Source organism: Pelodiscus sinensis, chromosome 10 (genome assembly GCF_052426305.1).
Source record: "Pelodiscus sinensis isolate ZL-2025 chromosome 10, ASM5242630v1, whole genome shotgun sequence".
Classification (NCBI taxonomy): domain Eukaryota; kingdom Metazoa; phylum Chordata; order Testudines; family Trionychidae; genus Pelodiscus; species Pelodiscus sinensis.
Genome location: NC_143061.1, coordinates 8406 through 252198, shown reverse-complemented (window position 1 = coordinate 252198; position 243793 = coordinate 8406). Strand labels below are relative to the sequence as shown.

General features: G+C 50.6%; 4 protein-coding genes and 2 long non-coding RNA genes across 16 annotated transcripts; 4 read left to right on the top strand and 2 right to left on the bottom strand.

Moving 5' to 3' along the window:
- The first annotated feature begins 944 nt into the window (after positions 1-944).
- Positions 945-62720, top strand: MELTF (melanotransferrin). Of its 2 annotated transcripts, XM_006129846.5 has the most exons (17): positions 945-1260; positions 7521-7584; positions 8140-8294; positions 16793-16892; positions 23298-23480; positions 23807-23963; positions 32621-32688; positions 33521-33708; positions 34667-34826; positions 39028-39179; positions 43102-43198; positions 48988-49182; positions 52076-52232; positions 56344-56411; positions 56513-56700; positions 60268-60466; positions 61280-62720. In XM_006129846.5, exons 3-17 carry the CDS (start codon positions 8205-8207, stop codon positions 61348-61350), a joined length of 2073 nt encoding a protein of 690 aa, XP_006129908.2. In that variant the 5' UTR covers positions 945-1260; positions 7521-7584; positions 8140-8204; the 3' UTR covers positions 61351-62720. The 2 variants fall into 2 exon arrangements, with proteins under 2 accessions (XP_006129908.2, XP_025043891.2); XM_025188106.3 differs by lacking the exon at positions 7521-7584.
- Positions 62721-67291: 4571 nt separating this feature from the next.
- On the bottom strand, positions 67292-111704 carry PIGZ (phosphatidylinositol glycan anchor biosynthesis class Z (Gwada blood group)). Of its 7 annotated transcripts, XR_012906349.2 has the most exons (4): positions 90907-92181; positions 82370-84189; positions 73388-73545; positions 67292-70137 (listed from the first exon to the last, which is right to left on the bottom strand). XR_012906349.2 is itself a non-coding variant. In XM_075938337.2 (3 exons), exons 2-3 carry the CDS (start codon positions 91022-91024, stop codon positions 82580-82582), a joined length of 1728 nt encoding a protein of 575 aa, XP_075794452.1. In that variant the 5' UTR covers positions 91025-91125; positions 109861-111704; the 3' UTR covers positions 81341-82579. The 7 variants fall into 7 exon arrangements, 4 of the variants coding, with proteins under 4 accessions (XP_075794452.1, XP_075794454.1, XP_075794455.1 ...); XR_012906348.2 differs by lacking the exon at positions 67292-70137 and having other exon boundaries at positions 73273-73545; XM_075938337.2 differs by lacking the exons at positions 67292-70137; positions 73388-73545 and adding an exon at positions 109861-111704 and having other exon boundaries at positions 81341-84189; positions 90907-91125.
- A 154-nt stretch (positions 111705-111858) lies between these two features.
- Positions 111859-112411, bottom strand: NCBP2AS2 (NCBP2 antisense 2 (head to head)). The gene has a single exon (XM_075938345.2). The coding sequence runs from the start codon at positions 112335-112337 to the stop codon at positions 112080-112082; it is 258 nt and encodes an 85-aa protein (XP_075794460.1). The 5' UTR covers positions 112338-112411; the 3' UTR covers positions 111859-112079.
- On the top strand, positions 112359-123083 carry NCBP2 (nuclear cap binding protein subunit 2). Of its 4 annotated transcripts, none has more exons than XM_075938344.2 (4): positions 112359-112491; positions 115061-115242; positions 119700-119838; positions 120981-123083. In XM_075938344.2, the coding sequence occupies exons 2-4, from the start codon at positions 115193-115195 to the stop codon at positions 121050-121052; spliced, it is 261 nt and encodes an 86-aa protein (XP_075794459.1). In that variant the 5' UTR covers positions 112359-112491; positions 115061-115192; the 3' UTR covers positions 121053-123083. The 4 variants fall into 4 exon arrangements, with proteins under 4 accessions (XP_075794459.1, XP_075794458.1, XP_075794457.1 ...); XM_075938343.2 differs by lacking the exon at positions 112359-112491 and adding an exon at positions 112543-112751 and having other exon boundaries at positions 115061-115107; XM_075938342.2 differs by lacking the exon at positions 112359-112491 and adding an exon at positions 112555-112751.
- A 39332-nt stretch (positions 123084-162415) lies between these two features.
- LOC142824238 (uncharacterized) lies at positions 162416-169312 on the top strand. The gene is made up of 3 exons (XR_016350324.1): positions 162416-163140; positions 164677-164800; positions 168342-169312. It is a non-coding gene; the product is annotated as an uncharacterized LOC142824238 (long non-coding RNA).
- Positions 169313-224888: 55576 nt separating this feature from the next.
- LOC149523836 (uncharacterized) lies at positions 224889-232987 on the top strand. Its single transcript, XR_016350323.1, has 4 exons — positions 224889-226979; positions 230191-230451; positions 230855-231741; positions 232280-232987. It is a non-coding gene; the product is annotated as an uncharacterized LOC149523836 (long non-coding RNA).
- The last annotated feature ends 10806 nt before the right edge of the window (positions 232988-243793 follow it).

Below are 243793 nucleotides of genomic sequence, written 5' to 3'. Positions count from 1 at the left end.
GACCACTCTGCCAGGACCCTCAGGCACACAGCTGCCGCTGTTTTAAGCTCAGAGCTGCTCCATGTGTGTGTGTCTGCTCTGGAGGAAGAGGGAGGCTTTCTGTGATCTCCCTACACTTTATTTCATGATCCTATTCCACACTCATGATTATCGTAAAACAAAAGGAAAAAATATGTAGCACTTTAACAAGATAGCTTATTAGGTTTATTAGTTTATTAGGTGATGAGCTTTCATGAACCAGACCACTTCTTCAGATCATATTCTGAAAGAGAACTGGCATGACCATATATAACAAAGGAATACAATGAAGAAAGTGAATACATTATAAACTAACAAATCAGATTTTAGAACAGAAGGTAGAGAGAGGGAAGGAGGAAATAGTTTATTTTAAGTCAATGAGTGGCTAATCTGAAGTTACTAGGATTATCAATAAGTGGAGAAGCTGTATTTGTAATATGTAAGGTAACTAGCATCTTTATTAAGGTCCATTCGTACCGTGTCCAATGTAAGCATGAATGAAAGTTCTGAAGTTTCTGTAATCTGTGTTAGTCTCTTTGAAGTAAGATGCACATTGTGAGGCCTTCAAGGGAATGCCCAGGTAGATTAAAATGTGGACTAACAAGTTTTTCTTTGTGAAGATGTCGGATGTCTGATTTGTGAGCATTGATTCTTTGGCGAAGTGCCTGAGCAGTCTGGCCAATATACATTGCAGAGGGACACTGCTGACACATGATGGCATAAATCACAAATCATGTTTGTGTGCTGGATGAACAGGAAGATGAGTCCTTGATCATATAACTGACATGGTTAGGTCCAGTGATGGTGTCACCAGAGTAGATATGTGGACAAAGTTGGCGACAGGGTTTGTTGCAAGGGAAATTGTTAACATGTTATTACCAATTTGACCCAGCAGGTGGTGCTAAAACAATGACAGGTCACAATCTCCACTGTCCCAGGTATTTTGTGCTTGGAGTTTGGCTTTCTGTTTGAAGACTGCAATTCATGTAAACGGATGCAGATTTTCCTCTCTGTTTAGAACAGACTGTGTGGCGGAGTGACTGAGAGTAACTGTTGTTTTGCAGTGCACACGTGGCCATGTGAGAATCTTGGTTTCCAACAGGGCGTGGTCTGGAGAGGGGCAGAGTGAAAAGTGTGCTCCATAAAAGGAGTGATTGCTGGAATTCTGAAGGCACTGCATACACACAGACCTCATCATGAGCTTCCAGAGCATGGCTTATTGTTTCTGCTTCTTTCACACAGGTAAGTGCCTGCTAATCTCAAGAGACAATGTTCATGCTGCTGTTTGGTACCTCTGGGACTGACCAATCTGTGAGATGATACAGCACAAGCAGAATTAAAATAATTTCATAATCACTGTGTTTCTGCAGGTGAGCGGGACGTGGTGGGAGAACAGGCAGTTGAGTTAGGGGAAACAAATCATTATTGGCTCCCTTTCATTTGTATCACATATTTGGCCACATTGATTCTGTATCTTCTGTTGGTCCCATGCTGTTTATTCTGGCTGGCTATTTCAGAGGGGATCTTGGACCAACCTGCTCTGCATGAATATTACAGCTTCACATGGCCCATTTTTTGTAGGTGATTGTGCTACTTAATAAAGTGGGCATTTGCTGTAGTGTATTTTATTGTTCCATCATGTGCCTTGGCCTCCCTCTGTACTTTGCACTGTAGTGAGTGCAGAAGCATTAAAAAGCTGCTTGTAGGACAGAGCATGAAACATGAGGAGGTGTCACACAGTGTGGGGGTGGAATGAATGTGGTGCTAAAAACTGACTGAAATAGTCCCATGTCAGAGGAGGGACCAGAGACAACGGGAAACCCAAGGACTGAACAATTCATACTTATCCATGGAAATCTCTGCCAGGTGGGATATGTGAACTCAGGAAGGGCCTGCAAGTGTTGGACAATGGACTGAAATGCCTACGTTGGCTGGAAGGAGAGTTGGCTTTTGGGAGGGCCAGCAGTTTTCAGGGGGGAATAACACTGCTCTGTTCCTGTTGAAGAAATTCTCCAATTTTAAAAAGGCTACCTAGTGTCATGGCTGCTACTTGTTGATCTGGTCCCCGAAGTGTGTAAAGACTCCTGATCAGACTCTCTCAGTTGCACTTGCTAAGCAGAGCTCATGGGTATGAAGCAGGAGAGTTGGCACCAAGAGGTTCAGTCGCAGAAATGTTGCAACCATATGATCTACCCTTAATAACACATGGGATCTCTGGGGCATCTGGCACACTTTTCTCCGAGGGACTGTTTAAAAACTGGGACATAGCATAGATTATGTGGATCTGCGATGCCCTAATATTCCCGAACCTTTTTTGTTATGCATCAGGATTTGTGTTGCTTTTCTCCCACTCCTGAGGTGATTCATTTTTATTATTCTTTTTGTCATTGTAGACCCTAAGCATCCGCGTCATGAACCAGGGCCCCGTTGTGCTAGGCGCTGTACTAACAGGTCAAAAAACTCCCTTTCCAGAGAGCATACAATCTAAGTACAAGACAAAAGACAACAATAGATGGAACAGACAGAAGGCAGAGTACAAGGAGACAATATTGTCTAAATAGCCAAGCGAGACACTGGGAGCAAGAGGTATAGAACACACAGAGTGAACATGGAGCAGTGGTAAATGGCATGTTAGGTCCACAATTTTGTTTCCTCTTTGAAGGGTGGTGGGGTGTACTTAGGAAGAGATCAGTTAAAGGGAAGGGAGGGGACAAGTATGGAATGAATTTATAGTAAAGAGACTGGAGGGAGCGGAGAGGGGAAGGTAGGGTCGGAGCAAACAGTCAATGAACACAGGGCAGAGAGAGAGAAATAAATGTCAACAGCTCTGTCTGGAATGTCCAGGAGTCCAAAGGTTTGACTGACTGATCAGATGCCTGCTGGCTCGCTATCTCTAAAGCACTTTGAAATCTTTCAGGAAAAAGAGAAGCTCTTGTGTATGTGTAAAATGATCTTGTTTTTTTTCCTCATTGAGAGAGCTCCTGTTGAAACTCCCACAGAATATTAATGTCCCTTAACATTTTCCTGATCCTTTTGTAAAGTGCAGTACATTACCCCACTACTGCACAACACCAGTATTGTTGTGTTGCTAAAGCAGTTGATAGGTTGTTTGACAGTCTGATGCTGAGACTATGCTATCATAGGGCCTAGGAATGTATTTCAAATCGTGGTTACCAGCCCCCACCATCTCAAATTTAGTGTACCTCTGTGGAGCACCAGGAAACTGAGTAAACAGTTCAGAGACTAGCTTGCTGTTTTAACACATGCTTGGCCAACTGTAGCAGAGGACTCAAACCACAAGTCCTCTCTATGTTCCTAGCTCCACCTCAAATGGGTTAACTCCCTCTGGCAGACTAAAAGGCATCCTCTATGACAAGAAGGCACCTGGCCAGATGCTGAGAGAAAAGATGCATTTTAGCAAGAGAGAAATTTCCACTAAGCACCCGTAAGCTGAGTGAGGAAGAAAGAGGTGGCTTCATGCTATTTCATTACATACGCTAAAAAAATGTGGAGCTAGGCAGAGGCCGTTTATTTTTCATCTCACAAATTAATGAGAGTAAAAAGTGATCGTATACCTTGCACAATGAAGTCTTATCTTCACAGACCACTGTATCGGAAACAGGAACACGGCTATTGGAGAATAGCACTTAGCCATATGTTCTAAGGCACTGAGCAATAGTTGGAAATACAATAATTTTGCATTTAATAGAAAAAGTGGAGTCTTTGACTGTGGGATGCTAGAAGCTTCCACAATGAAGGAAAATGACTATCATGAACTTGTACATGGATTAATGAAGAAGACAATGTGCATCCTTGTTCTCCCAAGGTCACCTGAGCTTCCGTGAACTGCTTGATCTCCCGAAACAAGCTATAGTGCCCTGACACAGGACTCTTCGGCTGTGTCTAGACTGGCAAGTTTTTCCGCAAAAGCACCTGCTTTTGTGGAAAAACCTGCCAGCTGTCTACACTGGCTGCTTGAATTTCTGCAAGAACATTGACGATCTCATGTAAGAAATCAATGCTTCTTGCAGAAATACTATGCTGCTCCCATTCGGGCAAAAGTTCTTTTGCGCAAAAGGGCCAGTGCAAACAACTCAAATTTGTTTTGCGCAAAAAAAAAACCAATCGCGAAAATGGCAATCGGGGCTTTTTTGCGCAAAAGCGCGTCTAGATTGGCACGGACGCTTTTCCACAAAAAGTGCTTTTGCGGAAAAGCGTCCGTGCCAATCTAGATGCTTGTTTCCGCAAATGCTTTTAACGGAAAAACTTTTCTGTTAAAAGCATTTGTGGAAAATCATGCCAGTGTAGACGTAGCCTTCCTGTTTTCTAATAAGCCTTCTATTCATTCCATCTGGGGCACCTGGCATTGGGTGCTGTTCGAAGACAGGATACTGGGCTAGATGGACCTTTGGTCTCATGCTGGATAGTTATTCCTACTTTCTTAGAGTTGCAGACCTTTTCTAGTTAATGACATAGGGTACGTCTACACTACAATGTTAATTCGAACTAACTTAGTTCGAATTAGTTAATTTGAACTAACGGATCCAGACTAAAAAACTAAGGATGGCCGGAAGCAGTGCCGGCAGGGCATCAGAGGAGGACTTAGAGCGTGGAGCTGCTGTCTCAGGCTAGCCGAGGGCTGCGCTTAAAGATTCCCGAACCCCACCCCGGACAGACAGTTCTCAGGGGTGCCCCGCTTGCAAAGCAGTCCTGGCTTGGATTGCCCGGAGTACCCACACTGGGCACATCACAGCACTCGGCCATCAGACCGGCTGCACTTGCCGCAGGCTGCCATCTGGGGAGAGGGGGCAATTGGAGGGCTGCAGGAGAGCTTCCACCCCCAGAAGCCCGCAGAGCCAGCCCAGTCCTCCCCATCGGGGGCTCGTGCCCCATTCCTCCCTCACCTCCTTCCACTTACCCTTCCCTAGCCCCTCTTTTTAATGTACAAAATAAAGATAACGTGTCTTCCAAAATGGAATCTGTCTTTATTGAACAAAACTGGGGGAGACTGGGAAAAGGAGGTGGGAGAGGGGAAGAGAGAGGCTGGGAGAGGGGAGGGCAACTAAAATGATCAGGGGTTGGGAACAGGTCCCATATGAAGAGAGGCAAAAGAGACTGGGACTTTTCAGCTTAGAAAAGAGGAGACGGAGGGAGGACAGGATAGAGGTCTCTAAAAGCATGAGTGGGGTGGAGAGGGTGCATACAGAAAAGTTCTTCATTAGTTCCCATAAAGGAGGACTAGAGGACACCAAAGGAAAGGAATGGGTAGCAGGCTTCAAACTAGTAACAGAAAGTTGTTCTTCACAAAGCAAAGAGTCAACCTGTGGAACTCCTTGCTGCAGGAGGCTGTGAAGGCTAGAACTAGAACAGAGTTTAAAGGGAAGTGAGATCAAGTCATGGAGGTTGGGTCCATGGAGTGGTATTAGCCAGGGGGTAGGAGTGGTGTCCCTGCCCAAGGTTTGTGGAAGGCTGGAGATGGATGGCACGAGACAAATGGCTTGGTCACTGTCTTCGGTCCATCCCCTCCAGGGTCCCTAGGGTTGGCCGCTGTTAGCAGACAGGCTACTGGGCTAGATGGACCTTTTGTCTGACCCAGTACGGCCATTGTAAGCTCAGGGCTCAGGGTCGGGGGTCTCAGTGGACCACCTTGATTTTCATGCACACCTGCTCCTGGGTGGCCAGGCTGGCAGCTCTCCTGCCCTAGCCGGCCACTTTCCTGTGCCTAGTGCGGAGGTCATGGACGAGGTCCACGATGTCCGCAGTAGCCCAGGCGGGTGCCCGCCTCTTGCGGTCCTGGGCAAGCTCCCAGGAGCCGCCAGCCTGGTCCCGGGAAGAGGGGGTGGGCTGGGGGGCATCGCGTGGGTGGCTCGAGCCGTGCCAGGTGCAGGGTCTGCTGGCTGGGTGCTGGCAGGCTTGCACCTGGCACGGGTACCGTAGCCAGCCCGTGCCGCTTTAAGGGGTCCGTGGCCGGGAGGGGGGCAGTAGAGTTTCCCTGGTGTTGGCCAGAGTGGCCACCAGGGAAACCTGGGGAGGGCTAGCCTCCCACTAGTTCGAATTAAGGGTCTACACAGCCCTTAATTCGAACTATTAAGTTCGAACTAGGCTTAATCCTCATGGAATGAGGATTACCTAGTTCGAACTAAGCGCTCCGTTAGTTTGAATTAAATTCGAACTAACGGAGCGCTAGTGTAGCGCCTATGAAAGTTAGTTCGAACTAAAGTCCGTTAGTTCGAACTAACTTTGTAGTGTAGACATACCCATAGTGAGAAGCTTGCAACAGTACAGCCTGTTGGTCTGAAAATTGGTTGAGAAATGTCAGGATTCAGTCTTTTTTTCTAATGACTTAGTAAAAGCACTGTCACTGCTGGTTTTAGGTTATTGACACTAGTAGCATTATTCCTGAGTCAGTCTCTGTTTTAGTGACTGTTGCTGTGCAAAACAGAGCTGAGGGTATTAGTATGGCTGTTTTTGCAGCACTCTGAGGGTACGTCTACACAGCAGCATTATTTCAGAATAATAGATGTTATTCCGAAATAACGTAGTCCGCATCTACGCACAAGCAGCTATTTCGACATAATGTCGAAATATTATTGGGCTGGAGGACTACTTACTCTGGCTCCTGTAACCCTCAAGTAGTAAGGGAAGTCAGAGGAAGAGTGCTCTATTTTGAAAAAAGTGCCGTGTAGATGGTCCCAAATTCGAAATGAGCTGTTTCAACTTAAGCTACACAATTAGTGTAGCTCACGTTGCATAGCTTATTTCGAGTTTAGCCCTGTTATGTAGACATATCCTGAATGTTTCAAGCTGGAGAAGTTTGTCATAGCCCCTGCCTGTTGAGTGCTGCTGTGCTAGATCCTTTCTTAGGCTGATAGAACCTCTCAACTTTACAGTGCTGTGGACGTGTCCCTTTGGAGAAAGGCTACAGTAGCAAGCAAATGAGACAAATCCTAACCCGGGTCCATTCAAACTGTGAATGTGCATATTGAATATGTGTTTGTGAGAGAGGCTCACGGGCCAGCTGCATGTACCAAACCCAGCAGAAGCTCCTGATTCTCGTATGTGCTTGTTTGTATGTACAATTACCCAACTGACACTTGAAAATATCTGTTTAACCAAATAGCAGTGTTGCAGTTTTTGCAGGTGCAGTTTAGATAATCAGGTGACTTTCCTGCATTGGAAACTGACATCTACCATGCCTGCCTAGTTCCCGCGTATTTATCTATACATCTCATTGAGTGACAGGAGTGGGGGCCTCTTACAGTTAAATATGATGGGAGCAACTTTTCTCTTCTATGCTCTTCCAATTCTTACGCCCGGGTCTTTGAGCATCAGGGACTGTTTATTTGTTTAAGCTGAATAAGAGACAGGACTTCACCCAAGCCAATCCATCGTGCTATGTTAGACTGGCACTTCACTGGGGAGCCACTGGCTTTTGCGTGGTGTAATTGTAAACAATCATCCCAGCACTTAGTTGAGAAGAAAACCTTCTCAATATGTCCCAGGTTCACCATGAATCGACAGACAACTGACACAACAGCTGCTGCTCTCTAAATATTGCTGCTCTTGGTAAGTATGTTGTTTAAATGGATATTTTGTAGTGTTCTTATTTTTCTTCATGATAATAAAAAGTTGCATAAACCCAAGACACCAGGTGTTAAATGACTGAATTTTACTGCTGATCATTTACAAGAGCTTCAGCACTTTACGGTTAACAAAGCCTGCCAAGCCCCCGCAGTAGGACTGTGCTGCTACTTGCATCGAAACCCAACTTTTTGCCACACAACTAAGGGAACTGTGGAGACTGGATAAACAATATACCCAGGAAATAAGGTTGTATCATTCTCATAGGCGCTGGGGATTCTTTGTATGCGCTTATCCACTCTGTTTTCATACTCCTCTATCAGCATGTGACGATATGAGAGATGGATCCAAACTTGCTCCCATTTAAGTCATTTACAAAACTCTCATAGAGTTGAATGAAAATGGGAGTGGGGCCGTAGGCCATAGCCTTCAACAAGCTGTGAATTTTAGTGGTCTGTCCCTTCTGTTACCAGTACACAGGGAGCATAGTTGTATAGGCATTATCTGATCATGGAGTCTTGCCCTGGTGCTTTGTTTCAGCTCTCAGCCTGCAGCATGTGCGGTGGTGCACCATCTCTGAGCAAGAGCTGGACAAGTGTAATGACATGAGCACAGCCTTCACTGATGCCAACATCCTTCCCCAAGTATCGTGTGTCCGTGGTGGCTCGGCCATTAACTGCGCCAATATGCTCAAGGTGAGTTTGAAGTCATTACATTATGGCCCATATAGTGCTTGCTATGCCTTATTGTGCCACTTCTCCTCTCATGGGCCCTTAGACTATGTGCAAACTACTTATGGTACGTGTCCTGTGCAACCTTGTCTTTTGCTGTAACACTCTGAGCACCTTTCCCAGGCCTGAGGAAAAACTGAGTGTGGCTCAAAAGCTTGTGTCTCGCATCAGCAGAAGTTGGTCCAGAAAAAGCTATTTCCTCACCCATGTGGTCTCTCTCTCTACTGAAAGATAAGCAAGAGAATGAAGACATCCACTCACTGACCTAGACTCTACTGCACTGAACTTCTCATAAAAGCAGGCAGATGAGAATTCTTGTACAGGTGTTTACACTTTAAAGATCCCCTGCCTTGGAATGGCTGGACGGATGGATTTTTGCATTCAATAGATAAAACTGAGTTTTAAAACAGAAGGTGGTCCTGTCTTTTTTATTCACCTTTGTGGCCCAGTCACTAGGAATATAAACATGAACCCTACCTTGGCCCTTTAAAAGAAAAATCTCAGAAGGATAGCTCTGTTAGTCTTTAACTTTAAAAACAACAAGTAGTCCTGTGGCACCTCAGAGAGTAACAACAAAATATAGTATCAGAGGGGTAGCTGTGTTAGTCTGAATCTGCAAAAGCAACGAGGAGTCCTGTGACACCTTATAGACTAACTGAAGTGTAGGAGCATAAGCTTTCGTGGGCAAAGACCCACTTCGTCAGATGCATGTAGTGGAAATTTCCAGAGGCAGGAATAAATATGCAGGCCAGGATCAGGCTGGATATGACGAGGTGGATCCAATCAGGGAGGATGAGGCCCACTTCTAGCAGCTGATCTGGAGGTGTGAATACCAAGAGAGGAGAAGCTGCTTTTGTAGTTAGCGAGCCATTCACAGTCTTTGTTTAATCCAGAGTTGATTGTGTCAAACTTAAAGATGAACTGTAGCTCAGCAGTTTCTCTTTGAAGTCTGAAGCAAAATGCAGGACAATGTAGCACTTTAAAGACTAACAAGATGGTTTATTAGATGATGAGTGGGCCAGACCCACTTCCTCTTTGAAGTCTGGTCCTGAAGTTTTTTTGCTGCAGGATGGCTACTTTTAGATCTGCAATTGTGTGTCCAGGAAGATTGAAGTGTTCCCCTACAGGTTTTTGTATGTTGCCATTCCTAATATCAGATTTGTGTCCATTGATTCTTTTACGTAGGGACTGTCCAGTTTGGCCGATGTATATAGCAGTGGGGCATTGTTGGCACATGATGGCATATATTACGTTGGTGGATGTGCAGGAGAATGTACCAGTGACAGTATGGCTGATCTGGTTAGGTCCTGTGATGGTGTTGCTGGTGTATATATGTGGGCAGAGTTGGCACCGAGGTTTGTTGCAAGGATTGGTTCCTGAGTTCAAGTTATTATGGTGCGGTGTGTAGTTGCTGGTGAGAATATGCTTCAGGTTGGCGGGTTGTCTGTGGGCAAGGACCGGCCTACCTCCCAAGGCCTGTGAAAGCGAGGGATCATTGTCCAGGATGGGTTGAAGATCACTAATGATGCGTTGGAGAGGTTTTAGCTGGGGACTGTAGGTGATGGCCAGTGGTGTTCTGTTGGTTTCTTTCTTGGGCTTGTCCCGTAGCAGGAGGCTTCTGGGTACATGTCTGGCTCTGTCAATCTGTCTCCTCACTTCCTCGTGTGGGTATCGCAGTTTACAGAATGCTTGTTGAAGATCTTGTAGGTGTAGGTCTCTGTCTGAGGGGTTGGAGCATATGCGGTTGTACCTCAGTGCTTGGCTGTAAACAATGGATCGTGTGGTGTGTCCGGGATGGAAACTGGAGGCATGCAGGTAAGTATAGCGGTCGGTAGGTTTTCAGTATAGGGTGGTATTGATATGACCGTCACTTATTTGTATCGTGGTGTCCAGGAAATGGACCTCCCGTGTAGATTGGTCCATGCTGAGGTTGATGGTGGGGTGGAAGCTGTTGAAATCATGGTGAAATTCTTCCAGAGTCTCCTTCCCATGGGTCCAGATGATGAAGATGTCATCGATGTAGCGTAGGTAGAGAAGGGGTGTAAGTGGACGAGAGCTGAGGAAGCGTTGTTCCAGGTCAGCCATAAAATTGTTGGCATATTGTGGGGCCATGCGGGTGCCCATAGCAGTGCCACTGGTCTGGAGGTATATGTTGTCACCAAATCTGAAATAGTTGTGTGTGAGGATAAATTCACAGAGTTCAGCCACCAGTTGTGCTGTGGCATCATCAGGAATACTGTTCCTGACAGCTTGTACTCCATCTGCATGTGGGATGTTTGTGTAGAGAGCCTCTACATCCATGGTGGCTAGGATGGTGTTTTCTGGAAGATCACCTATGCAGTGTAGTTTTCTCAAGAAATCCGTAGTGTCACGAAGGTAACTGGGAGTGCTGGTGGTGTAGGGTCTGAGCAGAGAGTCCACATAGCCAGACAGCCCTTCAGTGAGAGTGCCAATGCCTGAGATGATGGGGCGTCCGGGATTTCCAGATTTTCCACAAACCTGGTAATTAAGTCAGGCTGGATGTGTCCCAGTCATAGCATGTGATGTGGAGATGCAACTGGTAAAGCCAGGGAAATTGTAGCTGTGAGGGGCAGTGGAGTTCCATGAGCAAGTGCTTAGAGCCACAGGATTGCAAATTAGGAAATCCTTAATTTTGGCACAGACTCCCCTTGAGGCCAGGGGCAAGTCACTTAATCTCGCTCCTCAGCACCCTTAGCTGTGTAACAGGGACAATTCTAATGATTCACCACATCAGACTGCTGTCAGATTGAACTTGCAAGTCAGAATCTTTGTTGCTTCTGTCAAGAGATCTCACTGTGCACATCAAAGGCTGCTTGTGTCCCTCCAAGCTCTGTGTGTGTCACCTTCCCATCCTCCCCCCCCCCCCATTTCAGAGACTATCTGCAGCCTCCCCCATCTCAGTCTTTCACCCCAGGCCAGAGACTCTGTGTCCCCCATTTTCTCTCCATGCTAAGGTTTTTGTGTGTGTGTCTTTTTCCACAGAGTCACATACTTCATTGCTTTTATTGGCTAAGCTGAATCCCTTCTCCTTCCCATTCCAGATCCCTGCTTCCCACCCTACTGGTCTCCAAGTCCCTGTTTCCCTTTCCTCTCCACACAGTGCACTCATCCCTGCTTACACCCCTGGCAGCATTAAGAGGGAGCTCTTGGGGAGGAGTGGGGGTGGGAGACAGGGAGAGCTGAGTAGGAAAGAGAAAGCAAAGACCAAGGTGAGAGGGGAAGGGGTGGAGATGGGCAGGAGTGATGTGGGAATTGGGGGAATGGAGGTGGAGAGAAAAAAGGGACCTGGTCCTAGAGGGGAGGGAATGGAAGTTGTGTGGCATGGAGAAGCAGAGACCTGGAATTGAATAGTGGAGCAGGGGAAGGGAAAAGAAGGGACGGCGGGGGGAGGCAGAAACATGGAGGTGGGGGGTGGGGTGAAGATGAAGCAGGGATCTCCAGCCCAACCTACAAAAGACATGAAGTAATCTCCTCAGAGCTGGCCGGATTCCTTCTTGCACGAGGTGGAAGTGTCCAGGGTGCCCTGTAATGGTGCTGAGCGAGGAGAGGGTGGAGGTGCCACTGCTGTGTGGGGAGCTGAGTTTGTCTGTCTGTCTGTCTTTGAGTTTTCAGATTTTCACCAGAAATCAGTAGGCTTCTGCCTAGAATATATAGATTAGATTTGGTTTTCAGGCATTAGCAAACAGAGAAATGCCATCCAGTAGTTGAGTGTATAGGGTCTTGCTTCACTTGTCCAATTACTAAATACAGGTAAAGCATTTATTGGCAGAGAGAGCATGCTAGAGCAGGGCTCAGTGCTTATTAATCTCTTACACCACATGTCTGTGTACAAACCCAAGACGGCTTGGTAGGTAGAAATAGTGAGGGTTAGTCCAAAGGGCTTGCTCATATTGCTCAGCCTCAGGGAAAGAGATAAAACTTCCATGTGATCTTAGACGGGAACAGGTCATTTCTGTGCCCAGCTGCAGAAGAAGGATAATTATACTTCCTTACCAAACAGTGAGGCTTAATTAATACACATTTATAAAAAAATGTTTTGATGTCCTCAGATGCAGGCTGCTAAATAAATGCTAAATATTAATACTGAAGTCATACTTATATTCCTGGGACTGACTGAAATTGTAAAAAGTACCTTGAGATCTGGTCTTCTATAAACAGATGATACTTTACCCAGCAATAAAATACAGATGCTTCTGTGGTGCAAGGGGAAAAGAATGCAAGATCTAACTCATGTGCTGAATGTAATAACCCTAGTGGTTCCTGATCAGTAAATACCCCAATAAAAGATTCTGTCACAGAATTTCTAAGAGTTTTTGTTGCAGATAGGCCAGGGAAAAGCCAGAAAAAGATACACAAATTGCAAATCACAATTTGCGTATCTTTTTCCGCTTTTCTTCCGAAAGAGTCTTTTACAACATTTGTCCCATCTACATGGAGCCAAATGTTGGTGGGGGGGGAAAGGATCTTTCGGAACATCCCTTCTTCCTCATAAAACAAGGTGAACAGGGATGCCAAAAAAAGCGTCTGCTTTTCTGAATTTTTTTTCAGAAAAGCAGATGTGTTCCTTGGACATGGCAGAGCTTTTCCGGGATATCGGAAAAGCTGTACCCTGTAGACATAGCCAAGGACGCCTAACACAGGTATGCCTCAGGCACAACCATCCTGGAGATTTTTTTTCTGTGCTAATGATCTACTAAACATTTGCTCATTGCTGTGCGATGTATAGGATTGCTCATGATCTCTGAGTCTGCAGATATAGTGAACTCTGCTCTCTGAGGAGGGAAGGGGAGGGCTAGTGTTGGGGGTAAGGACTGGATACCTAGGCGTCTGCTGTTTTACAGAGCCATATGACTTGGACTTAGTTCCATCAAAATGTTTCATGCTATGGGTAAAAGTACATAATTTCCAACAATAGCCTAAGCCATTTTAAAAGCATTTGCTAAATGCTCCATCCTTTGTTCCTAGGGTCTAACTAAAACAATCTCCATTGAGAGAGTGGGCAGCTAGATACTGTGATGGAACCTTAACAAATACTGTAGACAGACAGACAGAACAAGGTCCCTCTCAGAACAGTAAACATGATAAAATAGTGCCTTGCTAATACGCTTATCTGATGTGAAATCCTTTTGTGGGTGCTTTCTCTAGATGTCTCCCTCAAAAGTATCCCTGACCGCCAGAATACATAAGGCATTACTGCAACCAGCATTCCTTATGTGGATGTAATCTGGATCAGAACAGAAATTAGGGCTCATAAAAAGTTTCAGAATACAGCAGGTAAAAATATTCTCAGATGAGCTTCCTGGAGGTACAGCATGCACATAAACATTTCAGCTGAAAATTGCCAAACTATAGAGTGACTAAAAATGTAGCAACAAGTGCAAGTTTTGGGTTCAGCCCCAGGAATCTGGGCTCTTAAAATAACTGCACATAGGACATTGATAGAATTTAAAGTCTCTTTACTCCAGTAGCAGGCCAAAGACAATCTGACATAACACAGCATCTGTTTCTCCTACTTCCTCTTTTACTTGATCTTAGGTCACAAGTACTATAGGATTAACCACACTTGCTTGAGATATAAAATAGAGTAAATGATTGCTAGGGGTGATGGTCAGGTAACTGTTATCAGACAGCGAATGTAGATTGCTAATATAATTTCCTTAGTGTACATGGTGATTAGTCTATCCATGGGTGCTTAGCCCCAGGCTCATAGCATAGAAGTCATATGCAGTCCTGATGCTCCAAGAACATCTTTGGGACAGCTACAAAATCCCAATTTTTCATTTCATTAATCAAACTCCAAAACGTTTGTTCAAGAATATTACTATACTATAACGAATAGTCTAGTAGCACCTTAAAGACTCACAAAATAAGTAGATGGTATCATGAGCTTTTGTGGGCAAAACCCACTTCTTCAGATGACTAGAGTATTAAAAGTCCAGATCCAAAAATAAATAAGGGAAAGGGGGGATGGAGGGGCGAAAAAAGACAATGAATAGATTAACTTAAAAAACAACAAATGGTCTGGTAGCACTTTATAGACTAACAAAACATGTAGATGGGATCATGAGCTTGCGTGGGCACAACCCACTTCTTCAGTCTTTAAGGTGCTACTAGACTATTTGTTGTTTTTTAAGTTTTTCCTGTTACAGACTAACTCAGCTACCCTTCTGAAGCTAGTGAATAGATTGTTCAAATTACAAGAGGCTGAAAAGAACAGTTAGCACCCCTATTGTCTTTATGGCTTGACCTCAGCTCTCACACCCTGGAACCCTTACTCTGCTTACGCTACATTGATGACACCATCATATGGATTGACAGGAAAGAGACCCATGAGGAATTTCACAGGGATTGCAACAATTTCCACCCCACCATCAACCTCAGCCTGGATCGATCCACTTCCTTGATACTATAGTACAATTACATGATGGACAAATTTCCACCACCCTATACCGGAAACCTACCAACTGCTATGCTTACCTTCATGCCTCTAGTTTCCATTCCAGACACACATCTCTAGCCACACTCTAACATTTAACCAGATTTGCTTCAATCCCACAAAGACAAACACCTACAGGATCTATATAGAGCATTCTTAAAACTGAAATATCCACCCAGAGAAGTGAAAAAAAAGATTGACAGAACTAAAAGAGTACCCAGACATGAACTACTTCAAGACAGGCCAAAAAGAGAAAATGGAATTCTACTTGTCATCACCTACAGTCCACAACTTAAATCCCTCCAACGCATTATCAACAATCTACAAACTATCCTGGAAAATGACCCCTCACTCTCACAGGCCTTGAGGAAAAGGCCAGTCCTCACCTACAGACAACCCCCTAACCTCAAACAAATTCTTTCCAGTAACCATGCAATATATCTCCATCATAATCATCCTGGAACCCACCCCTGAAATCAGCTGTGGTGCCAACTCTGCCCACATATCTACACAAGTGATTTCATCAGTGGACCCAACAACATTAGCCACTACGTCAAGGGCTCATTTAACTGCACATCCACTATTGTGATCTATGCCATCAAATGCCAGCAATGCCCCACTGCAATGTATATTGGCCAAACTGGACAGTTTCTACGGGAAAGAATTAATAGACATCAATCAGATATCCAAAAAGGCAACACACAGAAACCTGTTGAGAACACTTTAATCTTCTTGGACACTCATTAATGGATCGAAGTCACCGTGTTGTTTCAGGCCAATTCCACAAGCCAAATACACAGAGAAGGGATGGAACTTTAACTTCATTTACAAGTTAAATTCTTGTCAGATTGGAATGAACAGAGATATCAGCTGGCTCCCACACTACCTTCCACATCCTAATGACTTCACCAACCAACCAAACTCTGGAGGTGCTAATTGTTCTTATCAAACTCGTGTAACTTGAATAATCTATTCACTGTCTTTTTTCCCCCTTCCTTTCCCAGCCCCACCCCCTTCCTTCTTTATTCTTGGATATCTGGATTTTTAATACTCCAGTCATCTGAAGAAGTGGGTTTTGCCCACGAAAGCTCATGATACCTTCTACATGTTTTGTTAGTCTTTAAGGTGCTACTAGACTATTTGTTGTTTAAGTTTTTCCAGTTACAGACTAACTCAGCTACCCCTCTGAAGCTTATACTACATACAATTTGTTGCGTTTATTAGGAACAAACCATCTAGTGGAATAAATGTGCAGTACGTTAAACAGTATTTGGAGTGAAGAGAAAAGTCAAATGAGCAAAGACACTCTCAGAACTGTTATTTTGTTTAAGGTGAATATGAGCGGCACTTGTTCCTAGTTTCATGATGAACACATTCAAATACAAAGTTACTATGGAAGAAAATCCTTCTCTCCAAGAACTATGCCCAGGTCTCTGCTGACATTTTTTGTTTTTGATATTTTATACCAGCATACATTTAAAAAAAGAGCACACTTGTCTTTGGTATCAGTATTTTTAATCCTTAAAAAAAAATTGCCACAAAGTGCCTCAGATCATGAATTTAAATGTATGATCCTGTACCTTTATCCCTACCTTCCAGTTTGAGAGGATTCCCTAGAGCTGAATGGAGAGCTAAAAGTGGGGCAAACTAGTAAAAAATGTTGGGTTCCAAACTCTCTCACATCAGCAAAATGCAGTGACCTTTCTGAAACTGTAGAGTGGAGTCACCACAGTCCTGTGCTTTTCAACAGCAATAGGAACAACCTCACCCCTGGTTTTATATTAAAGACCCAAATCTGGCTATGCAGAGTGGTGTGACATATTCTCTCTGTTTATTAGTAATCTGAATGACACAGAAGACTATGAGAGAACACCCTGGCCAGCTAGAGATTAATATCTACCATGTTTGCAAAGGGTCATTGAATTTATAAAAGTTTTGCTCTCAGCTGGTGAAGGGGTGTTAACAGCTGTGATGAAGTATAAATTATGACTTTGTTTTTACACAGAATAATTTGGCAGATGCTGTGACACTGGATGGTGGCGCTATTTATCAAGCTGGTAAAGAACATAATCTGAAACCTGTGGTTGGAGAAGTCTACGATCAAGGTATGTGTACACAAAAGAATTGAGGTTTACGGTCTAATCTCTGGGCAAGGACTGTGTCTTCCTACATGTTTATGCAGTGGTTATAAATGAAGGAAGGTCACAGTGTGGTGATATCTAAGGGAAAGGAAACTGTCCTTTCATCAAAACAGAAATTTATTTTTCCTAAAACAACTATTAGCTCATTCTGAAGTCAGAGAGGAAAGGAAAATGACCAGATAGAGGAGCCAGAAGTGTGATTTGTTACATGCAGAGGTGGATTAAGATTTATTCAGGCTCTGGGCACACCCTAGCGGTAAAGGCCCCCCATATCCAAAGGGTGCCAGAAAAGAGAGGGGGCAAGGAGGACCACGCGCCCCTCCCCCCCACACTTTTTAACATGGACGTAGGTGCAGAGTGGGGATGGTAGGGTCTGTGCTTTGTAGTGGGCAGATCAGCTCTCCTGCTGTGAAGCACACTCTCTGCTAGTGGCACCCATCTTTTCCTGGTAACCTTGCCCCATACTCTGCTCTTCCTCTTCCTTCTGAGGCTCTGCCCTCTGGCCAGCCCAGAATCTGGAGCCAGACCAGGGAGTCCTGCACTCACCACCTGCACTCTTGGGCACCCTGTGCTCCCAGGACAGTCAGAGAGTCTGGAGCTCCCCACAATGGCATGGGCTCCATGGGTGGCTCTTAGCATGGCCTGGTTTTGGCTTCTGGCCTGGCCAGGGGTTGAGAAAGAGAAGGAGCATGAGGCAGGGTCACAGTTCGGGCACTGGTACCCAGATCCCTGCTACAGAGGTTCTAGCACTCTTTTGGTGGCTCCCTAATTGTCTGGAGCCCCTAGTCATGGGTCCCACAGCAGGAGGTTGGCAGGAGAAATGCTCCATTCTATTTCCCTTACTCCTTGCGAGGAGTAGGAGCATCGACGGGGTGGAGGATTCCCTCAGAATTCCAGTTATCAGGTTGTTACTAGAACCCACTAAATCGAACCCCAGAAAGATTGATCTCTGAGGCATCCCATCCACAGGTAGTATAGATGTGGCCTCAGATAAGTACAGACTGTAAATCTGACCACCTGTCCCTGTTTCACTGAGAGGGAACTCAGGCACAGCCTTTGTCTACATTAGCATGTTCCTTCAGTTATCCCTATTTCCATGGTAACATGATGGGACTGCTAGTGTAGGCAGCCCACTAGCATTTTAACTTCCCCTTTCCTCTTACTTAGCTAAAATCAGCTCTTCAAAGACACTGGCAGTTCTTCTTTGAGTGGGTGCTCATGTCCATTTGCGTGAGGTGTGCGCACGCCGTATGCGCAGTTCCTGGAGCGTTTTTTCCCCCAGCGGTACTTGTCGGGCCTGCAGGTTGCCCCCCAGAGTGGCACCGCTACAGCAGAGCATAAGTGCCCCTGCGAGCGCTCCCCCTGCTCAGTTCCTTCTTACCGCCCATGACGGTCGTTGGAGCTTTGCTGTCTCGTACAGATCCCAGCTAGGATAGTTTGTTCGCCCGTTGGCAGTTAGTTCGTTATTGTTGTTTGTGTATTGTAGCTGTTAGGTACTTAGTTAGAGAGGGAGAGGGTGATGCCAGGTCCACACAGCTTTTAACCTTGTGTGTCCTGTGCTAAAGGGAGGCCCCCACGATGCTTGTCTAAAGTGTCTGGGAGAGTCCCACCTTACAGACTCATGCAAAATTCGCCGTGGGTTTAAACTGTGTACATGGCGGGAAAGGGATTCCTGCTTAAAGCTGCTGCTTATGGAGTCAGTTCTCCAACCAGCACCATCTAGAGAGCCCGCGGTGTGCAGTGCACCAGCTTCAGTGCCGGAGGCGCAACCGGGATCCTCCCGTACCGGGGTACCGAAGACGTCAGCACCGAGGCACCGGTAGCAGTCTCCGGCTCCAAAGGGTGAAGGACTCCAGGGGAAGATCACCCAGCCATAAGGCACATGGGGACCGGCACCGGCACCATCGTTCTCCAGGCCTGGACTCTCCTGGTACTAGTTTTAGGGGCACGCAGAAGAGGAGGACTGACCCACCCTGGAGACTGGCGCACTCCACTCTGGAGACGTTCGAGGCAGCTCGTGAGTTCATCGGGCTGACGGCCTTGCCTCCATCCCCCCCCGTCCCCCAGGGGCCATGGTGGCACCAGTAGCTTCCTTTAAACCGGGGGCCTGGTCAGCACCAGTAACTTTGGAGGCACGGGCATTGCTGCCGGCACCATCGTTGGTTGTGGAGTCAGTGCCTGCACCGACGGCGTCGATGAGGGCACTGGTGAATCACCGCACTGCACCGGTGGGGGCTGCTCCACTACTGGCACCAGCACCTGCACCGGCATCCGCAGCAGCACCTGCACCGGTACCTGCACCAGCAATGCTGGCACCGGCGCCTGCACTGGCACCGACAGCACTGTTAGCATCAGTCCCTGTTTTCGGTTTGGTACAGCAGTTGCCCGGCACCAGGGTCCCGGCACGGCTATTATTGCACCTGCCTGTACAAACCCATGTGGGAAAACTGGAGTCCATGGCTCAGTACAGGCCTACTCTCACTCCTGGGCAGCCCGTCACGGCACTGCCCTGGTTGGCGTCAGACTTTTCGAAGAGTCGCTGCGCTCTGTGAGTTCGTCTCGGGTTTCATCCCAGTACCGCTCCCATTCTTGGCACCAGCTGGTGCCACAGGAGTTCCAGCAGATGTGGCCCCCGCAGGCTCAGCTGGCCTGGCCTTTTTGGATGCCCCAGGCCTATCATCAGTGGCAGGCCCCGATGCCACCCTCACGTATGTCCAGTGTCTCTCAGAGAAGGAGCACACTGTCTGCCTCGCTGTCAAGGCCTCCTCCATCCTCCCAGGTGGACAGCCCACAGAGGCAAGGGGAATTAGGAGAAGTGCCTCCAGTGGCTACTCCACAACCCACTTGTGTGGAACCCCAGCAGCCGGTCCACTCTGCAGAGATGATGGAAGACCCCAGACCTGTTTGGGAGTCCTCATCATCATTGTCCCCCGATGAGGCCCTGGCAGAACTGGCCCCATCTATGCCGGCAATGAATGCCAGGTCCCATCAGGAACTGCTCCGTAGGCTGGCAGCTAATCTGGAGGTGCCGGTGGAGCCGGTGACTGAGGACTCCGACTCTATGGTCGACATCCTCACTGAGAGTGCCCCCGCAAAGTTGGCCCTGCCGCTTAACAAAACAGTGGCTAAGATCACTGCTGCCTTGTGGTAGACACCGGCATCCATAACCCCCATGCTTAAGGGGTTCGAGAGGAGGTACTACGTTCTGCAGCAGGGCACAAGCACCACTATTCCCATCCAGTTCCAGGTTCGCTGGTGGTCCAAGCGGCAGTGCAAAAGGAGAGGCAAGGGCAGCCGGGGCTAATGCCTAAGGCCAGGGAGACAACGCACCTGGACTTGTTGGGACTCAAGGTTTATGCGACTGGTGGAGTCCAACTGCACATTGCTAACCAGCAGGTGAGGTACAGCAGTGAGGTCTCAGACACTATGCCTATATAACACCTGGCAGGTGATGGATAAGTTCCGGGACAGGCTGCCCCAGGATGGTAGGCAGGAATTTGCAGCTATGGCTACGGAGGGTAGGACTATCGCCCGTACAGCCCTGCAAGCTTCCCTCGGTGTGGTGGACTCGGCGGCTCAGACCATGGCATCTGGCGTGGTCATGCACCGCAGTTCCTGACTACAGGTGTCAGGGATCCTGGTTGATGTCAGTCCACAATCCAGGACTTGCCCTTCGATGGGAAAGCCCTATTCTCTGAGCACAGAGACTCCAGGCTGCATAGCCTGAAGGACACAAGGTCTACGCTTAGGTCACTAGGCATCTACACTCCAGCACCTCAGAGGAGGCAGCTTCTGAATAGACAGCCGGGGAGGCCTCGGTTCCAGGTGTCTCAACCGAAGTACTGGAGGCGTAGGCCTCGTGCTCCTAGTGGGGGTTTTGGCAGTGCAGCAGATGTCGTGGCTGCCCTTAACAGACATCGCCGCCCACGGGTGGACACGGTTAGTGGCGTTAGTCCGAAGGTCCGAAACGTTTACACGCCCGAACATCAAGTCCCTCCAGCGTGGCTTATCTATGGCTAACACAGCCTGAGCATGCTTGCTCGCAGGGGGTGCAGGCGGTTCTGCTGGGTAGCAGGAAACCGACTATCAGGTTGTCCTATGCTGCCAAGTGGAAAAGGTTCTCCCTGTGGGCTTCCGGGAATGGCATAGATCCATGTCTGGCCCCTCTTCCGGTGGTACTGGACAACTACTTCGACCTGCGTCAAGGAGGCCTGTCTACCTCATTGCTCAGGGTGCACTTAGCGTCCCTGTTAGCTTTCCACCCGGGGTTTGATGGCAGAGCCCTGTTTACGAAGCCGGTAGTCAAAAGGTTTCTAAAGGAGCTAGATAAGTTGTTCCCTCACATGCGGGCACCTGTGCCTCAGTGGGATCTGAACTTGGTGCTCACCAGGCTTATGTCCCCACTTTTTGAGCCCTTGGCCACATGTTCCCTTAAGGTAGTGTTTTTAGTAGCCATTACCTCGGCACGCAGGGTGTCTGAGCTTCGTGCCCTGACGGTGGAACCACCGTATTTGGTGTTCTCGGCGGATAGGGTCAGACTACGCCCCCACCCAGCGTTCCTCCCCAAAGTGGTACTCATCATTCTATATGTCTCAAGACATATATTTATCCGTTTTCTTTCCAAAGCCACACTGCTCCCCTAAGGAGTAAGCTTTATATACCCTCGACGCAAAAAGGGCGTTAGCCTTTTACATAGACAGAACGAGGCACTTTCGCAAATCGTCTCAGTTGTTTATTGCTTTTGTGGAAAGCATGAAGGGGTTGCCGGTATCGGTGCAAAGGTTGTCCACTTGGAGCTCTTCAAGTATATGGGCGTGTTATGCGCACAGAAAGCCGCCCCAGGTTAAGGCACACTCCACTAGAGTGCATGTGTCCTCCACAGCCTTTGGGGCGCAAGTTCCGATACTTGAGATTTGTAGAGCGGCCATGTGGTCCTCTGTCCACACGTTTACGTTGCACTACGCGCTCACCCAACAGGCCGGGGATGCTGTTGCTTTGGGTTCTGCTGTTCTCGGTTCAGTTCTGTTAAAAAAAAAAAAGGGGGGGGGGGGTTATATATCGTATGGATGATATAAATACCTCACTTGCGTTCCTTTATTATGTCATGTTATTCAGTTAAATAAATTTCTGGTTGGTTGTTCATCACCCTTGAGTTGTGTCTCATTAGGAGTGTATCTCCAACCCCACCTCCATATGGTTTCAGTTCGGGAGTCGCCTCATTTGAATGGACATGAGCAACCACTCGAAGAAGAAAACAGGGTTACTTACCTGTAACTTGTTCTTCGAGATGTGCTGCTCATGTACATTCGATTCCCCCCCTACCTCCCCTTCATCAGCGTCGCCAGGAAGAAGGAACTGAGGAGGGGGAGTGCCGGCAGGGGTACTTATGCTCCACTATAGCAGTGCCATTCCAGGGGACGACCTGCCAGCCCGACGGGTACCGCTGGGGGGAAAACCACTCTGGGAACTGCTCTGGGAATGTGGCACGTGCACACCTCATTTGAATGGACATGAGCAACACATCTCGAAGAACAACAGTTGCAGGTAAGTAACCATTTTTTTTTGTGCTCCCACCATTGTCATCAATGGTACTGGTGGAACTGCTAGTGCAGTTGGGTGTTGGGAGGGACAGGTGAAGAGAATTGTGAATGTAGACAAGCCATAGGTGACAGCCTGAAGTCTTCAGAGAATAAGTTAATAGTACTTGTACCATTAGCGTTCATGAGTTTCCTAGATTAAGACTCACAAGCAGGTAAATTTGAAATTAGACACAAAGTTTTAACGATGAAGGTTGTTAACCAAACTACAAAAGGAAGTGGTGGATTCTCCATTTTTTGATGTCTTCAGTTCAAGACTGGATGCCTTTCTGGAACGTATGCTTCAGTCAAATGCTAGTTATCTTTAGTCAAACACAAATTATTTGACTCAATATAAGGGTAATTGGTTGAATTTTAATGTCCAAGAGTCAAATTAGAGGATCTAATGCTCCCTTCTGACATGAAATTTTATGAATTTGTGAATCACATCAACCATAAACTGGTGAAAATAATGCCTTCCCCTTCATACTCGGGCCCTGATGCTATAAAATACAAATTAAATTAAACTAGAAAGTAATTATGGGGAGTTTCTCTTACAAATTAAAGTATAAATATATCTGCTAAGTAAAGCTTAATTTACAAAAACATTTAAACAGGAAGAAACAACAGGCCAAACTTATTACTGAGGTCAGTAGAGATGTACCAGAAATGTGAGCTGTGTGCCTTTTGAATATGGATGTGAAAGAGTATAAAAAGGTGCCAGGTCAATGTCTCTTATTGTAATTCCTTTACTACATAAGTTTCATTTTGTTTCCTTTTTGTTTCTGTGTAGAAATTGGCATTTCATACTATGCAGTGGCTGTTGTCAGAAAAAACTCCTTCATTAGCATCAACAGTTTGAAGGGCGTAAGGTCATGCCACACAGGCATCAACAGAACAGTTGGCTGGAATGTTCCAATTGGCTACCTCATTGATAGTGGCCGCATGTCAATGATGGGATGTGATGTTCCAAAAGGTAAGGGTTGCTGGGATGTTACCTGTTCTCCAGAGAGGCCTTGTCACTGAACATTGGCATGAATGTGGACTCCCTGGAGAGCAGAAGCACTCGCATAGACAAGAACCTTAGGTTCTAGCTGATTTTCCCCCCCTTGTTTTGTTGCGTGAAGCTGCTCAGATCAGCTTTTAGCCCAGTGTATTTAGTTACAAATCATTTTTAAAAACCGACAGAAACTGTTATCACTTTTTAAATGTATGCAGATATATAATTAAGGTTTGCTAAAATGTGGTCTTGCCATTTTGGTTTTAATTGCTAAAATATTGTTACCTTAATTTCACTTATAGCTGTTAGTGAATATTTCAGTGCAAGCTGCGTTCCTGGGGCCAATATTGTAAGTTACCCCAAATCCCTCTGTCAGCTTTGTCAAGGGGATGCATCTGGGCAGAACAAATGTGAGAGCAATTCAAAGGAGAAATACTACGACTACAGCGGGGCTTTCAGGTAACGTTTTAGTATATAACTTTTAACCTCTGTCTGTCTATGCTACTCCCGTTGCCAAGGGAGTAGCATATCTGACCTCCATTTAATTTTCAGCAAAATTCTGAGAACCAATGAATAATGCTAGTAGCAAACCTGTTAAAACATAGAGCTAAATATAGGCAAATCCATGGCCTGAATTTATAATCTGAGGTAATCTTAAAATAATTTCACTATTAGATTTTTTTTTCAAAATTAAAACTTCGATACACAGGCTAAAAGGGAATAACTGTTGTTTGATACAAGCTCTAGGTCTTATTACTTGGTTTGTGAATGGAAAGCCCATTGACGTTGGTTTCATCTTCATCAGTATTCACCTCCTGGGAAGTTGTATCTTGATATTCACCTAAGCACAGTCCATAAGTACATAACATGCTTGGATTTGATGCCATTTTAGAAAACACTGAAGAACCCTGACAGTTTTTAAACCTGAACGTTAGGCTTAGACCACAACACAGAAACCATGAGAAGCCATCCGTCTGCTGCAAAACAGCAGTTTTGAAACATTGGTTGAAGGTCTGAATGACTTTTCCCTAGCACCAAGAATACACCCATCTTTTCTACACTTTTTGGCCATCTCCCTTGTGACGGAGTGAGGTCACAGAAGACCCCTTGGGGGTGATTCCCGAGGTACTGACATGGCCACTCGCCTTCCCATTCTATGAGGCTTCTCACCGCCTGGTCCTGCTGGACCAGCTCTGCTGGTCTCCCACCCTGAGATCATTCCCCCACCCCTGAGAAGCAGTACAGATGCTAAACCTCTTCAGGTCCAAGGAGAGTGCAGTTTAGGGCCCAGCTTCCTGGGATACCACTCCCCAAATGGGATGAAAACACCCAATGAATTACCTGGTTAAGCTCCCTTTAGCAATGAAAGGGAGAATGTACATGCTGGTTGCCCCTCCAGGTAACAATTGTTTACACTGGGTTCGATAGAAAATAAAAGTGATTTTATTAAGTACAAGCAGTAGGATTTAAGTGTTAATAAGTGAGAACAGGCAGATCAAAGTAGATTACAAATCAGAAGAAACAAAAATGCTGAGCTAATTCTACACTGAAACTTTATCACAAACTTCTTCAAACTCACCCTTTTCCAGCTGCCCCTCTAAACCAGGATTGTGTCCCCACCCTCGGGTCTTTGGCTGCTTCCCTCAGGAACAGCCCAGCCAAAAGACAAAACACTCCTACCTTCCTAATCTTCTCGAAGAATTCCCTTACTGTATGGGGAGTCACCTGGCACCCAGAATACCATGGCTGTACGGGCTCAGTCGCCTTTTGTCTGAACAGCACGACTGAAAGATACAACCTAGAATCATTCAGGCAATATTCCACAAATGGGGAGTTTCTTACATCAAGCTCTTCGCAACCCACAAGAATCGCAAATGTCACCAATTCTGCTCCAGAGCAGGTTCTGACTAGGGATACCTTGGAAACACCTTTCTTATCACCTGGACCATACCACTGCTCGATCGCAGAGGATCAGGACCATTAGTTCCCTTAAGGGCTACTTGTTAGTTATTACCACATTCCATGAGCCAATTGATGGTTCCTCAATTTTTTCCTAGCCCATCACCAAATGATTTTAACAGAGTTCCAAATAATATATTCAGTGATTCAGGAACTTACACCTCCCTGGGACTTAAACAACATCCTCACAAACCTCATAAGGCCTCTATTTGAACCTTTAGCCACTTGCTGTCTTCAAAAGAGTCACCGTGGCTTAACCACCATGTAAAAGAAGCAGTGAGGGACAAAAAGGCATCTTTTAAGAAGTGGAAGTGCAATCCTAGTGAGATAAATAGAAAGGAACATAAACACTGTCAAATCAAGTGTAAAAATGTAATAAGAAAAGCAAAAAAAGATTTTGAGGAACAGCTAGCCAAAAACTCACAGAGGGGTAACTAGTGGTGTCCCCCAAGGGTCAGTCCTGGGACCAGTCCTTTTCAACTTATTCATAAATGATCTGTAGAAAGGGGTAAGCAGTGAGGTAGTAAAGTTTGCAGATGATACAAAACTGTTTAGGATAGTCAAGACAGAAGCAGACTGTGAGGGACTCCAAAAAGATCTCACCAAACTGAGTGATTGGCCATTAAAATGGCAAATGAAATTTAATGTGGATAAGTGTAAAGTAATGCACATCGGGAAAAATAACCCCAACTATACGTACAGTATGATGGGGGCTAATTTGGCTACGACAAATCAGGAAAGAGATCTTGGAGTTATCGTGGATAGTTCTCTGAGAACTTCCACACAGTGTGCAGCGGTGGTCAAAAAGGCAAATAGGATACTAGGAATTATTAAGAAAGGGATAGAAAATAAGACCCAGAGTATCTTACTGCCCCTGTATAAAACTATGGTACACCCACATCTTGAATAGTACAGATGTGGTCTCCTCACCTCAAAAAAGATATTTTGGCCTTGGAAAGGGTTCAGAAAAGGGCAACTAAAATGATTAGGGGTTTGGAACGGGTCCCACATGAAGAGAGGTTAAAGCGACTGCGACTTTTCAGTTTAGAAAAGAGGAGACTGAGGGGGGATATGATAGAGTTATATAAAATCATGAGTGGTGTGGAGAGGACGGATAAAGAAAAGTTATTTATTAGTTCCCATAACAGAAGAACTAGAGGACACCAAATGAAATTAATGGGGAGCAGGTTTAAAACTAATAAAAGAAAGTTCTTCTTCACACAGCGTGTAGTCAACCTGTGGAACTCCTTGCCAGAGGAGGCTGTGAAGGCTAGGACTATAACAGAGTTTAAAGAGAAGCTAGATAATTTCATGGAGGTTAGGTCCATAAAAGGCTATTAGCCAGGGGACAGAAGTAGTGTCCCTGGCCTCTGTTTGTCAGAGGCTGGAGAAGGATGGCAGGAGACAAATCGCTGATCATTGTCTTTGGTCCACCCTCTCTGGGGCACCTGGTGCTGGCCACTGTTGGCAGACAGGCTACTGGGCAAGATGGACCTTTGGTCTGACCCAGTTCGGCCGTTCTTATGTTCTCTATATAATTATGAAGGTGGCGTTCCTGGAAGTGTTTACCTCAGCTAGAGGGGTGGGAGAGATAGCAGGCCTCATGGCAGACATTACGCCTGCACTCCAAATTTCTACCAAAAGTGGCTTCTACCTTTCACATCAATGAGCCAATACATCTACCTGGCTTCTTTCCTAAGCCGCACAAGGACACCTTATGGACATCTCTCCATACACTCGGCGTTAAGCAAGCCCTCGCCTTTCACCACCACAGGACCAAACCTTTCTGTAAATCTCCCAGACTCTTTCAATCTATTGCTGAACACTCAAAAGGTGAAGCTATCTCATCTCAATGACTTTCCAAGTGGACCTCCTCTTGTGTATATACTTGCTACACAGTACATAACAAGCAGCCACCATACTGAGTAACAGCAAATTCCACCAGAGCTGCAGCAGCATCAACAGTATTCTTGAAAGATGTCCCATTGCAGGACATATAAGGGCAGCAATATGATCCTCTGAGCATACTTTTGGGAGACACTATGCCATTACAGCTGGTCCCATCCTGCAGCCATGGTGGGATGGGCTGTCCTCTGATCCATGACTCAGGCATGACTCTAAAGTCCACCTCCAAGGGGGCACTGCTCTATAGACAACTAGAGTGGAGCACCCACAGAAACAGCACTCGAAGAAGATGAAGTTACTTACCTTGTGCAGTAATGATGGTTCTTCGAGATGAGGCTGCCTAAGGGTGGTCTACTACCCTCTCTTCTTCTCTCTACTTTGGAGTCTCTACAACAGATTCCATGGAAGAGAAGAGATGGAAGGAGCCATACCGCAAGTGCAATCAATGAATGCAAACAGCACCATGAAGTGGCTACTGTGCAGGCATGGAGTGGCCAGGCACTGCTAAGAAAACTCTCCAATTGACAGTGCAAGGATGCACCCACCATCTCAAAGAACCATCATCATGGTACAAGGAACAGCTAGCCAAAAACTCAGAAAGAAATAACAAAATGTTTTTAAGTACATTAGAAGCAGGAAGCCTGCTAAAAAACCTGTGGGTCTCCTAGATGATCGAGCTATAAAAGGAGCAATCAAGGATGATAAAGCCATTGCGGAGAAACTAAATGATTTCTTTGCTTCAGTCTTCACGGCTGAGGATGTTGGGGAGATTCCTGAATCTGCACCGTCCTTTGTGGGTGATGAATCTGAGGAACTGTCCCAGATTGAAGTGTCATTAGAGGAGGTTTTGGAACAAATAGAAAAACTTAATGTTAACAAATCTCTGGGACCGGATGGCATTCATCCAAGGGTTCTAAAAGAACTCAAATGGGAAATTGCTGAGCTATTATCTTTAAATCGGCTTCCGTACCTAATGACTGGAAGGTAGCCAACGTGACACCAATATTTAAAAAGGGCTCTAGAGGCGATCCTGGCAATTACAGACCGGTAAGTCTAACTTCAGTACCGGGCAAATTAGTCGAAACAATAGTGAAGAGTAAAATTGTGAAGCATGTAGAAGAACATAATTTGTTGGACAAAAGTGAACATGTTTTCTGTAAAGGGAAATCCTGTTTTACTAATCTATTAGAGTTCTTTGAAGGGGTTAACAAACATGCGGACAAGGGGGATCCAGTAGATATAGTATACTTGGATTTTCAGAAAGCCTTTGACAAGGTCCCTCACCAAAGGCTCTTGTGTAAATTACATGGCCACGGGATAAGAGGGAAGGTTCTTTCTTGGACTGAGAACTGCTTAAAAGACAGGAAACAAAGGGTAGGAATAAATGGTAAATTTTCAGATTGGAGAGGGGTAACTAGTGGTGTTCCCCAAGGGTCAGTCCTGGGACCCATCCTTTTCAACTTATTCATAAATGATCTGGAGAAAGGGGTAAGCAGTGAGGTAGTAAAGTTTGCGGATGATACCAAACTGTTTAGGATAGTCAAGACAGAAGCAGACTGTGAGGGACTCCAAGATGATCTCACCAAACGGAGTGATTGGGCAACAAAATGGCAAATGAAATTTAATGTGGATAAGTGTAAAGTAATGCACATCGGGAAAAATAACCCCAACTATACGTACAGTATGATGGGGGCTAATTTGGCTACGACAAATCAGGAAAGGCGACGAGGAGTCCTGTGGCACCTTATAGACTAACTGAAGTGTAGGAGCATAAGGGCTCCTACATGCATCTGACGAAGTGGGTCTTTGCCCATGAAAGCTTATGCTCCTACACTTCAGTTAGTGTATAAGGTGCCACAGGACTCCTCGCCGCTTTTGCAGATTCAGACTAACACGGCTACCCCTCTGATACTTGAAATCAGGAAAGAGATCTTGGAGTTATCGTGGACAGTTCTCTGAAAACTTTCACGCAGTGTGTAGTGGCGGTCAAAAAGGCAAATAGGATGCTAGGAATTATTAGGAAAGGGATAGAAAATAAGACCCAGAATATCTTACTGCCCCTGTATAAAACTATGGTACGCCCACATCTGGAATACTGTGTACAGATGTGGTCTCCTCACCTCAAAAAAGATATTTTGGCCTTGGAAAGGGTTCAGAAAAGGGCAACTAAAATGATTAGGGGTTTGGAACGGGTTCCATATGAGGAGAGGTTAAAGCGACTGGGACTTTTCAGTTTAGAAAAGAGGAGACTGAGGGGGGATACGATAGAGGTCTATAAAATCATGAGTGGTGTGGAGAGGGCCGATAAAGAAAAGTTATTTATTAGTTCCCTAAATAGAAGAACTAGAGGACACCAAATGAAATTAATGGGTAGCAAGTTCTTCTTTACACAGCGTGTAGTCAACCTGTGGAACTCCTTGCCAGAGGAGGCTGTGAAGGCTAGCACTATAACAGAGTTTAAAGAGAAGCTAGATAATTTCATGGAGGTTAGGTCCATACAAGGCTATTAGCCAGGGGATAAAATGGTGTCCTTGGCCTCTGTCTGTCAGAGGCTGGAGAGGGAGGACAGGAGACAAATCACTTGATCATTGTCTTCGGTCCACCCTCTCTGGGGCACCTGGTGCTGGCCACTGTCAGCAGACAGGATACTGGGCTAGACGGACCTTTGGTCTGACCCAGTACGGCTATTCTTTAGTGAGTGACTTGTTCCCATTCCAAGTGCAATGCGATCTTTTATTTCTTACTGTGCTCCCATCCTCCTCCACTTTGTCACCACCTGCCTCAAAACCTCCTTTCCTCCTCTTCTGTCACTGCCTGTGTGCATGACTTATTCTTCTCCCGGCAATGCTGCTGGAACCTTTTTTAGGGTGGGGGTGCTGAGCTCTGCCTCCCTCTTCTCCCGTTTTTGCACCCCTCTCAGCCCCAGGCAGGGGTCACAGCTAGAGCTGCCAACTCTCCTGGAGCAGACGGACTGGATGCAATTGCCACTAACGGCATCGAGTCCGAGCAAGTTTGCAACCCAGCCACAGCTTGCGGTGGTTGCAGAGCCCTGGGCCAGTGGATGGACCCACAGACAGTAAGCTTCAGAACCTGTGGGGATGGCAGTTGGCAGGACTCCAAGGGGAGCTGAAGCTGGCACAGCCAGCAATACCCCCGAGGGGCCATCTGAAGGCTGGAACAGGGGGCTGTTGGGAACCCAGAGCTGGCAGCAGGGCTGTCCCCTGGGCGCAGGCAAGCCTTGTAGAAAACCTGGGGGTGCTGCAGCACCCCCGACACTCCTCCCTCCTGTGCCTGTGTTTCCCTGTGTGTTGGGCCAACCCCCACAGATGTCATAAATTACAGAAATCTTGTATCCTTCCATTTTAAACAATTATTCATAATTCCAGGTCTTCCAACGTGTCCTGTGTCTCTGAAACTATAGGCTTTTCAGGGCAGAGAATCACTTGCTATTTATGTCTTATATTGCACCAAGCATAGTCAGCACCTATCCTACCAGTCATTAGCCTCTTCCTTGATCCTTATTCACAACATGAAGATAGCAAATAGTTCAGCATCTTCCTACACAAAGAACAAGTTAAAAATCACTTAGGAAAGTTAGATGTCAGCAAGTCACCAGGTCCTGATGAAATGCATCCCAGGATACTCAAGGAGCTGATAGAGGAGGTATCTGAGCCTTTAGCTATGATTTTTGAAAAATCATGGCAGACAGGGGAGATTCCAGAAGACTGGAAAAGGGCAAATATTGTGCCCATCTATAAAAAGGGGAATAAGAACAACCCAGGAAACTACAGACCAGTCAGTTTAATGTCTGTCCCAGGGAAGATAATGGAGCAGGTAATTAAGGAAATCATATGCAAACACTTGGAAGGTAATAAAGTGATAGGGAATAGCGAGCATGGGTTTGTGAAGAACAAGTCATGCCAAACTAATCTGATAGCTTTCTTTGATAGGATAACGAGCCTTGTGGATAAGGGAGAGGCGGTGGATGTCATATACCTAGACTTTAGTAAGGCATTTGATACGGTCTCGCATGATATTCTTATTGATAAACTAGGCAAATAAAACTTAGATAGGGCCACGATAAGGTGGGTGCATAATTAGCTGGATAACCATAGTCAGAGAGTTGTTGTTAACGGTTCTAAATCCTGCTGGAAAGGGATAACAAGTGGAGTTCCTCAAGGGTCTGTTTTGGGACCCGTACTATTCAATATTTTCATCAATGATGTAGGTATTGAGATAGAGAGTACGCTTATTAAGTTTGCAGATGATACCAAACTGGGTGGGGTTGCAACTTCTTTGGAGGATAGGAACATAATTCAAAATGACCTTACAAGTTAGAGAAATGGTCAGATGTAAACAGGATGAGGTTTAATAAAGAGAAATGCAAAGTGCTCCACTTAGGAAGGAACAATCAGTTCCATACATACAAGATGGGAAGCGACTGTCTAGGAAGGAGCATGGCGGAAAGGGATCTAGGGGTCATAGTGGACCACAAGTTGAATATGAGTCAACAGTGTGATTCTGTTGCAAAAAAAGCAAATATGATTCTAGGTTGTATCAACAGGTGTGTTGTAAGCAAAACTCGTGAAGTCATTCTGCCGCTCTACTCTGCACTAGTTAGGCCTCAGCTGGAGTACTGTGTCCAGTTCTGGGCGCCACATTTCAAGAAAGATGTGGAGAAATTGGAAAGGGTACAGAGAAGAGCGACGAGAATGATTAAAGGTTTAGAGAACATGACCTATGAAGCCAGGCTTCATGAACTGGGCTTGTTTAGTTTGGAAAAAAGAAGATTAAGGGGGGACATGATAGCGGTTTTCAAATATCTAAAAGGGTGTCACAAGGAGGAAGGAGAAAATTTGTTCCTCTTGGTTTCTGAGGACAGGACAAGGAGTAATGGGCTTAAAGTGCAGCAGGGGAGGTTTAGATTGGACATTAGGAAAAAATTCCTAACTGTCAGAGTGGTCAAATATTGGAATAAATTGCCAAGGGAGGTGGTGGAATCTCCCTCTCTGGAGATATTTAAGAACAGGTTAGATAGACATCTGTCAGGGATGGTGTAGACGGAGCGTGGTCCTGCCTTGAGGGCGGGGGGCTGGACTCGATGACCTCTTGAGGTCCCTTCCAGTCCTATTATTCTATGATTCTATGATTAATACTGGGACATCTTTGGGACACCTCGATGCATATGTCTACTGTGTAATTATTCCATAATTACGATTAAGAGTGTATAAGTGCAATCTGATTTTTGATAGGTGTTTGGCTGAAGGAGCTGGAGATGTTGCTTTCGTGAAGCACAGCACAGTGTCTGAAAACACAGATGGTAAGTAATGCAAAGTGTCATCTCTCATTTGAAAGTCTAGCTGTAGTCTCTAAAGTGTTGCTAATCTGCTGACCCCAAACATAAGAGCAAATTCATATGTTCAGAATTTATCTGATGCCAGAAATAAAGGTGAAATGAAGCAAGAACACCTTGTGAACACAAGAAAAAGAAATATGTCCCCAGAATAGCCTTTTTTAAATCAACTGGTGATTTCAGCAAAAAGTGAAGAGACACATGTAATTGCTGTCTGAAAGCAGAGATTTACCTGAACCAAAATCCTGGCTCCAAACCATCCTGGGCTTTGAACTGTTTTAAAAGTTGGATACAAATAATAGTGGATTATGCTCCTCTCTGTTGAGGAATCTCAGCAGAAACAGGCAGAAAGGAGCTTGTTTATGGCACCACTAATCAATGCCACCTCCCCTATACCCATGGCACCTATGTACTAGACCTGTGAGTACATGCCACTCAGATATCAGGACCCCACTTTTCAAGTCTAGGGGAGCACTGTTTATTAGAGGGCACCTGGATTTTAGGACCGTCTCAGCACAGCTATGGTCCCCAGCTTAATTCCAAGCTGCCTGAATGCTGTTCTGCTTTATGTTCTGCTGCCAACAATCTCCTAGGGCTACATCTGAAGTGAAAGGAATAGCTTCAACAAGAATATCTTTCCCCCCCCATGCATTAAGAAATACAAGGTAACTGGGGCTCATGTGATTAGGTGCCTTCAAAATAGTGTGGTTGGATGGGCAATGCAGAGTCAGACAGAAGCATCAGCAGCTCCCAGTGTATTTTGAAAGCCATTTCATGACTATTCTCTATTTGATTTCAGGCCAGACTCCTTCCTCATGGGCACAAGAGCTTCGCTCCAGGGACTTCCAGCTTCTCTGTCGTGATGGCAGCACAGCTGAGATTACAGACTGGAGGAAATGCCACCTGGCCCGAGTCCCAGCTCACGCTGTTGTTGTCAGACCTGACACTGATGGGTCACTCATCTTCCAGATGCTTAAGCAGGGGCAGGTGGATATATTTTTTGTCGTCTGTTGTACTGGCTTTTAAAGTTGTCCCCTCCCACCTGGCTTGATCCTGTGGGATGCTCAGAAGCTTCAGCTGAGTGGGAATTAAATGAGAGTGGAGGCCACTCAAAATCTGGGAAGATCAGGCCCAGAGATGGATGGGGCTTGTGGTCTCTCAACACTTTCTTTGCCCCTAAATAACAAGAGACATTGAACAAGACTTGAATTTCTTGAAGGGCAGTTGTTCGTGCCTTGTGAAGGTACAAGTGAGAGAGTGCCCTAAATGCCAAGATTCCCAATTATGTGGATCTTTTCATCTCAGTCTTAAACATGACATAGACTGTAGCCTGATGGACACCTACAACTTAGTTTGAGCCTGCAATTCACTCAGGACTGTGTAAAAATTCATACCCTGAGCATGGTAATTAGAACAACCTAACCATGGGTGTAGAAGTGGCTATATTGATGAAAAGACTCTTCCATCAACTGGACTACTGCCTCTCAGAGATCTGGACAACTTGCATCAGTGGAAAAGCCCCTTCTATGGATGTAGGAACCATCTACTCCATGGCACCACACTGGCATAGCAGCAGCCCTCTAGCTGCATTGCAGTAGCATAGACATAGGTCCTGTCTACAACACAAAGATTGAATCAGCATAGCCATGTTGGTTTACCAATGCTGGCATAACCCATCATGGACCTGCAGCCAATGCCAACTGAAGAGGCTTTTCCATCACTGTGGACATGTCACCTCCCTGAAGGGCAGTAAGCAGATCAATGGAAGCATTGCCAGTCAACAAAGCTACATTTCCACTGAGTGTTTGTCGTCAGTCAAGGGTGTGGATTTTTTCCATACACCTCACTGAAGAATTAATGACAAGCTGACTTGAAAAGTTCAGGCCAAGCATCAGGGAAAAGTGTGTTTACCTTATAGACTCTTACTCTTTCCTTAATGTTACAGCAAAGATTTCAGATGTTTGATTCTGCGGCTTACAATGCAAAGAACCTTCTCTTCAAAGACACCACCACAGACTTGGTTCCAATCACAGATCAGAGCTACCAGGCATGGCTGGGTGATGAGTATATGCATGCAATGCAAGGCTTGAGCTGCGATCCTAGCAGTAAGTTGGGCCTTTGGATTTACTTCTGTAATCACAAGTAGAGGTGCTGATACAAGAGAGCTCATTGTTTGCATCCTGACTTCCTGGAGAATGCATGGAGCACAAAGATCCAAACATCACACTGGAGTGGGAGAGTAGACCAGTTTGAATTTGAGAACATGAAACACTGCTTCAGGGGTCCAGTTATGATGGTATAGAAGAAGCAGGGGTATCTATGCTGAGCAAACTAATACAGATATGATTCCTCAATCCACAGGGCAAGCCCAGAAAGCAGAATTCTGATCACTACCCTCAGTACAAAGACCCAGAGGGAGACCAAAGGGACAGGTCTCCTGAACTTTAGATTGATACTGTGTTCAATTATATTCCATCCCTGAGCCTAAGACAGAATGCACAATGGTTACAAGTGGGGTAGCACAGATGTGCAGTTTTGTATTATGTTAAATGCCTTGTAGTTTCCAAGTCCTGAAATATGCACAAGTGATGAGATTTCATGATTTTTTTCCTATTCTGTCTTGATTCTTGCAGCATGCCCCTCTTGATGGTACCTGAACACCTGATGCAATTTTCCTTCCCCACATGGATGATTGTAGCCTCTGTGTTGGATCACAGATTGACATTACAACTCCCCAAACTGCAGTTTGGAGCCAGCGGAGCTCCATTGCAAACTGCAAGAAATGTAGAACTACCTTGTCAATAGGAGCAGTGAGGTTTTAGCTTGGTAAATTGGTATTGTTGCTTAAAATGACTCCCTCATTTACAGCTTCACCTTTTCTTTTTCCTCTACCACTTAGGGGTTGTTCTGTTTAGCTTTGATATGCTGAGTGCCCACATTTCAGTCAGTTAAGTATAATGCAGCAGAAACGGGTGAAACATACAGCACCAAATCCTGCTGTACCTTAGGTAAACAAATCGGATGAGTTTCTCATTGTTTTAATGGGAACTTTAGGGCTTGGTGGGATCTTTAATACATTTCCAGAGCTCAGGTGTTCTGCGGCAGTGAGCTGAGCCCTTTGCACGTGTGTGTCTCACCTTTCCGTTCTTTTCCTTCTGCTCAATGGCTGGCCAGGGAACCGGTTCAGCTCCTTGGCTAATTTGGAACAGCCAGGGCCAAATAGGGAATTCTAAGATGTGGGCACACCAACATGGGTCCACTAGAGCCATGCCCCAAGACCATGGCTCAGTCGCTCTTCATGATGGCATGTTTCAGAGTAAGAGGAATGAGGTGCTCACTATGGAAGCCATTGCTCTAGCACACTTTGGTCAGCATTAGTTACATGAAGGCTTGTCAGGCTTTTCTTTGCATCCATTGATCATAGAAATTTTTGTAATGAGAGCTGAGATTCTGATTCCATCATCTGACTTTAGGAACGAGGGTCCTCGCCATAGGCCTCATCAGCCTACACCTTAATCCAGATGGAACAAGCAGCCTCAGGACTGCTCTAAATTGTGCTTGTTTGTAACCCTTATATCATCCTGGGATCTCTAGACTGATGTGTACTCTGACCATTCACTGCCCCATCCACAGTTTCTCTCTTACACTGGGGAGGCAGGGAATGGGTGGTATAGAGCTGGCTTCTATAGAGAGAGAGAGGAAGAAGGTGGTTACAGCATCAGCAGAGGGGTTGGCTTCAAGTCCTATACTGGTCTGCTATGGAATTCCTGTGTGATCTTGGGCAAGATGCTTATCTTCTCTGTGCTTCTGTGCCCATCTGTTAAATATTACAGCAGTTTCCTGCCTTGCAGTGATGTGAGGAAAATACATGAACAATTATAGGGTGCTCAGATACTAGAGTAATGAGGGCCATACAAGTACCTAAGATGAATGGTGTACAAAAGTTCCCCAGCGTAGGGAAACCTGCCCATTTAAAGTTCTTTCACAGTGTTAGAGCAGTACACAGTGCCATAGAGGGACCATAGCTCTTAACCTCTGACCAGGAACACTGGAACAGGGTCAGCTGGGTCCCATGTCCCATCATCTTTTACTATCCATAACGGTGAGCTAGGATGTGGAAGTGGAGATGGAGAGGAGCAAGCAGGGGGCAGTGGGATCTTGGATGAAGGGACTAGATGGGGAATGGCACTTCAAGGGAAGGGGCAAGTGTCAGTGCAGTGTGCTCAATAAGGCGATCTGGAAATGTGACTCTCTCTCACACTTTTAGGAACCTTCCGCCACCCTTGCCTTAGACTATAATAGAGAATATTCTTAAAATCTCTGTACTAGACAATGAGCCTTCTTGGCAGCCTGGACCGCATGATACCATGTTTGCTTTTACTGCTCAGAACCCTGAATATCTGCAATAATGGAGGATTTGCCTACAGAATTTGTCTGCTTTGGTGGTTTTCCAGAAGCAGTCGACCTTGAGAAAGCATTGCATGTGTCTGTTCAGGTTGGTCTATGAGATTGCACTCTGGATAGGTCTTCACAGCTAGGGATGTACAGACAGCACAACAGCAGCAGGACTCATTTATCCTTTGTGAATGGATTTGTGGTATAGTCAGTAGTTCCTTCCATGGCTGCTGTGCCTAGCACAGTAGTTACGAAGACCTGTGCAGTACGATTAAGCAGCACAGGCACCTGTTTCTTCATTTGGGAGTGTTGAGGGGCAGGCCCCTTCAATGGCCCAAAAGCCCCCAAAATCTGGGTCAGTGCCCCCATTGCATAGGGCAAACACGGGCCGTAGGCCCAGTTCCTCTCAAGTGTCCCTCTACCAGGGTACCTACAGCCTTCCAGCCTAATTCATAGCACAGTTCCCTCTATCAGGATATATACGGCCCTGCAGGCCTACTTCCAAAGCACAGTTCCCTCTATCAGAGTATATACAGCCATGCAGGAGTAGTTCCAAAGTACAGTTCCCCCTATCGGTATATACAGCCCTGCGGGCCTAGTCCCAGACACGCTCCCCTCTCAGGGAGGCCTAGTCCATAGGGAAGCCTCCCAAACTGCTAATTGTGAGGCGGGGGGGAATGTAGGGGGACCTGGGCCCTCCCGTGCCACTGGGTCCCAGCCCAGAGCCCTGCTGGCAGTGGAGAGTTTCACTGCGTGCTCAGCGGGGATTCCCGACGAAGGGCACTGAGCTTCCGGAGGACAATCCTCCACCCTGGGCCACTTCCAATACCAGGAGGAGGATGCTGGACAAGGGGGTTCTCTGCGACTGTGGGGCCTACTTCTGTTCTTCCCTAGTGTCACACATCCGGGCAGAGTTCCTCTGGACGGTGTCCACTGGCTCCATCGACAGCTTTGAGGAGCAGTGAGCACTGTCCGGAGTTCTCTGCTCGGAGTCCCTGTCTGGTTCCCTCATTTTAAACCTGTGACCAGACACCCTTGACCCTGTTTTGTTATTATTTGTCCCCCGACATTAGTTGCTGCTTCTGGGGCAACCATGGATGCAGCTACCGGGTGTGCTGCTCTGGAGGCGAGGCAGCTGTTGTGGCTGCTGTTGCTCAGGAGTTTGGGCCTGAGCTCCTTCCCCTGTGGCAGCCAGCCCCAATTGAATGGCTCCCTGGGCTTTTATACCTGGTCTCCCTTGCAAGCATGTCCTGCAGGGCCCTTTCAGCCAGATGGGGCAGGGCAACTCCCTAAGGGCTGCGTCTACACTGGCATGATTTCATGCAAGAACTCTTTTGTGGAAGAGAGCATCTACACTGGCATGTGCTTTTGCGCAAGAGCATCCGTGCCAGTGTAGACGCTCTCTTGCGCAAGAAAGCTCTGGTGGCCATTTTAACCATAGGGCTTTCTTGCACAAGAAATTCATGTTGCCTGTCTACACTGGCCTCTTGCGCAAGAACAATTGTGCAAGGCGCTTATTCCTGAGCGTGAGCATCATAGTTCTTGCGCAAGAAGCACTGATTTTATACATTAGAACGTCCGTGTTCTTGTGCAAGAACTCAGTGTAGACAGGCAGCCCCTGCTGTTCAGTTCATGGTGGAGGGGGGAGGACAAGAGGTAGGTAGCCACACCCCGTCACAGGGAGCTAGTGAGAACCATCAGGTCTGTTTGTGTCAAAAATATCAGTAAAGAATTGTCTTTATGTTCATTCCACCCCAGCTCTGTTTATTCTGTACTATGAGGTTTGCTACAGTTGTGTTAATTTCTAAGTGTGCATTTTTAATCAGGTGAGGGGAATATGTTGTTGATAATGAACAGACTATATACATGTTTACATGTAATTCTTATCATTTTCTTTCAAATTGAATGCAGGGTTACCAGAAAGCCTGCGATGGTGTGTTGTGCTCAGTGAGGAGACCTGGAAATGTGGTGAAATGGCTGTTGCCTTTAAAAAAAAGAACTTGAAACCAGAGATCCAGTGTATTTCAGCCAAGACAACACAACAGTGTATGGAAATGATCCAGGTGGGCTTTTTACTGTGCTTTGCATGAACCATACAGGTTCTTGACCATGACTGTACTGTAATGCTTTAGCTAATGTGTGCATGTACAACTGTCCTGTGCTGGAGAAGGTCAGAACTATTCAGTCATGTGACATTGGCTCTATACATAAGCAGTAGGCACTGGCTAGTAAATCTAGGAGATTGTCAGACTTGTGGTCAAGACCTGAGATTTTGGAGTGACAATCTCATGCAACTGTGTCCAGAGCTATACCTGTTTTTGGTTTCTTCACCCCTAATAATGCTTATAAATACCTTCCACATCAGTTTTCCCAAAATATTTTTAAGATAAATACCTAAACAATAAGGCTGGCAAACAATTGTCTTTCTATCCTCCAAAAGGTAGTGTGGTGCATTGAGAGAAAGAACCTTTAACAGAGATTAATAGCTGCCTTTCAAATGCTCACTTGCTGACATCAGGTAAAGGTGTTCACAAACAATTTTGTCCGGCTTTATCCAGCTCGTTCTTTTTTTTTTCCTTCACCATTATCTTTGTTATGGAATGTAGATTACTGGCAGATCTTCTGTCAGTAAGTAGATGAATGTTATCATTTACCAATCAATAAACTTCTTGTTAAATCTGGCCTAGTGCCACATTGTAAAATGAATCATCTTCTGTAAGTGGCCACAATGGCTGGATCCCGTGTGCTTTCAAGCCAAGTGGATCTTGGGAGAGCTGCTCTATAATCCAGAATTAGTTTCTGAAATTTCCTGAGTCCCCCAGTTGCTTATACATCGCCCTGTCCAAGTTCTGTTTAGACTAGGAGCATTTTGGGCATCCTTGAGCTAACCCCTTTGAGATCAACATGGCAGGACAGCAAAGAACAGAAACTTTGCAAAAAATGTCTGAACTACAGTACAAGATTTCAGGAACAATTTACATAGTGGGACTGCTAAGAGCCATTGACCCAAACTGCAAATCCTATACAGAATGGAAACCACTTCCAGACAGGGATGCAACTGCAACCCTGGTTCCAGCAGTCCTGTCACAGTGACCTGACTCTTCAAGCACTTGAGAGTTACAGGGTTTTTAAATAACACAAGTTCTGAGGCACATCCTCTCTAGTCTGGGTTCACTTTGTCTGTAGAGTCCATAGCTTGTTGATATTCCTACACTCCTCTCCTGAAGTCCTGGTTACATGTGGCAATGGTTGGCTCCCTATACAGAGCAGAATCTGCTCTTAAACAGATCCTCCATTTTTGTGGCATCTTTTCAAACCATGACATTCCAAAGCCACCCAGTGTGCTTGCTTCACCTTCTTTCACCCTGCAGGCCTCTGTATAAATTCCATTGCTCCATGAGAATGGGCCTGTAGTTGAGAGTCAAAGTCAACAGATGTTTAACTCTGATAGTTCTATGGTGACCCTTCAGCAAAGTATCAAATGCCTTTCCTGAGCAGGGTGGCTGTCTGGGATATCACATAACAGACTACCCCATGGTAGATCCAGACTAACACAGCCAAAATCTTAGTACAAGTACAGAACAGTCTTCACAATTCGATAGTTATATCCCACCCCATAACACTTATAAATAGCAATGCAGTTGTGATTTGTGAGAGCTATGTCGTCACTATTGCCAGAGCATCTCAGGGATATAAATCTTACATAAGGGTTACAAAATTTGCAAAAATGTGTACAAGAAAAAAATTAAGAAATATATTTAGTGTAAGAGTTATGGGAAAAACTCGAATATCTGAGTTTTATTCCTAGTATTACTGTGAAGTTCTGAATAATTCTGAGGTGCAGAAAAGTGATAGCTCTGAAGTCCTAGGTGGCTTTAGATGTTACAGTATCATGTGTCCATAGCATCCTTTATCAGCTGAAATCTACAGGTGCCTCTTATAAACTAGGTTAGTTATGTATTCACTTTGTATGAAAAGATCGGTCTGCTTCCTTCATCCATTATTAAATTGCAGCTACCCTGACTATGGCCTCTGTGCTGCTTTGAAGCATATTCAATTACACACAGAAATTCAATGAAACTATCCCTGGGGCAGAATTTATTGTACAATTAAATAAGTAATAGTGGCCTCTATGTAATTTCTTCAGAAATCTGAGGCTGAATTTGAATTCAGTCTTGTTATATTTGTTCACTTTAGAGGAAATTTCTAAAACATCAATAGCAAAACTGAGGCCCATCGTGTCCCATTCCTGTTGAGATTGAGCCATGTCCCAGGACCCAATAATACAGATACAGGTGTGTCTTTATAGCATAGTTACTGTGAGTTGTAATTCAAGTGTTACCCCTAACTCGACTCCTGACCACACACAAAATTCCCAGCTCAAGCTAAGTGGTGCTTTCAACTTGAACTAGCTGGTTCAAGGGAGAAGGGATTGGAGCTCTTCAGTTGTCCAGAGCAGAGGGGATGCAACAGCCTGAGTCACAACAACTCAGCAGCACCTAATCCAATTGCTGTGTGTAACTCAGTGCAGGTTTGAAGTATGGTCATTATCACGTGAGCTAAGCTAGCTGGAGCACAGTGACTCGAGTGCATTATCTGAAGATACCAGTGCAGTAGCTCTTTGTCTTCCCAGTTAATTCTCATTGCCATGTCAGAACACAGGGCTGTTTTGAGCTCTCTGTGTTCCACTACCTATGGGGCTGGATCCTACCATTCGAACATGGCCAGGACCAGCAGTGGGAAAATGGAAGAGGAATGCCATGGAGAGGAGGAGTTGCTGGCAAAAAGGATATGGGGCTTGTTGAAACTCACTCTAGCAAAAATCATAATCTGACTGGGCCTTCCAAGGTATGTCTGCTTGACCAAAAAAAGCGCTGCAGTGAGTCTGAGTCCAGGGCAACTACAGGATGATAGCACTACTGCACTAAAACAGGTTCACAGATATTCTCATTTGAGCTCTGAAGTTTAGCTAGGCAGATGAGATTCAGAACCCTAGCTTCAGGCTCAGCCCAAACATCTACACAGCTGTTTTTAGTGCCATAGCATGTTCCCCGCAAGCTTAAGTGTATAGACCTGGGCTCTGAGACTCACCACTGTGGCAGGTTTTGCCCTGTAAATATTCCTTCAGTAGCCAAAAGCCTTTCTACCAAAGTATCACCAATGAGTCTAGAGATCCAACCTTCTTTACTCCCTAACACTGGCCAGTCTCCTAAGAGCTGAATCTATTACTGTTGAGATTGCATGTCTGCATTTTTGCATCTGAATCTTGTTTGGTTATTAGATTTTATTCTGCAATGTGTAGGTCAGATTTGACAGAAAAATGACTTTGGCTATCCACAACTAGCTGAAGAATCTGCTTAAAATTTATTGGTCTGTGGAGCAGGACTAGGAGTGTTATCTTTACAGGGCCAGGACTCATTGTAGGGGTGATGGAGGATGAGGCCGCTGATATACCTTCTGGAGTCTTGCTTTGAGAGGTGCTTAAACTAGATGGCTGTGTCTAGACTGGCATGATTTTGCGCAAATACTTTTAATGGAAAAGTTTTTCCATTAAAAGTATTTGCACAAGAGAGCGTCTACACTGGCATGTGCCTTTGCACAAAAGATTTGCCTTTGCGCAAAAGCATCCGTGCCAGTGTAGATGCTCTCTTGAGCAAGAAAGCTCCGATGGCCATTTTAGCCATAGGGCTTTCTTGCGCAAGAAATTAACTTGGCTGTCTACACTGGCCCTCTTGCGCAAGAGGGCTTATCCCTGAGCGGGAGTGTCGAAGTATTTGTGCAAGAACCACTGATTTTGTACAGTATAAAGTCAGTGTTCTTGCGCAAATACTCATGGCCAGTGTAGACAGGCGGCAAGATTTTGCACAAAAGCGGCCACTTTTGCGCAAAATCTTGCCAGTCTAGACGCACCCTAGATGTGTGTCATCTCTGTATCTAGGAAGGATTTTTTTTTTCACACAACTCATGAATGTTATTTCCTTTCAGAGAAAAGAAAGTGATGTTGTAAGTGTGGATGGAGCTGATATTTACATAGCTGGGAAGATGTATGGCCTTGTGCCAGCTGCTGGAGAAAGTTATTCTGGTAAGAAGAGCAGAGAACATAGGGTTTCTGTTTTCCATGCTGTTTGAAAACACTCCAGAAACATAGTTTGAGGTCAGTGGACCTGTATGGAAAATCATTTTTCAGACAGAAGCTAAATAATATATTTGATCCAATAAACCCCACACCTTGGACTTAAGTGACTCAATGTTGATAGAACTGGGGTGCTCTGTTAAGCTGTTGACTGAGATAATTAGATAGGAGTGAGTCACTGACCATGGACTTGAATAATATCCGTCTCCTTTCAGACCAATTAGGACATCTTACAATATGCTGTCAGAATAAAACATGAAGTTTTGCACAATTAGATGCATTGTAAAAGTTTCAGAGGGGCAGCTGTTAGTTTGTAACTGAAAAAACTTAAAAAACAGTGAATAGTCCCACATCACCATAGAGATAAACAAAAAATACAGATGGTATCATGAGTTTCCATGGGCACAACCCACTTCTTCAGATAAAACTGTTCTGTAAAAGGTTTGTCTCTCTGATCTTCTGGTATTAGTCATTGGTGGAGGCAGGGTACAGGATTGCGTAGACAAGTGATCTGCACTATGGTGCTGTTTCCAACTTTGTAACTGTAGTTATTCAAGAAGGGCCGGTCAAGATTTACTACCGAGGTGTCCTCACAGGTCTCTGGTTCCGTTGATGATGATAACCCGAAGTCTGCTTGCATGTTTGCTCAGTGATGTGTGCTGTGTCGACTTGTGCACTTAGTCTCCACAGCAGATCCCAAGAGAGCCCCCAAAGACCACAAAGCAGATAAGGATTAAAGGTGCCAGGCCAGGTTTATTGTAGAGCGAAGTACAGTAATAGTTGTCAGTAGATTCTATTGAACCATTACGCATATGTCCTTGCCATAATGGAACAACTCAATCAATGGGAGGTCCCACTGCCCCCTAGGTCATTCAAAGACTGCACCCCCAAGACACTCCCTTATATACAGGTACAACAAATCACACCTCACTGCTGATGTATCAGGTTGCCACCCTCTGACGTTGTCAGGTTACCACCCTCTGATGCTACTTAGTGTCAGCCGATGGTCAGGGCTGTGTGTGTGTGTGTGTGTGTGTGTGTGTGTGTGTTAGTTACACCCGAGTCTTCAACTGCTGGGACACAAGGTCCTGTCGCAGCGGGCAGCCTAGAGAAGGCTGACGGGCACCCCAAGAAGTTTAAGGTCCGTATCTTTGACCGCTAGGACCGGGGTCCCTTCATAGCGGGCAGCCTACAGGCTGAGAGATGCCCCAGAGTTTACAGGGAGAGCTTATTACACCTCAGATTTTGACTGCTAGGATACATGATCCCTTCGCAGCGGGCAGCCTAGGGAAGGCTGAGAGATGCCCCACAGATCTGTCCTCTGGAAGCGACACAATCCAAACACCCCAGATCTCCCTGTATCTGTCCCTTATGACCGGCTGGAGTTCTTTTAAATTGTGCTTGGTTCTGTTACAGCAACTGAAGGAGTCAGGTTAAAGCTTAAACAGTTACAGGTTTTTTAAAGAAGCTTATAAATCATATGGTTACAATGGCTATTGCTCTCTTTCGTAACTGCTAGCAAATATAGATCTTAAAAATGGTTACAAAGAAAATAAAAATAGAAAATAGAAATAATGGTACCAAGTGACAGTTTAATCTTTAAAGAGCTCTAAATCTATGTGTACACTTAAGACAAAGGACCACATCCAGGTACAATTTTTACCCCTTCTGTGCCTCTCGACTCCAGCGTATCAGGCCAGGGCCGGTCCCTCAATTCCTAGGAAAGACGAATACGAGGTGGGCGTCCCCGTGGAACCTCGGGAGGCTAATCACCTAACCCGACCAGCAGATAGATGGTAGATTGACACTCAGAGTAAGTGTGCTGCTGGACCCATCTTTATACCCATAGCGGCCCGTATCCTCTTTCTTATCTAAGATGCCAAATTGTGTTGACCCGTCTTTGTGACGCCAGTTCTTACAAGGGAGTTTCAACTTAATTTACACTTGCAAGAGAGATAACTAAATTGTGAGTACTGGCCATTCTTTACTGGGCGGGAGCTTCCTCCCCCCGGACGAGTGTGTGCGTATCAATATAGGTTTCAGTCAAGGGCACTCCTTGGCAGCCTCTTGGTCAGCGATTGGCGTATCTCTGTTTACAGCCATCCAGGGTCACAGCAGCCAGCATATCCGGGCCTCCTGTCAAGGCTTCAAAGACTGTGCTGATTTTACTGCTCTGTGTACCCTGTATGCTTCCAAGCAAGCAAAGATGGATGTTCTAGGTGGGGGTTCCTGTCTGGCTACACTTAGATACCACCCATCACCCTGTACCTCATGGTTTGATTAGATCATCTCTATCCATCATGCTGTCATGCTGGCCTACGAAAGCTCATCATCTAATAAACCATCTTGTTAGTCTTTAAAGTGCTACATAGACCTGTATTTTGTTTCAGCTGTCATTCTAGACCTGTTTCTGAACCTGAGTCAGTATCTGTGAGGAGTGGGTACCAAGGTCTTTTTTTAATGAGCTAGTGATATCATGTGCTTTCCACTTATGACCAGTACCAATTATTGTTCTGAAGTCAGTACCCAGCACCAATTAGTGTTTTGCACTCTCGGCCCTGTTCATGCCAAGTTCTGTGAGCTGGGGCCTGCCTCTTGTTCACAGCTTAGCTTTGCTTTCTTAGCCATGTTTTATCCATTGTTAGCTAGGCCTCAGGCCTCAGCCCAGGCCTGTGCTGCATTGGCTTATGTTTTAGGCCTTCATCTTACTACAGTAACATGTTTGTCATATTTATTGAGATTATGATGATAATAGAGCTTTGGCATTTTATAACACAGTATTAACTCTTTATGAATTAAGGATATAACTTGGGAGCCTTACAATTCAACTATAATCTTGCTTGACCATGAAAAGTCCTATGCTATTAAAGAGTGATCTTGTTAAAATCATAGGGACCTGGGCATTGCCATACCAAATCAGACTAAGGGATCATCTAGTCCAGTAGCAGGGGTAGCCATGTTAGACTGTAACTTAAAAAACAATAAGTCCTGTGGCACCTTAAAGATTTTGTGAGAGAGTCATTTCATCTGATGAGTTGGAGTGTTCTCTTAGGGTACGTCTACACTACAGCACTAATTCGAACTAACTTAATTCGAATTAGTTAATTCGAACTAAGGTAATTCGAACTAGTGCATCTAGACCTAAAAACTAGTTCGAATTAGCATTTTGCTAATTTGAACTATCATGTCCACATTGAGTGGACCCTGAACCGGGGTTAAGGCTGGCCAGAACCAGTGCCGGCAGGGCATCAGATTAGGACTTAGAGCGTGGAGCTGCTGTCTCAGGCTAGCCGAGGGCTGTACTTAAAGGGACCCGACCCCCACCCTGGACAGACAGTTCTCAGGGGCTCCCCGCTCACTTGTCTAATTCGATGAGGGACAGCAAAGCAGTCCTAGCTTGGAGTGCCCTGAATGCCCATACTCGGCACATCACAGCACTCAGCCATCAGCCCAGCTGCACTTGCCACAGGCTGCCATCCGGGGGAGGGTCAGTCGAGGGGCTGCAGGAGAGCTTCCACCCCAAGGAGCCCGCAGAGCCGTACCCCATTCCTCTCTCACCTCCTTCCACTTACCCCTCCCTATTCCCCCTTTCTGATGTACAAAATAAAGGACACGTGTGTTCAAAAATAGAAACTCTTTATTGAACAAAACTCGGGGAGACTGGGAAAAGGAGGTGGGAGAGGGGAAGAGAGAGGGTGGGAGAGGGGAGGGCAACTAAAATGATCAGGGGTTTGGAACAGGTCCCATATGAAGAGAGGCTAAAGAGACTGGGACTTTTCAGCTTAGAAAAGAGGAGACGGAGGGGGCATATGACAGAGGTCTATACAAGCATGAGTGGTGTGGAGAGGGTGCATAAAGAAAAGTTCTTCATTAGTTCCCATAATAGAAGGACTAGAGGACACCAAATGAAATGAATGGGTAGCAGGCTTCAAACTAATAACAGAAAGTTGTTCTTCACAAAGCAAATAGTAAACCTGTGGAACTCCTTGCTGCAGGAGGCTGTGAAGGCTAGAACTAGAACAGAGTTTAAAGGGAAGTGAGATAAAGTCATGGAGGTTGGGTCCATGGAGTGGTATTAGCCAGGGGGTAGGAGTGGTGTCCCTGCCCAAGGTTTGTGGAAGGCTGGAGATGGATGGCACGAGACAAATGGCTTGGTCACTGTCTTCGGTCCATCCCCTCCAGGGTCCCTAGGGTTGGCCGCTGTTAGCAGACAGGCTACTGGGCTAGATGGACCTTTTGTCTGACCCAGTACGGCCATTGTAAGCTCAGGGCTCAGGGTCGGGGGTCTCAGTGGACCACCTTGATTTTCATGCACAGCTGCTCCTGGGTGGCCAGGCTGGCAGCTCTCCTGCCCTAGCCGGCCACTTTCCTGTGCCTAGTGCGGAGGTCATGGATGAGGTCCACGATGTCTGCAGTAGACCAGGCGGGTGCCCGCCTCTTGCGGACCTGGGCAAGCTCCCAGGAGCCGCCAGCCTGGTCCCGGGAAGAGGGGGTGGGCTGGGGGGCATCGCGTGGGTGGCTCGAGCCGTGCCAGGTGCAGGGTCTGCTGGCTGGGTGCTGGCAGGCTTGCACCTGGCACGGGCACCGTAGCCAGCCCGTGCCCTTTTAAGGGCTCCGGGGCTGGGAGGGGGGCAGAAGAGTTTCCCTGGTGGTGCCCAGAGTGGCCACCAGGGAAAGCTGGGGAGGGCTTTCCTAGTTCGAATTAAGTGCTCCACTAGTTCGAATTAAGTTCGAACTAGAGGTTCGCATGCGTAGGGAAAAGTTTAGCTAGTCCATCAGAATTTATTGTTTTCCTTGTTTGGGGATGTGGAAATAATGTCTGAGCTTGTTAAGTGGTTTTTTCCCCCCTTTTGTAACTCGGTCTTCAGCCCAAGGACTTTCCCTGAGTATCTATATCAAATGGTGGCTCTGTCCATCTAGTCAATTTACTATGCTTGCAACTGTAGCTCTGTTTTGATAATAAAAGTTTGGGTTTTTTTTCTAATTAACTGGTTTTGGTTGATTTTTGTGACTGGAAGGTCTGTCTGGGTGTATCTGCATGCCTGACTGAGAGGTCAGCTACCACAGACTGCAGCTTATTTTTCTCTTTTTTTTTTTCAAGATCTTTGGGGGGAAAAGAGCTTGGGGTACCCCTGGGGTTGGTTTCAAGTGTCCACCCCTGTTTGTGGGTTCAAAAGCACTTGTTGGTGACAGTGGATTCCCCAAAATCTGGGGATTAGGATTTGGGGGGGAGTTGTACCAGAGCCTGTAGAGATAAGATTTTGGAGTGCTCTTGCGGGGGCCCAACTCCTGCATTCGTTGTGCCAGAGTGAGGAACAGCTTTGACAGTACCCAAATGGAGGATTTTTGCAAAATGAATGGAGGCAAAAATGGGTAGGGAGTAATATCTAAAAACTAAAATGTATAGAAATATTTTCATGACCTTTGAAAAAGCAATTTAGCCCTATCTTTATACTAAGTCAGCAGTAAAGACAGCTATAGAAATGAATAGCTCAACATGAAAGTCAGATTGTTAATGTGAAACAGCTAATTAAGAATTGCTCGTTATAATGAAAAGAGCAAAAATGACTTTCCACATTTCATAGTCTGAAATTGCTGCTGCAGTTTCCTTCATGTAGGATGAACTAGAGATTTAGCAGCAAATGCACTTCAATGGTTCTGATATATTAATTGGGTTTTCATGAAGCAATAAGGATACTCAGGAAAAAAATAATAATTCTTTTTTTCTTCCTGACAAGGTGATGACAACAGCAACATGTACTATGCTGTGGCATTAGTGAAACGGAACACTTCCAATGCTTTCACCATCAATGACTTGAAAGGGAAAAAGTCTTGCCACACAGGATATGGGAGAATGGCTGGATGGAACATCCCTATTGGCATTCTAATTAAACGAGGTTTTATTAGGCCCACAGACTGTAATATTCCTCAAGGTAAGGGCTCCGCACATCAGAAGAGACAGTGACAGTTAGGTTGTGCCTTTTTTATTCAGGAAAGAAAAATCCCACGAGAAGTTCCATAGCTCAGTGTTATACTGATTTGTTTCATATTGGCATTAAATTCTTATCTTGATGCCAGAGAACTTAGGTCTGTTACACTTGGGAAGACTCCTGGGAAGAGTCATGGGAGTGATGCGCGTAAACCTCTGTGCAACACATTGAGAAATTGCCTTGGTAGGGTAGAAGAATCTTTTCTTTCTGTTTCATCTTATGGTTAACTCACTGCAAAACAATATGGGCCCAATCCTACAGTCCTTTCTCTCCTGAAAGCAGTCCTTAGAGAAGCAATGTCATAAACTCTATATGTAAGCAGGGGAAGGGTCCTACTATTTGAGGGAAACTTTCCTGGCTTCTACATGGTCCCAGTAAAATGGGCTAGTAAAAGGATTGGAGTCCCTGCTCCCACTTCCTTTACTCAGAGGCCTCCGAGATCTTGAGGGCTTCCCTTCCACTCTCCTGTGTGGCCGAGTCCCTGTAACCGCAACAGGATTCCTGAGGCACAACCCCCACTCTTGTTGTGGTCATCTAGGGCAGGACCTGGGGGTTCCCACTTCAGGGTGCTTTCTTCACACACTGGATGCTTCCCTGACCCACGGATCAGAACATACAGTTCAAATCAAATCTCTGGGGTGTCAGGCCAGGTCACAGTCTTTTCCTAGGAGGTCCCAGGCTTCCTCCTCAGGCCTTGGCTGCTGCAAGTCAGACACTTGCTCTGAGTAGCAGGATCCTGCTCCCCAGTGTCAGTCCTATCGCTAGCCTGGCCTGCCTGGCCTGTTCGGGGTCTCTATCCAGGGTCCCCTCTCACTTTCCATTGCTGGTCCCTCCCCCATCCTCCCAGCTCCAGGCTGCTTCAGGCCCAGCGCCATTCTCTGCTGCGCTACCTCCAGCTCCTGGGCTGCTTCCCTTGTCCCTCTGGCTCTGTGGCTGCAGCCCTGCTCCCAGAAGGGCCCTGCTGTTGGGCTGTGTCTCTGGTTCTTTGGCTGGCATAGCCCCTCTCCCCAGCTCAGCCTCGCTCTGAACCAGGCAACGCCAGCTCACACAAAGGACAGCGCTCTCCACAGCCTCCTCACTCCTGCATTAACCTGCCTATCTGCCAGTCAATCAGGCTAACCATAGAGTGCTAGCCTCTTCTCATTGTTCCTGGGGGCTGTCAGTCCCAGGGTCTTGATTTCTCAGAGATCCGCCCCCTCCCTTTTGCTACTGGGAGCAAACCAACCAGTACCCCTACTGAGCCTTAGTAAGGGGCCAACCATCCCCTTATATGTACTTCAGTGTGCACCTCTGGGAATAATTGATGTCAATGGGACTATTTGTGTAAGTAAGGCTTGCAGGATTTGGCTCTTAGTTTGGTATGGAAGTCCTGAATGAAGAATAAATGTGGAGTCAAAATCTGTGCAACTCACTAAAGACAATATGATGAAACAGAAGTTACTGGAATTCAATGGAGAATTTGTCCCACAGTTCTGGTGCATTTTCCAACCAAAAATGGACATGTGGGCCAAATATTTGAAAAGTTTAGCTTAATTGTGTGCACAGATTGTGCATGGGCCAAATCCTGAAAAATTCCTATTTCATCAAGTCCTTATGGGTATGTCTACACTTGCAGTCTATTTTGGAATAGGGCTGCAAATGCAGGCATTCGGAATTGCAAATCAAGCCCGGGATTTAAATATCCCGTGCTTGATTTGCATCTTCCTGACCGGGCGCCATTTTTTGAAATGTACAAGCCCGGAATAACTGCCCGTGTCTACACGTGGCAGTGAAATGGGCGTTCGAAATAAAGCCCTATTTCGAACTACCTGTTAAACCTCATTGCAGGAGGAATAACAGGTAGTTTGAAATAGGGCTTTATTTCCAACGCCCGTTTCACTGCCGCATGTAGACGCAGACAGTTATTCCGGGCTTTTAAATTTCAAAAATGGCACCCGGCCAGGAAGATGCAAATCAAGCAGGGGATAGTTAAATCCCGGGCTTGATTTGCAATTCCGAATGCCTACATTTGCAGCCCTATTCTGAAATAGGCTACAAGTGTAGACATACCCTATCAGATTAAACAAGGTTTGCAGACTTTGAGCTCAGAATTCCTGGAGTAGCATTTTACCTCTGCAATTGCATTATTAATCAAGAATATGAATGCAAATGAATGAACAAAGAAGTGTGCACTGTGCATGTCTGGTATTATGCATATTCTTCTTGAAGTGTGCAAGTGCATTTTCAACACAGGGAACAATTTTGCACTGAGTTCATTGATTTGCATGTTTTAACAAAATGGACATGCAAAATCTGAAAACAACTTGCTGAAGTGTCTATTGTAATCAAATCTCAGAGGTTTAGCTGTGTTAGTCTGTAATGTTAAAAACAACGAGCAGTCCTGTGGCACCTTAAAGACTAACAAATATATAAGGTCATGAGCTTTCGTGGGCAAACCCCACTTTTCATTTGAAGAAGTGGCTCTTTCCCACAAAAGTTCATGATACTATCTATATATATTGGTTAGTCTCTAAGGTGCCACAGGACTGCTCATTTTTATTGTAATCAAAGCCATTTGTGCCCTTGTTAACCAACTGTAAGCTTAGTGTGTACTTCTGGAAAATCTCTCCAACTTCTCCTTCAGATTATCTCACTGGCTAACAATGTAGACAGCATTTTGAAGATGTTTTGAAAGAGGTAATTAGTCATTCCCTTTAAGAACCATGTAATGTACATGTCGCTGGCTTTTTAGTGAAACCAGAATTGTCATGTCATTAAATGCTACTGTTAAGTTGTTTTGTGAAGGGCTGACACTCATCTCTTTATGCTTTGTGTTGGGACAATGTTCTCTTTCCAGCTGTGAGTGACTTTTTCTCTGCTAGCTGTGTGCCTGCGGCCAAGATGGCCAATTACCCAACAAAACTCTGTGAGCTCTGTGTTGGAGATAACAGTGGAAACCATAAATGTGATGCAAGTACCCAGGAACGTTATTATAGCTACAGTGGAGCCTTCAGGTAATGAACAAACAATCATTGTGCAGCATGGATGCTTATTTTGCGATCACTGATAAGGCATTATTCTGCAGTCTTGGTTAACAAAAGTTGTTTGTTTTTGTTGCAGCTGTGAGTGGCATTTTCCTCATGGTTATCATAAGTTGAAGATGTTGTATTTAATTGTAGCCATGTCAATCCCAGGATATTAGAGAGGCACGATGTGTGAAGTTCAATAAAATATATTACTTCAATCACCTTGTCTCTTTAGAAGCTTCAGGGAGTAGCAGAGTTAGTCTGTTACAGGAAAAAAAACAAATGGTCTGGTAGCACTTTACAGACTAACAAAACATGGAGATAGTATCATGAACTTTCGTGGGCACAGTCCACTTCTAAGCTCATAACTCCGGTTATCTGAAGAAGTGGGCTGTGCCCACGAAAGCTCATGATACCATCTATGTGTTTTGTTAGACTATAAAGTGCTCAGACCATTTGTTGTTTTTTTCTTGTCTTTTTAATAAGTTTAACATGGCACTTGTCCCATGAACATCTCCCAGAAGCCCAGCAATAAAAATGTACCCAGCCCCCTCTGTGATATCTCATGCTCTCTAAAGCAATTAAAAGCCCAGATTGACGCATTGATCTGTTGGCCCTTTGAGAAGGTCACAGCTGCTGGACTGCATTGGGAGCTTGGGGTGCTAAATGCTGCTGCCTGTCTCCTAACTCTCCACAGTTGCACTCGGCTTCCCCCTCCTCCCACCACAAACAGCCTGCCACTGCTGCAGCACCTTCCCAATCCTGTCTCTGTGCCACCTTAATTGACCTAGAGCAACCAGGTGACCTACAAACAGTTCCCTGTCTCTCTTCTACAATGACATTCCTCCCCTTCAGTGGGGGAGCACCGATGGTTGGTAGCCAATTTCCAGCTGCTATACCACTCCTACAAGGGGAGGCAGGCCAGTGGCAAAAAACCAGAATGTGGGGTGCTCCCCATTCCTGACCTAACAGGACTTTGTCAGGAAGGCTGTGCACAGCTTACAGTTCCTTTTTGCATGCTCTTCCTCTTCTAAAGGGTTTGAAGATTTTGCTGTCATTTCAGATAGACTGTGTAGACAAATGGTTATAAACTGGCCATCGACAAGTTTAGGTTTGAAATTAGGCAAAGCTTTCTAGCGATCGGAGGAATGAAGTTCTGGGGCAGCCTTCCAAAGGGGAGGAGTGGAGACAAAAATCCTAGCTGGCATCAAGATTGCATTTTATAAGTTTCTCAAGGGGATGGCATGATGAGACTGTACATGATATATTGCTGATCTGAGACTGCCAGCCGCAAATATCCCCAGTGGCTGGTGATGGGATACTAAATGAAAAGGGCTGAGTTACTACAAAGAATTTGTTCCAGGTGTGTGGCTTCTGGGTGTTGCAAATGCTCAGGGTTCAAATGATCACTGTATCTGAGGTTTGGAAGGAATTTCTATACCCTTCCTCCCCCCGGTCAGATTGGCAGAGACCATGGCGGATTTTGCCTTTTTCTGCAGCTTGGGGCACTTGCAGGTTAAAACTAGTAACTGTTACTGTAAGCCTTTAGGGCTTGGGGAGGGGGGCCTCCTGGTCACTGGGTGGCCACTCAGCCCCACTACCCCCTAATTAGTCTCTCAGGGAATTAGCTTGGCCCTTCGGCTCTTCAGGGCTGGGGGCTGATCAACAAACAGTCCAGGGCCAGGCCCTGCTCGGGTCAGGTGGTAAACAGGGAAACAGTTCGAAGCCCCAAGCCTAGTTTGGGGCGGGGCAGCACACAGAGTCCAGCAGCCCCGGCCTCAGTGCGGGATGGGGCAGCAAGGCAAACAGTTCAAAAGTCAGGCCCATGCTCAGGACGTGGCACCAGCAGGTGCAGGCTGCTGAGGAGGGAGACTGCCACTCAAGGGCATGGTGGCAGGGGGTACGTGGGCCCATCCACTCCACCGCGTCCCAACCCAGGGTCCTAGTAGCAGCAGAACCGTCTGCTGCTGGGTCAGGGGGGATCTGCTCCAAAACGCTCTGCCCAGGCTCTGGAGCAGCCAAATTGTGGTCGGTCACCCCTGGGCTTCTTCCCTTCTAACCCTCAGGTGGTACCTGCGCCTGGTGCAGGTCTTCTGGGCTTTGTTTGGAACCCCCAGTTGGGCAAGCAGTCCCTCCAGGTTGCCGTCAGGGGCCCTGGCAGTCTAAGCCAGTTCTCTGCCTCTCCTGGGTCCAGCTCATCCTCTGAGTATGCAGCGGAGGCTTCTGGCCCTCTCTGGCGATGGGCTTGCACTGGTCTCCCTGGCAGGCCTTTTATAGCTCTGGACCTGCCTCCTGGCTTCCCATCAAGTGGGTCATCAAGGCCAGGTGTTGCCCACCAAGGCATAGGGAGGGGCGCCTCCCTCTTGGGGTCAGTGGGCAGCCACGCCATCCCCGGACAGTAACTCTGTATTTCAATTGTGATTTGAAGACTTGAGTAACTCAGCCAGAGTTTACAGGAGTGGGGGAGGTTCTGTGACCTGTGATGTGCAGGTCAGACTAGATGATGATGATGTTCCCTTTGGGCCTGAAAGTCTTGAATCTATGAGTATATTCCTTAAAACAGGATGCATTACAAATAAAGAGATTGAAATACATTGTTTGCATAACATGCCTCATTTGGATTCTTAGCCTTAAGCTAGAGAAGAAAGAGTGTTCTTACATTTCTAGAAGCTTCAGGGGGTAGCCAAGTTAGTCTGTAGAGGGTAAACTTTAAAAAAACACACAGTCTGGTAGCACTTTAAAGACTAACAAAACATGTAGATGGTACCATGACCTTTTGTGGGTACAGCTCATTTCTAAAGAGAACTCCCTTCTCAGATCTCTGCTGTTCACTGTCCAGAGAGATAGACCAGTCTCATGTGCCTGTATCCAGAGAGATAGCTGTTTCCTATTTCTTCACCCTAGATCCTTCATGAACCTCTTTCCGCTCAGCCCCATTTTCCCAAAACACTTTTCTGAACATAAATACACATATGATAGGGTTGGCAAGTACTTGCTTTCCCACCTTCCAGGAGATCGCTGCCTTTCAAATGCCTAAGTAATGAACTCAAGTAGAGCCTCTACAGATCATTTTGTCTAGCTGTATTCAGTTCATCCAGACTACTCGTCCTGCTCCTTCTCCTTCTCCCTTGCTAACAATGTAAGTTTGCGGCAGACTCTCTGTCACACTTCAGGGCTTCAGGGAATCATTTCGCAATCAACAACCTTATAAGCAGCATGTGCCAATGTGACTGAACTATGCCATTTCTAAAATCATGTACACCATGAATGGATTATGGTATCCTGGGACCCTGGGCCAAAGCAGTTGTGTGTGCAAGGTTCGTCCCCTGGAGGCTAGTCTAATTTGCCCACAGAAGAGAGTCACACTTTCAGGCTGGGTCCAACTCAATTTTATTGCTTGCAAGCAAGGTTCGGCTAAGGAGCTCAGTGCTCAAAGCAAATCCGACCCCCAGCATCGGGTAAGCAAGGGGTCTTATAGGGTTAACATCTTTCCTGGTTTATGTGCCTTAACATGATTGGTTACCTTATTTTGCTTCTAATATCCTTGGAAGTAAGGTTTATCTCCAAATAAGGTTAGCTGCACTATGCAACCCTGCTGACTCTGCGGTTACAGTTGTTTGTTACATTTAATTGCTCACTTAACAATAGGCGGGTTACACTTCCTACTTGCCTGCTTGAACCTGTCACAAGTGAAATATATATCTACATTCTTACTCAAGCAGGAAACTGGTTTCATTTCCTGCTACAGTATGGATACATTACTTACAAGTGTGTGGAAAGGCTGAGTGTGCTGCACAGACAGCCAAGAAAATCGTCTGCAGAAGATCCATTCCTTGTGCTTGTGTTATAGATCAATACCAATAGCAGCTACTGGATATAGTGGTTGATAAAATGTATAGACAATTTCTTGACCACGCTTTATTTCCTCATGAAATAGACACACTCTAAAATATGTACATAGAGATATGCTAGGCCAGATCCTAATCTTATGGTATACCATTTTTTTGAAAGATAATAAACAAAATAAAGATGCATTCATTATATTGCACTCTACTGAGTTTGTATGTCATTGCACTGAATATTATCTGTCTCATTTAAGGTGTCTGGTGGAGGATTCTGGTGAAGTGGCCTTTGTCAAGCACTCAACAGTTTTTGACAACACTGATGGTACTTAGTTTTATATACCTTTTTATTACAGCTCTTTATTTTTCTTGTTGCCTCTAGTCTAAAGCATTTAGTGAGTCACAATGGCTATGTTCCTTTTGCAGGTAATAGTGCTGATTCCTGGGCTCTTCACTTGCAATCCAGTGATTTCCAGTTACTATGTCCAAATGGAGCCCGAGCTGAAGTCACTCAGTTTGCTCATTGTCACTTGGCTCAGGTGCCTGCTCGGGTTATCATGGTCCACCCAGACACCAACATTTTTGCAGTATATGGACTACTGGACAAAGCTCAGGTATAACTTACAATGAGTTTATGTGCTGAGGTACTTAGGCACTATCTAATAAGTCAATGCAGGTAATTTTCAGATCATTATTAGCAGGGGTAACTAAACTTGGCCTAACCACAGGCTGCAATGGCAAATTTCCAAAATCCTAAAGTGTGCTCCTAATTCATAATTTAAACATTTTAAATACTAGCGGGCTGAGCCCCCTGCTTGCTATGCTTGCCAATCCCCCTCTCCCTGGCAGCTTTCGCGTCCAGAGAGCGTGAGAGCTATGTTTACTAGCCCCCCCTCTTTCTGGTGGCTTTGGCGGTCAGAGACTGAGAGAGCTACGCTTACCAACCCCCTTCTCTCTAGTGGCTTTTGCAGTCAGAGAGTGTGATCACACAGAGAGCGTATGAGCGTGATAATGTCATTCTTTCTCCTGGCAGGAAAAACTCTTATAGATACAGAAAAAGAGAGAAAATGCACACTACCATAATACTTGTTTAACCTGACATCTTCCTAAATTCATATGTAACCCCCTTTTTCCTCCCCGGGTTACTGGGGAGCAGGTCACACTCACAGGTGTGCCTGGGCGCCTGGTGTTTTAACCCAAAAGAGATCCTGAGCACCCCAGTGGTGATGGTGTTTAGTTGGGGAAAGCCCTATCCACCCCCTTGCTGCAGTTCCTTGCTGGCAATGAATGTAAAATGGCGGTGCCTCCACCTGGCTGGCCTTGTACACAGGAATATACTCATTCCAACATAAATCTGGATCTAATTCCAGAACAACTACAAATCATAGACATCGAATAGAACACTTTAAAATAAACAATCTTTACTTAACTTAAATAAACAGGGATTAACAGAATTAGAAGAGAATAGCATTTACAAAACACATAGTAATTTATGCTTATATAGCTAGACAACAGTGACCCCACCCCAGAGTGTGCACACCCCTAGACTCAGTCCCAGACACTTGCTTGCGTGGGTGCGCTGATGTTAAAGCCGTAGTGAGGATTTGGTCCAGGCTAAGCAGCAGCTCTGTCCCAGGCAGCACTCTTCCAACAAGGCCAAAACTTACTGCCTCATGCTGTGCCTATAGGAAGCAGCCTGCTAACTCCCAGTTCCAACAGGCATCCAGTAGCTGCATCCAACAGCCCCTGCACTGGGTCAGTGTCCTTGGCAGCAGCCTGGCTCCCCCTTCGGTTCCAAACCCCGAGGCAGAGTCCCAGACTGCTAGGCCTCTTTCTTCAAGCACATGAAGAGAGCAGTCCTCTCTCCCATCAGAGTCCTTCCTTCCTGTTTTTTCCCAAGGGCTCATGGGAATTGTAGTCTGGATTGTAGCACACAGGGTCTTTTCAGAATAAAAGAGAGGCCCCTTTAGAGTAAGGGGACTACACATAAATAGACATGCAATAGTTATATGAGAAAATAGCAAGTTTGATAAATTGTAGTGATATAGAAATTTTTTGAAAGCATATTGCCTTCCAGGGCTTGGTAGCAGGATTTTTAAAACAAAACTTAGACTTTATTATAGGTGATATGTAGGTACTGAAACCTAAACTTAAGGTTGCCCCATACTTTCCATGATAAGTCTCTGTTTTCAGTTGCTTATAACTTAGCTAAACTTAAACAATGGGAACTGAACTTTTCCATGCTGTATTTGTGCCTCAAGATGAATATTTTGAGAAAGTTTCAATTAAAATGGCTCGACTATCTCTGACACAAGATTAGAGGAAAATATGTTACTTGTTTGCTCATGTTAATAAAACACCATTTTGTTGACCTCCATGCTTTGAAGCAAAGACTTGAAATTGGGGGCAGGGGGCACTCTCTTGTCAGGGATGTGCCATTTGCCAGCTCCCTGGAAATCTGCCCAGCTATGGCTGAGCTATAAGCCCATGAAAATCTCAGTGCACACATACTCTAGAGGGTATGTTAGTTTGGCAGCTAGATTCTCTGAAAATCCTGTCTCCACTGAGCAACTGTCATCCCAAGGATGCAGTAGGTCAGCAGGGCTTTCGCTGATCCTGACTGCAGAGGGTTGCCGTGATGCCAGGCACAGGAACTAAGAATATGGAGACTGTCTTTCTAGACTCTCCATGCTCCACTTGTTGGAACCCAGGAAGCATACAAGAGGAAGATTGATTTGAATTCATCATTTTTAACTGTTTTGCCTTCTCCAGTACTAAGATCCTAGTAATGATCCTAAGCCATTGCTAGGATCTCTTTTGTTCATAACCTTCTTTAAAAACTGCTTGTTTTTGAGGCCACTGCCCACCTCATGTGTTTTTCATATGTGTAGCCCAAGGTCCAGTGTGTTTCAGCAGCAGCCCTGGGAACTACAAGTTGTGGACTACAAACTGCGGCATGTTGGGAAAACGTCCTGGTTCCTGCCAGGATGTGCCCTCTGCCCCCAGCAGGGTCTCAGCAAGGACTGTGCTAGAAGCAGCACACAGGCTGCATGCTGAGAGAAGGGGCTGCTGAACTGTTTTCCTCTTCTATGTTTTTTACAGAATAAAGCCTGATCCTGGTGATTTGTCGGAGTGGGTCTGGTCTGAGGCGCACTCACCCATACACAACGCAGAGCACACCAAGCAGCCTCAGGCCTAGCCCTCCCCCCACAGTGGTGTAAGAAGTCACAAGCTTCCCCTATGCTGAATAACCTCACACTGGGCTAGCCAACAGGAGGGGTTACATATGTTTTTAGCTTTCTTTAACAATTGTCTACACTATATAACTGCCATTTTATAGCTTCAGAATAGCCAAGTTAGTCTACAACTGGAACAACTTAAAAAACAATGAATAGTCTTGCAGCACCTTAAAGACTAGCAAAACATGTAGATGATATCATGAGCTTTCATGGGCACAACCCACTTCTTCAGTCCATTTATCTGAAGAAGTAGGTTGTACCCATGAAAGCTCATGGTACCATCTACAGTCTACAGGTTTTGTTAGTCTTTAAGGTGCTGCAAGACTATTCATTGTTTTTTAAGTTGTTCCATTTTATAGTGACTGCTATCTGTATACTTTTAACTGCTTTCTTCCCTTTAACAATGAACCGGGGAGAAGAATTTGGTCCTTACGTATTACATTTTAAATAGATGGATGTGAAAGACAACTACAGTGGGAGTTCCAGACACAAATGTTGGAATTTACAGCAGACTGGCTAAGGACTGAATGGGCTTAGACACTAAAGAAGCATTTCACCCTTAACTGGAATATTGTATTGAGTTCCTTTATCTAATAGAAAAGTTTACTCCAAATTAGGGATGTGCAGCTGTTGGGGGCAGGGAGGACATTACAGCCCAACCACACACCCCACATGCCCACCTCTCTTTAATTACTTAACTGATTAAATATCACGTTTAACCAATTAATCAATTAAACAGGATTTTACATCCCTCCTCCAAATTGATTTTAGAAACTTCTGATAATAGAAGAAAAATATTTTGAAGTTAGAATTATTGGTCTGCGAGCTTCTGAGCAGCGGAGAGGGTTTGTTTCCACTGTGTTGTGTATGCTGCTAAAGACGAATGGAGCACTTGCGATATAATACAAACTTTGGTTCTAATGAAAACTGAATTGCTTTCAGGATTTCTTTGGAAATGACAGCAATGGAAATGGATTCAAAATGTTTGATTCTTCAGATTTACTAGGAACAGACTTGATCTTTAAAGATTCCACTGTTAAGATTGTACCAGTAAGAGAGAAAACAACCTATGCAGAATGGCTGGGGAGTGAATACATAGAGTCCATCGAAGGGATGCACTTACCTCAGTGCTCTGGGGCAGGTAAGCCACCATTTTTGGTGTCTGTAAGATTGATTTTCTCTAGCACTTCCTCTTTGGTATTAATTGTAAGGTGCTGTCTGATCCTTGTGGGTTGGACAATTCCCAGGTTCCATGACATGTGGAGGCAGGACAGATTTTTGGCTCTCAAAGACAGAGCAGTGTTGGGATTCTTGGCTAGTGAATATAGTCTGGCCACCTCAATGGCAATGCTTCCCATTGGCTCCATTCTGACCTATCCCTTCTTCCCATTGCTGTAGTCCCCAACTGCTGCCTGAAGCCAGCAATCAGCAGTGGATGAGAATATGATAGTGTGAAATCCAGAGCAGCTCCTTGCATTACGTAGATGTTGGTGGCTGGGAAGAGTCATCCAGTGAGGTTTTTCACCCACTGGAAGAAAACAAGGGATCCCAGCATTCACAGAGGAAATGAGGGAGATTACAAGGGTTATGTTTTGGAGCTGGGAAGGAGAGCTCAGGAGCAGATGAGTCAAGTGCATCTGTTCACTGAGTTGGTTTATATTTGAATAATTAGCATCTCTTTGCATCTCAGTGTCACTCTTCCCTGCTTAGGGAAAGATGTCATTTTGCTCTTGATATTTTTAAATTCATGCAGCCTTCACCAGGAATAATCTGGGTAATCATTTGGGAATGATTTGGCTCTAGAATCTTTCTTTGTGGTGAAGTCAATGCCTCCAAACTGTAGCTGGAGCTGATTAAATTGATTAGCCTGCTCCTGTATATAAACATTTCATAATCAGATAGCAGTCAGATTGGCTCCTAATCTGTAGTGCTCAATGTGTATTTTTATTTGTAGCTGCAGTATCCATGAACATCGTTATGCTACTGGTGGCTAGTGTCGTTCTGATTAGATTCTACTTCTCGTGAGCATTAGGCCGTTCCTTGGATTAACAGATATTCATCATCATAAACTGAAATACTGGTAAATAATATAAATAAACTGAAATGAAACTTGTAAAATGAATGGGAGAAGCATGTGGCGAGCAGTAAAATTATAGAGTCCATTCTATGTTGTTCTGTCTATCCATAAAGGTAATGGGAAATCTGGGAGGGGTCAGGAGGGATTCCATTTTCCATTTTTGTATTGTTCTCTAAAGACCTAAATTTCAGTTGATATACTTATCAAATAGGAGCTTCATTAATAAGCTTCTTCCTTTCTAAAGTTTCCTTTTCTCTCCACCCCATTACTTACTGTCTTGCTGTAATGTAAATGAGGATAAATTCAACTTATTTATTTCTCATTTGGGAAATGTGAAGTTTAGATTATTAGTAAATCTGCTTCTTTTTTAAAACTATTATACCACTTGCTTTCCTTCTACTTTCAAATGACCTGCGAAATGATTTCTGTTCCTCAAGCCATGAAGAGCTCCATGCAACTCCTTCCATAGGCAGTGTCCCTCCAGGCCACAGAGTGCTGAGTGGCTACTCTATAGTGCTCCCAAGTACTGGCTGAAGAGCTTGAGTCCCAGCATAGCATTGTCAAGCACTGGGTTCACACAAGACAAAAAGCTTTTGAGTGCTTTTTAAACTTTTCTCAATATAACTTTTTAAATTTTTTAGTGACATGGAGCTTGACATTCAAAAAAGTATGTAACGAGTCCACATAAGAGAGTATATCAGGAACAGTAATGGGCTGCTCATTGGCAAGCTGAGTCACAGTAGGACACACACTGCTGCTAAGATTATAATAAAATTATGACACTGGGTCAGAGCAGCAGTCCTTCTAGCCAAGTATCCTGTCCTCCAACAGTGGCCTATGCCAGATGCGTCCGAGGGAATAAACAGAACAGAGCAGCTATGAAATGATCCATCCCCTATTGTCCACTCCCAGAATCTGTAAGTGAAAGGTGTAGGAACATGGGGTTGCATCTCTGACCTTCATAGCAAATAGCCATTGATGGACTTATCCTCCATAAACTTATCTAATTCTTTCTTGAATCCTGTTAGCCTGGGCTTCACAACATCCCCTGGCACCAATTTTCACAGCTTGACTGTGTATTGTGTGAAGTACTGCCTTTTGTTTATTTTAAAACTGCTGCCTATTAATTTCATTGGGTGACTCCCTGCTTTTGTGGTTTGCATGTCTTTGTATACAAGACATCTGTAGTACAACTGGAATATAAATGTGTACTTGTGTAACTAATATTTAGTTGTTAGGTCAGTGTGCCTGCTTCTTTAGGGATCCCCTGTTTTGGAACTAATAAAGAATGTTATTAAACACTCATCAAAGAGGAAAATTTGGTAAGGATGCCTCCATTTCATTCTGCACTGATGGTGTTTGTATGGGAAATGAATATTGGCTCAGAATGTTTTGCTGGTTCCCCCTTTGCTTGTGGATAATCCTTTTAAGATCTCTGGGTACATTTGTAGATTGTCACTCCCTTTTCTATGGCCATTCTTCCCCAGCTTCTTCAAGTCACACCTAAAACCATTGGTTTTGCTGCATCTTCGAGATGCGCTAGAAAGTAGGGACTTTACTATTGACACCAGTTGATAAATAAGGAGAAAAGTGGCCCAGAGATGCTTGAGAATACAGTTAAGTTTCATATTTGGGGAAATATAATACTATTATTCTTGTTGGAAAAAGAAAGAACTGCATTAGACGTGCCTGGGCAAGGAGTCACTCTGACTAAATCATAGACCCCAGTAGGGAAGAGCTCCTGGACAGACCTAACCGAAAAGAGAAATTTCTGTCTTCCATGAAGAGCCTTTCTCTGATGAGTACTCTGTTAAGCGTTCAATATACTGTTGATCCTATTGTGAAGGTTCAGGACAAAGGTAGTCTCAAAAGAGCAGATGGCTTGAAGGCAGCAATCAGAGCTGAAGCAGATGGTGGTGCTGAGAAACCTGGACTTTGGTGCAGGGCTTCATACCCAGCAATCAATGCTGAAATAACTTGACCTTAGTTGTTTGTTAGAGGCCCCTGAAGAACACTAGGCAGCACTTCCCTCTCAGCCTAGAGACTGAAACCTGGTCAACACTAGGGCTATGTCTACACTCGCGGCTTCTTGCGCAAGTAATATGCAAATGAGGCTAAGCGTGGAATATCGCCGAGCCTCATTGGCATACCTAATGAGGCCCCATTTTTTTCAGAAGAGGCTCTTGCACAAAAAGGAGCGTCTACACTGCCCCTTCTTGCACAAGAAAAACCCTCTTGCGCAATGCCATTATACCTATTACTTTTCAGGAAGAACAGCATTGCGCAAGAGGGATTTTCTTGTGCAAAAAGAGACAGTGTAGACGTTCCTTCTTGCGCAAGAGCCTCTTCTGAAAAAAATGGTGGCTCATTAGGTATGCAAATGAGGCTCGGCGATATTCTACGCTTAGCCTCATTTGCATATTACTCATGCAAGAAGCCGCGAGTGTAGACATAGCCTTCGAGTTTAGGTCGAATACATAAGTTTGATTTTTCTAAACAATGTGTCCACACTACCAAGCCCGTCCTGTTGACTTCAAGGGCCACTGAAGTCGATTTCGGTACTCCTTCTTTTCACGAGGAGTAATGCAAAAGTCAACCTGGCATGGTTGAATTTACAGTTCTGAACACCGAAGCATTGCAAAATTTGACACATTTGACCTCCAGGATGCATCCCACGGTGCCCTGCTGTGACTGCTCTGGCCAGAACTTTGCGCTTCTACTGCTCTCCAGGTGAACAGGAAAAGCCTTGGGTAAGTTTTAATTGAATTTCCCTTAAGGCCGGTGTTGCGAGCACATCTCAGAGTAGGCAGCACACACGGCCATGAGTTAAAGTTCCATGAGCTCCAGTTCCCAGGTGCAAAAGAGCACCAGCATGGCATGTGAAGGAGACTTTGGGCCTCATTAAAACATGGGGAAAGGAATTCATTCTCTCGGACCTTCGAACCAGCAAACGAAGCACTGATATTTACACGAAGACCTCAAACTGCCTGGTGGAGAAAGGATACGCCAGGGACGCCCGGCAGCGTCTTGTTAAAATAAAGGAGCTGAGGCAGTACTATCGCAAGACAAAGGAGGCAAATGGACAGTCTGCTGCACTGTTGCACACATGCTGCTTCTATGAGCAGTTGTGAGTGATCCTAGGGGGGGACCTAATCAGCTTCCCAAGCCAGACCTTGGAATTCCCAACACACCCAGGGGAGCTGCATGGTGGTGAAGGGGGAGGATGAGGATGAGGATGAGAATTGCCAGACAGTGAGCAGCAAGAGCCAGGAACTTTTTATAACCTTGGAGAAATCCCCTTCTCCCAGGACAACTCATAACTGGGCACTGATCCTGAGGAGGGCACTTCTGGTGAGTTCACAGTTGTTTTCTTGCTACAAGCAGGTTAAGGCAAATGGATGTGAGGTGTGCTGTACTCTGTGCCTACACAGCACAGGGGTCCCCAAACAGCTTGTTAATGTGTCTGGAGATAGAGTGGGAAGCCTCTGTGTGTATCTCCATGAAGCTGTCAGAGGAATTCTTTATCCTTCTCACCAGGTTTCTGGGGAGACCAGCCTTATTCTGCTGCACTGTTTTGCTCCCAGCATGCACCAGAAGCATAATGCAAAGCTTTGCAGACACTGTGGAATAGCTACCCACAGTGTATCACTCTCTAAGTCAATGGCAGTCTTCCTACTGGAGACTAGGGGTGTTAAATTTCAATTAATTAACTAGTGGAATAGTTGATGGGATGTCCATCGATTAATCAATAAGGATTTCCAGCAGGGGCTCTTGTGCATTTCAAAGACTGAAACGCTCCATGGAGCCCAGGGCCAGTGGGGACTCTTGTACATTTCAAAGTTGGCCGCTGCTGCACTCCTGCCCCCTCTCATGGAGCTGCAGCTGGGGGGAACTGGCTTTTAAGGCAGCTCCCTCCAACACCCCCTCCGCTTACTCCAGTTTGCTGCCTCTTTGTTGTAGAGGCAACAAGTGGGGGGGGGAGCAACTAGTCGACTAGTGTATTAACTATCCGATGAGCTTTTGCTTATCGGATAATCGATTAGTTGCTTACATTCCTTCTGGGGACACGCTACTTAGACCTACATTGAATTCTCGCACACAGTGAGGACATGGACCTTCGACTTTACTAAATCAGGTGGTAAGACATCGACCTTAATAAATTCAACCTTATCTCATAGTGTAGAGATGGCCTGACATGCCAAAATTCTTGGACTCCACCAACCTTGACCAATAAATTGTGAGTTGGGAAGCTGGAGAGGAAGGAAGTGAATAAAATGAATTAGTCACCCATAACTACAAGAGGTGGACTGAGGTTAGCATGATTATTAAAACACACAAAGGGGAGGGGAGTCTTACTCAATAGATATTGTTAATGTATTAATATCTAGCTTTTCCAAATTCATTCTGTCATCTCCTCTACCCTATAATAGGGATGTAAAATCCCAGTTAAAAAGTTAACCAGTAAATAGTTAATTGGGAGCCCCTGGGCAGGGGCTATTTCAGCCCAGATGGTCCCACCACACCACAGGCTGCTCAGGAGTGGCTGGGCCCAGCCCACCATGGGTGAGGGCTGCTCAAGCTGAGTCTGGCCCACTGCGCTGTGGACAGGTGGCTGCTCTGGCTAGACTGAGATCGCATAAGGCGCCGCGTCATCATGGAGGGATGATAGGAGTTACTATAGAGAATTTCTGGGTGTCTGGCTGATGAGTCTTGCCCACATGCTCAGGGTTTAGCTGATCGCCATATTTGGGGTCAGGAAGGAATTTTCCTCCAGGGTAGATTGGCAGAGGCCCTGGAGGTTTTTCGCCTTCCTCTGTAGCATGGGGTACAGATCACAGCTGGAGGATTCTCTGCATCTTGGGGTCTTCAAAGTATTTGAAGGCTTCAATATCTGAGATATAGGTGAGAGGATTATTCTAGGAGGGGTGGGTGAGATTTTGTGGCCTGCACTGTGCAGGGGGTCAGACTAGATGATCATAATGGTCCCTTCTGACCTTAAAGTCTATGAGTCTATGAGTCAAAGGCAGGGGGCTGCTCCAGCCTGGCTAGTCTTCTAGTTAACTGGTTGCTGGTAAGTCTCATGTGGGTGATGCTTACTGGGTAACCAGTTACCCATTTATATAAGTTTTTATTGTTTCAAACCCTCAGACTCAGTGCTTGTTAGTGGGAAACACTGGCCATCCAGGACACCCAGGGAGATTATCTAATCTAAATCTTATCTATCTAATCTATCTATCTATCTATTTTAGAGATTTGTGAGTTTGTTTGTCTGCAAATCTGTTTCCTAACTTAAAGCAAGATCAGGGTTTGGTTCTGCCAGGAAAATGGGATGTGCCTGGACTTTGTTTTCCATAACATGGAAAGCAAGCGGGGAAAGAGGACGGGTAGTCAGTGCAAGGGAGAGCTATACTGCAGAGTAACCACTGGGGGGGCAGGTGCACCACCAAGGGAGTAGCCTGTTGGGAATGGGGCTCACCATCTTACCAGCCCAGGTAAGTGGCCTCCCTGCCCCAAATGCTCCTCCCCCAGCCTTTGGCCCCAGCACCTGACTGGAGGGGGAGATCCCTCCCCAGAAGCACAACCAGGGCCAGGCAGCGCAGCCTCACCCCCTCACAGTATGGCTGTGGTGGGCTAGCCTGCATGGCTCCGCTTCTTCTCCCTCTTTCCCCCTCAGCCCTGCTTGGAGAGTGCCAGTGGAGAAGGCCTGCATAGCTTCCCTTTCCCACCCACCCCTGAGCTCCCTAAGGCTGGCCCGGGGAAGCCTATGTGGGCCCCCCTTTGCCTCCAGCCCTCTCAACTGCTGGGCTGCCCCCCCAAACTCTATGCCACCCCCCTTCGGGCTCTGGATAGGCCCAGGGTGCACCAATGGGAGGCCTGCACAGTGCTGCATCACACCACTCCAGTTGGATCTGGGCAACTCTGGGTAAGTTTTCTAGTGTATGTGTAAATAAAATTGCAGCTGTAAGTATTCTGAAAGAACTAGAAAACTGAACCCAGTCCTCCTTGCTGCTGACAACATGAGGACAGAAAGGTTACACTTTTTATTGTATGAAGGAGCAGCAATATTAATATTTTCATTTTAATATTTTCCTTCTAAAGTAAGTTATCTTTCTAAATTTAGTGCTCCAGATACACAGCTCAAGATATTAGTCATCCTTGTACTCACAGACCAGGTACAACATGGAAAGAGGCAATGAAAAACTACCCTATAATGCTCCACACCCATGTTCTTGTGGGATCGTCTCTAAGGGTATGTCTAAACTACAGGCTTTTGTTGATAGAGGCTTTGTCAACAAAGAGTGTCTAGACTACATCCAGTTCTGTCGACAAAGCAAGCTGCTTTTTCGACATGAGAGTGTAGATACAAAGGACAACGTAGATGCAATAACGCCTTCTGTTGACAGAACTCTGTTGACAAAAGGCGTTATTCCTTGTAGAATGAGGTTTACCACTGTCAACAAAACTGCCGACTTCTGTCGACAGAACTCAGCGGTAGTGTAGACGCAGGTATAGTTTTGTCGACAGAAGTCCACTTTTGTCAACAAAACCCTGTAGTTTAGACACATCCTAAGTGTTGGAGATTAATTTGGTCTCCACAACCAACTTAATCGTTGTTGTAACTTTATATATAATTTTTAGCTTTGGAAGACATTCAGATACTATGGGGATGGAGGCCCGTAGTCAGGTAGATAGCTTGAAATTTTATATATCAGGTATGTGATGGTTAGGAGATTTGGCCACTGAAAATAATGGACTCAATACAGACCTCCAATAGTCACCCACTTGTAACACCTTTTAGTTACTACTGGCCCTGGGTTTGAACTGAATTACCTAATGGTGAAATGCCATCACCAATCCCTGAAGTCATCCAGCCAGGCCCACTTCACCATTGGTGCGGGAGCTCCAGCCTGGCCAGAGCAGTACATGTTTGCAGCAGGCCCAGCCTGGCAAGAGCAGCCTGCTGCATGGCAGGCCTGATTGGACTGGAGCAGCCCCCCATCCATGCTGCAGGCCTGGGGGCTCCAGCCCGGCTGGGCCCACTGCACTATGGGCAGGGGATGCTCCACCCTAGGCAGAGAAGCCCCCTCTTGCAGCAGAGGAATGCTTCAGCCTGGCTGGGCCCACCACTCCATGACACACATCACCACGAGCCCCCATTAAAGCAATTAACCAGTTAAAACATAACATTGAATTGGTTAAATGGAATTTTACATCCCTAATCCCTAAACCTCTGAATGCCAGAAGCTGGCTTACATGGGATAGTTCACATGGCCACTGTGGGGGGCCCACAAAGCGCAGGACCTGGGGCAGCTGTCCCAAACTGTGCTGTGGATTGGACAACTCTGAGTGGAGGAATGTAGACAAGAAATATAGGTGTACTGGCTCTCTCAGGATGGTGGTAATGTCTTCAAAATCAGAACTAGGAGAAATCACTTGGTTTCCTATTAAAGTAGGTTGCTTTAGACAGCGGTTCAGAACTTTTTTCGGTCCACGTACCCGTTGGTCTCAGCTAAATACATCACGTACCCCTCCCGGTAATAACATTTTTTTATAACTTAATGTGAACAATCAAAACTACAAGTATCTTATAAGACATAAATATCAACAGATTTTTGTTTTAAACAAACTTTATTTTAAAAATAAAACACTAAAAATTGCACAAAATGTCCGTTTACAAATGGACAAACCACACTAGTCTCACTAATGTGAACATTGCTGCTGCTTACTATTAACCGACATTTCTATCTTGGGCGGCGTTTTTGAGAGACCCGCAGACAATCATGTTCTGTATTTAATTTGTTCCTCGCCTTGGTTTTTATTGAGGCAAGCACCGAAAAGCCCAACTCGCAAAGGTAAATTGTGACAAATGGAACTAAAACTTGGTATGCTTGTTTTGTCAGAATGGGAAATGCCTCACCAAGTTTACAACAGAATTGGTACAGTGTCATTGATTCAAAGTCGATGCGAAGTTTTTGATTATTTCTCACTTCGAGAAGTTCATCTTTTGGCAGGTCGGTATCACTAGTTTGTTCAAGGGACGATGTGAAGGGGCCCCTCACCCAAATGTAAGCTGCCAAACCAGCTGGGATAATTCCATCGATGGCGATTTTAAGGTTTTCCAAATGTATAATAATACTTTTGCGAACTCTTGGTTCCACTGGAATTGGCTGTACTGGATCAAAGAGAGGAAAACTGGCGAAGTTACCACAATTCACTCTTCTTCCCCAGAGAGTTAATTTCTCTTGAAAGGATTTGATCTTTTCTTTGGTCTCCAAAGTAATCGTATTACTACCTTGGAGTGAAATGTTTAGTGAGTTTAGGATTCTAACTACATCTGCAAGGTAATTTCCTCCACCACTTGTTTGAGGATATCTTCTGACATGTCCTTGATTCGATCATGAATGGTATCATTTGATAATGGGATCTGTGCTATTTTTGATTTTGCTTCTATACCACACATTAATTCGACCATTTCGATGGCACACAGTTTCACCAGGGTCTCAGCGATAGTAAGGGGCTTTTTTTTCTTTGGCGATCCGTAATGCCACCCAATAATTAGCCTCCAGCGCTGATTTCTTCATGGGAGTAAATCTGTGCTAGATGAGAGTGCCCTGTGATTCAAACTGTGCTCATCTGATTTTAAAAACAGCCTCTGGGTCGTTAACATTTTGAGGATGAACAGTCTGTAGATGTTCGTTATGTTTGGATGGCTTCATATACCCATTACTGAGTGCCTTTGAGCAAAGGAAGCACGGGTCTCAGTAGTAGTAAACGTATCAAGAAAATGCGTGAAAAATGTTCAAAAAAATGTAGCAGTACAAATAAACATACTATCTACTACCGTGCGAAAAAACCACTAAACATAATACACATCTTTAAGTAATCCACACTGAATTTAAGAAATACTTGTAGAATACACCTGTACGTGCCTACGTCTGTCATTAATAAAGAGCGTCTGACAGTTATTTCTGCGACAAGCAACGAAATAAGTTGACTAGTACAGATTAGTTTGCCAGCATCAGTAACTGCAACTACGCATGCCCACAGTTGATGCTACGCATCGGATCAAGCGAGAGATTCAAAATAATTAGGTAGATGTTTATGCTATCACGAGTCAACTATATTACTCACTATATTATTTTCTTAAGAAAATAATAAAAAAATTAAATTTATGTAAGTGTTTTTACATAATTTTTTTAGTATTGTATGATTTTTTGTATTGAAAAAAAATCAATAAATTACCTATACCTGAACTTCATGTACCCCTTGGGGGTTCAGAACCCGTGCTGTAAAACAAAAGTTCAGGTTTGTGACCGGACACTCCAGGGGACAAATTGGTTACCATGTAAAGTTGGCCATTTCCAGCACAGGTCATCTCCATTGAAATCTTACATTGGGTCAGCCTGGCCAGGCATGGTGATGACTAATCTTTTAACTCCATTCCTTGTAGACCACACATGACAGAGTTTATGTAAAAAACATTACATCTACAGGTGTACTGAGGCCCCTTTTAACAGCATCAGGCCAGCTGTGGAACTTTCCAAGTTTGAATTGCGGAGTCATAGATCACCAAGGGAGGCGTATTGATGCATTCTCTGTAGATGCCATCTTTGAGGTGACCTATGGAAAGGACAGCCGCCAATTGCCTGTACGCAACTTTGTCAAACTTTGGTAACAAGACCATGAATGAGGAACACAATGATCGTGTCATTATACAATCTTCAGAAAAAGAACAGCTATCTTGCTTGGGGTGAGGTGTCACAGACCCCATCTGTCTTATTGTTGCTACGGGTAAAGACTGGCAGGAATCCAAACTTGTGGCTCACTCCTCTTCCAGCACTTGGAAACACTTCGGCAGTACCAACTCAATGATTGCTCATTTTTTATTAGGTCTGAGATCTTACCCAATTGTAGAGATTGAGATGCATTAGTGATTCTATTTACAACATATTCTTTAATCACAGAGCAGATCATTTATTTTGCTAAATATTGAGGCCTGTTCCGATCTTTGTTTTAAATGACTAGCTGATTAATTTTAAGTTGAGTTTCATTAAACAGTTGGGTTATGTCATGCATGTTATAAACAGTAATTCACTGTTTGTGTGATAATCCCCTTATTAACTGTAGCACTGGACTGATTACATGGTTCATTTCTTCCTGCAACGTACAATTCATATACTTTAAATTTTCCACTCATAGACTCGATTCCAAGTTGACATTCTTGAACCAAATAGTCCTGCTAGGGACTGTCAAATCCCAAGAGGATTTAAGATACACTTTCTCCTAGAAGCAGATACTATGGCTTCTCTTGTTCACCCCAATAGAGCAATATCTCGTACTTGTTGTTAAGCTGCAATAAGGAGTACAGAGAAGAAGAAAGCCACCTTGATATGCTTGCAATGACTGAATTCACAAAAATGCCAGTTAAACAAATTTAATACCATGGGAACATGCGTAAACTGAACTTGATTAATCAATACCCCTGCTATGGGAGTGGTGGCAAACTCACAAGTGCAGTGGTTTTATCCAGGAACCTCACTCTAATCAAATTATGTTGGGTTGCAGGCATCAACAATTTTCTTCAACTGGGTCACGAGTAAAAAAGTTTGAAAACCATTTCTGTAGTGGATCCTGGATCTGTCGTCTGACAGGTTACATCATCATGTATAGGACTGTCGTAGTCATAGTCAATAATTGGATGGGGAATCTTAAACTCAAAAGTCACATTTAATATGTTTAACGTTTTTCACAATTTTGTTTGAAAAGTGGCTAGAATGCCTACTTAATATTATCCTTCAGCCTCATATTCAATTTTCTGTAAGGTCAAACTCTTCTCTGTTATCGAGTTATCACAATTGGATTTGATTTCACAAGTCCCATAATCTTCTTACTATATATTTTAAAAATGTGTGTCTGTCCATCCATTTGTTCAAGAACTCCTCCTAAATGATAAGAGCTAGAACCACCAAATTTGGTATGTAGCTCCCTCTCATCATAATTTAAAGCAAGGTAAGGGTGTGGTTGTGGGAAGCCCATGGGATGTGCTTGAAATTAATCTGTTTCTCATAAAATGGAAAGGGAGAGGTGTGGTAGGAGGGAGTTATAATCTGGAATGACCACAGAGAGGTAGCAAGGGGCCAGAGATGGGGATTGGGCCAACTATAATTCCATTGGGCCAGGAGGGGGAAAGGGTGAAGAAAGGGACAACAATATACGGTATATTTCAGACATTTTGTCTGTATATGTGTCTGTGTGTCTGTCCCACAGCTTCAGGTGCCTCTGACATGGCCCCAAACTGCTGCGGTGAGAGAGGCCGGAGTAGTCCTCTCTCCCTGGGGCAGCATGTACTTTGAACCCCCTCATCCCAAGCCCCACCCCAGAACATGATTTAAATTAAAAAAAAAACCAAACTTATTTGAGTTAAGAATTTGAGCAGTGCTGGGTAAATATTCTAATTAATATCAGAAGCATATTTTCATAAAGAATATGGAGTATAACATCATGGCTCATTTTTATTGAAGCAGAAAAGCCACCTCTTTCATCGGGTATGTCTACACTTGCAACCTCTTTCAAGAGAGGGATGCAAATGAAGACATTCAAAATTGCAAATGAATCCGGGATTTAAATATTCCACGCTTCATTTGCATAGTTGCATTATGGCGCTATTTCAAACTAGCACTCTTTCGAAATAACAGACGTTGTTAAGACGTGGTTATTTTGAGAGAAAACCCTTCTCTCGAAATAACTGGTAAACCTCATTGTATGAGGAATAAAGGTTATTTCGAGAGAAGGGTTTTCTCTCAAAATAACCACATCTTAACAGCATCTGTTATTTCGAAATAGCACCATAACACGAATATGCAAATGAAGCACGGGATATTTAAATCCCGGCTCCATTTGCAATTTCGAATGTCTTCATTTGCATCCCTCTCTCGAAAAAGGGTGCAAGTGTAGACATACCCATCAATACATAAGGATACCTACTTTCACAAGACTTGTCACCAGCATGGTGTTGGAAAAATTGTGACACATCTCAGGTACATTTGTTTCCAATGTTTTATTCTCTTCCTGTGCTTGCTCTGTCTGGATTTCTTATTGGCATTCCAGCAGCGGGTTAGAATGCTGCTTTTTAAGGTGATTCCCTGGAAAAATTAAAATAAAAAAACTGCACTAGAAATCTGTTAGTAATAAATGTGTTTAAACATGATACTAGCTTTAAGTTTCATAGTGTTTATCCTGGGTTGAGAATGGCCTATACATGTCAGACTCAAATAACATGCTTTAGAACACTGTAAATATTAGGCATCGGTTTCCTCTTTGAATTGTGTCATATATATATATATTAGGGCTGTCAATTGACCTGCGTTAACTCCTGCAGGACAGGATTAATGCATTAAAAAAATTGACGCGTTAATGCTGTGCTGCCTCTTCAACGTGCCGCTCCAGCACTTCAAAGGGGCAGCGCAAGCAGAGTCGGGGATCAGCTGGAGTGTCCAGCTGATCCCCGGCTCCTAATGCAAAGGGGCAGTGCATTAGGAGTCAAGGATCAGCTGGAGAGTCCAGCTGATCCCCGGCTCTGCTTGCACTGCCCCTTTGAAGTGCCACTCCAGTGCCTTAAAGGGGCCTTGCGCTGCCCCTTGGAAATGCCGCCGCAGTGCTCCAGCTGACCCCCAAGCTCCTTCTTGCACTGCCCTTTTGAAACGCCGCGGTGGCGCATCCAGGGGGCAGTGCTGCATGGAGCCCGGGGTCAGCTGGGGAACTCCAACTGATCCCAGGCTCCATGCAGTGCTGCCCCATTGAAATGCCGCTATGGCATTCCAAAGGGGAGTTGTACACGATTAATCACAATTAATATATATTTCCTCTTTGAATTGTCATATATATATATATGAGTGCATCTGTCTGTCTGTCTGAGTCTGTTGTCTCCTATACAATAAGAGCTAGGACCACCAAATTTGGTATGCAGCTTCCTCTTATCCTAATTTAAAGCTTGGTCAGCGTTTGGTTGTGCCAGAAAAATGGGAAGTCCTTGGAATGGGACTGTTTTCCACAGCATGGAAAGGGAGAAGACAGAGAGGATAATGCTCACTGTGGCCACTGGTGGCAGCAAATGCAGGGGAGAACTACACTGCAGTGGCCAGCTGAGGTCATCTTGCCTGCCACCAGACCAGGTAAGTAGCTACCCCAAGCCTCCCCCCGCTTAGGTGAAACACTGTATGGGGGGAGGGAGAAAGTCCTGCTAGTTGGGAGGGGAGGCCCCTGCTGGTCAGGACTGGGAGAAGAGTAAAGACCCCTGCTGCATGGGAGACTTGGGGAGGGAGAGAAGGCCCCTGCTAACCAGGGGAACTGAGGGGAAAGAGAAGGACCCTGCCAGCCAGGGAGTGTCGAGGGGGGCGGGGATGAGAAGGACCCTCCTGGCTGGAGGGGAGGGGGCAGGTGGAGGAAAAAGCCTTGCCAGATGGGACCCCCCCCTCCCTAAACATCTCCTTATCCTCCAACCCTCATTCTCTCCACCCCCAACCCCCAGGCCTGAGCTCTTCCTCAACCCCTACCCTGACTCCCACATGCCCAACCTCCTTGCCCTGCCCCCTATATGCCTAAGACCCTGCCCTGACTCCTGCACTCCCACATTGCCAGTCCCTTGCCCTGGAAGACCCAGCAACATTGGGTAAGACTTCTAGTTTTATTTAATTTGGTTATTATTTTCACTCAATACACATTTCTTGTTTTTAAAAGATTTTTTAATCTTCCATCTCAAGAAGACTCATTCTATTCTAGTTTTCCTACTACTCTCATCAGCATGGTCTTGGAACATATTGGGCTGCTATTCGAGTCCAGATAAATTTTAGTAGCAACATAATTATCTTCTTCATACTAATCTCTATTTAAGATCAAATCCTGTAGGTTTAACCCAGTACAAACTTCCAGTTAAGTCCTGTTCAGTTCTGAGTAGGTATGTCAGAATTTGTTCCTTAGATGAACAGATTAGCAAAGCTGTTCCCATCCATTCATTGGTTTGGGGAAGCCACCCTAGACCCCCAATGCTTTGGGGAGGCTTATGGGGCCCAGGGCAGCCTGGGGGATTGTCAGGGGCCTAGTGCCAGCAGAAGAGGTTGGGCATACCCCAGCACTCACCAGTGGCAGTGGGAATTGCAGGAAACCGAGCGACCCAACCCATTGTGCCATCTCCTAAATAGGTAGCTTCACTTGACTGTGGTGTCATGAAGCTCAGCAATCTGACCCCACACCACTCCACTCCCTTGAGCGACATAGCTGGGAGCTGGGCACGGCGGAGCAGGCTGCAGCCGGGTCACTACACTTCCCAATTGCCACAGTGAGCGTGGAGGGGGCCCGACCCCTGCTGCCAGTGTTAGGCCCCCTGATAATTCCTCCAATCATGGGGGAAAAGGTCTCGGGAAAGGGAAGTAGTGGGAGTCAGAGATGGACAAAGCAGGGGTGGAATGAGCTGAGGCAGGGCGGGGGCAGGACCTGGGCTGAGGGTGTGTCTCTGCACCTCTCCAGGGACAGCCCTGTATATTAGTTCAGATACATGTGGTTTTAGTAACCTTGAGAATGCACATAAAAATGCTTTTTGGTGAATACATCTTTTTTCCTTCCTCCCAAATATGCAAATATGCTTGGTGTATGATTGTGCTAGATGAAGCTAGATAGACATATAGTAAAAGACAGCCCTGCTTCAGTAATATAAATAATGATGTATTTTGAAAATTGAAAAATGTGCCCATTCCAGAATGTGTTAAAATTATCAACAATATTTGTAATTAATAATATGGGATCCCATCAAACATTAATTTAACCATAATTCCTTTATTAAGTCCAAAAGCCAAATGGTATTTTATACAATTGCTCTAAACATGCCTAACAATATAAAAATAAGCAGTCACTACATGCAATGTAGTACCAAAGTATTCATAAGCATCTCATCAGTATGCTTACAGACAGATCAGACCTAGGGAAAATCATCTAATTCTAGTGAGCTCCAGCATGATCAGGCAGTGTTTCACAAACAACCTTCAGATTCATGGCTCTTTTTATATCCTTCAACTAATTTGCTAGCTTGACCAAAAATCCTATTTGAAGCTGTTTATCCTTCCTTCAAGCCTTCCCTTCTTATCTCCTCACTGCTCCTTGCTTATTAACAGAACAGTGGAAAGGTTTATGCTTGTTTCTTTTAAGACAGTTTTTATTGGTCTTGTTAGTGTAGCTCTTTATTTTATTAGTCACTTTTTTAACCAAACAGCCTTCCCACAATACAAGCAATAAGTAATACTACTCATTATTCTCATGACCTCCTTTCACTTACTTATTGGGACCTTTTCCTTACAAGACAGTAACATAAAGCAAATATATTATTTTCTTAACCAGACTTAAGCTTAATTTAATTATTTTCATTTCATAATTACCCCCTAATATGCATGAAGGCATAAATAAGATATGCAAGTGATCTTTTCCACAATCACCTACAGGAAGAAGACTGAGCAGATTATGCTGTGCCTTATCCAGTGCATAGTATGGGATCATAAATACAGCAGAATTGTCCTCTTAGCTGCCCTACATGGAACTTAACTGAGCAATTCCTGCTTTATTTTCTGAAAAACCAGGTGTCATCATTCAGGTCAACTGCATCTGTATTTCCCTTCTGTGGTCCATCAAAGGTACCTACTCCAGGCTTGGGCAGAGGCAAAACAGTCACCTACCTTTTTATAACTTGTTTGTCATGATGTGTTCATATCCATTCCATTCTAAGTGTGCACATATGCACGTGCATGGTCATTGCAGATTTTTTGCCTTAGTGATATCTGTGGGGTTGGCAGGGGTGTCCTCTTGAGCGCCATGCCCATGTATATCAGGTGCCACTGGTCCCACACCCTCTCAGTTCCTTCTTTCATAACTGTTCTTCCAGAGCAACACATCTGGAAGAACAGTTATGAAAGGGTAAGTAACCTTTTTTACTCTTTGAGTGCTTGCTCATATTGATTCCATTCTAGGTGACTCACAAACAGGATCAATGGAGGTGCACTGAGAGTTCATGGTCTTGTCGTATGCAGTACTCATCTACTGAAGCCAGCACTGTCCCAGGCCTGCTGGGTAAGTGCATAATAGGACAGGTACCTGAGCCAGGAAGGCTGCTGATCATGCTTGTGCTCTAATTGAGTGCATCCTGACTACTGCTGGTGGAAACACTTTTGCTAGCTCATAGCAGAAATGGATGCAGGCTGGGATCCAGAATGAAATACTTAGAGCAGACAGTGGATGACCCCTCAGAAAAATAATACTGACCTCAGCCTGTCTGCCACTCTGATGAACAGGAGCACTGTACTTGCAAAATTAATTTGTCCTGTCTGTGTAGAAGGCCAGTGTCCTCCTCACATCTAGGACATGCAACCTGCATTCCTCTTCTGATTTATGAGCCTTCAAGAAGACGACAGAAATATGTCCTAGCTGGTATGGAACTGAGAAACTACTTAGGGTTCGAATGCCAGATGTGGCTGTAACTGGACCTTATTCTTATAGAATATTGTATAGGGCAGTTCTGAAGTAAGTGTTGATACCTTGTGAGCAGATATTACTGCAACCAGGAATTAAATTTTTCAGAAGAGAAGGAGAATTGAGCAGGAAGCCAGAGGTTCAAAGGGGCGGGGGGACGGGGCATGAACCTTGACAGCATGAGAGTCAAGTCCCAGAGCGGGACAGAGGGTACCAGAAGTGAGGGTAGAGATGCTTCTGACCTTTCAGAAACGGGGTTGTAATGTCAGGAGTGAAGATTGACTTGCCTAGGAATGAAGGGTGGAAAGCCAAAATAGCAGATGGATGGACCCTGACTGACAGGAAAGACAAGCTCCCTGCAGCAAGGCCTGTGAGGCCCAGATATGTTGTTTTAAGGCCAGCATTTGAGCCCCTTCCACCTGGCCAGGTAAGTCACTCTGTTGGAGGGCTTTCTGCTACACAAAAAGGTTTACTAAACCCAGGTCAAGCATTCCTGCTCTTGTACATTCAGCCATGCATTAGCCATGCTATCACGTGCAACACCACTAGGCTTGCATGCAGAAGACTGCTGTGATTCTGGGACAGCAGGTTCAGACAGAGAGGCGGCTGTTGTGGGGTAGATACTGAAAGTCCAGTAGCATGCTAAACCAATGCTGGTGAGGCCACTCAAAGATGATCAGGATTTACTTTTGCCCCATTCTGTTTGATCTACACAAGGACTCTGTGGATCAGTGGCACTAGTGGGAAGGTATACATCAGGGTCCCTGAGCATCAGAGCAGGAAAGCATGACAGGGAACCCCTGGGCATCCCATGGAGAGAACAGAACGTGGCATTTCCTGTTCTGACAGGATGTGAATTAGTCTGCCTGGGGAGTCCCCCACTTCAGAAAAATAATACTGACCACCTCCAGGTGGAGCAGCCACTTGTGGCAAGATGAGAGGGTCCTGCTGAGGAGATCTGCAAACATGGTCCCTGGAAGATGCATGGCTATCAGATGAATGTCCTGCTGCACATGAAGTGCAAAGGCAGAGAGCTTCTTGGCAAAGGGCCAATTTTCTGGCTCTGCTTTGCCTGTTGATATAATATGTTGCAGTGTTATAAATATACTGCAGTGTTATAGTCCATGAAACACTGCACCGTCTTGCTCTTCAGGTGCGGCAAGAAAGCCTGGCAGTCCAAGCAAACCACTTTGAGCTCCCAAACATTGAGATGGAGAGCCAGGTTGTTACGCAGTTAGCAGTCTTATGTACTGAGCTCACCCAGGTACACACCTCAGTTCAGGTCCAAAGTATTGGAGACCAGCATGAGCTCCAGGGACAGGGCCACAAAGGGAAATCCCTGCAACACCGACTGGGAGTTCATCCACCAAGCCAGGGACATAAAAATGAGATCTGGCATCCTGACTATTTGGTGCTTGTTGGGAACATAAATCAACACCAGCAGCTTTTGCAGGGGTCAGACAAAGAGACAGGAATAACTGACCGCGTATGTACAGGTGGCCATGTGGCCCAACAACTGTAAGCGGATGTGAGGCAAGTTGAGTGGATGCTTCTTCACATGGAGAGCAGGCTGATAGGGTCTGAAAATGCACTTATGAAAGGAAGACTCTGGCTCACATGGAGCTGAGAACTCTGTCCATTGGACTGGCCTTAATGTGGCTTTTTTTTCATTTATCAACAGGCCTTGGTCACGGCAGGTGGAATGCACCAGATCATGCTTCTCTGTATTTGTTCCTGAGACCTGCTTTGACAAGTCAGTCATCGAGAGATGGGAAGACCTGGACCCCTCAAAGTTTCAGATAAGTAGCCACTGGCACCATGTTCTTGTGAAGACTCTTGAGGCAGTTGCTGTGAAGGTCACTTACAGGCACAAGCCTGATGGAGACTGTGCAAGGCTTAAACCAAGAAGACTGGAACATATCCCACTTGGGGCAAAGTCCCCACTGAGACTCTAACTTTTAACTACACTTAACTGCTTAACACTGACTACTGTAAACAAACCATTTACAAGGCCCTAAGATTTGAAGTCAGTAGAGACAAAAAATGCTAGCTTTTGCTATGCAAGGAAAGACATTCCAACCAACCATTACTCTTCCAGCCCTAGGATTATGAGTGGTAAGAAGAAACTGAGAGGGCACAGGGCCAGCAGTGCCTGATACACTGACAAATGGGTGCGGTGCTCAAGGGAGCACCACTGTCGACCTTACAGATAGCAGTAAGGCCGTGGTGTCCAACACACTAGTCACTAGATAAATGTGGCTACTGCTTCAGAATTGGTTGGACACCATGGCACTAAGGCAAAAATCTCTGACGAGCGCGCATGTAGGTGTATGCACATCTAGCATGGAATCAATATCAGCAAGCATTTGAAGAACTGTGGTTTTTATCCCTCCTGATGAGCGTTGTTTTCAGGTTGCACAGTTCCCTGCCTACACTGTGATATTCCCCACAAGCCAGACTGCCTAAATAGACCAGCATCTGCACTATTTTTTCTTTTTGAAGGCTATGAACAGCTGTAATTGCTAGAAATTATGTATTACTATGCAGCCTTTTACAAGCAAGCACATTTATTCACAAGATGAAAGCAATACTGACAAAACTAGGTGATTGGGCAAGAAAACGGCAAATGAATTGTATTGTTGATAAATGTAAAGTAATGCACATTGGAAAAAATAATCCCAACTATACACACAAAATGCTGGGGACTAATTTAGCTATTATCACTAAAGAGAGAGCTTTTGGAGTTATTGTGGATAGTTCTCTGGAAACAGCCACTCAATGTGCAGCAGCAGTTAAAAAAGCAAACAGAATGTTTGGAATAATTTTAAAAGGGATAGAGAATAAGACAGAGAATATCTTATTGCCACTATGTAAATCCATGGTATGTCCATATCTTGAATATCATCTCAAAAAAGCTATATTGGCATTGGAAAAGGTTCAGAAAAGGGCAACAAAAATTATTAGGGGTTTGGAATGGCTGCCATACTAAGAGAGATTATAAAGACTGGAATTTTTCATTTTAAAAAAGAGGAGACTAAGGGGGAATATGATAGGGTATGTCTACACTACCCCGCTAGTTCGAACTAGCGGGGTAATGTATGCATACCGCACTTGCTAATGAAGCCCGGGATTTGAATTTCCCGGGCTTCATTAGCATAAGCGGGGAGCCGCCATTTTTAAATCCCCGCTGCTTCGAACCCCGTGTAGCGCGGCTACACGGGGCTCGAACTAGGTAGTTCGGACTAGGTTCCTATTCCGAACTACCGTTACTCCTCGTGAAACGAGGTGTACCGGTAGTTCGGAATAGGCACCCTAGTCCGAACTACCTAGTTCGAGCCCCGTGTAGCCGCGCTACACGGGGTTCGAAGCAGCGGGGATTTAAAAATGGCGGCTCCCCGCTTATGCTAATGAAGCCCGGGAAATTCAAATCCCGGGCTTCATTAGCAAGTGCGGTATGCATACATTACCCCGCTAGTTCGAACTAGTGGGGTAGTGTAGACATACCCATAGAGATCTATAAAATCATGACAGGTATGGAGAAAATGAATAAGGAAAAGTTATTTACCTGTTCCCATAACACAAGCAGGTTTAAAACAAACAAAAGGCAGTTTTTTTCTTCACGCAGTGCACAGTCAACCTGTGGAACTCCTTGCCAGAGGATGTTGTAAAGGCCAGAAGTTTAACAGGGTTAAAAAAAGAACTAGATACATTCATGGAGGTTTGGTCCATCAATGGCCATTAACTAGGATGGGTAGGAATGGTGTCCCTAGTCTCTGTTTTTCAGCAGCTGGAAACTGATTACAGGAGAGAGATCATTTGATGAATCCCTGTTTCTGTTCCCTCCCTCTGGGACACCTGGTATTGGCCACTGTCAGAAGACAGGATATTGGGCTACATGGACCTTTGGTCTGACCCAGTATAGCCATTCTTACGGTAATTCAGAGAGAACATATGCATGCTAAAAGTTTAGTAAAGATCCTCCATGAATATTCTTGAGTCTAAGTCGACCAAAGTCGTCCTAACCCCAGCCAGGAAAGATTTGGGGTTCTTGGGACAGAGAGTCCTACCAGGATCAGAGAGAAGGCCCTGAGTCAGTTTAAACTCAGGCTATTCATATAAAAGTATATTCTTTGCCTGTTGTTCCCTTGAGAGGATAAAATCATGCACCATGAGGTAACTGAGTAAAGATGAATTCTATATTGTGACTGTCCTGCTGTAACTACAGGGAGGAGGCCCTGAATGCTTGGCCGTGGCATTAATGCATATAAATAAAAAGTATAATTCAAAGAGACATAATACAAAACTCAATAAAACAATACACCTGACACCAGAGAAGAATGGACTCAATCAAAGCTATTTGGAAAGTTTTAATGAAGAGAAATTCAGCCTTGGTTCTCTAATTCTTCTCTTGGCAGGAAAATTATCTTAGTGCAAAAATAAAGCTGGAGATTGACCGACCTTCTCACATTTAGGGTCTGTCCAGAACATGGTTGAGGAACAATCATGAATAATGGAATGGACAACATGGGGAAGCTTGCACTGCTACTCCCTGTGTTATACTTGTGTCTGTGAATAAAGAGAGAACATGTCAATCTCCAGTACTCCCAATCCAGCAACTTTTTCCAGCATTAAATACAATTTAAAAGTGAAACATAAATCCTCTAATAACTAAAGGTTCTGTTCATTTCTGTCCAGCTGAAGGATGTATAGCCCCAACTGACTTCTCCATTTTTCACTGAAGAGAAAAGTTATTTGTGGTGGATCTTCCATTGTTAAGTGTGGAAATATTAATGTCTCATTCTTGAACAAAACCCCACATTTCTCTATTGTTGTTTTGACTGTACCAGGCGTTATAATAAAAAAATGACAAGTTCTTTCTTTATCAATCTCTCTAGAACCACAGGAAATGTTGTTTGCTAATTGTACCAGTGTCTGGCAAAGGGTTTTTTCTTCAGTTCCAGCCATATCAATTATTTCTACTAGTGGGTCTTTCTTATTAATACTGAGCAAAAATCTGGGAGGCATATAGGTGTGAGCAAAGAGTAGAGTATAGTGTGCTGGATTGTTCAGGGACTCTGGAGAATGTATGAGTTGTTCTAAATGAGACAGACATGGGATCAGTCCTCCCTGGTGTAAGCACCCAAACAAAAGGGCACCAAGAACATTGAAAACAAAAATGATGGGTTTCCACTTTAGGGTCCTATTCTGCAATGTGATCAATAGGACTAGTGGTAAAATAAGAGGAATGAGGAATCGAGGTTCTTGGTGGTTGAATTGAGAAAGAAATGCCAAAGGAACAAAATAGAATGATAATAATATTGGAGTGGCCTCAGCAAACATCATCATTGTAAGTGGCATATGATTACGTAGTCTGATCCATAATTGATGGATGTTTATTTTCAGCATTTTTAAACCAGTGCTGATGGCTAGAATGTGTAGAATCCCAAAGAGTATTATCCCATTGACTGCAAAATGAGTAAATCGTGGGTGAATCCCATGCTGTGCAAGATTATGGGGATTAAGGTTATAGCGGAGAAAATTAAAAGGGGTAACTATTACATTCTGATTTATTTGAGCTATGGTGCTTAACAGGCCATTCTTTTTAATGCTGTACAGGCTAATCTCTGATCCAATGGAGGTAAAATATAATGTATCAGCTACTGTGAAGATAATGGCAGTGAAAACTGTGCTGGAAACAAACTTCCAGAGATGGTTTGCAATAGTTTTAATGCTGTGCTGAGAAGTGGCATTTAAAACTGTCCAGTAAAGCAGTGGCATTAAAGCAAATGCTAGAAAAGTTGGCCTGTTGAAAAACCCAGCAACTGTTATAATCCCTATGAAACCGCTACTGGTAGATTTTGCCTGGTTGATGTCTGATTTAGGTGCTGTTCCATAACCAGCTGCTTTTGGAGATACTAGTACCATCAGCAGGGCAAACAGTAGTCCTTCAAGCGTATTGGTAAATGTTCTTGTATAAAATACTAGTGTAACATAGGACCCAGCAAGCAGAACCAGAGCACTCCAACGATCTGCACCCCAGAAAGGCGCTATGCGATACACGGTATAGTCAAGTATGAAAGAAAAAATGGTGAGGAGAAGGCGAGGTGTCACAAGAAGGGTGTAGCTGTTGATGCCATTTGACCAGATGCCTAGCTGTTGCAAAGACTTGATCATCCAGTAGGTAATGCCACATGTAATTAATGGAAACACAACTGTTCTACAAGGAGAACTGGAAAGGAATTCCCAGGGATAATAGACTTGTAGGTCTAAAATATCTCCTGTGGAGGGAGAAAAAAAGTAGATGACACATTTTGGTAAACTGACCAGCATATGTGCATTAAAAATACAGATTAGAGGCATCATGATTTAGTGGACAATAATACTGTAACAAAATCATCTAGGACTCCAGATTACTGGTTATGTTGTCCTCCGTGTCTATTTAGAACTTTATGGTGAAAACAGAAAGAGAAACTGATCTTCCTGTTCCCAAAATAAAAATGTCTACCAGCTGAGGTGCTCCAACCCCAGCTGCCGCTCTGCTCCACCTCTGGACACTGTTTAAGCCCCAGTGACTGCTCCAGGCCTGGTTACTGCTCCAACCTCCTGCTGCTCTGACCTCTGGGGCTGCTTTGACTGTGGCCATGGTGGCTGCTTCAGCCATGGCTGCTGCTCCAGCCACTGCTTGGACCACTTCTCCAATCCCAGTACCGAACCTGATCTTGCTGCTGTACCAGCTATGAGGGCTACCATTCTTCCAGCCCCAACTGCTGCTCCTGCTGCAGGGGCTTCTCTTGCAGCCAGGGCCAAAGCTAAAGACCTCCGAGTGAATTAAAATTGTAGAATCTGTGACCTCTATGACAAAAAACATACCCTCAATTGTAATATACATAGAACCCACTGTATAGGAGAGTTGTGAGGGTTCATTATAGTTACTTGCATAGTGCTTTCTGTAGTTGAAAAGTATGATAAGAATTATTATTTTGTAAAAAGGTTCAAATGGAAAGTTCAGTTCTCAAAATATTTTCATACAAATTGTTGACTGTATAGAAATAGACTAGAACATAGCTTTGTTGTTAATCAACTGGAATTCCTACATAATAGAATTAGAGTCCAATTCTATAACCACCCAACATGCAGAATATCCATTAGCTTCAGTAAATCTCCTGCTTAGTGAGCCTGAAGAATTTAGAGACTTTTAAGGTCAGAAGAGAGCACAGTGATCACCTAATCTGACCACTGTTTCACAAAGTACATAGAATTTCACTCAAGGTTTGCTGCATCAAGATGAATAGCTATGCATTATGTGACAAACCACTTCATTTTGTTTGTTTTATATCTTCTGCCTATTAATTAAGTTTCCTGTGTTATGTCAAAGAGTAAATAACACTTACTTTCTCTAGACCAGTAGTTTTCAAACTTTTTGGCCCATGGCCCATCCTGCTCAACACAAAACTTTGTGCGGACCACCAGTCAACCACCTATTATGACAAAATGGGTGCAGGATGGGGTGCAGGTGCAGGGTCTAGCTGGGAGTTAGGGTGCAGGAGTTGGCAGAGGGTCTGGCCAGGAAGTGGAGTCCAGGAGCGGGATGAGGATGGGGGGGGGTCTGGCCAGGAGGTTGGGTGTAAGAGCAGGCTGAGGATGGTGGGGAGAGTCTGGCTGGGAAGTAGGATGCAGGAACAGAATGAGTGCAGGGAGGCCTAGCCAGGATTCCAACCAATGGAAGGTGAGTAGTTTTCTCCCAGCCATTTTCCTCCCCCCATGAGCTGGATCCAGCCTGCAAGGCTTGGGGCTACCCCTATAGTGGGAAGCCAACCTTGGAGGGTGTGTATGAGGGGCTGGACCACCAGTATGGACTTCCCACTGCAGAATGGGGCAGCCCTGAGCCCAGCTATAAGACAGTCTTGGACCACACTTTGAGAACCACTGCTCTAGACCAGTATTTCTAAACCAGTGGTATAAGTACCCTTGGGTACTCGAGAGAAGTCTGGGGGGTATGTCAACACAACTGAAATTTGGAGAAAACTGAATTTTTGTTTTAAGATTTACAGCGCTTTATTATTTTTGTACTTTTTACATCCAAAAATTTTATCACCTGCCGAGCTACGATTAAATTGTTTAAACAAATGTGTTGCAATGGTAGAAAAAAATTGTGTGTCTGAAAACTGTAGGTACTTTTTTTTTTGAAAAGGGGTACTTTATTTAAAAAAAAAAAAAAGGTTGAGAGACACTGCTCTAGACCATTCATGATTCTATAGACCTCTATCAATGCCCACTCTAGACATATTTCTTCTCATTTGAACAGTTCCAGTCTTTTTAATCTCTTCTTATATGCAAGGTGTTTCATATCCCTAATAATTTTTGTTGCCCATCTCTCCACCTTAATCAATTTATAATATTTCTCTTTTGAGATGGGAGGGGAACAGAACAGCATATGTGGGTAAAAAATGGATTTATATTGTGGTATTATATTATCCATCCATTCTGTTAGCTTTTTTGACTGACACTGCACATTAAACAGATGTCTTTTGACAAATTACTAATCCATGAGATAACCTTTCCTCTTTCCCATGACTGCTTACTTTGCATCAAACCAATTGGTAAGGGATCTTGTTCAAGGCTTTCTGAATATCCAAATATACTATATCTACTGCATCACCCTTTTCCATACGTTTATTGAACCCCTCAAAGAATTCCAATGGTTTGATGTCACGATTTCCCTTACATAAGTCAAAATGACTCTTTCCTAACAAATAACTGGCTCTGTGGATATGGGGAAAGCAGTGGATATATTTTACGTTGACTTTAGAAAAGCTTTTGATACTGTCTCCCACAATGCTCTTGCAGGCAAGTTAAAGAAGTATGGCTTGGATGAACGGACTGTAAAGTGGATAGAAACTGACTAGAAAGTCGGGCTCAATGGGTAGTGAACAACGGCTCAATGTCTAGCTGGCATTCAGTATCAAGTGAAGTGCTCCAGGGATCAGTCCTGGGGCAACCTTTGTTCAACATCTTTACTAAGGATCTGGATGATGGGAAGGATTGCACCCTCAGAAAACTTGTGGATGAGACTAAGCTTGAGGGAGAGAGAGAAATGCTGGAGGGTAGAGACAGGGACTATAGTGACCTAGACAAATTGGAAGATTGGGCCAAAAGAAACCTGATGAGGTTCAACAAGGAAAAGTGCAAGGTCCTGCACTTAGGATGGAAGAATCTCAAGCACTGCTACAGGCTGGGGACTAACTGGCTAAGTGGCAGTTCTGTAAAAAAGGACCTGAGGATTACAGTAGATGAGAAGCTAGATGAGAGTCAACAGTGCGCCCTTGTTGCCAAGAAGGCTAACGGCATACTGGATGCATTAAGAGGAGCATTGCCAGCAAATTGAGGCAAGTGATTGTTCCCCTCTGTTAGGCACCGGTGAGGCTGCATCTTGAGTACTGCATCCAATTTTGGGGCCCCCACTACAGAAAGGATGTGGACAAATGGTGAGACTCCAATGGAGGGCAATAAAAATTATCAGAGGCTTGGGAAGCATGACTTATGAGGAAAGGCTGAGGGAACTGGATTTATTTAGTCTGCAGAAGAGACGAATGAGGGGGGATTTGATAGCAGCCTTCAACTACCTGACAGGGTGTTCCAAAGAGGATGGAGCCAGGCTATTCTTAGTGGTGGCAGATGACAGAACAAGAAGCAATGGTCTTAAGTTGCAGTGGGGTAAGTCTAGGTTGGCTATTAAGAAAAACTACTACAGTAGGAAGGCAATGAAACACTGGAATGGTTTACCTAGGGAGGTGGTAGAATCTTTATCCTTTTTTAAAGTTTTTAAGGCCCAGCCTGACATACCCCTGGCTGGAATGATTTAGTCGGAATTGGTCTTGGTTTGAGTGGGAGGAGTTGAACTGGATGACCTCCTGAGTTCTCTTCCAACTATAGTCTCCTATGATTCTAAATCAGGGGTGAGCAAAAGGGCCTCCATAGGCCAGATCCGGCACGCCAAGAAGATTGATCCGGCCCACAGAGGCTCTGCCGCTTCCCCGCCCCCAGGCCAATGTCTTGATTGGTCTGGAGGTGGGGAAGCTGTGAGAAGTTTCCTCCGCCTTCCCCCCCACCCTGTGATGAGCACACAGCACGTCAAAGTGCCATATGCTCACGCAGGGCAGGAGCAGGACGAGGGAAGCTTCGCACAGCTCCCCCGCCCCCAAGCCAATCAGGACTTGGGGGCGGGGGAGCACATGATGTCTCCTCCCACCCTGAGAGCTGCACATGGCACTTTGAAGTGCCGTGTGCTCCTTGCAGGGCGGGAGTAGGCTTCATGCATACCCCCTGGCCCCAGGACAATCAGGTCCTGGGGACAGGGGAGTGTGTGAAGCCTCTTCCGGCCCTGCCAGGGGCATGGGTGCCTAGTGGGAAGGGGGGCAAAGGGTCTCCTTCACTCCCAGGCCAATTATGGTCTGGGGGTGGGGAAGTCGAGAAGCATTATGGTCCTGCCCCTTCTGGATTAGGCCCCGCCCCTTCTGGGGTGGCACGGGGCCACTTCAAAAATTATTGCCCGCCCCTGTTCTAAATCATGTTCATCTATACATCTGATAATTCTGCTCTTTACTATAGTTTCAACCAATTTTTCTGATACTGAAGTTAGGTTAACCAAGACCACTTTTAGTGCCTTTTTAAAAAAATTGGCACGGGCTGTCCTCACTATAAGTCCAAGATGCATTTCAAAAAAACTAGGTCTTATACACCTTAAAGCATGGAATTTTTTCCATGTGGCTGACTTCCATTTGTGCAAATTGGGGGGGAGGTGGGATGTTGCGTGTCTTAAGAGCAGGGTATGGGAGGACTTATAACGCATCAGTTCCTACAAGCATCAACGACTTTCGTGCAAAACGGATGTATATAGGGGCAACTTATAGCAGCGACACCCTGTATCACATTAGCTATCCTCTGATCTTCTGGCACAGAAGTTGATTTAAGCAATTGGTTACAAACCACAACTAGTAGTTCTCCAATTACACGTGGGCATTCATTTAGTACAATTAAATGAGTACCATCTGATCCTGGTTACTTGTTACTGGTTAACGTATCCATTTCAAAGTCACCTCTATTAATACCTCAATCTGGGAGAGTCCCTCAGATCTTTCACCTAGAAAGAATGGCTCAGGTATAGGAATCTCTCCCAGATCCTCTGCAGAGGAGACTGATGCAAAGAATTCATTTAGCTTCTCTGCAATGGCCATATATTCCTTGAGTGCTCCTTTAGCATCTTGATTGTCCAGTGCCCCTACTAATTGTTTGGCAGGCTTCCTGCTTATGACATATTTACTTTTTTTGGCTGTTACTTTGTATCTTTTGTTGCTTTTCTAATTCTTTTTTGGCTTCACTAATTATGCTTTTACACATGACTTGCCAAAGTTTGTGCTCCTTTTTATTTTACTCAGCATTTGACTTTTAATTTTTAAGGGATACCTTTTTTTGCCTCCAACTCCCTCTTCCCCTCTATTTAGCTGTGATTACTTTTTTATTATTATTTGGAATATACATTTAATTTGAACGCCTCTTAGGGTGTTTCTAAGAGTTTCCATGCAATTTGTTGGCATTTCATTCTTGTGATTATTCATTTTAATTTCCATTTTACTAGCTTCCTCTTTTTTATGTAGTTCCCTTTTTTGAAGTTAAATACTACAGCGGTGGGCTTGTTATTTTGCTCCCTGTAGTTAGGTGGATTTACTGCCATAGTGGCCTCACAGGTCTCTGGCTCTGTTGATGATGGTAACCAGAAGGCTGCTTGTGTGTGTGCCCAATGATGTGGGCCCAATGACCACAGCAGACCCTGAAGGTGCCAGGTCAGGTTTATTGTAAAGCGAAGTATAGTAGCGGTTGACAGTAGACTGTACTGAACCACTACGCACATGTACTGCCACAATGGAATGACTCAATCAGTGGGAAATTTCTACTGCCCCCGATCACACACAGACTGTCCCCCCAGTACACCACCTTATATACTGGTACAAACAAATCACACCTCAGTACTGACATCAGGTTGCCAACCTCTGACGTTGTCAGGTTGCCACCCTCTGACACTTAGATACCACCCATCACCCTGTACCTCGTGGTTTGATTAGATCATCTCTATTTACCATGCTGTCATTCTAGTCCCGTTCCTGAACTGGAGTCAGTATCGTGAGGAGTGGGTACCAAGGTCTTTTTTAATGAGCTAGTGATATCATGTGCTTTCCACTTATGACCAGTACCAATTACTGTTCTGCAGTCAGTACCTAGCACCAATTAGTGTTTTGCACACTCAGCCCTGTTCATGCCAAGTTCTGTGAGCTGGGGCCTGCCTCTTGCTCACAGCTTAGCTTTGCTTTATGTTAGCCATGTTTTGCCCATTGTTAGGTAGGCCTCAGGCCTCAAACCAAGCCTGTGCTGTATTGGCTTATGTTTTAGGCCTTCATCTTACTACACTCCCTACAAGGATATTAAATTAAATGACCATATGGTCACTATTATCTAGCAGTTCAGCCATATTCACCTCTTGGACAAGATCCCATATTCTGCTTAGAAGATCTTAGGAGCAATAAGCAGACCTGTTATTTATAGATGGAAGACTGGAACGGGGGCAATCTGTGAACTCTTGTGTTGGTGCATGTTCTCACATTAGCAGATTAGTACAACAATCCAATCAAAATCCAGCTGTACAATTACATATTTTATATACATGAATGATTTTAGCCTCAGAATATATTGTCCTGGTGAGGTACCAAGTAGTATATTATTCTAATGTTACAGATGGGAAAACTGAAGCAGAGAGGTGCAGTTATGTGCTTAGAGTCATACTGCCTATCAATGGGACAGCCAGATAGATGCTCAACAATGCTGTCTTTTTACATCTGATAATGTGAATAATGCAATGCTTCCTGCTTATGTCACTAGAATATAGAGAATTAATAGAAACTAGCTTTCTAAAAGTAATCATGCACAAATGCAGGAAACTTTACCTGCCATGACCTCAGCTGATTGGAAGAATTCATCAGGATGAAGGTAACCTGTCTGAGGAAGAAGACACCAGAAAATTCTGAGCAGAGCAAGAATCCCCCAGAAAGTCTTGGCTGACATCGTAAGTTCACACCACTTGCCAGAACTGAATGACGTCTGGGCAAAGTCACAGATTTGAATTATTAGAAACGTTAGTTGCCATGGGATCAGTAACTTGGACTCTGAAATGCACAAAAAGTTTATTACACAAATCTTGCCCATCAAAAAGAGTAAAACATTGTCAATCATGTTTAAAACTGTAAAGCAAAGGTATGTAAATGTATCCATGAAAACTAATTATGGATAAAGTCTTGCCACTGATGTACACCTTTATGACTAATATTAGCCTTCAATGGGTGAAAGCCTTGCATAGCTAAGTGTGGATTTGGACCTTCATGGACACATTCTCATAGCTGGACACACAGGATTTACACACACAAATATATACACATCTATTACACCTGCTGACTTTTCTTAAAAGTCATGAAGTAACTGTAGGCCGCAGTATCCATTTGCAAGTTCATTTTACTCCATTAGCATATTCAAAAAATGTATTTGCATTTTTACAAAATTACCTACTGAGTTTATCTATGAAAATAAATTACTCCCTAATATAATTAACACAATCCACTTAAAACTATAAGACCATGTACAGTATGAGTATAGTGCTAGCCCAATAGGAGCAAAGGCACAGCATTTCTTTCTTTCAATATAGATAAATTAAATGTTTTTTGATTCTCATAAAGGAACAGACAATGTAAAGTACAAAAAAATCAGTTTATATTTCACTTTGATACTCTTAGACCTACACTAAAGCAAAGTACACTCTAAAACCCATTTGGGCCTCCTAGCATTTGAGTAAAATATCTTGAGTACACAGACAAAAGTACTCAAACAGTATACATCAAGGGTGGGCAATCATTTTCACAGGGAAGTTTTGGCAAATGGACAGGGGCCTCACTTTTCTATTGTATGAATGGGGGGGGGGGGTCTGGGAAAGAATTTGGGTGCAGGAGGGAGCTTCCGGGCAGGTGATTTGGAGTGCAAGAGGAGGTTCAGGTTCTGGGTTGGAGTTTGGGTGTAGGAGGGGATTCTGACTTAGAACAGGGGTTTAGGAGAGGGTGCAGAGTCTCGAAAGACATTTGGGTGCAGGAGGATGTTCTGACCTATGGTGCGTATAGGAGAGGTTATAGAGTCTGGAAGGAAATGTGGGTCCTGAAGGGGGTTTCAGTGCAGAAGGCGGCTAGGTTACCTGTAGAAGCTGTGTGGCCACGCAGCTGTTTTTTGAGCCCGGTTCAGAGCTTCCACACAGGCAGGGAGCTCAGCTGACCAGCTGAAGCAGGGGGGCAGAGCACTAGCCCTCCCGCTGAGGAGGAGCAGCGGCAGCTGCTGCTTGCTACAAATGGAGAAGCTGACTCCAGCCTCTGCTCCAGACCCTGCCCCCCCTCCCGGATGAGTGAATTCTCTGACCAGAGAGGCAGGAAATACATGGAGGATCATGTGACCCAGATTGGGGTGGAGCTGCCAGACAAAGGGGAAGAGGGCCCCCATGCAAGGGTGAATTGATGCTTCCTTGCCTGCTGTTGGCCATGTGGAAAAAACTGCATTAAATTAGAGGTGCAGCCAGATCAAGTGAACTTCTTCTCTGCTCTTTTCCCAAATCCTCCCCTCCCCTGTGAACTGCTAGCAAGGTGGCAATCTCCCTCCTCGCTTTCTGCTTCTCCCGTCACTCTCCCATTGGGGAACTGGATGGGCAGAGATCCCCTCTGTTTCATTCCCCTGCTGCCCATTTGGAGCAAGATAGTTGCTTTTTACTTCTCTGCCTGCTACTCTCCCCAAACTGCACCCTCCTCCTGTTCCATCACAACAAGACAGAACCTCTCTCTTCCCCGTGCTTTCCTATTTTCACCCCACTTGGAATCAGGTCAGTATCTCCTCCAGTGAGAACAAGGCTAAACTTGTTCCTGCACTGCCACTGAAAATGGGAGGAAATCCCCCAGTTTCAGCCATCTCTTCCGTTTTTTTAACTCTCTTGTAAGTTCCAGATTTGGAAAGCTTCCCTCCCTGGCTGCAAGAAACAGGACAGCCACAGTCTACATGTGCAGAGGAGTTGGGGGCGGCAGTTTTCTGGTTGAATCAAGACATTTGGAAAGGATTTTGGGGGGAAGGAAAATAACCCCATGTTGTGAAGAGACGTGAGAGACAAAACACACGATAGGACAAAACTTTGGATAAAAAAGAAGGGTAATTGTGAAGCTGTGTGTTTCCTTGGGAACAGTGCAAGCTGGAGTCCCTGATAAATTTGTTTTGTGGATGTTATCTTAGGGAGTTAACTCTTTTAGTACCACAAGAATTCCCTTGGAAAGGGCCTGAGGGAAGCAGACTGCACGGCATGTGTGTGTATGCCATGTAGCCTATATGGTAGGAGTGGGCAATAATTTTTTTGCCAGGGGCCACTTAAAAAATTGCTGAAGGGGAACTATGCAAAAATGAGGAGGTTAAACAGAAATTAAAAGGTACAGTGACTGAAGTAAAATCCCTGCAAGCTGCATGGACACTTTTCAAAGACATCATAATAAAGGCCTGTCAGGGTTTGGGCTCCTCCTCAGGCTTACAGCCTTATCATCATTGGGGTCACCTGCCCGACGTCACCACCCTCCACCCATGTTCTGCGGTCTGTGTGTCCTGGTCACACAACCCAAAGACCCGTCAAAGCTCCCTGTCGGCAGGTGCGGTCAATATGCTGGCTCCGCGGCAGTGGGGGCAGAGGATTTGGGTCCACCACTCTCCGGGTTCCAGCCCGGGATCTGCCGGGGTCAGTGGTAGCGCCCCTGTTGACTCCCATCCTCGGCCCCTTTCTCCTCCCTGCCACTCTGACTCCGTTCCTCCTCCCCCTTCTCTGCTGGCGTCTCCCCCATTTAAACTCCCCTCCAACTCTAGCCCCGCCCCTTTTTCTCCCGGGCGCGGGTTGATGATGTCAGTCAGCCTCTCTGCCCAGCTGGCTCCTCCTGGACAGCCAGGACACGCATGCCGCAGTCCTGCTTGGAAGCGGTAGGGGGAGCCCACCTCCGCGCGGGCGGATGCTTTTGCCGCGGTTCCGGCCTCCCCAGCACCCATGGGGGGTCAGAGAGTGCGGGGGGCTGAGGCCTCTGCTTCGTCGGAGTCCGGCGCCCCGTCACAAGGCCCAACTTAAATGTATACCCCAAATTAAAAAACACAGTAAAAGAACTGAAAAAGAGCCACTGTGGCTTAACAACCATGTAAAAGAAGCAGTGAAAGATAAAAAGGCATCTTTTAAAAAGTGGAAGTCAAATCCTACTGAGCAAAATAGAAAAGAGCATAAACACTGCCAAATTAAGTGTAAAAATGTAATAAGAAAACCCAAAAAGGAGTTTGAAGAACAGGTAGCCAAAAACTCAAAAGGTAATAACAAAATGTTTCTTAAGTACATCAGAAGCAGGAAGCCTGCTAAACAACCAGTGGGACCTCTGGAAGATTGAGATACAAAAGGAGCACTTAAAGACGATAAAGTCATTGCAGAGAACTAAATGAATTCTTTGCTTCAGTCTTCACGGCTGAAGATGTTAAGGAGATTCCCAAACCTGACACGTCCTTTGTAGGTGACAAATCTGAGGAATTGTCACAGACAGAAGTGTCATTAGAGGAGGTTTTGGAAGTAACTGATTAACTTAACAGTAACATGTCACCGAGACCAGAGGGCATTTACCCAAGAGTTCTGAAAGAACTCAAATGTCAAATTGTGGAATTATTAACTATGGTTTGTAACCTATCCTTTAAATCAGCTTCTGTATCCAATGACTGGAAGATAGCCAATGTAACACCAATATTTAAAAAGGGCTCTAGAGGCGATCCCACCAATTACAGACCGGTAAGTCTAATGTCAGTACTGGGTAAATTAGTTGAAACAATATAGTAAAGAATAAAATTGTCAGACACACAGAAGAACATAATTTGTTTGGCAAAAGTCAACATGGTTTCTGTAAAGAAAGATCACGTCTTACTAATCTATTAGGGCATGTCTACACTAGCCCCCTAGTTCAAACTAGGGAGGCTAATGTAGGCATTCGAAGTTGCAAATCAAGCCCGGGGTTTAAATATCCTGTGCTTGACTTGCATCTTCCCAGCCGGTCGCCATTTTTTGAAATGTACAAGTCCGGACTAACTGCCCGCATCTACACGCGGCAGGGACCCGGTATTTCGAATTAAAGCCCTAAATCGAACTACCTGTTATTCCTCCTGCAAGGAGGCAAATGAAATCTCAAAAAAGATATACTGGCATTAGAAAAGTTTCAGAAAAGGACAAATAAAATGATTAGGGGTTTGGAACAGGTCCCATATGAAGAGAGGTTAAAGAGACTAGGACTTTTCAGTTTAGAAAAGAGGAGACTGAGGGGGGATATGATAGAGGTCTATAAAATCATGAGTGGTGTGGAGAGGGCGGATAAGGAAAAGTTATTTACTTGTTCCCATAATATAAGAACTACGGGCCACCAAATGAAATTAATGGGCAGCAGGTTTAAAACAAAAGAAAGTTCTTCACACAGCGTACAATTAACCTGTAGAACTCCTTGCCTAAGGAGGTAGTGAAGGCTAGGACCATAATAAGGTTTAAAAGAGAACTAGATAAATTCATGGAGGTTAAGTCCATTAATGGATATTAGTCAGGATGGGTAAGGAATGGTGTCCCTATGTTTGTCAGAGGGTGGGGATGGGTGACAGGAGAGAGACTGCTTGATCATTACCTGTTCAGTTCACTCCCTCTGGGGCACCTGGCATTGGCCACTGTCGGCAGACAGGATACTGGGCTGGATGGTCCTTTGATCTGACCCAGTTTGGCCATTCTTATGAGACATCCCACGCTCCCCCACCCCTAGGCCAATCAGGCCCTGGGGGAAGGGGAACGTGCAAAGTTTCCTCCGCTCTGTCCCTGCCCTGCACATCGCTTAAAAGCACCACGCACAATTGGCAGGGTGGGAGGAGGCTTCGCATGCTCCCCCGCCCCCAAGCCAGTCAGGGCCTGGGGCGAGGGAGCGTATGAAGTCTTCTCCCACCCTGCCAGGTGTGCATGGTGCTTTTAAGCACCATGCCCTGCTCGCAGGGCGGGGCCAGGGCAGAGGAAACTTCGCGTGCTCCTCCACCCCCAAGCCCTGATTGGCCTGGGGGCGGAGGATTGCGTGAAGCTTCCTCCAGCCGTGTCAGGAGTGCCTGGTGCTTCCAAGAGTCACATACTCCTGGCAAGGCTAGAGGAAACTTCTCGCGCTCCCCCAGGTTCTAATTGGCCTGGGGGCAGGGGAACGGCAGGGCCTCTGCAGGCCAGATCAATCCACTTGGTGGGCCTTTTGCCCACCCCTGCTATATGGCTAACCTGCTTGCTTGCCTATAGATATATATATTTATTATTTCCTTATGGTTTTGATTATATGTTTATTATAATAAGCTTCAGTAAGTTTATATTGGCAGTTGGGCTGTAACACAAGAGACTTACAGGCCATGTCTTGTATGTTGAACTAAGGCAAAGTTAGTATTTTTGTCTGGGATCTTTCACCCAGACAGCAGTTAGCTCACTTCTGTTCAGGACCTTTCATCTAGATCAGGGGTGGGCAAAATATGCTTCACGGGCCCACCAAACTTTGATACAGCCCATGGCCACCCTGCCGCTTCACTAACCCCCAGGCCAATTGAGATCTGGGAACCAGGGAGCGTGTGAAGTCTCCTCCCCCTTCCAGAGGCATGTAGTGCCTCGAGGGAACCATCAGCTGGCTGGCCGTTCCTTCTAGGCGCTGTGCGTCCCTGGCAGGGCAGGGGGTAGTACTCCCTCTAAGTTGTGGGGCAGCACAGTTTCACAGGTGATTAATCAGTGCCTCACAGTCAGAGGCTCAGGGCTCCATGGATGGAGATGACTGACTGGGCAGGGCTGATTAATCACCTGTGAAGCTGACCGCCTAGCAGCTTAGAAGGAACACTGTCATGGGGTGAAAGACTTAACACAATCCCCTGCTCCCCGGCATTGACTGATCTGGGGGTGGGGCAGGGTGCGTATAGTCTTCTCCCCCTGCCAGGGGGATGCCATGCCTACAGGGAACAGCCCCTTTTCGCACAAGACCCTGCCCCTTCAGGGCAGCCCACAACCACTACCAAAATTCCTGAAGCAGGCCCCCTGCAAAAATCATTGCCCATCCCTGACCTAGATAGATGGTGATAAGATAGAGAGACTTTACATGGCATAGGGGCTTCCACAAATACCCTCAAACTTAGCAGGTACATCATTACTTAGAAAAACCCAAACTAACTGGTTGAGACCAGACTGAACAACCTGGTAGGACAGAAATAGTAAATGTGATAGATAACCACAAAAGGCACATGGTAATGAATTGACGCATATGATAATATGCTGAGAACAATGATATACTGACCTATTGAAAAAAAGACACTTCACCATTAGTAAGGTGAGGAAAAACAAATAAGGAGAAAAGGAAACATCCCCCACTGAATCACAGAATACTAGAACTGGAATGGACCTTGAAAAATCATCAAGTCCAGTCCCCTGCCCTCATGGCAGGAACAAGAATATGCATCAGATGTAACATATGATAAAAGTGGCATTCCAGCCTAAGGGCAGTAGGAGAAGATGTAGTCCTTAGGAAGAGCCAGAATGATGGCCACTGGTGATACTGTAATTGTGGAAGGACCCCTCATTGCACTTTGAGGGCATTCTCCTTAGGTATTATTGACTAGTGACTAGAATCTTGCAAGAAGGAGATTCCTTTATACATGTATTAAGGGGACTTTATAAGTTGAATTGTGATAATATTATGGTACCAGAAGAAGATACAAGTGTAGTCACATCAGAATCTAATGACCCACACTCCAAGGGGAAGTTGATCAATTTATGCATTAGTTGCCGCCAAATTAATTATCTCAGAGCTTACATGGCTCAAGCTACCTTACTTCAGTCCCCTCAACTTCCCCGAGCTGCGATCAGCACTGTCTCCTTGCAGCTTCCCCTTCGCTGCTTGGTAGGTCTCAACTGGATAATAACCTCTTTATCAGCTAAGAGCCTTCAAAGGAAGAGAGAGGGAGTTGACCCCCCCCTTGCTGTTTTTGGGGACTCCTCTAAGTAATTGTTGGAACCAGTTAAGGGCTTATTTATTTAAGGAGAGATCTCTATAAATGTATGTGGGTTTTTCTTGTACACCTATATAAAACACCAATTAAATGAGCTAGTAACTTATTGAGCTAATTTAAAATAGAAGTTGAAGATAAACAGAGTTCAGGAGGTTTGTTATGAATAAAGCATAGCCAGGTGATCACAGGCTCCTATGTTTAATGTAATGTTTAAGATGTTTACAGTCAGGGAAAGTCTAGGGAGCAGTACAAAGTACAGTTTTCTGTACATACTAAGGTAAAGAGAAGAAATGAAAGCTGCCTAAGAGCTACTGTATAAGCCACTGTTCTTCCCCCCAAAACAAAGTATTAAGAATCCAGGAAAACAAACTGCATAAAATGATTAAACAAACTATTCAAAAGAAAAATGTTACTTACCAAAAGGTACCAAAGACTTCACCCCCACTTAGTTGTAGGGGTTATAATCCAAATTCCATAATCTGTCAGACTGACAGACACTGTATTTTTAATGTATGATTTCATCAGGAAGCAAACGGTCACTATCTTTAACTAGCAGTTAACAGATCACGATAAAATAAATAAATAAAACCTATTGGGAAAATGCATCTGAGCATTTTAGAGAAAAAAGGAAGTGGGCAAAGTGAATTGCATTTACCAGAATAATATTAAAGTTAAAACTAATCCTTAAGAAAAAGTTAAAATCTAATCTCTTTTATTCATCTTTTTGATTGATCTCATGTTAATGTAGAAAGGAAAGCAAATTCTCCCCCTCCTCCCTCGCCCCCCCCCCCCAATTTGTAAGTGGGAGGCAGCAGGAAAGCAATTGAGGGTAATGAGGTGTGACAAAACTCCTATTCAAATTCTATGGGTCCTGCAGTTTTAGGTGGATTTGCTTACCTCAGAGGCTCACAGTAGCTCTCAATTTTAGGCACCACACCTAGGGCATTACTTTGATGTTTGTTGAGCTCTTTTGATCATTGGCCATCATATGATAAAGGGGACAATAAATTCCACAGACTTTTCCCAGAGTGGGAATGGGGAGGAGGTATTGAGGGGAACCCAGGCCCACCCTCTACTCCGGGTTCAGGGCCCTGTAATGGCAATTGCCTATGTGAATCCCCAATATCTGCCACAAGACCCTGGGCTACTTTCCCACACCTTCCCCAGCACCTTTCTTTTCTCTGGTTTATTCTCCTGGGCTACGTCTAGACTGGCATGATTTTCCGCAAATGCTTTTAATGGAAAAGTTTTCCTTTAAAAGCAATTGCGGAAAAGAGCATCTAGATTGGCACAGACGCTTTTCCGCAAAAGCACTTTTTGTGGAAAAGCATCTGTGCCAATCTAGACGCGGTTTTGCGCAAGAAAGCCCCGATCGCCATTTTTGTGATTGGGGCTTTTTTGCGCAAAACAATACCGCATTGTCTACACTGGCTCTCTTGTGCAAATGCTTTTGCGCAAGAGAGCCAGAGGGCTTTTGCCTGAACGGGAGCAGCATAGCATTTCCACAAGAAGCACTGATTTCAGACAGTAGGAAGTCAGTGTTCTTGCGGAAATTCAAGCGGCCAGTGTAGATAGCTGGCAAAAAACTTGCCAGTCTAGACGCAGCCCTGGTGTCTACTTGTGGTTTGATTTCCTCCTCCCTTCAGCTTCATGCGCCCCCCACCAACTGCAGGCAAACTCCTTTTATACGAAAGACTGACCAGGCCCAACAGACTGGCCAAGGCTGCCTGGACCGCTGCTTGACCCTGATACTGAGCCAAAGGACAACACCAGTGCCACTGTCCCTGGCAGACCCCGAATAGCAGAGACTAAGTCAGGTAGGCCCATGGGGAACTGGGAAGCAGCCCAGGGTAGCCAACTCGTTGCTGTCTGAGGAAATGGAAGACAACTGGGCTGCAAGTTGTGGTCAGAAACCCTGCTGACCCAGTGGCTGCCAGCATTGCCACTGTTAGGTCCCCAGATTGGGACACAGTAGAGCGGGTGGACTTGCATCCCCACCACCACCACCCCACTCTTTTAGTGGCACTTTCCTCCTGATGCGGGGAAAAACCCCTGTGCTTGTTGGCTCTCCGTCAAAGCAAGGACATCCGATCACTGCTCAGCCTAAAGACAGACCTGAGCCCCTAAACCAGTGGTCCCCAACTTTTTGGGGTTGCCGGGCGCCTGGGGGCGGGGCCACTCACGCGCCGCATGTACGGGGGCGCTTCCCTCATGGGCCACGGGCCTAGGGGCGGGGCCAAATATGCGCCACACGCCCGGGGCTGGCACCGGCATGTGCCGCGACCCCGGGCAAGGGCCGCCCAGGCGCTGCGTGCCCAGGGCCGGCACGTGCCGCGACCCTGGGGCAGGGGCCACCCATGCACCCAGGGCTGGCACCTGCCACGCGCCCGGGGGCGGGGCTAGCCCAGATTGCTCTGCGGGAGCACATAAATGGCCTGGCGGGCGCCATGGCGCCCACAGGCACCGCATTGGGGACCACTGCCCTAAACTGTTTATTGGTACTGTTTGCTGCCCCGCCCTGAACCAGGGCTGGACCTGTGAATTAGGGATGTTAAATATCGGTTATCTGATTAGTCGATTAACCTCCTGAATTCTTATTGGTTAGTCGGCTATTCTATATGTAAGGGGACTGTTACCCCTTACTAAAACTCTGTGGGAGTTTTTGGTTTACCAGCTTCAGAAGGGGAAGGGTTCATGAGACTGACAGACCCCAGAGACAATGGAAAGCAGTCAACACTCCAGCTCAGCCTGACTGACAGGTTGTAAGTGGGGATTGTTCTGGCTCTGTCTCTGAACAAACAAGCTGTGTGCAGAAGAGGTCCTGCAAAAGACAGAGAGCTGAAAGAGGAGTACAAGAAGAAGTCCTGCAGCGACAGAACCAGACACAGACAGGCCAAGCAGTGCAGACCCTGTGTTGAGCAGCAGACTGGCAGTGCTCAGAAAGCCAAAAGGAACAGAGAAACAACACAAGGAGCTGGAACTGGCCAAGAAGCACAGCCTGCAGCTGGATGTGGTGAGCTACTGGGACCTGCAAAGTGTGGGGAAAGGCTCTGGACTGGGAGAGGGGTCTGGCCACTTAGAGACTGAGGCTGTGTGGTCACTGCCAGTGCAAGCGTGTCCAGCCTGCAGCCCCTTGCAGCACATCCAGGGCTTCTAAGGAAGAGACTGTGAACTGTCCTTACACTCTGCAGACTGCTGTGTTGATGTCCCTGTGCTACAGAGCAGGGCTGTGTGTTCTCATTTAACCATTCTCATTGTTTCTTATTCTATTCTCTTTAATCAGTTGATGTTTAATAAATTGTATTTGCTTTGAACCTTATGAAGTGATCACTGGGCCAAGAAGGCCTGCAGTGTAAAGAGAGCACCTCGGAGTGGGGACACCCTAACTCCTGCCCCTAGTGACTACAAGGTCAGGGATTAAGCCCCAGGAAACCTGGGCCCAGCCTTGTTGGGGTTTCAAGGGCTCTGCTACTCAGGAGAGTGGAGGGGGAGCCCTCAGGATCAGGGAGCCGTGGGGTAAAGGAAGTGGGAGCGGGGACTCAGATCCTTTCGCTGCTTCATTTCACTGGGGTGTATAGAAGCCAGGAAAGTTCCCCACAAGAGCGGGACCTTTCCCCCACTTACATATAGTCCCCGGGGGCAGGGCTGGCCACTTTGTGTTGCTGCCTCTGTATCACAGGCGGCAGCACAGGATGCCAGGTGGGAGCTGGTCTGCGAGGGGAGCCAGTTTAAAAACCAGCTCCCCTCATGGACTGGCTGCCTGTCACCCTGTGCTGCTTCCTCTGATACAGAACTGAGCTGGGCTGCCTGTCCACCTGGCTCCTACTACACTTTACATTCAGAGCTGCAGTGGGGATAGATCCTGGACCTGGCGTGAGCAAAGACTGAGCCAGGCTCCTGGCCAGCCTGCTAAAAAATTTACTGGCAAAGGGGAGAGAGGAATGCATGTAGTCTATAGCATTACTTATAAGCTTTTGCTTATCAGTTAATCGACTACACCATTACATCCCTACTGTGAATTGCTACTTCGCCAGAGCATTGGCCTGAGTCCCTGGATTCTTTACTGCCTGTCCTGAGCCAGGGCCAAGGCACTCAGACGACTATTTAGTCCGACTATAGGCCGAAGCCCCCTAGATTGTGGTGGGCCAGCCAGGGCCTGCCCCATGGACACTCAGCGCATGTGCTGGCCAGTCACAGCCACTGGCCCGCAGCCTGGGGCCTGCCCCTGGGGCGCACAGCGCATGCACTGCCCAGCCCGACCAGGCCAGCGCTGCAGCCCTGCAGCCGCGGGGGCAAGAGCGCTGCTGTCCGGCGCCGTGGGGCCAGCGCTGCAGGAGCCGGGCATGCGGCTCCTGATGGCAGTTGTAAGGGACGCTGTGCGCCCCTTACAGCTGCCATCAGACGCCCCCCGTGGGTTGGCACCCTGGGCAGCTGCCCTGCTCGCCCATGCCTCCATCCGGCCCTGGGGCCAGCCCTGAAGCAGGGCTCTATGTGCCTACTAACTGGTCTGTTCACCATATAGTGAGACAACTGGGCCTCCCTACAGGCTGGGACCAGTACACAATAGGGATGTAAGTGAGTTGTCAAGTCAACTACTTGCTGCCCTCCCCTCCCTGCCTTTGTATCATCCACCTCTTCTGCCTGGGTAGGTGGTCTGTAGTAGACCCCTAGCATGACATCACTCTTGTTTTTTACCCCTTTTAACTTAACCCAGAGACTCTCAACAAGTCTGTCTCCTATGTCCAGGGCTTGACAAACCGCGGCGAAATCTACTCACCAGCCCTGCACTGCGCACACGCCAGACCCGCATTGCGCATGCGCGCGCCACCGGTGAATGGGGCGACCAGCTGAAATCTACTCGCCACGGGCAAGTAGATTCACTGATTTGTTGAGCCCTGCCTATGTCCATCTCCACCTCAGTCCAAGTGTGTACATTTTTAATATGTGAGGCAACACCTTTTTTTCCTTTCCTGTCGTTCCTAAGCAAGCTGTACCCTTCAATATCAATATTCCAATTGTGTGTATTATCCTACCAAGTCTCTGTGATACCAACTATGTCATAGTCTTTTCTTCTCCAGACTAAACAACCCAGTTTTTTCAATCTTTCGTCATAGGTAATTTTTCAAGATTTTTAATAATTTTTGTTGCTCTTCTCTAGACTCTTTCCAATTTTTCTACATCGTTCCTGAGGTATGGCACCCACAACTGGACACAGTACTCCAGCTGGGGCTGGCACAGAGTAGAGCAGAGAATTACTTCTTGTGTCTTGCATTCAACACTCCAGCACGAGGCTTGCTTTTTTCCCCCAAGTTTTACACTGTTGACTTATAGGTAGCTTGTGATCCACTAGATCCCCTTCCATAGTACTCCTTCCTGTGCAGCCATTTCCCATTTTCTATATGTCCAATTGATTTTTCCTTCCTAAATGCAGTACTTTGCATCTGTCCTTACTGAAATTCATTCTATTTAATCTCAATTTTTCTAGTTTGTCCAGATAATTTTGAATTTTAATCCTATCCTCCAAAGCATTTGTAACCCCTCCCAGGTAGGTTTTTTCTGCAAACTTTGCATGCTAGCTGATACAGATACTGAACAAAATAGGACCCAGACCTGATCTCTATGGTCCCCCTCTTGATATGCCCTTCCATCTTGACTGGTAGCTCTATTTAGGTTTTTGCCCCTACATTATTTATTCAGGGTGTGGGTTGTCGATGGATTTATATTATAACTTTATATTTTCAGTCCTCATCTATTTTGTTCCTAATATTCCTTTAGTTTTTTTTGACTGCTGCTGCATAGTGAGCAGATGTTTCCAGAGAACTATGATGGCTTTTTTGAGTGGTCACATAGGTGCTGACTCTAAAGATGCTCCAAGGCTGAAGCACCCATGTAACAAAATGAGCACCCACCAGCAGCCACACTTCCTCCTCATCCCCAGTGTGTCTTGGTCTTTGGCAGCCCCACTGAGAAACTCTGCCCTCCCCCGCAGCACCTCTGCCTGCTGCAATCAAGTGTTTTATGGTGTTCAGGAGGTGCTAGAAAGGAGGGGTAGGAGTGGGGACAGGGTGCACTCAAAGGAGTACTAGAAAAAGAGGCTGGGAAGAGACAGGGTGAGGGTAGGAACAGGGAGGGCAGGTATGGGGTCTTGGGGAAAGAGGTAGAGGGGATGGTGTGGGAGGAGCAGAGGAAGGAACGAGTGAGGCAGACTTGGAGGAAGAAGTGAAATGGGGATGGAGCCTGGGGAGTCAAGCACTCTTCAGTAGAGAGGAATTTGGCATTTACCTGTGGTCACAGCTATTTTAGAGCCCATCATGTATAGTTGGGATGATGTTTTCCAGTGTGAAATACATTGCCTTTATCAACATTGAATTTCATCTGCCAGTTTGTTGCCACTCACCCAGGTCTGTGAGATCCCTCTGGGGGGGTATAGAATCATAGAACTGGAAGAGACCTCAGAAGGTCATCAAGTCCAGCCCCCTGCTCTAGGCAGGACCACTTCCAACTAAATCAACCCGGCCAGGGCTTTGTCAAGCCGAGACTTAAACACCTCTAGGGATGGAGACTCCACTACTTCCCTAGGTAACCCATTCCAGTGCTTCACCACCCTCCTAGTGAAATAGTTTTTCCTAATATCCAACCTGGACCTCTCCCACCACAACTTGAGACCATTGCTCCTTGTTCTGCCATCTGTCTCTACTGAGAACAGCCTCTCTCCATCCTCTTTGGAACCTCCCTTCAGGAAGTTGAAGGCTGCTATCAAATCCCCCCTCACTCTTCGCTTCTGCAGACTAAACAGACCCAAGTCCCTCAGCCTCTCCTCATAAGTCATATGCTCCAGCCCCCTAATCATTTTGGTTGCCCTCCACTGGACCCTCTCCAATGCGTCCACATCCTTTTTGTAGTGGGGGGCCCAGAACTGGACACAATACTCCAGATGCGGCCTCACCAAAGCCGAATAAAGGGGAATGATGACATCTCTGGATCTGCTGGCAATGCTCCTCTTAATGCAACCTAATATGCCATTAGGCTTCTTGGCTACAAGGGCACACTGTTGACTCATATCTAGCTTCTCATCCACTGTAACCCCCAGGTCCTTTTCTGCAGAACTACTACTTAACCGGTTGGTCTCCAGCTTGTAACTATGCTTGGGATTCTTCCGTCCCAAGTGCAGGACTCTACACTTGTCCTTGTTAAACCTCATCAGATTTCTTATGGCCCAATCCTCCAATTTGTCAAAGTCATTCTGTACCCTATCTCTGCCCTTAAGCGTATCTACCTCTCCCCCCAGCTTAGTGTCATCCGCAAACTTGCTGAGGGTGCAATCCATCCCCTCATACTTGCAGGAGGCATTAGGGATCTGTTGAAAAAGGCTTTCTTTCTCGACAGATCACCCTCTAGACTGCCGCTTTTTGCTGACAAAGTGCTGAGTTGGCAAAATGTGGTGGCCATTTTTATGCAAATTAAGCATGATATATTTAAACCCCTGCCTCCTTTGCCATGTCGACCTGCCTAATCTGCATCCCTCTGCCGACAGAGGGATGCAGTCTAAACATACCCTAACTCTTCACAATCCGCTTTGGACTTAATTATCTGTAGTACTTTTGTATCATAAGCAAATTTTACCATCTCTCTGTTCACTCTCTTTCCCAGATTATTTATGAACATGTTGAACAGCTAGGGTGACCAGACAGCAAGTGTGAAAAGTCAGGGTAAGTGTGAAAAAACTGGGACATCTGATCAGCACAGGTCCCAGTAAAGATCTTTGGTAGAACCTTTTATTTATCTTTCACCACTGTAAAAACTGCCCATTTATTTCTTCTTTTTATTTTCTCTCTCTTAACCAGTTACTGATCCATGATAGGACCTTTCCCTTTATTCAGTGACTATTTTTAAGAACCTTTCATTTGTAATGTCAAAAGCTTTCTGCAAAATCAAAGTATACTGTATTAATCATCTTTGTCCACATCTTGGAGGCTCCCTCAGACAATTCTAATAGATTATCGGACCATGATTATAAAAGTTATGTTGGCTCTTTACATCTTGTACATCTGTGAGTCTGAAAATTATTTGTCTGGTACTGAAGTTAGGCTTACTAGTCTGTAATTACTATGATCAATTCTGAAGCTGTTTTAAAAATGAGCGTTAAGTAAGTCTCCTCTAGTCATCTGGTACAGTGGCTTACATACTACAGGCAAGTTTTCTGTAATTTCATATTTGAATTCCTGCAGAACTCTTCAAAATATTATCTGGACATGGTGACTTACTGCTATTTAATTTATCCATTTGTTCTAAAACCTCTTCTTATTACTTTCATTTTTATTATTATTTTGAGCTTCTGTTAAGGTGTTTATAAAATAGTTTCCATGCAGCTTGCAGGCATGTCACTCCTGTGACTGTTCTCATTAATTTTCATTTAACTAGCTCTCTCATTGTTGTGCCATTCCCTTTTTGAGTTTATTTCTACTCTGATGGTGGGTTTTTTTTATATTGCTGCCACCCCATTCCTGCAAAGATATTATATTTAACTAGCTGGAGTTACCCAATGTTGCTCGGGAAAGCTGATATAACTGAGGTAAGGAGCCTGAGGGGAGGGAAGGGGAAGAGAGCCGCGCACCTGCTGCCGGCGCCCGAGCCCGTCCTCCGCTTCCTTGTCTCTCCGCCGGCCTGTCCCCGCCGCTTCCCCTGAAAAGCCACTTCTCCCCACACTGCCAAGCTCCGTGCAGCCCAAGGGAGAGGTGTCAGTCTCTCATCTCTTCCTTCCCACAATCCCTTAAAACCTTCTCCTGGATGACAGGTTATCCCTCCGACAGCCTTAGTGAGCGACTGTCCCCTCTGCTTCCCCCAGGAAGCCACTTCTCCCCGCACTGCCAAGCTCCGTGCAGCCCCGGGGAGAGGCATCAGTCTCTCATCTCTTCCTCTCACAGTACCTTAACCTTTCATCCAGGAGAAGGTTTTATCCCCTGCAAAGTGCACAAACATTCTCCTTTATATATTATAGATTATCCTCTGACAACTATTATTGAGTGGTTCAACTTTTGCAACATTTTGGACCACATTGTGTATTCCATTTAGGGATGTAAGAATATAGCCATTTAATGGGGTTACCGATAAGCATAAGCTTATCAATTACCCAAACAGTTACACGTTGCTCCTGGACCTACTCAAAGGGAATTGCCTGCCAACCTGCATTGCTGCCTCTGATATAGAGGCTGCAGTACAGGGTGGCAGGTGGGAGCTGGTATGTGTAGGGAGCTGGCTTAAAAGGCTCTATCTCTGTATCACAGGCAGCAGCCAGCTCCCGGAATGTGTGCTGGCTCCTGGGAAGCTGGCTGCCATTCCTCATGTAACCACTGACATTTTCAGCAGTTACACTGTTAGCCAATTACACACATTTTAACATCCCTAGTTCCATTTAGAACTAAATTCAGAATTGCCCCACATGTTGTGAGTTCTAGGAATTAGGGATGTAAAATCCAGTTTAATCAGTTAACCCCATGTTTCTCAAACTGTGTGTCCCGACCCCCCGGGGGGTTGCGAACAATTTAGAGGGGGTATCACAAAGTTTGAGAACCCCTGAGTTAACCGGTTAAACACTTAGGCTGTGTCTAGACTGGCAAGTTTTTCTGCAAAATCATCTGCTTTTGCGGAAAAACCTGCCAGCTGTCTACACTGGCCGCTTGAATTTCCGGAAAAGCACTGACAATCTCATGTAAGATCTCATGCTTTTCCGGAAATACTATGCTGCTCCTGTTCGGGCAAAAGTATTTTTCCGAAAGACTTTTGTGCAAAAGGGCCAGTGTAAACAGCACAGTACTGTTTTCCGCAAAATGGCGATCGGGGCTTTTTTTGCGGAAAACCGCGTCTAGATTGGCCACGGACGCTTTTCCGCAAAAAGTGCTTTTGCAGAAAAGCATCCTGCCAATCTAGACGTGCTTTTCCGAAAATCTTTTCCATTAAAAGCATTTTCGGAAAATCATGCCAGTGTAGACGTAGCCTTAGACGGAGACAGGCAGGAACTGCTCTGGCCAGACTGGAGCGCCCATGCCCGCAGTGCACTGTGGGGAGCTGCTCTAGCCAGGCTGGAGCAGCCCCCTACCCGTGGTGAGCAGGGGAGTTGCTCCAGCCTCCACTGATTAACCATAGTCAGTAAGCATCACAAAGCAAGGCTGATGCTAACCGATTAACCTTCACATCCCTACTAGGAATCCCCGCTCCAAGAAGTCATTAATGGGATCCAGAAATTTTCTCATTTTGAGATTACATGTACCCTGTCAGTACTAAGATAGTTTTAATACCCTCCTTTATGATTGAGCTCTCTGTTTTTGTTGCCTCTCTAATTCCTTGAGCATTTCACTATCACCATCACTATCCTGATCAGGCAATCAGTAGTATATTCCTACTGCTATAAGCATACAATTTCTATCTACAGAATTTCTATGATGTTTCTTGTATTTGACTCTATGCTTTCTTTCACATATAGCACAACTCTCCCAGCAGGTGAAATTACTCTGTCACTCCTATATATTTTGTGCCCTTATTACCATGTCCCATTGATCATCAGCATTCCATCAAGTTTGTTGTGTCTATTATATGAATATCCTCAGTCTGTTACTATTAATAATTACCATGCTAACTGGAAATAATTATTCTCATCCTTTATTTTTTGTATTGATTGAATCCCATGCTATCTTTGCTATTTTTGAGCTGGGATTTTGGTCAGAGCAGATGCTCGTGATTGCCTTTTTGGCATATTCATAGAATCATAGAATAATAGGACTGGAAGGGACCTCGAGAGGTCATCGAGTCCAGCCCCCCACCCTCAAGGCAGGATCAAGCTCCGTCTACACCATCCCTGACAGATGTCTATCTAACCTGTTCTTAAATATCTCCAGAGAGGGAGATTCCACCACCTCCCTTGGCAATTTATTCCAATATTTGACCACCCTGACAGTTAGGAATTTTTTGACATATCATTAGCATTCTTCTAGTTTTATACACTTCCCAACATTCCAAGATTTAATACAAATTAACATCAACAAGACAGCAATCTCATACGGCATCTTTTTTTAGGGCTCATATGTGTATATTATTCAAGCCTGCTACTTAAAAACATTAAACCCTAATAAATACTGCTGAACATTTTTCATAGCTACTAATAGACTTGGAACATACTTCCTTGTGCCCCAGTGATGAGTAAACCATCCTACTTCTTTCTAAATGTATTTGAGAAATATCTATTGAACATGTCTGCCTTTTCTGCACCATTATTAACAAATTTACTATCTTAAATTAGTAATGAGTCTATATCTTCTGTTCCCAGTGTGATTAGAAACATCTAGTCAATGTCATTTTCCTTAGTCCTGCTAGCCATGGATTTTGATATCTTTAGTCTTCATTAGTAGTTTTCTATCTTTCATAATTTCTAGTTCATAGTGAGCATGAGCTACTTTCCCCCTCCCCAAAATATATTATGTTTCTCCTTTCTAACTGCTGCCTTTAACTCTTATGGGCTTTTATCCAAAGTTGGCCTGATTTGTAACTCTGGAACTGTAGCTTTAACATCTCAGTGGTGCTGGAATTATGCTCAAGGTGCTGTTCCCCTCTCCCCAGATTGAAACAGTAACAACAAAAATCCAATAGATGGTTTCCATGTTACTCATCAGCATCTCCCTTAACCACTACAAAAATTGTTCCAACACCCCCATTAACTCTACTTAAGCAAATTTTCGCTATGCCTTTGTTCTCCAGTTTCACTCTTCATTTTCTCTCACATTTGGCCAGAGTCTCCCTGCAGCACCATACCGACAGTGGGTGGGACTGCTGAAGGATGCAACCGCGAGAACTACATATGCTGCCGCTGCATCCAGACACCCAGCTCCGGGATACAGCAGGCGGGGCCCGACAGCCCCCGGCAACCCCCCGCCCTCTGCGAGTGCCTGTCGCAGAGGGGTCGCAACCTCCTACCCAACTTTCGTCCCAGTGCGGAGCGGCTTTAAGCCACGGCTCTGATCCGTAGGACGCGTCCGTGGGGGAGGGGCGTGGCCCCCGTACACCTGACAGCCAATGGGGCTGCCTCCGGCCTCGGTCCATGCAAATGAGCTCCGAGGCGGGGGCGGGGTCCCGTTCCCTCCCTCTCCCGCCGCCAATAGCTGGTCCTCCTCGCAGGCCAGCCAGACAGACAAGCCACCGGGCCAACCGTAGAGCTCGGGGACTTTGCGTGAAGAGACAGTCAGCTCCGCCCTGGAGCGCCCCTTGCCCCGCCCTAGGGCGCGCTGGGGTCTTGCCGCAGCGGAGCGGACCCGGCGCAATGCGGAGAGTCCCCGTGTACCACAGAGCATGCTCGTGCTGCCGGTATAGCAGCTCTCTGCGTTACACGGGCCCAGCCCCCAGCCGGAGCGAGCCGCCGGAGCAGGGTCTGGGGCTAAACTGGGCCACGAGTGGCGCGCCTGTCTCACGCCAGCGCCCATCGCGAGGTGCTCCCATCGCCGTAGGGGTGCCGCCCTAAGGCGCGAGACTGAGCCGCTCCCCGGAGCTACAAATCACTGCAACGCGTCGGATGCTGGCTGTCCTCTTCTTCCATCATGAGCAATGGAGACAATTTTATAGGGGAAGCTCAGATTCGCGTCTGCAAGGAAGCACTGGCTGGGGAAAATACCTCGAGGTCCCTTTCTGCTGACCCCGGGAGCCAATTAAATTATTAGGGTTTATCCCGTATTTAAAGTGGTAGCTGCTATTCCTGTCGGATGGGGTAGGGAAATCTTTTTTGGGTCAAAGGCTGCCGATCCACAGAAAAATCTGTCAGGGGCCATATACACAAACCCTCGTTGGCATGCGCCCCCGCCGCCACTCCCACTGAGAAGGAGAAAGACACTCCCCTCATTACTTTCACACATTAGAGCCTAAGAAGACCCACACCGGTAGATTTTGGGTGTTCCGGCCCCAATGAATGGCAGAGGGCTGGAGCACCAATGCTGCGGGAGGGAAACCCCGTGACTTGGGAGTCAGATTCAGACCCTCCAGCTTTAGGTTCCCCACCCCTGCTATAGGAAAAACATCTGCTGCTACTGCACCAAGTATACAAGCATCTGTTACTTATACCTACTTTTGGGAAAATGGTCAGGTGCCAGCTACACTACTGTAGCTAGGCCTAATAGTCTTGCCTTCCTTCCTTATTTACCCTAGATGCAGCAGAATTGTATTTAGACCATTACAATTAGTCTCACAGCAGATTCACATCAATTCATAATTACAGAATTTTTAAACTGAAGAGGCTTAAAATTACAAGGTTTTTTTATAGATTAAAATATCAACTCCTAGAGCTCAATTTCCAGTCACCAATTGATTTTAACCAACTTTATAATGTTGGAAAATTAATCTTAGTTTTACTAAGAAACTGGAAAAATTTCTGTATAGTTCAGAATTTAAGTTGGTTGAATAAAAGATACTGCAGCGACGTTGTCCTATTAAATGCTACTGCGGGGAAAATTTTACACCTTACCCGCACTCACACGCCACATTCCAAAACTGGGGCTCCATGGTAATTTATTTCCACTACTCCACTTTAGGAAAACAAATACCAAAGAAATCACCCACGTTTTTAAAATTCAGAGGTTTCCAGTAGCAAACACCACAAAACCTTTTGCCATGTGACTCACTCTTAATTTGTCAGGCACCAGAGACCGGTGTAACGCAGAAAGCTGCTGCCTACACCAGTCCCAGGCCAGGTGGTGCCTGGAGTGCACGTTGCGGAGAAGTGAAAGAAACATCGCTCTATACAGACGCGTTTATTTTAGTTGTTGCGCGCTGGGAAGATGCAGGCTCCGCGCGGAAGGCCGGGACCCAGCGCTCGGATGCTGCGTGGGCGCGGAACCTACGGCTGACCCCGACGTGCAGGCAAGAGCGACTTCGGGGCAGGCTGGAGGCGAAAGGGCCCCGGCGGCCTCTGGGCCGCAGATGCTCGGTGGGGCCGGAGCTCTGTCTCCCGGCGCGCTCACGGGCTGCCGCGCCCGCTCCCGTCGCGCTTCGTGCCCGGGGGGCGCGGCCAGGCCCGGCCCCCATCCCGCAGCTCGCGCAGAAAAGTCTCGCGCAAGCGCGCGGCCCGGCGGGCCAGGTCCCCTTGCCGGAGCTGCGCGCGGGTCAGGGCGGCGGCGGTGAGCTGGGCCGCCGCGCGCATCGGCCGCGACTCCGACAGCCGCTCGATCAGCCGCGGGTTGTTGAGCAGCGTGAAGAGCAGGCGCCGCAGCACCATCCTCGCGACACCCGCCTGCCTTACTGACCTCACGTCACGTGTGGCTGTGATCCGGCGCTGCGATTGGCTGAATTGCCCGGGATTAGCAGGCCAATCTGAAAGAGACGTGACAAAACCTTCGGGGATTGGCTGCTGTGCATTGGGGCGGGAGCAAGTAGGTGTCTTCTTTTTGCCGTGATTGGCTACTTTGAGGCTGCGGCCTAGAGGGACCTGGAATGGTCACGTGCTCGCTCAGCCAGTGGTTGCTGCGCGAGCGGTGCGCGCCGGTTGGTTGATTTGGCTGCTTCCGGGCCTTGCCGCCTGTGCGGGCGGGAGCGGCGCTGCCTGTTCGCCATGTGCGCGGGAGCGATGCTGAGCGTCCTGCGCAGCGACTCCTACGTGGAGCTGAGTCAGTACCGGGACCAGCACTTCCGGGTGAGGCTGCGGGCGGGGTTACGGGGCGTTGGGGAACGAGGCGCTGGGGGTGGGGCGGTCACATGCGGTGTCAGAAGCTAGGTGGTCTAGAAAGATAGAGGTCTAGACAGGATACTGGGCTAGATGGACCTTTGGTCTGACCCCGCACGGCCGTTCTCCTGTTCTCATGTACTATAAAATCATGGCTGGTTTGGAAAAAGTGCAAAAAGAAAAGTTATGTACTTGGTCCTACAATATAAAAACTAGGGGGTCACCAAATGAAATTAATAGGCAGAAAGTTTAAAACAAACAAAAGGAGTTTTTTTATTCACTCAGTGCGCGATCAACCTGCGGAACTCCTTGCTAGAGGATCGGGTGAAGACTAGGACTTAACAAGGTTCAGAAAAGAGCTAGATAGATTCATGGAGGTTAGGTCTATGAATGGCTGTTAGCCAGGATGGGTAGGAATGGTGTCCCTAGCCTGTTTGTCTGGAAATGGGTGACAGGAGGGGATCACGGGAGGATTACCTGTTGTGTTCCCTCCCTCTGGGGCATCTGGTATTGGCCACTGTCAGCTGACTGGATACTGGGCTAGATGGACCATTGGTCTGACCCTAACCCTAACCCTAAGTTCTTACATATATTCTTAGGTGGCTGCTGTCCTGGTGCAGCGCCGCGGGGGAGGCTGCACAAGAACCGGACTCTCTGTCACGGGTCTGTCCATCACCCAGGTGGCTGCTTATCTGCAACCTGCCACACTCAACCCCTGTGGCTTCTGGAGGGGAGCAGGGGTGCTTTGTTTCACTTGATTCCCGCTTGTCCACGACTTGTGTGGGTGGCTCTGCTTCTGTAGTCTTCAAATGAGAGCTGATTGGTGAAGCTCTGAGCAGCAGAAATATTGCTGCTTTCTGCACATTTGGAAAAGTGCCTTGTAGTAAGGATGTTAAGAACCAGTCGATTTCCGCCCCCCCTTCTCCCCACTTGCTGTCTCAATTAGAGGCAGCCAAGCGGGAGGGAAGAAAAGATACTTCATAGGGGCAGCACTGCACAGACCCTGGGGTTAGTTATGTGACTTTGCCCCTTTGAAACACTGTCGCACCGCATGGAGTCAGCTGGGGAGTCTCCAGCTGACCCTGGGTTCTGTGGAAATACCGTGCGGAGCCCAGGATCATCCCGAGCTGACCCTGGGTTCCGTGCAGCATTTCCATAGAACCCAGGGTCAGATGGGGAGTCCCCAGCTGACCCCAGGTTCCTGGGAATGCTGTGTGGAGTCCCTCGCTGACCCCAGGCTCCATGAAGGAGCTTCTGCTTTGAAATTCATAAGAGCTCCTGCTGGTGACTCTTGTACATTTCAAAGCTGGTAGACTCCGGGCTCCATGCTGGTGCTTCCGCTTTGAAATGCACAAGAGCCCCCAGAGAGTCTTATGCATTTCAAAGGGTAAGCACCCTTGTGGAGCCTAGAGTCAGCAGCACTTCCCGCTGGCCTGGGCTACATGCGGAGTTCCACATTCCTCCTTTTAAATGTACATCAACTAGTCAAGTAGTAAATTAGTCTACTTCCTTTCTTTGTAGTCTAGTCCAGTAGTGCTCAACTTTTTTTCATTTGCAACCCCCCCAGAGTCAGGACAATTTTTGTTGAGCGCAAAAAAAAAAACCTGCTAGGAACATTTAGTTGCGGCCCCTTTAATTTAAAGCACAGGTCTGCTACTCTACCACTCCCCCTGGGTTTACGTCTCATCTGGTGCTGAGCCAGGAAAAGAAAAGGCTGGCCGCTGCAACTCCTCAGGAAGACAGGTTGCACGCCGCTGGACTAGTCCTTTTGTGTTGGGAAGATTATCTTTATAGCCATAAGGACCAGACGCTGTTTTAAAATGAGCATGTGTGGGCTAGTGTGTTTGTTCGGGATCAGCCTCTTATCTGAAATACTTTCACATACTTTAAGGTATTGCAAATCTATGCCGCATGTTAATACTTTGCAACTGTAGGTACTGAACAGGGTGGAGTTTAAATTAGAAATGTAACATCCCAGTTAATCAGTTAACCACATAAACGTTGGGCTTGCCTAGTGTTTAACCAATTAACCGATTTAAAGTTGGATCCCTGGTTGAGGACTACTCCAGCTCAGCTGGAGCAACCCCCCAACCCTCACAATGGAGCTGGGGCTGCCACTGAGTCCCAGCTCCCAGTCCCTGCCGAAGTAGCCCTTACCTGCAGTGGGCCCCCTTTAACTGGAACCGGCAAGCATTGCTTGCTTAGGGCGATGCTTGCCGGTTAACCTGGTAACATTTCACATCCTTGTCTAAATGTTTTTTAACTGTTTGAAATTTCAGGGTAACAGATATGACCAGGAGCGACTGCTGAAGAAGAGCTGCACTCTGTATGTGGGAAATCTCTCTTTCTATACAACAGAAGAGCAGATCTATGAACTATTTGGTAAAAGTGGGGATATAAAAAAAATCATTATGGGCTTGGACAAAGTGAAGAAAACTGCTTGTGGCTTCTGTTTTGTTGAGTATCCTTGTGTGCAAAGTAAAACATCTATACAGTGGATAAAGAAGCCAAAGATCTAGCTAACACTAACCAGAGAAGAAGAGTTGTCAAGGCTGGTCTCTTGTCTTTGTTCCTGTGTATGTGCGATTACAATGTAGTAACCAACTCAGTTAAAACCCAGCTTACTTTTGCAGTGAACATACAGCTGAACTGTGCTTCTGAAGTCTTACATCAGTGATAAAGTCTCAAACCAAGGGGACTTTGTGATTATGGTAAACACAGCAGCTCCATCTAGACTGCAGGATTTAAACCAATTTTTAAGTGTGGGTTACTAAATTTTAACACAAGATATAACTACAGGCAGTCCCCGGGTTACATACAAGATAGGGACTATAGGTTTGTTCTTAGGTTGAATTTGTATAAGTCGGAACTGGCTCCAGATTCAGCCGCTGCTGCTGAAACTGACCAGGGGCTGACTACAGGAAGCTGGAGGCAGAATTGCTCTGCCCCCAGCTTCCTGGAATCAGCCACTGATCAGTTTCAACAGCAGCTGAATCTCAAGCCTGGGACAGAACAGCTGGGCTGCCAGGTAGGTCCCTGCAGGACCAACCCGGCAGCACCCCAGCTGCTCTACCCCAGGGTCCACAACAAAAGCCTGGTCTGCTGCCCCCCCCCCCCCCCAGCAGACCAGAGGCACCGGGAGCGCAGCGGCAGCGGCAGCAGGGTGCCACGCCTCTGAGGCTTTGCTCTGGCAAAGCCTCAGAGGCGCGGGACCCCTCCGCCTCCCCGGCTTTGCTCCAGGTGTCCCTGGTTTGCTGGAGACGGTCCCCAGCAGACCAGGGGCACCTGGAGCAGCTTTTCTCGCCCCGGAGGTCGAGGTGGCGGGACCGCTGTGCTCTGGGTGGTCCAGCTGCCTGCGAGCTCCGGGGCGAGAGAGCCCCGTTCGTAAGTGTGGATCCGACATAAGTCGGATCCATGTAACTCAGGGACTGCCTGTATATAGATGGGGCCTAACAGTGAAAAGATTCTATTGTAGGGAACTGGGAATTTGTGTAATAATCCTTCGCTCCAGGGCACTGGGACACTGCTCCGTGTGGTACAAGAAAGAATCTGAGAGATGTTACCATGTATGAGTGGGGAGCTTAGGTTAGGGCATCCTTATACCAATTTGAAATATACTGGGTAATGTCAGGCCCTCAGAAATATTGCAAGGGATATTGTCAGGTTAATGACGATAGAGGTAAAAGGCTTGTTACTATTCTTTTTTTAGGATTACAGAAACAGGTAATTTAAAAATCTTTTACTATAAGTTTAATTATGTATACTATATATACTGTTTGACTTTTGTCTCAACTGGTGTGTTATACTTTCACATAAGTCATAAGAACCAGCTATTATTTACCTCTTCACTAATGTAAATCAGTTTGATTGCAAATATTGTAATAATACGGGAGGGTACGTCTAGACTGGCAAGATTTTGCCAGATTTGGCCACTTGAATTTGCGCAAGAGCACTGACTTTGTAATGTACAAAATCAGTGCTTTTTGTGCAAATACTTTGACGCTCCCGCTCAGGGATAAGCCCTCTTGCGCAAGAATACTTGCGCAAGAGGGCCAGTGTAGACAGGCACCTTAATTTTTTGCACAAGAAAGCCCGATGGCTAAAATGGCCATCGGAGCTTTCTTGCGCAAAAGCACGTCCATACTGAGCATGGATGCTTTTGCGCAAAAGCATCTGTGCCAATCTAGACGCTCTTTTGCAGAAATACTTTTAACAGAAAAACTTTTCCGTTAAAAGATTTTCCGCAAAATCATGCCAGTCTAGACGCAGCCGGGGTGTTTGTTTACAAATGTATTTGAATTGAAAAACAAATGAAATTATTTCAAATGGTCTTATATTCTTATAAAAACATTAGCAGATTTACAGTAAAACTCCAATAGTCCGGCACTCCTGATAGTCCGGCATCAAAATGGCAAGAGCCTAATGAGTGAGCTTCGGCAAAAAATGAGTCACAAGGTAACAGTGGCAGCAGCTGAATTGAGCAAAAAGGGTAAAAAAGGCTTAAAAAAACTAAAACATTATAGTATACTGTGTACAGTATATACAATAAAAAGGGTTAAGAACACTTTATATACAGTATATAATGTATACAGTATATATATATATAACCAGCTATAATACCTCCTGATAGTCCGGCATATCTGATAATCCGGCACCACCTAGGTCCCATAGGTTCTGGATTATCGGAAGTCTACTGTACTTGGTATTGCTTGGGTCCTTAAGTCAGTTAAGGATGGGTTTTCTTTTTGGGGTTGGGGGTTCCTTTTGAAAATAAAAGGAGAATATACATGCGTTATTAAAATGCTTGAATTTTTCAAAAATCATTATTAATTTTTATTTCAGATTTCTTAAAAAAGGATTGTTTACAATTTTCTGTTTAATTTTGTTAGTACATTTTTTAAAATAGAAATTCCAAGGAGTTTTTTTTCTTCATCCTTATCAACTTTTATCATTCGCTGTGTTTTAACAAAAAAGGGCTATAGTTAATTGGTTTCCAATTACATTTTCTTCTTCTAGTTTTCAAACCTTAAGCATTGATTTAGCTGTGCCAAAACAGAGCACTAGTCCAAATTTCTACATTTTATCTATTCTGTAAAGTTTATTGAAAAGTAATCCTGTTCCAGGTTCATCCTATTTTTCTGGCTCATCTTAGTTCAGTCTCTTTCCACACTTCTTCAGTTATGTCAAATTTGAGGACTGTATGTGATTTGGTGATTCTGTCTCTTTTTGTTTGGTTTTATCAGAAGCAATCCCATTTCAAAAACATCCCATTTTCCTGATGCATCCAAACCTTTACATTGCTTTCAGTTATGACCATAGGAAGCTGTATACCAAATTTAGTGGTCCTAGTTCTAGGGATGTTAAATTTAGTTTAATCAACTAATTGACTAGTCAATTAATTTTCCATCGACTAGTCGATAAGTGGGGGAGCTGCAGCAGGGTTAGCTCCCGGCCTAGGAGCTAAACCTGCAGTGGCTCTGCCTTTTAAATGTGTTAAGAGCCTGTTGGCTCTTAACACATTTAAAAGGCTGGTGGAGCCTGTATGAGCCAGGAATCAGCTGTCCTGGCTCATGCTAGGTCCCTCCTGGTATGCTTTAGTCTTTTAAATCTATTAAGAGCCAGCAGGCGGAGCTGCAGGTAGGTGACTGGTGCGAGCCAGGAATCTGCTTTAGCCTTTTAAATGTATTAAGAGCCTGCCATATGTACCAAGTGCAGTGTGGCGGGGACCCAGCACAAGCCAGGAATTGGCCCGTGCCAGGTCCTCCCTGCTGCGCTTCTGATTATTAAATATATTAAGAATGGACGGGCTCTTAATACATTTAAAAAGCAGAGGCACAGTGTCTGGGATTGGGCATGAGCTGGGAATATGCTGATTCCTGGCTTGAGCCCAGTCCCCGCTGCCCTCCAAGGAGACAGTGCTAGGGGAATCCGGCTTTTAAGCTGTCTCCCCCCAGCACTTGTATCCTGCTCCCTCCTCTTGCTGCCTCTGTTAGGTGGGACTAGTCGACAAGCTTTTGCTTATCAGATAGTCGACTGGTCGCTTACATCCCTACCTAGTTCTTACTGTTTAGGTGGAATTCTTGATCAAACAGACAGAAGAGCTCTCTAAAATATACAGTAGATTATTTTTACAAACATAATGTACCTCAAGTGTGTCCTGCTTTTTAGTGACTGTAGAGTTATAACAAGGAGTAATTGTGTACAACTGGATGAAGAAAAAATGCATACCAGGGAAAAGTTTTCTAACAGAGAAATCTAATAGTCTCTAAAAGTATGTTGGGGTATGGGAGAGAATCCTATAATTTCAATTATCTGGGATCTGTGTAGTATGAAGAATCTGATGTTCTGTCAGGTATTTTTGAAAGTGGGTTAACAGCTTGTCACTTCTGTGACTAAATCAAACCCCTTCTAGTTGCTGAACTACTACAGCAGTAATTACATCATAAATGCCTAGATAGACAGAGCTTGAGTATTCTTTTGGTGTGACACTCTTGAATTTCCATTACATACAGGACAAACACTCCTATAAAACTTTCAGTGGTAATTCTGCACACCTGTGGTCTCTGACTAGATTACATTCTGGGTTCTTTGAAGCTAGTTAATTTTCCTGTGGACTTGATTGAGAACTTTGGATGGAGGAGGATTAAGCTCCATAAATGCAGCATGCTGATGGGTGCTTGTTTCTTCTTTAGTTAATAGTTTTTATTTTGCAAATCACAGGGTTAAATTCTGGACTCTTTTCCTCCAGTTAGTAACAGTCTCAGATTACTGTTGTTTATCACCCTGAATTTTTTAAAATATAACTTAGTGATCAGCCAAACTCCATTAAATATTTCTTGAGATTATTGCATTTGAATACTTTTGTTCTGTAGAAGTCTGAAAGTCTCTTGAACCTTGTTCTTTAACATAATCCTAAAGATACTACTCAAGAGGAGATGCTGAAAATGCAATGAGATACATTAATGGAACACGGCTTGATGATAGGATCATCAGGACAGATTGGGATGCAGGTTTTAAAGAGGGCAGACAGTATGGTCGTGGAAGGTCAGGGGGTCAGGTAAGTGAGTGTACAATCTTTTTCCACTACTTGCTGGTAAAATTAGTGATGTTTCTTGAATCTACACTTTTGAATTAATACTTAGTACTTAACTTCAATTGTATTAACTTCCATAGCCAGAATAAACATTTCATCACGTATAAGAAACCATTATAGAATGTATTTTAAATATTTACCCACCAAGAATAAAACTTCACATCACTTCCTTTTTTCGGTATTCAAGTTACCATTGTCAAAGTTAGACAGGACTCACTCAGATTTGTCAGACCGCTCTATTTATTAGCAAAGCCGCTTTGCTAATTCACCCAGAAAATTGTGAGTATCCCACAAGGTTCAAACTCCTTGATTTATACAGTCAAAAGAAAGCCAAGTTAACAGGATTAAAAAGAGGGGCAAAACTTCACATTATTAGTGTGAGGCTAGTCAAGTATCTTCATTTTCACATCAAGCACATAGCAATCTCCTGTCCATATCTCCCTGGTTATCTCAGTTGCTTTCTGCCTAACACCTAATGTTGCTTTTCCTATTAACTCAGGCCCACCTGGCTAGCACTCAGATCTGCATACCTACAAACAACATTAACATACTTTTCTTCTTCCTCTTAAAAGACAAACAGTATTCCTTCAACTTATTCAATTATTACAGCACAATTCATCTTTCTCTTACAGTATAATTCTTTCTACTTTCATACCATGGAGCCTGTGTTCAGCTGTTGTGGGAAGAGAAATCATACTTGCCGGGCAAGCATAAAAGCATGCAAGCTAAAAGCTGTGTTGTAACCTGCCAAAAACCATGAGACATCACTTAGCTTGCCTAATTTGCAGTAGATAGCAGTTTCTCTTATCTTTAGTGTGTATGGGTAGCCCATGTAGGCCTGGGTTGGTCCATGTTGATAGGAGGAGGGCCCTTGTGGGGGATATTAAACAAGAAGGAAGCTGTATACAGTGATGCTAAATTCTGCAGATTGCACTTCGGCTACTCTTCTGAATGAACTAGAGGAAGCTGTCACTAATTTTCTAGCTTATATTGGTGTGTTACCTGGGACAGGTGTTAACTGCCTCTTTGGTATTGCTTTATTAAATCTTGTGGGATCATTGACTTGCTGGAATGCACTAATCTTTGATGTTTTTTCCCACATCAAGGTTCGAGATGAATATCGGCAGGATTATGATGCTGGGAGAGGTGGCTATGGCAAAATTGTTCAACCCCAGTGAATACTGAATGACCCATCAGCATGACAAGAGAATACTAGCTGCATCGTAGTAGATCTTACGATGAGCAGTGAAGGGAGTCTGCATATGAATGTTGTTTAGATAACTGAGACTTAGAAGATTATCAGTGTTGCTGAGATCTTTAAATATATTCAGTGTCTCTTGCATTTTTGAAGACCAGTTACAAAATCGGGATCAAAGCTATACTTTAAGTGTTATAGGGTAGATTAATATAATATAATGAATATCTGGGAATAAAACTTACAGCACTGATGCCATGAGACCTATGTAGTTGCTACCTGTTGCTTTCTTTAATATTTGAAGTGTTATACTAGACTGAGCCAGAATTCTTTAACAGTATGTTGATTTCTTATATTTGTCCAAAACCTGATATATTGGCATCGTGGAGTAAGAATGGGCTGTGTGTACACCAAACCAGGAATTAAGAGCAGGGAAATAGTTTGTCTTGGTGAAATACGGTTAAGGTACACATTTCAGAGAAATCTGGATTTGACTAGCAAGAATTAAGAAGTCTTTGATAACAGCTAGCAAATATATGAAGGGCACACCTGAGTGAACTCTTCAAACTGGGGTTATCTCTCTCTGCATCAAAATGACAGGAACATAGCATCTAGTTGAAGACTTGGCTAATAGGTCTTTCCACTAAGAGTCTAGTTTGTATGAGGTCTGATTTACCCAGTAATTTCCATGGTGTGTGTATATTAGTGGCTGTCACCTTGCTATTGTAAAACAGGTGCATGTGACATTTATTTATTCAGTGGGTAAGGGGGAGGAGACTGCTGAGAGCAAGGGGAAAGTAGGGAACTGAGGGTTTAAAAACTGGTGCTATATGGTATTTCCTATCTCTGTAAACTTGGCAACACTCAATGTTGTTTTTAATTTTTTTAAGGCTTGCTCCTGTGTCAGCTTTCTCCAGTAAAGGGGGTTCATTATTTTTGTTTTGTTTTGTGGATGAATGTTTTTCCCTTTTCATCCACAAATTGGAGGAGAGTTTTCATGGTTCCCTCCAAAAAGTGGATGTCTTAGGAGACTGGATATTGTAAAAAGAAAAGGAAAGTAATTCTAAAAGGGAATGAGGATTTTTGTCTTCTGTTTCAGGCTAGATTCATTCCTGCTTATGTTTCAAATAACAAGCATACTGGCAAAAGCCAAGATTCAAATTCCAGCTTTACCTCAAAGTCTGTGAAATATGATGAGAATTCATACAGTGTCTCTAGAACTTAATGTATGACTTTAACAGATTGTGTTAAAAATCACATCCGTGATTGTACAGTAGTATACATTCTTTAAAATATTAACTGTTGCTCAAAATGTTCAAATCCTGGAAATATCAGCAACATCAAAATGTTTGAGGACTTGACAATTTCAAGGGAAGTATATTCTAAACACTTCAATCAGGTAATGCTGAAGACTCATTTACCTAAAACCTTCCTCTCTCAAATTGCTTAGCTCTCTGGACACTTCATAATTTCACTAATTTTCCTGGTTTTCCAGTCATCGTATTAGGGAATGACAGCATATGCTTTTATGTAAAAAAGAAAGCATAAATTTAATTTACTCCTTTTCTTAAAATAAAACCTTTCAGGCATTGACAGGAAAGGCATAAGCATACTTTTTTTTTCTTTGTATGTCACCTTTAAAGAAAGGTGAAATGAACTGAGTTATAAGCTTTAATTTGACTTTCTAAGAATCTATGCATCATGTTTCAGACCTATTACCTTAATTAAATTATACATACAGTGAAGTAAAATGCACATCTACCATCACAGCTAAGGGAATTGTAAAAGATGTATTTGTAAGTTTCTCATGTCATAGAAGGTACTGTAAATGTTTAATTTATTTTTTTTCTTGCCTAATGATACATGTCAGAGCAGATCTGTCTACCTCTTGCAGTGTAGCATATCCAGTAACAATTTTCAGAAGGATAATCTGATCACACAAGTTTCATGAAAAGGTTATCTATTGTCAAAACCCACAAACTACTTTTAAATAAAGCTGCACTACTCAAATTAACCTTGTTTTTTGATTTTGTTTCTCAACAGAAGCAGCATTATGAGTAAAGTACTTTACACTTTGCCAGTTCTTAGCCAGATGCCTGGTTTGGGCTGTATTAATGTGTAGTTTTGGTGTATTTTTCTTCCATAACTTAGTGAAAGTCAAACTTCTATTGCTCAATTAAGACACAGTCTCACAAATATACCCACTTGTTAACAGATCTTGAGTGACAATAGAACCATGTAGTTAGTTGGGTCACAGGCACCAGATGGTGCAGCCTGCAAGTAGCATAATGACCTGCCATGCCTACTGTAGTTACAGTTTGGACCAACTTTCTGTTTAAAGCTTGACTGTAAGTGCTCTATAAGTGCCCAGACGCCAAGGCACTACAACACATGCTGAAAGCCAGATGCTCCCAGAGACTTCACAGAATCCAGAGGCAAGCAGGAGCAGACAAACCCCAGACCCAGAGGGTAGGAGGGAGGAGACTGGGGATCTGCACTGGATCTGAGGCAACCGCAGCAGGAAGCAGCTCAGGAAGGCATCAGCCACTTGATGAGTGAACCAAAGCTGGGGAGTCAGCATTTTTCAGACAGAGCTTTTCCTGCTTAATCAATGACTGTAGCTCCAGCATACTAACAGGGCCTTGGGCTGGGGGTCCAGTGGAGTGGAAGGGCCTGGACCCTGCTGCTGTGAGATATAATCCCCTCCCGTATTGGGGACTACACAACCCTGTGAGTTGGGTGGAACTTACTGATTATAGCCATTGGGCCATACTATCCTGTGAATGGGGCCTGCAACAGACTCTTGGCTTCAGTTATTTGGCTGGAAGGGGACAAGCAACACAGAGAGCAGGGGGACAGGATGCCACCTGTCTCCCACACCCCTCCTCCCTGCCCGCCTGCCCACCGCCTCGGTAGCAGCAAAGTGGAGGGAATGGGAGCCAGTGCCGTGGAGAGCCACCTGTCCCCCCGCCCCTCCCTCCTGTGCACTGCTCTGATAGAGAGATGGCAGTACGGAGGGTGAGGGGGGCAGACGGGAGCTGGTACCTGCACAAAGCTTTCAAGCCAGCTCCCCTCACGTATCAGCTATCAGAGGCAGCAGTGGCAAGCGGGCTGGGGGTTGCCAAAGCTCACTGCAGATGGAGGCAGCTGCGTGAGATGCTGGGACAGCGTCAAAGGAAGCAGTCCATGGTGACGGAGGGCTTCTTGGGAGTGGGGGCTGGGAGCACACTGGCTGCCGGCCCCACCTCAGGAGACTATCGAATAGTCGTGTAACCGATAATATTTTGTGCGGTTACACAACTATTCACTTAATGGCTATCTAAGTCTCTGCTTACCTAGCGGTTAGTGGGGGCTGGGATTTTTCGATTGGGCAGGGGGAGGCTTTTGCCTCCACCCCCCCTTTCCTCCCTCCCTTAGCCACCCCCAGCCCAGCCTACGTCCCTGTAATGGACAGGAGGAGTGCTGACCAGCACCAGGGGACCAAGGGGTTAAATTCAGGTAGTTAGCAAAGGTGCTGGCCAGGGGGCCTGGAGAAACAATCTGGATAGTGGGTTGAAATTTGAACTGGATCTAGGTTCCCTCCCTGCTCTCGGTGTGGGAGAGAGAAACCAGGAGTTGAGAGGCACAGGGCGATTTCAACCCAGGCAGGACTGCCATGTCTCTGAGGAATTCGGAGCATGGGAGTGGACTGAACAGAGAGGAGACTGGAAGTAAGTAACAGGGGAACAAAGTGGATCCAGTTGTGTTCAGGGTATTTTCTGTTTATCTTGCGGTTTGGTTTGGTTTGAACTGCTCTGTTGGCAGCTAGGCCTCCCCTCCCCCTTTACCATCTAAGCTCTGTTTCCGGAGACTGTTCTCTGTGTTTGATTTTACTTTCCACAGTCGCTGTCAGGTCGAGTGTCCAAGTCTGTTTTGTAATCAAAATCACTTTTCTTCAGGTGATAATTTGATTCTTGTATCCTGGATGGTCTGGGTGCCCGGCACTGGCAGGGTAGGAGGGGGATGAGGGCTGGGGGGTGCTTGGTACTGACAGGGGAAGAGGGGTGAAGGACAAGAGGTGCTTGGCACTTGTGAGCCCGGAGGGGAGTGAGGGGCCAGAGGGTACCTGGCACTGGCAGAGCAGGGTGGTGAGAGGGGCAGGAGGGGGTGAGGGAACGGGGGGGGGGTGCTTGGAACTGGGAGGGCAGGAGGATGGGGAAGGGGCAGGAGGGTGCTTGGAACTGGGAGGGCAGGAGGGGGTGAAGGGCTAGTCGATTTTGTGCACTCCAGCCCTACGGGACGGTGACGGTGGACAGAACCCCAAGCTTCGGAGGCCAGATCTGGCACCCAGGTCTTAGGTTCCCCACCCACGTTCTAAGTAATGAGCATTTAGGCCCTGGCTGGACTAGAGAAGGGGGCACTAGGGTAGTTGCCGCTAAAGGCGCGCAGCCGTGCACAAACACCCCTCTGCCTCCCACCTCCTTTGCGGAGCCTTGCAGCGGCACTCGCCTTCCTGCTGGAAGGCGAGTGGCGCGGTGGTTTTCCTGATCTGGTGGTGGGCGGCTGCCCCGTTGTGGAACAGCAAGGCTGTCCCTGCTGGGGCAGCCTCACCCCACCTCCAGCTGCTATTGGGGCTTCTGTTTGTTTCTGTTCATACAGTTTGCCGCAGTTTTCCATCCACGAGGACCTGCACGAAGCTGGTCCAACCAGAGATATGGGGATCGATTTTTAAGAGTAAGAGGTTTTGTTTTTAAAGCAGGGGTGAGGAACCTAATACTCCAGCTCACGTGAGTCTGGCCCTCGAGCCTCAAGCTTCCCACCCTGACGTTCTAGCTCCCCTCCAGATTGGAGCAGACAAAATCTGCTAACCTGCCCCGCCCCCCTCCTCACAAGCTCTGGTGTGTGAGGGGAATGTGGGGAGCACCTTTCTCCTTCTCAGTTGGGGGCCTTGTCAATGAGGAAGGTGGGGTTTGGGGATTTTTTTTTCTTCACACTTGTGTATAGGGTTGCCAGGTGTCTAGTATTGAACCAGAGAGCCACCTGCATTCTGCTACAAAGACCTTTTACATCTGCACTTGAAAGGGAATCCTCTGAACTGTCATTCATGTTAAAATTCGACACTTTCCAACAAGGACTTAACAAGAATTTGAACTATCTCACCCATTACCAAGACAGTTTCCCCAATTATCACCTGTAATACCATTAACTCACAAACATCCCACTCTCCCTACCTTTAATATCAATTCACAGACACTTACCTTCCTTCCTCCCCCTCCCCCCCGCATCCCCCTTCTGTTCTGAAATGTGATTTGTCCTTTTCATATTTGTTCTTTTTTTTAATTGTATCCTTTGGTATATACGGTTGTGACTACTTTCTTCCACTATTTGATCTGAGGAAGTGGGTCTGGCCCACGAAAGCTCATCATCTAATAAACCATCTTGTTAGTCTTTAAAGTGCTACATTGGCCTGCATTTTGCTCCCATTGCAGAGACACCAGAGTGGTTCTCCCTTTCCCCCCCCCCCCCCACCTTGTTAGGACCCAGGGCCTTGTCCCAGGCAGCGCCCCACCCCCTGGTGAGGAGAAGGTGAGACTTGGCCCCTCCTCCCCCAAGGGAGCGCTACTCCTGGGGCAGGCTGTGCGCTTGGCAAAGTCTGTCCCAGGCTTCTCCCCCCAGAGCTGGGCTGTGAGTCCCTGCCTTTGGCAGAGGGAAGCTGCTGCAACCCCCAGCATTTGCAGGGAGTGGGAGCCAGGGAGCCAGCAACATGTGGGGAAGCAAAGGTGGGGGAGCTGACAGGGGGCTCGGAGGGCAATGAGGGAGGAAGAGCAGAGGGGGAGGGGGAACAGGGTTGCAGGGAGCCCCGCCCCAGAAGCAGCAGTACCGCGGCTCTGGCTCCGGCAGCCGTCTGCCAGGCAGCCAGCCCAGGGAACGGCGGGGCAGCTGCCACGTGGGTCTGGCTGCAGCTCCAGCCTTCGGGCAGAAGTCCTGGCCCACTCCACTTCTGGATGGAAAGTCTTAGAGGAAACCCTGCCCTGGACCTGGAGTTGAGGGTGGGTATGGAAGGCCAGGGTGAAACTCTCTGAACCAGAGAGGGTGGAGGGTCCAGGCAGCCAAATGTGTCGCAGCGAACCTCCAGAGGAAGCAGTATGGTGGGAGGAGGCAGGCGGAGCTGATATGCATGAGCACTGTGTGTGGTGGCTTCATGGACCCACCTGTCAATCCCCTTGCTGCCTCTTCTAGAGGCAAGAGGGGGAGGCAAGAGCTGGTGCTGGCTTCGCAGAACTTCCTGCCTGCCTGCCCACGCTGCTGCCTGTATCAGAGGTGGGAGAGCGGGGGAAGCTCCTCCACATTCCATGGAGCCCAAGTGGCAGCAGCTCCTGTCCACGGGGGCGTGGGGGCTGAGCTCCCTGCGGGCAGAGGCTGATCCAGCAAGCAGCCTGTGTCTGCCAGCAGTTGGGATGCCTGGTGGACAGGAGCTGCTGCCATCCTGCGCTGTTGCCTTTGTATCAGAGGCAGCCATGTGGGGCTACAGGCAGCTGGTCTGCATAGGAAGCTGGTTTTAAAACTAGCTTCCCTTGTGGATCAACCCCACCTGCCACCCCACAGTGAGGCAGCAGCACAGAGTGGCCAGGGGGCTCCCTGGAATGGAGCCGGAGCGCACTGGCTGCCGCCCCTGCCCTCGGGGACTGTGTAATAGTTGTGTAACTGCTAACAGTCGATGCGGTTACATGAGGATTCAATTACCCGATAGCTAACATCCCTAAGACAAGAGAAGTCCTGTGGCACCGTATGATTTACGGGAACATCGGCTTTCGTGGGCAACGACCCACTTCATCAGAGGCATGTAGTGGATACTCCAGAGGACTCTGCCATTTGGAAGTACCCCTTCCTCCCCCACCCCCCTTTGCTGAATCTATTTCATAGAGGCAGCAAGGTGGGGGAGGATTGACTAGTCGACATTACTATCCGATAAGCAAATGCTTTTCAGATACAGCCGGTCCCCGAGTTGCGAACGGTCGACTTAGGACCGTTCACAGTTACGAGCAAAGCTGTCATAAACGGCGGACCCCGCGTTATGAACGCGATCTGTGCTTACGAGCAGCGCGGTCGCATGTCACTCTATGGGGTCCGACTTACGAACGCACCGAGTTACGACCCATTGCTTGGTCCGTAACCGGTTCGTAAGTCGGGAAGAGGCTGTAGTTGACTAGTCTTCAACATCCTTAGCATGGAGATCGACTGGAAAACATTGCCGGGCAGAGTGTCAGTGCAGCGACTCCAACAGTAGCGTGTGGATACAGACGCAAACCTGCCCCTTGCTCTAGGGGCCAAGCAAGCAGGGCAATGCACGCGCCTGTAGTGCTGGGAACTCCAGACGCAGGCCTGGCCTGAGGAGTGTGCAGAGAGGGGGGGTGACGGTCAGACGGGGCCGTGGCAGCGCGTTCCTGCATGTGAGCATTTGGCGTGGTGTGTGGCTTTTGCAGGCGCATATGTGCATGACATCTTCCAGTCAGATGGATACTCGGGTCCCTCTCCTGGAGAGCAACACCCCTCTCCTCCCCAGCTGGAGCCTGCAATGGCCCAGACAGTCTGAGAGGGCCAGAGGGAAGAGCCAGGCGGGACAGGGACTCTGGCTCAGGGCCCCACCCGACTGTAGCGGGAGCTGGCAGACACTGAGACGGACACACGCCCTCTCAAGGGGGCCTCTTGTTTTGACAGTTCACACATGGGAACCCCACTCTGGCTCCCATGATGCACTGATGCGGGCGGGGGGGATTGTAACTCCCATGGTGCATTCTGGCATGAGCTGTGCGTCTTGCATCCCTCACAGGGCAGTCACGTGGGTGCTGTGAGCTCTCACAATGTAGCGTCATGCCAACATGTGTGGCGCGGTGGATACCCGTCCCACGGACCGGAAGTGACGTTTGCTCGGTCCACAGCCTGACAGCAACCGACTGGGAACCGTGACCGGAAGGTGCCCAGGTACGAGCACTCAGCTGGTGCCAGGTCAGCGGGTGGTAGGCAGGAGACACGGGGCCAGGCGGGACGGGTTCAGACACGGGGTGCCTGGCTGGGACAGCGACTGGGGTTGGAGGTTTCCTGCGGCGGTGCAGCCAGCGTAGGGCACCAGCTCCCGTGGTACGTGGGGCAGAGGAAGGACAGCAGAGCGGAGGCTGGAACCGCTCCGACAAGGCACCACTCTGCTTATGGTTGCCAGGTGTCCGGTTTTGAACTGGACGGTCCAGGGTTTCAGCTTTTTCTTCGGGAAACAAATTGAGAAAATATAAATGTCCGGGAAAGCGGCAAGGAGTTCTGTGCCACAGGGCTCCTCGCTGCTTTTGCAGATTCAGACTAACGCGGCTACTCCTCTGATAAATGTCTGGTATTTTCTAAATCAGATGGAATGCAGATTGTGATGTCATGTCAGGTGTGTCTGGTATTTTTGGTGAAACCATCTGGCAACCCTAGCTCTGCTCCTTGCTTGGCCGGGGTGGCGCCCTGCCTCTGTGGCAGGCCCTGACGTCACAGGGAGCGTGTTCCCCAGGAAATCCGGGCAGTGCAGCGGCTTCCGGTCTGCGCTACCCGGCCCCAAGGGAGCGTGACGCTGCCCCGCCCGGATCTCAGCCCTTGGGCGCCCGAGTGTGCACCCCGCCCGGCCGGGCAGCTCCCCTGTAGCTCCGCCCCCAGCGCTGAGCCCCGCCCACCCGGGCCGCTCCCCTGTAGCTCCGCCCCCAGCGCTGAGCCCCGCCCGGCCGGGTCGCTCCCCTGTAGCTCCGCCCCCAGCGCTGAGCCCCGCCCGGCCGGGTCGCTCCCCTGTAGCTCCGCCCCCAGCGCTGAGCCCCGCCCGGCCGGGCAGCTCCCCTGTAGCTCCGCCCCCAGCGCTGAGCCCCGCCCGGCCGGGCCGCTCCCCTGTAGCTCCGCCCCCAGCGCTGAGCCCCGCCCGACCGGGCCGCTCCCCTGTAGCTCCGCCCCCAGGGCTGAGCCCCGCCCACCCGGGCCGCTCCCCTGTAGCTCCGCCCCCAGCGCTGAGCCCCGCCCGGCCGGGCCGCTCCCCTGTAGCTCCGCCCCCAGCGCTGAGCCCCGCCCGGCCGGGTCGCTCCCCTGTAGCTCCGCCCCCAGCGCTGAGCCCCGCCCGGCCGGGTCGCTCCCCTGTAGCTCCGCCCCCAGCGCTGAGCCCCGCCCGGCCAGGCAGCTCCCCTGTAGCTCCGCCCCCAGCGCTGAGCCCCGCCCGGCCGGGCCGCTCCCCTGTAGCTCCGCCCCCAGCGCTGAGCCCCGCCCACCCGGGCCGCTCCCCTGTAGCTCCGCCCCCAGCGCTGAGCCCCGCCCGGCCGGGTCGCTCCCCTGTAGCTCCGCCCCCAGCGCTGAGCCCCGCCCGGCCGGGTCGCTCCCCTGTAGCTCCGCCCCCAGCGCTGAGCCCCGCCCGGCCGGGTCGCTCCCCTGTAGCTCCGCCCCCAGCGCTGCGCCCGCTGCCTCGTGGCCCGGCTTGGTGCGAAGCTGCCACTGCCGGCTACGAACAGCAGCGCCTGCTAGTGACGTCATTGCCCTGGCGCGGTGCATGCAAATGATGGAACGCGAGGCACGTTCTATCGGCTCCCCGGCGAGTGACACGTGGGTTTGTGTGGCACACAGACGGGTCCCAGGCTCCGTCATTAATAGCAGGGGCGGGGCCTGATCTGGGGGCGGGGCCACTGACTGGCAGGAACTCAGCTGGAACACAGAAGTGAGCGGCAGGAAACTCCTCGGGGTCTCCGGAAAATCCTCGCGCGGCCCCTCTGGGCTTGTGAACGGGACGCAGCAGAGGCAGCCGCCCCCCTCCCCCCCACCCGCCTCACGCTCCCCGCCTCACGCTCCCCGCTGCACTTTCGAAGGCAACAGCAGCATCAGCCTATCCCGCTGCCAGTCCCCGCACAAGCCGGCTGGGAAATGTGGTGTTGGGGGGAGCAGACTGCACGGGGCGGGGAGGAGTTTGGTGGGGGGGGAGCAACTGCACGTGGCGGGGAGGAGTTTGGTGGGGGGGGAGCAGACTGCAGGGGGCGAAGAGGAGTTTGGTGGTGGGGGGGGATCAGACTGCATAGGGCGGAGAGGAGTTTGGTGGTGGGGGGGGATCAGACTGCATGGGGCGGAGAGGAGTTTGGTGGGGGGAGCAGACTGCACTGGGCGGAGAGGAGTTTGGTGGGGGGGAGCAGACTGCACGGGGCGGAGAGGAGTTTGGTGGGGGGGGATCAGACTGCACGGGGCGGAGAGGAGTTTGGTGGTGGGGGAGCAGACTGCACGGGGCGGAGAGGAGTTTGGTGGGGGGGAGCAGACTGCACGGGGCAGAGAGGAGTTTGGTGGGGGGGAGCAGACTGCACGGGGCAGAGAGGAGTTTGGTGGGGGGGAGCAGACTGCACGGGGCAGAGAGGAGTTTGGTGGTGGGGGGGGAGCAGACTGCAGGGGGCGAAGAGGAGTTTGGTGGTGGGGGGGGATCAGACTGCATGGGGCGGAGAGGAGTTTGGTGGGGGGGAGCAGACTGCACGGGGCGGAGAGGAGTTTGGTGGGGGGGAGCAGACTTCACGGGGCGGAGAGGAGTTTGGTGGGGGGGGACCAGACTGCACGGGGCGGAGAGGAGTTTGGTGGGGGGGAGCAGACTGCATGGGGCGGAGAGGAGTTTGGGGGCGGGGGAGCAGACTGCACGGGGCGGAGAGGAGTTTGGTGGGGGGGAGCAGACTGCACGGGGCGGGGAGGAGTTTGGTGGGGGGAGCAGACTGCATGGGGCGGAGAGGAGTTTGGTGCGGGGGATCAGACTGCATGGGGCGGAGAGGAGTTTGGTGGGGGGGAGGGGAGCAGACTGCATGGGGCGGGGAGGAGTTTGGGGGGGATCAGACTGCACGGGGCGGAGAGGAGTTTGGGGGCGGAGGGGTTACCGCGGAGTCTCCTCTCCCGAGTGAGGGCGGGGCATCAGCGGCGCACGCTGCCGTCTCTGAGGGAGGAGCCCCGCCCAGCAATGGGGCGGGGCGGGATGAGGGGGAGTAGGGAAAGTAGCCGCAGTGGTTTGTGGGAAACTGAGTGCCCCTGTCCGCAGCTCCCATCGGCCATTGCAGGGCCAGGGCAGGCCCGGCGCTGTTCGGTTGGGCGGGTGCAGCGGAAGTGACATCACAACGCGGCCATTGACTAGGGAGCGACTCGGTTGGTCCCGCGCTCGTGTCACTCCAAGTGTCAGCGACGCAGCCTGGGACTTGTAGTTCTCATAGTGCGGCCTCCCGGGGCATGTCGCAGTCCGCCCCGCCCCTATCATAGCCCCGCCCCCGGCATAGCCCCGCCCAGCGTGTTCCAGCTTCTCCCCGCCCCCACCTGCATCTCAGGACGTCCCCGCAGCACTACTCAGGACCTGCTCACGTCTGCCCGCGCCCTCTGCACGGCCCCCCCCGCCCGACCTGCACCCCCTTCTCCCACCTCAGTGCATTCCACACTCCCAGCCCAACCTGCACCCCCTTCTCCCACCTCAGTGCATTCCTCACTCCCAGCCCGACCTGCACCCTCTTCCCCACCCCCAGTCCATTCTGCACCCCCTGCCCAATCTGCACCCCTTTCCCCACCCCCCAGTCCATTCTGCACCCCCAGGCCAATCTGCACCCCTTTCCCCAACCCCCAGTCCATTCTGCACCCTCTGCCCAACCTGCACTCCCTTCCCCACCCCCCGGTCCATTCTGCACCCCCTGCCCAATCTGCACCCCTTTCCCCACCCCCCAGTTTCCCTGCACCCCCCCCATCCCCCAGTCCATTCTGCACCCCTGCCCAATCTGCACCCCTTTCCCCACCCCCCAGTCCATTCTACACCCCCTGCCCAATCTGCACCCCTTTCCCCACCCCCAGTCCATTCTGCACCCCCTGCCCAATCTGCACCCCTTTCCCCACCCCCCAGTCCATTCTGCTCCCCCTGCCCAATCTGCACCCCTTTCCCCACCCCCCAGTCCATTCTACACCCCCTGCCCATCTGCACTCCCTTCCCCACCCCCCAGTCCATTCTGCACCCCCTGCCCAATCTGCACCCGTTTCCCCACCCCCAGTCCATTCTGCTCCCCCTGCCCAATCTGCACCCCTTTCCCCACCCCCAGTCCATTCTGCTCCCCCTGCCCAATCTGCACCGCCTTCCCCACCCCCCCGTCCATTCTGCACCCCCTGCCCAATCTGCACCCCTTTCCCCACCCCCAGTCCATTCTGCTCCCCCTGCCCAATCTGCACCCCTTTCCCCACCCCCAGTCCATTCTGCTCCCCCTGCCCGATCTGCACCCCTTCCCCCACCCCCCGTCCATTCTGCACCCCCTGCCCAATCTGCACCCCTTTCCCCACCCCCAGTCCATTCTGCTCCCCCTGCCCAATCTGCACCCCTTTCCCCACCCCCAGTCCATTCTGCTCCCCCTGCCCGATCTGCACCCCTTTCCCCACCCCCAGTCCATTCTGCTCCCCCTGCCCGATCTGCACCCCTTTCCCCACCCCCAGTCCATTCTGCACCCCCTGCCCGATCTGCACCCCTTCCCCCACCCCCAGTCCATTCTGCACCCCCTGCCCGATCTGCACCCTTTCCCCCACCCCCCATTCCATTCTGCACCCCCTGCCCAACCTGCACTCCCTTCCCCACCCCCAGTCCATTCTGCACCCCCTGCCCAATCTGCACCCCTTCCCCACCCCCAGTCCATTCTGCACCCCCTGCCCAATCTGCACTCCCTTCCCCACCCCCCAGTCCATTCTGCACCCCCTGCCCAATCTGCACCCCTTTCCCCACCCCCCAGTCCATTCTGCACCCCCTGCCTAATCTGCACCCCTTTCCCCACCCCCAATCCATTCTGCACCCCCTGCCCAACCTGCACTCCCTTCCCCACCCCCAGTCCATTCTACACCCCCTGCCCAATCTGCACACCTTTCCCCACCCCCCAGTCCATTCTACACCCCCTCCCCAACCTGCACTCCTTTCCCCACCCCCCAGTCCATTCTACACCCCCTGCCCAACCTGCACCCCTTTCCCCACCCCCGGTCCATTCTGCACCCCCTGCCCAACCTGCACTCCCTTCCCTACCCCCAGTCCATTCTTCACCCCCTGCCCAATCTGCACCCCGTCCCCCCCCCCCGCAGTCCATTCTGCACCCCCTGCCCAATCTGCCCTCCCTTTCCCACCCCCCAGTCCATTCTACACCCCCAGTCCATTCTGCACCTCTTCCCCACCCCCAGTCCATTCTGCACCCCCTGCCCAATATGCACCCCTTTCCCCACCCCCAGTCCATTCTGCACCCCCTGCCCAATCTGCACCCCTTTCCCCACCCCCCAGTCCATACAACACCCCCTCCTCAACCTGCAGCCCCTTCCCTGACCACCAAGTGTATTCAACTCCTCCCCTCCCACCCAAACTGCCTCTCATGTGTTTCTCTCTTGTTGCTCTCTCGTATCGGCCAATACGTTCTGTCTGTTTCTGTCTGTGTCTTTGTCCTTGCTCTGCTTCTGCTGTGTCCTTGTACAGGACACGTACAGGCATTCCAGGTGAGCATCTCCAAGGGTTAAGGGCTCAGGAGCCAACGGGAATTCTGCAGGTACGCCAGTCGCGCAAGGGAGAGCACGGGAGACCAGTGGTGCGTCATGGCAGACTGACTCAGTATTGTTGTAATGGACCCGATTCAGAGGGGTGGGGGGGGGGGGTGTCTAAAGCAGTGGTCTCCAACCCTTTTACACCCAAGATCACTTTTAAATGACAGACCAAGCCAAGATTTACTGCCCTGCCCCTTCCTTGAAGCCCCGCTCTCTCTATTCTCCTCCTCTCCATCACTTGCTGTCCCCAATCCTTATACTGCTACTTTTCTTTAAAAAAAACAATTCTTCTGTAGAATGAGGTTTTTCCAACATTTGGCCTGTCTAGACTGGACCAAATGTCAGAAAAAAAAACCCTTCTTTTGGAAGCCACCTTATTCCTTGGGGAAAGAGGAATATAGGGGTGACCGAAAGAGCCTGATTGCTCTTCCACTAAAAAAGCGGAAGAACAAACGCAGCCCTGGATGCAGAAGAGTTTTTCTGAGATATCTCCAGAATCCTGAAAAACTCCTGCAGTCTAGCCGGACCCCCGCTGGGTTGAGACAGGATGTGTAGTCTCTGCGGTGGGAATGAGGGATTTGGGTGTGGGAAGGGGTGAGAGGTACAAGCTCTGGGAGGAAATCTGGATGGAGGAGGAGGTGGAGAAGGGGACACTGGCTCGGGGAGGGGGCTTCAGGCTGGGCGGTGTCGGGATACTAAGCAAGTCACAGGCTTGTGGATGTGAGAATGCAGGAATTTGGGTTGGGGTATGTGAAAGGCTCAGGGCAGGGGGTTCCAGTGTTTGATAGGCTCAGATCTAGGGTCTGGGGAAGGGGGAGTGCAGGAGTGGTTGTGGCCAGATGGGGGCTAGGCTCCAATTGGAGGTTTGTTGGCCAAGCTCCATTTTTAAATAAAATACTATGTTAAGCACAAAAAGTTTCTGCATTGTCTTTATTTATGAGAATGGCAGGGAACCTGCCTTGAGTCAGGGGTCACTGACGCATAGAAAAGTCCTTTGGGAGCAGGGGACACAATACTGGGGAGGGGTGCTAGTGGGTTCTGGGACAGGGAACAGGGTGCCAGTGGGGGCAGGGGAGAGGGGGCAGGGTGCTAGGACAGGTTTCTGCAGCAGGGGACAGGATGCTGGGGGGGGACAGGTTTCTGTAGTGGGGAAGGCAGGGGGACAGGTTTCTGCAGTAGGAGACAGGGTGCCAGAGGGAACCGGTTCCTGCAGGGGGGGCAGGGTGCCGTAGGACAAGTTTCTGCAGAGTGGGGAAGGGTTATACAGCGTGGGGGGGGGCAAGGGAGAGGGAACGGGGCCAGGAGGGCGGGGGACAGGTTTGGGGCAGAGGAGAGGAAACAAGGTTTGGGGCAGGGAGTTCCCTACACCAGCCACGGAGGGAAGCCTCCGACCCGCGCTCCCTCCGGACTGACCCCAGGGCAGCCAGGCTGGAGTGAAGAGAAGCGGCTGCCCGGAGAGCTGGTCATGGCGCTCAGCCAGGGTGCACCAAGCTCCACGTGGGCAGGCGCAGAGGAGAAGCCGCCGATCAGCTGGAGCGCGGGGCAGCGTCTTTCTGCTGAAAGCCACAGTCAGCTGGCTGGGGTGTTTCAGCCCTCCAGACCTCCCAGCTCCCACCATTCCTTGCAGCTACACACCTGTGTTGTTGCTCGGTGAGTAGCTGCTCCTCAAATGAGGAAATCTAATGTAAATGTACTGCGCACGCACGCAGTTCAGAGAGGGCTGAAGAGCTACTCTTAGAGCCTCAACATCTACCGGTAGATCGTGATCTATTGGTTGGTGACCATGGGGCTAAAGGCTAGAATTCCCACAGCCACAGACCTTAGTGAGTGAGAGCTCACGCTGCGCTTTTTCTGCCGCCCTTGCAGAGGAATCAGTGCGGGGCCGTGGGCGGAGAAGAAACCGCCCGAGATGGACTTGAGCTGCCTGGACGTGATTCTCGGAACACGTGAAGGGTCCTCAGCGTTCGGCCTTCCCATGGCTCTGTGTGAGTAAGAGGTGCGTGCTTTGAAATCTTCAAGCGTCCTGGCAGTATGTTTCTTCTGAGGCAGAGAGCTTCCTGCTGGGGCACGGAGCCTGGTGGCTTGGGGACTGGTGAAGGGGCAGTAGGCGGTTCAACAGAGCATGGATAGATATTCAAGACCTCCGTTCTCTCTGCGTTCCTGGAGTGGCAGCGGGAGGGGGTGGCCGATGATGGGAGGAGAAGCGATTCCGCGTCCTTGCGGACTGAAACGCTAAGTTGTTTGTTTGTTTTTTCCCCCTGCTGTGTTCGGTAGCGAGCGATAAGAAGTCAACCCTCCCGGTGTCCTCCCGTCTGGGGATGGAACGGAAACGAGAACAGCGAGCTCGGGAGCTTGGTCGAAGCGAGGCGAGAACCGTCTGGCTGGGAGCGGAGCAGCCATCGCTGACAGGGAGATAAGTGTCGGGTCTGGAAATCTCTCGGCTTACGGCCCACTCGGGTCTAGGAAGGGAAGTCACGTTTGCTTAGACAGCGAGTCCGAACGGAGGTTCCACTCCCGCAGTACATTTCAACTTCCCCCTCACACAACGTGCACCCCCACCAGTGCTCTTCCCTAGCCCATACCCCCTATTCCTGGTGTCCCTCAGTTTCCCTTCTTCTCTCCACAGACTCAGAGCAACCTGCAGCCCCAGAGCATCCCTCCATTCATGTTTCCATCAGCCCCTCTTTTTCCTTCCTAGAACACTCCCCATCCCACAGTCTATCCCTATCCCTACCTTTCCCCCATCTATAGGACCCTTAAACCCCGTTTCTTCCCTTCCCAACCCACAGTCCCTCCCCCCACACTCCCATCCCGCCTGCCATGTGACCCCCATCACTACCTTCCCCCCAGCCCTCCTTCCGCCTGTAAGGACTCCCTCAACCACTCTCCTCTTCCTCCTCAACAAGCCCCCATCCCATGCCATCCCACAGTCCAGACCCTTCCAATCCATGCTCCCATCCATTGGGTTCCACCCCCCTTGTCTTCCTTTCTACACCCACATCCCATGGCAACCTGCACTCCTAACGCTGCCCTTCCTCCATGCATGCCTACACCCATACACGGTATGCGTGCTTTATTTTGTTTTGATAAACAACAGCAATCTCTCAACTGTAAAAGCTAGATTTTAATAAAACAAATGTAGTTTGTGTAATTTCTAACAGCAGGAGGGGAGCGGGAGAAGTTGCGCGTATGTTACTCCTCATTGAGGGGATGGGCAAACGTATGAGCTTGCACTGTAGTGATTTCTCTCCCGCGTCAGATAATATTATTTTGGGTGTACTTTCCGGAGGGGAACTGCAATTGAGTGCTGGACGATTTTCTAGCTAAGCCTTACCGTAGAGAGCTGTTTGCAGACTCTGTGTTTCTACACTTGGTGCGTCCCAACCTGCGTGGGCTCCCAGAGACCAGAGAGCCTAAGTCAGCAAAACAGGGAGAGGCAGCCAAGGCTAGTGGAGCAAGTAGTCTCAGTGAAATCCCAGAACATCCGGTGGCATCCCAGAAGGAGGACCAAACCCATCAGAAGCTGGGCCTTTGAGAAAAGGTCTCTCCATGTACTGGGTAAGCTTGGAGGCCTCTCAAGGCGTACCTGCTCCCGGCAATGCACTTACTCCGTTACAGAAATGCTAACAGTGACAGTCGGTGAATGGGATGTTAGCGTATAGTCGTGTATACGATTAACTGATAAGCCTGGGCTTATCGGTTAATCCTGACAACTACACACGCTTCCCTCCCCGTTGCTGTCTCTAATACAGAGTCAGCAAGGGCTGGGGGGAGGTGAGAGCCTGTGCGCGTGGGGAGCTGGCTTTTAAGTCATCGCCCCAGAAGCACCAGATCCCGCGGAGCTACGTGCTCCGTATCCATCGGTGCACTTCTGATACTGATAAGAACATAAGAACGGCTATACTGGGTCAGACCAAAAGGCCATCTAGCCCAGTAGCCTGTCTGCCAACAGTGGCCAGTGCCAGGTGCCCCAGAGGGGGTGGACCGAAGACAATGATCAAGCAATTTGTCTCCTGCCATCCATCTCCAGCCTTTGACAAACAGAGGCCAGGGGCACCATTTCTTCCTTCCCGCAGGGTAATAGCCTTTTATGGACGTAACCTCCATGAATTTATCTAGTTTTTTTTCAAACTCTGTTATAGTCCTAGCCTTCACAGCATCCTCTGGCAAGGAGTTCCACAGGTTGACTGTGCGATGTGTGAAGACCTTTCTTTTATTAGGTTTAAACCTGCTACCCATTAATTTCATTTGGTGTCCTCTAGTTCTTATATTATGGGAACAAGTAAAGAACTTTTCTATATTCACCCTCTCCACACCACTCATGATTTTATAGACCTCTATCATATCCCCCTCAGTCTCCTCTTTTCTAAGCTGAAAAGTCCTAGTCTCTTTAGCCTCTCTTCATATGGGACCTGTTCCAAACCCCTAATCATTGTAGTTGCCCTTTTCTGAACCCTTTCCAAGGCCAAAATATCTTTTTTGAGGTGAGGAGACCACATCTGTACACAGTACTGAAGATATGGCGTACCATAGTTTTATACTTCCCCTCCTTCCCCTGGCTTCCCCCTTCCAGCTCCCTCCTCCCAGGTTTCCACCTCCCCTCTCCCACCACCTTTTACCAGTCTCCCCAGAGGTTAATCCCCACCCCTCAGTTTTCAAAAATAGAAACTCTCTTTATTTAACAACACACGTGTCCTTTATTTTTTACATCAGGAAGGGAGCTAGGGAAGGGTAAGTGGAAGGAGGTTAGGGAGGAATGGGGCATGAGCCCCTGATGGGGAGGACTGGGGTGGCTCTGCGGGCTCCTCGGGGTGGAAGCTCTCCTGCAGGGCCTCCTGGATCCTGACAGCCTCCCAATTGATCCCCTTGGATGGCAGCCTGCGGCAAGTGCAGCCGGGCTGATGGCCAAGTGCTTTGATGTGCCGAATGTGGGCACTCCAAGACAGGACTGCTTTGCTGTCCCTTATCGAGGTAGACAAGCAAGTGGGGAACCCTGAGAACTGTCTGTCCGGGGTGGGGGTCAGGTTCCTTTAAGCACAACCCTCGGCTAGACGGAGGCAGCAGCTCCACACTCTAAGTCCTAACCTGATGCCCTGCAGGCACTGGTTCTGACCAGCCTTAACTTCGGTTCAGGGTCCACTCAATGTGGATACGCTATTTCCAATTAGCAAAATGCTAATTCGAATTAGTTTTTAGGTCTAGATGCACTAATTCGAATTAGCTTAGTTCGAATTAGTGCTGCAGTGTAGACATACCCTAAGGGTGTGTCTACACTGTACCATTTTTCTGGAATAAGGGACATTATTCTGGCAGAACAACAGTAGCATCCACACAGCAATTGCATTATTTCAAAAGAAAATTGAAACAATTGAAACAATGGAGGGCTTATTCCTCATGGAATGAGGTTTATCAGTGTTGGAAAAACTTGTTTGATCAAGAGCGTGTTGGGCTGGGGGCCGTTAGGGAGGAAGAGGAGGGTGGGTGAGGGGGTCCTTATGTGTTGAAAGATGACTGGGGAGAAGGTAGGGTGAGGGTTGAGGTGAGCTGGGAAGGTGGCTGTGACGGACCGGGCCAGGTCTTGGCACAGCTGAGGGCGTCCGCTCAGGGTGAATTGCTCAATACTCGGGGCTCCTTACAGCCCCAGACTGGAAGCCTTTCCCAAATAGGCCATAAACCGGTCACACTGAGTTCTTTAGCTGCCAATCTGGCAAGCCAGAAGCCTTAGGAGCAAAACCCCTCAGACACCCCAGCTCTCCCTGTGCCACAATTAGCCCCGGGCCTGCACACAGGTGAGGGGGTTGTAGAACCCAATCTCACCTTCCCCGAACGGGTCTTTCCGGTCCCAAAGAACCAGCCACAAATCCCCGGTCAGTTTACACTTTGGATCTTACCCACAAGATCACGCAGGGCCAATCCTTTAGAATCTAAAATCTAAAGGTTTATTAATAGAAGAAAGAAAAGCATGGATTGATATTTTGGGATTCTTGGATCTATGGAAATAGCCAAGCATTGCATTGTAGCTGTAATGTTTGGCTATGTTCACACTGGGGAATTATTTCAAATAAGGTATTTTGGGGGTTAAAGTATTTGAAAATATTTTTCAAAATAGTGTGTTCCCACAACAGGGAAGCATCAAAATTTGTGAGAGGTAGGCTCCCTTAGTAAGGACATGCTACTTTGAGTCAAAGTATGTCTACACTACACACTTGTTTTAGCATTTCCCCATTACAATTTCAGAATAGCATATTCTATTTCAGAATACAAGGCTTCTCAGATATTTTGGCTGGTTTTAATTACTCTGAGGCAGGCTTCCCTAAAGTGGCTGTGCTACCTTGATTTAGAGCCCCAGGAAACATTAGAGCATAATTACTTTAATGGCCCTAGGAAGGAGCTATTTGTAAATAGCGACAGTGGAGCACACACAATATTGCTATTTAAAAAGATCAATTTCTACAATGGCATTATTCTGGAACAATAAACTCTCATGTCACAAAAAATAAGAAGCCTGTTATTCTGAAATACATCACTTTAGAAAAGTGAGCATGCACACGGCAAGCCCGTTATTTTGAACGTCTTATAGAGGTGCTGTTAGTTACTCCCCAGTGCTTCCCGGGACTCCATTGGGAGTGACTGCGGGGAGTTCGTACTTTGTAAGGCTTGTGCTGTGGAACATTTCCATTGAAATACCATTTCCTGTGTGACATGGATTCAGTGTCTATGCTCAGAGGGTCTTAGTTCGGAATGGGGCATTTCTACCCTAAGAACAATCTTTTTTATTTGGAAATAACGGCCCTTAGCAGAGCAACAGTGACACTCGGTGGTCACCGGCGGTAATGCACGTGTAATTCCATAGCGCCTCCACAGTGCCACTCGGTGGTCATTGCCGGTAATGCACGTGTAATTCCGTAGCGCCTCCACAGTGCCGCTCGGTGGTCATTGCCGGTAATGCACGTGTAATTCCGTAGCGCCTCCACAGTGCCACTCGGTGGTCATTGCCGGTAATGCACGTGTAATTCCGTAGCGCCTCCACAGTGCCGCTCGGTGGTCATTGCCGGTAATGCACGTGTAATTCCGTAGCGCCTCCACAGTGCCACTCGGTGGTCATTGCGGGTAATGCACGTGTAATTCCGTAGCGCCTCCACAGTGCCACTCGGTGGTCATTGCCGGTAATGCACGTGTAATTCCATAGCGCCTCCACAGTGCCGCTCGGTGGTCATTGCCGGTAATGCACGTGTAATTCTATAGCGCCTCCACAGTGCCACTCGGTGGTCATTGCCGGTAATGCACGTGTAATTCCGTAGCGCCTCCACAGTGCCACTCGGTTCTCATTGCCGGTAATGCACGTATAATTCCATCGCCCCCAGCTGCTGTCCCTGCTCCGCACCCCACGTGGCCCCAGTCTTGCCCTTTGACAGCAGGCAAAGTAAGAAGCTCGTTATTTCCAGGCTCCGCGCAGCCCTATCCCCTCCTGCCCCCGGCCCCCTCATCCCGCAATCCAGGCTCTGCGCAGCCCTATCCCCTCCTGCCCCCGGCCCCCTCATCCCGCACTCCAGGCTCTGCGCAGCCCTATCCCCTCCTGCCCCCGGCCCCCTCATCCCGCACTCCAGGCTCCGCGCAGCCCTCTCCCCTCCTGCCCCCGGCCCCCTCATCCCGCACTCCAGGCTCCGCGCAGCCCTCTCCCCTCCTGCCCCCGGCCTCCTCATCCCGCACTCCAGGCTCCGCGCAGCCCTCTCCCCTCCTGCCCCCGGCCTCCTCATCCCGCACTCCAGGCTCCGCGCAGCCCTCTCCCCTCCTGCCCCCGGCCTCCTCATCCCGCACACCAGGCTCTGTGCAGCCCCTTCCCCCCCTGCTTCCTCACCCCAGCCTGCACCCCCCCCGTCCATATTCTTATCCCGGGGCCCTTCCTCACCCCAGCCTGCACCCCCATCCATATTCTTATCCCGGGGCCCTTCCTCACCCCAGTCTGCACCCCCATTCATGGGAGCCATCAGTCCACCTTTTCCCTGCACCACATTCAGTAAAGTGTCTGATCAGGGTATGAGAGCAGCCCTGAGCCTTTGTCTCCACTCAGCAGGTTGCACCACACAGGATATGTGGATGGTCCTGGGCTTTGTACAGCACTCCAGACTGACCCCTGGACACGGCTTCTGGGTCCTAGCCCTGTGCTGTCACTCCTGCCCGAGGGGTTTGCTGGCTCCAGACTGGGTAACAGCTGGGAAACTGGCTGGGCAGGGGGCTAATGACAGGGAGCAGAAGTCTTCCCAATCAGCATTGAGAGTTGATGGGAGGCTGAGAGGTCACAGCAGATGTCCTAAAGGATGGGCCAGCTCACCATCTGAGGGGATCAGTCTCAGAGCAATTCCAGCCCTGCCTCTTTGGGAGAGCCTCCCACAAAGCCATAAGGCGGGGTCTCTGAGGTTGCCCCCACCTTGCACCTCTGTCCTGTGTGTCTGATGTCAGGATCTCTCTACGAGGTCACCGCCTCCCCATCGCCTTTCCCCAATAGACTGAGATTCTACAACAGGCCTTTGAGATGTCATCGCCCCCCCACCTCGACCGTCTCCTGCAAGGATGGCGTTCTGCCCCTAGTCCGCCCCTAGTAACCCCTCGGGACACACTGACTGATAAGAATACAGTACTCTCAGATAGACATGGAAAGGGGTAACGGGTTAATGAGCGCTAGAGCAATTCCACCCACAGGATCCTGCTCAACCTTAACTTAGTGATTTCTATGCCTAGAGCTCAGGTGGATCAGACAGAACAGGCTCCAAACCTCTCTGCGGCTCTTACCGTCTGAACAGGTAACATCAACTCCGTGGGTAGGGAAGGAGAAAACTCTGACGAGATTCCTCCTCGTGCTCCCATAATTAATCCTAATTCTTTCTCCGCCCTCGACGAGAGACCTTGAGAAGGAGCCTTGCTGCTGCAAAGCCATTAGAATCTCTGAGCTTGTCCCTGCCTTGCACCTCTCTTCTGATTGGCTGATGTCAGGTTAGGGTCTCTCTGTGAGGTCACCACGCGACCTATCACTATCTCCCAGTAGGCTGAGATCCTGCAACAGGCCTTTGTGATGTCACTACCCCCCTTCCATCCCCTGCAACGCTGGTTTCCTGGCCCTGGTGAGCCTCTTTGGATGTGTGAGTGGGATGATGTAGGGCAGTGGTCTCCAACCTTTTTACACCCAAGATCACTTTTTAAATGACAGAACAAGCCAAGATCTACCGTCTTGCCCCTTCCTTGAAGCCTTGCCCTCTCTATTCTCCTCTTCTCCATCACTTGCTATCCCCAACCCTTATACTGCTGCTTTTTTTTTTCAATTCTTCTGTAGGAAGAGGTTTTTCCAACATTTGGCCTGTCTAGACTGGACCAAATGTCAGAAAAAACCCTTCTTTTGGAAGCTCCCTTATTCCTCGTGGAAAGAGGAATATAGGGGTGACCAAAAGAGCATGTTTGCTCTTCCACTAAAAAAAGCAAAAGAACAAATGCATCCCTGGATTCAGAAGAGTTTTTCTGGGATATTTCCAGAATCCTGAAAAACTCCTGGGCTGTGTCTAGACTGGCAAGTTTTTCCGCAAAATCATCTGCTTTTGCGGAAAAACTTGCCAGCTGTCTACACTGGCTGCTTGAATTTCCGCAAGAACACTGACGATCTCATGTAAGATCGTCAGTGTTCTTGCGGAAATACTGTGCTGCTCCCGTTCAGGCAAACGCCCTCTTGCACAAATCATTTGCGCAAGAGGGCCAGTGTAGACAGCACAGTACTGTTTTGCGCAAAAAAGCCCCGATGGCTAAGATGGCGATTGGGGCTTTTTTGCGCAAAACCACGTCTAGATTGGCCACGGACACTTTTCCGCAAAAAGTGCTTTTTCGGAAAAGCGTCCTGCCAATCTAGACGCGCTTTTCCGAAAACGCTTTTAACGGAAAACTCTTCTGTTAAAAGCATTTCTGGAAAATCATGCCAGTGTAGACGTAGCCCTGCAGTCTAGCCGTACACTTGCTGGGTTGAGACAGGATGTGTAGGATTTGAGTGTGGGAAGGGGTTAGAGGTGCAAGCTCTGGGAGGAAATCTGGACGCAGGAGGAGGTGGAGAAGGGGACGCTGGCTCGGGGAGGGGGCTCTAGGCCGGGCGGTGTTGGGGTCAGATGGAGGGTTGGGGTACTAAGCAAGGCACAGGCTTGTGGATGTGAGGGATCAGGAATTTGGTTTGGGGTATATGAGGGGCTCAGGGCAGGGGGTTTCAGTGTATGATCGGCTCAGATCTGGGGTCTGGTGGAAGGGGGAGTGCAGGAGTGTTATGATGCTGTGGCCAGATGGGGGCTTGGCCCCAGTTGGGGGTTTGTTGGCCAGGCTTCATTTTTAAATAAAATACTGTCAAACACAAAAACTTTCTGCGTTGTCTTTATTTCTGAGAAGGGCAGGGAACCTGGTTTGAGTCAGGGGTCACTGACCCAAGAAAAGTCAGTTGGGGCCACACAAGTGAGATGCAAAGAAAACCTCCTCCAACACCCCCCCCCCCAAGCTTCACTAATGTGGCCCCAACTGTGTTGGTGGGAGCAGGGGACATAGTACTGGGAAGGGTGGTAGTGGGTGCTTTGGCAGGGGACAGGGTGCCAGTGGGGACAGAGTTCTGCAGCTGGGGGTAGGGGAGAGGGAACAGGGTGCTGGGAGGACAGAGGACGGTTCTGCAGCAGGGGACAGAGTTCCAGTGGGACAGAGTTCTGTGGCTCGGGACCGGGGAGTGGGGACGGGAATGGGGACAGAGTTCTATGGCAGGAGAGTGGGAACAGAGTTCTGTGGCTGGGGAGAGGGGAGTGGGGACAGGGTGCCAGCGGGGGCAGGGGAGTGGGGACAGGGTGCCAGTGGAGACAGAGAGTACCCTGCATCTGCCTCCTCCCAGGATTCCTCCCCCTGAGGGAAGCCAGCACGTGCCTCCTCCGGGCCCGACTCCCCTTCCCCCCCCTGCGGCGCAGGGAAACCCCTGCACACGCCTGCCCCGGGGCCGAAACCCCCGCGCACGCCTGCCCCAGGGCCAACTCCTCCCTCCTGCGCCGGTGCAGGGAAGTCGCTGTGCTCCTCCTCCGGGGCCAACGCCCCCTCCCACAGTGTGCCCGGCAGAGCAGCCAGTGAACTTCCGGAACCCCCGGAAGTGGCGCTAAGCTGCGGGACTTCCGTCCACCTGCGGGGAGCTGGCACTACCTCCATTTTCGCTGGCGGTAGGTAGTGGGGCTCCTCGGGGGTGGGAGGAAAATGGGGGGGCGGTCTGCGTGCTTCATGATCGACTGGTCGAGGCCTCGTGATTGACCTGTTGGTGACCACGGCCCTAACCCTTTGATTGCCAGAATCTGGGATTTGATTGTGGGATGCATCATTGACTGCCTGTATTGTTAATTCCCTCTGAAGTATCTAGCACTAGTCACTGCTGCAAGACAGGATACAAGACTGGATCAATCATTAGTCTGATCCAGTATAGCCGTTCTAAGTACCATATGTCTTAAAGCTGCCCCAATGCCAATCTATCCCTGCACACTTCTACCCATGCCTGGGCTTTTTTGTGTGTCGGCTCCTCTTGATGTTGGTGATACTCTGTATGACATCCCCTCCCCCATATAGCCCTTCATCTGGCTGGTGAAGGCCAAAATCTGCATTGACTAAGAGGCTTAAAGGGAACTCTCTCCCTATAAGCAGCTGATAGGCAGGATGGGAACAATATGGCTATATCCCCTCTAGCCCACCTGGATGCCATGGCTGGAGCTGAATTGGCTGTCACTTCCACACCCTCCCATGAAGTGGTCTGGTTTCAGACACCAGTGTGTTAGGGGGATACATTTTTAAAAGGATTGCACAACTGAGGGATGGTGCCAAGACTGTTTTAGGACTGAAAAGATGTTTGAACAGATGGCTGCACTGAGGTACGGTGGAGATAATGACCAGTAATCACCTGATAGAAAATGCAGTGGAGAAAGCCTATTGGGACCAACTGGGGAGAAGTGACTGCCAGGGCGGATGAGCAATAAACTATCTCCAAGAGCCTCTGGACAGAAACTCTCAAGGAGTAGCCAAGCACCCTGGCATGGCCACACTCAACTGCAGAAATGTATAGACCAGGTCTGGGCAAAGTACAGCTAAGGTTCGGACAATCCAGTATTTTTGCCGCCTGTCTGGTTAAAAAAATTCAGAAAATACCGGACACCTAAAATGTCTGGTATTTTCTGATTTTTTTCCTGGCCAGAAGGCGAAAATACCGGGCGCTTACCTGGTTCCGCAGGGGAGCTGTCTGGGCTGGAGCAGGAAGACGAGATGGTGGAGGGCGGCCAGTGGCCACCAGCAGCCTGTTAGGGCTAAAAAGCCTCAAAAGCATTTGTTAAAGGGGCCATGCTATTTTAAAAAAATATATATTATATTATATTATATTATATTATATATATATATATTGTTTCTTTTTTGCTTAGTAACTCTCAGGGTCCTTGGTTTTTTTTCCTCAACAACTTTGGTTCCCTCTCTCCCCCTTTTTTTCCCCCCTCAACAGAATTTTTTCCCTGGTGTTTTTTTTGGGGGGGAAGAGGGGCGTTCGGTATTTTTGGTTAAACCATCTGGTAACCCTAAATACGGCCCACGGGCTGGATGCAGCTCGCAGGCTGGATGCGGCTTACGAAACCACCAGATCTGGCCTACGGAGGCAGCAGGGAGCCCCAGGCAGGCTCCCCTACTTGCCCAGCAGCCCTGTGTGCTGTGCAGACACATGTCTGCAGGGCTCCATTTCTGTTTTAAAACTGGAGGGGAGGGGGAAGTTTCAGGAGCTGCTCTGCACCCAACACAATCCCACTGGCCAGAAACCAGCCAATGGGAGCTGCTTGTTGGAATAACAGACAGCCAAAAGAACCACGCCCCTTCTCTAGTTATTCAATGAAGCACATGGCCAGGTAAGCAAGCAGTCTGTCTGGGAAAGGTTTTAAACTCTGCAAGCCTTAGCTCTACAGGCTAAGTTTGGCAGCTGGCAGGTAAGTCTCTTGGCCACAGCCTATTTCTGGCACCCCAGCCCTTTCCCACCCCCTCAACATACCCAAACCCTCTGTCCCTCTCTGCCACCCATACCCCCTCTCAATCACAATACCCTCCTACCTTAGGTTACATCCCAAACCCCTGCACTCCAGTCCCTTGCCCTAGTCACAACTGCCTCCTTCACTCAAACTCCCTCCCAGACTCCAGTCTCCCTCCTGTACCTCAGTCTCTCTTTTGCACCCAACCTCCTTCACAGACTCTGCATTTCCTCCATTAATATCATGGAAGAGTGCAGCTCTCGACCACTTTCCAAAACCTTGGAGTTGCCCCCCCCCCCCCATCAAAAATTATTGCCTTGTATAGACCACCCCTTGTATAGACACTGAGATCAGCTCTAGGAAGACTCATCTTAAGGGACTTGCCCCAGCCCAAGGTGTTCACCTGCCTTGGGTGTGCAAACCTAACAGTATATGAAATTTGCCTCTGTGTGTGGAGGAAAGTATGCCAACTTCCTGCCCCCTCTTTCCAGTTATAACCCCATTTATATAATTTCTATCACACCAGAAATAAGTTTGTTAGCTCCAAAGGTGTATTTAAGTGGTTAAAGAAAAAGCAAACAGAACACAGCAGGTTACAACCAAAATAATACAAAGCATGCAAACTAAGCTGGATTCACTAAACAAATTGGTTACAAGAAATAATTCCCCACCCTAGATGCTGTTTTAAATAGATTCCTTCACAGGCTCAGGGTATCTTTTCAGTTTGTATCCAGCAGCCTTTCCCACTACTCCCTCAGTTTGTCTCTTTTGTCTCTCCAGGTGATTTCAAGTATCGCTTTGCGTGGGGAGGTGGGGGAGAAGCAAAGTGAAGACCCTGATTGTTTTGCTCCCCACCCTTCCATAGGATTTCCAGAAGGCAGTAATCACTTGTTCAATTCCCCCCACCTTCCAGTGGAAGAGTTCAGCAGTCTAAGATGGAGGTTAGTGTCAGGTGACTAGATCACCTGATTGTAGCATTATCCATGAGTCAGTGGCAGTATGGAGTGTCTACAGAAGTCCAAACCTTTTCACGATTCATTATCCTTGCTGATGGGCTATCAGCCCCGTCTGGCTTTTCCATTGTTGCACCTGAAAGGTTAGCAGTGGCCATCACCCAAAACAGCATAGCTGAAATAAGATACATTAGTCAATATTCCTGACTTATGACCTAGTCATGCAACTAGGAAAATTGTACTCAGTAAACTTTGTGGAAGTTATTTTCCATAAAGAATATGGTGTAATGTCACTCCCATGAGATTACTGTCAGAGGATTAATCACTCACCAATACACAGGGGCTGTGTCTAGACTGCGTCCCTTTTCCTAAAAGGGATGCAAATTAGACACATCGCAATTGCAAATGAAGCAGGGATTTAAATCCCCCCTGCTTCATTTGCATAAACATGGCTGCCGCTTTTTTCCGGCTTGGCGCTTTGCCTGAAAAAAGCGCCAGTCTAGACGCGGATCTTTCGGAAAATAAAGCCTTTTCCGAAAGATCCCTTATTCCTCTTAAAAGAAGGAATAAGGGATCTTTCGAAAAAGGCTTTATTTTCCGAAAGATCCCCATCTAGACTGGCACTTTTTGCTGGCAAAGCTCCAAGCCAGGCAGTCTGTCTAAAATCCGTTTTTGGCTTTGGTTATACAACCCCCAAATGTTATCTCCCAGTCCATAGCAATCTCCGGTGGTGGAGCAGGGCCGCTGCTTGCGCTGGGGCCAGGGCTAGGCTAGCAGAGGACTGAGGGTCAAGATTGCCAGGCACAGAAAGAAGTCAGAGGGGCCATTGCTGGGCTACCAGGGGGCTGTGGGTGGAATTTGTCAGGCATAGGAAGAGGTCAGAGGAGCCAGGGCATGGCTAGCAGGGGCTGAGAGTCAGTTTTGCAGGGCACTAGCAGGGCTGATGGTGGGAGGAAGGACCAGATAGTGCACTGCCTTCATGCAGAGTCCAAATGGGACCTGGCAGAAGCGGAAACAGGAAAGGGAAGGGGGACTTATGTATCAAATTCCTTGTTACTACGCACATGAGGGAAGTCACGGCCAGAGCAACCGCCACCATGCACACTCTCGTCCAGCCCTGCAGCTGCTCCTGCCAGGCATTACGTGCCCAAGGGCTGCCCTTTCAGTCACAGCTGGCCAAGACATTGTGCTCTCTATATGGCAGCCAAGCTGAGAGCTACCCACAAGACACTGGCTTATGCTAGCAATACCAGGCACTTGTCAGAGCCATGGGTCAGCCAGAGCTGACCACCCGGCTAATATCATCTGCCTGCCTCCACTGAGCACCCCCAATAGCACTGGGCTTGCAGGACTCCCCAGTAGAAGTGCCAGGACTGTGATCCTGGCCTCAGGCAGGTCCCAAGCCATGGGAGATCCAGAGAGGAGGTAGCCAAGCCAGACTGGGAACATGGGCAGGAGGAGGAAAAAAGAGCAATGAGGCAGGAGCTGCCCAACATTCTCCTAGGTCAAAGGGGGGCACCCCTACTTGGCTGAGAGGCACACTGACATGGCCTAGCCATGGGGCATGCTTGGGCTACCTGGGGACAGGTGTGTTCCTCAGCCTTGATGCTTAGCCACACCTGATTGGAATGCATCAGTGCCTTCCCCCAGCCAAACAAGGGCAGTGGCTTAGTTATGGCCATCATGGAGAGCTTGAGCCAATGAATAGATGGGGAAGAAGGGGATGGGGAACAAGCCTGTGAAGATTTGGAGAGGGGAGGAGAATGAAGACAGCCCAGGAGCTCTCAGCGTATTGGCAGATGGGGCTGCCCAAGAGGTTTGCACCTGTGGGGACAGAGAGTCTGGTGTCTAGCCAGGTGCTGTACCAGGGGAAGGGCATTGAGAACTGCTGCCAGAGCTTGACCTGGGGCTGCTCCTGGCCAGGGTTAACTCTAATCCTGCTTGGGAGGGAGGGCTGGAGTTTGTGCAGACCTGGGACCCATCTCCAACCCTAGGATCTCCCCCACCCCCAAAAAGCTGTGTGGGGGGGGGGGGGAGGGGTTCTGAAGAACCTGCTTTCACTAGGAATGGATTTGACCCAAGCTCTGACTGCCAGGTGGACAAGAAGCCAGAGTGGAATTGTAACTCTGGGACTCCATCCAGGCCAGTAACGAACAGCCTTGTTAGAAAACCTCAGCCTGCCCCTGACAGCCCTAGGTCATCTGCAGGTCAGACTGAAAGAGGGGCTCACTCCTGTCTAGGACCCTACCAAATTCATGTCCCTTCCTGCTGGTTATTTGGGGAATTAGCTCAGGTCCTTCCACGGGACACCTTTGCCATTGCTCCCACTCTGTGACCTGCGTTGCTCCCCAGACCACAGTGCCCCCCCCCCGGCACTGCCCTCTGGGTGTGCCCTGCTCTGTTGCCTCCACCCTTTGAGGGGCCGGCAGCCCAGAATCCAGACACTCATCTTGGGGGCCTGCTAGTGACACATGTCCAGTCCCTTATGCCAGTGCAAACTGCAGTCTGAGCTGGCCACTTCTTTCAGTGGCAAGGGCCCCCCACCCCTCTGCCAGCTATAGGGTCCCTGGGTTAGGGCCCAGGCCCACCTGCTACTCTGGGTCCTGACCCAGGGTCCCTATAGCTGTCAGCCATTCACTGCTCCTCTTCTGTGGCCTCTTTTCCCTGGGCCTCTTCCATTGTAGCCCTAGCACTTTGTCTGCCCTTCCTATAGGGTCTCAGTCTGGCTAGATGCTCCTTGCCCTGCTCTGCCCTACCACAGTGCTCCTAGACAGCCAGTCCACAGGCCAGGGCGAGAATGCCTCTTCAGTGCCCTTTATATATGGCCCCTGCTGGCCCTGCCTGGCTTCTGCAACTAGCCCCCTCCGGATTGACTCAGGGCATGTCAGCACAGCAGCGTTATTTCAATGGAGCAGAGGGCGCGTCTGCACAGCAAGCCCCTTCCTTGGGAATAACGAGCTTCTCACTCTGCCTGCTGGCCAAGGGCTGGGAAAGGGTGAGACTGGGGCGCTCAGCCCGGAGAGGGGCTGGAGCCGGGGGCCACGTGGGGTGCGGAGCAGAGACAGCAGCTGGGGGCGATGGAAGCGGAACCGCTCCCACAATGCACCGCTGTGCTCACTCGAACGCTGTTGCGAGTCATGACGTCACACGGAGATTCACGCCCTGGTGAAGCTGGGCGAGCGAGGCGCTGCGTGGTGAAAGATGCGGTTGGTGTCCCATCGAGCCAAAAGCGCCCGTCAGCCACTGCGACCCCCACGGCACCATGGGAGTTGTAGTGCCGCTGGGCCTGTATCCCGTCAGCCCCTGCAGCCGCACGGCACCATGGGAGTTGTAGTGCCGCTGGGCCTGTATCCCGTCTGCCCCTGCAGCCGAACGGCACCGTGGGAGTTGTAGTGCCGCTGGACCTGTATCCCGTCAGCCCCTGCGACCCCCACGGCACCATGGGAGTTGTAGTGCCGCTGGGCCTGTATCCCGTCTGCCCCTGCAGCCGAACGGCACCGTGGGAGTTGTAGTGCCGCTGGGCCTGTATCGCTTCAGCCCCTGCAGCCGCACGGCACCATGGGAGTTGTAGTGCCGCTGGGCCTGTATCGCTTCAGCCCCTGCAGCCGCACGGCACCATGGGAGTTGTAGTGCCGCTGGGCCTGTATCCCGTCAGCCCCTGCAGCCGCACGGCACCGTGGGAGTTGTAGTGCCTCTGGGCCTGTATCCCGTCAGCCCCTGCAGCCGCACGTCACCGTGGGAGTTGTAGTGCCGCTGGGCCTGTATCCCGTCAGCCCCTGCAGGCGCACGGCACCATGGGAGTTGTAGTGCCGCTGGGCCTGTATCCCATCAGCCCCTGCAGGCGCACGGCACCATGGGAGTTGTAGTGCCGCTGGGCCTGTATCCCGTCAGCCCCTGCAGCCGAACGGCACCATGGGCGTCGTGGGGCTCCGCGCGGCAGGGTGTGGCTGCGCACGCGGCGCTGGGCGGGCGGTGCCGCCATGGGAGGAAGGTCGAAGAAGCGCAAGGCGCAGCCAGGATCAGAGCCTGATGCTGCCAGCGCCGACCCTGCCCCCGAGCGTGAAGGCTCCGGTTCTGCGCGCCCTGCCCCGCCTGGGTCTCAGCCCTTAGGCGCCCGGGGAGCTCCGCACAGCACGGCCCCACGTCGCGGCGGTGAGGGGGCTGAACATCCTCGGGGGGGGCAGTTTGGGGGCCCTCTCCAGTAACAGTCTGCGGGGGGAGGTTTTTGCCATTCCAGGCTATGACAAGGGGGTGGCGGAAGAGGAAGTGACATCAGCAGTCTGGATGCCAAGCCTGGGTCGCTAGGGGCTTGGTCTCATTGTGCGTGAGTCACTCCCTGCATGAGCGATGCATGCCGGGAGTTGTAGTTTTGACAATGCTGGTTCCTCGGGTCCGAGCGTCACTAGTGTGTTGCAGCCCCCACCCCACCCAGCATGACAGCCCAGCCCTGCCCACAAACTGCATCACAGGCTGGTTCCATCCGACCCCTCCCTTCCTTAGCCAACCCCAGCCCAGCCTGCATCCCAATCCCCCCCTCTTCTCCAGTCCATTTCTAATAACCCCCAGTCCCGCCTGCACCCACATCGGTGTCCTTCCCTCCAGTCCATACTCTTATCCCAGGGGCCCCTCAGTTTCCCTTCCTCTCCACAACACCCAGCCCCACATGCACCCCCAGTCCATGCCCCCATTTGTGGGGTCCATCAGCCCTTTTCCTCCCTACGACATCCCCCAGCTCACCTTAACCTGCACCCTAGCTCTGTCCCTACGTTTCCCCTGTTCGTAGGACCCCCTTGGTCTAATTTGCTTCTTTCCCAACCCACAGTCCCTCCTCCCACGCTCCTATCCTACCAGCCATGGGACCTGTCAGCCTCCCTTATTCATTCTGTTCCTAGCACCCTGAACTTCCCCCCTCAGTCCTCCTCTTCCTCCCGGACATCCTCCAGCCTGCCATATCCTTCCCTAATCTGCCTCTAGTGGATCCCTCCATTCATGGGATCCCTTAACCCCCAACACTCCCCAATTCTTGTTCCCCCTTGCCAAGTTCACCTTCCCTGCCAATGTGGGGTCCTCAAACACTCCTCCACCCTGCCCTTCATCATGGGGCCTCTAAATCACCCCAATCCCTCAGTGCCCTTGTGTACTTAGATCCCTCCACGCAACAGTATAGCCGCCAATACAGGCAGTCCCCGGGTTACGTACAAGATAGGGACTGTAGGTTTGTTCTTAAGTTGAATCTGTATGTAAGTCGGAACTGGCATCCAGATTCAGCCGCTGAATCTGGACACCAGTTCTGACTTACATACAGATTCAACTTAAGAGCCCCAGGCGTCCCCAAGTCAGCTGCTGCTGAAACTGATCAGCAGCTGATTCCAGGAAGCCCAGGGCAGAGCAACTCTGCCTCGGGCTTCCTGTAGTCAGCCGCTGGTCAGTTTCAGCAGCGGCTAACTTGGGGACGCATGGGGCAGAGCAGCTCTGGTGCTGCTGGGTTGGTCCAGTAGCGTGGCTGCACCTCGGTGCTACTGGACCAACCCAGCAGCACCCCAGCTGCTCTGCCCCAGGCGTCCTGATTCAGCCACTGCTGAAACTGATCAGCAGCGGCTGAATCAGGACTCCTGGGGCTGAGCAGCTGGGGTGCTGCCGGGTTGGTCCAGTAGCGCCAAGGAGCGGTGCTGCGGGACCAACCGGCAGCGTCCCACCTGCTCTACCACAGGCCCCGGGCTTTGCTCCACATCTCCCTGGTCTGCTGGGGGGGGCACTAGCTGCGTCCCCCCCAGCAGACCAGGGGGACGCTGAGCAAAGCGGCACAGGACCTGGGGCCGGACCCGCGGCCGCTTCCAGATCAGCTGGGAGCGCCGCGGGTCCGGCCCCGGGTCCTGTGCCGCTTTGCTCAGCGTCTCCCTGACCAGGGAGATGCTGAGCAAAGCAGCGCAGGACCCGGGGCTGGACCCGCGGCGCTCCCAGCTGATCTGGAAGCGGCCGCGGGTCCGGCCCCGGGTCCTCCGCCGCTTTGCTCCCCGTCTCCCTGGTCTGCTGGCTCCCGCAGCAGACCAGGGAGATGGGGAGCAGCTTTTCTTGCCCCGGAGGAGGCGGGCGGCGGGACCAGGCGTCCCGCCACTCGAGTCCTCCGGGGCGAGAAAATCCCCGTTCGTAACTGCGGATCCGACATAAGTCGGATCCGCGTAACTCGGGGACTGCCTGTATCATAAATTCAAGATAGACATATTTATGTGGGGAACCTAAATTGCTTATTGAACGTCTCCATTGTTCAGCCCAGCTAAGACTCTCCCCTTTCCTGTCCTGCTGTCTCCCTCCACAGAACAGGGGGGAGTTTGCTTGGCATGCATTCCCCTCAGAGGTGGTCTCAGGAACCACAAAAAAGTAGGGCACACCTGGCAGTAGATTTCTTCACAGGCCATGAGCTTCTTTTATGGCATGGGGCCCTGTGGCATTGAGGCTGGGAAAGGGACAGTAGTCTACTCTGTAGAGTCACTGTTTTGGATACCGGCTCAATGTAGTCTACTCTAGCGTTACTAATTTGGATATCTTTCTACTCTAGCTGTATTCCTGCAGTGGCCATGAAAGGGCATGGCTGGTGGTAGGAGTCTGTGATATCTTATATGCGAGAAGAAGAGGTTATGCACCATTGCTGACTGAGCTGCTAACTTGTTTGTTCTTTCCCCCTTGTGCTGACTTCAATATCAAGGCATAAGAAGTCAACCACTCGAGTCTCTTCCCATCACGCGAAGGAAAGACAGCATGAATGAGAGCAGTAAGGTTGGGAGAATGATGAATGGGAGGCAAGAACTGTCCAGTTGAAAGCAGAGCTACCACCGCTGTCACTGAGATAAGTGTTTAATTTAGAGAAATCTGAGCTTATGGCCCACCTGGATGCAGGTAGTGACGTGCTGTTTGCTTAGGAAGCCAGCCCTAGCTGAGGTTCCCGACTAGCAACTTTGGTTATGAGAGAAACGGGGTTTCCATTTGTAGGTGCTGCTCATTTCTTTGGGGAACAGTGTGTCCACCTTAGCAGAGACTTGGATTGAGGATGATGATGCTCAGTGGTGAGTTGTTTGCCTTCCTCCCACGTGTTTCTCTCTCCTCATTCTGTTGTGTTGGCCAGCAAGTTCTGTCTTTCTGTCTCTGCCTGTGTCTTTGTCCTTGCTCTGCTTCTGCTGTGTCCTTGTACAGCACACTTGCAGGCATTCCAGGTAAGCATCTCCACGGGTTAAGGGCTCAGGAGCCAACGGGAATAGTGCAGGTACGCCAGTCGCGCAAGGGAGAGCAGTGGTGCGTTATGGCTGACTGACTCAGTGTTCTTGTAGAGGGCCTGATACATAGGCGAGGGGGGAGGAGGAAGGGCTAAAGGATAGAATACCCACAGCCACAGACCTTAGTGAGTGAGAGCTAACGCTGGGCTTTTTCGGCCACCCTTGCAGAGGAATCAGTGCGGGGCCGTGGGCTGAGAAGATACCGTCCGAGATGGACTTGAGCTGCCTGGACGTGATTCTCGGAACACGTGAAGGGTCCTCAGCGTTCGGCCTTCCCATGGCTCTGTGTGAGTAAGAGGTGCGTGCTTTGAAATCTTCAAGCGTCCTGGCAGTATGTTTCTTCTGAGGCAGAGAGCTTCCTGCTGGGGCACGGAGCCTGGTGGCTTAGGGACTGGTGAAGGGGCAGTAGGCGGTTCAACAGAGCGTGGATAGAGATTCAAGGCCTCCTTTCACTGCCCGTTCCTGTAGTGGCAACGGGAGGGGGTGGCCGATGGTGGGAGGCTGCGGTGCGATGGTGGGAGGAGAAGCGATGCCGCGTCCTTGCGGACTGAAACGCTAAGTTGTTTGTTTTTTCCCCTCCGCTGTGTTCGGTAGCGAGCGATAAGAAGTCAACCCTCCCGGTGTCCTCCCGTCTGGGGATGGAACGGAAACGAGAACAGCGAGTTCGGGAGCTTGATCGAAGCGAGAAGCGTCCGTCTGGCAGCGGAGCAGCCATCGCTGACAGGGAGATAAGTGTCGAGTCTGGAAATCTCTCAGCTTACGGCCCACTCGGGTCTAGGAAGGGAAGTCACGTTTGCTTAGACAGCGAGTCCGAGCGGAGGTTTCCGAGGTGCTTCCTTGGTAGTGGGAGAAACAGGGCTCCCGTTTGTCAGGGGTGCTGGTTTCTTTGGAACACGGTGTCCTTCTCAGCAGACGCTTGGCTCGAGGAGGAAGACGCAAGGTGGTAAGGTTTCTGGCTGCCACTCATGTGTTTCTCTCTTGTTGCTCTCTCGTATTGGCCAATACGTTCTGTCTGTCTGTTTCTGTCTGTGTCTTTGTCCTTGCTCTGCTTTTGCGGTGTCTTTGTACAGCACACTTGCAGGCATTCCAGATGAGCATCTCCAAGGGTTAAGGGCTCAGGAGCCAACGGGAATTCTGCAGGTACGCCAGTCGTGCAAGGGAGAGCGGTGGTGCGTCATGGCTGACTGACTCAGTGTTCTTGTAGAGGGCCCTATACATAGGCGGGGGGGGGGAAGGGGGAAGGGCTAAAGGATAGAATTCCCACAGCCACAGACCTTAGTGAGTGAGAGGTCTCTTCAGTCACGCCGCTCTCGGGTCTCGCTGCAGGGAGGGATTCTGGCGCCACTCTCGGGTCGTGCAGCTTGGGGGTGTCTCTAGCGCCGCTCTCGGGTCTCGCTGCTGGGGGGGGGGGGTCTTTGGGGCCACTCTCAGGTCGTGCTGCTGGGAGGGAGTCTGGCGCCTCTCTCGGGTTGTGCTGCTGGGGGGGTCTCTGGTGCCGCTCTCGGGTCATGCTGCTGGGCACTGTCTCTGGCGCCTCGCTGGGGTGATGCTGCTGGGGATGACTCTGGCGCCTCTATCGGGTCCTGCTGCTGGGGGGGGGGGTCTCTGGCTCCGCTATCCGGTCGTGCTGCTGGCAGGGGTCTCTGTTACCACTCTTGGGTCGTGCTGCTGCGGGGAATCTCTGGCGCCGCTCTCGAGTCACGCTGCTGGGGGGGTTTCCGGCGCCTTCTTGGGATCATGCTGCTGGGGGGGTCTCTGGTACCGCTCTCGGGTCGCGCTGTTGGGGGGGGTCTCTGGTGCCGCTCTCCGGTAGTGGTGCTGGGGGTAGGGTCTCTGTCTCCACTCTCGGGTCGTGCTGCTGGGGGTGGTCTCTGGAGCCTCTCTCCGGTCGCACTGCAGAGGGGGGGGGTGTTACTGGCCCCACTATCAGGTGATGCTGCTGCGGGGGGTCTCTGGCACCTCTCTCGGGTTTTGCTGCTGGGTGGGTGTCTGGGGCTGCTCTCGGGTCGCGCTGCTGGGGGGGGGTCTCTGGGGCCGCTCTTGGGTCGCGCTGCTGTGGGGGGGGGTCTCTGGCGCCACTCTCGGGTGATGCTGCTTGGGGAGGTCTCTGGCGCCGCTCTCCGGTAGCGGTGCTAGGGGTGGGGTTTCTGTCTCCACTCTCGGGTAATGCTTCTGGGGGGGTCTGCGGCGCTGCTCTCGGGTCGCGCTCCTTGGGGGTGGGGTCTCTGTCACCACTTTCAGCTCATGCTGCTGGGGGGGGTCTCTGGCGCCGCTTTCAGGTGATGCTGCTGGGCGGGGTCTCTCGCGTCGCTCTCCAGTCGCACTGCTGGGGGGGGGGTTGTCAGCCGACAGTCAGGGCAGTGAGTCCCTTATGACCGGCTGAAGTTCTTTTAAATTGTGCTTGGTTCTGTTACAGCAACTGAAGGAGTCAGGTTAAAGCTTAAACAGTTACTATTTTATTGTTACAGGGTAAACTTAGTTGTTAAATGCTACTGCTGTGTTACAGATAACACAGCCACTACAAAGGACAGGACAGAAATTACACTAAGAAGTCACTTACAGGTACCATGAAACCCTTTTGGTTCTCTGAGCTCTTATTAAATGCATGCAAAATAGACACATAGCAGGTATATATTCTCACCCCTGTGTTCCAGACTTGGCGTGGCCAGCGTCTTTCTCTCAATCCCTTGGGAAGAAGTAGGGCGAGATTGGGCATCCCACAGACCTCGGGAGACCATCAATACCTGCCAGCAGGTATAGATGATTGGAGCTCAAAGGGGGTGGGCTACTAAACCCTCTTTATATCCCTTGGGTCACAAAGGCTTCTTCCTGGTCTCAAGTGGCCAATTAGGAAAAATGGCTTTGAATGCCGAGTTTCCCATGAAGGGTGTAAAGCATAATTCACACCTGGGAAAATGCAGACAATGGGCACCTCTGGTATGTGATGGGCGAAGATTCCTCTCCTGGGACAGTGCAGGCGTGTCACTTACTGGTACTAGCCATCAGGGCGACTGGAGGCCCCAGGTTGTCAGCTAGCCCATTTACTGTCTGGTTTCTGTTTATGGTAGAGTCAGGGACAAGCAGCACACCTGTGTTCCCAGGGCATCAAAGGCTGACTGCCTTTCTCTTGCTCTCTGGGGGGGGGGGAAACAAGATGGGGTTTGTGGAAAAACAAGATGGGGTTTGTGTCTGGCTACAGGGGTCTCTGGCTCTGCTCTCGGATCGCGTTGCTTGGGGGGGTCTCTGGTGCCGCTCTCCGGTCTCCTATCTGGGGGGGGGTCTCTGGCGCCGGTCTCTGGTGCCGCTCTCCGGTGATGCTGTTGGGGGGGGGGGGCGGTATCTGTCGCCGCTCTCCGGTTGCCCAGCTGGGGGTGTCTCTGGCGTCGTTCTCTGGTCGCGCTGCTGGAGGGGGGGTTCTGGCGCCACTCTCGGGTGATGCTGCTGGGGGGGCGGTATCTGTCGGCTCTCCGGTCGCACTATTGGGGGGGGTCTCTGGCTCCCCTCTCAGGTCGTGCTGCTGGGGGGGGGGAGATCTCTGTCGCCGTTCTCCGGTGATGCTGCTGGGGGGGGCTCTGGCGCCACTCTCGGGTCGCACTGCTGGGGGCGGGTCTGTGGTGCCGCTCTTGGGTCTTGCTGCTGCGGGGGGTCTCTGGCACCTCTCTCGGGTTTTGCTGCTGGGTGGGTGTCTGGGGCCGCTCTCGAGTCGCGCTGCTGTGCGGGGGGGGGGGTCTCTGGCACCGCTCTCGGGTGATGCTGCTCGGGGAGGTCTCTGGCGCCGCTCTCGGGTGATGCTGCTCGGGGAGGTCTCTGGTGCCGCTCTCCGGTAGCGGTGCTGGGGGTGGGGTTTCTGTCTCCACTCTCGGGTAATGCTTCTGGGGGGGTCTCCGGCGCCGCTCTCGGGTCGCGCTCCTTGGGGGTGGGGTCTCTGTCGCCACTTTCAGCTCATGCTGCTGGGAGGGGTCTCTGGCGCCGCTTTCGGGTGATGCTGCTGGGCGGGGTCTCTAACGTCGCTCTCCAGTCATGCTGCTGGGGGGGGGTCTCTGGCTCTGCTCTCGGATCGCGTTGCTTGGGGGGGTCTCTGGTGCTGCTCTCTGGTCGCGCTACTGGGGGGGTCTCTGGTACTGCTCTCAGGTCTTGCTGCTGGGGGGGGTCTCTGGCGCCGCCCTCGGGACTTGCTGCTGGGGGGGGTCTCTGGTGCCGCCCTCGGGTCGCAATGCCGGGGGGGTTCTTTCGCGCTGCTCTCGGATTTTGCTGCTGGGGGGGGTCTCTTGCTTCGCTCTCGGGTCATGCTGCTGGGGGGTCTCTGGCGCTGCTCTCGGGTTGTTCTGATGGAGGGTGTCTCTGGCGCCTCTCTCGGGTGATGCTGCCGAGGGGGGTCTCCGGCACCGCTCTCGGGTTTCGCTGCTCGGGGGAGGTCTCTAGGGCCGCTCTCCAGTGGCGCTGCTGGGGGGGGTCTCTGGGGCCACTCTTGGGTCGCGCTGCTGTGGGGGGGGGGTCTCTGGCGCCGCTCTCGGGTGATGCTGCTCGGGGAGGTCTCTGGCGCCGCTCTCCGGTAGCTGTGCTAGGGGTGGGGTTTCTGTCTCCACTCTCGGGTAATGCTGCTGGGGGGGTCTCCGGCGCCGCTCTCGGGTCGCGCTCCTTGGGGGTGGGGTCTCTGTCACCACTTTCAGCTCATGCTGCTGGGAGGGGTCTCTGGCGCCGCTTTCGGGTGATGCTGCTGGGCGGGGTCTCTAGCGTCGCTCTCCAGTCGCGCTGCTCCCGGATCGCGTTGCTTGGGGGGGTCTCTGGTGCCGCTCTCCGGTCTCCTATCTGCGGGGGGGGTCTCTGGCGCCCCTCTAGGGTGATGCTGTTGGGGGGGGGGCGGTATCTGTCGCCGCTGTCCGGTTGCCCAGCTGGGGGTGTCTCTGGTGTCGCTCTCTGGTCGCGCTTCTGGGGGGGGTTCTGGCGCCACTCTCGGGCTCTCCCCCCCATGCCTCAGTTTCCTCCTCTGCAATCACCTCATCCCCTGCCCTGGACCTGGCACGTGCCTCTCGCTCCCCAGTGGGGCCCAGGCTGCGCTTCAGCCCGGCCGGACACTCCTGCCCGTCACCCGCAGGACCAGCCGCAGCCCCGCCCCCTAAACTGCGCCGTGGCCGGTGCTCCTGCCCAGCTCCAACCAGTCAATCTTAACGGACTGCTCTGTCAGCAAATGGGCTGTGATTAAAGGGCGCGTCCTTTATCTGAGGCGACCAATAAGCTGACCTGGGAATGATCTTAACGGACTGCTCTGTCCGCGAATGGGGTGTGACTAAGGGGCGCATTCTGACACTGCTGTCGGCCAAAAGGCTGTCTCTGGTGGATCTTAACGGACTGCTCTGTCCGCCAATGGAGCGTGACTCAGGGGCGTGTCCTAATGCAAATGTTGTACCAATAAAAGCAAGCAGGATCTTATGAGGGGGATAAGGCAAAAAGCCACATTTATTGTAAAGATAAAGAATAAAGAAAAGATAGAAGCAAACAACGTTGTTTAGCTACTTAGTCCTATCACTGCTTAACCCTTATACACTTATATAGATAAATATTCAGTCAATCATTCATCCATTCATTCAAGTTCTGTGTATTTGTTATAGTTACCAGCCTGGAAGTTGCTTGTGACAGAATACTGGCCAGGTATTCTGTACACAAGTGATGGGAGTGGGGAGCGCAGTCCTGATCAGATGCGCATCTCAAGCTCCTGATGGGCTGGCAGCAGAACCTTGGACTCTGACTCCATAGTCTTTTAGTCCAGTTCTTATAGGAATTTCTTCCTATGCCAGTCTATGGGAATTGCTGCATCATGCAGATGTCCAGGGTGGCTGCCAGGTGCTCGTCAGTGATCTCATCGGGTGGATCTCCAGTACTTGGTTTTCTCCACTTGACACCTTTTGGTTGCACTGGCACCTGATGCCTTCTTCAGCCCTTTGTTGCTGCATTCTCAGGCTGGCACCTCTCAGAACCATTCATTCATCGTCCAAGCACACTCTCTCTTACGTACATTCCCTAATGAATGTTTCCCATACAGTATAATAATACAAGAGTTGTAGTTACAAACGTTTCTGGGTGGCATTTCTTAAAACATTCTCTCTCTGAGTGCTGAGTTAGTTACTGTTATAGTTACAATGCTTCACTGTGCGATTAGGGTTAAGTGCTTCACAATGCTTTGAAGAGAACGGTTGTCAATTGTGTAACAGTAAGTTTGAGCGTGCCCTGGCGCACAGAGAGGGGAGCTGTTTCTGGCTACATAGTAGTATATTTTTAACAGTTTGAAGTTACATGACCTAATATTACATTCCTAACAAATTATATTCTAGAGAGGCAAAAATGTTTAGATTTATAATTAAACAATCCTAACAAATAATAATAATAAATCTAAACACTTATCAAGCTTGATAACACTAAATCTAAACACTTTCACAAGAATAAATCTAAACACTTCTATGCTTCTTCTACTTAACAAACTTCTACTCCTTAGACTTTTAGTTGTGGGGAACAAATTCTGGGGAGTCACTTCCACTTGGGGAATCATGTTTCATACTTGACTATGTTATCCCTACACTAAGGCTGGCCGAGAGACTGTCCCAGACTGATCGTAACAGACTGTTCTGTCCGCGAATGGGCTGAGAGTAAAGGGCGTGTTCGGAATCTGTGGCGCCCAATCTGAGGCTGTCCGAGGTGACTCTTAACGGACTGCTCCGTGCGCCAATGGGCGGTGACTAAAGGCGTGTTCTGGGGCTGCTGGCGGCCAATAGATTGTCCGGGGTGGATTATAACAGACTCTTCTGTCCGCGAATGGCCTGTGACTAAGGGGCGTGTTCAGAGGCACCCAATAGGCTGACCCGGCTGCATCTTAACGGACAGCTCTGTCTGCGAATGCGGTGTGACTAGGGGGAACGACCTGCCACTGCTCTCGACCAATAGGCTGTCCGGGGTGGATCATAATGGACTGCTCTGTCCTGGAATTGTCTGTGACTTAGGGGTGTTTCCTGGCTGTGTGCCAGCCAATCGGCTTTCGGAAGACAGCCTTGGCTGAGGATAGTGTCGCCCAATGGGCTGTCAGCAAAGGGGATCCTGCCTCTGGTTCGGCCAATGGGCTGTCGCAGGGGGGCGTTGTCTGACTGGGCGGCCGGCGCCGCCATGACAGGAAGGTCCGAGGAGCGCGCGGGGGCGCGAGCGAATCCTGGGTCCGAGTGCGAAGCTCCCCGCCCCCAGCCCGCCCCTTGTTGGTGTCTGGCCCGGGGAAGGAGGGGGCGCGAGGGAAGGTGGGTGAGAGGGCTGGGGGAGGGGTGTCTGGCCTGGGGGAGGAGGGGGCGCGAGGGAAGGTGGGTGAGAGGGCTGGGGGAGGGGTGTCTGGCCTGGGGGAGGAGGGGGCGCGAGGGAAGGTGGGGGAGCGGGCTGGGGGAGGGGTGTCTGGCCCGGGGGAGGAGGGGGCGCGAGGGAAGGTGGGGGAGGGGTGTCTGGCCCGGGGGGGGAGGGGGCGCGAGGGAATGTGGGGGAGCGGGCTGGGGGAGGGGTGTCTGGCCCGGGGGAGGAGGGGGCGCGAGGGAAGGTGGGGGAGCGGGCTGGGGGAGGGGTGTCTGGCCCGGGGAGGAGGGGGCGCGAGGGAAGGTGGGGGAGCGGGCTGGGGGAGGAGTGTCTGCCCCGGGGGAGGAGGGGGCGCGAGGGAAGGTGGGGGAGCGGGCTGGGGGTGGGGTGTCTGGCCCGGGGGAGGAGGGGGCGCGAGGGAAGGTGGGGGAGCGGGCTGGGGGTGGGGTGTCTGGACAGGGGTGAGGTGTAGGAGCAGGCTGGGTGTGAGGGGTCTCAGTGGAGGGTGTGTGTGAACAGGCTGGGGGCGTGGGGTCTCAGCCTGGGAGAGTGAGGGGCCACTAACTTCTTTCATAGTGCTGCCAGCACCATGGCCTGGATCAGCCTCCCGCTGCTCCCATTGGCAGGATATTGGCAAATGGGAGTAGCAGGAAAATCCTCCAGGAAGCGGGTCCATGCCCTGCTGTGGGAGGGGGAGGAGGAAGGGAAGCGGCAGTGTGCGGAGCCGATTCTAGCTCCGCTTCTTCCTTGCAAGCTGGATCCGGCAGGGAGCCTTGGGGCTTTTCCCCCACCCCCGCCCTTTCACCTCCCCTCTCCTGTGGCGTGTGAGAATGGAAGAGCGTCATATAGAGAGTTAACTTTCTTTTAGGAGCAAACAAGGAATTTTTCCTTTTTTTGAGGGAGACTTAGGACAGGTTATTTAGAGCTTGTCAGAAAACTTCAGATGATGTCCAGTAGCAGACACCAAGAAATGAAGAACCCGTCACTTGCTTTGGTAGTTTGTGCCAGTGGTGAATCATCCTCCCTGTGAAGTATTGGTGCCCTATGTCCAAGAGGAACGTGTCTGGTTTCACCTTCCAGCCGCTGGCTCTTGTCCTGCCTTTCTCTGCACCGTGAACCGGCCCTTTGGTACCCGACATGTTCTCTCCGGAAAGGCCCTTAGACGCCTGAGTAACGTCACCTCTCAGCTTTCCTTGTACAAGCCAACCACACGGCGCTCAAGAGCAGAGGAGAAGGACTTTCTCTGCAGCCCTCCAGACTTTTTGCTCTTTGCTGCCCCGTCTCTAAGTTTCCAACAGCTTTTCAAAATGTGGCCCCTGAAGCAGGCTGCAGTCTCCAATCTCAGTCTCATGGACGCTGCATCACCTCCCTGCCCTGCTCGCTTCTCTGCTCGTGGGGCGGAGCTGGCGGGCAGGGCAGCGGGTAGGTCACAGCTCAGCCTCGCAGGGTCAGTGATGCGGCTCCCCCGGCTCCTTCTTTTTCTGCTTGTCCAGGGCTGAATCCACTCGCCCCTCAGCAGGAGCCAGGTGATGGGAAACGTGCGTCTGGGCAGGCTCTACACGCTGCTCCAGTTTCACGCCATCCTCGCCGACTTCCCTTCCTGCTCCGTCGCCCCGGGTAGGTGGCAGCAATGGCGGGAGAGGCCCTCTAGAAATGGGCATGGGGGGGCTCTGGCCCGGCTGAGAAATGGGCACGGGGTGGGGGGGACGTTAGAGCTGACGCTAGAGTCCCCTGTTGCCCAGGCTGGGCGGGGAGGGCCCCCCGGCGTACCAGAAGCCCACGGGCTAATCAGACTATAGAGGGTTTGTGGATTTAGGGTTTCTGCTCCAGAGGCCGTGGTGCCTCAGGCTTTAGCTGAAGGAGTTACAGCAGGAGGATTTTGCTCAGGAAGGCCAGGCAGGAATAGCTGGTGGGCGGGAGGGGTGCAGCCGGCCAGGCCTGCGGCATGGACAGTGGAGTATCGGCGGGTGACGCTAGGGATGTTCAGTGGAGCTGAATCAACGACCGTAATTTAGCGAATATATCCCGCACCCGAATATACCCTACAGTTTTTTCTATTTGAGTAAAAAAACCTCTTTTATACCCCGCACACGAATATAACGCGCAGAGCATACAAGACTTTTCTGTGCCGGGGGTATATTTGCTGGGGTATGTTTATGGTGCGGGGTGGGGGGGGATAGCCACTCACCGCCCCAGGTTCCAGCACAGCCGCTAGCCTCCGGGCGGGGGAGCGCTCACTGCCCAGTTCCTGCCCAGCCGCAGGAAGGGGCAGGGGCGTGAGCACAGGAGGGAGGGGCGGGGGCACAGGTGGCTCTCCATGGCACTGGCTCCCATTCCCCCCATTTTACTGCTGATAGAGAGGCGTGGTGCGGAGGGTGAGGGGGGCAGATGGAGCCGGTACCTGCATGAAGTTTCAAGCCAGCTCCCCACACGTGCCAGCTATGGGAGGCAGCAGTGGCAGGCGGGGTGGGGGTCGTCAGGGCTCACTGCGGACGGAGGCAGCTGCGTGAGATGCCGGGGTAGTGTCAAAGGAAGCAGTCCGTGCTGGGGGTGGGGGGGCTTCCTGGGAGTGGGGGCTGGGAGCGCACTGGCTGCCGGCCCCACCTCAGGAGACTATCGAATAGTCATGGAACCGACAGTATTTTGTGCGCTTCCAGGACTATCCACTTCATGGCTGCCTAACGTCCCTGCTTGCCTTGCGGTCAGCGCGGGCTGGGGATTTGGATGGGGAGGGTTTGAAGGGGATATGCTGGTAGGGGTCCTGGATTTCATTTCTGTTGCTATTGGGTTGGAAATAGCAGAGTAAATATGCCTTATCAAGGTAACGTCACAGCCAGATCCCAAGGGAAGTATGGTTCTGAGGCTGGCTAGACCATCAGGTCTGAGTTGGGTAGCAGGCAAGTTAGTTGAAACAATAGTAAAGAATAAAATTGTGAGGCATGTAGACGAACATAGTTTGTTGGACAAAAGTCAACATGGTTTCTGTAAAGGGAAATCATGTCTTATTAATCTATTAGTGTTCTCTGAAGGGGTTAACAAACATGCAGACAAGGGGGATCCAGTAGTAGTTCTTCGCGTAGTGTCCCAGTGGGTGCTCCACTGTAGGTGAAGGGTCGCCCTGAGCCTCAGATCAGAGCTTTGTATAGCAGTTTCCCCTGTTGAGCCACGCATGCCCAGGAGGCGTCTCGAGCCCTTCCCGCCTCCTGAGGTTCCTCACAAGGTTCCTCACCAAAGGCTCTTGTGTCAATTCCATGGCCATGGGAGAAGAGGGAAGGTCCTTTCTTGGACTGAGAACTGGTTAAAAGGCAGGAAACAAAGGGTAGGAAGAAATGGTAAATTTTCAGAATGGAGAGGGGTAACTAGTGGTGTCCCCCAAGGGTCAGTCCTGGGACCAATCCTTTTCAACTTATTCATAAATGATCTGGAGAAAGGGGTAAGGAGTGAGGTGGTAAAGTTTGCAGATGATACCAAACTGTTTAGGATAGTCAAGACAGAAGCAAACTGTGAGGGACTCCAAAAAGATCTCACCAAACGGAGTGATTGGGCAACAAAATGGCAAATGAAATTTCATGTGGATAAGTGTAAAGTAATGCACATCGGGAAAATAACCCCAACTATACGTACAGAATGACGGGGGCTACTTTGGCTATGACAAATCAGGAAAGAAATCTTGGAGTTATTGTGGACAGGTCTTTGAAAACTTCCACACAGTGTGCAGCGGCGGTCAAGAAGGTAAATAGGATGCTAGGAATTATTAGGAAAGGGATAGAAAATAAGACCCAGAATATCTTACTGGCCCTGTATAAAACTATGGTACGCCGACATCTTGAATACTGTGTACAGATGTGGTCTCCTCACCTCAAAAAAGATATTTTGGCCTTGGAAAGGGTCCAGAAAAGGGCAACTAAAATGATTAGGGGTTTGGAACGGGTCCTATATGAAGAGAGGTTAAAGCGACTGGGACTTTTCAGTTTAGAAAAGAGGAAGCAAAATGCAGGACAATGTAGCACTTTAAAGACTAACAAGATGGTTTATTAGATATGAGCTTTCGTGGGCCAGACCCACTTCCTCAGATCTGAGGAAGTGGGTCTGGCCCACGAAAGCTCATCATCTAATAAACCATCTTGTTAGTCTTTAAAGTGCTACATTGTCCTGCATTTTGCTTCAACTACCCCAGACTAACAGCTACATTTCTATCACTAGAAAAGAGGAGACTGGGGGGGGATATGATAGAGGTCTATAAAATCATGAGTGGTGTGGAGAGGGCAGATAAAGAAAAGTTATTTATTAGTTCCCATAATAGAAGAACTAGAGGACACCAAATGAAATTAACGGGTAGCAGGTTCAAAACTAATAAAGTGTTTCATGCAGCGCGTAGTCAACCTGTGGAACTCCTTGCCAGAGGAGGCTGTGAAGGCTGGGACTATAACAGAGTTTAAAGAGAAGCTAGATAATTTCATGGAGGTCAGGTCCATAAAAGGCTATTAGCCACAGGATAGAAATGGTGTCCCCGGCCTCTGTTGATCAGGGGCTGGAGAAGGATGGCAGGAGACAAATCGCTTGATCATTGTCTTTGGTCCACCCTCTCCGGGGCACCTGGTGCTGGCCACTGTCGGCAGACAGGCTATTGGGCTAGATGGACCTTTGGTCTGACCCAGTACGGCCGTCCCTATGTTCTTATGTAGATGGTATCACGAGTCCACGAAAGCTCATGATCCTAGCTACATTGTTTGTTAGTCTATAAAGTGCTACCAGACCATTTGTTGTTGTTTTTCTTTTATTTCCAGATGCTATGAACTAGCATCCCGTGGCTACCTGTCACCCCTTCAGTCATGACAGCATTTTAGTGTTTAAGACGGTATTATCTAGGGTTATTTTTAGTTACTACTTATGCTTAAGGCTTTTTCCGCCTTGTGTCTTTATTTGGCTCGAGTACTGTCTTACAGGCTCATTGCATTATTGCCTTAGATATAAATTAAGCATCACCTAGCAAATTAGTCCTGCAGGCACCAGTGCTAAGGGGGACTGGAAGTTCTTACTGTAGTCTCTAATCCAGCGTTTCTCAAACTGGGTCGCAAGCCCCAGGGGGGTCGTGAGCAACTTGGGGGGGGGGGTTGCAGCTGGATTGGGTTTTTCACTTGTGACCCCTCTCCCCCAGGCTGTGAAGAGCGGCAGGGTGGCGGAAGGCAGCTGCCAGCAAGCCGCACAGCGTGGCCGGGGCCATGGGACTTCAGGAGTGTGGCTCAGCTGCAGGAGGCGGCAAGGCAGCAGGAGAGTGGGATGCGGAGCAGAAAAGAGGCACAGAGGAGAAAGAGATGGGGGAAAGGAGCCTGCAGAGGGGGAGGGCGTTAAGGACTGCACGTGCCATGAAGGAAACCCAGGAGGGCAAGGAGTCTGGTGAGAAGGGGGGGGGAGGAAGCGACCCAGGGCAGTGAGGGTGGGTGGCCACACAAATTCGTTTAGCATTTTAGGGGGTGGTGGTATCACGAATGTTGAGAACCTCTGCTGTAATCCATGTTCCAGCAATCACTTACATGAGTTTAACATCACGTTTTTATGTATGTTTTACCCTAGAAATACACAAACCTTTTACTTTGGAAATAAATCTAAATGCCTGGTGTTCTGTTCATATTCTTTTGCACGGGTGTTGCAGTTTATTCATATTTAAGAGCTTCTGTTTTAATTTATTGCTCACCATTTTAGAGTTAGATGTTATCACTGACTTTTTAGCTGTTCTGTTCCCAGCACTTATCAGCTCAGCGGTATTGCTCGCTGCTGGCTGGTTAGGGGCTAAGCTCACCACACCAGATTTAGTGGTTTTCTCTAGGAATGTCAACGTACAGACGACTACACGATTAACCAATAAGCCTCAAGTTATTGGTAAATCCTGTTGATTACACGCATTCTCCCCTCTCACCCGCTGTCTGTCAGAGGCAGCAAGGAGGGAGGAGGCGTTAGCTGATACCTGTGGGAAGACAGCTTTTATCAGCTAAGTCAGCTTGTCACAAGAAGGGAGGTTCCAAAGAGGCTGCAGAAAGGCTGTTCTCAGTGGTGACAGATGGCAGAACAAGGAGCCAATGGTCTCAAGTTGCGGTGGGAGAGGTCCAGGTTGGATATTAGGAAAAACTATTTCCCTAGGCGGGTGGGGAAACACTGGGATGGGTTCCTTAGGGAGGTAGTGGAGTCTCCATCCCTAGAGGTGTTTGTCTCGGCTTGACACAGCCCTGGCCGGGTTGATTTAGTTGGGATTGGTCCTGCCTAGCGCAGGGGGCTGGACTTGATGACCTTCTGAGGTCTCTTCCAGCTCTATAGTTCTAGGATTCTGAGAGAGCGTCTGCACTGGCATGTGCTTTTACGCAAGAGCATCCGTGCCAGTGTGGACGCTCTCTTGCGTAATAAACTCCGATGGCCCTTTTAACCATCGGCCTTTCTTGCGCAAGAAATTCCTGTTACCTGTCCGCACTGGCCTGTGCCGGAAGGGCTCTTGCGCAAGAGGCTTCTTCCTGAGCAGGAGCATCCTAGTTCTTGCGCCAGGAGCCCTGGTTGTACACAGGAGAACATCAGTTTCCTTGCGCAAGCACACACGGCCAGTGTAGACAGGCAGCAAGTTTCCGCGCAAGAGCGGCCGCTTTGGCGCGAGATGGCGCCAGTGCAGACACAGCCTCAGTGTTTTCAAACCGGACGCAGCCGAGGCAGCCCCCCCCCAACCTGCCTCACGCTGCCCCGCTGCACTTTGTAAGGCAGCAGCAGCATCTGCCTGTCCCACACAAGCCTGCTGGGCAGTTGGGTGTCTGGGGGGGGGGGTATTGGGTGGGGGGAGCTGACTGCTGGGGGTAGGGAGGAGCAGAGTGGGGGGGTTGGGGAGGAGCAGACTGAATGAAGAGTTTGGTGGGGGGAGCAGAGTGGGGGGTTTGGTGGTGCTGGAGTAGACTGCAGGAGGGGTTGGGGGAGTAGAGTGCGGGAGGGGGCAGAGTGGGGGGTTGGAGGGCAGACTACAGGGGGGTTTGGTGGGGGGCAGAGTGGGGGGGTTGGGGGGAGTAGAGTGCAGGGGGGGCAGAGTGGGGGGTTGGGGGGCAGACTACAGGGGGGTTTGGTGGGGGGCAGAGTGGGGGGGTTGGGGTGCTGGAGTAGACTGCAGGGGGGTTTGGTGGGGGGGGCAGAGTGGGGGGTGGGGGGCAGACTACAGGGGGGTTTGGTGGGGGGCAGAGTGGGGGGTTGGCAGGTCCTGACGCCACAGGACAAGCCGGCTGGGCAGTTTGGTGGGGGGGGGGGGGGGTCTCTGAGGCGGGGGGGACCGAGGGGAGCAGGGAAAGTAGCCGCGGTGGCTTGGGGGAAACGTTCCGTGCCCCAATCCGCAGCTCCCATGGGCTGTTCGATTGGGCGGGAGCAGCGGAAGTGACATCACAATCCAGCCACTGATCCAAGGGTTCGTCTCGCGCGGTGTCACGCCCAGCATGAGCGATGCATCCTGGAAGTTGTAGTTCCCACAGTGCGGCCTCCCGGGGCGTGTCTCAGTCCGCCCCGCCCCAATCATAGCCACGCCCCTCCCGCCCAGGCCGTCATAGCCACGCCCAGCGTGTTCCAGCCTCTCCCCGCCCCCAACTGCACCGTAGGGCGCCCCCGCAGCGCTACTCAGGCCCCGCCCCTGTCTGCCCCTGCCCCGCGGTATTCAGTTCCCCCTCCTCTGCACAGCCCCCCCCCCGAACTGCACCCCCCTCCCCCACCTTCCACCCGACCTGCATCCCCCGCTCCATTCTACACCCCCCACCCAACCTGCCCCTGTTACCCCCCCCAGGCCATTCTACACCCCCACCCAACCTGCACCTGTTACCCCCCCCCAGGCCATTCTACACCCCCACCCAACCTGCACCTGTTACCCCCCCCAGGCCATTCTACACCCCCCACCCAACCTGCACCTGTTACCCCCCCAGGCCATTCTACACCCCCCACCCAAACCTGCACCGGTTACCCCCCCAGGCCATTCTACACCCCCCCACCCAAACCTGCACCGGTTACCCCCCCAGGCCATTCTACACCCCCCCAACCTGCACCTGTTACCCCCCCAGGCCATTCTACACCGCCCACCCAACCTGCACCTGTTACCCCCCCCCAGTACTTTCAACACCCCCCTCTCAACCTGCAAGCCCCTCCCCCACCCTCAGTCCATTCTACACCCCCCACACCCAGTGCATGCAACACACCCTGCCCCAGCTGCACTCCCCTCCCCGCTCCCCCTAGTCCATTCAACACCCCCCACCCAACCTGCACCCCCTCCCCCGCCCCCAGTCCTTTCAACACCCCCAGCGCAACCTGCACCCCTCTTCCCCAGTCCATTCTATACCCCCCTGCCCAGCCTGTACCCCCGTTACCCTACCCCCAGTCTATTCAATAGCCTTAGCTCAACCTGCACCCTCCTCACACTCTGTGCACTCTACACCTCAACCCAACCTGCACCCCCATTCTTCTCACTCTCCAGTCCGTTCAGCACCCCTAGTCCAACGTACACCCCCATTCCCCCGCTTCCCAGTGCAACCTGCATCCCTAGCCCGACCTGCCCCTCTTCCTCTGCCCCCAGTGCTTCCAATACCGTCAGCCCAGCCCACACCCCCTTTCACTCCACCCCCAATCCATCACACCCCCAGTCCAACAGCACCCCCACTCCTCCTACCGCAGCCTAAGCTGCCCCCCCATTATCTGTGCTGCAGCCGAACCAGCACCTCCCTTCCCTCACTTCCCCAGTGCATTACAACACCCCCAAGCCAATCTTATCCCCCATGAGTGCTCTCCCTCGCTTCAACCATATTTTTATCCTTCGGGTCCCTCGCTTTCCTTTCTCTCCACAACGCCCAAACCAACATGTCCCCTCTAGCCCCTTTCTCCATTCATGGGGTCTATCGGTCCCCCATTTTGCTCCCTGCAACACCCCCAAGCTCACCCCGATCTGCGCCCTATTCCTTCCCATCCCCCGTACGTGGGATCTCTCAGCTCCCTGTTGGCTTCCTTCCCAACCCACACACCCTCCTCGCACACTCCTATCTCGCCAGGTCTGCGACCTTCCAGCCTCCCTTCTTCCTTCCTTCCCTCCCAACCCACACACCCCTGTCTCGCCAGGCCTGGAACCTGTCAGCCTCTGTTATTCCTTCGTCCGCGCCCTCAAGTTGCACTCCTACCCCCTCAGTCCTTCTTCTTCCCAACACTGGCAGCCTGCCACATCCTTCCCTAATCTGCTCCCCGCACCGGTTATCCCTCCATTCATGGGATCCCTTAAGCCCCAGCTCTCCCCAATTCCAATTATTGTTCCCCATGAACTTGCTGAGTTGACTTTGCCCGCCAACCAAGGGCCCTCAAACACTCCTCCATGCTATTCTTCAACTCTGGGGCCTCTAAATCCCCCAAACTGTCAGTGTCCCTGGGATCCTCAGACCTCTCCCCTCCACAGTGCAGCCCCCAATACCATGTATTCAAGACAGTCATACTTAGGGGCTGCATCTAGACTGGCATGATTTTGCGGAAATACTTTTAACAGAAAAGTTCTTCCGTTAAAAGTATTTCTGCAAAAGAGCGTCTAGATTGGCAGGGATGCTTTTGCACAAAAAGTGCTTTTACGCAAGAGCATCCGTGCGCAGCATAGACGCGCTTCTGCGCAAGAAAGCTCCGATAGCCATTTTAGCCATCGGGGCTTTCTTGCAGAAAAAATTACAGTGCCTGTCTACACTGGCCTTGTTGTGCGAGTATTCCTGCGCAAGAGGGCTTATCCCTGAGCGGGAGCGTCAAAGTGTTTGCGCAAGAAGGACTGAATTCTTCCATTAGAACGTCAGTGTTCTTGCGCAAATTCAAGCGGCCAGTGTAGACAGCTGGGAAGTTTTTGCACAAGCGGCCGCTTTTGCGCAAAATCTTGCTAGTCTAGATGCGCCCACGTAGAGACCAAAATAGGAAATGGACTTCTCCACTGATCAGCCCCTTTGAGACTCTATTCTTCGCAGTCCTGCTGTCTCCTTCCACAGGACATGGGCAGGTCTGCTGGGTGAACATCTCCACAGATGTGGTCTTGGGAGCCTTCAAAAAAGTAGGGGACAACTAGCAGTCGGTTTCATCACAGGCCATGAGCTTCCTTTTGGGTACGAAGAATTCTGCTGGGTCTGCTCTGTAAGGAGACTATTTGGATGTGGGCTCAAAGCGCTCTTCTCCACTGGTATTTCTGCAGTGCCAGGGAGAGGCGGAGTGAGAGGGTAGAAGACAGCAGCATAATTTAGATGTGAGAAGAGCTTATGCGACATTACGGACTGAGATGCCAACGTATTCCCTTTTACGTTGTCAGGTGTACTGGTTTCCCTGGTACAGGGAGACTGAAAAGTAAGTTGCTTGGTTGGTTTTCCCCCTTTGCTGGGTTGGGTAGCGAGCGATAGGAAGTCAACCCTCCCGGTGTCCTCCTGTCCGGGGATGGAAAGAAAACGAGAACAGCGAGCTCGGGAGCTTGGCCGAAGCGAGGCGAGAACCGTCCGGCTGGGAGCGGAGCAGCCGTCGCTGTCACAGAGATAAGTTTCGGGTCTGGAAATCTCTCAGCTTACGGCCCACTCGAGTCTAGGAAGGGAAGTCACATTTGCTTAGACAGCGAGTCCGAGCGGAGGTTCCCGAGGTGCTTCCTTGGTGGTGGGAGAAACAGGGCTCCCATTTGTCAGGGGTGCTGGTTTCTCTGGAACACGGCGTCCTTCTCAGCAGACGCTTGGCTCGAGGAGGAAGACGCAAGGTGGTAAGGTTTCTGGCTGCCTCTCATGTGTTTCTCTCTTGTTGCTCTCTCGTATTGGCCAATACGTTCTGTCTGTCTGTTTCTGTCTGTGTCTTTGTCCTTGCTCTCCTTCTGCTGTGTCCTTGTATAGCACACGTGCAGGCATTCCAGGTGAGCATCTCCACGGGTTAAGGGCTCAGGAGCCAACGGGAATTCTGCAAGGGAGAGCGGTGGTGCGTCATGGCTGACTGACTCAGTGTTCTTGTAGAGGGCCCTATACATAGGCGAGGGGGGGGGGGAAGGCTAAAGGATAGAATTCCCACAGCCACAGACCTTAGTGAGTGAGAGCTCACACTGGGCTTTTTCTGCCGCCCTTGCAGAGGAATCAGTGCGGGGCCGTGGGCTGAGAAGAAACCGTCCGAGATGGACTTGAGCTGCCTGGACGTGATCCTCGGGACACGTGAAGGGTCCTCAGCGTTCGGCCTTCCCATGGCTCTGTGTGAGTAAGACGTGCGTGGTTTGAAATCTTCAAGCGTCCTGGCAGTATGTTTCTTCTGAGGCAGAGCGCTTCCTGCTGGGGCACGGAGCCTGGTGGCTTGGGGACTGGTGAAGGGGCAGTAGGCGGTTCAAGAGCGCGTGGATAGAGATTCAAGGCCTCCTTTCTCTCCGCGTTCCTGTAGTGGCAGCGGGAGGGGGTGGCCGACGGTGGGAGGCTGCGGTGCGATGGCGGGAGGAGAAGCGATGCCGCGTCCTTGCGGACTGAAACGCTAAGTTGCTTGGTTGGCTTTCCCCCCTCTGCTGTGTTCGGTAGCGAGCGATAAGAAGTCAACCCTCCCGGTGTCCTCCCATCTGGGGACGGAACGGAAACGAGAACAGCGAGCTCGGGAGCTTGGTCAAAGCGAGGCTGGTTGAGCTGCTGGGGGGAGGGGGTCTCTGGCGCCACTCTCGGGTGATGCTGCTGGGAGGTAGGGGTCTATCGCGTCGCTCTCGGGTTGTGCTGCTTGGGGGGGAGTCTTTGGCGCCGCTCTTTGGTGAGGCTGCTGGGGCGGGACACTGGCGCCGCTCTCGGGTCGCAATACTGGGGGGGGTCTCTGGTGCCAAATTCAGGTGACGCAGATGGGGGGGTCTCTGGCGCCGCTCCTGGGTGATGCTGCTGGGGGGGGACTCTGGCGCCGCTCTCGGGTCGCGCTGCTGGGGGGGGTCTCTGGAGCCATTCTCGGGTGATGCTGCTGGGGGGGGTCTCTCGTTTCGCTCTCAGGTGGCGTTGCTGGGGGGGGGGGTCTCCAGCGCTGCTCTAGGGTCGCGCTGCTGGAGGGGGGTGTCTGGCGCTGCTCTTGGGTCGCGCTGCTGGGGGGGGGGGTCTGTGGCGCTGCTCTTGGGTTGCGCTGCTGGGGGGGTCTCTGGCGCCGCATTCAGGTGATGCTGAGCGGGGGTCTCTGGCGTCGCTTTCAGGTGATGCTGCTGGGGTGGGTCTCTGGCACCGCTCTCGGGTTGTGCTACTGGGGGGGGGCTCTGGCGCCAATCTCCTGGAACTGCTGGGGGGGAGGGTCTCCGCTACTGGGGGAGGGGGCTCTGGCTCCGCTCTCGGGGCTTCCTGCTGGGGGAGGGTCTCTGGCTCCGTCCTCGGGTCGCGCTGCTGGGGGGGTCTCTGGTGCCACATTCAGGTGATGCTGATGGGGGGGCGTGTCTGGCGCCGCTCTCGGATGACGCTGCTGGGGAGGGATCTCTGGTTCCGCTCTCAGGTCGCGCTGTTGTGGACGGTGTCTGGTGCTGCTCTCAGGTGGCACTGTTGGGGGGGTCTCTGGCGCTGCTCTCGGGTGGCGCTGTGGGGGGGGTCTCTGGCGCCGCTCTCGGGTTGCGCTGCTTGGGGGGTGTCTGGCGCCGCTCTCGGGTTGCGCTGCTGGGGGGGGTGTCTGGCGCCGCTCTCGGGTTGCGCTGCTGGGGGGGGGTCTCTTGCGCCGCTCTTGGGTTGCGCTGCTGGGGGGGGGTCTCTGGCGCCGCATTCAGGTGACGCAGATGGGGGGGGTGTCTGGCGCCACTCTTGGGTCATGCTGCTGAGGAGGGGTCTCTGGATCCGCTCTTGGGTTGCGATGCTGGGGGGGAATCTCTGGCGTCTCTCTCGGGTGATTGTTCTGGGAGTGGTCTCTGGCGCCTCTCTCGGGTGATTCTTCTGGGAGTGGTCTCTGGCCCCTCTCTCGGGTGATTCTTCTGGGAGTGGTCTCTGGCCCCTCTCTCGGGTGATTCTTCTGGGAGTGGTCTCTGGCCCCTCTCTCGGGTGATTCTTCTGGGAGTGGTCTCTGGCCCCTCTCTCGGGTGATTCTTCTGGGAGTGGTCTCTGGCCTCTCTCTCGGGTGATTGTTCTGGGAGTGGTCTCTGGCGCCTCTCTCGGGTGATTCTTCTGGGAGTGGTCTCTGGCGCCTCTCTCGGGTGATTCTTCTGGGAGTGGTCAGGGGAGATGGTCTGGGAGTGACCTGGGGAGATGAGATCTTGGCAAACCCGCAGCAGGGAGAAGGAAAAGGAGCAGGCCCCTGAGCCCCTCCCGGAGGAATGAAAACAAATAGCTAAGGAGGGAAGGGAAATGGACATTTGCTGAAGTGTTGAGAGAGGACAGAAAAGTGTCTCGGCAGCGTGTGACAAGTTCGGTCAACCTGTTCGCTGAGGAGCCTCATGCAGTGGGTCCAGTTAACTGGGGGGGGCGGGCCTGGAGCAGCACCCCGCCCCCCATAGGCAGAGATCTGCTTCACTGTCACAGGGCCCCTTGCACTGCAGGCAGAGAGCCGCCAGCCTGTCCACCTGTCCCCGTTAATTAGCTAACCAGTTAAACAGGATTTTACATCCCTCATTCCAGCTGGCCTCAAAGATCAAACGGACGGTCTCCTAGGGTCTCTGCAGGTGCCCCTGTGGCCCGTCTCTCTACAGAGATCTCACAGCAGGGGCCGGGTACTAAAGGCACCAAACAGCTGGCAGAATCACGGAGAACAAGGGGTATGGGGTCGGGGGCAGGGTGAGACCCTCTGGACAAGAGGCAGGGGGTCCAGGCTGCCAAATGTGTCGCGGAGAACCTCCATCTATCAGACGCGGCTTCCTCTCCGTGCTTGCAGAACCGAGCAGCTAAAAGTGTTAGAAGCCAAATCAGAGCGGCTCGTGTGTGTGTCAGAAAGGGCTACAGGGAGCCAATTGCGACGGCAGCTGTTTGTGACGTCACACCGGCCCCGGGACTGCGGCGTCATCGAGTAGCCGCTGAGAATTCACGAGTCCATCGGCTGCTCCGTGAACCGACGTGGACCAGCCCCGGCCCCACGGGCTCTGCTTTCCCTGGCCGCCACCCTTCCCCACGTGCCTCAGTTTCCTCCTCTGCAATCACCTCATCCCCTCCCCTGGATCTGGCACCTGCCCTTCGCTCCCCAGCGGGGCCCAGGCTGCGCTGCAGCCCGGCCGGCCACTCCCGCCCGTCACCCGCAGGACCAGCCGCGGCCCCGCCCCCTGAACTGCGCGTGGCCGGCTGCTCCTGCCCAGCTCCAACCAGGCGGGCTTTGGGGCGGGAGGGGCGCCCGGATGGACAGAGGGAGCCGCAGTGGCCTGTGGGAGATGGAGATGTGGCAACTACATCTCCCAGCAGCCACTGCGGGGTCAGCAGCACGTGAGAGGGGCAGGGACCCGCGCCTGCTCTCCCAGCGCACAGTGCGGGGCGTCCTGATTAGAGGGCCAATGGAGCGTGACTCAAGGGTGTGTCCTAAAGCTAAGGTTGGCCAATAGGCTGTCGCGGACTGATCATAATGGACTGCTCTGTCCGCGAATGGGCTGTGACTAAGGGGCGTGTTCTGAATCGGAGGCGCCCAATAGGCTGACCCGGCTGCACCTTAACGGACAGCTCTGTCTGCAAATGGGGTGTAACTAGGGGGCACGCCCTGCCACTGCTCTCGACCAATAGGCTGTCCGGGGTGGGGTGTCTGGCCTGGGGGAGGAGGGGGCGCGAGGGAAGGTGGGGGAGCGGGCTGGGGGTGGGGTGTCTGGCCTGGGGGAGGAGGGGGTGCGAGGGAAGATGGGGGAGCGGGCTGGGGGTGGGGTGTCTGGCCCGGGGGAGGAGGGGCGCGAGGGAAGGTGGGGGAGCGGGTTGGGGGTGGGGTGTCTGGCCTGGGGGAGGAGGAGGCGCGAGGGAAGATGGGGGAGCGGGCTGGGGGTGGGGTGTCTGGCCTGGGGGAGGAGGGGGCACGAGGGAAGATGGGGGTGCGGGCTGGGGGTGGGGTGTGTGGCCTGGGGGAGGAGGGGGTGCGAGGGAAGGTGGGGGAGCGGGCTGGGGGTGGGGTGTCTGGCCTGGGGGAGGTGGAGGCGCGAGGGAAGATGGGGGAGCGGGCTGGGGGTGGGGTGTGTGGCCTGGGGGAGGAGGGGGCACGAGGGAAGATGGGGGTGCGGGCTGGGAGTGGGGTGTGTGGCCTGGGGGAGGAGGGGGTGCGAGGGAAGGTGGGGGAGCGGGCTGGGGGTGGGGTGTCTGGCCTGGGGGAGGAGGGGGCGCGAGGGAAGATGGGGGAGCGGGCTGGGGGGTGGGGTGTCTGGCCTGGGGGAGGAGGGAGCGCGAGGGAAGATGGGGGAGCGGTCTGGGGGTGGGGTGTCTGGCCTGGGGGAGTGGGGGCGCGAGGGAAAATGGGGGAGCGGGCTGGGGGTGGGGTGTGTGGCCTGGGGGAGGAGGGGGCGCAAGGGAAGGTGGGGGAGCGCGTTTTGCTCAGGAAGGCAGGTAGGAATAGCTGGTGGGCGGGAGGGGTGCAGCCAGCCAGGCCTGGTGCATGGAAGGGTGACGCTAGGGATGCTCAGTGGAGCTGAATCAACGACCGTAATTTAGCGAATATATCTCGCACCCGAATATACCCTGCAGTGTTTTCTATTTGAGTAAAAAACCTCTTTTATACCCCGCGCATGAATATAACCCGCAGGGCATACAAGATTTTTCTGTGCTGGGGGTATATTCGCTGGGGGTATTTTTACGGTGCGGGGGGCGGGGGGATAGCCACTCACCGCCCCAGGTTCCAGCACAGCCGCTAGCCTCTGGGCAGGGGAGCGCTCACCGCCCAGTTCCTGCCCAGCTGCAGGAAGGGGCAGGGGCGTGAGCACAGGAGGGAGGGGCGGGGGCACAGGTGGCTCTCCATGGCACTGGCTCCCATTCCCCCCACTTTACTGCTGATAGAGAGGCGTGGCGCGGAGGGTGTGGGGGGCAGACGGAGCCGGTACCTGCACGAAGCTTTCCAGCCAGCTCCCCGCATGTGCCAGCTATCGCAGGCAGCAGTGGCAGGCGGGGCGGGGGTCGCCAGGGCTCACTGCGGACGGAGGCAGCTGCGTGAGATGCCGGGGCAGCGTCAAAGGAAGCAGTCCATGCTGGGGGGGGGGGGGGCTTCCTGGGAGTGGGGGTTGGGAGCGCACTGGCTGCCGGCCTCACCTCAGGAGTCTATCGAATAGTCGTGGAACCGACAGTATTTTGTGCGCTTCCAGGACTATTCACTTCATGGCTGCCTAACGTCCCTGCTTGCCTTGCGGTCAGCGCGGGCTGGGGATTTGGATGGGGAGGGTTTGAAGGGGATATGCTGGTAGGGGTCCTGGATTTCATTTCTGTTGCTATTGGGTTGGAAATAGCAGAGTAAATATGCCTTATCAAGGTAACGTCACAGCCAGATCCCAAGGGAAGTATGGTTCTGAGGCTGGCTAGACCATCGGGCTCCATGGGTCACGGGAGACGGCAGTAAGGGAGGCTGCAATGGACAGGAGGAGCGCTGACCAGCACGGGGGGCAAGGGGTCACATTCAGGTAGTCAGCAAAGGGGCTGGCCAGGGGGCTGGAGAAACACTCCGGACAGTGGGTTGAAATCTGAACTGGGTCTAGGTTCCCTGCCTGCTCGCGGTGCGGGAGAGAAACCAGGAGTCGGGAGGCACAGGGCGATGTAAACCCAGGCAGGATGCCGTGTCCCTGAGGAATGGGGAGCAGGGAGTGGACTGAGCGGAGAGGGGACTGGGAGTAGGGAAGGGGAACTAAGCGGACCCAGCTGCGTCCAGGGTATTTCCCGTGTATCTCGTGGGTGGGTTTGGTTTGAAGTGCTCTGTTGGCATCCAGGCCCCCCCTCTGCCATCTCAGCTTTCCTCCGGGGACTGCTCTCTGGTGATTTTGCTTTCCACAGTCGCTCTGTCAGGTCGAGTCCAAGTTGGACTCAGGTCGAGTTGGAATCAAAATCACTTTTCTTCAGGGGATAATTGGAATCTTGTATCCTAGAGGGGCTCGGTGCTTGGCACTGGGGGGGCAGGAGGGGGTGAGGGGCCAGGGGGTGCTTGGCACTGGGGGGCAGGAGGGGGTGAGGGGCCAGGGGGTGCTTGGCACTGGGGAGCAAGAGGGGGTGAGGGGCCGGGGGGTGCTTGGCACTGGTGGACAGGAGGGGGTGAGGGGCCGGGGGGTGCTTGGCACTGGTGGGCAGGAGGGGGTGAGGGGCCGGGGGTGCTTGGCACTGGGGGGCAGGGAGGGGGTGAGAGGCGGGGGGGTGCTTGGCACTGGGGGGCAGGGAGGGGGTGAGGGGCCGGGGGGTGCTTGGCACTGGGGGGGCAGGAGGGGGTGAGGGGCCGGGGGGTGCTTGGCACTGGGGGGCAGGAGGGGGTGAGGGGCCGGGGGGTGCTTGGCAGTGACAGGGCAGGAGGGGGTGAGGGGCCGGGGGGTGCTTGGCACTGGGGGGCAGGAGGGGGTGCTTGGCACTGGGGGGCGCTTGGCACTGGGGGTCGGGAGGGGGTGAGGGCTGGGGGGTGCTTGGCACTGGGGGGCAGGAGGGGGAGGGGCCGGGAGGTGCTTGGCACTGGGGGGCAGCAGGGAGGGGGAGGGGCCGGGGGTGCTTGGCACTGGGGGGCAGCAGGGAGGGGCCGGGGGTGCTTGGCATTGGGGGGCAGCAGGGAGGGGCCGGGGGGTGCTTGGCACTGGGGGGCAGCAGGGAGGGGCGGGGGGGGGAGGGGCCAGGGCGCGGCAGAGCGCAGGCGCGGGCGGCGGTGGCTGGGCGGGAAACTCCCGGGACGCTCGCGCTGACGAGGCGGGCGGGAAAACGCTGAGGGGCGGAGCCGGGGGGGCGGGGCGGGAGCTGGCAGTGACGTGGAGCCCCCCTCCCCCGCCTGCTTCTCTCCGGGCCCCAGGCTGGACATCGGCGGGGCGGCCCCTGGAGGAGGTGGGGGGGATTTCTGCCCCCTCCCCCTCCGGCGCTGCAGCCTGCCCGGGGAGCAGCGCCCCTGTGACCCCCCCCCCCACGTGGTGCCGGGGGAACGGGGCTATGCCCCCCCCCTTTGGGGCGCGGGAGCTGACCCGGGCTCCAGTCACGTGGGTGTCTCGGGGAGGGGGGGCTGCGGGCCAGCGGGGCGCGGGAGTGTCACGTGCCCCTCCCCTGCCCCCGCCGGGGAGCCGCGCGCCCTCGAGGGGTGGTTCCCGCGGGCGGGGCACGCACAGAACGTGTCCCGCACGCGGGGGAGCGGGGCGGCCTGAGCCCTGCTCCCCGCGCTGCTCGCTGCCTGGGGGCGGGGCCGGGTGCCCGCTGAATCCCCCCTGTGCCGGGGGGGGGGCAGTTCGGCGGGGGGTGCTGTGGGGGGGGATGCTCTGGCCCTGGCTGCCCGCAGTGCTGCCCAGTGCCCGGCTGTGCCTCCTGCACAGGCCGAGAGCGTCCTGGGTGGGGCCGTGTGGGGAGAGGGGGCTGGAGTGGCTGAGAATTGGGGGGCAAACAGGTGACAGACAAACCAACCGACAGAAAAGCCTCCCTGCCTGGCCCCCAGCTGAGCGGAGAAACGTCCCCCTGGCGGCCAGAGCATTGCAGGGTCCAGCCTAGTCGCTTTATGCGCTCCAGCCCCACGGGGTGGGGAGGGGGCAACGGTGGAGGAGCCCCAAGCACCCAGGCCTTAGGTTCCCCACCCGCCTTCTAAGCAATGAGCATTTTAGGCCTGGCTGGACTAGGGAAGGGGGCACCAGGGGAGTTGCCGCTAAAGGCGCGCGGCCGCGCACAAACACCCCTCTGCCGCCCACCTCCCTTGCGGAGCCTTGCAGCGGCACTCGCCTTCCTGCTGGACGGGGAATGGCGCGGTTGTTTTCCTGATCTGGTGGAGGGCGGCTGCCCCGTTGTGTCCCTGCTGGGGCAGCCTCGCCCCACCTCCAGCTGCTATTGGGGCTTCTGTTTGTTTCTGTTCATACAGTTTGCTGCAGTTTTCCATCCCCGAGGACCTGCATGAAGCTGGTCCAACCAGAGATATGGGGATCGATTTTTAAGAGTAAGAGGTTTTGTTTTTAAAGCAGGGGTGAGGAACCTAATACCCCAGCTCACGTGAGTGTGGCCCTCGAGACTCAAGGTTCCCACACTAACGCTCTAGCTCCCCTCCAGATTGGAGCAGACAAATTCTGCTAGTCTGCCCCGCCCCCCCCCCCTCACAAGCTCTGGTGTGCAAGGGGAATGTGGGAAGCCTCTTCCTCCTTCTCAGTTGGGGCATGTGTTAATGCGGATGGTGGGGTTTGGGATTTTTTTTCTTCACACTTGTGTGTAGAGTTGCCAGGTGTCTAGCACTGAGCCAGACAGCCCGGTATTTGCACTTTTGTCCGGTAAATAAATTTGGAAAATACCGGACATACAAAATGTCCAGTATTTTCTGCTTTTCCTCTGCGCCCAGCAGAAATAAGCTGGGGGCGGGGAGATTGGCTGACTAATTAAAGGGGTCACAACGGGATTTTGCTCAACAAAAATGTTCCTGGTGGGGTTTTTTTGTTTGGTTGGCTTTTTTTCCTCAACAAAAATTTTCCTGGCGCTTTTTTTTTTTGCTGAAACCATCTGGCAACCCTACTAGTGTGTGCCTTCCGCCCCCCCCCCCAATAAGGTTCCCCACCCCGTCTGAAAGCGAGAGTTGGGAGAACAGGTTACCTTGCGTTCCTGTGTCCTTATAAGGAAGTTGAAGGCTACTATAAAATCCCCCCTCATGGTCTTCTCTTCAGACTAAAGAAACCTAAATCCCTCAGCCTCTTCATAGAGCAATTGCTCCAGCCCCCTAATCATTTTGGTTGTCCTCTGCTGGACCCTCTCCAATGTGTCCACATCCCTTCTGTAGTGGGGGGCCCAGAACTGGACACAGTACTCCAGATGTGGCCTCACCAAAGCCGAATAAAGGGGAATAATGACATCTCTGGATCTACTGGCAATGCTCCTCTTAATGCAACCTAATATGCCATTAGCCTTCTTGGCTACAAGGGCACACTGTTGACTCATCTCCAGCTTCTCATCCACTGTAACCCCCAGGTCCCTGTCTGCAGAACTACTACTTAACTGGTTGGTCCCCAGCTTGTAACTATGCTCGGGATTCTTCCATCCCAAGTGCAGGACTCTACACTTGTCCCTGTTGAACCTCATCAGATTTCTTGTGGCCCAATCCTCCAATTTGTCTAAGTCATTCTGGACCCTATCTCTGCCCTTAGGCATCTTTTAGCCTTTTTGTTCTATTATTGTTTTTCTATTTGGTACTAGAAAATCAAACTTTCCTCCTGCTTGGGCCTCAAGTTTCACTCCAGCAGCCCTTCCACAAGTAGAATTGTCTGCAAAATAAAATGTCAGGGCTACCGTCATTAAGGTGCTTGTCCCTGTAAGGACATGTGACTGAACTGGTTGTTCAGAAGGTTTCTGGTGAATTGGTTTATGCACAGGTATGCCTCCCGTTCTTCTTTAACCACCGCAGTCTCTTGTTTTTGTCCGGAAGCAAATTCTCTGCCAAGCCACCTTTTTTCCCTTTCATGTAATTGTCTGCTCTTTCGTTCGGTGTGGTAGACTTGTTCTAGTGTGGCATTAGACAACCGAGCCACAGAAAAGTCTGCCTTGGTACCACTGAGTACCAGCCCAGACCAAAGTAGCTTTCAGACACCTTAAGAGAGTCTTGATTTGCAATTCTCCCCTTTCTTCTCCTTGGATTTTCAACTAGGAAAGTGTGCTAATCATCTGCTTTTGCGGAAAAACTTGCCAGCTGTCTACACTGGCCGCTTGAATTTCCGCAAAAGCACTGACGATCTCATGTAAGATTGTCAGTGCTTTTGCGGGAATACTATGCTGCTCCTGTTCGGGCAAAAGTCTTTTTCCGAAAGACTTCTGCGCAAAAGGGCCAGTGTAGACAGCAGAGATTTCTTTTCCGCAAAAAAGCCCCGATCGCGAAAATGGCGATTGGGGCTTTTTTGCAGAAAAGCGCATCTAGATTGGCCACGGACGCTTTTCCGCAAAAAGTGCTTTTGCGGAAAAGCGTCCTGCCAATCTAGACGCGATTTTCCGAAAATGCTTTTAACAGAAAACTTTTCCGTTAAAAGCATTTTCGGAAAATCATGCCAGTGTAGATGTAGCCTGTATCTAGTGGTCATGTGAGCTAAGATCAGCTCATATGGCTGGAGTCTGCAAACATACAGTTTTTCAAGACAATCCTGAGGAGACAACATTGATATGTGTATGTTAAAGGAGGAAAGTTTACATACCCAGTATCTTGGGAAGAACTTGTCACCTCAGCACAAGGTGGGCTTTACCATAAAGGACCCGGAGAGATCATCTAGGCCAGCTGGAGGGGGCAGGGGAGGGGAGGGGAGAGGAGAGGAGGTTGACCACTGAAAATGTTGCAGTATTAATTTTCCTTTTATTTGACTTCATATCAAACAAATATTTACAGTTTAAATGACCTTGTTAATTCTCCCTTGTGTTAGTACTCTTTCTTCCAGAACGTTTTAAAAACACAGACGAGACATGTCTTCGCCTGGGTGGCAGGCGTCCGAAGAAGGGCACGTGACCTCGATCTTGGAGCACGAGACAAAACTCACTCTGCTCCTGGAGGGGAAATGTTAGAGGCAACACTGGGCTCCAGTGAGCAGCAGCCAGGTGACGCACGTGTCTGTCCTTTCCACACACCTGGGGTGGCCTAGCTCCTAAGCGTTCTCTGTCTCTTTTTCGGTCCCTGTAGACTTGGAGGAGATGAGAAGCTGGCCACCTGGTGGCAGAGACCGAAAGGAGCCCCCCCCCCCCGAGACCCTGCCGGCAGATGGAAACCAGACAGCGATCTATGGAAGAAGAGCAAATAGCAATTGGCTCAAGGTAAGTATCGAGGGAGGGCCGCACAGACGTTTGCGAGCGTGGCACGGGTCCCTGAGAAAAGGCCCTCTGGCTCATGGTGGAAGAACTTGAAAATAAGAAGTACAAAAGTCACAGTGTTGTACTTAAAAGAAGTACTCGGGATCTTTTTCAGAGGGATAAGGCAACACGCCACATTTATTAATCACACACACACACACATTATATATATATATATATAATTTATTTATTTGTCACATGCATATGATAAGTATTGATTATTCTATGTCACTCATGCACTCACACACACACACACTCACACACACACATGCACAAGCACACTCCGTCTTGCTGTTGTTACCAACTTGTTGCTCCCCTTAACTTCACTGGCCAGGTGAGTTAGATGGGGGAGGGGTGGAGCCGGGCTTCTGCTGATCCGGATCGATGCTCCGATGGTGACAAGATGAGACCCGGAGTCCTCTGCAAGACAACTCACTTTTATAGCAGCTTCCCTCTTATGCAAATATATCCCAGATTCAAAATCTGGGTCTGTGTCCTTTGGTCCCTTTGTGGGTGCTGTCTGTTAAGAGAGGGTGTTTTCCAAAGAAGGTGCTTGCTTCTAATCCCCAAGGCCTTCAATATGTCTGCTCTTCTTTCTTGAGCCCTCTTGACACCTTGGGTCTGGCTTCCACCCCCTTTTCAACTGGTGTAGCTCTCTGGAGGTGCTTGGCTCCCAAGTGTTACTCATTCACACCTTGTTCATTCAACTGGGCAATTGATTACAGAGTGGAGGGAGAGAGTGGGGGAAAGATCTTATTCTACTCCTAGCAAATGACATTTTTACCTCTTTAACTATATACTCTGTATTAGAACCCTATGTAGAAAACTAAGTTACAAGGTTATATGGATTCAGGTTCTAATACAAAGTTACAAGGTCATATGGATTAATACAAAGTTACAAGGTTATATGGAGAGGCACAGTGTCAAGTCATATGAAGTACATAGATTTATCTACAACAGAAACTGAACACCGATTTTTGTATTTTTAAAAATGTCATTAATCCCCCCCCCCCCCCGAATCTCCTGGCTGGCGATACTTAACGTGTCTAGGATCATACGGAAAACTGAGTAGGCTGCCAATTGACCTAGCGTCACGCATGCTGAGAGTTGGCAAAACTGGGATTGAAATAAAGACTTGGTCTCCCAGCAGCACCGAGGAGCCCCAGACATGGATTAGGGCCTTGTGGGAATAGTTGTCTCCTAATTGATCTAATCTTTGGCTTTTGAGTTTAATATTATTGGTGAGTCCTTCTAGGCGACTGTTACTTGGTGTGCATGCGTGCGCACGTAAGTATGAGTGCAAGTGTGTGCGTCCGCAAGTGTCCATTTGCGGGTGTGTGCACGTGCCTGCGTACTGGCAGATTGAGCAGATGCGTGTGTGGGCATCTGAGCGAGGGCATGAGTGGGCGCTCAGGCGTGTTAATCTGTTAATTCGCGTTTGTGAGTGTGTACACGCATCCCTGCGTGTGAGCATTTGGCAGGGTGAGTGGCTGTTGCACGGGCGTGTGCATCTGACGTGTTCCAGTCAGTAGCTCCTGGAAAGCGACACCCTTCCCCTCCCATCTGGAGCATGCAGCTGGGATGAGAGGGGCAGGGAAGAGTAGAACTGCTGCAGCGCGTTTCAGCACGAGGCTCTAACTGCCGCGCGGTAGCTGCTCCTTTTGTATCCGACGTGGGGCAACAAGGAGCGGCCTCGCATCATGCCGGCGCCACGTGCGTTCAGTCCCACGGACCGAAAGTGACGTTTGCTCGGTCCACAGCCTGACAGCAACCGACTGGAAACCGTGACCGGAAGGTGCCCAGGTACGAGCGCTCAGCTGGTGCCAGGTCAGCGAGTGGTAGGCAGGAGACACGGGGCCAGGCGGGACGGGTTCAGACACGGGGTGCCTGGCTGGGACAGCGACTGGGGTTGGAGGTTTCCTGCGGCGGTGCAGCCAGCGTAGGGCACCAGCTCCCGTGGTACGTGGGGCAGAGGAAGGACAGCAGAGCGGAGGCTGGAACCGCTCCGACAAGGCACCACTCTGCTTATGGTTGCCAGGTGTCCGGTTTTGAACTGGACGGTCCAGGGTTTCAGCTTTTTCTTCGGGAAACAAATTGAGAAAATATAAATGTCCGGGAAAGCGGCAAGGAGTTCTGTGCCACAGGGCTCCTCGCTGCTTTTGCAGATTCAGACTAACGCGGCTACTCCTCTGATAAATGTCTGGTATTTTCTAAATCAGATGGAATGCAGATTGTGATGTCATGTCAGGTGTGTCTGGTATTTTTGGTGAAACCATCTGGCAACCCTAGCTCTGCTCCTTGCTTGGCCGGGGTGGCGCCCTGCCTCTGTGGCAGGCCCTGACGTCACAGGGAGCGTGTTCCCCAGGAAATCCGGGCAGTGCAGCGGCTTCCGGTCTGCGCTACCCGGCCCCAAGGGAGCGTGACGCTGCCCCGCCCGGATCTCAGCCCTTGGGCGCCCGAGTGTGCACCCCGCCCGGCCGGGCAGCTCCCCTGTAGCTCCGCCCCCAGCGCTGAGCCCCGCCCACCCGGGCCGCTCCCCTGTAGCTCTGCCCCCAGCGCTGAGCCCCGCCCGGCCGGGTCGCTCCCCTGTAGCTCCGCCCCCAGCGCTGAGCCCCGCCCGGCCGGGTCGCTCCCCTGTAGCTCCGCCCCCAGCGCTGAGCCCCGCCCGGCCGGGCAGCTCCCCTGTAGCTCCGCCCCCAGCGCTGAGCCCCGCCCGGCCGGGCCGCTCCCCTGTAGCTCCGCCCCCAGCGCTGAGCCCCGCCCGACCGGGCCGCTCCCCTGTAGCTCCGCCCCCAGGGCTGAGCCCCGCCCACCCGGGCCGCTCCCCTGTAGCTCCGCCCCCAGCGCTGAGCCCCGCCCGGCCGGGTCGCTCCCCTGTAGCTCCGCCCCCAGCGCTGAGCCCCGCCCGGCCGGGTCGCTCCCCTGTAGCTCCGCCCCCAGCGCTGAGCCCCGCCCGGCCGGGTCGCTCCCCTGTAGCTCCGCCCCCAGCGCTGAGCCCCGCCCGGCCAGGCAGCTCCCCTGTAGCTCCGCCCCCAGCGCTGAGCCCCGCCCGGCCGGGCCGCTCCCCTGTAGCTCCGCCCCCAGCGCTGAGCCCCGCCCACCCGGGCCGCTCCCCTGTAGCTCCGCCCCCAGCGCTGAGCCCCGCCCGGCCGGGTCGCTCCCCTGTAGCTCCGCCCCCAGCGCTGAGCCCCGCCCGGCCGGGTCGCTCCCCTGTAGCTCCGCCCCCAGCGCTGAGCCCCGCCCGGCCGGGTCGCTCCCCTGTAGCTCCGCCCCCAGCGCTGCGCCCGCTGCCTCGTGGCCCGGCTTGGTGCGAAGCTGCCACTGCCGGCTACGAACAGCAGCGCCTGCTAGTGACGTCATTGCCCTGGCGCGGTGCATGCAAATGATGGAACGCGAGGCACGTTCTATCGGCTCCCCGGCGAGTGACACGTGGGTTTGTGTGGCACACAGACGGGTCCCAGGCTCCGTCATTAATAGCAGGGGCGGGGCCTGATCTGGGGGCGGGGCCACTGACTGGCAGGAACTCAGCTGGAACACAGAAGTGAGCGGCAGGAAACTCCTCGGGGTCTCCGGAAAATCCTCGCGCGGCCCCTCTGGGCTTGTGAACGGGACGCAGCAGAGGCAGCCGCCCCCCTCCCCCCCACCCGCCTCACGCTCCCCGCCGCACTTTCGAAGGCAACAGCAGCATCAGCCTATCCCGCTGCCAGTCCCCGCACAAGCCGGCTGGGAAATGTGGTGTTGGGGGGAGCAGACTGCACGGGGCGGGGAGGAGTTTGGTGGGGGGGGAGCAACTGCACGTGGCGGGGAGGAGTTTGGTGGGGGGGGAGCAGACTGCAGGGGGCGAAGAGGAGTTTGGTGGTGGTGGGGGATCAGACTGCATAGGGCGGAGAGGAGTTTGGTGGTGGGGGGGGATCAGACTGCATGGGGCGGAGAGGAGTTTGGTGGGGGGAGCAGACTGCACTGGGCGGAGAGGAGTTTGGTGGGGGGGAGCAGACTGCACGGGGCGGAGAGGAGTTTGGTGGGGGGGGATCAGACTGCACGGGGCGGAGAGGAGTTTGGTGGTGGGGGAGCAGACTGCACGGGGCGGAGAGGAGTTTGGTGGGGGGGAGCAGACTGCACGGGGCAGAGAGGAGTTTGGTGGGGGGGAGCAGACTGCACGGGGCAGAGAGGAGTTTGGTGGGGGGGAGCAGACTGCACGGGGCAGAGAGGAGTTTGGTGGTGGGGGGGGAGCAGACTGCAGGGGGCGAAGAGGAGTTTGGTGGTGGGGGGGGATCAGACTGCATGGGGCGGAGAGGAGTTTGGTGGGGGGGAGCAGACTGCACGGGGCGGAGAGGAGTTTGGTGGGGGGAGCAGACTTCACGGGGCGGAGAGGAGTTTGGTGGGGGGGGACCAGACTGCACGGAGCGGAGAGGAGTTTGGTGGGGGGGATCAGACTGCATGGGGCGGAGAGGAGTTTGGTGGGGGGGAGCAGACTGCATGGGGCGGAGAGGAGTTTGGTGCGGGGGATCAGACTGCACGGGGCGGAGAGGAGTTTGGTGGGGGGGAGCAGACTGCATGGGGCGGAGAGGAGTTTGGGGGCGGGGGAGCAGACTGCACGGGGCGGAGAGGAGTTTGGTGGGGGGGAGCAGACTGCACGGGGCGGGGAGGAGTTTGGTGGGGGGAGCAGACTGCATGGGGCGGAGAGGAGTTTGGTGCGGGGGATCAGACTGCATGGGGCGGAGAGGAGTTTGGTGGGGGGGAGGGGAGCAGACTGCATGGGGCGGGGAGGAGTTTGGGGGGGATCAGACTGCACGGGGCGGAGAGGAGTTTGGGGGCGGAGGGGTTACCGCGGAGTCTCCTCTCCCGAGTGAGGGCGGGGCATCAGCGGCGCACGCTGCCGTCTCTGATGCAGGAGCCCCGCCCAGCAATGGGGCGGGGCGGGATGACGGGGAGTAGGGAAAGTAGCCGCAGTGGTTTGTGGGAAACTGAGTGCCCCTGTCCGCAGCTCCCATCGGCCATTGCAGGGCCAGGGCAGGCCCGGCGCTGTTCGGTTGGGCGGGTGCAGAGGAAGTGACATCACAAAGCGGCCTTTGACCAGGGAGCGACGCGGTTGGACCCGCGCTCGTGTCACTCCAAGTTTCAGCTACGCATCCTGGGACTTGTAGTTCTAATAGTACGGCCTCCCGGGGCACGTCGCAGTCCGCCCCGCCCCTATCATAGACCCGCCCCCGGCATAGCCCCGCCCAGAGTGTTCCAGCTTCTCCCCGCCCCCACCTGCATCTCAGGACGTCCCCGCAGCACTACTCAGGACCTGCTCACGTCGGCCCGCGCCCTCTGCACGGCCCCCCCGCCCGACCTGCACCCCCTTCTCCCACCTCAGTGCATTCCACACTCCCAGCCCAACCTGCACCCCCTTCCCCACCCCCAGTCCATTCTGCACCCCCTGCCCAATTTGCACCCCTTTCCCCACCCCCCAGTCCATTCTGCACCCCCAGGCCAATCTGCACTCCCTTCCCCACCCCCCAGTCCATTCTGCACCCCCTGCCCAATCTGCACCCCTTTCCCCACCCCCCAGTCCATTCTGCACCCCCTGCCCAATCTGCACCCCTTTCCCCACCCCCCAGTCCATTCTGCACCCCCTGCCCAACCTGCACTCCCTTCCCCACCCCCAGTCCATTCTACACCCCCTGCCCAACCTGCACTCCCTTCCCCACCCCCTGCCCAATCTGCACCCCTTTCCCCACCCCCCAGTCCATTCTGCACCCCCTGCCCAACCTGCACTCCCTTCTCCACCCCCAGTCCATTCTACACCCCCTGCCCAACCTGCACTCCCTTCCCCACCCCCAGTCCATTCTGCACCCCCTGCCCAATCTGCACCCCTTTCCCCACCCCCCAGTCCATTCTGCACCCCCTGCCCAACCTGCACTCCCTTCTCCACCCCGCAGTCCATTCTGCACCCCCTGCCCAATCTGCACCCCTTTCCCCACCCCCCAGTCCATTCTGCACCCGCTGCCCAATCTGCACCCCTTTCCCCACCCCCCAGTCCATTCTGCACCCCCTTCCCTGACCACCAAGTGTATTCAACCCCTCCCCTCCCACCCAAACTGCCTCTCATGTGTTTCTCTCTTGTTGCTCTCTCGTATTGGCCAATACGTTCTGTCTGTTTCTTTCTGTGTCTTTGTCCTTGGTCTGCTTCTGCCGTGTCCTTGTACAGGACACGTACAGGCATTCCAGGTGAGCATCTCTACGGGTTAAGGGCCCAGGAGCTAAGGGGAATTGTGCAGGTATGCCAGTCGCGCAAGGGAGAGCAACGGGAGACCAGTGGTGCGTCATGGCAGACTGACTCAGTATTGTTGTAATGGACCCGATACAGAGGGGCGGGGGGGGGGGGGTGTCTAAAGCAGTGGTCTCCAACCTTTTTACACCCAAGATCACTTTTAAATGACAGACCAAGCCAAGATTTACTGCCCTGCCCCTTCCTTGAAGCCCCGCTCTCTCTATTCTTCTCCTCTCCATCACTTGCTGTCCCCAATCCTTATACTGCTACTTTTCTTTAAAAAAAAACAATTCTTCTGTAGAATGAGGTTTTTCCAACATTTGGCCTGTCTAGACTGGACCAAATGTCAGAAGAAAAACCCCTTCTTTTGGAAGCCACCTTATTCCTTGGGGAAAGAGGAATATAGGGGTGACCGAAAGAGCCTGATTGCTCTTCCACTAAAAAAGCGGAAGAACAAACGCAACCCTGGATGCAGAAGAGTTTTTCTGAGATATCTCCAGAATCCTGAAAAACTCCTGCAGTCTAGCCGGACCCCCGCTGGGTTGAGACAGGATGTGTAGTCTCTGCGGTGGGAATGAGGGATTTGGGTGTGGGAAGGGGTGAGAGGTGCAAGCTCTGGGAGGAAATCTGGATGGAGGAGGAGGTGGAGAAGGGGACACTGGCTCGGGGAGGGGGCTCCAGGCTGGGCGGTGTTGGGATACTAAGCAAGTCACAGGCTTGTGGATGTGAGAATGCAGGAATTTGGGTTGGGGTATGTGAAGGGCTCAGGGCAGGGGGTTCCAGTGTTTGATAGGCTCAGATCTAGGATCTGGGGAAGTGGGAGTGCAGGAGTGGTTGTGGCCAGATGGGGGCTAGGCCCCAATTGGGGGTTTGTTGGCCAAGCTCCATTTTTAAATAAAATACTATGTTAAGCACAAAAAGTTTCTGCATTGTCTTTATTTATGAGAATGGCAGGGAACCTGCCTTGAGTCAGGGGTCACTGACGCATAGAAAAGTCCTTTGAGAGCAGGGGACACAATACTGGGGAGGGGTGCTAGTGGGTTCTGGGACAGGGAACAGGGTGCCAGTGGGGGCAGGGGAGAGGGAGCAGGGTGCCAGGACAGGTTTCTGCAGCAGGGGACAGGGTGCTGGGGGGGGGGGGGGGACAGGTTTCTGTAGTGGGGAAGGCAGGGGGACAGGTTTCTGCAGTAGGAGGCAGGGTGCTAGAGGGAACCGGTTCCTGCAGGGGGGGCAGGGTGCCGTAGGACAAGTTTCTGCAGAGTGGGGAAGGGTTATATAGCGGGGTGGGGGGGCAAGGGAGAGGGAACGGGGCCAGGAGGGCGGGGGACAGGTTTGGGGTAGAGGAGAGGAAACAAGGTTGGGGGCAGGGAGTTCCCTACACAAGCCACGGAGGGAAGCCTCCGACCCACGCTCCCTCCGGACTGACGGCAGGGCAGCCAGGCTGGAGTGAAGAGAAGCGGCTGCCCGGAGAGCTGGTCATGGCGCTCAGCCAGGGTGCACCAAGCTCCACGTGGGCAGGCGCAGAGGAGAAGCCGCTGATCAGCTGTAGCGCGGGGCAGCGTCTTTCTGCTGAAAGCCACAGTCAGCTGGCTGGGGTGTTTCAACCCTCCAGACCTCCCAGCTCCCACCATTCCTTGCAGCTACACACCTGTGTTGTTGCTCGGTGAGTAGCTGCTCCTCAAATGAGGAAATCTAATGTAAATGTACTGCGCACGCACGCAGTTCAGAGAGGGCTGAAGAGCTACTCTTAGAGCCTCAACATCTACCGGTAGATCGTGATCTATTGGTTGGTGACCATGGGGCTAAAGGCTAGAATTCCCGCAGCCACAGACCTTAGCGAGTGAGAGCTCATGCTGCGCTTTTTCTGCCGCCCTTGCAGAGGAATCAGTGCGGGGCCGTGGGCGGAGAAGAAACCGCCCGAGACGGACTTGAGCCGCCTGGATGTGATTCTCGGGACCCGTGAAGGGTCCTCAGCGTTCGGCCTTGCCATGGCTCTGAGTGAGTAAGAGATGCGTGCTTTGAAATCTTCAAGCGTCCTGGCAGTATGTTTCTTCTGAGGCAGAGAGCTTCCTGCTGGGGCACAGAGCCTGGTGGCTTAGGGACTGGTGAAGGGCCAGTAGGCGGTTCAACAGAGCGTGGATAGATATTCAAGGCCTCCTTTCACTCCCCGTTCCTCTACTGGCAATGGGAGTTGGTGGCCGATGGTGGGAGGCTGCGGTGCGATGGTGGGAGGAGAAGCGATGCCGCGTCCTTGCGGACTGAAACGCTAAGTTGTTTGTTTGTTTTTTCCCCTCTGCTGTGTTCGGGAGCGAGCGATAAGAAGTCAACCCTCCCGGTGTCCTCCCTTCTGGGGATGGAACAGAAACGAGAACAGGGAGCTCGGGAGCTTGGTCGAAGCGAGAACCGTCCGTCTGGCAGCGGAGCAGCCATCGCTGACACGGAGATAAGTGTCGGGTCTGGAAATCTCTCGCCTTACGGCCCACTCGGGTCTAGGAAGGGAAGTCACGTTTGCTTAGACAGCGAGTCCGAGCGGAGGTTCCCGAGGTGCTTCCTTGGTAGCTCCCGTTTGTCAGGGCTTCCGTTTGTCAGGGGTGCTGGTTTCTCTGGAACACGGTGTCCTTCTGAGCAGACGCTTGGCTCGAGGAGGAAGACGCAAGGTGGTAAGGTTTCTGACTGCCTCTTATGTGTTTCTTTCTTGTTCCTCTCTCGTATTGGCCAATACGTTCTGTCTGTCTGTTTCTGTCTGTGTCTTTGTCCTTGCTCTGCTTCTGCCGTCTCCTTGTACAGCACACTTGCAGACATTCCAGGTGAGAATCTCCAAGGGTTAAGGGCTCAGGAGCCAACGGGAATTCTGCAGGTACGCCAGTCGCGCAAGGGAGAGCGGTGATGCGTCATGGCTGACTGACTCAGTGTTCTTGTAGAGGGCCCGATACATAGGCGAGACGGGGGGAAAGGGCTAAAGGATAGAATTCCCACAGCCACAGACCTTAGTGAGTGAGAGCTAACGCTGGGCTTTTTCGGCCACTCTTGCAGAGGAATCAGTGCGTGGCCGTGGGCTGAGAAGATAGCGTCCGAGATGGACTTGAGCTGCCTGGACGTGATTCTCGGAACACGGGAAGGGTCCTCAGCGTTCGGCCTTCCCATGGCTCTGTGTGAGTAAGAGGTGCGTGCTTTGAAATCTTCAAGCGTCCTGGCAGTATGTTTCTTCTGAGGCAGAGAGCTTTCTGCTGGGGCACGGAGCCTGGTGGCTTAGGGATTGGTGAAGGGGCAGTAGGCGGTTCAAGAGAGCGTGGATAGAGATTCAAGGCCTCCTTTCACTCCCCGTTCCTGTAGTGGCAGCGGGAGGGGGTGGCCGACGGTGGGAGGCTGCGGTGCGATGGTGGGAGGAGAAGCGATGCCGCGTCCTTGCGGACTGAAAGGCTAAGTTGTTTGTTTGTTTTTTCCCCTCTGCTGTGTTCGGTAGCGAGCGATAAGAAGTCAACCCTCCCGGTGTCCTCCCGTCTGGGGATGGAACGGAAACGAGAACAGGGAGCTCGGGAGCTTGGTCGAAGCGAGGCGAGAACCGTCCGGCTGGGAGCGGAGCAGCCATCGCTTACCGGGAGATAAGTGTCGGGTCTGGAAATCTCTTGGCTTACGGCCCACTCGGGTCTAGGAAGGGAAGTCACGTTTGCTTAGACAGCGAGTCCGAGCGGAGGTTCCCGAGGTGCTTCCTTGGTAGTGGGAGAAACAGGGCTCCCGTTTGTCAGGGGTGCTGGTTTCTCTGGAACACGGTGTCCTTCTCAGCAGACGCTTGGCTCGAGGAGGAAGACGCAAGGTGGTAAGGTTTCTGACTGCCTCTTATGTGTTTCTCTCTTGTTGCTCTCTCGTATGGGACAATACGTTCTGTCTGTCTGTTTCTGTCTGTGTCTTTGTCCTTGCTCTGCTTCTGCCGTGTCCTTGTACAGCACAGTTGCAGGCATTCCAGGTGAGCATCTTCAAGGGTTAAGGGCTCAGGAGCCAACGGGAATACTGCAGGTACGCCAGTCGCGCAAGGGAGAGCGGTGATGCGTCATGGCTGACTGACTCAGTGTTCTTGTAGAGGGCCCCATACATAGGCGAGACGGGGGAAAAGGGCTAAATGATAGAATTCCCACAGCCACAGACCTTAGTGAGTGAGAGCTCACGCTGGGCTTTTTTGGCCACCCTTGCAGAGGAATCAATGCGGGGCCGTGGGCTGAGAAGATAGCGTCCGAGATGGACTTGAGCTGCCTGGATGTGATTCTCGGAACACGGGAAGGGTCCTCAGCGTTCGGCCTTCCCATGGCTCTGTGTGAGTAAGAGGTGCGTGCTTTGAAATCTTCAAGCGTCCTGGCAGTATGTTTCTTCTGAGGCAGAGAGCTTTCTGCTGGGGCACGGAGCCTGGTGGCTTAGGGATTGGTGAAGGGGCAGTAGGCGGTTCAAGAGAGCGTGGATAGAGATTTAAGGCCTCCTTTCACTCCCCGTTCCTGTAATGGCAGCGGGAGGGGGTGGCCGACGGTGGGAGGCTGCGGTGCGATGGTGGGAGGAGAAGCGATGCCGCGTCCTTGCGGACTGAAAGGCTAAGTTGTTTGTTTGTTTTTTCCCCTCTGCTGTGTTCGGTAGCGAGCGATAAGAAGTCAACCCTCCCGGTGTCCTCCCGTCTGGGGATGGAATGGAAACGAGAACAGGGAGCTCGGGAGCTTGGTCGAAGCGAGGCGAGAACCGTCCGGCTGGGAGCGGAGCAGCCATCGCTTACCGGGAGATAAGTGTCGGGTCTGGAAATCTCTTGGCTTACGGCCCACTCGGGTCTAGGAAGGGAAGTCACGTTTGCTTAGACAGCGAGTCCGAGCGGAGGTTCCCGAGGTGCTTCCTTGGTTGTGGGAGAAACAGGGTTTCCGTTTGTCAGGGGTGCTGGTTTCTCTGGAACACGGTGTCCTTCTCAGCAGACGCTTGGCTCGAGGAGGAAGACGCAAGGTGGTAAGGTTTCTGACTGCCTCTTATGTGTTTCTCTCTTGTTGCTCTCTCGTATTGGCCAATACGTTCTGTCTGTTTGTTTCTGTCTGTGTCTCTGTCCTTGCTCTGCTTCTGCCGTGTCCTTGTACAGCACAGTTGCAGGCATTCCAGGTGAGCATCTTCAAGGGTTAAGGGCTCAGGAGCCAACGGGAATTCTGCAGGTACGCCAGTCGCGTAAGAGAGATCGGTGATGCGTCATGGCTGACTGACTCAGTGTTCTTGTAGAGGGCCCGATACATAGGCGAGACGGGGGGAAAGGGCTAAAGGATAGAATTCCCACAGCCACAGACCTTAGTGAGTGAGAGCTAACGCTGGGCTTTTTTGGCCACCCTTGCAGAGGAATCAGTGCGTGGCCGTGGGCTGAGAAGATAGCGTCCGAGATGGACTTGAGCTGCCTGGACGTGATTCTCGGAACACGGGAAGGGTCCTCAGCGTTCGGCCTTCCCATGGCTCTGTGTGAGTAAGAGGTGCGTGCTTTGAAATCTTCAAGCGTCCTGGCAGTATGTTTCTTCTGAGGCAGAGAGCTTTCTGCTGGGGCACGGAGCCTGGTGGCTTAGGGATTGGTGAAGGGGCAGTAGGCGGTTCAAGAGAGCGTGGATAGAGATTCAAGGCCTCCTTTCCCTCCCCGTTCCTGTAGTGGCATCGGGAGGGGGTGGCCGACGGTGGGAGGCTGCGGTGCGATGGTGGGAGGAGAAGCGATGCCGCGTCCTTGCGGACTGAAAGGCTAAGTTGTTTGTTTGTTTTTTCCCCTCTGCTGTGTTCGGTAGCGAGCGATAAGAAGTCAACCCTCCCGGTGTCCTCCCGTCTGGGGATGGAACGGAAACGAGAACAGGGAGCTCGGGAGCTTGGTCGAAGCGAGGCGAGAACCGTCCGGCTGGGAGCGGAGCAGCCATCGCTTACCGGGAGATAAGTGTCGGGTCTGGAAATCTCTTGGCTTACGGCCCACTCGGGTCTAGGAAGGGAAGTCACGTTTGCTTAGACAGCGAGTCCGAGCGGAGGTTCCCGAGGTGCTTCCTTGGTAGTGGGAGAAACAGGGCTCCCGTTTGTCAGGGGTGCTGGTTTCTCTGGAACACGGTGTCCTTCTCAGCAGACGCTTGGCTCGAGGAGGAAGACGCAAGGTGGTAAGGTTTCTGACTGCCTCTTATGTGTTTCTCTCTTGTTGCTCTCTCGTATTGGCCAATACGTTCTGTCTGTCTGTTTCTGTCTGTGTCTTTGTTCTTGCTCTGCTTCTGCCGTGTCCTTGTACAGCACACTTGCAGGCATTCCAGGTGAGCATCTTCAAGGGTTAAGGGCTCAGGAGCCAACGGGAATTCTGCAGGTAAGCCAGTCGCGCAAGGGAGAGCGGTGGTGTGTCATGGCTGACTGACTCAGTATTCTTGTAGAGGACCCGATACATAGGCGAGAGGGGGAGAAAGGGCTAAAGGATAGAATTCCCACAGCCACAGACCTTAGTGAGTGAGAGCTAACGCTGGGCTTTTTTGGCCACCCTTGCAGAGGAATCAGTGCGTGGCCGTGGGCTGAGAAGATAGCGTCCGAGATGGACTTGAGCTGCCTGGACGTGATTCTCGGAACACGGGAAGGATCCTCAGCGTTCGGCCTTCCCATGGCTCTGTGTGAGTAAGAGGTGCGTGCTTTGAAATCTTCAAGCGTCCTGGCAGTATGTTTCTTCTGAGGCAGAGAGCTTTCTGCTGGGGCACGGAGCCTGGTGGCTTAGGGATTGGTGAAGGGGCAGTAGGCGGTTCAAGAGAGCGTGGATAGAGATTCAAGGCCTCCTTTCACTCCCCGTTCCTGTAGTGGCAGCGGGAGGGGGTGGCCGACGGTGGGAGGCTGCGGTGCGATGGTGGGAGGAGAAGCGATGCCGCGTCCTTGCGGACTGAAAGGCTAAGTTGTTTGTTTGTTTTTTCCCCTCTGCTGTGTTCGGTAGCGAGCGATAAGAAGTCAACCCTCCCGGTGTCCTCCCGTCTGGGGATGGAACGGAAACGAGAACAGGGAGCTCGGGAGCTTGGTCGAAGCGAGGCGAGAACCGTCCGGCTGGGAGCGGAGCAGCCATCGCTTACCGGGAGATAAGTGTCGGGTCTGGAAATCTCTTGGCTTACGGCCCACTCGGGTCTAGGAAGGGAAGTCACGTTTGCTTAGACAGCGAGTCCGAGCGGAGGTTCCCGAGGTGCTTCCTTGGTAGTGGGAGAAACAGGGCTCCCGTTTGTCAGGGGTGCTGGTTTCTCTGGAACACGGTGTCCTTCTCAGCAGACGCTTGGCTCGAGGAGGAAGACGCAAGGTGGTGAGGTTTCTGACTGCCTCTTATGTGTTTCTCTCTTGTTGCTCTCTCGTATTGGCCAATACGTTCTGTCTGTCTGTTTCTGTCTGTGTCTTTGTTCTTGCTCTGCTTCTGCCGTGTCCTTGTACAGCACACTTGCAGGCATTCCAGGTGAGCATCTTCAAGGGTTAAGGGCTCAGGAGCCAACGGGAATTCTGCAGGTACGCCAGTCGCGCAAGGGAGAGCGGTGGTGCGTCATGGCTGACTGACTCAGTATTCTTGTAGAGGACCCGATACATAGGCGAGAGGGGGAGAAAGGGCTAAAGGATAGAATTCCCACAGCCACAGACCTTAGTGAGTGAGAGCTAACGCTGGGCTTTTTTGGCCACCCTTGCAGAGGAATCAGTGCGTGGCCGTGGGCTGAGAAGATAGCGTCCGAGATGGACTTGAGCTGCCTGGACGTGATTCTCGGAACACGGGAAGGATCCTCAGCGTTCGGCCTTCCCATGGCTCTGTGTGAGTAAGAGGTGCGTGCTTTGAAATCTTCAAGCGTCCTGGCAGTATGTTTCTTCTGAGGCAGAGAGCTTTCTGCTGGGGCACGGAGCCTGGTGGCTTAGGGATTGGTGAAGGGGCAGTAGGCGGTTCAAGAGAGCGTGGATAGAGATTCAAGGCCTCCTTTCACTCCCCGTTCCTGTAGTGGCAGCGGGAGGGGGTGGCCGACGGTGGGAGGCTGCGGTGCGATGGTGGGAGGAGAAGCGATGCCGCGTCCTTGCGGACTGAAAGGCTAAGTTGTTTGTTTGTTTTTTCCCCTCTGCTGTGTTCGGTAGCGAGCGATAAGAAGTCAACCCTCCCGGTGTCCTCCCGTCTGGGGATGGAACGGAAACGAGAACAGGGAGCTCGGGAGCTTGGTCGAAGCGAGGCGAGAACCGTCCGGCTGGGAGCGGAGCAGCCATCGCTTACCGGGAGATAAGTGTCGGGTCTGGAAATCTCTTGGCTTACGGCCCACTCGGGTCTAGGAAGGGAAGTCACGTTTGCTTAGACAGCGAGTCCGAGCGGAGGTTCCCGAGGTGCTTCCTTGGTAGTGGGAGAAACAGGGCTCCCGTTTGTCAGGGGTGCTGGTTTCTCTGGAACACGGTGTCCTTCTGAGCAGACGCTTGGCTCGAGGAGGAAGACGCAAGGTGGTAAGGTTTCTGACTGCCTCTTATGTGTTTCTCTCTTGTTGCTCTCTCGTATTGGCCAATACGTTCTGTCTGTCTGTTTCTGTCTGCGTCTTTGTCCTTGCTCTGCTTCTGCCGTGTCCTTGTACAGCACACTTGCAGGCATTCCAGGTGAGCATCTTCAAGGGTTAAGGGCTCAGGAGCCAACGGGAACTCTGCAGGTACGCCAGTCGCGCAAGGGAGAGCGGTGATGCGTCATGGCAGACTGACTCAGTGTTCTTGTAGAGGGCCCGATACATAGGCGAGACGGGGGGAAAGGGCTAAACGATAGTATTCCCACAGCCACAGACCTTAGTGAGTGAGAGCTAACGCTGGGCTTTTTTGGCCACCCTTGCAGAGGAATCAGTGCGTGGCCGTGGGCTGAGAAGATAGCGTCCGAGATGGACTTGAGCTGCCTGGACGTGATTCTCGGAACACGGGAAGGGTCCTCAGCGTTCGGCCTTCCCATGGCTCTGTGTGAGTAAGAGGTGCGTGCTTTGAAATCTTCAAGTGTCCTGGCAGTATGTTTCTTCTGAGGCAGAGAGCTTTCTGCTGGGGCACGGAGCCTGGTGGCTTAGGGATTGGTGAAGGGGCAGTAGGCGGTTCAAGAGAGCGTGGATAGAGATTCAAGGCCTCCTTTCACTCCCCGTTCCTGTAGTGGCAGCGGGAGGGGGTGGCCGACGGTGGGAGGCTGCGGTGCGATGGTGGGAGGAGAAGCTATGCCGCGTCCTTGCGGACTGAAGGGCTAAGTTGTTTGTTTGTTTTTTCCCCTCTGCTGTGTTCGGTAGCGAGCGATAAGAAGTCAACCCTCCCGGTGTCCTCCCGTCTGGGGATGGAACTTAAACGAGAACAGGGAGCTCGGGAGCTTGGTCGAAGCGAGGCGAGAACCGTCCGGCTGGGAGCGGAGCAGCCATCGCTTACCGGGAGATAAGTGTCGGGTCTGGAAATCTCTTGGCTTACGGCCCACTCGGGTCTAGGAAGGGAAGTCACGTTTGCTTAGACAGCGAGTCCGAGCGGAGGTTCCCGAGGTGCTTCCTTGGTTGTGGGAGAAACAGGGCTCCCGTTTGTCAGGGGTGCTGGTTTCTCTGGAACACGGTGTCCTTCTGAGCAGATGCTTGGCTCGAGGAGGAAGACGCAAGGTGGTAAGGTTTCTGACTGCCTCTTATGTGTTTCTCTCTTGTTGCTCTCTCGTATTGGCCAATACGTTCTGTCTGTCTGTTTCTGTCTGCGTCTTTGTCCTTGCTCTGCTTCTGCCGTGTCCTTGTACAGCACACTTGCAGGCATTCCAGGTGAGCATCTTCAAGGGTTAAGGGCTCAGGAGCCAACGGGAACTCTGCAGGTACGCCAGTCGCGCAAGGGAGAGCGGTGATGCGTCATGGCTGACTGACTCAGTGTTCTTGTAGAGGACCCGATACATAGGCGAGACGGGGGGAAAGGGCTAAAGGATAGTATTCCCACAGCCACAGACCTTAGTGAGTGAGAGCTAACGCTGGGCTTTTTTGGCCACCCTTGCAGAGGAATCAATGCGGGGCCGTGGGCTGAGAAGATAGCGTCCGAGATGGACTTGAGCTGCCTGGACGTGATTCTGGGAACACGGGAAGGGTCCTCAGCGTTCGGCCTTCCCATGGCTCTGTGTGAGTAAGAGGTGCGTGCTTTGAAATCTTCAAGCGTCCTGGCAGTATGTATCTTCTGAGGCAGAGAGCTTTCTGCTGGGGCACGGAGCCTGGTGGCTTAGGGATTGGTGAAGGGGCAGTAGGCGGTTCAAGAGAGCGTGGATAGAGATTCAAAGCCTCCTTTCACTCCCCGTTCCTGTAGTGGCAGCGGGAGGGGCTGGCCGACGGTGGGAGGCTGCGGTGCGATGGTGGGAGGAGAAGCGATGCCGCGTCCTTGCGGACTGAAAGGCTAAGTTGTTTGTTTGTTTTTTCCCCTCTGCTGTGTTCGGTAGCGAGCGATAAGAAGTCAACCCTCCCGGTGTCCTCCCGTCTGGGGATGGAACGGAAACGAGAACAGGGAGCTCGGGAGCTTGGTCGAAGCGAGGCGAGAACCGTCCGGCTGGGAGCGGAGCAGCCATCGCTTACCGGGAGATAAGTGTCGGGTCTGGAAATCTCTTGGCTTACGGCCCACTCGGGTCTAGGAAGGGAAGTCACGTTTGCTTAGAAAGCGAGTCCGAGCGGAGGTTCCCGAGGTGCTTCCTTGGTTGTGGGAGAAACAGGGCTCCCGTTTGTCAGGGGTGCTGGTTTCTCTGGAACACGGTGTCCTTCTCAGCAGACGCTTGGCTCGAGGAGGAAGACGCAAGGTGGTAAGGTTTCTGACTGCCTCTTATGTGTTTCTCTCTTGTTGCTCTCTCGTATTGGCCAATACGTTCTGTCTGTTTGTTTCTGTCTGTGTCTTTGTCCTTGCTCTGCTTCTGCCGTGTCCTTGTACAGCACAGTTGCAGGCATTCCAGGTGAGCATCTTCAAGGGTTAAGGGCTCAGGAGCCAACAGAAATTCTGCAGGTACGCCAGTCGCGCAAGAGAGAGCGGTGATGCGTCATGGCAGACTGACTCAGTGTTCTTGTAGAGGGACCGATACATAGGCGAGACGGGGGGAAAAGGGCTAAAGGATAGAATTCCCACAGCCACAGACCTTAGTGAGTGAGAGCTAACGCTGGGCTTTTTTGGCCACCCTTGCAGAGGAATCAGTGCGGGGCCGTGGGCTGAGAAGATAGCGTCCGAGATGGACTTGAGCTGCCTGGACGTGATTCTCGGAACACGGGAAGGGTCCTCAGCGTTCGGCCTTCCCATGGCTCTGTGTGAGTAAGAGGTGCGTGCTTTGAAATCTTCAAGCGTCCTGGCAGTATGTTTCTTCTGAGGCAGAGAGCTTCCTGCTGGGGCACGGAGCCTGGTGGCTTAGGGATTGGTGAAGGGGCAGTAGGCGGTTCAAGAGAGCGTGGATAGAGATTCAAGGCCTCCTTTCACTCCCCGTTCCTGTAGTGGCAGCGGGAGGGGGTGGCCGACGGTGGGAGGCTGCGGTGCGATGGTGGGAGGAGAAGCGATGCCGCGTCCTTGCGGACTGAAAGGCTAAGTTGTTTGTTTGTTTTTTCCCCTCTGCTGTGTTCGGTAGCGAGCGATAAGAAGTCAACCCTCCCGGTGTCCTCCCGTCTGGGGATGGAACGGAAACGAGAACAGGGAGCTCGGGAGCTTGGTCGAAGCGAGGCGAGAACCGTCCGGCTGGGAGCGGAGCAGCCATCGCTTACCGGGAGATAAGTGTCGGGTCTGGAAATCTCTTGGCTTACGGCCCACTCGGGTCTAGGAAGGGAAGTCACGTTTGCTTAGACAGCGAGTCCGAGCGGAGGTTCCCGAGGTGCTTCCTTGGTTGTGGGAGAAACAGGGCTCCCGTTTGTCAGGGGTGCTGGTTTCTCTGGAACACGGTGTCCTTCTGAGCAGACGCTTGGCTCGAGGAGGAAGACGCAAGGTGGTAAGGTTTCTGACTGCCTCTTATGTGTTTCTCTCTTGTTGCTCTCTCGTATTGGCCAATACGTTCTGTCTGTCTGTTTCTGTCTGTGTCTTTGTCCTTGCTCTGCTTCTGCCGTGTCCTTGTACAGCACACTTGCAGGCATTCCAGGTGAGCATCTTCAAGGGTTAAGGGCTCAGGAGCCAACGGGAACTCTGCAGGTACGCCAGTCGCGCAAGGGAGAGCGGTGATGCGTCATGGCAGACTGACTCAGTGTTCTTGTAGAGGGCCCGATACATAGGCGAGACGGGGGGAAAGGGCTAAACGATAGAATTCCCACAGCCACAGACCTTAGTGAGTGAGAGCTAACGCTGGGCTTTTTTGGCCACCCTTGCAGAGGAATCAATGCGGGGCCGTGGGCTGAGAAGATAGCGTCCGAGATGGACTTGAGCTGCCTGGACGTGATTCTGGGAACACGGGAAGGGTCCTCAGCGTTCGGCCTTCCCATGGCTCTGTGTGAGTAAGAGGTGCGTGCTTTGAAATCTTCAAGCGTCCTGGCAGTATGTTTCTTCTGAGGCAGAGAGCTTTCTGCTGGGGCACGGAGCCTGGTGGCTTAGGGATTGGTGAAGGGGCAGTAGGCGGTTCAAGAGAGCGTGGATAGAGATTTAAGGCCTCCTTTCACTCCCCGTTCCTGTAATGGCAGCGGGAGGGGGTGGCCGACGGTGGGAGGCTGCGGTGCGATGGTGGGAGGAGAAGCGATGCCGCGTCCTTGCGGACTGAAAGGCTAAGTTGTTTGTTTGTTTTTTCCCCTCTGCTGTGTTCGGTAGCGAGCGATAAGAAGTCAACCCTCCCGGTGTCCTCCCGTCTGGGGATGGAACGGAAACGAGAACAGGGAGCTCGGGAGCTTGGTCGAAGCGAGGCGAGAACCGTCCGGCTGGGAGCGGAGCAGCCATCGCTTACCGGGAGATAAGTGTCGGGTCTGGAAATCTCTTGGCTTACGGCCCACTCGGGTCTAGGAAGGGAAGTCACGTTTGCTTAGACAGCGAGTCCGAGCGGAGGTTCCCGAGGTGCTTCCTTGGTAGTGGGAGAAACAGGGCTCCCGTTTGTCAGGGGTGCTGGTTTCTCTGGAACACGGTGTCCTTCTCAGCAGACGCTTGGCTCGAGGAGGAAGACGCAAGGTGGTAAGGTTTCTGACTGCCTCTTATGTGTTTCTCTCTTGTTGCTCTCTCGTATTGGCCAATACGTTCTGTCTGTCTGTTTCTGTCTGTGTCTTTGTCCTTGCTCTGCTTCTGCCGTGTCCTTGAACAGCACACTTGCAGGCATTCCAGGTGAGCATCTCCAAGGGTTAAGGGCTCAGGAGCCAACAGGAATTCTGCAGGTACGCAAGTCGCGCAAGGGAGAGCGGTGGTGCGTCATGGCTGACTGACTCAGTATTTTTGTAGAGGACCCGATACATAGGCGAGAGGGGGAGAAAGGGCTAAAGGATAGAATTCCCACAGCCACAGACCTTAGTGAGTGAGAGCTCACGCTGGGCTTTTTCGGCCACCCTTGCAGAGGAATCAGTGCGTGGCCGTGGGCTGAGAAGATAGCGTCCGAGATGGACTTGAGCTGCCTGGACGTGATTCTCGGAACACGGGAAGGGTCCTCAGCGTTCGGCCTTCCCATGGCTCTGTGTGAGTAAGAGGTGCGTGCTTTGAAATCTTCAAGCGTCCTGGCAGTATGTATCTTCTGAGGCAGAGAGCTTTCTGCTGGGGCACGGAGCCTGGTGGCTTAGGGATTGGTGAAGGGGCAGTAGGCGGTTCAAGAGAGCGTGGATAGAGATTCAAAGCCTCCTTTCACTCCCCGTTCCTGTAGTGGCAGCGGGAGGGGGTGGCCGACGGTGGGAGGCTGCGGTGCGATGGTGGGAGGAGAAGCGATGCCGCGTCCTTGCGGACTGAAAGGCTAAGTTGTTTGTTTGTTTTTTCCCCTCTGCTGTGTTCGGTAGCGAGCGATAAGAAGTCAACCCTCCCGGTGTCCTCCCGTCTGGGGATGGAACGGAAACGAGAACAGGGAGCTCGGGAGCTTGGTCGAAGCGAGGCGAGAACCGTCCGGCTGGGAGCGGAGCAGCCATCGCTTACCGGGAGATAAGTGTCGGGTCTGGAAATCTCTTGGCTTACGGCCCACTCGGGTCTAGGAAGGGAAGTCACGTTTGCTTAGAAAGCGAGTCCGAGCGGAGGTTCCCGAGGTGCTTCCTTGGTTGTGGGAGAAACAGGGCTCCCGTTTGTCAGGGGTGCTGGTTTCTCTGGAACACGGTGTCCTTCTCAGCAGACGCTTGGCTCGAGGAGGAAGACGCAAGGTGGTAAGGTTTCTGACTGCCTCTTATGTGTTTCTCTCTTGTTGCTCTCTCGTATTGGCCAATACGTTCTGTCTGTTTGTTTCTGTCTGTGTCTTTGTCCTTGCTCTGCTTCTGCCGTGTCCTTGTACAGCACAGTTGCAGGCATTCCAGGTGAGCATCTTCAAGGGTTAAGGGCTCAGGAGCCAACGGAAATTCTGCAGGTACGCCAGTCGCGCAAGAGAGAGCGGTGATGCGTCATGGCAGACTGACTCAGTGTTCTTGTAGAGGGACCGATACATAGGCGAGACGGGGGGAAAAGGGCTAAAGGATAGAATTCCCACAGCCACAGACCTTAGTGAGTGAGAGCTAACGCTGGGCTTTTTTGGCCACCCTTGCAGAGGAATCAGTGCGGGGCCGTGGGCTGAGAAGATAGCGTCCGAGATGGACTTGAGCTGCCTGGACGTGATTCTCGGAACACGGGAAGGGTCCTCAGCGTTCGGCCTTCCCATGGCTCTGTGTGAGTAAGAGGTGCGTGCTTTGAAATCTTCAAGCGTCCTGGCAGTATGTTTCTTCTGAGGCAGAGAGCTTCCTGCTGGGGCACGGAGCCTGGTGGCTTAGGGATTGGTGAAGGGGCAGTAGGCGGTTCAAGAGAGCGTGGATAGAGATTCAAGGCCTCCTTTCACTCCCCGTTCCTGTAGTGGCAGCGGGAGGGGGTGGCCGACGGTGGGAGGCTGCGGTGCGATGGTGGGAGGAGAAGCGATGCCGCGTCCTTGCGGACTGAAAGGCTAAGTTGTTTGTTTGTTTTTTCCCCTCTGCTGTGTTCGGTAGCGAGCGATAAGAAGTCAACCCTCCCGGTGTCCTCCCGTCTGGGGATGGAACGGAAACGAGAACAGGGAGCTCGGGAGCTTGGTCGAAGCGAGGCGAGAACCGTCCGGCTGGGAGCGGAGCAGCCATCGCTTACCGGGAGATAAGTGTCGGGTCTGGAAATCTCTTGGCTTACGGCCCACTCGGGTCTAGGAAGGGAAGTCACGTTTGCTTAGACAGCGAGTCCGAGCGGAGGTTCCCGAGGTGCTTCCTTGGTAGTGGGAGAAACAGGGCTCCCGTTTGTCAGGGGTGCTGGTTTCTCTGGAACACGGTGTCCTTCTGAGCAGACGCTTGGCTCGAGGAGGAAGACGCAAGGTGGTAAGGTTTCTGACTGCCTCTTATGTGTTTCTCTCTTGTTGCTCTCTCGTATTGGCCAATACGTTCTGTCTGTCTGTTTCTGTCTGTGTCTTTGTCCTTGCTCTGCTTCTGCCGTGTCCTTGTACAGCACACTTGCAGGCATTCCAGGTGAGCATCTTCAAGGGTTAAGGGCTCAGGAGCCAACGGGAACTCTGCAGGTACGCCAGTCGCGCAAGGGAGAGCGGTGATGCGTCATGGCAGACTGACTCAGTGTTCTTGTAGAGGGCCCGATACATAGGCGAGATGGGGGGAAAGGGCTAAACGATAGAATTCCCACAGCCACAGACCTTAGTGAGTGAGAGCTAACGCTGGGCTTTTTTGGCCACCCTTGCAGAGGAATCAATGCGGGGCCGTGGGCTGAGAAGATAGCGTCCGAGATGGACTTGAGCTGCCTGGACGTGATTCTGGGAACACGGGAAGGGTCCTCAGCGTTCGGCCTTCCCATGGCTCTGTGTGAGTAAGAGGTGCGTGCTTTGAAATCTTCAAGCGTCCTGGCAGTATGTTTCTTCTGAGGCAGAGAGCTTTCTGCTGGGGCACGGAGCCTGGTGGCTTAGGGATTGGTGAAGGGGCAGTAGGCGGTTCAAGAGAGCGTGGATAGAGATTTAAGGCCTCCTTTCACTCCCCGTTCCTGTAATGGCAGCGGGAGGGGGTGGCCGACGGTGGGAGGCTGCGGTGCGATGGTGGGAGGAGAAGCGATGCCGCGTCCTTGCGGACTGAAAGGCTAAGTTGTTTGTTTGTTTTTTCCCCTCTGCTGTGTTCGGTAGCGAGCGATAAGAAGTCAACCCTCCCGGTGTCCTCCCGTCTGGGGATGGAACGGAAACGAGAACAGGGAGCTCGGGAGCTTGGTCGAAGCGAGGCGAGAACCGTCCGGCTGGGAGCGGAGCAGCCATCGCTTACCGGGAGATAAGTGTCGGGTCTGGAAATCTCTTGGCTTACGGCCCACTCGGGTCTAGGAAGGGAAGTCACGTTTGCTTAGACAGCGAGTCCGAGCGGAGGTTCCCGAGGTGCTTCCTTGGTTGTGGGAGAAACAGGGCTTCCGTTTGTCAGGGGTGCTGGTTTCTCTGGAACACGGTGTCCTTCTCAGCAGACGCTTGGCTCGAGGAGGAAGACGCAAGGTGGTAAGGTTTCTGACTGCCTCTTATGTGTTTCTCTCTTGTTGCTCTCTCGTATTGGCCAATACGTTCTGTCTGTCTGTTTCTGTCTGTGTCTTTGTCCTTGCTCTGCTTCTGCCGTGTCCTTGAACAGCACACTTGCAGGCATTCCAGGTGAGCATCTCCAAGGGTTAAGGGCTCAGGAGCCAACAGGAATTCTGCAGGTACGCAAGTCGCGCAAGGGAGAGCGGTGGTGCGTCATGGCTGACTGACTCAGTATTTTTGTAGAGGACCCGATACATAGGCGAGAGGGGGAGAAAGGGCTAAAGGATAGAATTCCCACAGCCACAGACCTTAGTGAGTGAGAGCTCACGCTGGGCTTTTTCGGCCACCCTTGCAGAGGAATCAGTGCGTGGCCGTGGGCTGAGAAGATAGCGTCCGAGATGGACTTGAGCTGCCTGGACGTGATTCTCGGAACACGGGAAGGGTCCTCAGCGTTCGGCCTTCCCATGGCTCTGTGTGAGTAAGAGGTGCGTGCTTTGAAATCTTCAAGCGTCCTGGCAGTATGTATCTTCTGAGGCAGAGAGCTTTCTGCTGGGGCACGGAGCCTGGTGGCTTAGGGATTGGTGAAGGGGCAGTAGGCGGTTCAAGAGAGCGTGGATAGAGATTCAAAGCCTCCTTTCACTCCCCGTTCCTGTAGTGGCAGCGGGAGGGGGTGGCCGACGGTGGGAGGCTGCGGTGCGATGGTGGGAGGATAAGCGATGCCGCGTCCTTGCGGACTGAAAGGCTAAGTTGTTTGTTTGTTTTTTCCCCTCTGCTGTGTTCGGTAGCGAGCGATAAGAAGTCAACCCTCCCGGTGTCCTCCCGTCTGGGGATGGAACGGAAACGAGAACAGGGAGCTCGGGAGCTTGGTCGAAGCGAGGCGAGAACCGTCCGGCTGGGAGCGGAGCAGCCATCGCTTACCGGGAGATAAGTGTCGGGTCTGGAAATCTCTTGGCTTACGGCCCACTCGGGTCTAGGAAGGGAAGTCACGTTTGCTTAGACAGCGAGTCCGAGCAGAGGTTCCCGAGGTGCTTCCTTGGTAGTGGGAGAAACAGGGCTCCCGTTTGTCAGGGGTGCTGGTTTCTCTGGAACACGGTGTCCTTCTCAGCAGACGCTTGGCTCGAGGAGGAAGACGCAAGGTGGTAAGGTTTCTGACTGCCTCTTATGTGTTTCTCTCTTGTTGCTCTCTCGTATTGGCCAATACGTTCTGTCTGTCTGTTTCTGTCTGTGTCTTTGTCCTTGCTCTGCTTCTGCCGTGTCCTTGAACAGCACACTTGCAGGCATTCCAGGTGAGCATCTCCAAGGTTTACGGGCTCAGGAGCCAACAGGAATTCTGCAGGTACGCCAGTCGCGCAAGGGAGAGCGGTGGTGCGTCATGGCTGACTGACTCAGTATTTTTGTAGAGGACCCGATACATAGGCGAGAGGGGGAGAAAGGGCTAAAGGATAGAATTCCCACAGCCACAGACCTTAGTGAGTGAGAGCTAACGCTGGGCTTTTTCGGCCACCCTTGCAGAGGAATCAGTGCGTGGCCGTGGGCTGAGAAGATAGCGTCCGAGATGGACTTGAGCTGCCTGGACGTGATTCTCGGAACACGGGAAGGGTCCTCAGCGTTCGGCCTTCCCATGGCTCTGTGTGAGTAAGAGGTGCGTGCTTTGAAATCTTCAAGCGTCCTGGCAGTATGTTTCTTCTGAGGCAGAGAGCTTTCTGCTGGGGCACGGAGCCTGGTGGCTTAGGGATTGGTGAAGGGGCAGTAGGCGGTTCAAGAGAGCGTGGATAGAGATTCAAGGCCTCCTTTCACTCCCCGTTCCTGTAGTGGCAACGGGAGGTGGTGGCCGACGGTAGGAGGCTGCGGTGCGATGGTGGGAGGAGAAGCGATGCCGCGTCCTTGCGGACTGAAAGGCTAAGTTGTTTGTTTGTTTTTTTCCCCTCTGCTGTGTTCGGTAGCGAGCGATAAGAAGTCAACCCTCCCGGTGTCCTCCCGTCTGGGGATGGAACGGAAACGAGAACAGGGAGCTCGGGAGCTTGGTCGAAGCGAGGCGAGAACCGTCCGGCTGGGAGCGGAGCAGCCATCGCTTACCGGGAGATAAGTGTCGGGTCTGGAAATCTCTTGGCTTACGGCCCACTCGGGTCTAGGAAGGGAAGTCACGTTTGCTTAGACAGCGAGTCCGAGCGGCGGTTCCCGAGGTGCTTCCTTGGTAGTGGGAGAAACAGGGCTCCCGTTTGTCAGGGGTGCTGGTTTCTCTGGAACAAGGTGTCCTTCTCAGCAGACGCTTGGCTCGAGGAGGAAGACGCAAGGTGGTAAGGTTTCTGACTGCCTCTTATGTGTTTCTCTCTTGTTGCTCTCTCGTATTGGCCAATACGTTTTGTCTGTCTGTTTCTGTCTGTGTCTTTGTCCTTGCTCTGCTTCTGCCGTGTCCTTGTACAGCACAGTTGCAGGCATTCCAGGTGAGCATCTTCAAGGGTTAAGGGCTCAGGAGCCAACGGGAATTCTGCAGGTACGCCAGTCGCGCAAGGGAGAGCGGTGGTGCGTCATGGCTGACTGACTCAGTATTCTTGTAGAGGACCCGATACATAGGCGAGAGGGGGAGAAAGGGCTAAAGGATAGAATTCCCACAGCCACAGACCTTAGTGAGTGAGAGCTAACGCTGGGCTTTTTCGGCCACCCTTGCAGAGGAATCAGTGCGTGGCCGTGGGCTGAGAAGATAGCGTCCGAGATGGATTTGAGCTGCCTGGACGTGATTCTCGGAACACGGGAAGGGTCCTCAGCGTTCGGCCTTCCCATGGCTCTGTGTGAGTAAGAGGTGCGTGCTTTGAAATCTTCAAGCGTCCTGGCAGTATGTTTCTTCTGAGGCAGAGAGCTTTCTGCTGGGGCACGGAGCCTGGTGGCTTAGGGATTGGTGAAGGGGCAGTAGGCGGTTCAAGAGAGCGTGGATAGAGATTCAAAGCCTCCTTTCACTCCCCGTTCCTGTAGTGGCAACGGGAGGTGGTGGCCGATGGTGGGAGGAGAAGCGATGCCGCGTCCTTGCGGACTGAAACGCTAAGTTGTTTGTTTGTTTTTTCCCCTCTGCTGTGTTCGGTAGCGAGCGATAAGAAGTCAACCCTCCCGGTGTCCTCCCGTCTGGGGATGGAACGGAAACGAGAACAGGGAGCTCGGGAGCTTGGTCGAAGCGAGGCGAGAACCGTCCGGCTGGGAGCGGAGCAGCCATCGCTTACCGGGAGATAAGTGTCGGGTCTGGAAATCTCTTGGCTTACGGCCCACTCGGGTCTAGGAAGGGAAGTCACGTTTGCTTAGACAGCGAGTCCGAGCGGAGGTTTCCGAGGTGCTTCCTTGGTAGCTCCCGTTTGTCAGGGCTTCCGTTTGTCAGGGGTGCTGGTTTCTCTGGAACACGGTGTCCTTCTGAGCAGATGCTTGGCTCGAGGAGGAAGACGCAAGGTGGTAAGGTTTCTGACTGCCTCTTATGTGTTTCTCTCTTGTTGCTCTCTCGTATTGGCCAATACGTTCTGTCTGTCTGTTTCTGTCTGTGTCTTTGTCCTTGATCTGCTTCTGCCGTGTCCTTGTACAGCACAGTTGCAGGCATTCCAGGTGAGCATCTTCAAGGGTTAAGGGCTCAGGAGCCAACGGGAATTCTGCAGGTACGCAAGTCGTGCAAGGGAGAGCGGTGGTGTGTCATGGCTGACTGACTCAGTATTTTTGTAGAGGACCCGATACATAGGCGAGAGGGGGAGAAAGGGCTAAAGGATAGAATTCCCACAGCCACAGACCTTAGTGAGTGAGAGCTAACGCTGGGCTTTTTCGGCCACCCTTGCAGAGGAATCAGTGCGTGGCCGTGGGCTGAGAAGATAGCGTCCGAGATGGACTTGAGCTGCCTGGACGTGATTCTCGGAACACGGGAAGGGTCCTCAGCGTTCGGCCTTCCCATGGCTCTGTGTGAGTAAGAGGTGCGTGCTTTGAAATCTTCAAGCGTCCTGGCAGTATGTTTCTTCTGAGGCAGAGAGCTTTCTGCTGGGGCACGGAGCCTGGTGGCTTAGGGATTGGTGAAGGGGCAGTAGGTGGTTCAAGAGAGCGTGGATAGAGATTCAAGGCCTCCTTTCACTCCCCGTTCCTGTAGTGGCAGCGGGAGGGGGTGGCCGACGGTGGGAGGCTGCGGTGCGATGGTGGGAGGAGAAGCGATGCCGCGTCCTTGCGGACTGAAAGGCTAAGTTGTTTGTTTGTTTTTTCCCCTCTGCTGTGTTCGGTAGCGAGCGATAAGAAGTCAACCCTCCCGGTGTCCTCCCGTCTGGGGATGGAACGGAAACGAGAACAGGGAGCTCGGGAGCTTGGTCGAAGCGAGGCGAGAACCGTCCGGCTGGGAGCGGAGCAGCCATCGCTTACCGGGAGATAAGTGTCGGGTCTGGAAATCTCTTGGCTTACGGCCCACTCGGGTCTAGGAAGGGAAGTCACGTTTGCTTAGACAGCGAGTCCGAGCGGAGGTTCCCGAGGTGCTTCCTTGGTTGTGGGAGAAACAGGGCTCCCGTTTGTCAGGGGTGCTGGTTTCTCTGGAACACGGTGTCCTTCTCAGCAGACGCTTGGCTCGAGGAGGAAGACGCAAGGTGGTAAGGTTTCTGACTGCCTCTTATGTGTTTCTCTCTTGTTGCTCTCTCGTATTGGCCAATACGTTCTGTCTGTTTGTTTCTGTCTGTGTCTTTGTCCTTGCTCTGCTTCTGCCGTATCCTTGTACAGCACACTTGCAGGCATTCCAGGTGAGCATCTTCAAGGGTTAAGGGCTCAGGAGCCAACAGGAATTCTGCAGGTACGCCAGTCGCGCAAGAGAGATCGGTGATGCGTCATGGCTGACTGACTCAGTGTTCTTGTAGAGGGCCCGATACATAGGCGAGACAGGGGGAAAGGGCTAAAGGATAGAATTCCCACAGCCACAGACCTTAGTGAGTGAGAGCTAACGCTGGGCTTTTTTGGCCACCCTTGCAGAGGAATCAGTGCGTGGCCGTGGGCGGAGAAGAAATCGTCCGAGATGGACTTGAGCTGCCTGGACGTGATTCTCGGAACACGGGAAGGGTCCTCAGCGTTCGGCCTTCCCATGGCTCTGTGTGAGTAAGAGGTGCGTGCTTTGAAATCGTCAAGCGTCCTGGCAGTATGTTTCTTCTGAGGCAGAGAGCTTTCTGCTGGGGCACGGAGCCTGGTGGCTTAGGGATTGGTGAAGGGGCAGTAGGCGGTTCAAGAGAGCGTGGATAGAGATTCAAGGCCTCCTTTCACTCCCCGTTCCTGTAGTGGCAGCGGGAGGGGGTGGCCGACGGTGGGAGGCTGCGGTGCGATGGTGGGAGGAGAAGCGATGCCGCGTCCTTGCGGACTGAAAGGCTAAGTTGTTTGTTTGTTTTTTCCCCTCTGCTGTGTTCGGTAGCGAGCGATAAGAAGTCAACCCTCCCGGTGTCCTCCCGTCTGGGGATGGAACGGAAACGAGAACAGGGAGCTCGGGAGCTTGGTCGAAGCGAGGCGAGAACCGTCCGGCTGGGAGCGGAGCAGCCATCGCTTACCGGGAGATAAGTGTCGGGTCTGGAAATCTCTTGGCTTACGGCCCACTCGGGTCTAGGAAGGGAAGTCACGTTTGCTTAGACAGCGAGTCCGAGCGGAGGTTCCCGAGGTGCTTCCTTGGTAGTGGGAGAAACAGGGCTCCCGTTTGTCAGGGGTGCTGGTTTCTCTGGAACACGGTGTCCTTCTCAGCAGACGCTTGGCTCGAGGAGGAAGACGCAAGGTGGTAAGGTTTCTGACTGCCTCTTATGTGTTTCTCTCTTGTTGCTCTCTCGTATTGGCCAATACGTTCTGTCTGTCTGTTTCTGTCTGTGTCTTTGTCCTTGCTCTGCTTCTGCCGTGTCCTTGAACAGCACACTTGCAGGCATTCCAGGTGAGCATCTCCAAGGGTTAAGGGCTCAGGAGCCAACAGGAATTCTGCAGGTACGCAAGTCGCGCAAGGGAGAGCGGTGGTGCGTCATGGCTGACTGACTCAGTATTTTTGTAGAGGACCCGATACATAGGCGAGAGGGGGAGAAAGGGCTAAAGGATAGAATTCCCACAGCCACAGACCTTAGTGAGTGAGAGCTCACGCTGGGCTTTTTCGGCCACCCTTGCAGAGGAATCAGTGCGTGGCCGTGGGCTGAGAAGATAGCGTCCGAGATGGACTTGAGCTGCCTGGACGTGATTCTCGGAACACGGGAAGGGTCCTCAGCGTTCGGCCTTCCCATGGCTCTGTGTGAGTAAGAGGTGCGTGCTTTGAAATCTTCAAGCGTCCTGGCAGTATGTATCTTCTGAGGCAGAGAGCTTTCTGCTGGGGCACGGAGCCTGGTGGCTTAGGGATTGGTGAAGGGGCAGTAGGCGGTTCAAGAGAGCGTGGATAGAGATTCAAAGCCTCCTTTCACTCCCCGTTCCTGTAGTGGCAGCGGGAGGGGGTGGCCGACGGTGGGAGGCTGCGGTGCGATGGTGGGAGGAGAAGCGATGCCGCGTCCTTGCGGACTGAAAGGCTAAGTTGTTTGTTTGTTTTTTCCCCTCTGCTGTGTTCGGTAGCGAGCGATAAGAAGTCAACCCTCCCGGTGTCCTCCCGTCTGGGGATGGAACGGAAACGAGAACAGGGAGCTCGGGAGCTTGGTCGAAGCGAGGCGAGAACCGTCCGGCTGGGAGCGGAGCAGCCATCGCTTACCGGGAGATAAGTGTCGGGTCTGGAAATCTCTTGGCTTACGGCCCACTCGGGTCTAGGAAGGGAAGTCACGTTTGCTTAGACAGCGAGTCCGAGCAGAGGTTCCCGAGGTGCTTCCTTGGTAGTGGGAGAAACAGGGCTCCCGTTTGTCAGGGGTGCTGGTTTCTCTGGAACACGGTGTCCTTCTCAGCAGACGCTTGGCTCGAGGAGGAAGACGCAAGGTGGTAAGGTTTCTGACTGCCTCTTATGTGTTTCTCTCTTGTTGCTCTCTCGTATTGGCCAATACGTTCTGTCTGTCTGTTTCTGTCTGTGTCTTTGTCCTTGCTCTGCTTCTGCCGTGTCCTTGAACAGCACACTTGCAGGCATTCCAGGTGAGCATCTCCAAGGTTTACGGGCTCAGGAGCCAACAGGAATTCTGCAGGTACGCCAGTCGCGCAAGGGAGAGCGGTGGTGCGTCATGGCTGACTGACTCAGTATTTTTGTAGAGGACCCGATACATAGGCGAGAGGGGGAGAAAGGGCTAAAGGATAGAATTCCCACAGCCACAGACCTTAGTGAGTGAGAGCTAACGCTGGGCTTTTTCGGCCACCCTTGCAGAGGAATCAGTGCGTGGCCGTGGGCTGAGAAGATAGCGTCCGAGATGGACTTGAGCTGCCTGGACGTGATTCTCGGAACACGGGAAGGGTCCTCAGCGTTCGGCCTTCCCATGGCTCTGTGTGAGTAAGAGGTGCGTGCTTTGAAATCTTCAAGCGTCCTGGCAGTATGTTTCTTCTGAGGCAGAGAGCTTTCTGCTGGGGCACGGAGCCTGGTGGCTTAGGGATTGGTGAAGGGGCAGTAGGCGGTTCAAGAGAGCGTGGATAGAGATTCAAGGCCTCCTTTCACTCCCCGTTCCTGTAGTGGCAACGGGAGGTGGTGGCCGACGGTAGGAGGCTGCGGTGCGATGGTGGGAGGAGAAGCGATGCCGCGTCCTTGCGGACTGAAAGGCTAAGTTGTTTGTTTGTTTTTTTCCCCTCTGCTGTGTTCGGTAGCGAGCGATAAGAAGTCAACCCTCCCGGTGTCCTCCCGTCTGGGGATGGAACGGAAACGAGAACAGGGAGCTCGGGAGCTTGGTCGAAGCGAGGCGAGAACCGTCCGGCTGGGAGCGGAGCAGCCATCGCTTACCGGGAGATAAGTGTCGGGTCTGGAAATCTCTTGGCTTACGGCCCACTCGGGTCTAGGAAGGGAAGTCACGTTTGCTTAGACAGCGAGTCCGAGCGGCGGTTCCCGAGGTGCTTCCTTGGTAGTGGGAGAAACAGGGCTCCCGTTTGTCAGGGGTGCTGGTTTCTCTGGAACATGGTGTCCTTCTCAGCAGACGCTTGGCTCGAGGAGGAAGACGCAAGGTGGTAAGGTTTCTGACTGCCTCTTATGTGTTTCTCTCTTGTTGCTCTCTCGTATTGGCCAATACGTTTTGTCTGTCTGTTTCTGTCTGTGTCTTTGTCCTTGCTCTGCTTCTGCCGTGTCCTTGTACAGCACAGTTGCAGGCATTCCAGGTGAGCATCTTCAAGGGTTAAGGGCTCAGGAGCCAACGGGAATTCTGCAGGTACGCCAGTCGCGCAAGGGAGAGCGGTGGTGCGTCATGGCTGACTGACTCAGTATTCTTGTAGAGGACCCGATACATAGGCGAGAGGGGGAGAAAGGGCTAAAGGATAGAATTCCCACAGCCACAGACCTTAGTGAGTGAGAGCTAACGCTGGGCTTTTTCGGCCACCCTTGCAGAGGAATCAGTGCGTGGCCGTGGGCTGAGAAGATAGCGTCCGAGATGGATTTGAGCTGCCTGGACGTGATTCTCGGAACACGGGAAGGGTCCTCAGCGTTCGGCCTTCCCATGGCTCTGTGTGAGTAAGAGGTGCGTGCTTTGAAATCTTCAAGCGTCCTGGCAGTATGTTTCTTCTGAGGCAGAGAGCTTTCTGCTGGGGCACGGAGCCTGGTGGCTTAGGGATTGGTGAAGGGGCAGTAGGCGGTTCAAGAGAGCGTGGATAGAGATTCAAGGCCTCCTTTCACTCCCCGTTCCTGTAGTGGCAGCGGGAGGGGCTGGCCGACGGTGGGAGGCTGCGGTGCGATGGTGGGAGGATAAGCGATGCCGCGTCCTTGCGGACTGAAAGGCTAAGTTGTTTGTTTGTTTTTTCCCCTCTGCTGTGTTCGGTAGCGAGCGATAAGAAGTCAACCCTCCCGGTGTCCTCCCGTCTGGGGATGGAACGGAAACGAGAACAGGGAGCTCGGGAGCTTGGTCGAAGCGAGGCGAGAACCGTCCGGCTGGGAGCGGAGCAGCCATCGCTTACCGGGAGATAAGTGTCGGGTCTGGAAATCTCTTGGCTTACGGCCCACTCGGGTCTAGGAAGGGAAGTCACGTTTGCTTAGACAGCGAGTCCGAGCGGAGGTTCCCGAGGTGCTTCCTTGGTAGTGGGAGAAACAGGGCTCCCGTTTGTCAGGGGTGCTGGTTTCTCTGGAACACGGTGTCCTTCTCAGCAGACGCTTGGCTCGAGGAGGAAGACGCAAGGTGGTAAGGTTTCTGACTGCCTCTTATGTGTTTCTCTCTTGTTGCTCTCTCGTATTGGCCAATACGTTCTGTCTGTCTGTTTCTGTCTGTGTCTTTGTCCTTGCTCTGCTTCTGCCGTGTCCTTGTACAGCACAGTTGCAGGCATTCCAGGTGAGCATCTTCAAGGGTTAAGGGCTCAGGAGCCAACGGGAATTCTGCAGGTACGCCAGTCGCGCAAGGGAGAGCGGTGGTGCGTCATGGCTGACTGACTCAGTATTCTTGTAGAGGACCCGATACATAGGCGAGAGGGGGAGAAAGGGCTAAAGGATAGAATTCCCACAGCCACAGACCTTAGTGAGTGAGAGCTAACGCTGGGCTTTTTTGGCCACCCTTGCAGAGGAATCAGTGCGTGGCCGTGGGCGGAGAAGAAATCGTCCGAGATGGACTTGAGCTGCCTGGACGTGATTCTCGGAACACGGGAAGGGTCCTCAGCGTTCGGCCTTCCCATGGCTCTGTGTGAGTAAGAGGTGCATGCTTTGAAATCTTCAAGCGTCCTGGCAGTATGTTTCTTCTGAGGCAGAGAGCTTTCTGCTGGGGCACGGAGCCTGGTGGCTTAGGGATTGGTGAAGGGGCAGTAGGCGGTTCAAGAGAGCGTGGATAGAGATTCAAAGCCTCCTTTCACTCCCCGTTCCTGTAGTGGCAACGGGAGGTGGTGGCCGATGGTGGGAGGAGAAGCGATGCCGCGTCCTTGCGGACTGAAACGCTAAGTTGTTTGTTTGTTTTTTTCCCCTCTGCTGTGTTCGGTAGCGAGCGATAAGAAGTCAACCCTCCCGGTGTCCTCCCGTCTGGGGATGGAACGGAAACGAGAACAGGGAGCTCGGGAGCTTGGTCGAAGCGAGGCGAGAACCGTCCGGCTGGGAGCGGAGCAGCCATCGCTTACCGGGAGATAAGTGTCGGGTCTGGAAATCTCTTGGCTTACGGCCCACTCGGGTCTAGGAAGGGAAGTCACGTTTGCTTAGACAGCGAGTCCGAGCGGAGGTTTCCGAGGTGCTTCCTTGGTAGCTCCCGTTTGTCAGGGCTTCCGTTTGTCAGGGGTGCTGGTTTCTCTGGAACACGGTGTCCTTCTGAGCAGATGCTTGGCTCGAGGAGGAAGACGCAAGGTGGTAAGGTTTCTGACTGCCTCTTATGTGTTTCTCTCTTGTTGCTCTCTCGTATTGGCCAATACGTTCTGTCTGTCTGTTTCTGTCTGTGTCTTTGTCCTTGATCTGCTTCTGCCGTGTCCTTGTACAGCACAGTTGCAGGCATTCCAGGTGAGCATCTTCAAGGGTTAAGGGCTCAGGAGCCAACGGGAATTCTGCAGGTACGCAAGTCGGGCAAGGGAGAGCGGTGGTGTGTCATGGCTGACTGACTCAGTATTTTTGTAGAGGACCCGATACATAGGCGAGAGGGGGAGAAAGGGCTAAAGGATAGAATTCCCACAGCCACAGACCTTAGTGAGTGAGAGCTAACGCTGGGCTTTTTCGGCCACCCTTGCAGAGGAATCAGTGCGTGGCCGTGGGCTGAGAAGATAGCGTCCGAGATGGACTTGAGCTGCCTGGACGTGATTCTCGGAACACGGGAAGGGTCCTCAGCGTTCGGCCTTCCCATGGCTCTGTGTGAGTAAGAGGTGCGTGCTTTGAAATCTTCAAGCGTCCTGGCAGTATGTTTCTTCTGAGGCAGAGAGCTTTCTGCTGGGGCACGGAGCCTGGTGGCTTAGGGATTGGTGAAGGGGCAGTAGGTGGTTCAAGAGAGCGTGGATAGAGATTCAAGGCCTCCTTTCACTCCCCGTTCCTGTAGTGGCAGCGGGAGGGGGTGGCCGACGGTGGGAGGCTGCGGTGCGATGGTGGGAGGAGAAGCGATGCCGCGTCCTTGCGGACTGAAAGGCTAAGTTGTTTGTTTGTTTTTTCCCCTCTGCTGTGTTCGGTAGCGAGCGATAAGAAGTCAACCCTCCCGGTGTCCTCCCGTCTGGGGATGGAACGGAAACGAGAACAGGGAGCTCGGGAGCTTGGTCGAAGCGAGGCGAGAACCGTCCGGCTGGGAGCGGAGCAGCCATCGCTTACCGGGAGATAAGTGTCGGGTCTGGAAATCTCTTGGCTTACGGCCCACTCGGGTCTAGGAAGGGAAGTCACGTTTGCTTAGACAGCGAGTCCGAGCGGAGGTTCCCGAGGTGCTTCCTTGGTTGTGGGAGAAACAGGGCTCCCGTTTGTCAGGGGTGCTGGTTTCTCTGGAACACGGTGTCCTTCTCAGCAGACGCTTGGCTCGAGGAGGAAGACGCAAGGTGGTAAGGTTTCTGACTGCCTCTTATGTGTTTCTCTCTTGTTGCTCTCTCGTATTGGCCAATACGTTCTGTCTGTTTGTTTCTGTCTGTGTCTTTGTCCTTGCTCTGCTTCTGCCGTATCCTTGTACAGCACACTTGCAGGCATTCCAGGTGAGCATCTTCAAGGGTTAAGGGCTCAGGAGCCAACAGGAATTCTGCAGGTACGCCAGTCGCGCAAGAGAGATCGGTGATGCGTCATGGCTGACTGACTCAGTGTTCTTGTAGAGGGCCCGATACATAGGCGAGACAGGGGGAAAGGGCTAAAGGATAGAATTCCCACAGCCACAGACCTTAGTGAGTGAGAGCTAACGCTGGGCTTTTTTGGCCACCCTTGCAGAGGAATCAGTGCGTGGCCGTGGGCGGAGAAGAAATCGTCCGAGATGGACTTGAGCTGCCTGGACGTGATTCTCGGAACACGGGAAGGGTCCTCAGCGTTCGGCCTTCCCATGGCTCTGTGTGAGTAAGAGGTGCGTGCTTTGAAATCTTCAAGCGTCCTGGCAGTATGTTTCTTCTGAGGCAGAGAGCTTTCTGCTGGGGCACGGAGCCTGGTGGCTTAGGGATTGGTGAAGGGGCAGTAGGCGGTTCAAGAGAGCGTGGATAGAGATTCAAGGCCTCCTTTCACTCCCCGTTCCTGTAGTGGCAGCGGGAGGTGGTGGCCGACGGTGGGAGGCTGCGGTGCGATGGTGGGAGGAGAAGCGATGCCGCGTCCTTGCGGACTGAAGGGCTAAGTTGTTTGTTTGTTTTTTCCCCTCTGCTGTGTTCGGTAGCGAGCGATAAGAAGTCAACCCTCCCGGTGTCCTCCCGTCTGGGGATGGAACGGAAACGAGAACAGGGAGCTCGGGAGCTTGGTCGAAGCGAGGCAAGAACCGTCCGGCTGGGAGCGGAGCAGCCATCGCTTACCGGGAGATAAGTGTCGGGTCTGGAAATCTCTTGGCTTACGGCCCACTCGGGTCTAGGAAGGGAAGTCACGTTTGCTTAGACAGCGAGTCCGAGCGGAGGTTCCCGAGGTGCTTCCTTGGTAGCTCCCGTTTGTCAGGGCTTCCGTTTGTCAGGGGTGCTGGTTTCTCTGGAACACGGTGTCCTTCTCAGCAGACGCTTGGCTCGAGGAGGAAGACGCAAGGTGGTAAGGTTTCTGACTGCCTCTTATGTGTTTCTCTCTTGTTGCTCTCTCGTATTGGCCAATACGTTCTGTCTGTCTGTTTCTGTCTGTGTCTTTGTCCTTGCTCTGCTTCTGCCGTGTCCTTGAACAGCACACTTGCAGGCATTCCAGGTGAGCATCTCCAAGGGTTAAGGGCTCAGGAGCCAACAGGAATTCTGCAGGTAAGCAAGTCGCGCAAGGGAGAGCGGTGGTGCGTCATGGCTGACTGACTCAGTATTTTTGTAGAGGGCCCGATACATAGGCGAGAGGGGGAGAAAGGGCTAAAGGATAGAATTCCCACAGCCACAGACCTTAGTGAGTGAGAGCTAACGCTGGGCTTTTTTGGCCACCCTTGCAGAGGAATCAGTGCGTGGCCGTGGGCGGAGAAGAAATCGTCCGAGATGGACTTGAGCTGCCTGGACGTGATTCTCGGAACACGGGAAGGGTCCTCAGCGTTCGGCCTTCCCATGGCTCTGTGTGAGTAAGAGGTGCGTGCTTTGAAATCTTCAAGCGTCCTGGCAGTATGTTTCTTCTGAGGCAGAGAGCTTTCTGCTGGGGCACGGAGCCTGGTGGCTTAGGGATTGGTGAAGGGGCAGTAGGCGGTTCAAGAGAGCGTGGATAGAGATTCAAAGCCTCCTTTCACTCCCCGTTCCTGTAGTGGCAACGGGAGGTGGTGGCCGATGGTGGGAGGAGAAGCGATGCCGCGTCCTTGCGGACTGAAACGCTAAGTTGTTTGTTTGTTTTTTCCCCTCTGCTGTGTTCGGTAGCGAGCGATAAGAAGTCAACCCTCCCGGTGTCCTCCCGTCTGGGGATGGAACGGAAACGAGAACAGGGAGCTCGGGAGCTTGGTCGAAGCGAGGCGAGAACCGTCCGTCTGTGAGCGGAGCAGCCATCGCTTACCGGGAGATAAGTGTCGGGTCTGGAAATCTCTTGGCTTACGGCCCACTCGGGTCTAGGAAGGGAAGTCACGTTTGCTTAGACAGCGAGTCCGAGCGGAGGTTCCCGAGGTGCTTCCTTGGTAGTGGGAGAAACAGGGCTCCCGTTTGTCAGGGGTGCTGGTTTCTCTGGAACACGGTGTCCTTCTCAGCAGACGCTTGGCTCGAGGAGGAAGACGCAAGGTGGTAAGGTTTCTGACTGCCTCTTATGTGTTTCTCTCTTGTTGCTCTCTCGTATTGGCCAATACGTTCTGTCTGTCTGTTTCTGTCTGTGTCTTTGTCCTTGCTTTGCTTCTGCCGTGTCCTTGAACAGCACACTTGCAGGCATTCCAGGTGAGCATCTTCAAGGGTTAAGGGCTCAGGAGCCAACGGGAATTCTGCAGGTACGCCAGTCGCGCAAGGGAGAGCGGTGGTGCGTCATGGCTGACTGACTCAGTATTTTTGTAGAGGGCCCGATACATAGGCGAGAGGGGGAGAAAGGGCTAAAGGATAGAATTCCCACAGCCACAGACCTTAGTGAGTGAGAGCTCACGCTGGGCTTTTTCGGCCACCCTTGCAGAGGAATCAGTGCGTGGCCGTGGGCTGAGAAGATAGCGTCCGAGATGGACTTGAGCTGCCTGGACGTGATTCTCGGAACACGGGAAGGATCCTCAGCGTTCGACCTTCCCATGGCTCTGTGTGAGTAAGAGGTGCGTGCTTTGAAATCTTCAAGCGTCCTGGCAGTATGTTTCTTCTGAGGCAGAGAGCTTTCTGCTGGGGCACGGAGCCTGGTGGCTTAGGGATTGGTGAAGGGGCAGTAGGCGGTTCAAGAGAGCGTGGATAGAGATTCAAGGCCTCCTTTCACTCCCCGTTCCTGTAGTGGCAGCGGGAGGGGGTGGCCGACGGTGGGAGGCTGCGGTGCGATGGTGGGAGGAGAAGCGATGCCGCGTCCTTGCGGACTGAAACGCTAAGTTCTTTGTTTGTTTTTTCCCCTCTGCTGTGTTCGGTAGCGAGCGATAAGAAGTCAACCCTCCCGGTGTCCTCCCGTCTGGGGATGGAACGGAAACGAGAACAGGGAGCTCGGGAGCTTGGTCGAAGCGAGGCGAGAACCGTCCGTCTGTGAGCGGAGCAGCCATCACTTACCGGGAGATAAGTGTCGGGTCTGGAAATCTCTTGGCTTACGGCCCACTCGGGTCTAGGAAGGGAAGTCACGTTTGCTTAGACAGCGAGTCCGAGCGGAGGTTCCCGAGGTGCTTCCTTGGTAGTGGGAGAAACAGGGCTCCCGTTTGTCAGGGGTGCTGGTTTCTCTGGAACACGGTGTCCTTCTCAGCAGACGCTTGGCTCGAGGAGGAAGACGCAAGGTGGTAAGGTTTCTGACTGCCTCTTATGTGTTTCTCTCTTGTTGCTCTCTCGTATTGGCCAATACGTTCTGTCTGTCTGTTTCTGTCTGTGTCTTTGTCCTTGCTCTGCTTCTGCCGTGTCCTTGTACAGCACACTTGCAGGCATTCCAGGTGAGCATCTTCAAGGGTTAAGGGCTCAGGAGCCAACGGGAATTCTGCAGGTACGCCAGTCGCGCAAGGGAGAGCGGTGGTGCGTCATGGCTGACTGACTCAGTGTTCTTGTAGAGGGCCCGATACATAGGCGAGACGGGGGGAAAGGGCTAAAGGATAGAATTCCCACAGCCACAGACCTTAGTGAGTGAGAGCTAACGCTGGGCTTTTTCGGCCACCCTTGCAGAGGAATCAGTGCGTGGCCGTGGGCGGAGAAGAAATCGTCCGAGATGGACTTGAGCTGCCTGGACGTGATTTTTGGAACACGTGAAGGGTCCTCAGCGTTCGGCCTTCCCATGGCTCTGTGTGAGTAAGAGGTGCGTGCTTTGAAATCTTCAAGCGTCCTGGCAGTATGTTTCTTCTGAGGCAGAGAGCTTCCTGCTGGGGCACGGAGCCTGGTGAAGGGGGGGTAGGCGGTTCAACAGAGCGTGGATAAAGATTCAAGGCCTCCGTTCTCTCCGCGTTCCTGGAGTGGCAGCGGGAGGGGGTGGCCGATGGTGGGAGGAGAAGCGATGCCGCGTCCTTGCGGACTGAAAAGCTAAGTTGTTTGTTTGTTTTTTCCCCTCTGCTCTGTTCGGTAGCGAGCGATAAGAAGTCCACCCTTCCGGTGTCCTCCCGTCTGGGGATGGAACGGAAACGAGAACAGGGAGCTCGGGAGCTTGGTCGAAGCGAGGTGAGAACAGTCCGGCTGGGAGCGGAGCAGCCATCGCTGACGGGGAGATAAGTGTCGGGTCTGGAAATCTCTCGGCTTATGGCCCACACTGGTCTAGGAAGGGATGTCATGTTCGCTTAGACAGCGAGTCCGAACGGAGGTTCCACTCCGTCAGTACATTTCAACTTCCCCCTCACACAACGTGCACCCCCACCAGTGCTCTTCCCTATCCCATACCCCGTATTCCTGGTGTCCGTCAGTTTCCCTTCTTCTCTCCACAGAGTCAGAGCAACCTGCACCCTCAGAGCATCCCTCCATTCATGTTTCCATCAGCCCCTCTTTTTCCTCCCTAGAACACTCCCCATCCCACACTCTATCCCTATCCCTACCTTTCCCCCATCTATAGGACCCTTCAGCCCCGTTTCTTCCCTTCCCAATCCACAGTCCCTCCCCCCACAATCCCATCCCACCTGCCATGTGACCCCCATCACTACCTTCCCCCCAGCCCTCCTTCCGCAGGTAAGGACTCCCTCAACCACTCTCCTCTTCCTCCTAAACAAGCCCCCATCCCATGCCATCCCACACTCCAGACCCTTCCAATCCATGCTCCCATCCATTGGGTCCCACCCCCCTTCTCTTCCTTTCTACACCCACATCCCATGGCAACCTGCACTCCTAACGCTGCCCTTCCTCCATCCATGCCTACACCCATACACGGTATGCGTGCTTTATTTTGTTTTGAGAAACAACAGCAATCTCTCAACTGTAAAAGCTAGATTTTAATAAAACAAATGTAGTTTGTGTAATTTCTAACAGCAGGAGGGGAGCGGGAGAAGTTGTGCGTATGTTACTCCTCATTGAGGGGATGGGCAAACGTATGAGCTTACATTGTAGTGATTTCTCTCCCTCGTCAGATAATATTATTTTGGGTGTACTTTCCGGAGGGGAACTGCAATTGAGTGCTGGACGATTTTCTAGCTAAGCCTTACCGTAGAGAGCTGTTTGCAGACTCTGTGTTTCTACACTTGGTGCGTCCCAACCTGCGCGGGCTCCCAGAGGCCAGAGAGCCTAAGTCAGCAAAACAGGGAGAGGCAGGCAAGGCTAGTGGAGCAAGTAGTCTCAGTGAAATCCCAGCACATCCGGTGGCATCCCAGAAGGAGGACCAAACCCATCAGAAGCTGGGCCTTTGAGAAAAGGTCTCTCCATGTACTGGGTAAGCTTGGAGGCCTCTCAAGGCGTACCTGCTCCCGGCAGTGCACTTAGTCCGTTACAGAAATGCTAACAGTGACAGTCGGTGAATGGGATGTTAGCGTATAGGCGTGTATACGATTAACTGATAAGCCTGGGCTTATCGGTTAATCCTGACAACTACACACGCTTCCCTCCCCCTTGCTGTCTCTAATACAGAGTCAGCAAGGGCTGGGGGGAGGTGAGAGCCTGTGCACGTGGGGAGCTGGCTTTTAAGTCATCACCCCTGAAGCAGCAGATCCCGTGGAGCTACGTGCTCCATATCCATCGGTGCACTTCTGATACTGATAAGAACATAAGAACGGCTATACTGGGTTAGACCAAAAGGCCATCTAGCCCAGTAGCCTGTCTGCCAACAGTGGCCAGTGCCAGATGCCCCAGAGGGGGTGGACCGAAGACAATGATCAAGCAATTTGTCTCCTGCTATCCATCTCCAGCCTTTGACAAAGAGAGGCCAGGGGCACCATTTCTTCCTTCCCCCAGGCTAATAGCCTTTTATGGACGTAACCTCCATGAATTTATCTAGTTTTTTTTTAAAACTCTGTTATAGTCCTAGCCTTCACAGCATCCTCTGGCAAGGAATTCCACAGGTTGACCATGTGCTGTGAGAAGAACTACTTTCGCTTATTAGTTTTAAGCCTGCTACCCATTCATTTCATTTGGGGTCCTCTAGTTCTTATATTATGGGAACAAGTAAAGAACTTTTCTATATTCACCTTCTCCACACCACTCATGATTTTATAGACCTCTGTCATATCCCCCTCAGTCTCCTCTTTTCTAAGCTGAAAAGTCCTAGTCTTTTTAGCCTCTCTTCATATGCGACCTGTTCCAAACCCCTAATCATTGTAGTTGCCCTTTTCTGAACCCTTTCCAAAGCCAAAATATCTTTTTTGAGGTGAGGAGACCACATCTGTACACAGTACTGAAGATATGGCGTACCATAGTTTTATACTTCATTTTAGTTGCCCTTTTCTGAACCTTTTCTAATGCCAAAGTACAGTATCTTTTTTGAGGTGAGGAGACCACATATAGTACGCCCACATCTTGAACACTGTGTACAGAAGTTTTATATAGGGGCATTAAGATAGTCTTCATCTTATTTTCTATCCCTTTTTAATAATTACTAGCATCCTATTTGCTTTTTTGACCGCATACTGCATTTTCAGAGAACTATCCACGATAACTCCAAGATATCTTTCCTGATTAGTTGTAGCTAAATTAGCCCTCATCATATGGTATGTATAGTTGGGGTTATTTTTTCCAATGTGCGTTACTTTATACTTATCCACATCAAATTTCATTTGCTATTTTGTTGCCCAATCACTACATTTGGTGAGATCTTTTTGAAGTTAAACAGTTACACAATTGCTTTTGTCCTTAAGTCCGAGCAGTGGGTGGTAGGGAGTGGCCTCAAAGGAAGAGGAAAGCAGAGGCTGTGGTCTTTTGTCTGGGTGTCACGTTAGTGGATTTTAAGGGGAGCAGCCAGATCACTGCTGCACCAATTGGGGGGAGGTGTTTGCCCCAAAGTCTATACAAAGGGGGCCATGCGAGATGTCAAATGAAAGTCATGTTCTACAGATTCTGTATATGCTACTCATGTACTTGTATGATATCTGTGTGTGGAGTTATGAATATGGAGTCTGTGCTGATATTGGCCTGCACTGCCTGTTGTAAAGGAGGATTGTCCGTTGAATGAGTATGCTAATTAGCACTGGTCCAGGGATAATGGCTCTCAAGGTGCCCAATACACACCTGAGGACTGTGTCTGGGAACATGCAACCCAGCCAGGGCAAAATGGCTGCTGACATATGAAACAGAGCTAAGTCATTCGACCATGTGACCTGCTCCACTTGGAAGGTACCGGGGAGATATACAAGTGCCATGAGGCGGACTCCATCTTGTCTTCAATTCTGCTACTGATCCTAGATGCAGCCTTGCAAGGAACAGAGAGCCGAGGAGGATTGCTGACCCATCCTGACATAGGATGAACACCAGAGACCTTTAAGATAGCAGTTATAACATCTCTGCTGAGAGCCTGCATCGAGAACTCGGTGACTGGTGCATGTAATGTATTTGCCTTAACAACCTTACTCTCATGCTTTTCTTTCTTCTATTAATAAACCTTTAGATTTCAGATTCTAAAGGATTGGCCCAGCGTGATCTTGTGGGTAAGATCCAGAGAGTAAAGTGACCGGGGATTTGTGGCTGGTTCTTTGGGACCAGAAAGACCCGTTCGGGGAAGGTGAGATTGGGTTCTACAACCCCCTCACCTGTGTGCAGGCCCAGGGCTAATTGTGGTACAGGGAGAGCTGGGGTGTCTGAGGGGTTTTGCTCGTGAGGCTTCTGACTGGCCAGATTGGCAGCTAAAGCACTCAGTGTGACCGGTTTATGGCCTATTTGGGAAAGGCTTCCAGTCTGGGGCTGTAAGGAGCCCCGAGTTTTGAGCAATTCGCCCTGAGCGGACGCCCTCAGCTGTGCCAAGACCTGGCCCGGTCCGTCACAGCCACCTCCCAGCTCACCTCAACCCTCACCCTACCTTCTCCCCATTCATCTTTCAACACATAAGGACCCCCTCACCCACCCTCCTCTTCCTCCTTAACGGCCCCCAGCCCAACACGCTCTTGATCCTTCCAGTCCACCCGTCCATCCAGTGGATCCCTCAACCCCTCCTTTCTCTTCCTTTTAACACCCCCAGCCCATGGCAATGTGCACTCCTAACCTTGCCCTTTCTCCACCCATAAGGCCAAGGGCACCATTGTTTGAGGGGGGTAGGTGCCCTTGGTCCTATGGGTGTAGAATTGGGTAGAGAAATGGGGTAGGAGGGCAGTAGCCCCCCTCCTGAGTTTGAAACCCTGGATTTCATACATGAGGTGTGCTTAAAGCTCATGTCCTAACTCCAGAGGCAGTTCTTAAATGCAACAGAGTTTGAGCTGATGTGGCTTTGCCTTTGGGGCATGGACATTATTATGCTTAAATCACCCCGCCCCTCTCGTTCTTTATAACAAATGGACGGACATTCAAGCAGTTGAAGTATTGTTAGATCCTCATAAAAACATTGCTGGGTACTCCCCGTAAAAGATGGGGGGGGGGGTAACCCACTGTGGCACAACAAATGCAGGTGCAGGGGCCTGCAAAAGTACCCCAAAACCTGATCTCTCCAGGCTTTGGTACAAAAACTTCCCCCCAAAATCCTAAAACCCAAATTTTAGGGAATATCCACTGCCATCACCCAAGTAGTCCAAGAAAACTAGGGATGAGATCACTTGGGAAACCTCCTCCCTAAAACCTCAGGGGTACCTCAAGCTCTTTTTCCCCTCAGAGCTTGAAAAAGAAAAGAGAAAAACAAGCTGCAGTCTGTGTTAGCTGTCTCCCAGCCAGTCAGACAGAGTGCTTACAGATAAAACTAGGACACCAAAATAAAAAGTTTGTTTTCTTTTCTAATTAACCTGCTATAGGTTTATTATCAAAACAATACTACCATTGCAAGTATAGTTAAGGTAGCTAGATGGCAAGGGCCACCAATTTGTATACTCAGAGGCTGTGTCTGTACTGGCCACTTATTCCAAAAAATCAGCCGCTTTTCCGGAATAACTTGCCAGCTGTCTACACTGGCCGCTTGCTTTTCCGGAAAAGCACTGACGATCTCATGTAAGATTGTCAGTGTTCTTGCGGAAAACTATGCTGCTCCCATTTGGGCAAAAGTCCTTTTGCGCAAAACTTTTGCGCAAAAGGGCCAGTATAGACAGCTCAGCTTTGTTTTCCGCAAAAAAGTCCCGATCGCGAAAATGGCGATCAGGGCTTTTTTGCAGAAAAGCACGTCTAGATTGGCATGGATGCATTTCCGCAAAAAACGCTTTTGCGAAAAAGCGTCCGTGCCAATCTAGACGCGCTTTTCCGAAAATGCTTTTAACGGAAAACTTTTCCATTAAAACCATTTCTGGAAAATCATGCCAGTCTAGACGTAGCCAGAGACAATTCTGTGGGTTAGAAAGCTTCAAAGAGGAAAAAAAACCACTTTTAACATCAATTTGAAATTCCTAAACCATAAAACAATTAAAAACCTGATAGATTAATTAAACTTTGCCGTACTTACATATTGTGAAAAGACTTTTCTTAGAGAGAGCGAGACAGCCTCGCAGCTCCCTGTTACCTGGAAGAACCCACTCTGCCTCAGACAGAGGAGGAAAAAGTTAAAAATTGCTTTGTTCCCAGTTTGAAATCCCTACCTGCATTGTTATTGGCTGACCAAATATCTGGCTAGGATAACCCCTTAACCATGAGGACTGACCAGCAGCCTGGTGGCTATGACGGGGAGAGTAGGAATGAGTGTTATGCTTTTGGGATCTGCATTTGGACCACTGCTATTAAACGTCTCACAAATGTTCTTGAAAAAGGAGAGACTAAAGGGATAAATAGTGACTAAATCAAAGTCGATAGGCACTTCCCCATTCCTCCTTTGAAAAGTACAAGAGCCCAGCAGGGACTGTTGTGCATTTCAAAGTAGTGGAGCTTGGGTTCAGCTGGGGACTCTGAGTCCCCCACTGATCCCAGGCTCCATGCCGTGCTGCATGCCATGAGGAGCCCCAGGTCATGCCGTGTGGAACCTGGGGCCAGCTGGGGAAATGCTACGCAGAGCTGGGGATCAGCTGGGGAGTTCTCAGCTGACCCCGGGGTCCATGGCTGCCCCTTTAAACGTGTGGAGGTGGCTTTTCAAAGGGGCAGCTGCCGCAGAGCTGATCCCCAGCTCAGCCATGCAGTGCTGCCACTTAGAAAGCTGGGGCCGGGGGGAAGGAGTACTTCAATCTCAGAGAGGCAGCAAGGTGTGGGGAATCGACTAGCTGACTAGTCAACAGACAACTATCCCATAAGCATTTGCTTATGGGGATAGACTCGTCTTTAACATCCCTAATCCAAAGCTGGTAGGAATGAGTTAAAAAGGGGTCTCACAAAACTGGACGTTTGGGCAACACAAGAGCATATGAATCCGTGTTAGCCAACACAACAGAAAAAAGAGAGGAAGCGGCATGTGAGGTGTGTTTGCATTCTTACTGGCTTGGACTCGAGCGCATGGAAGATGAGTGGGTCTCTTGGCATAATCCTGATGTCAGCGGGGAGCTACAGCCAACTGACCCGTTGGTGTTCAGTCTGTGTCTTGTAGCGGAACAGCCATGTTGTAGAAAGGGTTGGAGAGAGAGGCAGGTACTGGACGGTCTCATGCAGCTGTAGCATTTTTGGCAGTGATACTTCTTCCATGGGTTATTTGCTGTTTTTGCAGAGGCCTGCTGTAGGCAATCGGAGTCACTCTGGAGATCCAGCTAGATGAGGGGCATGTGCCTGAAGTGAGTCTGAGTCACCTGTTGTTACTATTGACAGTGGAGCTGAGGAGCTCTCTCGTGACGGTGTAGGAGCTGGTGTATGTTTTGTGAAATTATCTTCAGCCAGTGTCTGTGCAGCGAGGTGCCTCCTTGCGTGCAGAGAGATGCTTGTGATTTCCATGGGACGGATCCTGGGGAAGGCAGAGCTCTGCCTGTGGCTGGTAATTGTCTGGGATTGTCCTTTCCTCTCCGTAAGTAGCTGCACGTGGGTCTCTGCCCTTCAAATACAGCGATGTGGAGGGAGGGGCGACAGACTACAGAGCATCTGTCCGTGTAATCACTGGACATCATCACATTGTTCTCCAGTTGTTTGCTCAATCATCACGTCGCTCAGAGGACCAGAGTATTCTGGGTAGGGTGTGGGTATAGTGGACTGAGGGTGTGGTGAAGTGGAGATGGTCATAGTTTCTTATAAATTATGAGCATTTTAGGACCTGGATAGGCTGGAGAGGAATAAAGAAGGGGTCTCCAGTGACCAGCAGTTAGGTGATGCACATGTTTATGTCTGTGTTTTGACCACTAGTGGTGGTCGAGTTTACAAGTCTCCTCTCATTCTCTTTTCAGTTCTCAGTGGCATTGGATTCATGAAAGAATGGCTGACTTGTGGCAGAGACTAAAGCCTTGAGCCCATCACTAGGGCTGGAAGCCAGCTAGCGCAATGCAGACTAAGAGCAAATGGAAATTTGCAGTTTTCCTTCAGTACTTAGTTAGGCAGTTATACCTTGAATCTTTTAAAATTATTTTGAACAATGTCTACACTGCACACTTATGTCAGAATAAGCTAACTACTTTGAAATAGAACATCCAAACTACAGGGAAGCCTTGAAATTAGTCTGAGTCAGGCTCCCCTAATGTTGACGTACTACATTGATTTAGAGTCTCAGGAAGCACTGGGAAGTAATTACTTTGAATGACTCTGGGGAGTAGTTATTTCTAAATAAGAACAGCTGAGCAAATATACTGAAGACATTTCAAAATAACAATTTCTACATGAGGGTTATTCCTCATCACAAACAGGAGTCACTAGCCTGTTATTTCATAACTCCTAACTGCCTAGCGTAAAAATGCTGCAACAGAGCAACAGTGACACTCGATGGCCACTTTTGGCAATGCATGCACAATTCTGTAATGGAGCAACTCTGACACTCGGGGTGTGTCTAGACTACAGGGATTGTTCGAAAAATCTGTACCTGCGTCTAGACAGCCGCCGCGTTCTGTCGACAGTAAATCAACAGAATGCGGCGGTTTTGTTGACAGCGGTAAATCTCATTTTACGTTTTACGAGGAATAACACTATTTATCTGTCAAAAAAAGGGAAGTGTGGATGCGGGGAAGATTTTTTGTCGAAAATAAAGGCCTCCGGGTAGAAGCCCTGGTGGACACTCCTGCCAGACCTTTCATCTCTATTGTTCCTGCCCAGACAACTTTGGGCACCAGGGAGGGAACATCAGGTGAGTGCTGTGAGGGTCCATCACACACAGGGCAGGGGAGGCGGGAGCAAAGTGGATGGTGCAGTACTGTGACATGTCATGCTGATCACATCCTGGGGGGAGGGGGATACACACATGGCTGACCTCAGGGAGGGACGGCTGACCTCAGGGAGGGATGTCTTACCCCTGCACCCGCATGGCTGCGAGGAACCACCTGCTCCTACAGACACTGATGCCAGGTACAGGCAGGGGTTTGGGACCCTGGGAATTGCCACACAGCTTCAGGCTTCTTAGCAACCTGCGGGAACCCCAACTGTGGCCTGGCACTTGTCTGTGCTGCTTGGCCATGGGGAGGGGGGCAGGATGGTGGCCTGCACACTGTCTGGGCTTCAGGGAGGCTGTGGCTGCTGCTCAGGGCATACCACTCCTTGCTGAGACCACATGAGCATCTGCTGATCCTAGAGGACAGGCACTGACTGCTGAGGAGGGCATGCTGTCTCTCAGGGAAAGTGTGAGCATGCATGACTGATGACTTTTCCCTCTTGTCCTCCACATCCAGCCCAGCTGTCCAGGAGGGTGGGGGGGCCACACCTCTCCCACCTCCCAGACGGCTGCAGGGAACCCATCGGCACTGGCGCACGTATTTGGACCTGGTGCGCCAGCACATCTCGGCCCTGCAAGGGATGCAGGAGACCTGTAATCAGAGGATGCAGGCAGAGACAGAGAGGTGCAGTCGCTTGCTGGACGAGTTTGTGCAGCAGCTGTGGGAGAAAAATTCCAATTGTGTCTAAGGAGGGACTGTGCAGGAAATCAAAACTCTCTAACAGAAAACTGCTGTAAGGGTTAAAAGTTTTCCAGGCCTCTCTCCCTGTAACAGAGAGAAATCATCTTAACTCTAATCAAGACCCTTACAATGCCTATCTCAACTTCATGGAGACTCCTAGTCTGTCACAAATTGTCGTGTAAACTCTTATCTTTGTCACAGTTTGCCTTGTAGACTCCTCAGTCAGGTTCTCATGTGCCTTTGTACTGTAAAACTTACTTCTAGCACAGCTGGTGTGAACAGAAATGTCTGAGTACTTCTGCTGAGACTTTGATATGTTAAAGAAAACAATCAACAACTAAACTGTCTGAACACACTGTATAAAGGATCCCGGAAACTCTCTCTCAGGGCTGCTGCTGCTCTCACTCTGGTAGCTGTCAGCCTGCATGCATAATAAAATTTTCCTTTTGGATTTCTCTCCTGCCTCACTGCTTTGACCTCCAGCCTCGGACCCTTCTGGGGACTCTGTACCCCAGGGGAGCGAGATTTCCTCAACACAGTGCACTGCTATTTGCACTGCTATCCGGGAGGCCATAGCCTTCTCCGGTCCTGTGTCTGTTCCTGCTCCTCCTGCTCAGCCTGCCCTCCCCCCCCACCAGCTCCCCCACCCCTCCCCTCACCCTCCGACGCTCCTTCACCCGCTGCCATCCCAGACTCAGGTACAGCCGCACCTCCTGCCCAGCCCCAGCCCGCACGCGCAGCCATCTCCAAGCAGGCCTCCGCAGCGAGGGTGGCAGGGGCTCGTCATCCAGGTGGCACCCTCAGCCCTGAGCCTCCCCCCTCCCTTCCAGCTTGACATCCCCCTTCCTACCTGTGAGAGTCAGTAAGGGAAGCACTTTACTTTGTTAACAAACAATTTATTTTTGGGACTGGTTTGTGGCCTATTTGGGAAGGTCACCAGTCTGGGGACTGTAAGGAGCCCCTAGTTTGAGCAATTCACCCAGAGCGGACGCCATCAGCTGTAACCAGACCCGGCCCGGTCTGTCACAGCCTGTCTCTGTTCTCAGTGTGAAAGTGGGGCTGGGAGGGGCTTTGGATGGGGGGAGAAGGCACTGGAGGCATGGGGCAATCCCACATTTGGAAGGCCCTGGGGAAACTCATTGGGCTCCTTGGGAGAATCACTCCCTCAGGGCTTCCTGAATGCGCAATCCCAGCTGGAGGGCTTGCCAGATGGCAGCTGTCCGGGGCTGCTCAAAGTGCCTCCCCTCCACAGCAGCTCGTGTACCCCACGCTGGGAGGAAGGCCGCCTCTTTTCTCTCCACTAGGTTGTGCAGCACACAGCATGCAGCAACCACATCGGGGATGTTGTGTTCCCCCATGTCCAGCTGAGCGAGAAGGCATATAAACCTGCCCTTCAGACGGCCAAAGGCGCACTCGACCTCCAAGCAAGCCCGATTCAGGTGAGAGTTAAAGAGGTCCCTGCTCGCATCCAGGTGTCCAGTGAATGGCTTCATGAGCCAGGTCATAAGGGGGTTCGCCGTGTCAGTCACAATGCACGTAGGTATCTGAACATCCCTGACTGCATAGTTTCACTCCAGAAAGAATGACCCAGCCTGCAGGCTGCGGTACAGGTATGAGTTCCGGAAGATGCGGGCATTGCATGCCTGGCCTGACCACCCGACGCAAATGTCTGTGAATTCTCCCCAACACAGTGAAAAGCAGAAAAAAACCCTGAACCTGAAAATAAACTGCTGTGGTGTCCGAGGAAGCAGGGCAACCAGAGCAAGCACTGCAGCAGCTTTGCTTTCCCTCCAGAAGGTAGGCAAGCCAAAAGCAGGAGCAGAGCAACGGCTGTCCGGGGGAATCCCTTTAAGCACATGTCTCTGCAAAGGGCATGCAGCAACACCTGGAAATAAAGGCTGCCCCCATGCCCTGCCAGAAGCACTTCTGGGTGCCTTTTTTTTTTTTTTTTGGAAAGAGCATCTGGCAGTCTGGACGCTCTTTTTCGAAAAAGCTGATAGCATGATGCGGAGCAAAAAAATTAATCTAGAAGCTTTTTCAACAGAGGCTTTTTCGAAAAATACTTTAGAAAAGGCCTCTGTTGAAAACGGCGGGTAGTTTAGACGCACCATCGGTGGCCATTTGCTGATAGACAGGCACAAATCTCTAAGGGTGTGTCTCCACTACAAAGTTAATTCGAACAAACAGCCATTAGTTGGAATTAACTTTAATAGCGGCTATACATACAAACCGCTAGTTTGAATTTAAATCGAACTAGCGGAACGCTTAATTTGAACTAGGCGTTACTCCTCGTAGAGTGAGGTTTACCTAGTTCGAATTAAGGGCTGGGTAGCTACTTAATTTGAACTAGTTGGAGGCTAGCCCTTCCCAGGTTGCCCTGGTGGCCACTCTGGGCCAAACCAGGGAAACTTTTCTGCCCCCTTCCCGGCCCCGGAGCCCTTAAAGGGCCACGGTCTGGCTACAGTGCTTGTGCCAGTTGCAATCCTGCCAGCACCCAGCCAGCAGACCCTGCACCTGGCACGGCATGAGCCAGCCACTGGCTGCCACCCAGCCCTCTGCCTCTTCCCAGGACCAGCCTGATGGCTCCCAGGAGCCTGCCTGGGGCTGCAAGAGGCGGGCGCCCGCCTGATCTAGTGCGGAGATCGTGGACCTCGTCAAGGTTCGGGGGAGGCCTCCAACATCCACGATCTCCACACTAGGCACAGGAATATGGCCATCTAGGGCAGGATAGCTGCCAGCCTGGCCACCAAAGGTCACATGTGAGCCCATGAGCAGGTTTTCATGAAAATCAAGTTGGTCCAGTGAGATTCCCGGCCCTGAGCTTAGAACATAAAAACGGCAATACTGGGTCAGACCAAAGGTCCATCTAGCTAAGTAGCTTGTCTGCCGACAGAGGACAGCACCAGGTACTCGGAGGGGATGGACCTAAGACAATGACCAAACGATTTGTCTCGTGCCATCCATCTCCAGCCTTCAACAAACAGAGGCCAGGGACACTGTTCCTACTCCATGGACCCAACCTCCCTGAATTTATCTAACTTCTCGTTAAACTCTGTTATAGTTCTAGCCTTCACAGCCTCCTGTGGCAAGGAGTTCCACAGGTTGACTATGTGCTGTGAGAAGAACTACTTTCGCTTATTAGTTTTAAGCCTGCTGTGCATTCATTTCATTTGGTGTCCTCTAGTCCTTCTATTATGAGAACTAATGAAGAACTTTTCTTTATTCACCCTCTGCATACCACTCATGATTTTATAGATGTCTATCATATCCCCCTCAGTCTCCTCTTTTCTAAGCTGAAAAGTCCCAGTCTCTTTAGCCTTTCTTCATATGGGACCTGTTCCAAACCCCTAATCATTGTAGTTGCCCTTTTCTGAACCCTTTCCAAAGCCAAAATATCTTTTTTGAGGTGAGACCACATCTGTACACAGAATTGAAGATATGGTGTACCATAGTTTTATACTTCCCCTCCTCCTTCTTCCCCTGGCTTCCCCCTTCCAGCTCCCTCCTCCCAGGTTTCCACCTCCCCTCTCCCACCCTCTCTCCCACCACCTTTTCCCAGTCTCCCCAGAGGTTAATCCCCACCCCTCAGTTTTCAAAAATATAAACTCTCTTTATTTAACAACACACGTGTCATTTATTTTTTAAATCAGGAAGGGGGCTAGGGAAGGAGGTTAGGGAGGATGGGGCATGAGCCCCCGATGGGGAGGACTGGGGTGGCTCTGCGGGCTCCTCGGGGTGGAAGCTCCCCTGCAGGGTCTCCTGGATCCTGACAGCCTCCCAATTGATCCCCTTGGATGGCAGCCTGGGGCAAGTGCAGCCGGGCTGATGGCCAAGTGCTTTGATGTGCCTCCAAGACAGGACTGCTTTGCTGTCCCTCATCGAGGTAGACAAGCAAGTGGGGAACCCTGAGAACTGTCTGTCCGGGGTGGGGGTCGGGTTCCTTTAAGCACAACCCTCGGCTAGCAGCTCCACACTCTAAGTCCTAACCTGATGCCCTGCAGGCACTGGTTCTGGCCAGCCTTAACTTCGGTTCGGGGTCCAGTCAATGTGGATACGCTATTTCGAATTAGCAAAATGCTAATTCGAATTAGTTTTTAGGTCTAGATGCAGTAATTTGAATTAGCTTAGTTCGAATTAACTAATTTGAATTAAGTTAGTTCCAATTAGTGCTGCAGTGTAGACATGCCCTAAGGGTGTGTCTACACTGTACCATTTTTCTGGAATAAGGGACATTATTCTGGCAGAACAACAGTAGCATCCACACAGCAATTGCGTTATTTCAAAAGAAAATTGAAACAATGGAGGGCTTATTCCTCACGGAATGAGGTTTACCAGTGTCGGAAAAACGCCTCTTCTGAAAAAGCTTTTTCAGCAGTGGGTGAGCGAGTGAACGCTCCACTGCTGCTATGTCAAAATAGCACCTCATTCTAAAGTTAGTCCTTTCCAGTCCATCCTGGGGCGCTAAATCGAGATAGAGCGTCCACACTACCGGGACGCCTCAAAATTAGTCTGAGATAAGCTCCCCTAATGTAGATGTGCTATTTCCAAAATCAGCTTTTACAGAAGATATCTTCCAGAATAGCTTTCTCCGAACGAAACTTGCAGTGAAGACAAGCCTGCAGTGTAAACATACCCTAAGGGTATATTTCAAAAAGCACTTAGCGATTTCAAACTAAAGCTCCACACTGATTGGATGCAGAATTGCATTTAAGGCTACTCAGAACCACTTCAGGCAGGGCTTCGGGTCAGCAATTACTTCTGGGAGCTGCTGCTTGAGGCTATCTGAGACCCTTTCACCTGGCAGGGCAGGCTCGTGGGCCCATCCCACCCACCCTGGGAGCGGCCAAACAGCCAACATAGACCCCCCCCCCCCAGGGATGGAGCTGGCTCCCACATTAGGAAGGCAGGAGAAGGGACCCACTGAAGGCAGGGAGACAGAGTGGGATCTCCAGTGAACTCAGGAATAGGGCAGGGATTTGTCTGGGGAGCACAGAATGGTGGGCTTGATCCCACCCCCCTCTGCCCACACCAGTAGTGGCTTGGCAGACAACACCATCTGCCTCAGGGATGGGCCTAGGTCCTGTGTTAGAGAAGCGGGATAAGGGACCCTCTGAAGGTAGCAAAGGATACCCCCCCCTCCCCTGTACAACCATTTCTTGGGTGCTTCTCCTTTCCCTGGAGGGACAGCAAAGCCTTAGCTCTGACTGCTCCGGTTGCCTTTGTGGACACCTCAGCTTGCCAGTTGTGGAGCTAGAGCTGCCTCTGGGCACTTGACGGCCCTTAGCTATCGTGCTGCAGTTTCTACAGGCTGCCGTCCTGGCCATGCAGGAACGCAACCACCAGCTGATTGTCCGGGAGCGCAGCTCTTCCAGCTGCACCACACTGTGCACCGCCGCTTCTTGCGCTGGAGACTAGTTCTGACTGGTGGGACCGGCTTGACATGGAGCTCTGGGATGACCAACAGCGGCTCCTGAATTTCTGCACGAGGAAGGAGACCTTCCTGGAGCTGTGTTCCTGGCTCTCCCCTGCCCTCACATGACGGGACACGCATGTGACCCACATTCCCCTCTGGAGAAGCGGGTCACCATTGCCGTGTGGAAGGTCACCACGGCGGACAGCTACCGATGTGTCGGGAATCAGTTTGGTGTGGAAAAGTCGACCGTCAGGGCCCACGTCATGCAGGCGTGGCGCTCTCCAGCTAAGGTCCCGGAAGGGGTGTGTGAAGTGCTGGAATGGGGAATCCTAGGGAAAGGGTGGTTGGGGGTGATGGAGAAGCCTCTTTCCCAGGCAATTTTTCAGTCCCACCCTCACACAGCCCTGCCAGGGATAGGCTATGTAGGGGGTGGCTCCTGATATGTGTGGGCAGGGAAGAGGTGGGCTGGGGGACCTGCACAGGGCTCAGGCACCCCAGTGATTCTCTGTTTGTTGGTCTCCTGCTATAGGTGGTGCGGTGTGATGGGGAGCCCCCAACCCTGCACCCCCAGCCACAGCCAGATGTGTCTCTTGGCCAGCCAGTAGAGTTAAAGAGTTTATTTCTTTTCAGCGACACAGCATAGCATAAGAGAGATGTTAACACAGGAGCAAGGACAGACAGCTTTATTCCTCTCGAGGGGAAGGGGCTTCACTCCCTTTCTTGGTCTAAAACATCCTCACTCCACCTAGCCCAGCCGAGACTAACTCAACTCCCAGGCCCTACCCCCCCCAGCCTGATGGCCGAGCCCGCCTCTCTTCTTTTGTCTCACCCTCTGGGAACAGCCTTGTTATCTGCTCAGGCTGAGACTTAGGTGTCTGGGGCCAATACACATGAGGAGTGACTCATTGGGAATCACACATAACAACACAGCCAGGAGGGAACACTGGGTTACAAAGTAAACAGCACCTGCACTATGTCACATGCGGGCCATCGACACCATCCACCTCAGCAACACGGAACCGTGTGGTAGTGATATTATTGACGGCACCCACATCCCTGCCCAAGCGCCGACTACGCCGACTACCAGGCATCTATGTATATAAACCACAAGGTTACTTCTCCATGGTCCCACAGGCCCTCTCAACCACCGTGGGCAGTTTACCGACATTTTCTTAGGCTGGTCGAGGAAGACACGTGACGCTTACATCTTCTGCGACTCCAGAGTCTTCCAGAAGCTGGAGGCAGGCAGTTTATTCCCTGACCTCATCATCAGGGTGGGGGATGTGTACATGCAACTGTGCATTGTGACCTACACTCTGTTGCCCTGGCTCACGAAGCTTTACACCCGACACCTTGACCCTAGCAAGGAATGCTTCAATTCCCGGCTTGGCCGGGCCCACCCTGTAGTGGAGGGTGCCTTTGGGTGTCTCAAGGTGAGGTAAATATATGGAGCTATACCTATTTATAGCGCCATATATTTATTTATATTAATCTCATAGACCTGGAACGGACCTTGATAGGTCACTGAATCTAGTCCCCTGCCCTCGTGGCAGGACCAAGTACCATCCCTGACAGATTTGCCCCAAATCCCTAAATGGCGTCCTCAAGGATTGAATTCACAATCCTGGGTTTAGCAGATCAATGCTCAAACCAGTGAGCTATTCCTCCCCCCATAGGTTGAGATGTCTTGTCACCCGGCTGGATGTTGGGGAATGGAACATTCCCCCAAGTTGTGGCCAGTGTTCTGCGCTCCACAATATTTGTGATCCGAAGGGGGAGGTGTTCCTCCTGGGCGGGGGGGGGGGGGGGGGGGAGCAAAGGCAGGCCAGGTCAGCAGGCCCTTTGAACAGCTGCGCACAGCTGCCATCCAGGAGGCTCATCAGGTGGGGGTGTACATCCGGGAGGCCCTGAGGGAAAGTTTCTCACAAGGACCCCAGTGACACGCTCCCCAGGACCTCCCCACTAGGGGCCTGTGCCTTGCCCCTCTTTGCCTTTCCTCTCAATCCTCCCCCTGCTCCCCTGCAGAGACAATAAAACTGACATTGACCCCAAATAAAAAACACACCCAGTTTATTGTTTCCAAAAAACAAAGTAGCTGGAGAGGGGCTGGGGAAAGAATCTGGGAGAGGAAAGTGGGTGGAGGGAGAACCTTTGAGGGTGAAGGAGGGGTAAAGAGAGTCTCAGAGTTCTACAGAGTACTTGAAATAAGATACACAATTAAAATACACAATTTGTATAGCTCAATCTCAATGCTATTTCAAAATGGCTTATTTCATCATTTGGCGCCGTCTACGTGATGCCAAATTTCAAAATAAGGTGCTCTAAGAAAACGTCCCTTTCGCCTCATAGAATGATATTTACAGGGACTTTGGAATAATGAATAAAAAAAACCCAAGTTTGCTGTGAAGATGAGGGATTGATATTTTGGGATTCTTGGGTATATGGAAATAGCCAAACATTACAGCTACACTGCACTGCTATGTTCACACTGGGGAATTAAGGTATTTTGGGTATTTTCAAATAAAGTATTTGAAAATATTTTTCAAAATAGTGTGTTCCCACAACAGGGAAGCATCAAAATTTGTGAGAGGTAGGCGCCCTTAGTAAGGACATGCTACTTTGACTCAAAGTATGTCTACACTACACACTTATTTTGGAAAGTTATATTCTGAAATAGATGTTTTAGAATATGCTATTTTGAAATAGCATTTCCCCATTACAGAGAAGCCTTGTAATTACGCTGAGGCAGGATGTGCTACCTTGATTTAGAGCCCCAAGAAACACTAGAGCATAATTACTTTAATGGCCCTAGGAAGGAGCTATTTGTAAATAGCGACAGTGGAGCATACACAATCTAGAAATAGCAATTTCAACAATGGCATTATTCTGGAACAATAAACTGTCCTGTCACAAAAAATAAGAAGCCTGTTATTCTGAAATACGTTCAAAATAACGGGCTTCCCCTCTGGATGCTCACGTTACCACTTTTCTAAAGTGATGTCTTATAGACGTGCTGTTAGTTACTCCCCAGTGCTTCCTGGGACTCCATTTTGAGTGACTGTGGGGAGTACTTACTCTGTTATACAGCACAAGCCTTACATTGAAATAACAATCTTTTTTATTGGGAAATAAGATCATCTGAGCATATACACTGAATCCATGTCAATTTAAAACAGGAAATATTATTAGGGTAGAAATGCCCCATTCCGAAATACCTGCCCTTAGCAGAGCAACAGTGACACTCGGTGGTCACCGGCGGTAATGCACGTGTAATTCTGTAGCGCCTCCACAGTGCCACTCGGTGGTCATTGCCGGTAATGCACGTGTAATTCTGTAGCGCCTCCACAGTGACACTCGGTGGTCATTGGCGGGAATGCACGTGTAATTCCGTAGCGCCTCCACAGTGACACTCGGTGGTCATTGCCGGTAATGCACGTATAATTCTGCAGCGCCTCCACAGTGACACTCGGTGGTCATTGCAGGTAATGCACGTATAATTCTGCAGCGCCTCCACAGTGACACTCGGTGGCCATTTGCGGTATTGCGGGCACAATTCTCTAAGGCTGTGTCTAGACTGTGTACATTGGCACAAGAGGGCTTTTTCCCAAGCGGGAACATCACTGTTCTTGCACAAGAACATGGACAATCGTCAGTATTCTTGTGCAAATTCTCGCAGCCAGTTTAGACAGCTGCCAAGATTTTGTGCAAAAGCAGCCACTTTTGTGCAAAATCTTGCCAGTCTAGATGGACCTTTAGGCTATGTCTAGACTGGCATGATTGTACAGAAATGCTTTTAATGGAAAAATTTTCCGTTAAAGGCACTTTCAGAACAGAACATTTAGATTGGCAAGAATGCTTTTATGCAAAAAGTGCTTTTGTGGAAAAGCATCTGTCCCAATCTAGATGCGCTTTTCTGCAAAGAAGCCCCAATTGCCATTTTTGTGTTCGGTGCTCTTTTGCGGAAAACAAATCTGAGCTGTCTTCACTGGTGCTTTTGCTCAAAAGGGAGCAGAATAGTATTTCTGCAAGAAGCACTGATTTCTTACAGTAGGAAGTCAGTGCTTTTGTGGAAATTCAAGCGGCCAGTATAGACAGCTGGCAAGTTTTTCTGGAAAAGCGGCTGATTTTTCCAGAAAAACTGGCCAGTCTAGACACAGCTCTGGGGAATAGTTATTTCAAAATAACAGGCCAATTCACGCTCACTCAATTTGTCCTGTGTCTGTTGCTAGTTGTTCTCCATGTACACTCAGTTTCCTCAGACTGGGCCTCGGGTTTGGGCAAGAGTAAGGGGTCTGGCTCTGGGTGAGATTTTTGAGGTGTTTGGGTTGGGGCAGGGTTTTGTGGTGTGGGAAGGGGTGAGGGGTTTTGTGTTTACATCCACTGTCTCGGGCCCATGGGACATTTGAAATGGAATGGCTTCTAGGTAATTGCTACCTTTGTCCTTTACCAGTGGTGCTGGGGTGGGTGGGTGGGTGGGTATGTGTGTGTGTGTGTGTGTGTGTGTAGGGCTGGGTTGCCTTTAGAACTGAGCACTGTCCTAGCAGCTGCTGCTCCATACTGGGCCACCCATGTTCTAATTTGTGTCAGGATTGAGGTCTGAGACCTTTGTGTATGAAAATTAAGTATTGGGGGAGGCAGTGGGGTCTAGAGGAGATGGGGGGAGGGAGCCTGAAAAGAAGCGTTGGCCAGTGCTGAACCTCACATCATCAGAGTACAAGTTCTCACAGGTTGCCATTTGCCCATCATATTGGCTCTGGGGGGCATGGTGGGTTTCTTGTTTGTATCAGGTGGCCGGCACTATAACAGGGAATGACCCCCCCCCCCCCCTTCAGCTTGAGAATGAGGCAGCGTGTATCCTCTCTGGCACCAGCCAAGTAATGTTTCCTACACTCTGCATATACTCCAGTTCAAACACCCTCTTCAGTACATCTAAAGTAGCTATTTCAGCACCCAGTAGCTATGTACGCCCTGAGAAACCCTATTTCAGGTTCCTAAAAGGAAAACCTTGCCCCCAGAAAGAGGGGTGACTGTAGCCTCACCTGGTCACAGAGTTTGAGTCTGTGGAGAGTAGTATTTGTTAGGAGAACAGATGATAAATGCTTCAGCATGAGCTGCTCTTGTCGCTGCTAATGTAGAAATGAAGTAAAGGGAGTCTGTGGCCTATGAGGCTGCATTTATACCTTCCTTTGGCCTACAAGGCATGCTGGGATATTGAGGGGCGGAGCTTATGGTAGCATTTAAGCTGGGCATCTAGGCCCAGGGAGTCATTCAGCTTTGGGTTGCTTTGAGGAGGTGTAGCTAGGTACTCCTACGATCATGGTGAGTGTTGATATTGGGTAACGCTGGGCTGTATTTTTGGTTAAAGTACCATTCTTCTGTTCTCATTTTTGTATTGTGATTTAATTGCATTTTATGTTATTTGTAGTGTATTTAATGCATGTGGGAAGATGATACAGGGAATTGTTTCCGATAGCCATTCTGCAAAACACACATCATTAGCATCGATAGGATTTCTAGAGTGTCTGCTGCAGAAGCATAGCAGTTTTCTGGCTGGGTTAGGCAGGGGCTGCTCTGAGACTACTGTAATGTGTAATGCAAGTTCTCTCTGATTCATTGTACTCGTGGGGCTTTAGATGACTGAACGTGAAAGAAAAGGGGAAAAAATATAGCTGAAGTTAGCAATCAGGTTTGCAGTTGGGTTTTATTTGCATTTGCAAGTATCGTCCAATTTTGTACGGATCGGTGTTGTCATTTTCAAGACGTGTGAATATTTTTATGCATTTTTCTCGTAGGTCTGTGAGTCCTCGACGACTGAGGGGAACGAGACATCGAGAGGGGAAACGCCTGTCAAATCGTCCTAGTTAAGTATCTGCCAA

Bases quoted from the DNA above. Each gene is read 5' to 3' on its own strand.
- MELTF (XM_025188106.3), top strand. From the start codon at position 1,215: ATGAGCTTCCAGAGCATGGCTTATTGTTTCTGCTTCTTTCACACAG. The intron at 33,709-34,666 runs GTGGATATATTT...TTAATGTTACAG, and splicing joins AGATGCTTAAGCAGGGGCAG to CAAAGATTTCAGATGTTTGA. The intron at 43,199-48,987 runs GTAAGAAGAGCA...CTTCCTGACAAG, and splicing joins TGCTGGAGAAAGTTATTCTG to GTGATGACAACAGCAACATG.
- PIGZ (XM_075938337.2), bottom strand. From the start codon at position 91,024: ATGTCAGCCAAGACTTTCTGGGGGATTCTTGCTCTGCTCAGAATTTTC. The intron at 84,190-90,906 runs GTAAAGTTTCCT...CTCCCTCCACAG, and splicing joins ATCAGCTGAGGTCATGGCAG to GAGATATTTTAGACCTACAA.
- NCBP2AS2 (XM_075938345.2), bottom strand. From the start codon at position 112,337: ATGGTGCTGCGGCGCCTGCTCTTCACGCTGCTCAACAACCCGCGGCTG.
- NCBP2 (XM_075938342.2), top strand. From the start codon at position 112,671: ATGTGCGCGGGAGCGATGCTGAGCGTCCTGCGCAGCGACTCCTACGTG. The intron at 115,243-119,699 runs GTATCCTTGTGT...ATAATCCTAAAG, and splicing joins TGTGGCTTCTGTTTTGTTGA to ATACTACTCAAGAGGAGATG. The intron at 119,839-120,980 runs GTAAGTGAGTGT...TCCCACATCAAG, and splicing joins GTGGAAGGTCAGGGGGTCAG to GTTCGAGATGAATATCGGCA.